General features: G+C 46.0%; 1 protein-coding gene and 2 non-coding genes across 3 annotated transcripts in view; 2 read left to right on the forward strand and 1 right to left on the reverse strand.

Annotated features, from left to right (window-relative positions):
- Nucleotides 1–65, forward strand: part of LOC130016756 (U6 spliceosomal RNA) — a 108-nt gene extending 43 nt beyond the window's left edge. Inside the window, exon 1 of the small nuclear RNA XR_008791263.1 lies at nucleotides 1–65. This exon is cut by the window's left edge and continues 43 nt beyond it. This is a non-coding gene — a small nuclear RNA (U6 spliceosomal RNA).
- A 53,044-nt stretch (nucleotides 66–53,109) lies between these two features.
- DOK5 (docking protein 5) lies at nucleotides 53,110–206,615 on the reverse strand. Its single transcript, XM_056107450.1, has 8 exons — nucleotides 206,520–206,615; nucleotides 136,478–136,585; nucleotides 111,640–111,754; nucleotides 111,436–111,555; nucleotides 107,952–108,141; nucleotides 93,123–93,258; nucleotides 60,910–61,030; nucleotides 53,110–53,546 (listed from the first exon to the last, which is right to left on the reverse strand). The coding sequence occupies exons 1-8, from the start codon at nucleotides 206,583–206,585 to the stop codon at nucleotides 53,482–53,484; spliced, it is 921 nt and encodes a 306-aa protein (XP_055963425.1). The 5' UTR covers nucleotides 206,586–206,615; the 3' UTR covers nucleotides 53,110–53,481.
- LOC130016763 (small nucleolar RNA U13) lies at nucleotides 67,889–67,990 on the forward strand. The gene has a single exon (XR_008791269.1). It is a non-coding gene; the product is annotated as a small nucleolar RNA U13 (small nucleolar RNA).
- Nucleotides 206,616–288,358: the final 81,743 nt, after the last annotated feature.

The raw sequence follows: 288,358 nt of genomic DNA on the forward strand, positions 1-288,358 counted from the left end.
GAGAAGATTAGCATGGCCCCTGCGCAAGGATGACATGCAAATTTCGTGAAGCGTTCCATATTTTTCTACACAGTGGAGTACTATGTAGCTGTTAGAAAATATAAAGTCATGAAATTTACATACAAGTGGTACTACATGGAAAGTATCATGCTAAGCAAAATGAGTCAGAAAGAGAGGAACAGACATAGAAAGATTGCATTCATCTGGGGAACATAAAGTAACAAAATAGGAGACTAACACCCAAGAATAGCTGAGATAAGTACCAGGAGCTTCAGTCCATGGCTTGGAGGCCAGCCACACATGCTAGGGGAAAAGGCAGCTCAGATAGAGAAGGGAGCACCAAATAAAGGTGGTTGGGAGTATCCTCCCAGGATGGGAGATGCATGCTTAAAGTAGACTCTAGACCGAACATGATTGCCACTCAATGCCTCTTTTGCAAACCACAGCACCCAAAAGGAGAGAGAGAAAAAAGGGAATGCCCTCCCACAGGGTGGGATGGGGGGTGGGGGGTGGAAGGGATACTGGGCTCAGTGGTGGTGAAAAATGGGCACTGGTGGAGGGCTGGGTACTTGATCATTGTATAATTGAAACCCAAGCACAAAACTTTGTAAGTCTACAACTGTACCTCATAGTGTTTCACTAATAAAAATTAAAAAAAAAAAGAATTTCAGGCAACAGAGGGAAGAGTTTTAGTTAGAAAACCCAAGGAAGGAAAGAGAGACAGTGTAACGCGTACAAGGAGAGGATGTTGGCTGGTTCTGAGGGAAAGAGCTGAGAGTCCACCGCTCAGGTGCAAACGCCTGCCATCGCTGTCACCCCCAGAATGAAGGAGCACCCCAGCTGCCTTTGCCGAGTTGGTTTTATAGGCTTGTTCCCAAACTGCCCCCAGGTGGGGTTTTCGATGTAGGTAGGAGTCCGTCATTAGAGGGAGGAGCTTGGAAACGCGGGTGGCCCACCTCCATGTCCTCATCACAACCCTCTGTGCTTGCCAGAGCTTTTCTCTAGAAGGGACTGCGGCCTTCTCTGGGTCAATATTGGTGTCCATTAGTCTTAGCAGAGCTCAGCTCCTTTGTTCATGAAGAGAGTTTGGCCTAATGCAAACTTAGGGGTTGATCACTTGATCACTTAATATCCCATTACTCATTGATGTGTTTGAGCAGGCGCCAGTAACGTCTCCATTCATCCCTATTTCGTGCTAACGTAGCCCAATGGCATCTGCTAGTTCTAGGAACACTAAGAGCCTCAAACTGATCGTTCAGGACGATGACGACAAAGTCTGACCATCTTGTAGGTGGGCGGCCATGCAATCTTTTGACGTCCCATGGAATCCAGGCAGTAATGGTTCTAGTCCAGCGGTCATCTCTAAACCTCATTACGTGTCCAGCCCATCTGATTTTTGATGCCTTGGCAAACGAGACAGCGTTCCTGATTCTTGAGCATTGACAGAGGTCAGAACTCTGAATTCTTTCTCTCATTTGAGTGAAGCTTGATACTCCAAGCATAGCTCTTTCCATTCCTCTTTGAAAGACCCGAATAGCGTTCTCATCCTGTTTGCGTAGGACCCAGGTCTCTGAGGCCTGATAATAGTAAACTTAGTAAACTTAGGGCTAGTAATAGAATAACTTCTTTCAATCCCATCTTTCTTGCTTTCATTACTTTCTAAGAACTCTTTGTGGCCGCCAACCCACCCAGCCCTCCAGACATACACACACACACACACACACACACCCTCTTCCCCATCTCCCTGCCTGTTTCACCTACAACTGTGTTTCTAGTGAAGGAACAAGAGGGAGATTGATACCTCATCTACTGTCTCGGGTCTGCTGTGCCAGTTCTTTCCACTTTGTTTCTCAACAGACTATCCTTACAGGGGCTGGAGCCATAGCACAGCGGGTAGGGGGTTTGCCTTGCACACGGCTGACCCGGGTTCGATTCCCAGCAACCCATATGGTCCCCCAAGCACCATCAGGAGTAATTCCTGAGTGCACGAGCCAGGAGTAAACCTTGTGCAACACCGGGGTTAAAAGAAAAAGGAAAAAAAAAATACAGACTATCCTTACACTATGAATGAGCTAGAGAGAAGTCTATGCAAATAAAATAATGGGAAATTACCTTTAATTACACAGGGACACCAGACTGGAGTAAAACAAAGATCGAATTTGGAAGTATAAATCAGAAAAAAAAAAAAAAAAGGAAAACACTAGGCCAGCATTTCCCATGGAGGATTCAGTTGGGTTGTGTCATATTTTGTCTCTGTCTCCCTCCCACGGTCCCTATGCACCATGCCCTGTAGCATTTGTTTAAGTGACAAGCTCAATTCCAGCTGTAACAGGAGCACCAACACAGAGCAGCTGGACCTTTCTGAGTATGAACTCTAGTCTCCATCTCTGCTGTGCTTTAATGCACACCAAGCTAAAGCCACAAATAGGAATGGATCCCATTCTCTCAAAATGACACTTTATTCTTGCGCTCTTCTCTCTGATAGCTGATCGGGCGGGGGTGTGGGGTGGGGGGGTGTGGGGGTGTTGTTGTTGTTGTTGTTAGCCTATTAGCCAGATGCAAACAGACAATCCACAATACTTACATGCTTGTGCCTTCCTCTTAGGTAAACAATTTTTCCTCCCATTGTGTGAGAGCGGAAAAAAAAATCGTTAACGACTTTAGGCATTTCTGCAGCAAAAATGCAGAGGCCACAAGGAAACCTTGGTCCAGGATAATAATATATTTGGAGAGTTACAAATAAAAAATCACAAGCCCGTCCTGGATGAGGGGCCCCCAGTAGCCTGTAATCTTCTGAAAGTTGCATTCCCTGGAGCTGGGGCTCCGACGCAACACTCCTCATCTGGTGGCATTTCTTTTTCTGCTTTGATTTTGGCTGTCTGGTTCCCAGTTGTCGTGATAACAAAAGCGGTGCAATTTAAAAGCAATGAAATTCTCAGTTGATAGGGCCTAGAAAGCTATAACCCGAGAATCTGACTGTGTTACAAACAAGTCTGCGCTCAAAAAAAAAAAGGAGAGAGAAAGAAGGAATAATAAGAAAAAGAAATAAAAGAAAGAAGCAGGAAATCCGGAGATGCAGGGCCACGTCTGCAAAGAGAATTTTCGGTCATTAATGCTCTCGCCCGCCCCCTGCAGGCGACGAGGAAGCACTGCAAGCTCTTCTCCGCAAGGAGTGGGCAGTCACGTGTCCCGGAGAAAAGGACTAGAGATTGATTTTTGCTTTACTGTGTAAACACGTAAGTGAAATCATCCACTCGAGAAGCAAACAGCAGAAGGAGCAGGCCGACTCCACCCCACCCTCCCACCCCCACCACCCACCCCTATGGGAAATTTGCATTTGCCTGGGGCAGCTCAAGATCAATCACCTCCTCCAATGCCCTGGCACAGAGGCAGGGTGGAATGGGGGAGTTGTGGGGTGGGAGGGATGCTGGGATCAGTGGTGGTAGAAAATGGGCACTGGTGGAGGGATGGGTACTCGATCCTTGTATAATCGAAACCCAAGCACAAAAATTTGTAAGTCTACAACTGTACCTCATGGTGTTTCACTAATAAAAATTTAAAAAAAATAAAAAGACCACCTCCCCCAATAAAAAAGAGAAGGCAGCTGGGGAAAGGAACCCAGCCCGGGACCAGCCCTGTTCTTCCAAGATAATCAATGGGCAAGAAAACAGTCTTGGGAAAGGAGAGACTCAGACCTGGTGTTCCCCTTCCTGACCTGAATGCACACACGTGGGCACACTCGTTCACAGACACATCAACTTGAACCCAACTCCGGTGTCCCTCTCCTCTGTTCCCAGAGAGGATGAAATTCAGCTGGACCTCACTGCTAACCGGATTGAGAAATGCAGCTTCTCATCTCCTGTCCTGGACATTTGTGCCTGATTTATATCACAAACAGCCTCCCCCAGACTGGCTTCTTGTCGCTGCCCAAAGCCAGTGTTTATTGAGAGAAGGGATGTGTGGCATCAATTATGAACGAACACACACAGGCAGCGCATTCTGAGTGGGCATTTGCTGGGCTCTACTTTAAGGGCACACGGGCGCCCAGTCTCCTCACGATGGCCTCACAACAAGGTAAATTCCAAAAGGGCAGCATTTCAAATTTCATACTCAATCTGTCGTTTTCTCAATCTCCCTCTTTGGCTGATGGACAGAGGGGTGATCGACAGATCCATCTAGATGGATAGAAAGAAAAATATTTATTTTATACCATCTTCCACACCTTGCACAAAGTGATATTTTTATGAGCAGACTGCAAACAGGCACCCTCTAACCACATAGGTTCTGCAGATTCCCTCAACACAATTATTCCAGGTGATCAATAAGCAAAAAAAAAAAAAAAAAAAAAAAAGGAATCCTTGTAAGGTAGGAATTTACTGAGTAATCCCTCTGGGATCCCGAGAGATGATGAGGTTTGAAGGGAAATTCGGAGCCAAAAACAAACAAACAAAAAAACAAAAACAGAGAAACAATAGCTGAATGAGTTTAAGAAATCCCAAAGCCTTGGGGTGGGAGTGGGGGGTCTCTGTTCCCAACTTCAAAGACAAGGTTGCTGCGGGAGTCTGTGTTCAAGGGGCCTGTACCTTGGGGGGAGAGGCTTCCTCTCAGTGCAAAGACCCCACGGATAGGTAAATGAGTCTGAAAGGCACAGGGTTGACCCCAGTGAAGGGCTATAGGGCAGCTGGGGGCGATGATTGGGGGTGATGCCCAATAAGCTACAACTATAAATGAGAGGACTGCCACCATCCATCCAGAACCTGCCAGCCTGTGCAAGGCAGAGGAGACGTCATTGCCAGGATTTGTTCCATCCCAGGTCCACAATAGAAGGAATACGTACGGATGCTGAATGGATCCCCTCTCTTATAAAACTGAAGCTCTGAGAGATGGAGAAACGCCCTCAAAGGTAAAGCAGCCAATCAGTGCTGGAGCGCAAACAGACACAGCCAATCAGTGCTGAGCGTAAACCAACACAATCAGTGCTGGAGTGCAAATCAACGCAGCCAATCAGCACCGGAATGCAAAACGACACAGCCAATCAGTGCTGGAGCGCAAATCGACACAGCCAATCAGTGCCAGAGCGCAAAACGACACAGCCAATCAGTGCCAGAGCGCAAAATCATACAGCCAATCAGTGCTGGAGTACAAAACGACACAGCCAATCAGTGCTGGGGCGCAAACTAACACAGCCAATCAGTGCTGGAGCGCAAAACGACCCAGCCAATCAGTGAGAGCAGCATCTTCCATCACCCCCTTCATGCATCTGTCTATACAGCAATTCAAACATTCGGCCTTAATTTAATCCAACCTGATTCTGGGTTAAACGGGGACACGGGGATGTGACTCCGTGGTAGAGTGCCTGCCTGGAAGACCTGGCGGGGAGGGGCTTGTTCCAGTTCTGGCATCCCCCTCCGTGCTCAGTGTGACCCGGTGGCACCGCCTTTGGGGATTCCCTGGAGCCACAGCCAAGTGTGCAGCCACTAGCAGGCACACTGCCACCTGCGCGTGGAAGCGCCACAACTGCTGGACGTCACTCCTCTGGGAGCAGCCTGGTCACCAGCACCACAGGGGCAGGGGAACAAGTACAAACTGACAATCCAAACACTTCAACCCCACCCCACCCACCACCCCTAACCTAATGCAACTGATGAATGAGAAAAAGTGGTCAGGGGAGTCAGTGGGCAGTCTCAGGCCACTGGTAAGCAACAAGACCCACAGCCTCGGAGCACCTGCAATGCAGTAACTGCATGCGTTATTTTATCTAGCACTGGTCACACCTGTTGGGTCATCCCAGGGGGCTCCGGGTGGAAGGGCAGCTTGAAACTGCAGTGCGCACCTGCAGACGGGGCTCATGAAACCGCCAGAGATTTTTTTTTCCCCCCACCATCCCTTGGGAATTCCTGGACCTGGCCCAGAAGCTCCGACTCCCTCATTCCATCCCATCCTTTCTCCCACAGTGAACTGCCCTAGAAGATGCCCACGCAGCCCCACGCTGGTCGTGTGTCTTCACTGTCCTCTTTAGAGACCTGTGAACCTCGCCTGGGGGACGCCCTCCACTCCCCCCATTAACCTGCTTTGGTTTTTTCTTTTCCTCTCAGCCTCAGACTCTTTACTTCTCAGAGGAGCTTTCGAAACCCAGGAACGTGCCATCAACTGGCTGCAGCGGGTCCGTGAGAGCCCAGAGACCCCCAGACAGCCCCGCCTTCATGGGACTGCAGGGAGCACAGCATGGGACTTGGGTTGACTCCCTCACACTGGACAGGGCAATGGGCTCCCGTCCCTGATAGCCGATTGTGCTGGGCAAGACCCTTGTTCACAGATTGGAGGGAAATTCATTCTCGCTGATCTCAAAGCTAGCAGACAAGGAGGGCAGTTAGTTCTCGGGGCGGGGGGGGGGGGGGCAATTCTCTATGAAGAGGTCACATGGCTAGTGGCAGGGGTGCCTTAAGAAGTTGAGACAGGGGCTGGAGCAATAGCACAGCAGGTAGGGTGTTTGCCTTGCACGTGGCCGACCTGGGTTCTATCCCCAGCATCCCATATGGTCCCCCAAGCACCACCAGGAGTGATTCCTGAATGCAAAGCCAGGAGTAACCTCTGAGCATCACCAGGTGTGACCCAAAAAAAGGAAAAAAAAAAAAGAAGTTGAGACAGACCCTGAGTTCGATTATTATATATATATGTATATATTGCTTTTTGGGTCACACCCAGCGATGCACAGGGGTTACTCTTGGCAGTGCTCAGGGGACCATATGGGATGGTTGGCTGCGTGCAAGGCAAACACCCTACCCGCTGTACTATGACTCCAAGCCCCTCCCCCCGCCCAGGACCAGAACACTTTCAAGGCGTCTTCCACCACCAAGCTGCCAAGAGGCATGGCATTGCTCTCTGTGCTTCTGAGTTTCTTCCCTGTCAGCCCTTAGAACACAGACTGCCGAACGCACAGCCAGAACTGAAGGCCGCGTTTCACTGAGCCGAGTGTGCGTGTGCCCACGACACAGAGCACTTGAATGCTGAGTGGCAGGCAGCAAAGGAGCTCATTGTCTTATGTCACTACGTGTGATAAATGTGTATCATTTTGAAGAGAATAGACCTGACAAGGAATGCCACCCCAACAAGTTCCTGCGAGGCCTTTTTCTGATTCTTAGAGTTCAAAGAGCATTCATCCAGGCCTCCCTGCTTCGCTGCCGCATGGATTGGACTCAGCCAGGAGGGGGTAGTTGGCTCACAAGCTGCTGGCAGGTGTAGACAGGAGAGCCATGATGTCTTCTTTGAATAATGTTTTTCATATTAGGCACTGCGATCGACAAGACTTTTAATAACAGGGTTTCATACAGACAGTGTTCCAACACCACATTCCCCAGCTGAGTGTTTTCCCTCCCCAAACCTAAGCCTTAGCCTCCCTAACCCCCTCCCCATCACCATTCCCTACCACAGTGAGCCCAGTTCCATGGATCAGTTCTCCAAGTTCCCCGGCTCTCTTGCCTTACATCAGTTGTTATTCTCTTACTATATTTCTTTCTATCCCATATATCATCAATATCTGTTCTTCTATCTCTTTTCCTCTAACTTCACTCAGTATGATAATACCCAGATCCATCCACTTAGCTGCAAACTGCAAGGTTCTATCTTTTTTAGAGCCAAGTAGTATTTATATATATATATATGGTCTGGAGCGATAGCACAGTGGGTAGGGCGTTTGCCTTGCAAGTGGCCAACATGGCTGACCCGAGTTCGATTCCTCCACCCCTCTCGGAGAGCCCAGCAAGCTACCGAGAGTACCTTGCCCGCACGGTAGAGCCTGGCAAGCTACCCGTGACGTATTTCGACATGCCAAACACAGTAACAACAAGTCTCATGATGGAAACGTTACTGGGCCCGCTCGAGCAAATCGATGAACAATGGGAGGAGAGTGACAGTGATATGTATATATATGTGTGTGTATATATATGTGTGTATATATATATATATATATATATATATATATGGTATCACCCTGCCGCACCCCTCTCTTGACATCAACGATCACTTCTTTGTAGAATGGTGAGATCCTGGTAGTGAATCCGCAATACAGCTCACGGAGGATCCTGATGTATTGGGCTTGTATGCCCTGATTGGCTAGGGCTTCAATGACCGCTTCCGTCTCAACAGAATCAAAGGCCTTCTTTAAATCAATGAACGTTAAGCAGAGCGGCATCTTGAACTCCCGAGAAACCTCAATGAGTTTGGTTATCGTGTGGATATGGTCGATGGTGCTGAATCCTTTGCGGAACCCTGCTTGCTCACATGGTTGTCCTTCATCTAGTGTTCTGCCAATCCTATTCAGGATGACTCGAGTGAACAACTTGTAGATGACAGACAATAGGCAGATCGGGCGATAGTTGCCAATGTCATGGATGTCTCCCTTCTTGAACAGTAGTACGGTCCTGCTGGTTTTCCATTGAGATGGAACCTTGCATTCAGACAGGTAGCGAGTGAAGAGCCGAGCCAGTGTATTGATGAGTACTGACGGCAGGTTCTTCAGGTGTTCAGGTCTGACCTTGCTGGGCCGGGTGCTGTTTGCTTCTTTACTGACGAAATGGCGTGTCGGATTTCGGAAGGGAGAACGTTGGGAACGACATACCCATCCTGTGGAATTTGGTATGTCGGCAAGTGGACATGGCTATCGAAGAGATTTGAGTAGAAGTCATGGATAATCTTCTCCATTGCCGTTCTGGAGGATGTGATGGATCCATCAGGACGTCGGAGGGCAGTCATCTTGGTCTTATAGTTGGCGAAGGACAGGCGGGCGTTACGAATACTTTTCCCGGCTTCTGCCGCATCTACCAGTACTTCTGCTCTTCTCTCTTTGAGGTCTTCCTTGATCGCATCTCTGCACTGCTTTGCAAGCTCGGACGTTAGCTTGCGGTTGCCTGAGGCATGCGCCAAACCACGCTGGCGAATTAGCTCAAGAGTTTTCGAAGATAGGCGACTTTTTGTGGCTATCTCTCTCTTGGCGTTCCTCGCACATTCATGGAGGTGCTGAACCAGTCGATCGTATTCCTCGTCAATGTTGTCAACAATGGCATCTTCCCATGTTGCCGCAATAGTACCAAAGAGTTCCCAGTTGGTGGTCATTCTGGGAGTTCTCTTTTTGAACTTTGCAGCCCTTTCTCCCCGCTCTGTGAAGTAGAATTTTGCACGAAGGAGACGGTGGTCCGATCCCGTTCGAAATTTTGGGACAACAGCGACATCAGTCAGGCAAAACCGTCGATTGAATATGATGTGGTCTATTTCATTGTGGAATCGTCCACCGGGAGACTCCCATGTCCATCGTTTAGATTCTGCCTTCTGGAACTGTGAGTTACCATGAATGGTCTTGGTCGACATGATGAACTCAGACAGTCTCTCACCCTGTTCGTTCCATTCTAGGCCATGGGTTCCGATGTGAAGGATGTGAAGTTCTTCAGCTGATCTTCTCGGTCCTATCTTGGCATTAAAATCACCCACAATGATCTTGTAGAAGGTGTGGTCTTCTTTATAGAATTTCTCTAGCTCCATGTAGAACTTCTCGATTTCTCTTTCATCATAATGAGATGTTGGTGCGTAGACAACGAAGATAGAAACTGCAGGCAGTGAGCCACATCTATTCAAATGTAAACGTCCGATTCGGGTTGTTAGGCATTCGAATGAATCAATGCTCTTGGCCAAGTTTGTGTTGATAAGGACACCGACGCCTCCAACACCTCTTTTATCGCATGTTCCGAGGAACAATTCTTCTCCAGTGTCGAAAACGGCATGGTGAGATTCGTGTCTTCTTGTCTCGGTCAGACCAATGATGTCGTACTTGATCATTCGCGCTTGTACCATCAGGTCCTCGATGGATGCATCTGATGCATCCGAATCCGGAGTTCTGACATCCGTCGACGATCAAGGATCAGGGACGCTGTCTCATTTGCCAAGGTGTCGAAAATCAGATGGGCTGGTCACGTAATGAGATTTAAAGACGACCGTTGGACTAGAGCTGTTACTGATTGGATTCCACGGGATGTCAAGAGACCGCGTGGCCGCCCACCTACCAGATGGTCAGACTTCTTTGTCAAGGTCATGAACGATCGGTTTGAGGCCCTCCATGTTCCCGGAGCGAAGAGATGCCATTGGGCTACACTAGCACGCGACAGGGACAAATGGAGACGTTACTGGCGCCCGCTCGAGCAAATCGACGACTAACGGGAAGTTAAGTGATTAAGTGATATATATATATATATATATATATAACCACTGCTGCATTCAGAGATGTTCATTCCATTGAGAGCAAATGGAACATCAGGAACTAGTCTGTTTTTCATAAACATTGTTTTTGTGAGATTCAGCTGCAGTATGATCATTCCACGCTCATGGTTGAAGTTGGCCAGCATTTGTGCCACTTGGCTAATGTTTGGTGTTATTAGAACGATGTCATCAGCGAAGCAGAGGTGGTATAGTTAGGTCAAGAACTCAACATGATGAACGACCTGGCACCTGAGCTGCGCAGGAGGAAGAGAGCAGCGTGGAACGCCTTCAAGAGCGTTGAAGAAATAGCTAAGAGGATGAAGAACCTATGGCTCTGAGCACATCTCTTCGACTCCACCATTCTCCCTGCACTAACAGACCTAGGCCCTACGAAAACAGAATGAGAACGCTATTCGGGTCTCTCAAAGAGGAATCGAAAGAGCTATGCTTGGAGTATCACGCTTCACTCAAATGAGAGCAAGAATCCAGAGTTCCAACCTCCGTCAATGCTCAAGAATCAGGGACGCTGTCTCATTTGCCAAGGCATCAAAAATCAGATGGGCTGGACACGTAATGAGATTTGGAGATGACCGCTGGACTAGAGCCTTTACCGACTAGATTCCACGGGACGTCTAAAGATCATGTGGCCGCCCATCTACGAGATGGTCAGACTTCTTCGTCAAGACCCTGAATGATCAATTTGAGGCTCTTTATGTTCCTGTAGTGAGCAGACACCACTGGGCTACACTAGCACACGACAGGGACAAATGGAGACATTACTGGTGCCCGCTCAAGCAACTTGATGAGTAAGGGGATATCAAGTGATGAAGTGATATATAACCACAATTTTTTGGACACTAGGTTGCTTCTAGTTCTGACTCTTCTAAACAGTTTTGCAAAGAACATAGGCGTGCAAATGTCTTTTCAGAATAGAACTTTTGGAATCTTTGGGGTAAATGCCAAGAAGTGCAACCTAGAAACTCCATTCTTATTTTTTATTTATAAGCGTCCATATGGTTTTCAAAAAAATGTTGAACCAGTCAACATTAAAGAAACACAAGGTATCAACTAAAGACTAGTTTCAAGAAGAAGACAATGGCACACCCCTTTCTCAAATGAAGTTGAGTAAGTTGAGGACAATGAGGTGACTGCTAGATGAAAGATGTCATTAAATATTACCTGAGTAACAGCAGTATGTGGCATGAAATAGTGATGGCAATGCAACGATGAAATTCACACGGTTGTTTGAGCAATAACCACAAAAGTGTGATAATAATCATTGCTGCTATCTCTATTTTATAATAATAATAATAATCATATACATGACCACCTTGTTATGGAGTTAGTGTGAAGCTTAAACTGTAAGTAATTTCTGGAAAATAGTTAGTAAAAATACCCAGAACCTGCTCAATGCATTTTTTTTCCATTATTACTGCTAAAGCCATTCTTACTCTCTATGGTCAGTGAAAGATGAGTTGGAAGCACCTCAGACATGCGGAGGAGCTCAGAAAGGAGTGGGGTGCTATGGGAGTGGGGGAAGGGGGTACAGCCGTGATCCCACGCACCTCCCAGTAGAGACATACTCCAGGGGAGGCTGAAGGTGAGCACAGGTGACCACCACCTGGGATCTCTCAGAACTCAGCCATTGGCATCTAGGAAACACCCCCATGGCTGCAGAATGGACAAAGGGAAGGGAGCTAACCACTGGGCATAAAACACCTTAAGACTAGTAAAGACGCAACTGCATTGCCTTGGTTTAGTTTTTTTTCTTTTTGGTCACACCCAGCGATGCACAGGAGTTACTCCTCATTTATGCACTCAGGAATTACTCCTGGTGGTGCTCAGGGGACCATATGGGATGCTGGGAATTGAACCTAGGTCGACTGCGTGCAAGGCAAATGCCCTGTGCTATTGCTCCAGCCCAGCATTGCCTTGGTTTTCTCTCCAAGTTAAGCAGAGGGCAGTGCTCCTGCAGAGCAATGCCCAGCTGACTCTGTCCAGCAATGTCCTGGGGGGGTGGGGAGAAGGGAGATATCAGACATCTCTCCTGCTATGCAAATCAGATGGAGAAAGCTCTAGAATCCAGGTGAACTGGAGACCCCTTGGGTAACTACCCTAAGAGATGTCAGAGCAAAACTCCCTCCACACCGACAAAATCCCTCTGAGATAAAGCCAAGATCCCCCATGAGTTACAGCTAACTCGGTGGTGGCCCTTAGGACAACAATAGCCCAAAGATGTGACCACTTTGGTCCAAAGATACCCAGAAAGATCCCTGAAATCCACAAAATATGCCCCCACACTCTTACTCAGAAACAAAACTTCGTCTCTAGTGGTTTGGGAGAATCCAAATATCTATTTTCCAAGCAATCTCCATTTGCAAAAACACAACATATAGGCATTCTTGTGCCCTCAGTCTGACGCATCCCAAAGGCTCCCTGGGAATCACCCCTCTTTTCTTCTTCTTCCACATTCTTCTAGAAACACATATCCCAGGCTCACTGCCTTCACCAACACCAGAAGTCTCCCTCTTGATTGATGTAGGCAGGCAGGCAAATAGGGACAGCCCCTCCCCAAGACCATGGCAGAAAATTTCCTGGGAAGCAGTACCTCTGAAGTTGTGAAAGCCAACCTTGCAAAACACAGGAACTGAGAGGCCTGGTAAGACCCTCACCTGCTGCCAGCAATGGACCCTAGGGAGATTGAACCTCTACCCATGAAGGAAATCCCTCAAAGACCCTTAATCTGATTGACTTTAGTGATTCAGCCCAGAGCCGACTTCAGAGCATTCCATACCAAGACAGCCCGAGAAGATACTCTATAAAAGCCACCTTGACCAAAGGAAGGGTGGGCATATGCTGCCAGAGCCTGTGTGCTGCTTGCATCCATGTGGCTGAGCACATGTGTCACCTGCATCTCCCCTCTTGAGATGTGGACTTTCAGGCTTTCCTGTCTAATGCTGGGATGTGTGTAGGGGCTCTCTCTGCCCTTGGAGAAGCCCGGGTTCTCTTTTGAGCACGTTACTCTCCACTCTCTCTCCCACTTTCTCATCCTCCTTCCCTTCAAAACAACATCCAAATAAAATCTGTTTTACTTCACTGCTCGTCTACTCCTGAAATTCTTCTCTGCGATGTGAGACAAGGACACAGTAACCCTGGATTCCCAGGTGGCAGAGGCAGATGGGGAGAAAGTGACCGTCTTTCTCCTCCCCACTTCACATAAGTCACCCGCGGGGCCCAACCAACATCAGCGTCACTTTAATCAGGGGGAGATGCACGCCCTGTGGGCAGTGGAGAAAGCTTACTGTCCTGTGCTTTCCCAGAGTCCAGCCTCATCAAGGCCATCTGCAGAGCCCTTTCCCTTGGCTTCTGCTCCACGTTCCTTCCCATCCTTCCCCACCAGCTCTAACCCCTGCTGCTGCCAACAGCCAAGCAAAGGGAGGGGGACACACCCCCTTGTGTGTTTCACAAAGAGTGTGTGTGTTTGGGAGGTGGGGGGGACTCTCTCGCCACTTGGTTTCTTGGCCATGAGCTGCTTTCCCACCTGGCCCTGAAGCCGCCACCAACAGATGCATGAAGGAGGGAAAGGGGGGGGGGAGGAGCATCAGGCTGGTTGGTGATCAGTTGCCATTTATTCCAATCTCCATCCTGCCCTTAATTCCATTCTCCCCACGAGCCTATTCCAACCTCACGCCTCATTCTGTCGGCTCAGGAGGAGCCAAGGTCCAAGAAGCCCTCACAGCTTGTGGTAACAGATGCCCACACCCACCCTTCTGGACCACCTAGGCAGGAAGGAGAAGCTAGAGCGAACTTGCAAACTTACTCTTTCTTTTGCAATCACTATCTTTCGAGGAGGGCTGGAGCGATAGCACAGTGGTAGGGCATTTGTGTGGCATGCAGCTGGCCTGGCCAAGCCAGGTTTGATTCCTCCACCCCTCTCGGAGAGCTCTGCAAGCTACCGAGAGTATCTCACCCGCACGGCAAAGCCTGGCAAGCTTCCGTGATGTATTCAATATGCCAAAAACACAATAACAAGTCTCACGATGGAGACGTTACTGGTCCTGCTCCAGCAAATCGATGAACAACAGGACAGTGACAGTGATCTGTCGAGGATATCTAGGCTTGAGAAGAAGGGTGAGAAACCACTAGAACATCCTGGGATAAGGGAGATGACACCTTTGGGCAAACTAGTTACAGAACCCACCAACATGGTTTTTCTCTGAAGTGTTTAACCCACAGAAGTGCAAACAGTGATGCAAACAGCAACTGTAAGATTTGAAGTTTTCTTTGATACAGGGTCTTGCCTTGGCCTGCGTGCCTGACGGCTCGACCCCAGTTAGCTGGCTTGAGTAAACTCCGTGTGTGGCTTGCATTACTGACTGGACACTTTGTGTGACATCGGGGTTGGGGGGGGGAGGTGTCTCCCATTCTCGGACCCTAACAATTCCAGTCTCACAAAGACCCTCATCCTCGTCTCCTACCACCCCCACTGTTATACTCGGGTGCTGGGTTTCCCGTTTGCAGAGAGAACAGTTCCACACGTGAGCATGCAAAAAAGCAAAGGGACCTTTACTGCTAGCTCCTGCTAGGGCCCAAGCCCCATCCAACGCAGCGGGGCCTTGACAAGGACCCCGACCCTAGTTCCAGGGAACATTATATGGCTCATGGTTGCATAAGCAACACTGGCGGTTTTCCCAAGAATTGCGGTGAAGCAGTCACAAGTCTGTGAGCTAATTGGTCGCGCCCACCTGCTGTGCCCAGAGATAGCCTACTTATCCTAGGACTGGCTGGAGGCGGCTAGGGGATTTCCAGCTTTGGCCAAGGACAGTCTCAGGGAATGTTTTTCGGGGAAACAGAAACTTAGGCCTACTGCTTGTTTTGAAGTGCAGCCTGTCATGGCACATGTGAGGTTCTTCTCGGCCTCACATCAGGCTAGTCCCCGGGTGCCCAATCTCTCCACCTTAGTCAGGAGCCCAACCTCCAAGGGTTAAGGGGAACAACTACACCCCAGTGATAGTACAACAGACATATATAAAACCCTTCCCAGCAAGGTCTTCTAAGACAAATATCTCCATGGATCTTGTCCCATGTGTCTCTCTACTGCTCATCACAAAGCTCCAAGTAGGGGGGATCTGAAAATGTCAATTCACACATCCCCCAGACATGGGGTGAGGAGCAAGCCCAGCACACCCCAACACAGCCCACCCTCCCAGTCCCTGATGCTCTGAGGGAAGCCTGGACGTCTGGAAGGGCACATGCCAGCCCCTGCCAAAGTCCCTGCCAACACAGCTTCTAGAGAGAAGAGGGGACACTCCTTACCAGGAAGCCCAACGGGGGTCTTTCTGCGTACTGGGGCTGTGGCGACGTCCAGAGCAGTGCAACTCCAGGGGCTCCTTGGGGTGGGGGGTGTCCCTGGCAGTGGGGACTCATCCCTGGTCACCAGGCTCAGTCTCTCTGGGCAGGTGAGCTGGCACCTCCAGATGCGATCGCGGTCACAGTCACGGTCCTCCCGTTGTTCATTGATTCGCTCGAGCGGGCCCAGTAATGTCTCCATCATGAGACTTGTTGTGTAAGAGACAGGCCCAAAATGGACTACCACCAGAATTAATTTAGCTTAGCTTAATAGGAACCTGCATTGCAAAATAACTTGTTTGTCAAGGAACAGGTCTAGATAAGCTTTTTCAGATCCGCTTTATAGGAGCCTGCACTGCAAAATAACTGGTTTTTCTGCCCCTGACCAAAGAATTCAGATACAGGTACTCGAAGGGTGGGGGTCAGACCAGATAACCGGATGTCTCTCACAAGACCCATGTTGCAAGACCCAGGACTGCCTTAAAAAATCTGTCAGTTCCTAAGCACTGACGCAAAATGCTGATCTTTAAACTATAGGCTAAGAAGTGATGTACCCTTAATTGGATTGGTTAAGAAAGCATATGTTGTTACAAATCTATTGGCTATGAAATGCGCGGGCTTTGCTGTAACGGCCAGTGAAGGCCTATATAAGATCCCCTTTGAAGAAGTTCGGGGTCTTGCCTCACCTAACTGACCTGCGAGTCTGTGTAGGCGGCTTGACCCTGGCTAGCCAGTCTTACAATAAACCTTGCTTGCTGTTTGCAGTCTCTGGGAGATCACGATCCGCGCCCTAAAAGTTGTTACTGTGTTTGGCATATCGAGTACGTCACGGGTAGCTTGCCAGGCTCTGCCATGCGGTGTGGCCATAAAACCCCCGCAGACCTGGAGATGCGCTTCAGTTCCACTGAGAGATTGCTGTGAGCAATCTCTCATGGGGGTCCAGGGGCACAGTTGGGCCCCATGGGCTCCCATGTCTGAAGAGCTCTTTCATGTAGAACAGCTGGGCCCGACCCCACACCTTCTCTTGGGAGTGAATGGAGCTACTCAGCCTCCTGGACCAGATCCACCCATACACACAAAGGCATCCCACCCCCCACCCATGTATAGACTAAGCAAAGGAGAGCAAAAGGGGTGGGGGGGGAGAGCTTTGTGTCAGCCTCTAGCCCCAGAATGAGGTGTTAATGGCCAAATAAACCTGCATTGCAAAATAACTTGTTTTCCTACCTCTGAGCAAGAAACCCAGATACAGGTGCCCCGAGTTGCAAGTCACGAGAAGGGGGGGTCAGACCAGATAACCAGATGTCTCTCACAAGACCCATGTCACAAGACCCAGGAGTGCCCTAAAAACCAGGACATTCCTAAGCACTGACGCAAATGTTGATCTTTAAACTATAGGCTAAGGAGTGATGTACTTTTTAATGGACTGGTTAGGAAAGTATGTGTTGTTACAAATCTATTGACTATGAAATGTGCGGGCTCTGCTGTAACGGCTGGTGAAGGCCTATATAAGATCTGCTTTGGAGAAGCTCAGGGTCTTGCCCAACCTGCTGGACCTGCGTGTCCACGTGGGCAGCTTGACCCTGGCTAGCCAGTCTTATAATAAACACTGCTTGCTGTTTGCACTCTCTAGAGTCTTTTTGTCCTTAAAGAGAGATTTCAATCCACGATCCATGTCCTAACACTCACCACTCCCCGTACTTTTCTCCTGCCCCCGTCCCTTCCCCATCCAGCAATCTCTGTTCACTCCTCTCTTTCCCACGGCCTCTCCCAGTTTTTACGTGCTGAAGAGATTGAGGTATTAGTGCCCACACCTGCCATGGTGCAAAGGGAGGCTGAGCCAGGAGGCATCCTGGCATCAGAGCCCCCTGAAGGCAGGAAGGGAAGAAGCAAGAAAAAAACAATTTTTTTTTCAAAAAACCCAGAGACCTGGGGGGGCGGGCAGGTAATTGTGCAGGTCCAGGGATGCCCCGCCCCTGAGCTGAAGCTGCAATTTGCAGAAATCTACAAGGCAGGTGGGGGTCAAAGAAACCAAGGGGTATGGTTCCCTCCCCACCCAGGTTGTCCCTGCCAGCTCCTGTCCTTCCTTGGACCATCCCTGGGATGCTGCTTCTTGGACCTTATGGGCAGGCGGAAGAAAGATCTTTTTAAAAAGAGCTTTAGCATCTGTTTCTTTAAAAACACAAGTGGTTTTTTTTTTCTATCTAAATGCACTCTCTGGCCAAAAGAGCAGAGGGCTGCTGGGGGTTTTGTTTATCTCTTCTGAGCCTCCAGAGCTTTCTCCACCACCTGTGAACACTTGCCCGGGGTCCCCTTTCCAGTCTCTCTTCCCAGACAAGCTGCTTAGAATAATACAGATGTTGCAACCCCTGTACGGTTTGCCTAGCATTTGCAGTTGAGATAAATATTATGGGCTTGGCGCGGCAGGATCTACGGAAAGTGCCATAAGATAAATAAAAAAAAGGAAAAGTGTAAGCTCTTTTTGCTTTATTAGCTATAAACCTAGGCTTGGCCCGGGCTCAGAGCACCCACCAGATACCATTAAACAAAAGTTGCTTATTCGGCGGCGTTTTCTCCTCTTTTCCAAATGAGAACATCGCCACCTGGTGGGCAGCGTCGGTACAGGCGCTCCCCCAGACACCCTGAGGACAGAGCGGAGAGGCCACCCCTGACCTCGGAGGTCAGCAGCTGGCAGGAAGAGAGAACTGTAGCTAATGGAAGGAGCGCGGATTCCAAATTACTTGCTGACCTTGAGAGTCTCTCAGCCCGGGGCTGGGTCCCAGGAGAGCAGAGCTCTCACACAGCCCTTTTTGCCGGTGCTCCCGTGCTCCCCAGTCTCTGCTGGGGCTTCCAACCCAGCTGCTGTAAAATCAGAAAAGGTCCCATGTCAAGACTGAGTGCTCTGTTTGCTCACAGAGCATGGGGCCTACCTAGGTCCCCAGGAATCCCTCTCCTGTCACCCGGGAGCCACAGCACACACGCATGATAAAGGAGTTTGTCCGGGTGCCAGAAAGCAGGTCCCTTGCACCCAATGCAAAAAAACGGTTACCTTCAGGGGACCAGAGCAATAGCACAGCAGGAAGGGCACATGGCCAACCTGGGTTCGATTCTCTGCCTTGCACACGGCCAACCTGGGTTCAATTCTCAGTATCCCTTATGGTCCCCCAGCACTGCCAGGAGTAATTCCTGAGAGCAGAGCCAGGAGTAACCCCCCTGCATCACCAGGTGTGTCATCCCCCCGCCCCCATCCCCGAGAAAGCAAAAAAAAAAAAAAAAAAAAACACAAAACAACGGTTACCTTCTGGAACTCATTTCTCAAAATAATGGCAGGGGATGTACTCAGAAGAGATTGGAGCAGGAAGACAGTGCATGTCATTTTATTATCATTTCTGCATGCATACATTATTCTCCTTGCATGATTTCTTGGTTATTGTCGTAAACCTATGATAATGCTGCAGTTCCCAGGCTGGGGTCTGGAGAGGTAGTACAGCAGGTAGGACACTTACCTTTTCATGACTGACTTGAGTTCAATCTCTGGCACCACATATGTGGTCCCCAAGCACTGCCAAGACTGGTATAGCTGAGTGCAGAGCCAGGAGTAAGCCCTGCACACAGCCAGCTGTCGCCCAAACGGTCCCCCAAATAAAATAAAGTCCCTCACTTGTTGCTTCTACACACATCTGCATTGGTGTTGCCTAGAATATTCTTCAAGGGTGCTTATGTCTCCACACACAAGCAGAACACCCCTCCAATATGGAACTCTTCTGAATGTTTCAGAACTTCCCTCCCCCATTCAATAGTGAATCATTCTGAGTGTTTCAGAACTCCTCCTCCCCCATTCAATATCGAATCATTTTGTTTTTGTTTTTGTTTTTTGCTTTTTGGGTCACACCCAGCGATGCTCAGGGGTTACTCCTGACTCATGAACTCAGGAATTACTCATGGCCGTGCTCGGGGGACCCTATGGGATGCTGGGAATCAAACCCGGGTCAGGCCGTGTGCAAAGCAAACTCCCTACCCGCTGTGCTATCACTCTAGCCCCTCAAATCATTCTGATTGTTTCAGAGAACGCATTGTTGTCCACTAAGTCTGTTTCTGCCATGGGCCGTTGTCATTCCTGATCTCAAGGAGTGCCAGCTCCTTGAGATCAGGAATGACAGGACACTGAGTCAGTGTTCCATCAGCTGGTCAAGAAGTGAAGTACTTCTGCCATTGTTTCCTGGGGAGGGGAGAAGGCTGGGAGAATCCTCCTTCCTGCACAGGAAACTGAGCATCTAGGGTCCAGGCTCACCCATCCTGCTGGTCCGCCCTGAGGCCAGCAGCATCCTTGCTCCAATTACAATCACTGCCCGTCCTGCTAAGAACCCAGCACTGTGACTTCCTCCTGACCCGAGCACTGTGCGACAGAGACTATGCAGATCCTGGTCTTCATCATCTCACCATCCCCCAGAGAGTTGTGGGGTCAGTGTTTAATGAGGACAAACATATTTACTTAGGTCAGTGTTTAATGAGGACAAACGTATTTACTTATTTATAGGCTCTCTTTCCAAAAGGAATGCAGTGAAAACAATGATTGAATGGAAATGAACAAACCTCACTGTTAGAGGTTCACATCATGGACTGGAAATTATGCCCTTCCCCTTTGAGTGTTTCCTGCATGGCATTGGTCTCAAACAGGAACTTTCAGCCCTGCCAAAATTTCTTATTCCACAAATATGGCACAGAATGACTACAGCTGTGCCAGTCAGAGCATCGTGGGGAAGAGAAGCAGAAAGTGTCTCAGAGGTAACAAGCAGCCACTTTCAGGGCCTCAACAAAAGACCCCAGGACCTTTGCACAACCCAGGGAAGGCAGGAACTCTGGAAATAATAGTTTAAGGACTTACTGGTAATTTTAGTAATGGGAGATTGAATTGCTTACCAGTCCAGTCGATGGCTTCCAAAGAGGAGCTCCCTTGGAAGACAATTTAGAAAGGTGATGTCCGTCCTTCTTATTCGATGGACCGGGGGCACGTGTCTTTTGTATCATGTCCCTTTGAGCTACAAAGAGGAATAAATGACAGATTCTGGAGCTCTTGCCAATTCCTCCTGCATCTCCTCATCTCTGGTGCCAGAATGAGTTTCTCAAGCACTCTGGGCCCTCTCTGCACATGTCTAACCCATGAACCAGAATCAGAACCAACAACTGGCAGTACCCAGTGACGAGAGAAACAGTAAGACTCCGCCCGGGCTTTCTAAGAATTCCAGAGGGGAGAACCCAGGGCTCAGCCCAGCAGGCGTCGCTCTGAGAGCCTGCCCTGGGCGTGCCTTTCTAAAGCCCACTGAGGTGGTGGGTTAGTCACTTGTAATTTGAGTAAATCTGTCACTGCGCCTGCAGCCACTATTAATGACTCTATCACTATAATCACTGTCGGAGTCTTTGGATTACTAATCTGGGCCCCAGGTGGACCAACACTATCAGACAAATGTGCACATGAACACACACACAAAGACCTTTATTTTTCTTTTTGGGTCACACCCAGCGATGCTCAGGGGTTACTCCTGGCTCTGCACTCAGGAAATACTCCTGGCAGTGCTTGGGGGATTCTATGGGACACTGGGGATCGAACCCAGGTCGGCCGCATGTAAGGCAAATGCCCTCCCTGCTGTGCTATCGCTCCAGCCCTACACTTCAGATATTTAATGGGGGTGTTGGAAGATATCCTTCCAGGGACAAGATGGGCACTGAAGGGCTGGAATGAGGCAGAACAAGAAGCCATGACAGCTGCACTTTAACAAAGCAAGCACTAGGCCTAAGTTTCTGTTTCCCGAAGACCGGTGTTCCTGTTTCCCAAAAAGTTTGTGGTTAGAGTTACTGGAAAGACACCCCCCATCCCTGGCTGCTTAATCAGTGAGCGACACATCCTGTTGTCCTCTCCTGTAGCCTGTTATTGAAAAAACCCACAAAGCATAACCGTAGGCGTCCGCTAACTATGCTTATGGGATAAAAGATATGAAAACCTGCTGTCATGAGGGCTCAGGGTCCTTGTGAAGACTCCTCTGCACTAGAAGGTTCTTTGCTTTCGCATTCTCATGTGTGAAACTGGTCTCTCTGCAAACAGGAAACCCGGAACCCAGGTGTAACAGGTGCTCCTGTCCTAGAATCTTGACGTGGGATCAAACGCTGTTTCTGTCTGTGTTGTCCCCTCCCACCTTGATCCTACTCTAAAATGTGGGACATTGGGGCTGGAGCAATAGCACAGCGGGTAGGGCGTTTGCCTTGCATGCAGCCGATCAGGGTTCAATCCCCAGCATCCCATATGGTCCCCTGAGCACCTCCAGGAATAATTCCTGAGTGCAGAGCCAGGAGTAACCCCTGTGCATCGCTCAGTGTGACCCAAAAAGCACATAAATAAGTAAGTAAATAAATAAATAAATATGGAATATTGGCCTCCCTAGTTTTCCAATACGCATGAAATCAGACTGGAGCCCATCAAGTGAGATGCTGAAGGGAGCAGATTGGGGATGGGCGACTCTGTGGGCATGACTGAAAGTGTGAGATTACCAACACTCTGCCCTGGGAACTGGGGTCCATCCTAAAGAGGAGCAGCATAAAGCGTTTCTCCTGAGTGGAGCTTGGTGCCATGGTAGGGTTCTGACAAGGGCCCCTGGGGACCTCCAAGCCATATGCAGTGAAATGCATCTGGGACAGCTCAAGATAGAAAACGTCTAAAACTGGATTTCTGATCCTTTGTCCACAGAAGCTCTTTCCCAGGACAAGGCTATGCTTTGGGGATCAAAGGTGCCATCTGAGGCCCAGATCATGCTAGTACTGTGTCCAGAGAGGGGGCTTCTATCACTGCTAGAAGGGCACCGAGCAGGAGTGCCATGGTGGAATCTCTTTAGTCAAACTGTTTACTTCATTTTGTTTAATGAAAGAGGTAGCTTAGTAGACAGAGCAACAAAGATGGTGGAAAGAGTTTGTTTGTTACACTCTTTTTAAAATAAAGAGGAGGAATAAGAGGAGGAGGAGGAGGAGGAGGAGGAGGAGGAGGAGGAGGAGAAGGAGAAGAAGGAGAAGGAGGAGGAGAAGGAGAAGAAGAAGGAGAAGGAGAAGGAGAAGAAGACGACGACCAAATTAATGAGTGCTCCATAGAACCATCTCTAAAATCCAATCCTAGAGATGAATTGCAGTGAACGTTCACTACAACCTCTCACGAGGAACTTCAAAATAATTTAGTGGACAGGGGTGGATAATCATTTATTCAGGGAAAATTTGTATTGGGGAATAAAATGAAACTATTATAACAGAGGAGGTGTTGGAAGTTCCATGATCTAAAACGTGTCCAGCATCATTTTTAATGATTGATCACTTGGATCACTTGACATCCCGTTACTCATCAATCTGCTCGAGCAGGTGCCAGCAACGTCTCCATTTGTCCCTGTCGCATTCTAATGTAGCCCAATGGCGTCTGTTCGTTCTAGGAACATGAAGAGCCTCAAACCAATTTTTCAGGTTCTTGACGAAGAAGTCTGACCATCTGGTAGGTGGGCGGCTACACGGTCTTTTGACGTCCCGTGGAATCCAGTTGGTAACGGCTCTGTCCAGCGGTCATCTTGAAATCTCATTACATATCCAGCCCATCTGATTTTCGACACCTTGGCAAACGAGACAGCGTCCCTGATTCTTGATTGTTGACGGAGATCGGAGCTCTGGATTCTTTCTCTCATTTGAGTGAAGCATGATACTCCAAGCATAGCTCTTTCGATTCCTCTTTGGGAGACCTGAATAGCATTCTCATCCCGCTTTCATTGGGCCCAGGTTTTTGAGGCGTGTGTTAATGCAGGAAGAACAGTGGAATCACAGGGATGTGCCCAGAGCCGGAGGTTCTTCGTCCTCTTAGCTATTTCTTCAATGCTATTGAAGGTGTTCCAAGTCACTCTCTTCCTCCTATGCAACTCAGGTGCCAGGTCATTCGTCATGTTGACTTCTTGACCTAGGTACACATAACTGTTGCATTCAGAGATGTTCGTCCCGTTGAGAATGAATGGAATGTCAGGAATGAGACCATTTCTCATAAACATTGTCTTCGTGAGGTTCAGTTGTAGTATGACCTTTCCACACTCACAGTCAAAGTAGGCCAGCATTTGTGCCACTTGGCTGATTTCGTATCCAAATTATGTAACAAATTACGTTTGTTGTTATTAGAACAATGTCATCAGCAAAGCAGAGGTGGTATAGTTGCCGACCACCTATCTTCACTCCCATTCCTTCCCATTCCAGTGGTCACATGACGTTCTCAAGGGTGGCACTGAAGAGTTTCGGTGAAATGGTATCACCCTACTGAACCCCTCTCTTGACATCAATGATTACCTCCATGTAGAATGATTAAAAATTTTAATGATTTAAAAAAAAGCAACTATTTTCAGGTACAGATTTTCAGGTACGGCTGCAAGTTTAAAAGTAAAATTTGTGCAGTTAAATATCTGTGCAGAAATAACTGTGATAATCACGGTCCTCCCGTTGTTCATCGATTTGCTCGAGCGGGTCCAGTAACGTCTCCATCACGAGACTTGTTACTGTGTTTGGCATCTCACAGTCACGGGTAGCTTGCCAGGCTCTGCCGTGTGGGCGAGATACTCTCGGTAGCTTGCCGGGCTCTCCGAGAGGGGCGGAGGAATCGAACTCGGGTCGGCCATGTTGAACTGTGATAATATCAGTTCAAAAATACCAGGTTTGGGGCTGGAGCAATAGAACAGCGGGGAGGGAGTTTGCCTTGCACGTGGCTGACCCGGGTTCGATTCCCAGCATTCCATATTGTCCCCTGAGCACTGCCAGGAGTAATTCCTGAGTGCATGAGCCAGGAGTAGCCCCTGTGCATTGCTGGGTGTGACCTCCCCCCCCCCCAAAAAAAATACCAGGTTAAAAAGTGATGGCTGGTATTAGATAAGGTTATACCACATTTCGGAGTGGGGTTTTTTGTTTGTTTGTTTGTTTGTTTTCTTTTTGCACTCTTAGCTCTATACTTCCAGCAGAGCACTTATTTGGATTTTTAAATAAGAAAAGACGTTTACATAAACAACAACATGAAAATAGAGTTTAATAATTCTGGGGTTTTAGGCTGAAAGGGAATTAGGAGCAAAGTAATAATTATCCAGTCTGGCGTCCCCAGGGGATTTGATAATAAAAAGAGCCTCTGAATTCAGCAGCTGGGCTAAAATCATGAGGAGCCCATGGGCCCCCCACAGGGCCCCCCTCTCTGCACTTACAGGCCTGCCCCAAAGTCCTGAGCCTGCCCCAGGCTGTTTCCCTGCCCTGCCTGAGCTTGCAGCCATCCTGTTGGAGAAAAGTCCAAGCCAGTAAAGCATCCCAGCTTCCATAGCCAGCACCCCCCATGGTGAGCCCTGCCAGGAGCGATTCCTGGGCACCACCAGGTGTGGTCCCAAAACAAAAAAACAAAAAGCAACCAATGCCAGAAAAGAAGGCAGAAGCTCTATAGGTTTTTCCAGAACCTACTCCCCAAGGTCTGGGCTGGCACCGCCCCTGGGACATTCTCCCACTGCTCCAAACCCACTACTCCCCACAACATGCCTCCACTTTATTCCTTGGACCCCCCTGCCTTGTGACTTTGGCCCTCCCTGCTCACCCTACCTCTGTCAGACTGGTAGCAGCTGTGCTCCAAACTGCCTTGTTTGACACACACACACACACACACACACACACACACACACCTCTTTCATGGTCTTCTTTTCTGAGTGCTCACTGTCCACAAACTGCCTTATATGACACACACACAGACGTACACACAGATACATACACAGACACACACACAGACACACACAGACACACACATAGGTGCACACAGACACACACAGACACACACACACACCCCTCTTCCCTGCTCTCCTTTTCTTGGTGCCCACCATCCACAAACTGCCTTGTTTGACACACACACATACACACAGACACACATACACAGATGCACACACAGACTCACACAGACACATACACACACAGATACACACACAGACGCACACAAAGATGCACACACAGACACACAGACAGACACACACACACGCACACACACACACACACCCCTCTTCCCTGCTCTCCTTTTCTTGGTACCCACCATCCACAAACTGCCTTGTTTCATACACACACACACAGATGCACACACAGACACACACAGATACACACACAGAGACACACACACACCCCTCTTCCCTGCTCTCCTTTCCTTGGTGCCTCAGGAACACCTGATTTCCTGCACCAGCCCCGACAAGGCAGAGCCTACCCTGGAACCCGGTACAGCCCCTGGCCTACAGCAGGACTCGAGGCTGCTCCTTTATGGGGCAGAATTTCTCCTTCGCCAGGGAGAAGGGGGGCTGGCTCCTGCGTGCCAGCCCAGAGAGGGGGCCAGGGGCACCCGACTCAGAAACTTCGCTCTCCACCAGCAAGAGAGGGTGAATTCACCCAGCTGCTTGTATTTCCTCTGTGGTTCCTCCACCCTTTCCATAATGTTTCCTGGCCTCCTTGGCCTCGTCCTGCTTAGAGGCTCAAAGATGCCACACGCTACCCTCTGTCCCTTCGCCTGCTCAGCTGGCAATGCGTGCCTAGGCCCCAGCAGTCTTCCAGCATTCATCAGGCATCGCTTCCTCCAGGAAGCCCTCCAGACCACTCCAACCAGGGGAGGGACTCTCTGCTCTTGACTTCTAAATATGGAGGTCTCCCCTGGCACCTCCATCGTCTTGCTACATTGACCTCACTTCTCTCAAACTCTCCTTCCAGTACTTAAAATAGTGGTTTTGTAGATAGCTGTGCCCTCGAACCTGACCTGGTGCCACATTCAGGGGCTGCATGAATCAAGGGGTGCAGCAGTGGGAGGTCTTGTTCTCAGCTGTGTGGGACAAGGAGGTTGGCTCATTCAATAAACAGCCCCTGCAGGGGAGGGTGTGCTTTAAGGTGTATGGGGGAAGAGGGGGGGAGGCCGGGAATGCAGAGGGGGCTGGTGTGACCCCGCTTCCCTAAGTTATCTGCATACACAGGAACGCGCTGACTCTATCTGGGCCTCTAAACTCGGAGATTTCTCCAAGCAAGTGCCCTGTGGTGCCATCCTGGGCTTCCTTCCCTCCCAGATCAAATAAGAGAGAGTGATTTCAACCATCGGATTGAACCTCCCGGACCCTACCTCCCAGCCCACTACCCCGTCACATAACACCAGTACAGAAGAGCTTGGGCAAATGCAAATTCATGCACTCCGTTGGCATGAAGCTTGGAGGGAATTCTTTCTGCCCACATGGACTAGACAGGCACACAGACAACACATACATGCACAGGCCCACACATGTACACACACACATGCAGACACACCTGCACACACATGCATGCACACACATGCACACACATACACATGCACAGACATGCACTGACACACACACATGCACAGACATACACACACATGCACACACATGCATAGACACACCTGCACACACATGCACACATGCATGCATGTGCACATACACACAAAAGCACATGCACACTCATGCACATGCACACATCCACAGGCATGAACACACATGTACACACCTGTACACACATGTACAAACACATACGCACATGTACAGAGACATGCACACACGCATAGACACACACACATGCACAAACCCACATGCCCCAGTGTGTCTGTTCTCTGGAGCCTCTTGGAGTTCTTGATCCAGGCAGTGGGCCTAGGTTTGGAAAGAGGTGAATTTGGGAGCAGAAGGATGGGGGAGGGGTCACCTGGAGTCTGCAGCTCCCTGGAAAGTTGCTCCCGGCGGAACCTAAGAGGCGGGAGACAGGAACTGCCTTCTTCAGGGCAGCTCTGCACTGGATGTTTTCCTATCCCAGCAGGAGCCACGAGTGTTTATCTCAGATCCACTCGGTGTGTTTTACCTCTTGCAGTCAAAAAAGATAATAATAGAATAAAAATAGTCAGGCCTTGCCTACGTATTTGCATGCAAATTCCCTTCGGTGTCTTTGCAACATCCAAGGCCTGTCCAAGGCCACCTGGTATGATATTATAATGAGAAGACCATGTTTTTCTAATAGCAATGGCCTTTATCACCTGCGGAGCTGTAAGGGGGCGTAGTAATGAGGCAAAGCAAAATAACCACCAGCAGAGCAAAAATACGCCAGTTCTGAAATTCTGCCCAACAGTCAGGGCTCCGATGCCTCCTTGGATCTCAGGGCTGCCAAAGGGCAGAGATCCGAGGGATGAGCTTCCTGGGGGCCGGAGCGATAGTCCAGTGGGGAGGGCGTTTGCCTTGCACATGGCCGACCTGGGTTCAATTCCCAACATCCCATATGGTTCCCAGAGCACTGCCAGGGAGTTATTCCTGAGTGTAGAGCCAAGAGTAAGCCCCGAGTATTGTCCGGTTACCAGGTTGCTGGGTTACTAAGTGCAGAGCCAGGAGTAAGCATTGAGTTTTGGGTCCTAATTAAATACGGGTGACAAGTAGGGCTCTTTTGCAACACCATGTCCTGAGAAGGAGCCCCCATGGCATCCCCAAGGTCCCATGGAGGAAGAGAAAATATCCCAAGCGTTTGTCCAGACAGAGGCCAAGTGGAAGGGAATTCAAAACACAGACGTCGGGGGTTGTGTGTGTATCAATTCCTGTCAACCTCCAAAGATCACTGTCCATAGACAGCAATTGATACCCCAGGGACTTCACTCATTATTGCATAAGTACATAGAGTGATAGCACAGCGGTAGGGCATTTGCCTTTCACCAGGGCCATCCCGGCTGATTTGGGTTCGATTCCTCCGCCCCTCTCAGAGAGCCTGGCAAGCTACCAAGAGTATCTCTGCCGCACGGTAAAGCCTGGCAAACTCCCCATAACATATTCAATATGCCAAATGCAGTAATAACAAGTCTCACAATGGAGACGTTACTGGGCCTGCTCGAGCAAATCGATGAACAACGGGAGGACAGTGCGACAGTGCGGTGCTACACAAGTCAATCAAGCATCACTTCTGTCAAATGGAAACGAGGAGGAAGTAAGTGTCTCCAGGGTCCAGTTCCTCTCTGAGGGGTGGTGAGGAGCTTGCCCATAGAGAAGCATGGGTTCCCCCCTGCAATACCAGGTGGCTTTCCCAGGGCTGGCGTGATAGCACAGTGGGTAGCACATTTGCCTTGCACGCGACCAACCCGAGTTCGAGCCCCAGCATCCCATATGATCCCCAAGCACCGCCAGGAGTCATTCCTGAGTGCAAAGCCAGGAGTAACCCCTGAGCATTACTGGGTGTGACCCAAAAAGCAAAAAAAAAAAAAAGACCAAAAAACAAAAAAACAAAACAAAACAAAAAAGACAGCTTTCCCAGCAGAAGCATCCAGAAGAAACGCAGCCAAGTCCTTCTGGTGAGGAGGAGGTACCCCGGGACTCAGACTGACTTTTATGGGCTATAACTATGCCCCGCCTTGTAGGCTCCTTCCTCCATAAAACTGGTATTAAAAATTATATGGCTGAGTTTATATAAAACCCCCCATAACCTAAGCTGGATTTTTCTGATCCTAAGAGAAAATGAAAGAACTTCATGGGCCTCTCAGAGCCTGCCGGGGCCCCAGGCTCTGCGCCTCCCACCTGCGCTGGGGCAGGCTGACCCATGCAGGAGTTTCCAGAAGCCAGAAAGCACGAGAGAGATGCGTCACGGGCCACATAAGTGCTGCAGGGTTCAAACAGCTCCCGCTAAAGAGAATAAGTGCCTACCAGCTCCGTGAGGGTCATGTCTGGCTGCACATACTAGATGGGGGGGGGGGGGGTGTGAGGAGGGAAGGGAACGTATGATCCCAGATACACAACTTGGTACTGTGAGGTCGAAGCGGGGCTATGTTATGTAACAGGCTTCACTTTAAGGCCAAAACAGGCCTTAAAGTTCTTCTGTTTGCTCCCAAAGAATCCCCTAAGACTGTCCTTGGCCGAAGCTGGAAATCCCCTAGACGTCTTTAGCTAGTCCTAGGATAAGTAGGATATCTCTGGGCACAGCCCGTGGGCATGACCAATTAGCTCACAGACTTGGGACTGCTTCATTCGCCACAATTCTTGGGAAAACTGCCAAACTTTGCTTATTGTCACCATATGCCACATAATGTTCCCTGGATCTTGGGTTGGGGTCTTTGGTCAAGACCCCACTGCCTTGGACGAGAGTAGGACCCTAGCTTGAGTTAGCAATAAAGAGTGCCTTGCATCCTCCCATCTGGTCTGGACAGTGTCTGAGCAAAACTCCTGTCCTGGGACATAACAGTATAGGGATTGTTTTGAGCAGAAAACTGTCACTTTCCTCCCATTGTTCATTGATTTGCTCAAGTGGGCCCAGTAACGTCTCTATTGTGAGACTTCTTGTTACTGTGTTTGGCATGTCAAGTACATCATGGGTAGCGTGCCAGACAAAACAGGTTCAAGAAAGGTTGGACTTGTTTGTTCATTGCTGCACTCTTTACAATAGCCAGAATCTGGAAAAAACCTGAGTGCCTGAGAACAAATGACTGCTTAAAGAAACTTTGGCACATCTACACAATGGAGTACTACGTAGCTGTTAGAAAGGATGGAGTCATGAAATTTACATACAAGTGGTATTACATGGGAAGTATCATGTTAAGGGAAATGAGTCAGAAAGAGAGAGATAGACATAGAAAGATTGCATTCATCTGGGGAACATAAAGTAACAAAATCGGAGACTAACACCCAAGAATAGCCAAGATAAGTACTAGGAGGATTACTCCATGGCTTTGAGGACAGCCACGCATGCTAGGGGAAAAGGCAGCTCAGATAGAGAAGGGACCACCAAATAAAGGGGGTTGGGAGGTTTCTCTCAGGATGGGAAATGCGTGAGGAGAGTAGACTATAGACCGAACAAGATTGCCACTCAATGTCTCTTTTGCAAACCACAGCACTCAAAAGGAGAGAGATAACAAAAGGGAATGCCCTGCCATAGAGACAGGGTGGGATGGAGGCTGGGGGTTGGGAGGGATACTGGGACCCATGGTGGTGGAGCATGGGCACTGGTGGAGGGATGGGTACTTGATCATTGTATAACTGAAACCCAAGCACAAAAATCTGTAAGTCTACAACTGTACCTCATGGTGTTCCACTAGAAAATGCTCTACATCATTAATCATCAGGGAGATGCAGATCAAAACCACAATGAGATACCATCTCACACCTCAGAGACTGGCCCACATTCAAAAGAACAAAAGCAACCGATGCTGGCGTGGATGTGGCGAGAAAGGGACACTCCTTCACTGTTGGTGGGAATGTCCACTGGTTCAGCCCTTCTGGAAAACAGTATGGACGATTCTCAAAAAATTAGAAATTGAGCTCCCATTTGACCCAGCAATACCACTCCTGGGAATATATCCCAGAGAGGCAAAAATGTATAGTCGAAGTGACATCTGCACTTGTTTGTTCATTGCAGCACTCTTTACAATAGCCAGAAACTGGAAGAAACCTGAATGCCCAAGAACAGATTACTGGTTAAAGAAACTTTGGTACATCTACACAATGGAGTACTATGTAGCTCTTAGAAAAGATGAAGTCATGAAATTTACATACAAGTGGTACAATATGGAAAGTATCATGCTAAGTGAAATGAGTCAGAAAGAGAGGGATAGACATAGAAAGATTGCATTCATCTGGGGGATATAAAGTAACAAAATATGAGATTAATACCCAAGAATAGCTGAGATCAGCACCAGGAGGATTACTCCATAACTTAGAGGCCAGCCAGGTATCCTAGAGGAAAGGGCAGTTCAGATAGAGAAGGGAGCACCAAATAAAGTATGTTTGGAGGATCCTCCCAGGAGGGGAGATGCATGTCGAAAGTAGACTATGGACTGAACATGTTTGCCACTCAATGCCTCTTTTGCAGACCACAACACCCAAACGGAGAGAGAGAACACAGGGGATTGCCCTGCCACAGAGACAGGGGGGATGGGGGGATGGGGGTGGGAGGGATATTATCCATGGTAGTGGAAAATGGGCACTGGTGGAGGGATGGGTATCTGATCATTGTATAATTGAAACCAAAGCACAAAAAATTGTAAATCTACAACTTTAAAAAAAATAAAATAAAATAAAGGGAAAAAAAAGGTTTGACTGTTTCTTTCTTTTCTTTTTTTCCTCTCCTCTTTCTTTTACCTTTCCCTACTGTCTAACAGAATGTAAACCCAGTTAGCGATCATTGTATGACTGTGATGCAAACACAAAAGTTCATAAGTTTGTAACTGTACCCCACGGTGATTCACTAATTTAAAAAATAACAATAAATAAAAGAATGTAAAGGGTTTACATCAGGAAAAGTGTTATTACTGCGAGTGGTTTCATCGGAGGCCCTGATGGTGAGGGGCTGGTTGGGCCCTGAGGTGCTAGGGACCACCAGGCCAGCCTGGTGATGCTCAGTGGCCTCCAAAAAGTGATGCCGGGGAACCACGTGGTAATAGGCCCCCTGCATCCTACCTGCTGCCCCTTCCTGTGTGGCACCCGAGAACTGGAAGTCAGTATGGGAAGCCAAGAAAGAATCTCTTATGCGCCGTGACAGGCTGCACTTCAGCAAAACAAGCAGTAGGCCTAAGTTTCTGTTTCCCCTCAGAGAATTCCCTGAACCTGTCCTTGGCCAAAGCTGGAAATCCCCTAGACGCCTCTAGCCAGTCCTGTGATAAGGATGTTAGTTGCATTAACATACGCCTCAGAGACCTGGGCCCTACAAATAGGATGAGAACGCTATTCAGATCTCCCAAAGAGGAATTGAAAGAGCTCTGATTGGAATATCACGTTTCACTCAAATGAGAGAAAGAATCCGGAGTTCCGACCTCCATCGACGATCAAGAATCAGGGACGCTGTCTCGTTTGCCAAGGTGTCGAAAATCAGATGGGCTGGTCACGTAATGAGATTTAAAGACGACTGCTGGACAAGGGCCGTTACCGACTGGATTCCACGGGATGTCAAAAGACCGCGTGGCCGCCCACCTACCAGATGGTCAGACTTCTTCAACAAGATCATGAACGATGGGTTTGAGGCTCTTCATGTTCCCAGAGCGAACAGACGCCATTGGGCTACACTAGCACGCGACAGGGCCAAACGGAGACGTTACTGGCACCCGCTCGAGCAAATCGATGATTAATGGGAAGTCGAGTGACCAAGTGATCAAGTGTGATAAGTAGGATATCTCTGGGCACAGCAGGTGGGCGTGACCAACTAGCTCACAGGCTTGTGCCTGCTTCCTGGCAATTCTTGGGAAACTGGCAATGTTGCTTGTGTAACCATGAGCCATAGAATGTTCCCTGGAACTAGAGGCGGGGTCCTTGTCAAGTCTCCACTGCGTTGGATGAGGCTCGGGCCCTAGCTGGAGCTAGCAATCAAGGTTTCTTTTGCGTGCTCACTTGCGGAACTGTTCTCTCTGCAAATGGGAAACCTAGAACGTGGGTGTAACAAGTAGAGCTACCCCCACGGACAGGGGCTCTGATCCTATAGGAGCAGAGAGGAAATGACCACAACCCCTACCCCTTCCTCTTGGGTGGGACAAGCAGTCAACTTACCATCAGATGTGTCAGGGAAACATCCTCGATGTGCATTCTCAAGCCAAGGGTGTTAGCATACAGACATGGGTGCGATCCTAATCAGGCATGGGATGGTGTGAAGGGGCCTGAAGGGAGGGTGGGGTGGGAGGGGGAGGCCAATTAGATGATGGAGAACATATGCTCTCTAAAGAGACCTTTGGGGCTGGAGGGATAGCACAGCGGGTAGGGTGTTTGCCTTGCACGCGGCCAACCCAGGTTCCATTCCCAGCATCCCATATGGTCCCCTGAGTACTTCCAGGAGTAATTCCTGAGTGCAGAGCCAGGAGAAACCCCTGTGCCTTGCAAGGTGTGACCCAAAAATCAAAAAAAATAAATAAAGAGAACTTTGTCCTGCCTTTTGAGATCTGTTTCTCTAATAAATTATTCTGTGTAAGCATCCGAATAGAGGTTAATCCCCTAGTGTTTGTTCTTCTGGCTAGTTAAGGCAGTGATAAAAGTCTCTTGAAAGTCTGCAGGACCTGGAGTGATCCCCCCTGGACATAACTCTCAGGCCAAATGGACCCATCTTAGAGACCTGCCCTGAACATCCCAGGACTACTCTCTTTTCTTTCTCTGCAGTCTCAAGTTCTTCCCAACGATGGCCCAGCCCTGTCTACTGATGCTAGTTACCCAACCCCAATGGCTATTTGGATTTGACTCCCAGTTGAAGTTCTAGGAACACTTATTTTCTTAGATAGTGCTGCCTCATTATTACCAACAGACAGCTCAATTCATAGAGGATTCAAGCTAATGGCAGATGGACTGGGGTGGAGGCCTGGGACACTCCCCCCCACTATCTCATCTTGCAGGAGCAATGGCCACCACCACTGTCACCATCCCAAGGCCCAGCGAGGAATATTAAGGCCATTGCTGGCAAGGTGACCCTCAGCTCAGCACAGTGGAAAAGGTGTTCCTTACTGACAGACTAAGACACCTTTGTTTTTTCTATCTCTTCAGCTCCATCTCCCCTGCTTAAAATAAATGCCTATGGGAGTAGTCCCAAGACTGGAATTGCAGAATCTTCTGAAAGATTGATTCCTACTTTTTTTTCCCCTTTCGGGTCACACCCGGCGATGCACAGGGGCTACCCCTGACTTTGCACTCAGGAATGACCCCTGGAGGTGCTCGGGGGACCATATGGGATGTTGGGAATCGAACCTGGGTTGGCCGCAAGCAAGGCAAATGCCCTACCCACTGTACGATAGCTCCAGTCCCCGATTCCTAGTTTTTTGAGGAATGTCTTTGATCTTTATCTTCCACAGTGTCTTCCCAGAAGACTAGCCCAGCGGACATTCCCATCAGTGGTGAATGAGGGTCCCTTTCCCCTGCGTCCACACCAATAACCTTGATTATTGTTCTTTTGGATGAGCACCCATCTCTCTGGGGGAGGTGATATCTTCTTCTTTTGCTTTGCATTTCTCTGGTTATTAGTGACATAGAGCATTTTTATATGCCTTTGGCCATTTGTATCTCTTCTTTAAGGAAGTTTGTGTTCATCTTGTTTCCACATTGTTTGCTTTTTTGAGGTCCCAGCAGTGATGCTTAGGGGTTACCCCTGACTCTGCACTCAGGAATTACTCCTGGCAATGCTCAGGGGATAATGATGGGGATTCAACCCAGGTTGGCTGTGTGCAAGGCAAACACCCTCCCCACTGTGCTATCACTCTGACCCTCTTCTCCACATTTTTGATGGGGTTGGATTTTTTTTTTCTTGTAAAGTTCAACCAGTGCTTTGGCTGGACAGGGGTGAGGTGGGAATGAGTAGGAGGGAAACTGTGGTCATTGGTGGAGCGGAGTGACGCTGGTGAAGGTATTGGTGTTAGAACATCGTATCTCTGAAACCCAATCATGAATAACGTTGTGATTCATCTTGGTTCGATATTTTTTTTTTAAAACTAGTATTTGTTCACGTGTGGGTGAGGGTCAAACAAGAATTTATTGAGAATCTCTGGCACTGTCATTACTGTAGTCACTATTCATAGAATCAATTCTCTGTCTTCCTTCTACAATTTGGACGCTATCTCTTTCAATGGCCAAACATCATTTCTTTCCACACAAGCCTTGATTTTAGTTACCATGTAAGGTTGTGGGGGAGAGACCAACCACCTGGGAAGCTCTATAAAGGCACCTCACATCTGGGCCATTTTTATCATTTCAAAACAAATGTGTCACCCCTCACTTCATTCAGTGTTAACTAAAGGAAAGGGATTGTTGCTGTTATTCTGCCCCTGAGGAGAGTAGCATAAAGTGTTTTGCCTTCCAGCTAGCTCTGAAAACTTCCCAGTTCTTACTGGCTCTTGGAGAGGCTTGGAAAGGCAATTTTAAAAACCACTCTTGGGGCTGGGGCAATAGCACAGCGGGTAAGGCATTTGCCTTGCACGCAGCCAACCCGGGTTCGATTCCCAGCATCCCATATGGTCCCCAAGCACCGTCAGGAATAATTCCTGCGTGTAAAGGCAGTAGTAACCCCTGAGGATCACCAGGTGTGACCCAAAAAGCAAAAATAATTTAAAAAAATTAAAAATCATTCTCACAATTCTCCCAGAATCACCCAGTGAAGAGGCCAAACATGAGAAGGCCAACTAACAGTGACACCGTGTCTGGGCTGGGACTCCCCAGTCATGGGGCCTTCCTTTCCCCCAAGAGCTCAGTGAGGGGGGTTCTGTGGCACCCCCAGGCCTAAAGGAGGTTCCAAAAAGGGCTCCCTTGGACTTCTGAAAATCGGATCTTTAAAGGGTAACAGTGAAAACAGCATAGAACGTGACACATAAGTCTGTTGTTTTATACTTGAGAAGCTTCAGTTTCCCACGGCCAGCTTCTGCGAGCACTGCAAATTCCTGGGCTCCTGGTGTCTGCCCAGGCCTTAGGCTTGCTGGAGACTAAGAGACACTGGGCAATACCTAGACAAAAGGCCCTCCAGGAGCCAGCCTTCTCTGTAAAATCCTCACATTCTCTGGAACAGTCTTTTCACTTTTTGGGGGGTGTCACACCCATTGATGCACAGGGGTTACTCCTGGCCTATGCACTTAGGAATCACTCCTGGCGGTGCTCAGGGGACCATATGGGATGTCAGGGATTGAACCCAGGTCGACCTGTGCAAGGCAAATGCCCTCCCCGCTGTACTACTGCTTTGGCCCCCAACTTTATTATTATTATTATTATTATTGTCATTATTATTATTATGCAGCCAGGCTGGCATCTCTGGAAGGCCCTGAGTCAAAGCCTGCTCCAGCCCTGTGTGACCTTCCAGGATTCCCAAGCCTCCTCTAGGTGAACCCAGGACAGAATTAGACTCTGGGCTTTTACACCTTCAGAGCTGAATTCTTCCAATTGTTCTCATCTCCTTTCTTCCACCGGGTGTAAATCATAGGATCATCAGAACCCCTATTGAAGTGGCCTTAGGATGGCACCTTGATCTTTATCTTCAAAGCCTCCTTTTAGGCCTCTGGCTGGAAATTTACATGCCCAAGGAAAGTAAATTTGCAACCTCCCTCCCATCCCACACCCCATGCTTCCTTTGATAACCAAATGCACCTCTTTCTTTGAATTTAGTGGTGAGGAAAATAATTCTTCTGGGCTTTGTGCAGTTACTGTGACCCGGTGCAGGTACTTGTTTCTGATAGAAGTGGCTGGGGGCTTGCCTGGGCTAGAGATCTATTAGGAAATATCTGGGTTTGAGAGGAGACATGGGCCGGCCTGGGTGGAAGCCACCTGGGGGAAGGAGGCAGGAAAAAGGAGCTGAAACCCCCACCTCAGGGCCTTCTGCAGAGAGGGGCCGCAGAATGAACCCGCATCAGAGGGAAATGCAGGGCCATCGCAATTACTAGGGCAGGAGGGACCCCGCAGGAACCCAGTGCCAAGGGATTCCCTTTCTTCCATTCCTCTCTCAACTCTCCCATCTTCTCTTGCCTTCTGGATAAAGCCAGAAAAAAATGAAGTGCAGAGGACACACGTGCGTCTTGCTTGCTCCTTCCTGTCTGTTAGGGAGAATTCATCTCCATCATTCATCACCTCAAAACACTTCATTCACACAGAGAAAATGAATCCACCCAGCCCACTGCCCGGGTACTCCTGCCCCTACAAGCCTGTGAGCTGTGTGAACACTCAGGAAATGACGTAAACATTTGTCTGTTCTCTGGCTTTGCAGGTTGTCACACAGGCTGGTCCTGGCTTACTGCGACCAAGAGCTGGAAGGGGGAAGAATTGCATTACAGACACTTGTTGCCCCTGCCTGAGGCTGTTTCTCAGTGCACCTCCACCCTTTCTGCACGTCAAACTCCTCCAGGTTCCACCTCTGAATTTTGAAGTGGGCCGGCAGATAGAAAAGGGTCCCCATGAAAGGGACAGACATAGAAAGATTGCATTCATCTGGGGAACATAAAGTAACAAAATCGGAGACTAACACCCAAGAATAAAAGAGATAAGTACCAGGAGGGTTTCTCCACAGCTTGGAGGCCAGCCGCACATGCTAGGGGAAAAGGGAGCTCAGATAGAGAAGGGAGCACCAAATAAAGGGTGTAGGGAGGATCCTCCCAGGAGGGGAGATGCATGCTGAAAGTAAACTATAGACCGAACATGATTGCCACTCAATGCCTCTTTTGCAAACCACAGCACCCAAAAGGAGAGAAAGAACAAAAGGGAATGCCCTACCACAGAGGCAGGGTGGGATGGGAGGGATACTGGGACCCGTGGTGGTAGAGAATGGGCACTGGTGGAGGGATGGGTACTCGATCATTGTATAACTGAAACCCAAGCACAAAAATTTGTAAGTTTACAACTGTACCTCATGGCGTTTCACTAATAAAAATCTTAAAATAGATATATCCTTCACCTGATAGCACAGCGGGTAGGGCGTTCGCCTTACAAGCGGCCAACATGGCCGACCCGAGTTCGATTCCTCCGCCCCTCTCGGAGAGCCCGGCAAGCTACCGAGAGTATTCGATATGCCAGACACAGTAACAACAAAGTCTCCAATGGAGACGTTACTGGGCCCGCTCGAGCAAATCGACGATCAACGGGAGGGCCTTTACCTTTTTACCTTTACCACCTATAAAAAAAAAAAAGGGTCCCCATGGTGATGAATTCTTTGGAAGAAATAGAACCAGCCCTAAGGCTGCCAGTTCCACCTGGTGGACACAGAAACTGAGGCCTGATTAGACTTATCTGGTTGTCAGCAAGGACCCCAGCAGGCTGGAACACTCCCTACCCAAAGATGCTTGGCAGGAGCAAAGCCCAGGAAAGAAATATCCAAGACCATTCACCACTCCCAACTCTGCCCCCCTTGGCAACCACCCTAGCAATGGACTTTTACCTAGGTAGAAAGCCCAGGCTGAAGCAGGTTGGGATAAACCCTATAAAAGTCAACTTGAGGGGCCGGAGCAATAGCACAGTGAGTAGGGCATTTGCCTTGCATGCGGCCGACCCGAGTTCATTCCCCAGCATCCCATACGGTCACCCAAGCACTGCCAGGAGTAACTCCTGAGTGCAGAGCCAGGAGTAACCCCTGTGCATCGCCGGGTATGACCCCTGTTAGGGCGCGGATCGAGATCTCCCTCTAATGACAAAGAGACTCCAGAGACTGCAAACAGCAAGCAGGGTTTATTGTAAGATTGGCTAGCCAAGGTCCAACCACCTACACAGACATGCAGGTCCGGCAGGTTGGGTAAAGACCCCGAGCTTCTCCAAAGGATATCTTATATAGGCCTTCATCAGCCATTACAGCAGAGCCCGTGCATTTCATAGCCAATAGATTTGTAACAACCCATACTTTCCTGACCAATCCATTTTAAAGCATATCATCCTTAGCCTATAGTTTAAAAATCAGCATTTGTGTCAGTGCTTGGGAACGTCCTGGTTTTTAGGGCAGACCTGGGTCTTGTGACATGGGTCTTGTGTGAGACATCTGGTTATCTGGTCTGACCCCCACCCTTCTAGTTACTTGCAACTCGGGGCACCTGTATCTGAATTCCTTGCTCAGGGGCAGAAAAACCAGTTATTTTGCAGGTTCTTGTTACGCTACGCTAAATTAATTCTGGTGGTCCATTTTAGTTCTGTCCTTCACACCAAGAAGACCATCCACCACTCCCAACTCTGCCCACCTTGGCAACCACCCTAGCAACGGACTCTTACCTAGGTAGAAAGCCCAGGCTGAAGCAGGTTGGGATAAACTCTATGAAAGTCAACTTGAGGGCCTGAAACTATAGTACAGTGAGTAGAGCGTTTGCCTTGTATGTGGCCAGTCTGAGTTAGATCCCCGTCATCCCATAGGGTCCCCTGAGCACTGCCAGGAGTAATTCCTGAGTGCAGAGCCAGGAGTAACCCCTGTGCATCGCCAGGTGTGACCCCAAAAAGAAAAAAAAGTCAACTTGAGCAAAGGAAATGCACGCATGTGGTGTCCGAGCACTTGTTTCATCCGCATCTCCCCTCTTGAGACTTTCAAACCTTCATCCCTTAAAACTGAGATGTGTCCTGGGGCTCCCTCTCCACTCTGGAGAGGCCCCCTAATCTTCCTGAGTGTGTTTCTCTCCCCCACCCCCAGCCCCCTTCCTCAGAACTTCCCGATAGAGTCTGTTAGATTTCATGACTGTGGGTGGCAGGGCCTCAGGGGGGGTCTTCTTACCTGGTTCTGGAGTCTCATGAACACCCACAGCAGGTCCCCTGGGATTCTGTGGTCTGGGGCTTGGTGACTCCATCACAAAGCAGGATGGACCCTCCTGGGCCCATGTGGGCTGTCGTCAAACAGTCAATGCTTTTTTTTTCTTTTTTTTGTTGGGCCAAACCTGGCTCATGCACTCAGAAATTACTCCTGACGGTGCTCAGGGGATCATATGGGATGCTGGGAATCGAACCCGGGTGCAAAGCAAACGCCCTCCCTGCTGTGCTATTGCTCCAGCCCCACTCAACGCTTCTTGTGTCCTGAGCCCTTTCTCCTCACTCTCCCCAAGTTAAGACTCACTGGAGCGGAGAAGACGCGGCTACAGAGTTTGAAGGCCGCGGCCACCCTCTGTGTTCGTGGGTAGTGTTAGGAGACAGAGCCTGGACACAGACCTTTGTCCTGCTGGACTCCTCCAGGCCCAGAGCGGACCCTGGAGCTCTCCTGAGCCTCACCCACCCACCATACCCCATCCCATGCCATGCCGTAGCTCTGCCGCTTTCTGTCCACGCCCCATGTATCCATTGACTGAATCTTCTCCATGCACACTCAGCGTCCCTCCCTCGGGAATTGGTGTGCATTTCTGGAAACACCCCTGAGGATGTGCGTGCTTGTTCACACAGGCAAATTGCTTGTAAAGATTGTTCTAAATACATGACGTCACGCTAACCCTCCAGGGAGTAACCCCCCCACCCCCGCCTGCTCAGAGTGTGTGCCCCAGCCCGGGCAGGTGAGACGGTCTCCTGGGATGGCAAACTCTCTGCCCCTCAACGCTCCTCTGGTCTAGGCCGCTGTTCCTGCACCTCTGTGGCGCAGTCCAGAAGCTGGATTGCAGATCCAGGTGCAAAGGGAAAAGCGTAAAAGATTTCAACAGGGACTGGAGCGATAGCACACCGGGGAGGGCGTTTGCCTTGCATGTTGCTGACCCGGGTTCGATTCCCAGCATCCCATAGGATCCCCCAAGCACTGCCAGGAGTAATTCCTGAATGCATGAGCCGGGAGTAGCCCCTGTACATCGCTGGGTGTGACCCAAAAAGAAAAAAAGAAATTTCAACAGCAGAGACTTAGGCCTGGCGTGTGGGGGCCCTCAGTCAGGGACCTTCCCTGGGCTGCACCCTGTGTCAACCCCGGAAGGTGCTTGGAACCCCTGCTCCCTGGCTGGGCTGGGCTACCTCTTTAAGTGGCAGCCAGGGACTGGGGCTTCTCCCTTACCTTTGCACCACTCAGTCCGTGCCCGGTTTTCACTAACATCGTCAGGCTGTCTTGCTCTGGTTCCCAAAGAGCAAGGCAGGTACCCGTGCATTCTGGGCATCTCAGAGAAACAAAGGTCCAAGGGAGTCTCCTTTGGAGTGGTCATAGCACTGTAGCACTGTCCTTCCATTGTTCATCTGAAGCAGGCACCAGTAACGTCTCCATTGTGAGGCTTGTTATTACTGTTTTTGGCATATCGAATACGCCATGGGGAGCTTCCAGGCTCTGGTGTGCAGGAGGAATACTCTTGGTAGCTTGCCGGGCTCTACGAGAGGGACGGAGGAATTGAACCCGGGTGGGCCACATGCAAGGCAAACGCCCTACCCGCTGTGCTATCACTCCAGTCCTGGAGTGGTCATAGCATCAGAAAATTGTGCTGATCTGTGGGGAACTGGCCACAATTCTTCCACCAAAGAGGGCTTCCACTGCGAGCCCCACCCACCTCTCGGGCATCCCAGCATTTCCTGCCAACTCCTGAAAGCATTTGGCCTAAGAATGCTGTGTGGTCCTTGCATGGGGCCCCACCCACACTACTGGACTCAAGATTTACTATCTTGGGAGTCTGTGCCTCCACTCTGCGTTGAATAACAGAGCCAGGAGGACGGAAACAGGAGCTTTGCTGAGCTCTGCCTCAACCCACTACTAAAATGCCAACAGCTGATCTGTTACAAGCTTGCCAGGTAGAATGTGGCCGGGGTAGCTGATCCAGCACAAGGATAATCACCTGGTCCTGCGGTGGCTGATGCAGTTCCTGAGGGTGGAGCTGAGAAGCTCCTGAGCACGAGAGTCAACAAGCAGATAAGCCAGATGAGGCATCTCCACCTCCCTTGGAATTTGGGAAGGACTGGAGGATGCTGTTTTCATGGGAATCTGCAAACAGACATTTCTGGATGAAATGGAAGAAGATTTTTTTCATCATGGATGTGGCATCTCCCTTATCAAACATCAGGACTGTTCCCCAGAGAAATCCCAAAATGTCTCATTCTACAAAAGTATGGTCTTTTTTTTTAAAGCATTTATTTATTTTTGCTTTTTGGATCACACCCAGCGATGCTCAGGGGCAACTCCTGGCTCTGCACTCAGGAATTACTCCTGGCGGTGCTCCGAGACCATATGGGATGCTGGGAACCGAATCTGGGTCTGCCGCATGCAAGGCAAATGCCTTACCTGCTGAACTATCACTCCGGCCCCTGGTATGGCCTTTTGGTTATTTGCCCATTTTATGAGCAATGTGCTTTAATGCCATATGCCTGTGGGTTAGGGGTGGGATGAGATGGGGGGACATGCTCTTGCCTTATTCACCCCCAGTTGATGTGCTAAAGGGCTAAGTCATTTACTCTCTGACATGACTTCTTTTGCTATGGAATTAAAGCAGAAACAACAGACACAGCTGAGAGAAAAATCCGGAAGCTGACATCTTTGTTCAGTTTATCTGCAAAGCAATCCTCTTACCCAAACACTCTTTCCCAAAGCAAAAATGACCACAATACCTCCTGGGGGCCCCAACAATAAAGGGTGCTGGCAGCCTTGTGAGCAATTGGGTCCCCTTTGTGTTTGCTTTTGGGGGAAACCTGCCGAGTGACAGTTTTTTGTTTGGGAATAGGGGCAGCCAGTAAAATAAATTTGGGAACCTCTGCTTTCAAATTCAGTCTGAATGATGTCCCAATTCACCTACGCATTGAAAGAAAATCACCCTTTCCGCATTCCCTGCTTGGGCTAGGGATTAGAGAACACAATCACTTGAAATCACCAGTTCCCTTCCTTTCTTAGGATTTCTGCACAGCCTCCCAGGCTAACACAGGACCGAGCCTGAGGTCCTAAGAGTCGAGAGCAAGTGGGAAGCTGCCAAGTGGCTGGTTTTAAGGAGCGAGGGCAGAGGGTGAGGTGCCAAGTGGCTGCCAAGCCTTGGCAGAGCTAGCACAGGGCATACCCACACCTGTCCTCAGGGCGGACTCTGGGTGTGAACAACCTGGCCAGAGGAGTCTGAAGCTTGAGCTACTGAAATCAGAACCCTTTCCAGGAAGAATTGCTGCTCCCCAAGAGAGCCAGGCTAGGAGTAACACAGCCAGGTCGGGCCAGTGAGGTCTCTACCCTGAGAACCAATGGCCCCAGCTGCTGCGGTTTTGGAAAGATGGTAAGGCCCAAACCAAACCGAAGCCAGGCACTGGGGACTGTCACAGCAAGCGAAGCTAAAGCCGGCCCGGCCCAGGAGCCACTGGGTCTTTCCCCCACCTGTCACTGGGCCAATCACACCAGTCCTCACTCTGCTTCCAAGTTCTCCCCGGAAACCCCCAATCCCCAGCCAAGTAACGCCCTTAACGCCCTTCCAGCTTGGCCTGGTTCTGATCAAGGCAGGCTTGAACACCCTCCTGACAATGTTCTGATGTCTCCGTTTCCATTCTCCCTGGGGCTCTGAGATCTCGGTCATTCAGCCAGGGACTTTCAACTGCTGACCCATTGGCCGGCACTGGTCAGGTCTGTAGGCATAAAAGGTTTTGAAAGTCACAGGTCCACCGCAGTGGTGATTAAATACTTGTATCTGGACCAGCACGCAGATAGGGGTGTGTCATCAGGCATAAGAAGGTGGAGAACCTGGACTGAAGAGATAGTAAACCATAATAGTGGGGAGGGCCTAGTACCCTGCTGAGCTGGGTGTGGTCCCCGGCATCCCGTATGGTCCAAATGAACACCATATGAGCACCCCCAGAGGAAATTTCTGAGTTTAGAGCCAGGAGTAAGCCCTGAGGATCACCCCCCCCCAAAAAAAACCCTAAACAAATACACAAAAGAGAAGGTGGAGAACGAATCTTTTAGACTCCCTAGGACTCAGTTTCTCCATCTTTAAAATGGGAACAATAATTATGTACTTTATGTAGCCATGTGAGGACTGGATAGTGTCATACCAATAGAGCTCAGAAAAAAAATGGGCCTTCGCAAAAACTAAAAGCATGAGGAAACCTTGCAGAAGTCAAACTTCTTTTTCTGATGTTAACATGTTTTTTTTTTTTCTGGAAAGTTCTAAATCTGGAAGTGACCTGAAGGTAGTGTCAAAAACACAAAAGTTAACGTGACCGCAACCACCTTACCTTAACAGCAGTAACAAAGTGTTTTTTAAAATAATAAGGTCTTGGGTCCGGAGTGATAGTACAGTGGGGAGGGCGTCTGCCTTGTATGTGGCTGACCCGGATTCAATCTAACATCCCATAGGGTCTCCTGAGCACCGGCAGGAGTAATTCCTGGGCACCACCGGGTGTGACCCAAAAATCAAATAATAAATGAAACTAATAAGATCTTTAAAGAAACACGGACTCGTAATGAACTACATTTAGCAACATTTCTTTACACGTTCCTTAGCGATCTATTTGCCTTCGCAATTTTGACTTCATTAAAATCGCAATTATTTCTTTAATTCCATTTCCTTTATCTACTTCTGCCGTGTAATCCCCCATGCAGCCGTTGGTGCCCCAGGAATGAAGAGAACCTCTTATAAGAAGGTTTTAGGAAAGAAAACAAAGAGCCAGAGAGAGTTGGGGAAACAGAGAGAGAATTATTAATGCTTGCGGCCAACTCAAAGTGTCCAGGACAAATACAAACATACACCAGAGAAGTTTTCTGGCTACGAGGGAGAAGCAGCTGAAAACGAGGCACTCAGCACTCAGCACTCAGCCCTAATCAGGCACTCAGTGCTCATTCCCGATCCCTAATCACAGATCGATTCTGAACAGAGTTCAAGCCACGTACCCCAGTACTGCTCAGGCCCTGAGAAAAATACAGCCGCGTCCATGGAAATCCCAGGACTCAGATCCAGGGAGATTTTGCTTCGACAAATGTGGATATTAGCAGGGCTTTGGGGCTTTGCTGGTTTATCTCTGGGGGAAATTACGCGCTCTGGGGAAGTCACGGGATGAAAATAAATCTTAGCTCTCTCTTGATGCGTACAACACAAAATATCATCGCCTCCAACCCCGCCCTCCTGCATAAAATGCATGCACTGTAGCACTGTCCTCCCGTTGTTCACTGAATTTGCTCGAGCGGGCCCTGTAACGTCTCCATTGTGAGACTTATTGTTACTGTTTTTGGCATATCGAAGAAGTCACGGGTAGCTTGCCAGGCTTTGCCATGCGGGTGAGATACTCTCGGTAGCTAGCCGGGCTCTCTGAGAGGGGCAGAGGAATCAAACTCCTGTCTGCCGGGCCGGCCTTGTACAAGGCAAACGCCCTACTGCTGTGTTATTGCTCCAGCCCCCTGCAGAAAATATAGAGTAATATTGTCCAGTGGAAAGAATGTTCCAAGGAGGGCCTCACCTATGGCCTGAAACTGAGAAAGTGCAAATCAAAGTTCCTTCCTCTCCCCAGGGGACACCTACTCTGCTCAAGAGAGGAGTGCAGCCCCCTCCCACCCCCACCCCCCTGCAACCCCTTCCCCTGTTTGTCTTTAAGCCAGAACTGGAACTGGAACCACAAACCAGGCACCATTCTAAGAAACAGGTTCGCTGGATCTTGTTTTATTTTTTTGGGGGGGGGGTCACATCCGGCAATGCATAGGGGTTACTCCTTGCTCATGCACTCAGGAATTATTCCTGGCGGTGCTCGGGGGACCCTATGGGATGCTGGGACTCAAACCCGGGTTGGCCACGTGCAAGGCAAATGCCTTCCCCACTGTGCTATCGCTCCAGCCCCAGGCTTGCCAGATTTAATCAAATTGAGAAAATAAGTACAGAACCTCCAGGTAAATTCAAATCTAAGAGAACACAAAGAGCAGTGAACAATCCTCCCCCTGCCCGATTTGGGATTCACTTCTCCTAAAACATCCGTCATGCCTCTGCGATTCCAAGGGAACTGGATGTCACCAATCAGGAAAGAAAGACCTGGAAGGGGAAGGGGTGGGGCCTGTCCAAGCTCACACAGGGAATGAGGTTTGCCATCTGGGTTCCTGATGACTCCCTGAGTCCTTGAAGGCAGAGGAGGCCCTTAGGTCAGGAGCTGTCTAGAGTTCTGACGAACCTGGTTCTGAAAGCCCCAGCTGTTCTGAAGCTCCCTTTGCCCCATTTTGCTATGGCCGGAAATAGGATATGAAAGGCAGATTCTGAGTCTTGGGAGAAATACTGACATCTGTACTCACAGAACATCTCTATCGGTGCAAAGCTTGGGCTAATATTGATCTCAGACAACTTCTTACGTTCTTTAAAACAAAACAAGGGTGGGCACGCGCAGCTAGAAACAGCCCCTAGACAGCCGGTTTTCAACCCCTGATCTGCGTGGGACGGGCACAGAGGCCCAGCTCTGGGCAACAAAGCTGAACGGCTCCAATTCCAACAGGTACAGCCCGCCCCCAAGGGCTCGGGTTCCTCTCTGGGCACGCGCAGCTAGAAACAGCCCCTAGACAGCCAGTTTTCAACCCCTGATCTGCGTGGGACGGGCACAGAGGCCCAGCTCTGGGCAACAAAGCTGAACGGCTCCAATTCCAACAGGTACAGCCCGCCCCCAAGGGCTCGGGTCCCTCTCTGGGCACGCGCAGCTAGAAACAGCCCCTAGACAGCCGGTTTTCAACCCCTGATCTGCGTGGGACGGGCACAGAGGCCCAGCTCTGGGCAACAAAGCTGAACGGCTCCAATTCCAAACAGGAGACTTTCCCAACTCCTCGCCTAGTGCCAGGGACTCTTTCCGGAGCCGCAGCCGCGTCAGCGGCCGCGAAATATTTTCCCACTACATATGCCATAGGAACCATAAGCTAACTTCTTAGATGGAAACTTCTCTATTTTAGCTCAGCCACTAGAAACACAGTAGCCAATAACTCATAAGCCTATCTTAACTCACACTGCATATCAAAGCAGAATAGTAACAGTGAACGTGAAGGACTAAACCACACCTCTCACAATGGTAAAGCAATGCAAAAGCCCACCAAACTTTCATATTGAAGAGTCTAGCCCAGATGACACCAACAGTAATGTAGTGTTAGACAACCTCTCTGACAAGCAATTCAGAAGGGAGCTACTTAGGATGCTTAGGGAATTAAAAGAAACAATGGAAAGCAATGCCAATAGAAGACAAGAGGATCTGAAGGCAGAAATGAGGAAAATGCAATCAGAAATGTCAGACCTGAAAAATCTCGTAGGCGAATTGAAAAGCTCAGTGGAAGGCCTCAGCAGCAGAGTAACAGCTGCTGAGAACAGAATCAGTGAGCTCGAAGATGAAGTTCAGAGACTCTCCAGAAAAGAGCAGAAAATGGAAAAGAGACTCACAATTCGGGAACAGATGGCAAGAGAAGATCGTGATGAAGCCAAGAGGGGTAACATAAGAATTATTGGAGTCCCAGAGGGACAGGAAGAAAACCTCGATGAAGAAGAAACTGTCAAAGACATCATTGCTACAACATTTCCAGAGCTGAAGAAAACTTGTGACCACATTCAGGAGGCCCGAAGGGTACCAGCTAGAAGAAATCCGAATAAAAATACCCCAAGACACATTCTGATCAAAATGACCAAAACCTTAGACAGAGACAAAATTCTGAAAGCAGCAAGATCGAAGAAAGAAATCTCTTACAAAGGAGCATCCTTAAAATTCACAGCTGATTTTTCTGATGAAACCCTCATGGCCCGAAAACAGTGGTGGGACATAGTAAAAAAACTCAATGAAATAAATGCCTCCCCCAAAATACTTTTCCCAGCAAGACTCTCATTCATAATAGAAGGAACAACACACAGTTTCACAGACAAACAACAGCTCAGGAACTTCATAGACTCAAAACCATGGTTACAAGAACAACTAAATGGGCTACTTTAAGGCAAGAAAGGCCCCTCAAATACACCAAATTTTAACAGAACAATGGGACAAAATCCCATAACAATAATCTCTCTCAATGTCAATGGGCTAAACGCACCAATTAAAAGACATAGAGTGGCAGGATGGATTAGAAAATTGAACCCAACATTCTGTTGCCTGCAAGAAACGCATCTCAATAGTCAAAGCAAACACAGACTCAGAGTCAAAGGCTGGAAAACAATCCTACAGGCAAACAGCTCCCATAAAAAAGCTGGGGTAGCCATCCTTATATCAGACCACATCGATTTCAGAGTGAGGAAGGTCATAAGAGACAGTGAAGGCCATTTCTTATTGATCAAAGGATCTGTACAACAGGAAGAACTTACAATAATAAATGTATATGCACCTAATGAGAGACCAGCAAAGTACTTAAAACATCTACTCATAGATTTGGAAAAAGACATCAATAGCAACACAATACTAGTGGGAGACTTCAACACTGCTTTGTCACCTCTTGATAGATCAACCAGACTCAAGCTTAGCAAGGACATACTTCATTTGAGGGAAACAATGGAAGAAAGGGACTTAGTAGATATATACAGGACACTTCATCCACAAAAAGCTGAATACACATTCTTCTCAAGCGTACATGGAACATTCTCCAAGATATACCACATGCTGAGCCACAAAACATGCCTCCATAAAATTAAGAAGGTAGAGATTGTATCAACAATCTTCTCAGACCATAATGCGCTGAAATTAGAAGTAAATCACACACAAAAACAGAAAACTAAATCAAACACCTGGAAATTAAACAGTGCACTATTGAACAACGAGTGGATTAGACAGGAAATCAAAGAGGAAATCAAAAGATTCCTAGAAACGAATGAAAATGAGAACACGAGTTACCAAAACTTATGGGACACAGCAAAGGCTGTGTTAAGAGGAAAGTTTATAGCTCTACAAGCATTCCTCAGGAAGGAGGAGCGAGCACACATAAGTAACCTAACCTCACAGCTTAAGAGCTTGGAGAAGGACCAAAAAAAGGAGCACAACCCGAACAGGAGAAAGGAAATAATAAAACTCAGAGCAGAGATTAATGAGATGGAAACCCAAAAAACAATCCGAAAGATCAATGAAACCAAAAGCTGGTTCTTCGAGAAAATTAACAAGATCGATAAGCCTCTAGCAAAACTCACAAAGAAAGGGAGAGAGAAAACCCTAATAAACCGAATCAGAAATGAAAAGGGGGTCATTACAACAGAAACCACAGAAATTCAGAGGATCCTCAGGGAGTACTTTGAAAAGCTTTATGCCACGGAACATCAAAACCTCGAGGAAATGGATAAATTCCTAGACTCCTACAGACTCCCAAGGCTGAACCAAGAAGACCTGGAATACCTGAACAGACCTATCACCATCAAGGAAATTGAAATGGTAATAAAAAGTCTCCCCAAGCACAAAAGTCCTGGCCCGGATGGATTCACGAGTGAATTCTTCCAAATCTTTAAAGAGGACTTACTCCCGATGCTCTTTAAGCTTTTCCACGAAATTGAAATATCAAAAACACTTCCGAACAGTTTCTACGAAGCAAATATCACACTGATACCAAAAGCAGACAGAGATACTACAAAGAAAGAGAATTACAGGCCGATATCCCTGATGAACACAGATGCAAAGATCCTCAACAAACTACTAGCAAATAGAATCCAACTACTCATCAAAAAGATCATACACCATGACCAAGTAGGATTCATCCCAGGGATGCAAGGATGGTTTAACATTCGGAAATCAATCAACATAATCCACCATATCAACAAAAGAAAAGATAAAAAGCATATGATCATATCAATAGATGCAGAGAAAGCATTTGATAAGACCCAGCACCCCTTTATGATGAAAACCCTAGCCAAAATGGGTATAGAGGGGACCTTCCTCAACATAATTAAAGCCATCTACCACAAGCCTACAGCAAGCATCATCCTCAATGGGGAAAAACTGAGAGCCTTCCCTCTAAGATCAGGGACGAGACAGGGATGCCCACTCTCTCCACTGCTGTTCAATATAGTACTGGAAGTACTTGCAATAGCGATTAGGCAGGAAAAAGATATTAAGGGCATTCAGGTAGGAAAGGAAGAAATCAAGCTCTCACTATTCGCAGATGATATGATACTCTACTTAGAGAACCCAATAACTTCCACCAAAAAACTCCTAGAAACAATAGACTCGTATAGTAAAGTTGCAGGTTATAAAATCAATACCCAAAAGTCCATGGCTTTCCTATACGCAAACAGTGAGAGAGAAGAAAGCAACATGAAAAAAACAATCCCGTTCACAATTGTGCCCCAGAAAATCAAGTACCTAGGAATCAGCTTAACTAAGGAAGTAAAGGACCTGTACAAAGAAAACTACAAAACGCTACTTCAGGAAATAAAAGAGGACATGAGGAAATGGAAAGATATCCCCTGCTCATGGGTCGGGAGACTTAACATTGTCAAAATGGCAATACTACCAAAAGCATTGTATAAATTCAATGCAATCCCTATAAGGATACCCATGACATTCTTCAAAGAAATGTAGCAAACACTCCTGAAATTTATATGGAACAATAAGCCCCCACGAATAGCTAAAGCAATTCTTGGGAAAAAGAAAATGGGAGGAATCAACCTCCCGAACTTCAAACTGTACTACAAAGCAGTAATAATTAAAACAGCATGGTACTGGAACAAAGGCAGAACTGCAGACCAATGGAACAGGGTTGAATACACTGACATCTCTCCTCAATCATATGCTCATCTAATCTTTGATAAAGGTGCAAGTAATGTGAAGTGGAGTAAGGAAAGCCTCTTTAATAAATTGTGTTGGCATCACTGGACGGCTACATGCAAAAAAATAGGCTCAGAACTCTGCCTAACACCATGTACAAAAGTAAGATCAAAATGGATTAAAGACCTCAACATCAGACCAGAAACCATAAGGTACATTGAAGATAAAGTTGGCAAAACCCTCCATGACATTGAAGCTAATGGTATCTTCAAAGATGCCACGCCACTGGCCGAGCAAGTGAAAACAGAGATAGATAAATGGGACTATCTTAAACTAAGAAGCTTCTGCACCTCCAAAGAAACAGTGACCAAAATACAAAGACAGTCTACAGAATGGGAAAGGATATTCGCCGAATACACATCTGACAAGGGGTTGATATCCAGGATATACAAAATACTGGTTAAACTCCACAAGAAGAAAACATCCAACCCCATCCAAAAATGGGGCAATGAAATGAACAGAAACTTTCTCAAAGAAGAAATCCGAATGGCAAAAAAGCACATGAGAAAATGCTCTACATCATTAATCATCAGGGAGATGCAGATCAAAACCACAATGAGATACCATCTCACACCCCAGAGACTAGCCCACATTCAAAAGAACAAAAGCAACCGATGCTGGCGTGGATGTGGCGAGAAAGGGACACTCCTTCACTGTTGGTGGGAATGTCCACTGGTTCAGCCCTTCTGGAAAACAGTATGGACGATTCTCAAAAAATTAGAAATTGAGCTCCCATTTGACCCAGCAATACCACTCCTGGGAATATATCCCAGAGAGGCAAAAATGTATAATCGAAGTGACATCTGCACTTGTTTGTTCATTGCAGCACTCTTTACAATAGCCAGAAACTGGAAGAAACCTGAGTGCCCAAGAACAGATGACTGGTTAAAGAAACTTTGGTACATCTACACAATGGAGTACTATGTAGCTCTTAGAAAAGATGAAGTCATGAAATTTACATACAAGTGGTACAATATGGAAAGTATCATGCTAAGCGAAATGAGTCAGAAAGAGAGGGATAGACATAGAAAGATTGCATTCATCTGGGGGATATAAAGTAACAAAGTAAGAGATTAATACCCAAGAATAGCTGAGATCAGCACCAGGAGGATTACTCCATAACTTAGAGGCCAGCCGGGTATCCTAGAGGAAAGGGCAGTTCAGATAGAGAAGGGAGCACCAAATTAAGGATGTTTGGAGGATCCTCCCAGGAGGGGAGATGCATGTCGAAAGTAGACTATGGACTGAACATGTTTGCCACTCAATGCCTCTTTTGCAGACCACAACACCCAAAAGGAGAGAGAGAACACAGGGGATTGCCCTGCCACAGAGACAGGGGGGATGGGGGGATGGGGGTGGGAGGGATATTATCCATGGTGGTGGAAAATGGGCACTGGTGGAGGGATGGGTATCTGATCATTGTATAATTGAAACCAAAGCACATAAAATTGTAAATCTACAACTTTAAAAAAAAAATAAAATACAATAAAGGGAAAAAAAAAGAAAAAAAAATAAAATAAAATAGCAAAGACCATAAAAAAAAAAAAAAAAAACAAGGGGCTGGAGTGATAGGGCATTTGCCTTGCATGTGGCTGACCCGGGTTCAATCCCCGGCATCCTATACGGTCCCCCAAGCACCGCCAGGAGTAATTCCTGAGTCCAGAGCCAGGAGTAACCCATGAGCATCCCTGGGTGTGACTCAAAAAGAAACAAAGTGAAACAAAACAAAACAAACTCCATTTCTCTTTCCTCCCCTTTGTCATTGTTGCCAGGCCCAGTGGTCACACACTCTGACTTGGGGTCCCAGTCACTGGTTTATCTGGTGACACTGCTGCAGGCAACCAAGGCAGACACCACCCCTGCTTGATCAGGCACCTCTGGTGCTGCCCTAACCCCAGGCACTCATGAGCACCAGTTCCCACTGGCCTGTGTCCCATGGGACACAAGAGTGACCGAGCTCTTTGAAGGACATCACCCCTGGCTCAAATCGCAACTTCCTCTTCCTGTTGTTCTCTGCACTTGAGAGATTTGGTCCTTCCATCTCTGTGCCCTGGACTAGGGCACTGTCTGGAATGAGTAGGTGCTCAGTTAAAACTGGTTTGTGACTGTCTGAATAACTGACTATCAAACAGCAAGCCAAGATATGATCCTGGCTCAAGAGAAATCAGAAATACAGAGAGAAAACCAGAATGCCGAAATTCGCCAACAGCCTAATATCTTATGTTTAAAGTGCTGACTGAAAGCACTTCAAATAAAATTAAGTCTTTAAAAAAAGAAAGAAAGAAAAGTAAAAGAAACCATAACCACATAAACAATACCGAAGGGCCCTTCGCAATGTCATTCTTGACACATGAGCTCGGAGAGGCAGAACGCAGTGATTTAACGAACAATGAGACGTGATTTCTGAATGTGAACCAGAACCAGAGCATGCCTAACAGAAGAATAAACAAAAAACACGTAAGTAAGAACCATTTTATTGTCAGCACCAACTGCCGTACACTCAAAACACTCAAGGAAATTCACAAGGGTCCACAAATTGAAAGTCAGAAAGTGAACGTGAGATCTACAATAGAAAACCACCGCGACACCGGCTCCGTCCAGCTGGAAAAGGGAAAAAAACGCTTATATCTAGAGGACACGCTTCAGGTTGGCTAGGGTTGTGTGAAAAAGAAGAAGAGAACAAAGAAACAGACAGATAGGGTATTGCAGAGTTTCCCTGGGACCAGGCACCAGCCAGGACCGTCTGTGGCCTTTATTCGTGGCCTCGTCATTGTCTTCTTGTGACCAGGGCAGACCTGCAGCTCTTGGCTCCCATTCTCAGCCGCCACCGTCAGTGCTCCGAGCGGTATGCAGGGAACGTCTCTGTCCGATGCAGCTTCAGAGGGCTGGAAACATCTATTCAGGAGGAAGGTAGAAAGGACAGTTAGGCATCAGGAAAACCCATGATGAAATGAGCTAGGAGCACGCTTTGAAATAAGCGATGTCAGGACACACACACACACACACACACACACACACACTCACACACACATATGTGTCCCGTCCCGTGGGACTAGTCAACGTGGGTAACAGGAAGAGAGTGAAAGAAAGAGACAGACAGAAGGATTAGAGTATAGTGAGCAAAGGTGGAAACTGCTTTATTGTAAATTCAACAGCACTTACATATGTTGAACTTAAGCTTTGTCCCTCATACCTTCGGGGCAGAGACAAAAAAGGGTAGTCATGGGACAGATGGAGGAGAAAACAGGTTATCAGGGGCTCTTCAGAAAGGCTACTCGTTAAATCACAGGCTGACATCAAGAATGTTCTAGTTCCTCCCAGGATGGGAGAAGCATGCTCAAAGTAGACTATAGATCAAACATGATTGCCACTCTACACCTCTTTTGCAAACCACTCTTTTGCAAACCACAACACCCAAAAGGAGAGAGAGAACAAAAGGGAATGGGGGGAATGGGGGGTGGGAGCGATACTGGGATCCGTGGTGGTGGGAAATGGGCACTGGTGGAGGGATGGGTATTTGATCATTGTATAATTGAAACCCAAGAACAAAATTTGTAAGTCTACAACTGTACCTCATGGTGTCTCACTAATAAAAATTTTAAAAAAAATGTTCTAGTTCCTGTTGGCCAAGCATCCTGTTCTCGTAAAATGCCTTTCTTAACCCTATAAATATTCTATAGATGATGTCTTGTGAAAGCTATGCACCCAAGAGCCCACTCACTACACACAGGGCTGGAAACATCTATTCAGGAGGAAGGTAAAAAGATCAGTTAGGGGTCTGGAGAGATAGCACAACGGGTAGGGCATTTGCCTTGCACACGGCCGACCCGGGTTTGATTCCCAGCATCCCATATGGTCCCCTGAGCACCACCAGGAGTAACTCCTGAGTGCAGACCCAGGAGTAACCCCTGTGCATTGCCAGGTGTCACCTCCAAAAAAAGCAAAAAAAAAAAAAAAAAGGTCAGTTAGGCATCAGGAAAGCCAATGATGAAATGAGTGAAGAGCACACTTTTGAAATAAGTGATGTCAGGGGACACACACACACGCGCACGTGCGCACACACACACACACACACACACACACACACATATACAGAGGGTTGGAAACATCTATTCAGAAAGAAGATAAAAAGGACAGTTAGGCGTCAAAAAAGCCGATGATGAAATGAGCTAAGATTATGGTTTTGAAATAAGTAATGACAGGGGACACACTCGTGCGCACGCGTGCGCGCGCGCGCGCACACACACACACACACACACACACACACAAGTTGCAGAAGCCTTGGCTTCTTAAAAGCCGGAGGTGATGCTGCCATCTGCTGGTGAGACACTAACCAGAGCAAGAAATGGCCCAGGTGGGACGCAGGAACGGCTCTTGGTCAAGTCAAACTGCCCAGAGGGACACAGCAGCCCCGGGAGCCAAACCCCTGTGCCACAAGACACAGCCCCCCTGACTCAGGTGCAGGACGCCGGGGCCTGGAGACTCAGGCCAAGCTGAAAGGAGCCGGAAGCTCGTGTCTCAGACTCAGCTCTGCCTCGCTGGGCCGGCTCTTCCTGTTGGGAGTGTGAACCTGGGCGATAAATAAACTCGGACCCACTTTCTACTTTCTGCAAAATGGGGAGAAGACATGTGTCTCGTGGCTTCCGGGGGTGCTGGAGGTGTAGAGGACACGGGAGGGGGCTTCCTGAGCCCTTGATGTCTTTTTCGAAGGTGCTTGGGTCACAGCATCAAGACCAACGCCAGGGGTTGTCACAGGCACTCGGAGGGGCCAGCCCGAAAGCTGAGCCAGAGGAAGCTTCTAGAAGCAGCAAATACTCGTCTGCAACAGGGAAGTCTTGAAGAATAAAATCTCGCAGATCACCAGCAATTATTTCTTCGAGCTCTCGGTTATTTGGTTCTGCCTTTCCAATACACACACACACACAGACACACACACACTCACACACTGTCCATAGGTTTGATACTCTCAGTCACACCATAGGTATTTTTTTTTTCTTTTGGGGTCACACCCGGCGTTGCACAGGGGTTCCTCCTGGCTCATGCACTCAGGAATTACTCCTGGCGGTGCTCGGGGGACCCTATGGGATGCTGGGAATTGAACCCGGGTCGGCCGTGTGCAAGGCAAACGCCCTCCCTGCTGTGCTATCGCTCCAGCCCCACAGGTATTTCTTTCGTGAGGTCTGGAACCATTTCCCACAGGAAGCCCACAGCATTCTACAACCAGCATTAACGTGAAACCCCAATCACTGAGGTCAGATCCGAACACACGGGGGGCTCCTTCTGCTCCATCCAGCTGCGTATAGATTCCAAGCTTGCAAGAAAAGGGCAGCAGCAACATTCTCCTGCAATCCAAGACACCCGCGGCTGTCTGGCACGGTGCTGGGACCATGCCCAGCCTGATGGGACGGCAGCTGTGTCAGCATAAAGCAGGGGCTGGAGGAACTGCCTCACCCCTTCCCGCCTTCCTGAGCCCATCAGCAGGTCCCAAGCTGTGGCTCAAGTCCTTCCAGGTTATAAAACACTTGCAACTGCTGGTCGACACTTAAAATCGCTGCACGCGACGCCCAAAGGAGCCATCTGCCCTGGTCTCTGGTGAAACCCCAAGAGAAATGGACCCTGCACAGCTGGTCCAGATCTTCCCTGGGGCCTCTTCTGCTCTGTTCTGCTCCCCAGAAGTCCTCTCCCGTCTGGAAGATGAAGGCACTGACTGCCCTTCGTCATCCTTCCCCTTTGCTCAGACCCTAAGTTCTCTCGGACACACATACACAACCAAGGGGGCAGGGTTTGCCCTGGCCAACGTCTCTCCGGCAGCCACTTGCTCTGAGAAGTGGCTCCCTTAACAGACATGCGAGTGGAACAGGCTGGCACTGGTCTTTGAGCATTGCTGATGGGGCACCAAGTCCTCCCGCTGTGGGTAGCATATGGCCAAGGGAAGAGGCTGGGCTGAGGTCAGAGTGTACCAGAGCATCAAGACAGAGAGAAAGCCCTGTTCTGACCGACCCCCACCCCCACGCCCCCCAGAGGCCCAGAGAAGCCAATAAGGTTGCTCAGCCCGCTAAGGTAAGGTCCTATCTTTCTTTGATCTCCTAAAACCAGCTCAAGTCAAATCTGGTCCATGAGAGACAGAGACGTGCCTGAGTTAGTTGAGAAACAAGTGACGTTCTGTCAAGGTGATTCCCAGGGAAGGTTTGGGAAAGAGAGAGCCAGAGAGTGAGCCACAGGCTTCACAAAAAGTGTGTGTGTGTCTGTGTGTGTGTGTGTGTGTGTGTGTGTGTGTCTGTGTTTTGGGGGGGTACTGAGTGACAGTACAGCAGGGAGGGCCTTTGCCTTGCAGGTTCAGTCTTGGGCATCCCTTATGGTGCCGTGAACACGGCCAGGCATGATTCCTGGGGTAGAGCCAGGAGTAACCTCTGAGCACTGCTGAGCGTGGCCTCCAAACAAACAAAACCCAAAAATGGAAAAGGAGAACTATGAGGAGGGAAGAATCTTCTAGAAAGCCTAGGTTCCAAAGTTCCCACTGACCCCAGCAACACTGACCCCTTTCTGCTGGATGAGTACTCAGCTTGCTTCTGCCCCAGGGCCTTTCCATGAGCTGGGCTCATGGAAAATGCCTTTCCCTGGCTCGAAGTGTGATGGTTCTGAAAACTTCAGGGGCCCTGGGGGAAATGCTTTTGTGACACTCTGAGCCTTCTGTGACCACCATCTAAATTTACCTCCTGGCCAACATACTCTCTAAAACGCCAACTTTGTCTCACGGTCACCACTGCAAAATGTCCTTCCTTGCCAATGGGGCATACCCTGATTTGAAAGACAAACACACTTAATTGATGACTAGGATCTTCAGAGAGTGCATTCTCCCAGAGGGTGGAAAGACTCACTGGGCAGCCCTGAATATCACCATCATCTAGCTGGGAGACCGGCATAAAGTAACATCTAGCTGATGAATGCACGGAGGCACGAAATCTTCAAATGGACAAGTGATCTTGCAAATGTGCGCGCGCACGTGTGTGTGTGTGTGTGTGTGTGTGTGTGTGTGTGTGTTGGGGGCAGGGATCACCCATGCAACATTTAGGGTTCCCTGGGGTCACTCCCGGCAATATCCATATCCAGCTAACTGGGTCAGATGGTCAGTGCTTGGTTCCCATTATGGGGTGCTGTTCTAGCCTCTGGGGTTCTGGGGCTCATCAGGGTTTCACCCATTGCTGCCCAGAAGCCCTTTAATGAGGACAAGTGTTCTAACCCCTGAGCAAACTCCCTGGCCCGCTGGATACATTTCTAACCCTTCCAATGATGTTCCTTCACTGCAAATGGGAACCAAATACTCCCAAGCTGTCATGGGGACGAAACAAAACCCTCTCTTGCAAAGTCCAGCACTCGGAGGACCCTGGAGGCAGGGCGGATCAGATCAAGATGGTGGGTGAGCTCCTCTGGTCTCCATGGAGAGGAACAAACTCCACCATTACCGTTGATTTATAAGAAAAGGAGAGCTTGTGAGTCTAAACCAACTGCAGAGCCATGGTTTAAACAAGATCAGACAGAGGCTGGCTGCCCGACATCTCAGATCCTTGAAATACTGATTTTCATTCTGGGTCTCCAAAAAGGAGAAATTCACATGTGGTGTTTCTGCCACAGTTTATCAGCCCCCACTACTTAGGGGCTGGGGGCTGAAGGGTGCAGGATGTGGGTTCTGCTGGGCTAAGGCCCCAAAGCCCTGCAGTTATCACAGGCAAAGACAAGGCTAGGTCCCTGCACTGCAGGCGATGGGACTTGAATAATTCTTCTTTTCCTAAACAGCCCACAGCATGCGCGAAAAACCTCCTCTACACGTTGCTTCTACATATAATGAACAGTGGAAAGGGTTTTTCTTAGGAAGTTTGGAAAACGGGGAAAGAAGATTGAAGGCGGGGTGTCTTGGAGTGCAATGTCGTCCCACCCAAATTCCCACCAAGAATCCCACCAGGCTACCCCAAACTCAAGAATTCCAAATAGATCCAGCAGGTGGCGCTGTAGGACCAAGCAGGGAGAGGAAACGCACACTTCCGCCAAGCACTTGGGGGACCTTCCCCTCTTCTGGTCTCTTTTATTTCCAAGATTAAACTCCAGATAGGTCACGCTAAGCCGGCGCAAAATCCATCCAGGCAGGAAAACTGTCCAGAGAAATAACAACTTCTACATAAGAGCAAAGTGAGAAGAATGGATGTGTTCCTCAACCTTCTTGTGTAGCTGCCCATGTTACTCAATTTTTCCAATTTTATTGCAGTGGGGGAGCAGGGGAAGGGCAGGAAAAGGTCGGGATAAACTTGATATGTTAAACACACACACACACACACGCAGATGAACTTGTGACACTTATTTCTTATCTATGGCTGTTCCTCAAAAGCAAATTCATGTGACTTAGACCCGGGTTCGATTCTTCTACCCCACTTGGGGAGCCTGGCAAGCTACCGAGAGTATCTCGCCCTCACGGCAGAGCCTGGCAAGTTCCCCGTGATGTATTCGAGATGCCAAACACAGTAACAACAAGTCTCACAATGGAGGTGTTACTGGGCCCGCTCGAGCAAATCGATGATCAACGGGAGGACAAGAGAGAGAGACAGAGAGAGAGAGAGAGAGAGAGAGAGAGAGAGAGAGAGAGAGAGAGAGAGAGAGAATGTGTGTGTGTGTGTATGTGTGTGTTTAACATATCAAGTTTATTGCTAAATGGAGTTCCATACCACATACACTACCTGTTGACCCTCATCTCATGAGTATTAGCAGTTAAAGAGCAAACTGGATAAATATCTATAAAACGCACATGAAGGAAATAGCTAAGTTTAAAAAAGTGGTACAAATGATCAACATAAATTACATGAATTCCTCCCCAGGCAACAAAACTATGTAAAAACAGATAATTTGATTAAAAAAAAATAACTGATATAAAACATAAAGCAAAAGCTCATTTCAAGGCAATTATAATGTCATTTTTATGCACATAAAAATTTCAAGATAGTAGAATATTTCATGAGTTTTTATGAGAAGTCAAAACAGGAAAAAAAATGCAAGAATGCTAATAAAATTGGTATTCCAGGAAGCTCACACTGCACAAAACAAGAACAAATAAGGCCAGGAGAGAGACTAGGTGCTAAAGCGCCCTCCGTGCATACAGGAGACCTAGGTTCGATCCCCGGCACTACAAAAATATAGAAATAAGAACAAACAATGAAGGTTTTGATTAGTACCATCAAAGCCGAGAATACAATTATCTTCACTACCCTGTAGATAATCAATTGCAAAGCTTAAAAATCCATCCTCTGGGCAGGAATTCTGTCACATCCATTCCCATTATCACAGGCACTGAACACACTTGAAAACGAAGTCATCACAATCTTCAATTTACTGTCCCGTAAGTTCTATTACTGTGTTCACTTGAAAAATCTATACCAATAAACTTGAACCTAATTTTAACAGCACTGTACTTCTGGGCGATGCATTATAAGAATGAGACGGAACACAGCTAAAAATAAAGGGAATAAATCCAATTAAAATTCCCGTGGGTTGTGAGGTTGGTACACTGATGCTTTTGGTGAAAGTGACAAAGGAAAGTTCTCAAGGATTGTGAACCTTTCTCGGCTCAGGTGTGTGGTGCTGCCCTGCTGGGCACTTAGAGATCAGGGAATGTTTCCAGGAGGATTTCTGATCATTGCTGCCATCCTAGCCCGGGCTTTTCTGGAAGAAGGGCTCCTTGGGGTTGGCCGAGGACCCGTCACAGGCTCAGCCTCGCCCTTTCAGCCCTGAGCCATAAATCTGATTTCTAGGAAGTTCACAGCAGTGCAGAAGCTGACACTGTTGGGGCCACTAGGCCAGTCTCCAAATGTGGATATGACCCTGTGTGCCCTTTGTTCCGTGGTATGTGACTTAACGTTTTTTTTTTTTTTTTTTTTTTTTTTTGCTTTTTGGGTCATGCCTGGTGATGCTCAGGGGTTACTCCTAGCTCTGCACTGAGGAATTACTCCTGGTGGTGCTCGGGAGACCATACAGGATGCTGGGAATCAAACCCGGGTCAACCGCGACCGCGTGCAAGGCAAACGCCCTCCCCGCTGTGCTAGCGCTCCAGCCCCTGTGACTTAACATTGACCCCTAAAGTCCAGTGTCTCTGGCTCAGGACCCGTGCCTTAATGACCTTTCCCAGAATCCTGCAATGGTGCACGTGCCCAGACTTGGAGCTCTGGCCTGGCAGGAGCAGAGCAGCGGTGCCCACCCTGCCCCGTGCCCGGCTCACCTTGCAGGCGGTACAGCTGCCCAGTGCTGTGCTGCCTCGTGATGTGCTGCCAGTAGGCGCTCCGCGGCAGGGGCACCATGGTGCTCAGGGAGGCGGCACGCTCGCTCATCTTCATCTGCAGCTGCGCGGGGCAGAGGGGAGAGAGGCCCGTCAGTAATGAGGAGGAGGAGAACCCACCCAGGAGTGCCAGCCCGTCAGCAGGCAGGGAGGAGGAGAACCCACCCAGAAGGGTGCCAGCCTGATGCCTATCCCGGGTGAGCCTTCACCACCGCGGTTCCCCACTCACCAGGCAGCAGGGTCTCTCGGCAAGGCTCTGCTCTGGGGAGACCCGCCCACCAGCAAGTGTCTACCCACTTCCCCTCCATCAGGGGGTTGCCACCACGGAGCGAGTGTCCACTCCTGGGAACATTCACCAATGGGCGCATACGCCCATCAGCAAGTGCTCTCCGTTAGGGAGTACTCCTCCATCAGGGAGTATTCACTATGGAGGGAGTGTCCACTCATAGGGAGTATCCATCCATCAGCAAGTATCCTCCTGCTAGGGAACACCCCTCAATCAGGGAGTATCTACCATGGAGGGAGTATCCCTTCACAGGGAGTATCCATCCATCAATGAGTATCCTCTCATTAAGGAGTACTTATCCATCAGTGAGTATCCCCCCCCCCCCCCCGAGTATCCTATTAGGAGTATGTATGCTTCACAGGGAGCATCCACCCATCAGTGAACATCCACCTACTAGGGAGTACCCGTCCATCAGTGAGTATCAACCCACTAATGAGTATCATCCCATCAGTAAGTATCCTCCTATTAGGGAGTATGCATCCATCAGTGAGTATCCTCTTATTAGGGAGTGTCCACCCATGGGAAGACACACTGATGGGGAGTACCCATCCATCAGCGAGTATCCTTCTATTAGGGAGTACTCATTCATCAGTAAGTATCCACCCATCAGTGAGTATCCTCCAACTGAGGAGTACCCAACCAACAGGGAGCGTCCACTCATGGGGAGTATCCATTCATTGCGAGTATCCAGCCATGGGAGTATCCACCCATGAGGAGTATCCACCCATGGGAAGACATACTCCTGCCTCAGAGAGCAGATGTTGGCCTGGGACAGAGGCAAAGTTCCAAACTCAAGGGCAAGTTCCTAGGTTCCACTTTCCCGGGAGGAGAATCTCCAACTCCTAAGTGGCTCCCCAGTGAATCGGACTCCTGAGTTACTGTGGTAGCAGCTGCCCCCTGCCCTGGGCTAGTGCCAGGGCCCTAGCAACACCCTGCAGCCAGCCAACCCACCCGTCCTGGGAAGCGGGAGGGCTGCGGGGCCAGTAAGAGTGTCCAGAAAAAGAGAAAAATCCCGCTCAGGCCAGGGGAGCTTGCCTGGGTGACACCCCGCTTGCCCCGGATGGAGACTGCATGCAGTCCACATGATGAGCGCTGAGTGATTCAGAGGGACATTCATTCTGTGGGGCCACTGAGCTTGGGGCTCATCCCACAATGGTGGATGAAGTAGGTGCTAGTCAATGGGCATGATTGGGAAGAAGATGGCAGAAGCTGGAGTGCAGAGGGCATGGACAAGCTCCACTGAAGCCTGGAGCCCTCATGCCAGAGAGCAGCTGAAGTATGGGGCGAGCACCTGGCACCTGCGACCCTCTGCAGGTGAGGTCGGCTGCAGGTGAGTGTTCTCTTCCTCCCAGAACTCACCCATGAGTTGGTCCCTGCTCAAAGAGGAGGCCACGGGGCAATGCAGGTGGCCCTGAGTCTCCCCCAGTGCCAGCAGGCAGCCCAGGTCTGGCCAGCCACATGACAGGAAGTGACCATCCAGCCACCAGCCTTCCCGTCTGAGCCCTGTCTACACTCAGGCAGGAGAGTTTATTGCACCATCACAGGAAAAAAGACTGTTTGCAATTGTGGGTGTCTGGTGCCCCTGAGCTCCCCAACAGCCCACCCGTCTTGAAGGATGCATCTAGAACAACATGGATTTGTATGACACCGGGCATCCTGACCTGGTCTGCAGCCATGGAAAACTGGAAGCGAATGATCTCCGTGGAAGACAAATCAGGGCAAAGGAGGTAGCTTTAGGTTGTGCCATGAAGGAACCGGCACACATGAATAGCAGAACCACCAGGAGGCATTTCGTCCCTCGAGGGGGAAGGGCAGCATCTGGCCTGTGTTCTGTTTGTGCTTACACGTGCATTTGCCTCGTGCAAATTAAACTCAAGCAAGAATGGAGGGAATACCAGCATTATAAAATGCTACGCCCATTTTTTTTTCCTTTTGGGTCACACCCAGTGATGCTCAGGGGTTCCTCCTCACTCTGCACTCAGGAATTACTCCTGGTGGTGCTCGGGGGACCATATGGGATGCTGGGAATCGAACCCGGGTCGGCCGCGTGCAAGACAAGCGCCCTACCCACTGTGCTATCACTCCAGCCCCGTTTAAAGAGAATCAGAAAATGCCCATTCCACACACCTCATCAGTATGGCAGATACAAGCCTAGTTTCTGTATATTCTCTCCATAAAGTCAAAGAAGATATGATTTCCAACCCTGGAGACCAAAACTCATTGTAGTTGATGAGACCGCGCTTGAAAAAAGAGAGATGTTAACATTCATTCCAGAGAGAATTTAATTTATGTGCTGCTGCTACAGGGAGTGGATTGAGTTCTCTGTATCACAATAGCGCAATCATAAAAATGTGTCCGGAAGTAGACTCACACCGTGTGAGGTCTTATGGCGATATTTTCCATGAACATGCCACACTAGAGGAAAAGGGCAAAGAACGCAGAGCAAAGCTAGTGGAAAAGTTCTGCAACTATTTCTCTATTATTTACACCGTGTATGTAAATGTCTCAATGTTTAAGAATGAAAACCCAAACCAAACCATTCTATTGACCAGTGTCATCTGCTGAAATTCCTCCTCATCTACATGGCGCGCATGGGAATTAAAGAAAAGAATGGAATGTTTTCTAAGTCCTGATGATTGGATCCTTCACATAAAGAGCTCATATTTAATATATAATAAGTAAAGTAAAGTAAGTAAAGGCCCTCCCGTTGATCATTGATTTGCTCGAGCGGGCCCAGTAACGTCTCTATTGGAGACTTTGCTGTTACTGTGTTTGGCATATCGTATACGTCACGGGGAGCTTGCCAGGCTCTGCCGTGTGGGCGAGATACTCTCGGTAGCTTGCCGGGCTCTCCGAGAGGGGCGGAGGAATTGAACTCAGGTCGGCCATGTTGGCTGCGTGCAAGGCAAACGCCCTACCGCTGTGCTATCGCTCCAGCCCCTATATATATATAAGGCCCTCCCACTGATCATCGATTTGCTCGAGCGGGCCCAGTAACGTCTCCATTGGAGACTTTGTTGTTACTGTGTCTGGCATATCGAATGCTCTCGGTAGCTTGCCGGGTTCTCCGAGAGGGGCGGAGGAATCGAACTCGGGTCGGCCATGTTGGCTGCGTGCAAGGCAGACGCCCTAAAAACAGAATATAAAGGAGATGCTTGGGAAGTAACTCCCACTTCAAATCTGCCTGAGTGTGACTCTACTTATGCCACCCCAGCAGGATTTAACTATTTTTAGAAAGTTTACTTAGGAACAAAGCAGCAATGACACCAAGGTTATGTTCATAGGGAATATGACAAGGCTCAGTTCTCTGTTTCTCCTCAATCCTTTGGAAGAATATCCTGCATTGAGAATAAGGCATTAACAAACTGTTTATTATCACATCACTATTTACCAAGTTGTTCACAATACAGTTGATTCAGTTCCATTCAATGTTCCAACATCATTCCAATTCCACCACCAGTGTGACCTGCCCTCCGCCAATATCCTCCATTTCCCACCCACTCCCCAAGCTTGCCCCCTCCACCCAGCTGGAACAAACAGATTTACTTTATATTGCTTATTACAACACAAAGTAAAACAGAAGTATCAAAGTATAGATCAATAGGAAGATTGATTGTGATCATTTTATACCTCACAATGGTCTTATTAAAGTCATTGTGTGAGGCTTTACTGGGCTGGTTGGTGGTAACTGAATCTTCTGTGTTATTGTTTCTGGTCCCTAAGCTTGGGCACTGGTACTCCACACTGGTAGAAGACTGGGGCCCTGAAATCCCCTCTTCTTAAGAACAAATCATGGTGCCAAATGAAAAATTGGAAGGAAAAAAGAAGAAAAATGACAGTGTCCAAGAGTTCGAGGCTATGTTTTTTGCCAGCAACTAAGGAAGGGCCCGGCAGGGAATTCAGCTCCACTCAGGATTGCTTCAATTAGCCTTCCTGCCTCCAGATTCTCCAGGGAAAAGAGCAAAGGCTGAAGAAAGTCAAACTGCTGCCTTCTTGTGCTGAAGCACTTAAACTCTCCCCAGCCGGCATGTGTAGAATATCTAATTTTGATGGCACCCCGGGGCTTGAGGACTCACTCCATCCATGAATGTACTTGTGGGATCCAAAGGCACACAGGGACCCACGTTCCAACGGAGCTCTGCTTCACAGGGACTCTGTGACGAGGGAACTCCCTTGCCCCCACCTCAAGCTCTCCTTCCTCTGGGACTTTTCATCAGATGAAGCAGATGAACCCAAAGAATCTCACTGGCAGGGAAAACAGAACAGCATTCTGATACATGCAGATAAAGGAACCCCAAGATATAAAGTAAAAGAAATTTATTAACACAACTAAATTTTAAAGGAAGCAGGTCTTCCTTCAGAAGACCTTCTTGTGCTAGAGAGAGGGTGCAGAGAGTAAGGAGCTTGTTTGGAAACAGCCAACACGAGTTCCATACCCAACAAAACACCAACAGGGATCACTCCTGAGCACCAAGAAGATCTAGGGGTGACCTACACCCACTCCAAAATACAGACAAACAGAAAATCCCTCCAGGTCTTGTAAGATTTCTGTTAAATGTCCAGAATGACAAATCCCAAGAAAGACAGGAAGTAAATCAGTGAGTCCAGAGCAACAGTACAATGGGGGGGGGGGAGGCATTTGCCTTACAAATAGCCCCGCTGGCTCTGACCCTGGAATTCCACATGGTTTCTAGTCCTGAGCACCATTGGGTATGGCTCAAATAAATGAGAGAGAGACAGAGACAGAGACACAGAGAGACAGAGAGATATAGAGACAGACAGAGAGACAGAGATAGAGAGACAGACAGAGACAGACAGACAGAGATAGAGAGACAGAGAGACAGAGAGACAGAGAAAGAAAGAGAAAGAGAGAATCAGTGGCTACAGGAGATGGGCCTCTTTGGGAACAATGAGAAAGTTCTGCAGTTGAACGTGAGATGGTTTCACAACTCTGTGAAGATAATCAAAAGCACTGAACTGCACATTTAAAGGGGGCATGGTAATATATGGGAATTACCCCTTCATAACGCTGTCATCCAAAGGTCAAATCTGGCAGAGTCAGTGGCTATGCAGAATTAAACAAAACAAGGCAATGGTGAGCTAGGTGAGTTGTGGTCTCTGGCCGCCAGGCAGTGGCCAGGACAATATCATGGGCCCCTGAGCAATGACTGGCCAGCACACAGCACCATGTGATCATCTCCAGCACAGACCAACTCCTGGGGGGGAGGGGTTGGTCCTTCCCCCACAGAAATGGAGTCATCAAGGGGAAAGCAAAACCCAAATGCTTGCTCTGCACTGCTCAGCATCCCTGCCTCCCACCCAGCATGCAGGGGGGTCTGTCGAGAGACCCCGCAGAGGGGTCCTAGAAGCCCCCCACTTTTACATGGGGCCATGTGTCGTAAAACAGGTTGGCAAGACAGCACATCCCAGCTGGCTGCTCCTATCTGTCATGAGCCTCAGTGCACCGTGTCTAGACGGACTCAGAATCCAGCATGCATCCTCACGGAGGCAACGGATATGCAGACCCAGGGCAACTCCCCACCCCCAGGCTGTTTCTTTGAGAAACTCAAGGTTGGGTGCAGCCACTGGGGTTCCCCAGGTGCCAATGAACTGGGCATTTCCACTATTCCTTCCCTGCATATAGGCACAGGGATGAGGATGCAGAGCTGACGGGGAGATTTCAACTAGAAATCAGAAGCCACGTCTACACCTGGAGATCCGCTCAAACGAACTGACTTCTCTCCTTGCTTTAAGGGAGAAAAGACAGGACCAGAGAGATAGGTATGACCCAACTTCTGTCATCCCCCAGACACCTTCAAAAAGATTATACAGGGCTGGATCGATAGCACAGCGGGGAGGGCATTTGCCTTGTACATGCTGACCCGGGTTTGATTCCCAGTATCCCATAGGGTCCCCCGAGCACTGCCAAGAATGATTACTGAGTGCATGAGTCAAGAGTAACCCCTGTGCATCGCTAGGTGTGATGCAAAAAAAAAAATCAATAAAAGATTATACCAATTTATTTCCTGTGGGTACTTGAAACAAGTGTGAAGGGGAGTCCAAGAGAAGAACTCAGTGTGCAGGCCCTAAGCAAGGCGGTGTTGAGACCCTCTCCCCTACTCCCTCCTGGCAGGCCCCCTGCTCTGACAAGCTCCACTTAGCATCCTGGCCAGGCCTTCATGTTCTGTCCACTGAGTTACTCTCCTGGGAAATGGTGATCTGAAATCCTAGCTGTGTCCTCGGACCCAATATTGGGGCAGTGGGGTGGGGATGACTCTGCATCTCTTGCTGGCCCAGGAAAACACAGATTCCCACTGAGCATCTTGTCCCCCAGGTCCACACATGACCCCTGTCTTGCCCGGTCACTCTTGGAGAACTGAAATCTAAGTTGATGTCTCCCCTTTGGACCAATCATTCTGGGGAAAATAATTTATCCACGGGGATAAGAGCCCAAACATGGAGTGAGCCGTAAGGAAAGAGAGCCTGGAATCTGACACTCACAAATACCTGCCTGATTAGCTAGTGAACCCCCTTGAACCCTGAATCAGCTAGATAAAGAAGTTCCTATTTGGCAGGGGATTCTAAGAACATGCAAAACTCTTGCGTTACTGGAATTCTGGGAATCAAATCCTGGGGATCTCTTCTGGTTCACAAGCATGATAACTGGGTGTTCGCACGTCGTGTGACAGGTGCCTCCCTGAAGTCTCATTACATACTTGGTACATTACCCATCTGATGTGAAACGAAAAGAAGAAAAAGAAAAGACTCATCAGGGTCTCCACAAATGTTAGCAGATTTTACACTCAGCCTTGGAGCCATCAAAATCCGATGTTAATTGAATGCTGCTGAACAAGGAAATTCAGTTAAAAAAAACTAACCCCCTAAATATTTGATATTAGAATGTTTCTATCTGGAAGACAGGCTTGAGGAAAATGCCTGGTGACAATGAAAAAAAAAGCCACACAGATGGTCAAGTAAATAAATATGCTTAGACAATGGCCACAGTCAATGGCCCCATCATGTTGACAGCGACTTTAAGGAACAAGTAAAGTAAAGTAAAGGCCCTCCCGTTGATCGTCGATTTGCTCGAGCGGGCCCAGTAACGTCTCCATTGGAGACTTTGTTGTTACTGTGTCTGGCATATCGAATACTCTCGGTAGCTTGCTGGGCTCTCCGAGAGGGGCGGAGGAATCGAACTCGGGTCGGCCATGTTGGCCGCGTGCAAGGCAGACGCCCTACCCGCTGTGCTATCGCTCCAGCCCAAGGAACAAGCATGAATGAATATTGGATGAAACAACAACAGAGCTAACCCAAGGAGCTCAAAGGGACTCAGCACCAAACCTGCCCCTCCACCCTCTGCCTTTCCCAGAAACCCCACTTCTTCCTTCGGAGCTCAGGCACTCTATTTGGATCTGGCAGTATTTTGCTTGGTAGGTAAAAGGCGGTGGAGAGGTCTACGTTTTTGTGATATTTATTCCCCATTTTCTAGAACTCGCAATGAATTGCATTCTTTCTCTTTGAACACTGATACAGTATTATGATGTTCAGGAAATACAAAAAAGAACATAAAGTTAGAAATAAGTCCCAGATCCACCTCCAGAAAAAAAAAATCCCAAACAACAAGAATGGTTTTAGGACATGAGTCTGTCTTCTCTTGGTCTTCTAAAACATGCATGCATAATGTACGCATTTTAATACCCACTGCCTGAACGTGTGTGCCCCTCTGCCAGCCTTCTTCATCACTGCATGACGAACATCTCCTGACCCTCCCAAATCCTGTGTTTTGCGACACTAACAGTGTTGTGGCCCATCTCTGGGCTGTCTCATATTTTATTTGCTCATTTCCTTACTCATTGTTGTAATTCACCAGATTGTTAGAAAACAGAATTTTTAATTCTGACCTATTCCCCTTTATGCCACCCCTCCCCCCGCCCAACTACTATTTTTATTCTGGAATCCACTCTGATGATTCCACGACCTAGTTTTTACATGCATTTTGGAAATTTTAGAATGTAATTCTCATTTACACACCACACTGGCTTTTAGGCTAACTCCTTCCTGTCTTAGTTTCAAACCCAGGGCCTGCTGCTCTCACTGCTCCGGGGTCTTTGCAGCCAGGCTCCCAGGTCTGGGTCCAGCAGCCTCTTCAAGGCTCATTCCTCACCAACTAAGAGCATTTACTTATTACTGGGGGCCACGGGGTACCAGGGATTGAACTGGGGTGAGCCACATTCAAGGCAAGCACCTTAACCCCTGTCATATCTGGCTGGTCCCAGCCTCTCTCCTTAAAAAATTATGTTTTTTTTAACTGAATCACCATGAGATACACAGTTACAAATTTGTTCATGTTTGGGTTTTAGTCATAAAATGTTCCATCACGCATCCCTTCACCTGTGTACATGTCCCACCACCAATGTCCCCAGTGTCCCCTGCCCACCTCCCCCTAGCCTGCCTCTATGGCAGGCTCTCCTCCTTCTCCTCCTCCTCCTCATTCTTCTTCCTCTTCTTCTTCTTTTTCCTTTTCCTCTTCTTTCTCCTCCTACTCCTTCTTCCCTTCCTCTTCTTCCTTTTTTCCTCTTCCTCCTCCTCTTTCTTGCCCTTCTTCTTCTTCCTCTTCAAGTGAGGCTCTTCATCTTCCTCCCCTTCCTCTTCCTCCTCTTCTTCCGCCTCCTTTTTCTTCTTCTCCTCTTTCTCCTTCCTCCTCTCCTCCCTCTTCCTACTCCTCTTCCTTCTTCTTCTACTTCCTCTCTCTCTCCTTTTGTGCATTGTGGTTTGCAATACACAGGTACTGAACTGTTACCATGTCTCTTCCATTGTACTGCAGCCTTCTTCACGACCTGTACACAGTGAGGCTCAACAATCTGTCTCTTCTTGACCATCAGGGCATTGTGGCCCAGACCTGGTAGTCCAGGATAATTTCTCATTCTCTGCTAGACTGCCGCCTCCTCGAACAGGGTCTGATGCAGAGTGGGTACCAGTTCTTGTAGAATGAATGACTGATGGAAACAGAGACACTGTCTCTCCATGAAGAGTCGCAGTATTCCAGAAGGACACAAAAGGATCCGGTAAGACTTCAGTTCCTGAGGAGTCTATTGGGGGAGTCTGAGATGATGGTGTGAGGAAGAACCTCATCTAATAGGGACACCCCTGGGCATGTGTCTTGCACTGTGTATCACCTGCAAACCACAGCTGGCCACCCCCAGCCTTCCGGTAAAATTCATGCACATCAGGATAAATCAGTGCTTCCTTAGCCACCACACACACCTCTGAAGGAGCCTGAAACTGAATGAATTTTTTAATTTTATTTTTGGGTCACACCTAGTGATGCATAGGGGTTACTCCTGGCTCTGCACTCAGGAATTACTCATGGTGGTGCTCAGGGGACCACACAGGATGCTGGAAATCGAACACGGGTTGGCTGTGTGCAAGGCCAAATGCCCTATTCACTGTGTTATGGTTCCAGTCCCACCCAGAAAGAATGTTGAGGTGAGGATGTTTCCCTCCAAGAACAGGCTTGGATGGTACCACATGGAAAGTATCATGCTAAGCGAAATGAGTCAGAAAGAAAGGGATAGACATAAAAAGAATGCATTCATCTGGGGGACATAAAGTAACAAAATAGGAGATTAATACCCAAGAATAGCCGAGATCAGTACCAGGAAGATTACTCCATGGCTTAGAGGCCAGCCGGGCACTCTAGGGGAAAGGACAGCTCAGATAGAGAAGGGAGCACCAAATAAAGGGTGTTTGGAGGATCCTCCCAGGAGGGGAGATACATGTTGAAAGTAGACTATGGACTGAACATGATTGCCACTCAATGCCTCTTTTGCAGACCACAACGCCCAAAAGGAGAGAGAGAACAAAAGGGAATGCCCTGCCACAGAGGCAGGGTGGGATGGGAGGATGGGTGTGGGAGGGATACTGGGATCCATGGTGGTGGAAAATGGGCACTGGTGGAGGGCTGGGTATTTGATCATTGTATAATCGAAACCCAAACACAAAAATTTGTAAATCTACTGTACCTCATGGTGTTCCTTAAAAAAAAAAAAGAACAGGCTTGGAAAGTGGAAGCATCTGCCCAAGACTCCCTCCCCCCTCCCAACCCCTCCCCCTGACCCACTCCCTCTGGCTTCTCCAAATGACTCCCACTAGAATGAAAAGTGGGGGAAGTTAAAAGTAGATTAGGAAAGAATTCTCACCGAAGGCCCAACATCGTTTCAAACCTCTAACCAGAAAAGAGAAAAGGACTCTGAGTATCTCATGAATAGTAAATATGTTTTGAACTGAATCTTAATATGGCAGGTTTATTGCTGTAAAATCCAGAGCAAATGTCTCCCCAAAGAAAGAGTGCTAGTCTCTTCAGGCACTACCGGAGAAAAGAAAAAAGAAAAAGACATGTGAATCCATCCTGTGTTCCCTTACTGCCTGTTATCCATTTCCCACTGGTGACAAATCTGTGTGTCTGAGGTTTATCACACAGCCTGGAGAAGTTCGAGCAAACATCGTGGATGGTTTGGTTCCAGGATTCATTTATCGAGACAACTACACAGGCTACATTCTTTGGGGTTCTTTCTACTTGATGAAGTAAGTTCACTGAATCAATACAAAATGTGAATTGTCTTGGGATGGTAGATGCATGCTGAAAGTAGACTATGGACCAAACATGATGGGCGCTTAGTACCTGTATTGCAAACCATAACACCCAAAAGGAGAGAGAGAGTAAGAGAGAATGTGCCTGCCACAGAGGAAGGGGGTGAGGAGGGGTGGGGGTGGAGGGAGGGATACTGGGAACATTGGTGGTCGAGGATGGGCACTAGTGGAGGGATGGGTACTTGAACATTGTTTGACTGAAATACAACCATGAGAGTTTATAAGTCTGTAACCGTATCTCACGGTGATTCATTAAAAGAAAAAGGAAAAAAAAAAAAGAATCTGGATCCTACCTAAATGTCCCTCAATAGGAACTAGGTTAAATAAACCAATTCATCCATAAAATGAAATCGTAATACTATATGTGCTTTTGAAAGAATAGAATTGGACTGTGGATACTAACATAAATATATGTCCTCAAAAGAGTCATCAATAAAAAAAGCAAGTTTCAGTGTTAAAAAAAAAAAGCGAATCGTGACACTAAGTGACAGGCATGAATGCCAGGGGACAGAGAGGCACAGAGTGCATCTTCCGTGGTTAAGATCGGAGTGGGGTCAGTCACAGGCAGGACAAGATGAGACACGGGACTAACGTCCACATATTTAGGCTGTCGGAGACCCAGGCACGTTTCACCCTTCTCGGCACACCAACCTGCCTGGCATGACTGGGACCAGTCTGGCCGGGAATGCTAGGGGTGTGTAGGGTGCCTGTGAGCTGTGGGTCCCCTCCACCACTGCCAGGGACCCTGGGATCAGATGCACATGAGCCCATCTGCAGCACGCAGGGGGCTATTGGGGATTCAGGTTCTAGAGGACACGCCAACTGAGTCCAGGCACCTGTGGGACACTGCTGTCCAGTGGGGGACGCTGTGTCCAGAGCCTCCCTTTCCCCTTCCCTCCCTGTCCCCTTCTCTTCCCTGACTGCCCAGTCCCAGATACTCTTCTACCCCTATAAATGACCCCACTCCACAAGTGTCTCCCTTTTTATTCCCACGAGTCATGACTCTCCACTTCCTGTGAACATATATGCATCTATATTTGAAAAACAGCCTCAATCTCCCCCACCATGAAATGGGCCCAATACCACTGCCTACAAAATGCCAGGCAGTGGGGCAGGTGAGAGCCCTCCCCACCCCCAGGGACCCAGCCCCAGCAGCAGAACTGACCAACCACCGCCACACTCCAGGTTGCTTTCATTATTAGACACTTCCTACTCATTTATGCCTCTTGGAGAGCCCAGCAAGCTACCGAGAGTATCTCACCCGCATGGGCAGAGCCTGGCAAGCTCCCCGTGGTGTATTGGAGATGCCAAATACAGTAACGACAATAGGTCTCATTTCCCTCACCCTGAAAGAGCCTCCAATTGTTGGGAAAAGATGAGTAAGAAGAGACTGCTAAAATCTCTGGGCCGGAGCCGGGCATTCTAGGGGAAAGGGTAGCTCAGATAGAGAAGGGAGCACCAAATAAAGGGTGTTGGGAGGATCCTCCCAGAATGGGAGATGCATGTTGAAAGTAGACTATGTACCGAACATGATTGCCACTCAATGCCTCTTTTGCAGACCACAACACCCAAAAGGAGAGAGAGAACAAAAGGGAATGCCCTGCCACAGAGGCAGGGTGGGATGGGGGGATGGGGGGTGGGAGGGATACTGGGACCCGTGGTGGTGGAAAATGGGCACTGGTGGAGGAATGGGTGTTTGATCACTGTATAACTGAAACCCAAGCACAAAAATTTGTAAATCTACACCTGTACCTCATGGTGTTTCACTAATAAAAATTTTAAAAAAAATCTCTGGGCCGGGAGGAATAGAGATGTTACTGGTGCCCGCTCGAGAAATTTGATGACCAACGGGATGACAGTGATTACAATGATACAGTGATAAAATGCCATGCACCCCAAAAAGGTCTATTTAGTTTTTTTTAAAAAAAAAACCCTTTAACTTAGTAACCTTACACATGAAAATGTCTTCAGTGAAAGCACAGTGACTTATACAAGTGTGTTTATTATTAGCAGGAAAAAGTGATCTGCTATTCCCAAAGGCAGATGTAAACAAAAGAATGTTCCAGGAGAGCCTCCGGCCTCCTGCAGTCTGGCAGGGAAGGAGTAGGGCATGGCCGGCACATTTTCCTGCCCAGGGTGCGCAGTCAGTGGCTTTGCTGGCTACACAATCTCTCTAGGGAACAGATGGATTCCTCGGTTGTGGTGTGAGAGCCCCACATTATAGAGGGCACGTGCCCCTCGAACTTAGGGGTCCAGTTGCTGAATCCCTCCTAAACTTAAGCCTTCCGGCTGCCTCCATTTGATATTTACTGCTGAAAGGAAAACCCAGTGTGTGTGTGTGTGTGTGTGTGTGTGTGTGTGTGTGTGTGTAGGGGGCAGTTAGTAGAATGTGTCACTTGGTCACAATTCTGTAAGCCCAGCAATGATTCCCATGTACACTATGTGTGTACATCTATTTGTTTGAGCATCTGCTCTCATGAGCGTCTGACCCCGGGGCCCCTGGCAGCGGTGGAGGGGACCCAAAGCCCACAGGTACCCTTCATACTCCAAGCACTCCCAACAAGACTGACCTGAGTCATGCCAGGCAGGCCGCTGTGCCGAGAAGGGTGAAGCGTGCCTGGGTCCCCGACGGCTTAAATACATGGACGTTAGTCCCGTGTCCCGTCTTGCCCTGCCTGCGTCTGACCCCAGTTCGATCCTGACCACAGAAGATGTGCCCTGTGCCTCTCTGCTCCCTGGCACTCATGCCTGTCACTTAAGTGTCACAATTCGCATTCTGGATTGATTCAATTCACTCTGTGAGGAGGCAGATGCAGATTTCCGAAGAGGACTCTGGTGGGAAACAAGGACAGGGAAGTACGCATGTGCTTCCTACCAAGATTCAGGAGTTGCAAGGAAGAGATGGAGACAAGGAGAAGGAGAAACAGAAACAGAGAATCATCCTTTGTAGGATCACATTTTTGTGGTAGTGGGTTCCATTGACCATGCATGCATCTATATTCAAAAAAAGAAAAAGGTGATCCGGGTCTCTGTAGCCCAGCTCTCTCTACAAGGAGAGTTGTGGGATGAAGAGGAAGCCCGTATGCAGACTCAGCACAGAGGCTGATGGAGGTGCTCCCTGCCAGAACCAATTAACCCTCACATGGACAGACCCACTAAGTCGGCTTCCTGTTGCAGGATGGATTGTGAGCAACTCCGCCCTACTTTTCCCTTTCTGCCTACCCATGAGTTCTGCTCCCCCACGCACCCACTGTTGTACTCACTCACTCACTCACTCACTCACTCACTCACTCACTCACAAATTCTGGGTGATATCTAAAAGCCTGGCAGCATCCTCACAGCTGGGAATTTACAGATGAGTAAAGTCCAGTGCCTCTGTCTCCAGGATTCTGAACCAATGAGACCTGGGCTGGTCTTGTCCACCCCCACCATTCCACCATGGTGCCATCTTCTACAGAGAAGAGACCCCCTTCCAGGCAGAGATGCCCTTCCTGCAGCCGAGAACACTTCTTGCATGTGCTAGAAGACCAAGCACCTGACCTGAACTCTGGCATAAAGGAGGCGCCTAGCCCAAGGGCTGGAACGATGGAATCTTAGCTGGATCATTAAGTGACTGAGAAGGTTCTAGAATACCTAACCCCTGCTAATTGGGTTTCCTCTTCCTACAAATCATTAATAATGGCAGCTCAGGCGACTTTTATATCCAGCTGGGAGGAAGCACTAGGTATAGAAATCATTGGTCTTACCTACTTGGTAAGGCATGTGCTATGACGCTTCTTTTTTTTTAGTTTTTGCTTTGTAGGTCACACCTGGCTTTGCTCAGGGGTTACTCTTGGTTCTGCACCCAGGAATTACTCCTGGCAGTGCTCGGGAAACCATACGTGGATGCTGGGAATCGAACCTGAGTCAGTCACGTGCAAGGAAAACACCCCTCCCGCTGTACTGTCACTCCAACCCTGAAGCTTCTCCTTTTATTTTTCTTTTTTGGGTCACTCCCAATGATGCCCAGGGGTTACTCCTGGCTCTGCTCTCAGGAATTACTCCTGGTGGTACTTGGGGAACCCTATGGGATGCCGGGGATTGAACTCAGGTTGGTGGCACGCAAGGCAAATGCACTCCCTGCTATACTATTGCTCCGGCCTCAATGCTTCTCCTTTAGAGAGAAACAAAAGTGAGTGAGGGGACTTTCCTCTCAGACACAGCTGAGAAAAAGGTCAGTTGGACTTATGTGAGCCCTGCCCTTGTTCGGAAGCAAATTTCACATCCCTGCCCTATGTATTTGTCCTAGCACGCCCTGGACATGCTGTCCAAAAAGGTAAGCTCCAATGGCCCTGTGCGCCCTGGGAGGGGAAAGGTGTCTGTCCCTCCACATTTTCCCCCTTGGCAGCAGCATGGTGACCACCATCTTTCAGAGACTATTGGACAGAGAGGTACAGGCTTGCAGTGACGGGGTACACAGGGCCTCTCAGGATGGGGGATGGACCGGCCTTCCCCCTCCCCAGATGAGACCCCAAGTTGCCGCCCACGAACGGCTCCTTTCCTCCTGAACAGCCATGATCCCAGAGGCACACAAACCAATCTCGGAACCCGGTGGCTTTTGGCAGAAATCCCTCTTGACTTAATTTCTAAAATACCAGAAATCCAAAGTCATATGCTCTTCATTATCAGCAATAGAAAACAAATTATCTAATGATGCCTTTTCGGCAGGACCGATAGTTGGGGAAAAATTCCAAATAATAATAGCGGGTCTTCTGTTGAAAAATTGAATGTACTCAAAGTAAAGAGAGAGTAAAGTGAAAAACAACTGCAACACAGGCAGGAGGAGGGGTGGGATGGGGGGTATACTGGGGTTCTTGGTGGTGGAACATGTGCACTGGTGAAGGAATGGGTTGTTTGATCATTGTATGACTGAGACTTAAACCTGAAAGCTTTGTAACTTTTCTCATGGCGATTCAATACCAAAAAAAAGTAAGCTCCAATCTGGTTCTTACTGATCATAGGTAGTTAAACTGACTCCAGAGCACAGCAGCTAGACCAAAGGGTGGGCTGGAAGACCATGGAATGTTCCCCACCCAGAGGACCAGGGAATTCCTGGGACCTCTGTCCCCAGCTGTCTGTCCTGGGCACAGGAACAAGCTGCAAACACGTGGTCCCCCAGGGCTGTGCCATGACACCCTTATACATGTCTCTGGGTCCCCATTCCGGCTCCCACGGCTTGTAGGCAGGAGTCAGCCAAAGGCTGATTCTCACTTTCTCCAAATCATTTCCCTTGTTTTGACAGTTACAGGGAAAGTGATGCGTATTCCGAATTCCTGTCATCAAACTGTCGCCAAGGTAGCAGAGACTCTTATTGAAGTGTCAATGAGGTAGAAGTATGAGCAGAAACTTCTTGAAGGTTACTGAGAAAGAGATGAGAGGGGTAAGTAGGGCAGGAAGAGAGAGAGAGAGAGAGAGAGAGAGAGAGAGAGAGAGAGAGAGAGAGAGAGAGAGAGGAGAAAATGAGAGCCAGCGTCAAGAACTCTAGCTGAAACAATGCCTCCACTGTTGTTGCATCTCTGTAGAGCCGCCAGCCGTCTGGGCCAACTTTCGAAGAGCAGTGCCAGTTGCTGACTGCCAGACGCACGCCATGGTTCTTTTCATGGGGAATGAAGTGATTTGCATCCATGCTAACAGAACCATCTGAATTCCCTGCCACATGCATAAAACAAAAGCATTGCTCCCTTTGCTTCTGCTAACTAGTCATGCTTCTCTCTCAGGAAATCCTCACCCGACCTGGCCGTGGAAATCGAGAGCCTCGGGGACTGTTTGTGTCTCAAAGCAAGAGCTGAGCAGGGAACCAGGGCCGGGGCCAGCATTGCTCTGGGAATGGATCTGCTGCTCTGGCTTCTATTTCTCTCTCTGTCATGCTCATAAAGTGATCCATCCAACTCCTATTTTCTCCAGGCTGGAGTGATATAGCACAGCAGGTAGGGCATTTGCCTTGCACGTGGCCAGCCCGGGTTCAATTCCTCCGTCCCTCTCGAAGAACCCGGCAAGCTACCGAGAATATCCAGTCCACACGGCAAATCCTGGCAAGCTTCTCGTGACGTCTTCGATATGCCAAACACAGTCACAACAAGTCTCACAATGGAGATGCTACTGGTGCCCGCTCGAGCAAATTGATGAACAATGGAAGGACAGTGCTACAGTGCTACAAACCTGTAAGGAGGCATGTGCCACTGCCTCCCCACCCCCCTACACCTCCCCGTGACAGATACCTAGGGCCTAGTTTGTCCTTTCCAAAAGCTTGAGGTGTCCGGTCTGAGTCTCTATCTTAGAGATCAGCTCGAGAGGCTAAATCAAAAGGCCAGCATCACACGGGTCCACTAGAACCCGCACCCTGCGGCTCTCACATGGCAGAAAGGGATGCTTTGCAACCAGGTGGAGGAGCTTGTCGGGGTCACGGCACGCCCTCAACTCCCATCTCTCCCCGTCAGGCTGTCAATGAACTACTCTGCCTCCGGCAGCCACCTTCTCCAACCATGCAGATTCACTAGTTTCCAGTAGCTGATAAACAAAGTGACAGAGCATTACAATCTTCATCCGTGGAGCTGCTTGGAGAGTTGCAGGCTGGTGGCTCTGGGACGGGAGTGGACACAGAGGAATGACCAGGCCGGAGAAGCAGGGAACGATCAGGTAGGAGGTGTCCAACTGTATCGCCGTCCACCATAAGACATGCTCTTACCAGAGATGGAAAAGAATGTACATGGAAAATGCCATTTTCTGGGGCTGGAGCGATAGCACAGCGGATAGAGCGTTTGCCTTGCAGGCGACTGACCCGGGTTCGATTCCCAGCATCCCATATGGTCCCCTGAGAACCTCCAGGAGTGATTCCTGAGTGTTTGAGCCAGGAATGACCCCTGTGCATTGCCGGGTGTGACCCAAAAAGAAAAAAAAAAAGAAAATGCCACTTTCCTCCCCAGATACGGGGACACAGGGTAGAAGCCGTGGAAAAAATCTGACTTTCATCTCCATCCTGTCTGAAGTCTGTCTTTCAAGTTCTCGTCCTAAGCAGAGGTTAATCCCATTCAGCCTCTTCATTTCGAATGAATTCATGAGAACTGCTTTTGTGACTTAATTCAATCGATGGATTGGATTTTAGCAGAGAAGCTGTGCCTAAGGGGGGACCATGTGGCCCCCGGAGCTAGTGGGCCCTGATGCACCGAAATCTCGGCTCCGTCACGTCTGATCGTGTGGCCACACTTCAAACCCCACAGTCATCAAGGGGAGCCCCTGAGCCAGGGTGGCACAGGGAGCATCCGAGGGTGGGCACCTGGCAGGTCAGATACATTCAGTGCCAGTCACGGTCCATCGTCAGTGACCACAGCAGCTGGTGGCTAACTCTTCTTCCTCCCAAAACCCAGGTCATGCATCACCTCCAAAAGAATGATCTGGCACTGGGCACCGACCCCATTGTTGGCACTAGAACATTTTCCTCCCCGTCCCATTACTTCACCGTGCATTGTTTTTTCTTTTTTTGGGTCCCACCTGGTGATGCTCAGGGGTTACTCTTAGGGGGTGCAGGTGCTCGGGGAACCATATGAGATGCTGAGGATCGAACCTAGGTTGGCTGCATGCCAGGCAAACGCCCTCCTTGCTCCAGCCCATTCACCGTGCATTTAAATTATTTTAAATTAAATTAATTTTTTTAAAATTGAATCACCGTGAGATACAGTTTACAAAGCTCTCATGTTTGAGTTTCAGTCATACAATGATCGAACACCCATCCCTCCACCAGTGCACATTCTCCACCACCAATGTCCTCAATATAAGCCCCCCTTTCCCACCCTCCCCCTGCCTCTATGGCAGACAATGTCCCCATACTCTCTATCCTTTTATTTTTTTTAAACCTCCCTGTCCCCAGCAGGATCACCGCTGTGTACCTCACCACCCAAATTACTGCCCTTTCTTTTTCTTTTTCTTTTCCTTATTGGCTTTTTTGGATCACACCTGGCGATGCACAGGGGTTACTTCTGACTCATGCACTCAGGAATTACTCATGGTGGTTCTCAGGGGACCATATGGGATGCTGGGAATCGAACCCGAGTCGCCGCATGCAAGGCAAACACCCTACCTGCTGTGCTATCGCTCCAGCGCCATTGCTACCCTTTCTATACCTGTGTGTCGGCTGGTAGCCAGGGATAAAAATTATGAAATGGCAAAGACATAAAGAGAAAAGACCTTCCCCAGGCCCTCACCCCACACAGCCCAATTCCCCCCACCCCCGCCCAGTGCACCTCTATTAGGGTCCCACCGGAAATGGGCCTTCCAGGCATGCAGAGTCCATAGTTCCACCGCCCCTTTTGGTTCTGTGTCTTTTCCATTTGGATGTCACTAACTGCGACGGCTTCCTCCCACCTTGCCTGCTTCCTACAACCCCTGCTGCTTCATAAGTCACGAGGCAGCAATACTACTAACAACTAGCAGTTATTTCTGTTATTGAAAATAAGCTCCCACCTCATGGGACCTCGCTCATACTCCAGAACACATCCAGAACCCTGCACACAGGTGGAGAACAGGATTTAGCACTGGTCTGCTAAGCAGAGGGATTAAGAATAAAGGCACAGCTTCTCCACAATCCTGGACCACATCCCCTTGGCCTTTGCGTCTGCATCTTCAGAGGACCTGGTTAGATAGAGGATTCAAGCCACAAAAGATGTGGTGTCTCTTTGATTTGACTACCTAATGCCAGTAAGGGAAAACTGTCCTCCAAAGAGACTGAACACAGAGGTGGATGTTTCCACTAGGTTTGAGGTACTAATTACCCCTCAGCTAAATTTTAAGCTCCTTTAAAGACGAAAAACGGTATTTTTTAGGGGAAAGCAGGGATGAGCCCTGGCTAGTGGTGTTCAGGGGCTATTCCTGGCTCTGGGTTCAGGCATGAGTCTGGTAGGGTGGTGATCAGTGGACTCTGTGAGGTACCAGGGATCAAACGAAGGTCAGCTGCATACAAAGCAAATGCCTTACCTCCTGTATTATCTCTCTGACCCCACAAGATTTTTTTGTTTTTGCACCTTATTTCATGTTCTCCCTGATCTTCTAAAATTTTGCAAGCTTTTGACAGGAGTGCTATAAAATTGTTTTTGTTAGCACAGCGGTAGGGTGTTCGCCTTACAAGAGGCCAACATGGCCGACCCGAGTTCGATTCCTCCGCCCCTCTCGGAGAGCCCGGCAAGCTACCTAGAGTATTCGATATGCCAGACACAGTAACAACAAAGTCTCCAATGGAGACGTTACTGGGCCCGCTCGAGCAAATCGACGATCAACGGGAGGGCCTTTTTAAAAAATAATCTATTATTATTATTATTATTATTATTATTATTATTAAAACAGGATACAAAGAGGTTTTAATTCAAGAGCGGGGGAAGAAGGGAGAGTGATAATTGAACTAGTTTTATACTTTAAAAAAATCCCCATTTTGGCCTGAGAGATACAGTGGGTAGGGGACTTGCCTTGCACACCTATGTTTAATCCCTAACACCCCATAAGATCCCCCAAATACCACCAGGAGTGATCTCTGAGCACAGAAGAGTAAGTCCTGAGAACAGAGAGGTATGTCCCCAAAACAAAAACAAATCAAAACAAAATCTCATGAAATCTGAATAAACAGAATTCTTAATATAAGAGGTAAAAACTGTTTTTTTTTTTAAGGGAGAGGGGTGGAGAGGAAAGAAAGATTGACCTGTAGGGATTAATCCATCTGAAACCCTGGCAAACCAGATCTCTTTCAATGTCTATCACTTAATCACTTAACTTCCCGTTAGTCGTTGATTTGCTCGAGCGGGCGCCAGTAACGTCTCCATTTGTCCCTGTCGCGTGCTAGTGTAGCCCAATGGCATCTGTTCGCTCCGGGAACATGAAGGGTCTCAAACCGATCGTTCATGATCTTGACAAAGAAGTCTGACCATCTGGTAGGTGGGCGGCCACGCGGTCTCTTGACATCCCGTGGAATCCAATCAGTAACAGCTCTAGTCCAACGGTCGTCTTTAAATCTCATTACGTGACCAGCCCATCTGATTTTCGACACCTTGGCAAATGAGACAGCGTCCCTGATCCTTGATCGTCAACGGATGTCAGAACTCCGGATTCTTTCTCTCATTTGAGTGAAACGTGATATTCCAAGCATAGCTCTTTCTATTCTTCTTTGGGAGACCTGAATAGCGTTCTCATCTTGTTTGCGTAGGGCCCAGGTCTCTGAGGCATATGTTAATGCAGGAATAACAGTGGAATCAAAGAGATGTGCCCGGAGCCAGAGGTTATTCGTCCTCTTAGCTATTTCTTGGACGTTCTTGAAGGCGTTCCAAGCCGCTCTCTTCCTCCTGCGCAGCTCGGGTGCCAGGTCATTTGTCATGTTGACCTCTCGACCTAGGTACACATAGCTGTTGCATTCGGAGATGGTCGTTCCATTGAGAGCGAATGGGACGTCAGGAACGAGGCTGTTTCTCATAAACATTGTCTTCGTAAGATTCAGCTGTAGTCCTACCTTTCCACACTCACGGTCAAAGTCGGCCAGCATTTGTGCCGCTTGGCTGATGTTTGGTGTTATTAAAACAATGTCATCAGCAAAGCGGAGGTGGTGTAGTTGCCGACCATCTATCTTCACTCCCATTCCTTCCCATTCCAGTCGTCGCATGATGTTCTCGAGGGTGGCACTGAAGAGTTTCAGTGAAATGGTATCACCCTGCCGCACCCCTCTCTTGACATCAACGATCACTTCTTTGTAGAATGGTGAGATCCTGGTAGTGAATCCTCAATACAGCTCACGGAGGATCCTGATGTATTGGGCTTGAATGCCCTGATTGGCTAGGGCTTCAATGACCGCTTCCGTCTCAACAGAATCAAAGGCCTTCTTTAAATCAATGAACGTTAAACAGAGCGGCATCTTGAACTCCCGAGAAACCTCAATGAGCTTGGTTATCGTGTGGATATGGTCGATGGTGCTGAATCCTTTGCGGAACCCTGCTTGCTCGCATGGTTGTCCTTCATCTAGTGTTCTGCCAATCCTATTCAGGATGACTCGAGTGAACAACTTGTAGATGACAGACAATAGGCAGATCGGGCGATAATTGCCAATGTCATGGATGTCTCCCTTCTTGAACAGTAGTACGGTCCCGCTGGTTTTCCACTGGGACGGAACCTTGCATTCAGACAGGTAACGAGTGAAGAGCCGAGCCAGTGTATTGATGAGTACTGACGGCAGGTTCTTCAGGTGTTCAGGTCTGACCTTGTCTGGGCCAGGTGCTGTTTGTTTCTTTACCGACGAAATGGCGTGTCGGATTTCGGAAGGGAGAACGTTGGGAACGACATACCCATCCTGTGGAATTTGGTATGTCGGCAAGTGGACATGGCTATCGAAGAGATTTGAGTAGAAGTCATGGATAATCTTCTCCATTGCCGTTCTGGAGGATGTGATGGATCCATCAGGACGTCGGAGGGCAGTCATCTTGGTCTTATAGTTGGCGAAGGACAGGCGGGTGTTACGAATACTTTCCCAGCTTCTGCCGCATCTACCAGTACTTCTGCTCTTCTCTCTTTGAGGTCTTCCTTGATCGCATCTCTGCACTGCTTTGCGAGCTCGGACGTTAGCTTGTGGTTGCCTGAGGCCAAACCACGCTGGCGAATTAGCTCAAGAGTTTTCGAAGATAGGCGATTTTTTGTGGCTATCTCTCTCTTGGCGTTCCTCGCACATTCATGGAGGTGCTGAACCAGTCGATCGTATTCCTCGTCAATGTTGTCAACAATGGCATCTTCCCATGTTGCCGCAATAGTACCAAAGAGTTCCCAGTTGGTGGTCATTCTGGGAGTTCTCTTTTTGAACTTTGCAGCCCTTTCTCCCCGCTCTGTGAAGTAGAATTTTGCACAAAGGAGACGGTGGTCCGATCCCGTTCAAAATTTTGGGACAACAGCAACATCAGTCAGGCAAAACCATCGATTGAATATGATGTGGTCTATTTCGTTGTGGAATCGTCCACCGGGAGACTCCCATGTCCATCGTTTAGATTCTGCCTTCTGGAACTGTGAGTTACCATGAATGGTCTTGGTCGACATGATGAACTCAGACAGTCTCTCACCCTGTTCGTTCCATTCTAGGCCATGGGTCCCGATGTGAAGTTCTTCAGCTGATCTTCTCGGTCCTATCTTGGCATTAAAATCACCCACAATGATCTTGTAGAAGGTGTGGTCTTCTTTATAGAACTTCTCTAGCTCCATGTAGAACTTCTTGATTTCTCTTTCATCATAATGAGATGTTGGTGCGTAGACAACAGACAACGAAGATAGAAACTGCAGGCAGTGAGCCACATCTATTCAAATGTAAACGTCCGATTCTGGTTGTTAGGCATTCGAATGAATCAATGCTCTTGGCCAAGTTTGTGTTGACAAGGACACCAATGCCTCCAACACCTCTTTTATCGCATGTTCCGAGGAACAATTCTTCTCCAGTGTCGAAAACGGCATGGTGAGATTCGTGCCTTCTTGTCTCGGTCAGACCAATGATGTCGTACTTGATCATTCGCGCTTGTACCATCAGGTCCTCGATGGATGTATCTGATGCTAGTGTACGTGGCAGACTTCCACTCTCGACACTACTTCCACTACCCAGCCATCGCCACACTCCAGGACGCTTTCCGGACCCGTGCGGCAGCTTCGGCCGAGACCCACACACGACTAAAGACCCACAGAACAAGATAAGCAGAACTCTCTGAGACCTTGGACTCCAGGCTCGGCAGACCCAGGGACAGAGCTTCTCTGCTTGCTCCCACCACCACAGGTGACAAAGGGATTCTAATCAGGAGCCCCACCCTACCCTGCCCTGTCTGCTTCCATCAACCACCCAGGGATCGAATTATGCACAGGAGACCCACCCTACCCAGATAAATACCCCACTGGCAGACTTCCACTCTCGACACTACTTCCACTACCCAGCCGTCGCCACACTCCAGGACGCAAGCGGCCGCGCGACACATCATAAGACACTAAATACCCATCTTCTGGAATTGTCGTACCATATTTGATAGGGTTCAAATATGGTAACACCTACAAGGGTGATTAGAGGTCACCCCAAAAGCCTCTATCCCTCTCGGAAAGACTGGCAAGCTACCGAGAGTATTCCGCCCGCATGGAAGAGCCTGGCAAGCTATCCGCTGTGTATTCGATATGCCAAAACCAGTAACTACAACTGGTCTCATTCACCTGACCCTGAAGGCTTCACCGACATGGCAGCACTGAGAAGGATGAGAAAGGAGAGGCCGACAAAATCTCAAGGCCGACCTAGGCTGCCACAACGAAGGAAGACAAAAATGATCAATGTCTATATGTTAGAAAAATGAATTCCACAATTTGGTTCAGGGCCTCTATATTAAAATTAAACATTCAGTAACTATATTGCAAACCATAATGCCCAAAAGTAGAGAGTATGGGGGAAACTGTCTGCCATAGAGGCAGGGGGAGGGTTGAGTTGGGGGAGGGAGGGATACTTGGGACATTGGTGGTGGAGAATGTGCACTGGTGGAGGGATGGGTGTTCGATCATTGTACGACTGAAACTCAAACAAGAAAGTTTTGTAACTGCAGCTCATGGTGATTCAATAAAAATAAACAAACCTGTAGCTTATTATTTTTGAATCAGGTTGAATACTGATTACTTTGATCTCTGGGACAGTGGGAAAATTCACCCTGGGATCTATAAATTCCTTAGTAAATTTCATTTGCTAAACCAAGCTGAGAAGTCAACTTCTCCTTTCAAGAACCAAATGCAACCAAGAGGGAGCAGAAGAGCTCAGATCAAATCCCACTCAAACATGGGTGCAATCAGTCACAAATCACAGCTATGTTTACCCAGATGGAAATTAGCACTGCACTGAACTGTCATCCTGTTGTTTATCAATTTGCTCGAGCGGGCCCACTAAGTAACGTCTCCATTGTGAGATTTGTTGTTACTGTGTTTGGCATATCGAATACGCCATGGGGAGCTTGCCAGGCTTTGCCATGCGGGCGAGACACTCTGGGTAGCATGCCGGGCTCTCTGAGAGGGGCGGAGGAATTGAACCTGGGCTGACCTGGTTGGCCGCATGCAAGGCAAACGCCCTGCACCCTGTGGTATCACTCCAGTCCCTGATGGAAATTAAAAAAAAAAAAGACAGGCCCGAGGGGCCCCAGGGTGGTCTGAGGGGCCACATGGTGCTGCCCCTTCCCATTCAATCTTAGTTTGTCTGAGACACTCAACTCCATTCTGCAAAAGCTCCAGGCCCACCCAGCGGGGTTCCGGGTCTCTGTGTGCTGCCCGCAGCTTTACTCTGAATAGGCAGCTGGAGGTAGGGGTTATCCAGCCAAACTGTTCCTTCTCCGTGCACAGTGACCCCTCTCTCCCACCCTCTGCGAGCCCCTTTTAGGGTGAAGAATCATGACCCACTGAATTATGAAGGCCAGACACAGAACTCTCTGATGATGGTTCACAGGATCTAAAACTACCCAGAAAGCCTCACTCACTGCTTCCAACACTGATCGTTTCCCAGATTCCTGAAAGGCCCTTAAGGGGCTTAGGGACCCTTGAAATCGTGAAATCAGTTCTTCGCTGGGACATATGCTTTTCAAAACCCTTCGGGGAGGTGTAGAAATCAGATGGGAGGACTTGAGAAGAAATGAGTACTGTGCCCACAAGGAGGGACCCAGCCACCCTGAACAACCAATTCCTCCTCTGCTGGGATCTGAACACGGACTCCTGGGACTATCATAAAGAATGACCCGCTGGGCATTGCCTGCTAATGACCCTCCCAGAGAGGGGAGGGGCTCAGGGGTATCTTTGAATGAAGAAATGGATGAGAATGAATGAGAGATTTGAGAAGAGGGAAGCACCAGACGTTTTCCAAGTCTTGATCAATGGCGGTGGAAGTTGGCACTGATGAGCCGAGCGAGGAGCAGATGGTCCGTAAATGAAGGGTATCATTAGCAAAATCCCACCAAGCAGAAAACTTACTTTGAAAACAAACGCAAAGTACCAAGTGCTAATCCAGAAGGGTATATGGCATGGGGACAGTCACCAGGACCAGGAAGCCTGTGGCTTCCGTGGCCTTCCCTGGGAGGTTCATGCCCCGAGTGTCCCCTTCCCCTGAAAGAGGGGATGGCTGGGAAAATGCCTTTTGGGTATGTGTAAATTTGGGCCACGCTAAGGGGCCTATTCTCAGCTCTGTCCTCGGGGGTCACTCCCAGAAGGGTCAGAGGAACTTCTATAGTGCTTTGGGGTCAAATGAAGTTGACCTAGGCAAGTTCATGATTCCCTGGACTGTCTCTCCAGGCCCTGTTAATCAATAGACTCAGACAGGAAATGGAATGTCCCTCCTACAGACTGGACTAGTGCCCTGCCCTCCCCCCTCCCCACCACAACCCCCTTTAGAGAGGGCTGAGTTGGTGAGCACAGGATGTCCACACCCAGCAGAAGCCCTGGGTTTTGTAGCCGCAGGGAACTAGGTCCACAGAGAACCACTGGGAAATTGATCCTTCCCTGTCCAACCTGGAGACATTTCTGGAACAGTCTCGTGAGACACTGGCGCTGCAGGTCCCACTCAGCCCCAATATTGACCCGAAACAACAATGAGTTTCACAGCTGCTTTGATGCCTGATGGCACGTGGCTCATGGCTCTTGGTGCACAACAATAGCTAACCATGTGGACCCATGGCCAAGACAGATGCTAACTACAGAGCAGGCCAAAGATGCCTGAGAATAAGGAGGATTAGTCCACGGCTGGAAGCTGGCCTCAAGAGCTGGGGGAGAGAGAAGGGACCATTATGACAAAGATAGTTGGAAATGGTGATCACTCGCATAGGATCTGTGTGCTGAAAGGAGGTGAAGAAACACACAGGAGAACCTCTCAGTATCTGTGTTGCAGACCATAGTGCCCGGAAGAGGGGAGGGAGGAAGAGGGAGAGAGGGAGAGAGGGAGAAGGGGAAAGAGAGAGAGGAAGAGAAAGAGACAGAGAGAGACAGAGAGACAGAGACAGAGAGAGACAGAGAGACAGAGACAGAGAGAGACAGAGAGACAGAGACAGAGAGAGACAAACTGCCTGCCCAGGCTGGGGGTAGCAGGAGGGAAACTGAGGGTCATTGATGGTGGAAGATGGACACTAGTGGAGGGATGGATGTTGGATCATTGTATAACTGAAACCCGACCATGAACATCTCTGTAACTAGGTATATTATGGAGACTCAATTTAAAAAAAGAATGAAAAAGATAGGGGAAAGAATGCCCACGAAGGCCCACTTGGCCAGACAGAGGGGAGGAACTGGGGGCATGAGGACCCCTATTCTAGCCGGTGAAGCAGCTCTTCCTGGGCACGTCTGCTCACTGCCCCATGGTGGTGGGGGAACAAGAGGGGAGACCGGGGTGCCGGCCTTTGTCCTGGCAAGTTGGTCCAGATATGGGAATTTTTATGTGTGTGCTCTTTGTTATCAAATACTGGCCAAGTGATTGGGAATTTTTATCCTAGTAGCATGTTGATCTCATCCAATATGAAGAAAATACGTTTGAGTCAGAGACTGAGAAAAAAAGGGTGTTCTAGTGGGCCCATGGTGTTCCAGTGCAAACTCTAGGTTCACAGTCTTGTGTTTATAATTGGAGGGTTGTTATAATGGTTTGAAAGTTCACGGAAAATACTCTAAAATTGTCTCCCAAAGACCAGGGGTGCACTCCTGGCTGAAGGATATTTCTGAGCCTGGGGAAACACCAATTCATTAGACCTATTTTGGGAAATGTGGATATTTTTTGCCACTGCATCTCCTTGTACACATGTTTGTACAAACTGCTAACTTTAACTGCATTTCTAAATTGAACTTCAGTTTCTAAATCCAGGAATAGGGTTGCTGTACTTTAAAAAAATATTTACATTGGTGTTACTATCTTGCCCCTCCAGAGTTTTTTTTAATTGACATGATTATTAGGTCCCTTTCATATTTGTTATTATTGACACTGTTACCATATTCATTTCTTACAATGGTTGTAGCTTCAATCACCACAAACCACAAACGTGTCTTCTTACAACTCTGGAAGCACCAGAAAGCAGGAATTATTTTTTGGGGCCACATCATTTCTGGATTTCTGGTGCTCTTGGGGGCCATAAGGGAGAACAGATTTCTCAGCAGTGAATTATACAACAATGGCTACAAGCCTGAAGGTCACGTGGGGCCTCTAGAACATTCTGCCTTTCTAATTTCTTTTTTGTTAAAATTTAATTTTTGTTTTGTCTGCTTGGTTTTGGTTCCAATTTGAGGGTCACATCCAGCAATGCTCAGGAATTACTCTTGGCTCTGTGCTCAGGCATCACTCCTGGTGGTGACTGAGGAACCATATGTGGTACTGGGCTGGCCGTGTGATTGCAAACATCCTGACCTGGCAAACATCCTGACCACTGTACTCTTGATCCAGCCCTCATTTTGCTTCAGGGGGGCCATGCCTGGTGGGGGTCATGTGGCTGTTTCTAAGTGTGGGCTCAGGGGTGACCACTGGCGGTACTGGGAGACTGTATGCTACCCCAGTAGATCCGCAGGCCTCCCCCACTTCATCATCAATTCTTCCTCTAATGCTGACCGCCCACAGCCCACCCTGCATCCTTCTTATAAGGACCCCTGCGGGTGATTACCCTGTGCCCACCTGGGCAATCCAGGCTGACCCTCATCTAAGCATCCCTCACTCAATCACATTACTAACTCCCGCTGGCCACAAGAAGTAACACTGGCAGGTTCCCAGGGTTAGGATGCAGGCCTCTTTGGAGAACCATTGTTCAGACAATCATCCTGATTATGGTTATTGTCTGACCCGCCAGCCTCTTCTTTTGAGTCTCTGGGACATAGCTTTGAAGTCTGATACCAAAGCAGTTTATTCAAGGTTGTAATTTCAAACTAGCCTGCTCCCTCGGCAAAGTCTGAAGATGCAGGGGGCCTTCCCCATTTGGCGGGTAGAGGCAGAAAAATGTGGGTGAGAGCTTCCTACTCAGAGAAGGCTCAGACCAGAGGCTTACTTCACCATCCTAGTCTTCTCAGAGAAGCAAGCTAGGAATGGCCTGGTTTCCCAGGTCTGTGTGGATGGACCCCCAATGGTGTAGAACTCAGACTACAGCCCAGCAAGAATCGATTCGGAGTGCTTCCAACGGTTCCGCCGTAGCCTGGAATGTCTTTCCTCCTCCACTGAAGAGCTGATTCAAGTCTGCTGACTTGATGTGATTCATGATCCCTGTTTAACTTCCTTGAGACTCAGATCCACTTTGATGCTTACTCATTTCCATGTGAAACAGGATGTTGTTGTTTTAGAATCACATTCATTTTATAGGCCTCGTTAAGCATACCGCAAACTAAGAGCAGACAACATCATTTTCCAGTTAAGTTTGCAAAGGGATGATCTGAATGAATCACTCAGATTCGTGATTGATTTTTAGCGGAAGTAATGGGGAGGCTGGAAATGGGAAAACATGTGCAAGCAAACCTGCCTTTGAAGCAGACAATAATTTATGCTAATTGATGGCGTTACCAATGAGGAATCTTGGGAAAACTTCTTTAGATGCTTAATGGCATCTAATGGAACAGCTTCAGAACTTCAACGCTATGATATGCTGCCCTGAAGTTCAAAGGCTCTTGAATTCTACCTTACAGCTAAGTAGTATCTATTTATCATCCTCTCACCAATCCATCCACCCATCATCCATCCATTCACCCATCATCCATCCATCATCCATTCCCATCTACCAACTATCCATCATCCATACCCCACCCACCCATCCATCATCTATCCATTCTTCATCCATTCATCCAGCCACCTACCCAGCCAGACAGTCACCCAGTCACCTGCCCATCCATCCATCCACCCATCCATCCATCCATCCATCCATCCATCCATCCATCCACCCACCTATTAGCAACAGTCAAAATTGTTATAGCAAGAAAAATTAGGTACAAAGATTGTAGTCATCCAAAAGGAATATTTTTGGGGAATGGGAGATGGATCAAAGAACTCATCTACGTGTTTTGCATACAGGTGACTGGGTTTGATACCCAGAACCTACATGGTACCCTGATTATTGCCAGAAGAGATTGCTAAGCAAAGTGCTAGGAGTAATCCCTGAGCACTGCTGGGTGTGAGCACAAACAAAAGGATTTTTTAAGTGACTGAGGAAAATATCCAAAGAAGAGTATTTTGTGTGGAAAGTACATGAAATTTGAATTTTACTGTCTGTTAGTAGCTGGAGCAATAGTACAGCCGGAAGGGCATTTGCCTTGCATGTGGCTGGTCAGGTTCGATTTCTGCATCCCTCTCGGAGAACCCAGCAAGCTATGAGAGTATCCCACCTGGATGGCAGAGCCTGGCAAGCTCCCCGTGGCATATTCAATATGCCAAAACCAGTTATAACAAGTTTCACAATGGAGACATTACGGGTGCCTGCTCGAGTAAATCAAGGAACAACAGGAGGACAGTGCTACAGTGAAGTGCTACTGTCCACTAGTAAAAATTTGGGGAATACAGACACATGTGTGGCTAGTATTCCGGTAACTGCTTTTGCAATCTGATACAGCATGAGTGCTATAGCTGCAGTTGAGACCACGCTAACCTCCCCAACGCCGAGAGTATTGACTCTCTGGCCCTTTTCAGGCAGTTTGGCTCACCCTGCGCTGAATCCCAGAGAACTGCTTACATAAGTCACTTGGGAGTAATCTGAAACTGCTTTGGGCTGGAGGATGTTATTGGCATGTCCCCCCAACTCCACCCCTGCCTTTTTAAAATCCAACCAGCCCACATACTTAAACCATAATTTTTAAAACAACCCTAATTATATCACACCTAATCAGTCCATTCCTTCTGGCTTTACAGATTTCCTTCCAGATGTGAAGTTCTAAGCATCTGTTGCAACCACAATACACAACTTGTATTATCTCAGTGCTGTGCAGTCATCTCCTTGACTTATCTGGAAAAGCTTAAGTGGTTTGCTCTATGGATCCCACCATCCCATGTTCGGGCGTGGGCTTTTGATTTTCCTTCCAATTTTTCTACATCCACATCTCTCTTTTATAACTTCTCTCCAGCCCATGTTAATGTTCGCAATTACAACTCCTGGTGTTCTTTCAAATATAGCCTATAGGAAAACAATCCCCACTGTTGCACCTACAGTTATTCAAACACATCCAAACTGATCCTAACATACTACAATGAGTTGAATACTTACGGCGCTCCCAAATATCTACGTTGGAATCTGAGCCTCTCCCCAAAGCAAAAGTATTAGAACATTGGGTCTCCCTGAGGCAACTAGATCCAAAGGCTTATGAAGAGGATTATTATCTTTCAAAATGAAACCCCAAGAAGAGTCCTTATCCTTTAGCCAAATGGGACACAATACAAAATTAATCATCTATGAACCAGGAAGGAAACTGTTGAATCTGTTAGCTCCCTGATCGAGATGTCCATCAGTGTCCAAGTTCTTTCTAAACCACACACATCTTATTGCAGGAATCCACACTGCTTCCGAAACACATATGATAACAGAGGCCCAGGGTAGACAGGCAAAAAGACCAGGGATGTAATAATAACAGATGAAAAATATGAGCTTACTGGCCATCTGCATACCTTCTTTGGAGAAGTATCTGTTTAGATTGTGTCCATTTCTTTATCATCTTATTCTTTGCTTCTATTTTTCAGTTTTATGAGTTCTTTTTTGAAAGAATCACCCCTTGTTAGAAATATATGTGCATATTTTTCTCCCAATTTGTAAGATAGATTTTTGTTTTGAACAATTTCTTCTGTTCTACAGAAGACTTTTAGTTGGACATGTTTCCATTTACTCATTTTTGTGTTTATCCTATTTCACATTGAAGTTCACTCCTCAAATATAGCTCAAAGTCCCATGTTTGCTTCTATGTACTTGTATAGTTTTAGATTTTAGGCCTTATATTAAGGTCTAATCCAACTTGAATTAAATTTTTGTATGGTGTCAAAAAAAAAAAAAGACCAGGGATGGATAATTACCGCATTACTGATCGGCCGCTGGAGGCCTTCCTAGGATGGTATTTAATGCAAGGAATACATTGTTGAGTACAGGAGTAAACCATCTGCTCAACTCCTCCCACACATGCTCTTCAGCACAGAGATGCCGACACTGCATTCTGCAGTGCCATACACAGGGTCAGAGAGAAGGGATTCCAAGCATACCATTGAGTTTTTCACGCTCTGGAGTAGACGTTCATGCTGCTCGGCTATGGCCAGGGCAGCGGAGTGGACTTTCTGGTAGATGGCCTCCCCATCTCGCGTTTGAAAGATAAACAGCCCTTCACCAGTCTCACACATCCTGTGAAGACAAAGTAGAGAGTTCTGAAAATTCAGTTCAGTGTAGGTTGAATACATTGACTTGCATTCTAAAGTATATCTTAATTGGGCATGCTTTACTAAAATTTTAACACAGTACTCAATTTAAATTGGAACTATTTAAAGTAAGGCATTTATTAGTCTGTAGTTCTGTTTTGTAGCACAGTGGGTAGGGCGTTTGCCTTGCATGTGGCTGACCCGGCCGACCCAGGTTCGATTCCTCTGCCCCTCTCGGAGAGCCCAGCAAGCTACTGAAAGTATTTCACCCGCATGGCAAAGCCTGGCAAGCTACCTGTGACGTATTTGATATGACAAACACAGTAACGACAAGTCTCACACTGGAGATGTTACTGGGCTTGCTCAAGCAAATTGATGAACAATGGGAGGACAGTGACAGTGACAGTAGTTGAATGCAGCAAGAACTGTCCTGTCTGAGATCGGACCCACCTGATTTGGGACGAGATTGGGATTCCTGTTCCCATTTACTCCACAGAATTAATGAGAATCAAATGTCCAATTAAGTGTCATTAATAAGGGCAGTGAAACAATAACTCTGGGCCAACAATGTAGAAGCCAATATTTTTTAAAAGGCATTTCTACTTTAGTAACATTATCTGAACACTTCACCTAACAATACTCTCCTGATGTCCAGGACTCAGAAACTCACCAGAAACTATGTCACAATTTAGAGGGGGGATGGGGAGGGTCTGGTAACTTGTGGATTCTAACTTTCCCTACACACAGGAGCTTAAAGGGTCCACCCATTTCCAAAATTAAATATTTGAGTTTATTCCAGCTTTCACCCAGCATGAAGACTCAAGACTAAGAATTGTTTCAGGAATGTGACTTCAGTAAATTGACGTGTGGGACACAGGCAATCATCTAGAAAAAGCTCGATGTGTTTGGTAATGAAGAATGATTATGCTAAAGATTGAGAGGAAGGTCATATTCTACCTCAAACTGTTGAAGATAAGACTTTCGCTGATAAGACACTGAAGTACACAACCAGGGAAGAATCAGGTAAAGATATTCAAATTACTATGGGGAATCATGTCTACCATGGAGGCAGGTGGAGGGTGGGAAAGGGGGGGGGGTTGGTATACCGGGGATATTTGTGGTGGGGAATGTGCACACTGGTGGAGGGATGGGTGTTTCATCATTGTTTGATTGTAACCCAAACATGAAAGCTTGTAACTATCTCATGGTGATTCAATAAAATTAAAAAAAAAATTTTCAAATTACTAAATATGTTTTGGCACATACACATAATACACACAAACACATACACATATGAATATGCACATTTCTCTGTGCCTGTAAATATAAATACTTGTCAAATTTATTTAATTATTCAATTTTCAGCTCTTTGAAAAGTTTAATGTTCCATTAGGTTTTTGTTTTGTTTCCTTATTGTTTATTTGTTTGCTTGGGGGCCATACTCAGTGATGCTCAGGGGCTACTCCTGGTTCTACACTCAGGAATTGTCCCTGGCAGTGCTTAGAGGACCATATGGGGTTCTGGGGATTGAACCCATGTCAACTGCATGCAGTCAAGTGCCCTAGTGCTCCAGGGACTATTTCTCCAGCCCTCTCCATTTATTTTTTAATGATGCATTTTAATTTTAACAACAGAACCATTATTATTGTTGGAGAGCCCGGCAAGCTACCGAGAGTATCTTGCCCGCACAGCAAAGCTTGGCAAGCTACCCGTGATGTATTTGATATGCCAAAAACAATAACAAGAAGTCTCATAATGGAGACGTTACTGGGCCTGCTCGAGCAAATGGATGAACAACAGGAGGACAGTGCTACAGTGCTACAGATATGGGCAGTGCTGCTACACCACATCCGCCAGGGTCACCAGTAGAGTACCTGGGTCCTTCCACCTTCATCCTAAGACCTCCTCTCCAACCCCTCCTCCAGCAGCCTTGGATCACAGTTCCATTGACTTTGTCTCAGGATTGTCACCACTGGGAACTGTCTAATCCTTGTTTCATTTCCTTACATTCTGCACATGTTAAGTTTTTAAGTACCTTAAACAAATTGAGCCTGCATGGAATTAGACATTAATGAGTTTCATATGTGCTTAATTATAAATCAATGCCTGCATTTTCTGAATTTTATATTTTACCACTCCAAGTCCAATGCTATGCTTTCCCATATAATCGCACCTTCTCATCCAATTTTCCCATCTAGTATTCTCCTTTCCTCTGGCACCACTAATTAGGTGTTACAATTAAAAAGCATTTATTTGGTTCCTCAATTGGTTTTGTTTCTCTACCACCTATAAGAAATTTTTACTTATTTCATAAATTTGATAAATAAGGTATAGTATATATGCACAATGGAACACTATTCAGCTATAAAAGACACGGATGAACTCTCTCCCTTGGCAACAACAAAGATGGTTTTAGAGGGAATTATGTGGATTACGCTCAGTGAAATAAGCCAGATGGAGAAAGACATACTCTACATATTTTTAAGAACTTGGGCACAGTCGTATGCAAGGGTATTTTTAAAATCCTGATTTTGATACATATATCAATAATAGACTAACAGCTGTTTTTGTTGATTTTAATGAATGCATTCTAAGATGCAATTCCAGTCCTTCCAACTCATAAACCCTTGCTGCAAAAGTAAATGCCAATTGTAATGCCTGAGTTTTGCAACAATGGGAGAATTATTTAACACAACATGAAAAGCATCCAATATTTCAACCCCAGCCACTGCTAATTAGTTTATCAACTTTTGCCCATGCAGTGAACACAATAAAAAAGGAAAGATTTATTCTTATCGAATTTATTCTCATCTAATTTTCTAGTGTTGGCCCAATACATGACCATATGGTAGTTTTTGACACATAAAGCAAGGCGGAGGTAATTGGTCAAAATCTACCCAGCTTAAACTTCACTCACTAATCTGGACTATATGAGAAGAAAGAGATAAACAGATGGCTCTTACAATAGCTGATATAAAGAATTCGCTCATGTGGTTGACTCTGAAGTTTTAATTACCGACTCGTTTGAGTCTAGTGATGGACTGAAAACTAAGTACTATTCTTTTATTCCAGTGCTACTTCTCTCCTCAAGCCTTCCGAGAATACGTCACTCTTCGCTGAGCTCCCTTTGATTTAAACCTCAGACAAAGACGATTTCACAACTAAGCACTTTGTTGTACTGGCACCTATTCTCATGCTTCTCACCTCACTGTAGCACTGTCCTCCCGTTGTTCATCGATTTGCTCAAGTGGGCCCAGTAACGTCTCCATTGTGAGACTTTGTTGTTACTGTGTCTGGCATATTGAATACATCACGGGTAGCTTGCCAGGCTTTGCCATGCGGGCGAGATACTCTTGGTAGCTTGCCGGGCTCTCTGAGAGGGGCGGAGGAATCGAACCTGGCTCAACTGGGCTGGCTGTGCACAAGGCAAACACCCTACCACTGAGCTATCAAAATACAATTCGGGGCTGGAGCGATAGTACTGTGGTTAGGACATTTGCCTTGCACGCAGCCGACCCGGGTTTGGTCCCCTGAGCACCGCCAGGAGTAATTCCTGAGTACAGAGCCATGAGCAACCCCTGTGCATTGTCGGGTGTGACTCAAAAAGAAAAAAAAAACATAATTTTGTGAAGAGGAAGGAAACTCGGTCAATCTTAGGAGAAGGGGCAGCCTTTTGTTTCCCTGAGGACCAAGATCAGTATCTGCTTGCTTAGATGCCAGCTGTGATTCCAGAAAGGATGCAGATGCCTGTGAATTGTAGATGCTCACAGGAGGAGTGAGCTCTCTCTAACCCTGAAACTGTGTCTCTCAAATCAGACAAGCGAGTGCTTGGATGTTTCTGCAGTGGTGATGAATACAGTCACGAATCACGACCATCCTGTTATTCATTGATTGCCTCGAGCAGGCCCCAGTAACGTCTCCTTCATCCTAGCCCTGAGATTTTTAAGAAAGTGCTATATTCAAGGCTCTTTAGGAGAATGAGACCCATCATTGTTACTGGTATTTGGCATATTGGGTATGCCACTACAGTGACAAAGACAATTGAAATGGAGACCCGACATCTCCACCAATTTCTCTATCTTCTACCCAGCTAGATATTTATAATCAATGTATAGATAAAATACTGAAATTTTTCTCTATGCTTTTTCATTACTGATGATAAAATGCCTTTTCTCTCTTAAGACCCACTGAAGAGCAGGAGCTACTCTTTGGAAATCGCTTTTATCTGATGCCTGCTTTTGAGTCACGTAATGAACCTGCCACCTCTCTTTATCATTTGAAGATCTCGTTATTACTATCAAAACACAAGCAACTATAATATCAAGTATTCTTTAAAGATTTCCTTACCTCTGTTTGAGAATCTGAAACACACACACACACGCATGCATGCACACGCACACACATGCACACACTCACACAAATAAACATATATACACACACACACACCACTTACATGAAGGATCAGGATTATAACCATAAATTCCATCAGGGTTTAGACAAAGAAAGTGAGAGGATAAAGCGAGTCTGATCCCACCACCCCACCACTGAAGCAGAGAGAAAATATTTAGCAGACAGGCGCTCCCAGCCAGACCATTTTGTAGTATCCAAGGGGGGAAAAGGAGCCCAATGCAATCACAGCTTCTGAACCTTGGTGTGTATGTGAAATAACTTGAATTTTTTATGTTGCCTGCTCATCCCATTATTTTTAAAGCTCTGAGGGCCAAAATGCATGGACGAACCAGATATGGCCAAGAGGTCTCCCGCTGACATTAAGAAGGCCAAAATGCTGAAAGTGGCCCATGTCAGAGGTCTCAGACTGTGTAGTCTGGTGTCTCATCCGCTGACCAAAGGCAAATGACTAAACAACGCTAATGGAGAGATGCTCTCTCACACGGTCTCCTACCCACACCCTCACCTGCATCCCTGTCCTTTCCTACCCCCAACTCCGGGAGCAGCACTTTCAGAAGCTGTTGTACTGCCCACGAACAGTGTCACCATGGAAATAATGAACTGCGTGAGCTTCCCAAGACTCATGCATTATGCTGGACAAAAGGAAAAAGGAAAGGCAAGCAAGTCAAGAAAACACATCAGAACTGAGCACAGAGTGAGCAGCACACCCAACAAGCTGATGGCATGACGTCACCGCATCTAGGAGCATCTGTCTCTACTCTCTGGCCGGAACGCCACTGCAGCAAACACACATGTTTTAACTCATAATGATCCCCTCCCCTGTCTTCCTCTTCACCCCTTCCTCTGGCCAGGAACAGCTGTCCAGTGTCCCGAGTGAGTCCCAAAGGCCCTAGCCCTCTGTCCTAAAGATGTTATACTGAGAGAAACTGGTAAGTAGGTACCCAGAAAAGGTAAAAGGTAACCTTTCCCATGTCCTTGGGATGGGGGTGGTGTCATGGGTTCAGACTGAAGGCCACTGACATCCTGGGCACACTTTTTTTTTCTTTTTGGGTCACACCTGGCAATGCACAGGGGTTACTCCTGGCAGTGCTCAGGGGACCATATGGGATGCTGGGAATCGAACCTGGGTTGGCCGCGTGCAAGGCAAACGCCCTACCTGCTGTGCTATCTCTCCAGGCCCGGCACACTTTATTTTTATTTTTTTAATTGAATCACTGTGAGATACAGTTACAAAGCTTTCATGCTTGAGTTTCAATCATCAAATGATGATGAAACAACGATCAAACACCCATCCCTTCACCATTTCACATTCTCTACCACCAATGTCCCTAGTATACCCACCCACCCCCCTTTCCAAAACTCCCGCTGCCTCCATGACAGACAATTTCCCCTATACTCTCTTTCTACTTTTGGGCATTATGGTTTGCAATACAGATACTGAGAGGCTATCACATTTGGTCCTTTATCTACTTTCAGCACAGATCTCCCATCCCAAGAGATCCCTCATCATTGTCTTAGTGATCCCTTCTCTATTCCAGCTGCCTTCTCCCTCAGCTCATGAGATAGCCTTCCAACTATGGAGCAATATTCCAAGAAATGGTGAGTTGTCTCTGGCCAAGCAGCTGGCCTCCAGTTTCACACTTAGTTTGGATTTCGGTGTGATGGGGAGAACCTGCCTGAGAAAGGCACAAGCATGATGAGCTGGGGGGATGTGGGGGAGGACAGCCGGGGACCAGAGTGGCTATTCAAGAACGGAAGCACCAAACAGAATTGGTGTTGCAGGGGCATTGGTCTTGCAGTTTGCGTATGAGGCATCAGGCAGGTGAACCAGGATATAGATTTATTCTGAGAATGGAGAGGCAAATTCCCAAGAGGATCAATAGTCATGAAACTAAACCCATGACACAGAAGTCCGGGGGTCCCGCAGGGTAGATCCTGTGTGGGGTTCAGGGCATCCGCAGCCCATGAAATGATGTAAAATGCATCTCCATAAAGCTAATATACACAGAAAAAAATAAGATGACCACAAGAAAGGGAGTTATTGAGTGGCTGCGTATTTCCCAAGGTTATGAGAAAGTCATCCTTCCCTGTAGGGGCTGAACATGCTAAAATCACAGAGGCTCGGCCCAAACAGCAACCTCACCAAGCTTCTTGGGGTGTGGCCTTGCCACACCCCAAGTCAAGCACAGTGTCCACAGAGTTGGCACGCAACAGTGGGAGGTGTGAGAGGGGGCAGCCGGAAGAACGACAGAGGCTGGGGAAGACGCCTGGTCTCCGACAGCCCTCCCCAAGGATGGACTTCTGAAGACATACACGACTCTCATAATCAAAATGAACTCTTAGATAAATGCCAACCAAGAGCAAATGGCCGTGCAAGTGCGGCAACCAGTTTCTGTTCTTGTGAAAAAGAAGAGACTTTCGTTCCCCAGCAAACCTGCGTGTGAGATGGAGTGAACCTGCTTGAGGATCTCTGCTCAGCACAGCAGGGCTGGAGCGATAGCACAGCGGGTAGGGCGTTCGCCTTACAAGCGGCCAACATGGCCGACCCGAGTTCGATTCCTCCGCCCCTCTCGGAGAGCCCGGCAAGCTACCGAGAGTATCTGATATGCCAGACACAGTAACACAGCAGGGAGAATGGGGTACATTTCATTTGCTCATTTGCTTCGGATCTCTTACTAAGAATGAACCCAGGCTCTTTAAATACTCAGAAATGATTATTATCTGAGCCACTTAGAATCAGGAAGACAAACAGAGACTATCCAAAGATTTATGTCCAAATCCCCATTTACCTGTAGACTCACTAATGAGGGAGGAAACTATTTTTTCTCCAACAAAAAGTTATCTCAGCAATTAGACTTGTTTTTAGAGTGAGAAACAGAAGAAATGAATGTGTTCTTTTCCAAGGCAGTTTATATATATATAATTCACAATTTTGGGTACTCCATTTAAGGAAGAGAATTTGCACATGCAAAGTCGATTTTCACAGATTCTCTGCATCCTTGAGTGTTTCTCTTAAACTGATGTCAGCGGCGCTAGCGGGTGTCTTTCTGGCTGGTAAGGAGAAGCACTCGAGCGTGCTAATTATTCATCGGGTCCTGCCAAGTGTCACCTGAGCTTGTCTCACTCCTGCAGGTGCCAACCCCCTCGCACCCCCAGGGGCGTTCATTTAAAGCAGTCAGGAGGGAGGAAGGAGCAGCCCCAAGCACACTCAGCCAGCAGCCCGCTGCAAAATTCGCAGGGAAGATTAGTGGATGGGCAGCTGCCATCTTCTGAAACAAAAACACTCCAAGGCAGGTTCCACGGGGGCTGTTCCGCACTCAGAGCTTCATGTCAATCGCTTCTTCACCTGTGAAATTAGAGTCCCTGCCAGGTTGATGGCTTCGCTGAGGATTCCAGGCTTCCAGGTGGAAACAGAAAAACAAAAGACCAGAGAACCCTCAGACAGAACCAGCAACATGTCCCCCAAGACATGAATTGTTTCTCTCCTCTCTCTCTCTTTCTCTCTCTCTCTCTCTCTGAAAGCAACAAGCAAGAATTTATCGTGCCATTTCTGGTTTCCCCTCATTCAAACGTTTCTATTTCGACTCCCCATTTTTTTTAAGGAAAAGCACAGAAATAAGGTTGGATGTGCTAATGTCAGAGGGATGCTATTGTGGGAAATAGCATCTGGAAGATTCTCTGACCTTGGATCAAGATAATGCTCCCCAGGAGAGATAAGACAGTGTATGTGTATGTGTGTGTGTGTGTGTGTGTGTGTGTGTGCGCGCGCGCGCGTGCGCGTGTGTGTGTCCTTCAAAAAACCCCTAAGAGAACCCATAGAAAGTTCCAGAATGTCCTGAATGGAAAAAACACAGAGCTCAATAGACAGCTCAGGCCAGAATGTCTATAATGGAGAAAACATAAGACTCAATGCACAGCTCAGGACATGCACGCAAATTTCCAATATGTTTGCTAACCCATCACTTAGGAATGAATAACCTTCCTCATGCCACTACAGCTCCAATGGCAATAGATGATGTTGAGATCATTCTGTCTGGTTTCAGGCAGCGCTGGTCATATACATGCGATAGCTCTTCCCTGACTGTGGAAGCTCATTTAGAAAGAAGCTAAGGACTGCCAGAATGATAAAACCTAGAGGGTCTGGACTGACAACTCTGAAACATGCCGCTTATTATTCTCGTGCCGGGGGACAGGTCCCAAGGTGCTCTTTCTTCTTTTTAAGGGGATAATAGCTTAGAGGGGCACCTGAGAGGTCAGGAGAACTATTTCCCTACTGTCTTTGTTTTTGTTTTGGGGTCACATCCGGCAACTGTCAGGTCTGCACTCAGTAATTACCCCTGGCATTGCACAGGGATCACAGGGGATGCTGGGGATGAAACCTGGGTTGTCCACATGCAAGACAAACACCCTACCCTCTGTACTATCTCTCTGGCATCTCTGTACTATCTCTCTGGCATCTCTCTACTATCTAAGCATTATCCTGATTCTGTATACAGTGGTGCTCAGAAAGGAAGGAGTCACTGCATATGAAGGATTCTTCTCCACGGCTGGTCCTGCTGTCACAGAACAGCGTTTTTTCACATCCCTGGCCCTGCTCTTCCAGTGCTACGGAGTGCTGACCCCTGGCACAGATGGGTAGCCTCTCTGGCCTTCTACACAGGATGTGCCAGGAGACCCCTAGGCCCAAGGACTAACAACCACACACACCTGCAGACATCGCCACACAACCTAGAAAGCAAAAGTACCCCTGCTTGAGACACTGTTCCAGATCTCAGCACCCCCCAGGATGCTCCTGCTAACTACCAAGAGACACTCCCCCAGTTTTGGTTTAAGCCATCACCAAATGGGATTTTGGTAATGGCTTACATTTTGTCATTTTTGTTTGTTTGCTTAAATTTCATGTGTTCCCCTTCCAATGACATTAGCACTCACTCTCTGTGTCAGAAGAGCTATTTCCCTACTGTCTTTGTTTTTGTTTGGGGATCGAATCCAGCAACTGTCAGGGGTTATACATGGCTCTGCACTCAGTTATTACTCCTGGCGGTGCTGGGGGACCATATGGGATGCTGGGGATGGAACCTGGTTTGTCCGCATGCAAGGCAAGCATCTAATCTCTGTACTATCTCTCTAGCCCGTCCCTACTATCTTTGACACCCTACTTTGTACAGGGCTGGACAGGTTGCAGATGCAGTAATTAGTTACAACGGGAATTTACTTCTTCTCTTACTTGGCAAGTGGCAGGAGAAAACCTCAAAGCTCCTGAGAGCCAACGGTGGTTCTCGAGTCAAACCATCATAAAGGACACAGGACTATGAGCTGTCGCCCCGGGGTCCCTATCAGTCTCTGCAACAAGTCAGGCTTGAAGCCAGTCTACTCTCTGGATTTGGGGTACTATATGTCAATGGATTCCTTTGATTTGGGTAGACACCACAGCCCACTTTGTGTGAGCATTATGACAGGTGCGTGTATACCTTTACTCCACTTACTGGCCATCAGTTGAGATTCACATTATACTGTGTCTATTTTACAGGTGGCTAGAGGAAGCTGAAAGAATCAGATGACTCATTTAAGATCCCACTGCCAGAATGAATTTAATAGAAGAGAAATTTAATTTCCTCAGACTCCCAGTTCAGTTAATTACACATGTACCGTTATCAGACCTGATGGGGTGAAATGGGACACTGAGTAAGAGTAACACTCAGTCCCAACTCTAACAGAGGCTGAAGGTGAGCAAAACTTTCCTCAAGGTCTTCTGGAAGATTACTTGCATTCAAGAGAAGAATCTTGTAGAATCCTGGCAGACACATGTTGGATACATGAAAACTATTTGCTTAGCGAGTCTTAACTCCTATTCATTTATTGATGCGAGCCAGGAAGAAAATTAGGTTAGTTAATATGAAACTGTCATGTTTTGAACACAATCCAAAAATAGCCAAGAAAGAAATTATCTGCACCAATAAAGCAAGACAGCACCGGGACCTTCACGCTTGATGGAACACGAATGATCTTATTAGCTTCAGTATCTTGAGGTCACCATAAAAATTCATCTTTCTTTGAGTTGCAGGGAAAATATCAAATAGCTATTACCTTGCACTGAATTTTGCTGGGATTCTGCAGACCTGTCCCCAAAGCCACCGCCATAAAATCACAAAACTGTTTTTCGAAGAAGCCCAGCTCTCTTACCAAGAGATTTCTGCATTGCTATTTTTATTAATAAGAACCCTACAAAGAACTATTTACTCGGATAAGCTGGGAAGGGAAAACGAACACCTCCCCAAGGTGAACCGCTGATAAAGAACAGAGAGATCAGGAGGCCTAAGCTCTGTGAACTGCACCCGTCCGAGAAGTGGGCGAGGCGCTAAAAGCACATTCCTTGCATGGCACATTCCTTCTCGCCTTCCATCTCCAGCCCCTCCAAGTGGTACCACAGAAAGAGAATGCTACTTGAAATCAGTAAACATTCAAGATCCTGCCAATATTTGGGGTGCGATGCCCCATGGTACGTGCCCCAGTTATTAAAATCATGCAGCTGTTGAAGATCCAAGTCAGGCCACAGAAATCAAAATCAGTTGATGAAGCTCTTCATTTCCTGAGTCACTTCTTGCTGGACTTCAGTCAAATATTGGAGGTTTGTTTTGTTTTGTTTATTTATGTATTATTTTTCGCTTTTTGGGTCACACAGGGAGATGCTCAGGAGCTAGTTCTCTGCACTCAAAATCACTCCTGGTGGTGCTCAGGGGACCCAATGGGATCCCAGGGATCGAACCCGGGTCAGCTGCGTGTAAGGCAAACGCACTCCCTGCTGTACTATCGCTCTCGCCCTGATTGGAGTTATTTTATTTTATTTTAATTTTGCTTTTTGGGTCACACCTGGCAATGCACAGGGGTTACTTCTGGCTCTGCACTCAGGAATTATTCCTGGTGGTGCTCAGGGGACCACAAGGGATGCTGGGAATTGAACCTGGGTCAGCTGTGTGCAAGGCCTCTCTGCTGTGCTATCGCTCCAACCCCGATTGGAGTTATTTTAATAATTCTAAACTAATATTTCTGATAGATCCTTCCTTTGAATCCATCTTTTCTCTCCTCCACCGTGCCACCCACTGAACGCCCCCCACCCTCTGGCATGCCACATTCACCCACTTCCACATCTTTTCTATACCCTATTGCTGACAAAAATATTAACAGGATTCCATAACACGCACAGGTACACCATGCCTCCAAATCAGACCTGCTTTAAAAATCTTCATTTATTCCTAATGACAGATGAAAAATAAGAGTCTAAAACCAATCCCCCAGATCGCAGCCACCCAGGAGCCATTACAATTTGACTAGATTTGCATATAAATCAATCCAACTTTTGCAAAGTGAGTCACGCCTGAAAGCATGAGATAATTGCCAAAACTGTGTCCCGCCAACATGTCACGCTATGGGGGTTATACTCAGGAGTGGGCCTTCAGGGATGACCAGGACACCTAGCCCTTTTGCTTTTACCTACAGAGAGTGGCTCAAAGAAGTATTGGGAAATATTTCTATTTGAATTATTGCTGCCTCCAAATCGGCCCAAAAATGCTGCTCTACACTTCACAGCACAGAAACATGAAATGCACGTGGTGAGAAATGAGAACCATGCAGTCGATATTAAAAAAAAGTCCATTTCAATGTTGGGAGGATCCTCCCAGGATGGGAGATGCATCCTGAGAGTAGACTCTAGACAAAACATGATTGCCACTCAATGCCTCTTTTGCAAACCACAGCACCCAAAAGGAGAGAGAGAACAAGGGGGAATGCCCTGCCACAGAGGCAGGGTGGGATGGGGGGAACATGGGGTGGGAGGGATACTGGGATCTGTGGTGGTGGAGAATAGGCACTGGTGGAGGGATGGATATTCGATCATTGTATAACTGAAACCCAAGCACAAAAATTTGTAAGTCTGCAACTGTACCTCATGATGTCTCACTATTAAAAATTTTTTTAATAAAAATAAAATAAAATAATAATAAAAAAAGGAGAGAGAGAACAAAAGGGAATGCCCTGCCACAAAGGCAGGATGGGATGGGGGTATGGGGAGTGGGAGGGTTACTGGGATCAGTGGTGGTGGAGAACGGGCACTGGCGGAGGGATGGGTACTCGATCATTGTATAACTGAAACCCAAGCACAAAAATTTGTACATCTACAACTGTACCTCATGGTGTTTCACTAATAAAGGTAAAGGTAAAAAGGTAAGGTAAAGGCCCTCCCGTTGATCGTCGATTTGCTCGAGCGGGCCCAGTAACGTCTCCATTGGAGATTTTGTTGTTACTGTGTCTGGCATATCGAATACTCTCGGTAGCTTGCCGGGCTCTCCGAGAGGGGCGGAGGAATCGAACTCGGGTCGGCCATGTTAGCCGCTTGTAAGGCGAACGCCCTACCCGCTGTGCTATCGCCCTACCGCTGTGCTATCACTGTGCTAACGCCCTACCGCTGTGCTATCGCTCCAGCGATTTTATTTATATAAAAATCTAAATAAAAAAAGCCCATTTCTGGTTTTAAAGGAGGGTTCTTATATCTAGATTTCACTGTTACCACTTATGGCCAATGGCTTCTGAGACCCAAGTTGGGGAAATCAAGCAAACGTGCAGACAGATTCTCAAATTCCTTACAGTGCTTTCCCCCGAGGATAATAAGTAATTCTGAAAAAGAAGAAGAAGAAGGCTGCTCTGAAGGTTAAAGTTTGAGTTTCTAAAATGAGGGTCTTGGCAGTCTCTCGAAGATATGCTACATTTCAATTTCCAGGTACTTAAAACCAAATAGACCAGAAGAACTGTATGGGGGAAACAGTTCTTAAAAAACTTAGTAGGTTGGAACATTGAATTGATCATATTTCTGAAAAGCAAATTTTAAGTCCCGGAGCTTTGTGGATCATGGAATGAACAGATTAATTTGAAATTGGGCACTACTGCCCTAGATTGACATGGATTAGAACCACCAGCAATTCCAACTTTAACTCTCAGCCTCCTTATAATGTCTCATATTCCTGTCCATTTTTTTAAAAAATGTTTATTTTTTTTAAATTGAATCACCATGAGATACAGTTACAAAGCTTTCATGCTTGAGTTTTGGAGAAAAAAAAATATGGGCGTTACTTAAAAAACTAGAAATTAAGCTTTCATATGACTCCACAATACCACTTCTGGGAATATATCCCAAGGGTGCAAAAAAGTGACCTCTGCGTCTCTATGTTCATTGCAAGTCCTGTCCATTTTTACAAACAAAACCAAATTACTTTGCATCAGCAGGTGATTTTTTTTTTAACTCAACTGCAATGTCAGGTTATAGACAAAAGAGACTTCAATTTCTAAAAAAAAAAAAAGCAATCATTTAAACATCTATAATGTAAAATAGAGGAAAAAAGGAGCTTAATTTGGAGGGAGGAAGTGTGGGGGAGAAGGAGAGAAGAGATTGATTAGGTTCTATCTCCATCACTAATTATCACACCAACTCTTCCCAGCACATGCGCTCAGCTGACCTCCAGTGGAAAGAGGGTGAGTCACCAATGTGCTCACTGGGTCTCATCAGACAAGTCTGAGAATTAACCTCTTCTGGTGCTAATGTCCTTTTGTGCTACTGACAAAAATTCCGTAATATCGTAGGCAATAAACCAGAATACTTCAAAAAACGCCAATGCCCCCACACTTGGGGACTCTATCACCATTTTTTTTTTTGCTTTTTTGGGTCACATCTGGCATTGCACAGGGGTTACTCCTGGCTCATGCACTCAGGAATTACTCCTGGCAGTGCTTGGGGGACCATATAGGATGCTGGAAATCGAACCCAGGTTGGCTGTGTGCAAGGCAAACGCCCTACCCGCTGGGCTATCTTATTAGTGGGTGAACTAATATTTAAGTAAAATATCTGGTTGGATAAAATTATCACTACAACAAGCACACTTTCACCACCATTAATTCTGATAAGGAGACAGATAAAATAATAACATGGGGGCTTTCCCCAAACCCTGAAGTTGGCTTCTGTCTAGCCTGACTCGGAAAACAGTTTATTTGTAGCATCTGGGCCAGGCTCATCTTCAGAATGTGGACAGAATATGCAAAAATCCCGCATGAATCACTAGACTTGCCCAAGGACTAATCAGTCACTCAATAACCATTTCTGCATTCCATTCCTTTTCCACTGAGGGTGATTCAGGCTGGATGTCCGAGGCAGACTCTGGCCTCCAAGGACTCGAACCTGGGCAAAGGAACAAAAAAACGTACGGAACCAGTCAGAATACTCACCTCCCTGCCTCAAAAGTAAACCAAGCCGCGTCCCGTCCGTACCTCCGCAGGGCACTTAGTGGCCAGGACAGAAGTCTGACTCTGGGATTCTGCGCGTCCCAAAGGCAGATGTGCTCACACGTAATCTGCAAGGCACATTCGCCATGGACATCTAAGTTAGGAGATGGCATCAAATACACATTGAATCTCTCTGGGAGAAAAACAGAAGGTTAGTCTAAAATCCCCAGGAACAAGACTCCGAAGACACTGTAGGAACAAAGAGACATTTCAATATAACACAAGCTCGGACTCAGGAAAAATGACCCTCACCCACCCACTCAAGGTCCCAGAAAATGGTTTCTTAAAGGAAGCTCAGATCAAAGTCTGGCCATCAACCTACACAAAACACAGCCAGGCACAAAGACTGTTTTTTTTTTTAAAAGAATCTTTTAAATTTGCATAATAAAAAAATGGGCACACCAATGAAAGGCTGAAGAGAGGAAACCATGAAAGACATTATTATTTTTTTTTCTCTGCCAAGTACACGTTAACTACACCCACACTTTTGTGTTCACAAAAGATGCAGGTGCGGGCTGATTGTCGCATTGCTTCAGGATATTAAACTTCTCTAGATCAATTTGTAATTTTCCAGAACTAAAGGAATTGTACCTCAAATTATTTAAATAACCACCAGCACTATCACTATACATTTGACTGATAGTCTGTGTAATTACCAATGGTTATTCATTTAGGGTTTTTGTTTTTGTTTTTGTTTTTAAATGGCGGGGGTATGGGGAGTGCTGGGCATAGTTAACTATGCTCAGGGTGTATTCTCGGCTCTGTGCTCAGGAGCGACCATGAGTAGTACTGAGTACTAAAGCACCAAAGTCAGCTGTATGCAAGGCAAGTGCCTTCCTCCCATACTATCTCTCCAGCCTGCCAAGGGGTGCACTGAACTAGGCTTGACAACAAGCTTTCTTGAGTCAAATATAGGAAAGAAACAGCCATGTGCTGATACGATTGGTGATCAAAATTTAATGGAGAATAACCCAAATAAAGCTCTTTGGTATGTGACTACAGTTGACTGTTCACCCGCAGATCCAGCCAGGATATTTTGCTTCCGTTTTCAGAAAATTCATGAATTAAAAGTTACAAAGTAAAATATCTGGTTGGGTAAAATTATCACTACAACAAGCACACGTTCACCTAGCATCAATATAGTAGATGGCTTATAATCTGACAAAATAATGAGGCACTAATAGTTATACTATGTACTGCTGTACTAGTAATTATTGGTATTCTAAATTAACGAAGGAAGTCATTCCATTAATTATGCATTTAAATTTAATTTCATTAAAAAAGTGGTAAGACTGTGTTCATAAAATGCATTTCCATATCAATCATTTAACATTTCTGAATTATTTCAAACTCCCAAGAATCAAATAGTTCCTAAGTTCTGGTAAAACTATTTTAAAAATCTATTATAGTGGGAAAGCTTCCACTTGGAGACTTTGGGAACAAGTAAGAAACACTGTGATCATTAAATAAAAACTAGGAAGTAGAGCACTGCCAATTTATCTTCTAAAGTTCTTGTATAACTCTACCCCACTCAAGAGTAACAACAGCAATGGGGTGAAAATGATTGCTTGAATTCCAACTGTTTGTGTCATGGTATCACAGTCCTCCCGTTGTTCATCGATTTGCTCGAGCGGGCCCAGTAACGTCTCCATCGGGAGACTTTGTTATTACTGTGTTTGGCATATTGAATACGTCACGGGTAGCTTGCCAGGCTCTGCCATGCGGGCGAGAGACTCTCGGAAGCTTGCCAGGCTCTCCGAGAGGGGCGGAGGAATCGAACTCGGGTCAGCCATGTTGGCTGCTTGCAAGGCAAACGCCGAATATTCTAAAGTTGAGTTGCACAATAAAAATCTCTCATCATGCTACAGCAGAGGCATTCATGTTCATGTCTGACAGAAGAGGAAACTGAGGCACGGGGAATGGGCTGGGGGAAAAGGCAACTCCTAAGCAACTAATTCTCGAATTCAGTTTGAAGTACCATCAGGTTGCCCCTTTATGAAAAATAATTTGTCAATATTAAAGGCTGACGCCAGTTTCCCAGATAAAAAATAAAAAATACCAAAACTTATGCTTTCCTCCTTCTACTGGGCTTCCTGAGCCTCTGTCCCTGTGGCTCTATGGGACCCGAGGCCCAGAAGCATCCTGGCTCAGAGACTCTCAGAGGCATGAGGCTCGGCTGTGACCCTGACTCCAGCTTTGCAGCTCCATTTCTCAGGCCAAGAAGGGCCTCTTGTGAGGGAGCTAGTGCTCCTTGGTCAAGGTCATGACACTCCCTTAGAGCTGGATTATAGGCACCCTAGAGCATTCCAGAAACTTAATGGGCCATGAAGACAGAGTCCAAGGGAGAAGCAGGTGACTGTGCAGCCCCAAGGTGCCAGAAAAGCCCCACCCTGGCCTTATTCTTATTTTTTTGGGGGGGGGACGAGGGTTGAAGGGGTCACACTCGGCGATGCTCAAAAGTTACTCCTGGATCTGCACTCAGGAATTACTCCTGGCGGTGCTCTGTGGGCCCTATGGGATGCTGGGAATTGAACCCTGGTCAGATGTGTGCAAGGCAAACATCCTACCTGCTGGACTATCGCTCCTCCAGCCCCCTTGGCCTGATTCTAATCAAGCAGGAGACCCCCAAGTCTCTGGCTGGGGTGTAACCTCATCCAGAGAGGCAAGAGGACAATAAAACTTAGGAATTTAATCTACCTGGACACCAGGCTCCATTTGGGGGGAATGAAGAAATAAATCCTCATTTCCAAGTTCACGTGGGGAAAAAATTCTATTCTTTTGCCAAAGTGTTCATGAGTGCTGGGGTTTTAGTATGACTTAAAATGATTTATTTTCAGAACAAGTGTTGAGCTCAAAGAACTGGCTCAAGTGAGTTTAGTTTTAAGTGTAGATGTAGGTGGATTAAAACTCGAAGTCTGGAGTTTATTCAAAAGACTGCAAGTATGCCTGTAAATTTTAAAGTCAAAAAAGGCAAGAAAAATGTGGACTGTAGAATCTACCCATTATAAACAGAGGCCAAACGGTATATTCTAGAATCAAACATGAGTTAAGGGAATTTTGGTGCAAGATCTTGAGTTTTCATAAGCGTCAGTTTCCCTATCTGTAAAGCTGGGGGAAGTACTAGTACCTCTGTCATTGGGATATTGGGAAATCAAATGACTTATCGGCAACTTCCACAGAAACTGGCCTACCGCAAGCTTCCTCACCATTCCAGCTGATATTATTACTGTGGACCCTTTCAGATTTGACATCGAAAGAGTATTACAAATACAGTCAGCTAGTAATATACCCTTTTGGTGGAACAGAAGGCTGATCTGATTTTTTACTAGATGTATCCTTAGAGTCTCCAAGTGGAAAGAAGATGACCAAGGGGGTGAAGGGAAGGTTGGTTTGGAAGTGAGTGACAGGACAGCATTCGGCTACCTACCACTCTGTTCTCTCTCCACTCCGGTAGCCAGTAAGTCTGGCTCTCCGAGGCTAATGTCATTGATGCGAGTCCCCACACATTCCATCTGGAGCACTTTGCACCATTCATCAGCCTCGAGATCTGCGGAGATGTCCACAAGGTTAACTCGACGATCTGACCCCTGTTCACACGTAAAAGCACAAGCCCTTCCTGCCCCCGGCAAACCTGATTCGCAGGCAAAGGTCTTGGAAGTATCATCGTTGAAATAGAGCCCCACAGCGTGCTTCTTAGTACTCTTGGGCAATCGAGCCACGTTCTTCACATTGTTGAGTTCTGTGACCTGAGAAAGGAACCGTGAGAGGTTTGATCACAGCCCTAAACGGTCCCCTCTAAACCACACCAGCCGGCGGAGGACTGCAGGAGCCTAGATGGAGTGGAGCGTACGCAATGGAAAGTGATGACTTACCCCTGCATTCTCTAGATACTCAGCATGAAAAACACAGCACCTTCTAGAGTGAATGGCACACATCAAGGGGCACAGGCACAAAGCTTCCTAGAGGCGGGAGGCTTGTTTTTTCAATCATAGAACACCCTCCAAAACTAAGAACTATCTTCTTAATAGTTCTCATGAGTCTCTGCATCAGGGTGGATGATCTCTCAAATACCCATCTCTCCCGTGCACCCTCAGGGTAAGCATCCTACATATACATGGACCCAGAGGAAGAGAAGGGCGGTCCCCCTCACAACTAGATTTATTCTTCATTTATTATTGATGGTAGGGTGTGAAGGGTCTTCAGACTCTACACACACACACACACACACACACACACACACATACACACACACACACACACACACCCCACTTGGGGTTCAGTAACATTCCAACACAGAAAGTTGGCTTGGCTAGTGGTTTGTTTTCATTTTATCTAAGGGGTTCCTAGATTCTCAATTGTTATGGAGTCTGTTGGTTGAGTCTGTAAACACTGGACTGTCACCTTCCATCTCTCAGCAAGCAGGCAAAGCTCCCCTTACTCCTTTAGATTTGTGCTTCTTCCTCTTTCCCAGAACCCTCTGAGCCCTTGTTATGTTTCTAACCCACTCCCACCTCACAAAGCATGCTGGCTTCTCATGTCTTCAATGGCTGCCCACTCTCTAGTCTCTCTCTGCTAAAGCCCTGTAGACACGTAATATTTGAGTCCTATGTGACTTGGAGAGCAGGCCTGATTTCCCTTGTAGTGTATCAACATGCTCTTTCTGCATTGACAAACCCTTTATGCTGGTCAACAGAAAACTAAGGTTGCTCTCATCAGCCTTCTGTGCTATGCTACGAGGCTCCCATCGACGTTCCGTAACTGCCTGCCTTAAGAAAGAGACGAAGAGAGAAAGAAATACCATGGATAAACTGATCATTTCATCCCCTTGCTTCTTAACGCCCACTGGCTCTTTCTGTAATGCAAATGCAAATTTCTGAGTATGAAATATCATAACAGAGGCTTTCAGACTGTCTGGGCTGCCTCTCCAGATTCCCGTGGTGACATCCTACTTCATACAGGGAGAGCATTAGGAGGAGGAAGTAGATAAATGACATGGGTGGATCCACCATGAATGGGATGAGTCCCTTTGTACAGAGGACCCCAGGGACCTCCTCCTTTCTGCCACAGGAGGACACAGCAGGATGTACCTTCTACGAGCCAGCAACCACGTTCCCATCCAACTGAGTCAGCATGCTCTTCTATCCCTGCCTCCCAGACTCTAGAACTGAAAGAACACAGTCTGTTGCCTATATGCTGTCTTTAATGTCACTTTTCTTAGGGCGGCCCAGAACTCTACCAGGATGCCCCAAAAAACCTTCTCCAGGGTGGGAACATTACCTTATTCTCTTAACAAATCAACTCCCTTAGAACTTGCCAGATGTCAGTATTTATTTTGATGCTGTTGTCTGCGCTTGTGTCACTATCTCAACACAAACCATTAATATTGGGCAACACTCACTACTGGCATCTTCACACCCATCATAATGCCATTAATTCACTTTGAACAAAGCATCCAGGTGATTGCTTTAAAACATATATTTTATGTTTTATGTGGCGAGGGCTGGAGCCATAGTACATAGTACAATGGCTAGGGCACTTGCTTGCCTTGCATGTGGTTGACCTGGGTTCAATCCCTGGCACCCCATATGGTCACCTGAGACCATTAGGAGTGATCCCTGAGTCCAGAACCAGGAGTAAGCCCGAAACACTGCTGGATTTGATCCCCAAACAAAAAATAAAATACAAATCATTTGCCAGCATTTCTATGGATAACACAGAACATTCCACTGACTTCCTTCTCCATATGGAAACAAGAGTTCAAATCCTGATTGTGAACACTGGGGGCCTCTAAGTGTGGTTGATCCAAGGTATCCCAGGTATCTCACAAGTTTCTACTCAGACACATCCACACAACCTCTGTGCCAGCAACACTGGCCTCTTTTTGGTTGGTGGGAAGTGCCAGAGTCCTGACACTGAGCCTTTTCCCTTATCCTTTCTCCACTCCTATCAGCTTCCTCCTCCTCCTCCTCTTCCTCCTCTTCCTCTTCTTCCTCCTTCCTCCTACTTCTCCTTCTTCCTTCCTCCTTCTCCTTCTCCTCCTCCTTCTTCTCGGCTTTTTGGGTCACACCCAGTGATGCTCAGGAGTTATTCCTGGATCTGCGCTCAGGAATTTCTCCTGGAGGTGCTCAGGGGACCATATTGGATGCCGGGGATCGAACCTGGGTCAGCCATGTGCAAGGCAAACACCCTACTTGCTGTACTGTGGCTCTGGCACCAGTGTCTTCATTGAAATCTGCTACCTGTGAAATAGGCTAGATTCTTAGTCCCTGTCCCAAATACAGTGATGAATCTCAAGGCTCTCACTCAAGGGAGACAACTTGGCTTTAGGTGGCCACATGGCTGTGCTGGGCTTCTGTCCTGCCCTAGGGTGTGGACTGACATCGGAGGTCAGCATTATGTGTCCTGAGTCTAACCTAGAGCTTCTCCAAAAACTAAAGTGCCTCCAAGTAGACCAGATGAACAAAAGCCCAAACTTATCCATAAATTCAGTTGTGAGGCACTTCTCTGCAGTCAGTGCCTGTCCTCGGCCTCTTCATTGACAAGGAAACTTAACTTTTGCTTTGAGGTCCTCTTCCTCTGGACCTGGGAAAAAACGTCCAAATTGCCTTGACTTCAGTGTGACGTCCCTATTCTTTGTACTCCCACCTATGCAGCAGGAAGTTGTAGTTTATGTCTGTTTCTAGAAGGAAACGGCTGATCTCTCCCACTCCCCTTGAAACGTGAGTCACCGAATCATGCCTTACTGATGGCTAATCAATGAAGAGCAGACATTTGAGAGGTGCCCAGGTTTTGAGATTGTCCCATCTGCCACACTCTGAACTTTGGGTGCTTTTAGGTCAAATGTTCAATTCAACCTTCATAAAAACCCAACAGAACAATGACATTCATCCATGTTCTCCAGATTAAAAAAAAAAAGAAGGTGGGAAAGTGCAAAACTGTGATATTCCCAAGTTTATAGCTAAAAGTCCAATGAGCTATAGCACAGCAGGTAGGGCATTTGCCTTGCATGCAGCCAACATGGCCAACCCAAGTTCGATTCCTCTGCCCCTCTCGGAGAGGCCGGCAAGCTACCGAGAGTATCTCGCCCTCACAGCAGAGCCTGGCAAGCTCCCCGTGACGTATTCAATATGCCAAACACAGTAACAACAAGTCTCAAGATGGAGACGTTACTGGGCCCACTCGAGCAAATCGATGAACAACGGGAGGACAGTGACAGATAGCTAAAAGATGAGAGTTGAGTCTTTGAAGGAAACAAAGTAATGCTGACGCAGAGTTCCTCACCCATCCAAAATGCTCATGACTAATCCTGCAAGTTTCCGAGACTTGAGCCCTGAAAGCCAACTCCTATTTGAAGAAAAAATTCCTTCCTTCCTTCCTTCCTTCCTTCCTTCCTTCCTTCCTTCCTTCCTCCCTCCCTCCCTCCCTCCCTCCCTTATTTCCTTCCTCCCCTCTTCTCTCCCTCCCTCCCTTTGGGGGGGATTATACCCAGCAATAATCACGGTTATTCCTAGCTCTGCACTCAGAAATTACTCCTGGTCATGCTCAGGGGACCATAGGGAATTCTGGGTATCAAACCCAGGTTGGCTGCATGAAGGCAAATGCCCTCCCTGATGTACTATCACTCCATCCCAAGAACTCTTTTATGTTTGCTTTTTGGGTCGCACCCAGCGATGCACAGGGGTTATTTCTGGCTCATGCACTCAGGAATTATTCTTAGCAGTGCTCAGGGGAACATATGGGATCCTGGGAATCGAACCCGGGTTGGCCAAGTGCGAGGCAAATGTCCTATCCACTGTGCTATCACTTCCGCCCCCTCTTTTATGTTCTCAAGGAAGGAGAGGTGAAGAGTGAGTGTCCCTGGCCCTATGCCGACAGCCACTGAGACCTTATATAAGAGGTGTCCAGGCCAGCCGGCAGCTCAGCAATGGCTTTGAAATATGTCATTTCATTACACATCCATTAAGGGTAGAGCGGAAGGAGTAAGTCACCTGAAACAGCCAGGAAATGTGGAAGGAGTTGCATGACTCACAGTACGTTCACCCATTCTGAAAATTGGTTTAAATAATAAGCAACCCCACTCCCCCGCACTGGGGCTATGGGCGCTGCTCACAGAGTGATGCCGGGTGTGTAGCAGGTTCCACTGCAAATTTCTCTCCCCGATTCAGAACTCATTACCATGAGTCTGTGTGTGAACACGTGCATTTGCGAACACACACACCTTACTTGAAAAGAATCGCCAGGGGCACTAATCCGTAATAGAGCCTGGTGGCATAAAATACACAATAAAGCGATCACTCTTAACTTCCAGATGCCTGTGTAGGTACGTCACTGAAACACTCTTGTAGGCTGTGTTTATTATTTCCACTATCCCTCTATTTTATAAACAAAAAAACCAAAGCACCGTGTGTCTTTTTATATTCTTTTTACAGAGAAATAACTTGCTGCGAAAATCGCTTTTGATTTCGCAAATAGATTTTGATATTTAAAATTCACATTTCGGGGCCGGAGCGATAGCACAGCAGGTAGGGCATTTGCCTTGCACGCGGCCAACGAGGGTCCAATTCCCAGCATCCCATATGGTCCCCCGAATACCTTGAGGAGTAATTCTTGAGTGCAGACCCAAGGAGTGACCCCTGTGTATCACTGGGTGTGACCCAAAAAGCAAAAATAAATAAATAAATAAAAATGAAAAGAAATTCACATTTCTACATTCTTATTTAATATGCATATCATTTTAGTAAGGAGCTACGTAAGTATATGGGACTATTAAAAATGGGTAGTTCAGTGAATACTAACTTAATATGATACGTGGAAAATTGGAACTTTAAGTGAAAAACAGTACGAGGAAAGCAAGTCCTTGAATAAGGTAGATTTCTCCCTCATGGACCCTGATCTGTTTTTCATCCACAGTAAAATGACATGATGTTTAAAGAGACTGAATAATTTGAGGACTTGAATCCTGGAGCATGACCAGAGCACCTCCACGAAGTAGGATGCCTCAGTCTTGGGGTCTCAGGGCACCCTCAGTTTTTATTTTATTTATTTTATTTTATTTTTTATTTTTATTTTTTTAATTTAATTTAATTTTATTTTATTTTACTCGTCTTTCCCTTGAGCCTCAGGTCAATCCCTAGTTATTTCCTGCTAAGCTCAAAACTTTTTAAGAAAACTCTCTCCTGAGCCTCTTTCGCTAGAGATTTTATTTTTCTTTCACAGTGCAAGAAAACAGACACACCGTAAACTTGAATTATGCTCCCTGCCTTTGTGTTTGGTTTTGCAGAAAGAATGAAAATAAAATTTTTTTGCAATGTATAACGGCATTCCTAAAGGAGCTACTTATACACAATTATAATGGGGGGGAGAGAGGGAGAAAAAGAGAGAGGAGAGAGAGGGAGAGAGAGAGAGAGAGAGAGAGAGAGAGAGAGAGAGAGAGAGAGAGAGTCCAGAGAGTACAACTTTTGTCTCCTACACAACCAACTCAGATTCAATCCCTAGCACTGCAGATAGTCCCCAGAGCCAGCAGTAAGCCCATGGCAGACTCTTCCTGTGTACATTCCTTTATCAGAGCAAAATTCTTTGTTTCCTGATTCCTTCTTTCCCTGAGTTTTTGGCATTTGGCATTGACTCTGCGTCAAAGCGTTGCTGGATTCTAGGGTGAGAGCTGCCATGACAGACCAAGACTGCCCCTTTGGAGCTTCCAAACAAGGCACTGAGTAACTGACTAAAGCCACTGGTCCCCAAGCGGGGATCAGTGAGGAAGACAAGGGCAAACAGAGCTGTGGAAAGGATTTGGCATGGGCTCAGGGGAATTCTGTTACTTTACACAGGGGTTAAGGCACAGAGCAAGTAAACAAAGTCACTGGTCCCCAAATGGGGATCAGTGAGTGTGACAAGGACAAACAGAGCTATGGAAGGGATTTGGTGTGGATCTAGGGGAATTCTGCTACTTTACACAGGGTTAAAACAGCCCTTTGAGTTATGGGGGACTCAGGGCCTTTACACCTTTTCCAGGTGTTCCCATATGTCTCCATAGAAAAGCCTACCAACCAACAGACCCGGGGTGGGGTGCGAGTATGATGGAAGTCGGGGCACAGGTCTTGCTTTTCCACCTCTCAGAGCCAAGCAGAGCTGCCTCATTCAAGTGCTCTCTTCTCCCTTCGCTTCTTCTCTTCCTCTGAATGTCCCCACTCCCACCCCGGCTGGTACCCCCACCATTCACTGCAGGTGAACGGGCTCACATGTCAGCAAACAGTAGAGCTGGAATTCAAGCAACTACATAACGACTCATGACCAAACCACTCCGGGACACGAAAAAATATATACCTAAGATGATCAAACTCAGCTTTGGCTGCATGATCTCTTCTTGATGGTGTTCCTGATGACTACTGAAACCCCAATACCCCCTCCTCCCTATTTCCTCTCCCTTCCACACCCTTCATCTCCTGCTGTGTAAAAACGGTTCCTCCATGTCTTTTTCTTATCCCAGAGAGGAGAGGGGTATCCTCTACCTTAGCTTCTGCTTTGTCTCCGGGGCCCAAAGCTGGAGCGATAGCACAGCGGGTAGGGCGTTCGCCTTACAAGCGGCCAACATGGCCGACCCGAGTTCGATTCCTCCACCCCTCTCGGAGAGCCCGGCAAGCTACCAAGAGTATTCAATATGCCAGACACAGTAGACCCTCAGTAGGGGTGAATTAGGTGAATTAGCTTGCTTATGAGGTGGCCGTGGTCCGCATCCCAATTGTACAGACAAAAAGACTGAGGAACAGCTTACAATGAACATGTCCAGGTAGGGACAATCTCCCAACACATGGCAGGAGCAGGACTTGACTCCGACAGGCCTTTCTTTTATTCAGTGTCAGAGAGTGGATGCACTGAATGGAATGTGCATCCTTCCCACACCACTAAGTGCTTTCACCACTGTCCTCACTGTCCTTGTGAAATCCCGTGAGACAAAGAGAAGGGTGGAAACATGCAGAGCTGAACCGGCTCACACAGTTGGCAAACAGTAGAGCTGGGATTCAGGCAATTACATAATGAATCATCACCAAACCACTCCAGGCCACCCCCAAAATATATATACAGAAGATGATCCAAGTGGCCATTAACATGGAGTTGGAACATGTTAGCCCTCACCTGGGTCACGGATAAAGCATGGGTTCTAGAGGTGAAAAAAAGAAAGTTGAGTCTTTCAGACCAAGAAACTTCCTGGGCGCTCTCGTGGTTATGGTTTGGCAGGATAGAGAGAGGAGTGAGGACAGTGACAGTGGAAAGGTTTTAAGCAGATGCACAGAAAGGCCTAATAGCATAGTGGGTAGGGTGTTTGCCTTGCACATACCTGACCCAGGTTCGATTCCTCTGTCCCTCTCAGAAAGCCCGGCAAGCTACCAAAAGTAACCCTGCTGCACGGCAGAGCCTAGCAAGCTCCCTGGTGGCGTATTCAATATGCCCAAAACAGTAACAACAAGTCTCACAATGGAGAACTGGTGCCCACTCGAGCAAATCGATAAACAACAGGACAACAGTGCTATAGTGCTATGAATCAGAAAGGATGTTCTACAGGACAGCAATTGGGGAAGTCTTGGCACTGTTATGCAACCCAGATATTTTTGTCATCAAAACAGAGAAATGCTGCAGGTCTTGTAAGGGGTAAAAATTAGAAATGGTGGTAAACATCCCAAAGCAAAGCATAGCCTGCCCCCTAACCAAAATATTAATAAATATGGCTGTTCTGATGCAAGTGAACAATGACTAATGTCAGTGCTCCAGGCAAGTAGAGGGTCTTTCACAAGGAACATTCTTCCACAAGAATGGTACCTCCTGGAGGGGGGCTCCTTTTGGCTGATGAGTCAGAGCTGGAAGGCCAAGTATGGCCGGATCATCTGGGTGCAGAGATGAGCTCTTCAGAGACTAAGGACGGCCACACAATAAATAATGACGACACTTTAGGTTGGATTAAGACGGATGAAAAGAGGGTGAGTTTAAGAGCTTCCTAAACACGATTCAGTTCCTGGTTCTAAGCTTTCTGTGTATCAAAAATGCAAAGTACCATACTCCATCAAAGGTAAGAAACAGTCAACATTCTTCAAAATTTCTGATAAATCTTTAAGTATGCCATCCAATTAGGAATTCCAAAAAGAACTGCCAAATTAATTTACCCGTTAAAAGCCATGCTCCAGATGTCTTATTCATCAGAGATGATAGTGTTCATTGAAATAAATGTTTAATGGCCAGTGATTAACAAAGTGGTCATACTTTAAAAGTTTAATTTGCTATCAACATAGTTTTGCATTAACAACCTGGAAAACAATTACAAATTACACAATTCAATTTTGCTAATGGGTTATTTGTAACTAGATGGAGAAACCGCTGAAATTTCTGCTGCTGTTTCAAGGGAAGATTAATACAATTGGATTTTTAAAAGTATACTCCCTTGAGACACCAGCATATTCCTGTCAGAATTAAGCAATTAATCTGCATTGCATGGGAATATTAAGTATGCTTCTGGCGCGCTGTAAAGTCAAAAGCCATTTAGGAAAACAAGGATTTGATTTCCAATTCTTCCCTTCTTTTGCGGATGATAATTTACAGATGATGATTTATTTATGTTTACAGAGTGAAAATGAGAGCCCTACCTAAAAGGCAATTTTCCACCTTGCTTTTGTAGGCTGCATCCTAATTATTTTTCCCCTTGTGGGACTGCATGAATTAAGTGAGCAATTCACTTTGTATATGCAAATTGCAAAGCTCTGCAGAAGCATTAAATTACTTCATTCTTAAAAAAAAAATTAAAGCTATTATCCTACCAAAAATGAGAAGTCCTAAGCCCTTTTATTCTTGTAGCTTTGCTTTTGAAAATTAAAGCAATATGACAGCAAACTATTTCTGGGTCTTTATGTTTTTCTCAAGTATTAATAAAATAATCATTTGCATTACTGTTGTTATTGTTTCATTATTATTATCTGTTGAATTAATCAGAGCGCTATAAAAGACTCAAAAATATTTCTAGTAAAGTTTCCAACACTGCCCATAATATTTCCTAAACCTTTGAACTTTTTCCTCTTGTCTTTTTTTTCTAAAGATCTCAATAGCCAGTAAAAAGGAATATCGAATAAGAAGTGATAGAGTAACTCTAGAAAGAAACTATCAGTACATTATCAGCCCACAAGCCCTGCTCAGTAAAGGAAGCCTTGGATACACCACTTATGGCAACATTTTATAAAAACATTTATTTATTTTTGGGGGGAGAGGAGGGAATCATACCCAGTGGTGCTCAGGGCTTACTCATAGCTCAGCATTCAAGTATCACTCCTGGCAGGCTCAGGGGACCATAGGGGGTACTGGAGATCAAACTGGGTCAGCCACGTGCAAGGCAAGTGCCCTCCCCCACTGTACTATTGCTTTCTCGACCCCCTCAAAAACATTCAAGAAAGAACCAGTCTAGACAGCTCTACCCTAATCTTCATCTTGGTGGTTTCATTCTTTCCCAAAATATCTTCATGCCCCTGGTCACTTAAAATAAATGGATGAGTTATAAATTTGGACTGTCTCCCAGAAGACGGAATCTTTATTAGCACATGTTCAAATAACTGGAATAATCCATTCGTCGTGTCTTCCTTAAAAATAGACAGGCATGCACGCGCGCGCGCGCACACACACACACACACACACACACACACTGTGCTTAAGTTGAAACTGGAGAGAGAATGGGGTCTGAAAGAAGGAACTTTCTTTAGATGCCATGAATATGTAATTTGAAATTCCCTCTCAGCAGAGAATCTGGAGTAGTTAAAGCAAATTTAAAGCTGAAGACTATGACTGATAATTCACACCTCTAAAACTTTTCTCCCAAAAAAAGATTAACAAAAGCACATAAAGGTAAATAAATGCACACTTTCCCCACTATCATAGAATTTGTATTCACAAAATAATTCAGTCCTTTTTTCATCAGTGTGGGTATTTGTAAAGAGACCATGGCAGACCGATATTAAAGAGTGCTCTAAATTGTTAAATTAATGAGGTGTAGTTACTAATTATTGACTTAGAATTATAGTCAAAAGAGGCAGAAAGAAGACAAGTATAATTAATGTGACCATTAAACATAGCTCGTGAAACAGAATGTTCTGAATGAAAGGAATTGCTACTAAAAGTTATATAAGAAGGTCAGGCTCATAAGAATTAGCCAGGGAATTCTGAATTTAAAAAAATGCTTTAAAAAAAACCAAACATGTTTAGTCTATAATGGATTACTTCATTTTGCTCTAAAAATTGGCTTTATCTCTTTACGACAAGCAAGTCTCAGCAAGGATACTTTTATCTGCAAACACAGATGAAGGCACAAGAAGAGATTATTTTCTTTCATTTAACTTCATTCACTTCAGAATTGCTTGGACCATTTATAAAATATGTGGTTTATGTTTATCATTGGAAGAATAAAGTAGGGACAGAGAGATAGTGCAGTGGGTAGGCACTTGCCTTGCAGTGCCAACCCGGGTTCAATTCCCAGCACCCCATATGTTCCCTGAGCCTGCCAGGAGTGATTCCCGAGCACAGGACCAGGAGTATGCCCTGAGACTGATGAGTGTGGCTCCAAAACAAACATTTTTTTTAAAAAAGAATAAAGGTAAAGAGAAGAGGAGAAAGAAACTTGTAAAAACATTTAGATTGAGGTAAGTGGATCCTCATCTTTATCGACAAGACTCCTTGACTGGAACTCACTTGGGCAACAATATTCTTTTATGCCTCAAGTACTCCAAAATCATTTGACTAATTTTTTTTCACTAACTGGAGAAAATATACATTTTCTCTTTTTATATCATTTATGGAGAGGTTTTGTGTGTGTTTGGATTACAGTAAAACATTTCTACCGACATACAAACATTGACCACATAGACCTAGTTCTAGATATTTAAAAAAAAATGAATTACTGTCAGGAGGTTTATTCCATGGCTTGAAGGCCAGCCGCACATGCTATGGGAAAGGGCAGCTCAGACAGAGAAGGGAACACCAAGTAAAGGGTGTTCGGAGGATTCTCCCAGGATGGGAGATGCACGCTGAAAGTAGACTATGGACCGAACGTGTTTGCCACTTAATGCCTCTTTTGCAAACCTTAGCAACCAAAAGGACAGAGAGAGAACAAAAGGGAATGCCCTGCCACAGAGGCGGGATGGGATGGGGGTATGGGAAGGGTGGGAGGAATACTGGGAACATTGGTGGTGGAGAACGGGCACTGGTGGGGGGATGGGTACTCGATCATTGTATGACTGAAACCCAAATACAAAAACTTGTAAGGTCAACAAATGTAGCACATGGTGTTTCACTAATAAAAAAAAAAAAAGAATTACTGTGAGATAGACAGTTACGGAGTTGTTCATGACTGGAATTCAGCCAGATAATATTCCAAACCCTCCCTTCACCAGTGTGCATTTCCCACCACCATTGTCCCCAGTTTCCCTCTTGACCCAAACCCCTATCGACCTCGATGGCAGACACTATTCTTCTCTCTCGTTTTTCTCTTTTTCCCTTTTAGACACTGTGGTTTGGAAAACTGCTCCTGAAAGGATATTGTGCATACCACTTTATCCCAGGAACCCAAAAACCCAGCGCAGAAAGTCATTTGCTGGTCTAGGTTCACTGCAGCACTATTCACAATAGCTAGAATCTGGAAACAACCCAAGTGCCCGAGAAGAAAATGAGTGGATAAAGAAACTTTGGTACATCTACATAGTGGAATATAACAGAGCCGTTAGGAAAAATGAAGTTATGAAATTTGCTTATAAATGGATGGACATGGGGAGTATCATGCTGAGAGTCGGGGTGGGGGGCAAGGGCAGTAAAGACAGAGAAGGGACCAGGATGATAATAATAGTTGGAAATATTCATTTTGGACAAGAATGGCGTGTTGAAAGTAGGTAAAGGGATATATCTGAACACCTTTCTTTATCTGTACTGAAATGTATCTAGAATGGACAAAAGAGAAGAGAGAGAGAAAGAGAGAGAGAGAAGAAAAATGCCTACCATAGAGGCAGGCAGGGGTTGGGGGTTGGGGTGGGAGTAAAACTAGGTCCTTGGGGTGGGGAATGTACACTGGTGAAGGGATGGGTAATGAAACATTCTATGACTGAATCCCAATATGACAACTTTGTAACTGTGTTATCTCACAGAGATTCGATTAAAAAATAAATTTAAATATAGAACAATAGCACAGCGGTAGGGCGTTGGCCTTACAAGCGGCCAACATGGCCGACCCAAGTTCGATTCCTCCGCCCCTCTCGGAGAGCCCAGCAAGCTACCGAGAGTATTCGATACGCCAGACACAGTAACAACAAAGTCTCCAATGGAGACGTTACTGGGCCCGCTCGAGCAAATCGACGATCAACGGGAGGGCCTTTACCTTTACCTTTATAATATAAAAATATAATATATAAATATATATTTACCATGAAAATCCTTAACACCATTAACTATTAGGAAATGCAAATTAAGACTACCAGTTAGCACTATCAGAATAGCTAAAATTTGAAAATCCTTATACCAATACCAAATGCTGGTGAAGATGGGCAGAGAATGGATCACAGGGACATTGATGGTGAGAGTATAAAACAGGCCAAATATTCTGCAACACAAGTTGGCAGAACTTGTATTTCTTATACAACAAAACATGCAGCGCTCCTAGGAGCTTACATTTTGGGGAAGTTATCGCAGAGAAGTCAAAACATTATTCTTGTTAAACTTTATTTATAATAACTGCAAATTTGAAACAACCCCCAAGTGCTTCGATGTGTGGATGTAAAAATATGTCTAATCATCCATACGATTGAAGACTTTAATAATCCAAAAAGGAACACTGCTATTAACAGCTTGTGTGAATCTCAAGGGAATTATGTTGTGTGAAGAAAGCCAATCACAAAAGATGGCACACATCAGACGCAATTCTTGAAGACATGATAGAAGACACATTAGAGTTTGCTGGAGAAAGGGTCAGGAATGTGGGTCTACAGGAAAACACAATGGATCTTGCTGCTTATGAATTTTTTTTTATCTTTATATGATGGTGGATACAAAAAGCTACAGTGAGGAAGCTTCAAAGAATGAAACACACACACACACACACACACACACACACACACACGAAAAACTGAGGAAATCTGCTTAAGAACTGTAGGTTGTATCAGTGCCAATATCTTGGTTCTAATAATATACTTCAGGTTTGCAAGATGTTACCAATAAGGGAAAGTGAGTTAAAGAAGTACATTTCCCCTCGTCTTCCTTCTCACAGCTGTATATGAATCTACAATTATCTCAAAATCTGGTAGAGGGATGGGTGTTGGAACACTGGATGGCTGAAATCTGACCATGGAAGCTTTGAAAGTGTACACCATGGTGATTCAATAGAAAATTGTAATGATAATAATAAAATTCAAAGTAAAAATTATTTTAAAATAAAAATCATTTACTTAATAAAAGGGCTGGAGCCATAGCACAGCGGTAGGGCGTTTGCCTTGCACGCAGCCAGCCCGGCCGAGCCAGGTTCGATTCCTCCGCCCCTCTCGGAGAGCCTGGCAAGCTACCGAGAATATCTCACCCGCACAGCAAAGCCTGGAAAGCTTCCCATGATGTATTCAATATGCCAAACACAGTAACAACAAGTCTCAAAATGGAGATGCTACTGGGCCCGCTCGAGCAAAATTGATGAACAACGGGAGGACAGTGTGGAGTACTTAATAAAAAAAAAATCAAGTGTGATTTTCAAAACCAAATGAGTGGTTTTCCAATGCATTCATCTGGGCCATCTCTCTGTGGCAGCAGCAATGGGAGAACAGGGGTATTTACTCATGAGACATGTATGGGAACTCTCTTTCAAAGTGGGTGTACCCTGCTGAGGTCCAGGGTCCTCGGTAGGACAGCAGGTGGACCTTGGAACCAGAGCTCCTGAACTCCAGTCCACCACATCATGCTCCTGCCCGAATGTCACTCATCCTCTGACTTGTCAATGAAACACAATAGTCTCTGGCTCCCAACCATCAGAGGATCCAGTGATGTATCAGAAGTACTTTGTTCAGTGCCGGTCGGGACTCAGCGAGCCCTTGATAAATACCAACTAATATAGCACAGCAGGTAGGGCGTTTGCCTTGCACGCAGCCAACATGGTCGACCCGAGTTCGATTCCTCTGCCCCTCTCGGAGAGCCCGGCAAGCTACCGAGAGTATCCGATATGCCAGACACAGTAACAACAAAGTCTCCAATGGAGACGTTACTGGGCCCGCTCGAGCAAATCGATGATCAACGGGAGGGCCTTTACTTTACTTACTTTACTTTAATATGAAAATTAAAGAAAGATCATTAGTTTGAAGAGCACTGACGCAAAGCACACAGTCTATTCTAAAGCGAACTTATTAGCAGTTTATCACAAGGGCTTAGAGAGGGTCGCACAAAGTTGTCTAAAGTGCTTGCCTCACAGGAATTGTAATGTATTTCACATCGACCTGGGGAGACCAGTCGGATAATCATCATGCTCAGTGTCTAGGGATTAAGGCACAGAAAGGATACCCATGAAGGATGGTCTGTTTTCTTTTTTTGCAATGAATTTAATTTTATAAGATTTTATTATTGAATCACTGTGAGAAAGATCTCTACAAAGCTGCTCATAATTTGCTTTCAGTCATACAGTATACATTTCCCAGCACCAGTGTCCCCAGTTTCCCTTCCATTACCTCCCTGCCCCCCAAGTCTGCCTCTGTGGCAGGCTCTCTCTCTCTCTCTCTTTCTTTCTTTCTTTCTTCTTTTTTCTTTTTGGGTCATACCTGGCCATGCTCAGGGGTTACTCCTGGCTTTGCACTCAGCAATCACTACTGGCAGTGCTCGGGGGACCATATGGGATGCTGGGAATCAAACTCAGGTCGGCCGCGTGCAAGGCAAACGCCCTACCTGCTGTGCTATTGCTTCAGTCCCTCTCTCTCTCTCTCATTCTGACCCAACGCACCCAATGGATTGTTCTGTCCTGTGCTCACTTTCAACATAAAGTTGGCCACCAGCCACTGACTTCCACTTCTGGTCAGGCTGCTGAGAGCCCAGAGCTCCAAATGTACCTCAGCTCCCTGGCTCCCAGGACTTTCTGTGGGCACATGTGCACACAGAGCCAAGGAGGTGTGCAGTTCACCTGCCACAGAAGTGTGGTGTAGAGTGACAGCCAAGGGCCCACGGAGCTTTCCACGGCTCCATGACGCTCAAGTTCAAGTGATTCCCTAAAGGAGAAGAAAGCCTGGGGAAAGGCTTTGGAGACCAAAGGCACAGCCTGTGTGTGGGATGGTGTCAGAGCAGAGGCAGGCAGGCTGTGGATCTACTCTTGTGGCCATGGGTTTTTGATAAAATTACAAGGGGAAGAGAAGGCATTCAAAAATCCTTCACAGCGTGGCAAGGAAGGCCCACTATGGCACCTCTCACACCCTCAGGCGTGGATGCCACCTACCATGACATCCAGCAGGGACTTCTGGGACTTCTTCCTTGAGCGTTTCCTATGCATCTGCTGACCAGTGGAAAGAGAGATGGCAGACTGGGGCTAGGGTGGGCATGGGAGGGGCCAAGAGAGGGAACCTGGGAACTGGTAGAGGGAAGCTAACACTGGTGGTGGGATTAGTGATGGAACATTGTATGTCAAACACCCAACTATGAATAACTCTGTAATTCATGGTGCTTTAATAAAATTTAAAAAAACTGGAAGGTTAAAAAAAACAGCATTTAGCTTTTCACTCACAAGTCACCAATGCTGGTCAAAAAAGCAGAGTGAGGGGCTGGAGTGATAGCACAGCGGGTAGGGCGTTTGCCTTGTATGCAGACGACCCGGGTTCGATTCCCAGCAACCCATATGGTTCCCTGAGCACCGCCAGGAGTAATTCCTGAGTGCAGAGCCAGGAGGACCCCCTGTGCCCCTGTGCATCGCTGGTTGTGACCCAAAAAGAAAAAAAAATGGCTGAGTGAGGGGTGGCCAGAGGGAGAGGACAGCAGGGAGGGTATTTGCCCTGCACACGGCTGACGTGGGTTCGATCCCCGGCATATCCTAAATGGTTCCCTGAGCACCGCTAAGATTGATTCCTAAGTGCAGAGCCAGGAGTAACCTCTGAGCATCACTAGATGTGATCCACAAAGAAAAAAAGAAAAAAAAGGCAGAGTGAGCAAACCAGTTTTTGATGAAGAATTCCTGTGGCACTGACAAAATTCCTGTGGCAGAGGAAGTGTGTGTGGTTTTTTCATCACAGCACACATGCACATATATAGGGAACCTAGAGAACTGAAAAAAAACACACACACAAAAACCGGGTTCATTGCAGGTGATGCACAGTGCCAGTTTCCCCAAATTTATGCATCACTGGAGAGCAGACTTCAACAACTCATCCCCCATAGATAATCGCTTTCTTGGCAGTGGGGGTGAGTGTTGGGAACAGATGCTGAGACAATGGCAGAGGGAAGCAAACACTTCCGTGGAGGGCGTGATACTGGAATGTTGTATGCACGAATCTTATCCTAAATGGCACTGCATACTAAGGTGCCTCAAATCAAAATAAATAAAAATTTAAGCAGATAATCCCCTCTCTTGGTTCAAGAAGTAGCCCACAGGGGCTAGAGAGAAAGCACAGGGTTAAGACACTTGCCTTGCTTGTAACTGACCCCAGTTTGACCCCTGGCACCCATTTAGTCTCCTGGGCACTACCAGGAGTGATCCCTGAGCACAGAGCTAGGAAGAAGCTCTGAGTACTGCTGTAGCACTATCCTCCTGTTGTTCATCAATTCACTTGAGCAGGCACCAGTAACATCTCACAACAAATTGTGAGACTTGTTGTTACTGTGTTTGGCATATCGAATACGTGTCACGGGGAGCTTGCCAGGCTTTGCTGTGTGGGCGAGATACTCTCGGTAGCTTGCTGGGCTCTGCGAGAGGGGTGGAGGAATCGAACCCAGGTTGGCATGTCGGCTGTGTGCAAGGCAAATGCCTTACCTGCTGTGCTATCGCTCCAGCCCTGGTCTCAAAAAATAACCGGTCCTCTCTCCCAGAAGGAGCATAACCTGACGCTCGCCATAACCAGGCCACCGGACCCCATGCCAGGCTGTTTCATTCTGGGTGCCCCAGAGTGGGGCAGGTGAGAGGCCTCCCTGTCCCAAGAGACCCAGCCCCGGCAGCTGAAAACCTCCAGAACTCAACCACCACCATGCTCCTGGCTGCTCTCCACACGCTTGGGCTGAGCCTCGCCCATGACTGAACCTATTCCTCGACCATGAGGCCGCAAATTCGGCCATGCGACACTTCCTAGGACACACCCTACCCATACTCCAAGAGTACTGCGCCACATTTGATAGGATTCAAAGTAGGAGGCAACCAACCTTAGAGGGAAATATTATATTATTATATAATTTATATTAAGTTATTTGTATTATTTCAGTTCTTCTTTGGGGCAGGGATCGGGGTTCGGGATGGAAACACCCGAAATATGGTGGTGGGAAGGTGTATGGTGGTGGGATTGGTGTTTGACTATTAAATATCATCAAATATTGTGAACTGTAGCACTGTCCTACACTGTCCTCCCGTTGTTCATCAATTTGCTCGAGCGGGCACCAGTAACATCTCACAACAAATTGTGAGACTTGTTGTTACTGTTTTTGGCATATCAAATATGCCATGGGGAGCTTGCCAGGCTCTGCCATGGAGGCAAGATATTCTTGGGAGCTTGCTGGGCTCTCTGAGAGGGGCGGAGGAATCAAACCTGGGTCGGCCATGTGCATGGCAAACGCCCTACCTGCTGTGCTATCGCTCCAGCCCAATTGTGAACTACTTTATAAAATTTTAAAAAATTTAAAAAAAATAACCAGTAACCTGGAGACAAGGAGGTGGGAAACGCCTCTGGGTTCTTGGTGAGACACCTACAGCCCTGGGGATGATTCCAGGTGCCCAGCCCGGTCTCCCAAAATCACACTCTGGCAAGGACGTAGCTCCTCCCACGTCAGCACTTGCCTGGTGTGTGTGGCATCCCATGCCTGGCAATGCCAAAACTAACAAAAGAGACATGTGGAGGGGACTCTGGGACAGGTTTTAAATTGTACTGTGGGTTTTTTATTTTTTTTCTTTAAAACATTAAAAAATATTCAGATATGCAAAACTGGCATTTAAAAAAAGAAAATCTTTTCCAATGACACGAAGGAAGCAAGGTGCTTCATCCATGCAGAGTAGGGTGGAGGGAGGGTCTATGCTTGCTGCTGCCAACAGAACCCACAAACAGCAGGAGGCAGAGCTTTTTATTTCTTTGAGAAATTGTTTTTTTCAATTTTATTCAAATAAACTCCAAAATGGGGCCATGGCGTGCCACTTCTAATCCCTGTATTATTATTATTATTATTATTATTATTATTATTATTATAATTCATGGTTAGGAGAAGGAAACCCATCATTGTTACTGGTATTTGGCATATTGGGTATGCCACGGGGAGTTTGCCAGACTCTACCGTGTGGGCAGGCTACATTCGGTAGCCTGCCAGGTTGTCCAAAGCAAGAATGAGATAACCCTGAAAGAGCCTTGAATGTGGCACTTTTTAGAATCTCAGGGTAGGACGAAAGATACGTTACTGGTGCCTGCTCGAGGCAATCGACGAACAACAGGATCGTGATCGTGATTATTATTATCATTGTTATTATTATTATGTAGCACAGCGGGTAGGGCGTATGCCTTGCATGCGGCCAATCCAGGTTCAATTCCTCTGCCCCTCTCGGAGAGCCCAGCAAGCTACAGAGAGTATCCCGCCTGATGGCAGAGCCTGGCAAGCTCCCCATGGTGTATTTGATATGCTAAAATCGGTAAAAACAAGTCTCACAATTTGTTGTGAGACGTTACTGTGTGCCCACTTGAGCAAAACGATGAACAATGGGAAGACAGCGCTACAGTGGCTATTATTATTATCAAGATTCATAAATGACACAGCACTGAGACTGAAGAACTGTGAATTTCAGAGTTCCCTGGGCTCTTCATAGAGCCCCAAGAGACGGACGCTAACGGTATTAGATCTGAACCAGCAGTGAGGAGGAATGTGCTGCAGGAACTCAGCAAGTGCTGAATCTTCCTGGAGCTCAGCCTTCCGTTCTCCTGCTTTTCACTTTGGCTGCTGGAGATTATAGATGCAAGAAAACGTGGCTTCCGGGCTTCCAATGAAATTCTAAAAGATGAAATTCCAAAGTCGGCAGGGAGAAGTTTGGACTAAGGCGAGTGCGCCCTCGATCTCCACTCACTAACTCGCTTTGCATTCACGCAGGGGGCTTGGTGGTCCACTTTGCTTCCACGTTTCTGCCCATCCTCCTAAAATTCATCCTCTGCTTTTGACCCCATCAATCCCATTCACTTCCTCCAAACAGACTTTTTCTGGTAGTAACACTGTGTAATCCCATCAGCGGCCAAGACTCAGAGACTATAAAATCCAGCTCCCGGAACCGCGCGGCCACATTCGCGGCCGCGCGACATCTTATCAGGACATCTTTTTATGACATCTTATTATCTCATTCCTACTTTGGACAAACTTGCAGGCTATCGAATGTAGCCTGCCCACAGGGCAGAGTCTGGCAAACTCCCCGTGGCGTACCAAATATGCCAAATACCAGTAACAATGTGGGTCTCATTCTCCTAAAGAGCCTTGAATATGATCTCAGGGCTAGGATGAAAGAGACGTTACTGGGGCCTGCTCGAGGCAATCGACGAATAACAGGATGATGAATGAAATGAATGAATGAACACTGTAGCACTGTCCTCCCGTTGTTCATCTATTTGCTTGAGGGGGCACCAGTAATGCCTCCATTGTGAGACTTGTTGTTACTGTTTTTGGCTTATCAAATACTCCACGGGGAGCTTACGAGGCTTTGCTGTGCAGGGTGGGATACTCTCGGTAGCTTGCTGGGCTCTCCGAGAGGGGTGGAGGAATTGAACCTGGGTTGGCCTCATGCAAGGCAAACACCCTACCCACTGTGCTATCGCTCCAGCCCACTTTTTCTGGTATAGTAAACAAAGACATGCCATAAAGACATCTCTGGGTTTTCATTTCCTCTACTGGTAATATTCATTGATTCACACCAAAGAATTAAAAAGAAATCTTTTATGTGTTACATAAAATTGGGCATTCAAGCCCAATACATCAGGATCCTCCGTGAGCTGTATTGCGGATTCACTACCAGGATCACACCATTCTACAAAGAAGTGATCGTTGATGTCAAGAGAGGGGTGCGGCAGGGTGATACCATTTCACCGAAACTCTTCAGTGCCACCCTCGAGAACATCATGCGACGACTAGAATGGGAAGGAATGGGAGTGAAGGTAGATGGTCGGCAACTACACCACCTCCGCTTTGCTGATGACATTGTTTTAATAACACCAAACATCAGCCAAGCGGCACAAATGCTGGCCGACTTTGACCGTGAGTGTGGAAAGGTAGGACTACAGCTGAATCTGACGAAGACAATGTTTATGAGAAACAGCCTTGTTCCTGATGCCCCATTCGCTCTCAATGGAACGACCATCTCCGAATGCAACAGCTATGTCTACCTAGGTCGAGAGGTCAACATGACAAATGACCTGGCACCCGAGCTGCGCAGGAGGAAGAGAGCGGCTTGGAACGCCTTCAAGAACGTCCAAGAAATAGCTAAGAGGATGAAGAACCTCCGGCTCCGGGCACATCTCTTTGATTCCACTGTTCTTCCTGCATTAACATATGCCTCAGAGACCTGGGCCCTAGGCAAACAAGATGAGAACGCTATTCAGGTCTCCCAAAGAAGAATAGAAAGAGCTATGCTTGGAATATCACGTTTCACTCAAATGAGAGAAAGAATCTGGAGTTCTGACATCCGTCGATGATCAAGAATCAGGGACGCTGTCTCATTTGCCAAGGTGTCAAAATCAGATGGGCTGGTCACGTAATGAGATTTAAAGACGACCACTGGACTAGAGCTGTTACCGACTGGATTCCACGGGATGTCAAAAGACTGCGTGGCCGCCCCACTACCAGATGGTCAGACTTCTTCGTCAAGATCATGAACGATCGGTTTGAGGCCCTTCATGTTCCCAGAGCCAACAGATGCCACTGGGCTACACTAGCACGCGACAGGGACAAATGGAGACATTACTGGCGCCCGCTCGAGCAAATCGACGACTAACGGGAAATTAAGTGATTAAGTGATGTGTTACACTTTACACTGACAAACAGTAAACCAGGTCCCCCTTCCCAACATCTCTACCCACCACCCCACCCCCAAAAGAAGAAACAGAAATCTCTGCCTTTCTAGAAATTGGTTTGGGTGGTGGGGGGTAGGGACATAAAACAAAAAATAATATTTCTAGTTTTAAGTGTAAAGAGTGAAAAGACGGGTCATATGGGATGGAGGATGCAGGAGGCAGAGTGGCTCCATCTTTTGGAATGGCCCCACCCCCCCCATGGTCTCACTTAGCGAAGGCCTTTCAACAATGACCTCAAGAAGAAGGAAGGGTATTCAGGAATGAGGAGAACATTCCAGGCCAAGTTCCAAGGTCGTTCTTTTAATATTGCAGTTTGACAGATTAGGCCAAAAGTGCTCAGCATATACTTGGGAAAGCAAGGAATCTGGACACTGGACGGAGGAAAGAGGGATTGATGGAAAATGAGAAAGGTGCAATGATGGAGTCAGCTTGGTGAATGGAGAGGTCATTACAAGAAGTTGTTTAAGGGTTTTGAGCTGGGGGGGGGGGTCATGATGGTATCAGAGTTTTGAATAGGCTCTAATCACAATCACAATCACAACCATCCTGTTATTCGTCAATTGCCTCGAGCAGGCCCCAATAACGTCTCTTCGTCCTAGCCCTGAGATTTTTTTTTTTTTAAAGTGCCATATTCAAGGCTCTTTCAGAGTTAGGAGAATGAGACCCTTCATTGTTACTGGTATTTGGCATATTGGATGCCACGGGGAGTTTGCCAGACTCTGCCGTGTGGGCAGGTGACATTTGGTAGCCTGCCAGTTTGTCCAAAGTAGGAATGAGATGATAAGATGTAATTTGCGGCCGCGCGCTTCTGGGAGCTGGGTTTTATAGTCTCTGAGTCTTGGCCGTTGATGGGATTACACGGCGCCAGGGGGCCAGGTGGTGGGTGTGACCCCCGCCTACTGGAATTTGGAGGATCTGGGTGGAGGATGCTCAGCCCCAATCTGAGTAGGCTTGGAGATCTTGGCCCCGGAACCTGCGTGGCTTTGTCCCTCTGCCAGTACCTTCATGTGTGCGGAGAGTGGTCTCAGCATGGTGGTGGCTGGTTCTGGAGGTCTTTGGCTGCTGGAGCCTTGGTCAGGGTGGGGAGGAAAACTCAACCCACTCCCCTCCAAGGGGCCCCGGCGAGGACAGCCAGGCGCGGGGGCAGGAGACTCTGAATAGGCTCTAAAAGGTGGACAATTGGGTAGCACAGTGGTTGGACAACAGTGGACGTAACCAAGGTGGTGAAAAGTGTTCAGAGGCCCTATGCATGGTAAGGAAGCAACGGCCCCCCTGCACTGGACCTGTAAAATTCCTACCAAGCTTTCCTGGCTTGTTCTCTTTCTGCTCGGCAGTGTGTAGAGGTCTGTAAGCAAAGCATAGCCCATTTATTGTTCAGATTCAGCAGGATAGGTATAGGGGATTGTGAAGCATCAGGTATTTCGGGATGTATCTGGAACTCTACCAAAATGAAGACTGATAAGCATCAGAAGTCACATATCTTACCTAATCGAACAAAAACTTGTTGTTATCTTGACCCATTCAAGATAGTATAGCAAAATACCATAGCCTGGGTGCTGCATAAATTAAAAAAAAAATCTCTCTCTCTCTTCTCTAAGGGCTGGGAAGTGTAAGGCCAAGGAGCGACCAATTCAATGCCAGATTCAGAGACAGTATTTTTTCTTATGTCCACACATAGAGATCGCTCATCTACAAGAACATTAATCTCATTAAGAAGAGTTCTTAATCAACCTAATCAAACCTAATCAACTCCCAAAGGCCCCACCTTCTCAGTCTGGCAGCCAGGAAGCTAAGTTATACTACTTCTATAACTGAGCAGGAGTGTAGCTTGTCCTATTGGTTGTATACAACCCATTGGTTGTATAAACCAACATTCCTGTCTGGCTAGGCCCTTCATAAGAAGCTGTAACGTTAGTACACACAAAGAATTTCACAAAAGAAAAACAGTATTCATTTACCTTCACCTAGATAAATCTCTGAGCTCAGAGACCTATTCACTGTCACTGTCCTCCCGTTGTTCATCAATTTGCTCGAGCCGACCCAGTAACGTCTCCATTGTGACAATTGTTACTGTGTTTGGCATATCGAATATGTCACGGGTAGCTTGCCAGACTTCGCTGTGCGGGCACGATACTCTCAGTAGCTTGCCGGGCTCTCTGAGAGGGGCAGAGGAATTGAACTCAGGTTGCCCATGTTGGCCGCTTGCAAGGCAAACGCCCTACCTGCTGTGCTATCGCTCCAAACCTCCTATTATTTCCCATAAAAATGTGACTGGGGGCGGGGGGGGGGGCACAATGATCAACAGTCGCCAAAGAAGATGGAATCAAGCAAGATGGGAAACCAAGCAATGAAATAGTTCTAGCATCTAAAAAAAATGTGTTAATCATGTGCTTTGACACATTTCCATGAAAACATAAAACATGCACCCATTAATAATAATATATGAACCATACACTGCTATACAAAGGGGGAAAAAAATGGCCAAATCTGCAAATCCCAAATGCTAAGGTTACCTACTGTGTATTTACTGTTACTGCAAACCTTTGAGTGATGTGTTATTAACACACAACTACTATTTTTTGTGAGGAAACCTCACTCCTACTAAGAAACCAACAAGCCTGAACTAAGTTTATCATCAAACTGAAGTAAGCCAGTTGAAAGAACTTCTTCCTTCCCCCATCACCCATTTCCCAGTGTCCTCTGCTTTCTCCTTCTGCCCCTCCCAAGTGCTGGATCAGTATCATTTGCGTACTAGACATTGCCAGACCCAGTGAAAGCCTCTCCTTACTCTCAAAGAGCTTCAATGCTTGGAGTAGGAGCTACATAGGAAATCAAATGTTTATTTAAAATAGGGCAAATTCTACATTTCAGAAAGGAACAAGCCAACAGTTTTATTTTTTTACAAGGGACCACAATTTTTAGAGCCCAGGGACTATCATGACCACACCTGGAGGTGCTGAAGGAGGAGGTATGAGGTATTGGAGATCAAACTCAAGACTTTGCACGTCTCATGTATGTGCTCTAACCATTGAGCCATAGTATTGGCCCTTGTCAATTGTTCTAAACGATTACTAAGTCAGTATTATTTTAAAGATGTTTTGTCCTTGGAGACATTATTCTCTGTGCCTTTGTGACATATTCTGAAGTTTTCAGAGTCAATGAATTAGCTCTCTTCTTGTACAAAGATTTCTGGAAGTTCCCAGCTAGTGATCTTACCTTATGATAACACCTAAAATACGCAGCACGTTCATCGGAAAATTTCTCCAGTCTTTTTGGACCTTTGCTTGACGCCTTCTTGAATACTAACCAGCATCGTTGATAAATCTGAAAGGAAATACAGGACTGAGTTCAGTTCGCATCACCACTTACTCAAATATATCTGAAATTTCCACATAAGTGCTTTCTTTTGAATTTTTTACCTGTAAAATGTTTACCATACATAAATGTGAAGCGTTGGGAAAGTAAAATTTTAAAATCCCACACTTTTCCAATAATAGGCATAATATATCATACAGATCATCACTGAAACCAAAAGGAAGCAAACATTTGAAAGCAAACTTCTAATAAACATTGATGCTAGTCATATTCCCTCTCAGAACACTGAACCCAAAGGCTAAAAGTTTTTGCCTTCCTGAAGTGTAGTGCCAGCTCTGAGGTCTCCACTAGGTGATAAACTGAGGTTGAATCATGCATGTTGAATCATGCTCAGAACAGTTAGGGGCTGGACAATACCCAGAAAACCAGATCATTCTTCTTTTGAGCTAAAAGAGATATTTAGTCTCCTTTCTATTCCTGACCTTATGATCTAGTGTTTTCGTTTCTTCTCAGAAACCATCTGTGCTCCTAGGAAGCTCACTTCCCAACATCACTTTAAAAAAATATATATATATATATATATTTTTTTTAATGAATCACCATAGTATACAGTTACAGACTTACAAACTTTCTTGATTATGTTTCAGTGATAAAGTGTTTGAATACCCATCCCTCCCCCAGTGCCCATTCTCCACCACCAATGTTCCCACTATCCCTCCTGCCACCTCCACCCCTTCCCGCCTCCTGCCTCTGTGGCGACATGTTCCCTCTTACTCTCTCTCTTCTTCTGGGTGTTATGGTTTGCAATACAGGTACTAAGCGGCCATCATGTTTGGTCCATAGTCTACTTTCAGCATGCATCTACCATCCTGGGCGAGCCCTCCAACCATTATTTACTTAGTGGTCCTACTTAGTGATCCTGCGTTTTCCCCCAGCATGTGAGATCAGCTTCCAACCCGTGGAGAAATCCTCCTGGCCCTTATTTCTACTATCCTTGGGTGTTAGTCTCCTATTATGTTACTTTATATTCCACAAATGAGTGCAGTCATACTATGTCTGTCCCTTTCTCTCTTTCTGACTCATTTCTCTTAGCATGATGCTCTCCATGTCTATAACATCACTTTTACTCATTCTAGCTAGAACGCATTTCCTCCTGCTCTCCAGAGCCACCCTGAGTGTAATAACCAATAGAAATGAAATTAGATTACTAATGAATAAAAAAACGATTACTAATGCCAAAGGGGGGATGAAAAAGGTAAACATGCATATGAAAAAATAACGTTCTCCAAAGGCAAACTAATTTTTTAACGTAAAAATAAATAGGGGTTTGAAGTTATTAGAATCATTACAGCTGGCAAAGATTAGAGAGGTACTCTCTCACAATGCTGGGGACAGCTAAGACCATTTGACAAAATGTATAAAATATCATTCTTTGGCATTTTGGGTCACAATTGGCGATGCTCAGGGGTTACTCCTTCCTCTGCACTCAAAAATTACTCCTGGCGGTGCTCAGGGGACCATATGGGATGCTGGGGATCCAACCCGGGTTGGCTGCATGCAAGGCAAAAATTCTCTCCGCTAGACTATCACTCTGGCCTCAATGTATAAAATATCTTAACAGAACATAAGTCTATCCCAGAGAAAAAGTCCAGAGGGCAGGCAGCAATGAAAGAGGAGAGCTATGTCCAGATACAAAGGGCAAAGACATTCAGTCACGATTATCTCCGTATCTGGAATCCCCTTTGAAATGGTAGTAGCTTGTACCCTATATACTCAATTTATTGATACATTGTGTGCACTATAAAGTTCAAGAAGCCCTAAACTAGCAAGAAAAAGGCAAAAACAAGTCTACATTAAAAATATGATCATTAGAAGGAGAGAGACAGAGACATGGGCGGGGGGAGAGACAGACAGACAGAAAGACCGACAGAGAGAAAGAGAAAAGAGTGCGTGCCTTAGAGAGAGGTGGTGGTGGTGGTGATGGCTGGGACACCGGTGGTGGGAAATGTACACTGGCAAAGAGGTGGGTGTTGGAACATTTTATGACTGAAACCTAACCATGAACAACTTTGTAACCGTATCTCACAGCAATTCAGTGAAAAAGATTTTTAAGAATTTTTTAATTATTAATTCCCCCTTTAAAAAAGTCATTATGAGGTCAGAGAGATAGTACAGTAGGTAAGGCACCTGCCTTGCACACAGTGAACCTAGGTCCAATTCCTAACACCCCACAGGGTCCCCTGAGCCCTCTCAAGAATGATTCCTGAACTAAAAGGCAGGAGTAAGCCTTGAGTATTGATGGGCATAGTTTGAAAACAAAAAGTAGCACGGTGGCACGGTGCTCCCGTTGTTCATCGATTTGCTCGAGCGGGCCCAGTGACATCCCCATCGTGAGACTCATTGTTACTGTGTTTGGCATATTGAATACATCACGGGGAGCTTGCCAGGCTTTGCCGTGCGGGAGAGATACTCTCAGTAGCTAGCTGGGCTCTCCGAGAGGGGCAGAGGAATTGAACCCGGGCTCGGTCAGGCCTGCGACTTGCAAGGCAAACACCCTACCACTGTGCTATCGCTCCAGCCCCCTCCAAAAAAAAAACCAAAAGTAAATAAGTAAATAAAAGACGGTCATTCAAACTCTACTCAGTACTCTGGGGGGAAAGAGTCACACAGGTGACTCTTGGTCCAGTGCTCAGGGGTCACTCCCAGGGGTGCTCAGGGGACTATGAGGTACCAGGGATCAAACTCAGGCCAAACTCAGCACATACTTCAGCCTTTTGTATACTTAGTATTCTCATTAGTTACTGGGGGTGGACAAAGAATTACAATCTCTGCCTGCATATAGAATATATTCTGCTTTTCTGCTCTGACTCAGTAAATTGAACTTTCAATGATTCTTTTGTTAGAGGTGATAAAACTAAAAGAACTTCACTCTACTGTAAAACTTAGTTCTGAGTACAGAGTCAATACAAAGCCAATCCCACTGAAAGTATAATATTATATTCACTATTATTTATTATGTATGCAATATTTATGTTATACATAATTGCCTATACATGCAATTATTCAATTCCTTTATAACCACAGATACACAAAATCACAAAGCAACCTGGAAATATATAATAATCTATAAATTATAATATAGTGAGCAATATGGAGCAATAGCACAGCGGGTAGGGCGTTCGCCTTACAAGCGGCCAACATGGCCGACCCGAGTTCGATTCCTCCGCCCCTCTCGGAGAGCCCGGCAAGCTACCGAGAGTATTCGATATGCCAGACACAGTAACAACAAAGTCTCCAATGGAGACGTTACTGGGCCCGCTCGAGCAAATCGACGATCAACGGGAGGGCCTTTAATTAATTAATTTAATAATTTAATATTATAGCAATAATAATGTACAGTGTCTGGAAATGACGATACAGATATACATTATAGCAATATGGAAATGACAACATTATATGCATGGGAAACAGATGAGTAAGGGTGACTGGTTAGAGAGGTACGAGAAAAAGCAGAAGGCGGGTAAACATCTCTACTGAAGGGTCTGAGGAACAGCTAGGCTGCCAGGATGGTCCTGGTCCTGGCTGGCATGATGCCAGAGTCTGCATTATGGTGATGGACAGGAACGAGGGCATAAAAGAATGAAGGAACCAGGTACAGGCCCAGAGCCTCAGTATAACATTTCCAACAATGATTTGTGAATTTATAATGATCTCAAAAGAAAATGTTTAATTTTTTTTTTTTTTTTTGCTTTTTTGGGTCACACATGGCGATGCACAGGGGTTATTCCTGGCTCTGCACTCAGGAATTACTCCTGGGTGGGGCTCAGGAGACCCTATGGGATGCTGGGAATCAAACCTGGATCGGCCGCATGCAAGGCAAATGTTCTACCCATTGTGCTATTGCTCCAGCCCCCCAAATGTTTAAATTTTAATGAAAAAATAAATGTAGAGCTCTTTCTTCTCGACCTTGCAGCCAACACTCCGGACCCTTCTCTGTCTTCTGCTCTATTTCAGCTGCCGCCGCTCTCAAACCACTGAACCACGAGACAGAACTGGTCAGGAGCCAAGTTACAAGAACTGGTGGTAGAAGTTTAAGCCCAAAATTCTCTCCAGGATCAATCAATGAGCCATGAAAATGGACATTCTCAGCCCGACGGCTGGCGAAAAGCCGTCTCCCACCACCCCCGCAGACGTGCAAGGAACACAGACTGCTGTGTTCTCCTTCAGACAACTCCGCAAGTCTGGAGAACTCTTGGTTAGAGGAACAGGGTGAAAATGGGTTGCTTCCTGGCCACTGTGGGCTGGCAGCCCCTTCCTTTTATACCTACCTCTGAAAACACGCTTGAAGCGGAGCTAAAGCAGACCCCCAAAATATGCCCACACTGGGCAAAAAATAATTGCATGGAAGAAAATATTCAAAATGTCCTCATCATGCCGAATCTTTCAGACCCAATTTTGAGTAATCGCGTTTCTAACTTTTTCACCCTTGTTAGCTTTCTTCACAATCGAAGGAGAGCCAAGACTTGCCTGGCCTGGGCCCAATGGGTGTGGAAGGAAAGCTAATGAAAATCAACTCTCAGTGGCAGCAAATCTCATCCTCTCCCACTTTGGCAAGATCCACTGGGTTATGTTTAGAAGAATTTTGTTTTCTGTTTTGGGGTTTCCTTCTGTTACATTATGTAGTAAAGGGGAAAGTGCATGGTTACATAAAAAAATACATAATGGCAAAGTACCATCCTACAAATTCACATGCAACATTCCTCATAGCTATTGGTTCAAACTTCTCTTTGGTATAGATGCTTTAGCATGTTGGCCCATCAGGAGATGAGGAAACACAGAATTTAATTCTTATGACAGGTTCAGAATATTCCTAATCTATCCATGTCTCTCAGTGAGGCTACCTACAAACTATGATTTGAGAATGTGAGGCCAGCAGAATTGAAGCCAAACAACCCAGTCAATCTAGATGTCACTAGGGAGCAAGCATCATTACAGTAGAATCTTCCCAACAAAGCAGTACTCACAGGGATTCACACACTTATGGTCCGAGTGGAGAATTCTGTATGAACTTCAACTTCTCGTGTATCACAATCTAAAATGAGACACTAGGAGCTGAAACAATAGCATAGCGGGTAGGGCGTTTGCCTTGCACACGGCCGACCCGGGTTCAATCCCCAACATCCCATAGGGTCCCCCGAGTCCCACCAAGAGTAATTCCTGAGCACAGAGCCAGAAGTAACCCCTGTGCATCGCTGGGGGTGACCCAAAAGGCAATAACTAACTAACTAACTAACTAACTAAATAAATAAATATAAAAATAAATAAATAAAATGAGACACTAAGTTGCCTCAGAGTTTGGACTTGTGACTTTCAGCTCCCTGGTACCATGCAGTAACCTCCAGGACCTACTGGAACAGTTCCTACTGGAGGGAAAATCAGCTCCTTAGAGATGACCAGTCACCCAGTTCTCCATAGTGGTGGATGAGGACCACTCTGGTCACCAGTGGCCCTCCCCAAGTCTTAACTTTTCTTTTCCTTGGGGACTCATGCGACAACATAATCTATGGATTCCCCAACATCCCCAGAAACTGGTCCCAGATGTAATGATCTGAAAGTAAAGGAGAGAAGCCCTGTGCCCAGGAGAAACAGGAAATGAGAATCAGTTCCTCAGAGAATTCTCCCTCCGGCCTGTCTGCCATTCTCTGAAGATTTCTCTTCCACGATACGATAAGTTTGACCCATATGCGCTCTGGAACCAATGTGGATGTAATTTCCTATGAATGGCTGTCATTATAAAATATTAGAAGATGATAGATGAAAAGTACCAAAAAAAGGAATTATTTGGCATCTTTGAATCATAACTTGTAGGCTGCTACCAACTCCATTCATCAAAATAATGAGCTGGCCCAGAATTATGCATTTTGTGAAGGGGGGGGTAAAAGCTGTCTATTGAGTAAACAAGATGGCTCTCTGCCTATTATTTATACATACCTTTCATTTGTAAGGGAAGAAGTGCTAATTGGGAGAAGTCTGCACAGGGGGCAGCAGGGATATTTTAAATACGCGGCAAAGAAAAATACCAGCAAAAATGGGACAATTAATCATAAGTTGTTTTTATTTTTGCATAAACGGGATTTAAAATACTTTAAAAGCATCCCCAGGAAATAAAGGAGCAATGTCACTCCTTGGCTGATGATGAGCTAAATGAGAACAAGCTCTCAAGAGGAAGAATTATCGCTAACCTTTGTCTTAAAAATGCTACTTCTAGAATCTCCCCCCCCCCCCCCCACACACACACCTAAGGAAATAATTAAGGAGAGAGGAAAATAAAAGGGTGGTTCTCCATAAACACTGGAAACACTCGAAATGTTCCAGGAAGCTACTTTCATTACTTATGGCATATCTGTAAGCCGGAAATTGATGGTATAAAATTATATTTACATGGAAAATGCTACTAGATGCTACTAGAGAATAATGAAGCATAAAAATGTAGTTAATTCCTCCTTTTTAGTCAGTTTCTACCCCTTATGTTATTCTTTTTAATCAGTTTCTACCTTCTATTCAGTAAACAGGGCCTAGTTGTTCAGGTAAGACTATGTGCTATCTTCAATCCTTCCCCACCCACTCACTCAATCACACTATCCTCATCTATAACACATACATGCAACACCCCTTTCTCCCAAACACCTTATCACCACACTTAGACAACACACCCCACAGCACAATCTATAAAGGTATGGATTCTATCCTGCCCATTTGTAGAAGTTGAACCGACTTCCTTCTCTAAACCACAAGGCTAGTTCATTCTCGCTTCCAACATTTATTTCATCCTGTGTGATATGTGAATACGCAGGTGTTTTTAGTGTTTCTTCGAACTAGATTTAGCATTTTCAAATTCCCCACCTAATGAATGAATCGAGAAGAACCTATAATCTGTGTTCATTCTCCATCTAGAAAAAAATCAGGATTTTACCTGGTTTTGAAAATTATCTTTAACAATCCATGAACCACAAATCCCAAGTCATTGTTCGTGCACCCTTGAACATCTCCCTTCCTCCCCACTTCCCTCCTTCCACCGATCCCTCCTTCCACCCTCCCCCTTCCCTCTCTCCTTCCCTCCCTCCTATTCCCTTTCTCCCTCCTTCCCTACCTTCCTTCTTTCCTTTGCCAATGGATGGTTACCCTAACATAAGCCACCATCTCCCAAATTCCGGACCCCTTCCCCATTTTCTTTCCTGGCATTTTTCAATCCATTTCCTCTGACACACATCTGGACTGGTCTTTAAAATGCTAATATGATCACATCAATCCACTGCTTAGGGAATTTATGTGACTGCCTGCTGCCTTTGGGAAGAAAATAAATGTCCTTATGAACATTCCAGAATTCTAAGGAATCGGTCCCTCCCTATTTTATTAGCCTTTTTTCCTGCTGCTTTCTTCACTTATAAACATATATCCTACCAGAGATAAACTGTCTTTAGTAATAATCAGATCAGTATAATGCTACTTGGACTAGTTCCCATGGACTCAGTATCTACCCCCATGACCGGCTCTGACTGTGGTCCGTCCAGTCTGGGTCTCAGTTAGCAGAGGTTCACCTGTGTGGTGGGCGAGAGCACTAGATGAGAAAGATGAGCAGCCCCCATTGTCCCCCATTCCTCTCTGTTGTCTAGTTCTACAAACCAGGAGGAAAGGATGGAATGAGAACCCAAAAGGATTCTCTAAAGAAGTCATGAGCGCTTTGATACATTTAACTTGTATTTTTAACTCACCTTATAGAGAAACAAGCTTAAGTCCGCCCTTCACAGGAAGACATGGTCTTGAAACACAGCAGATCCACTTACATATGGTATTTTCTCTGACCCATCTGCAGATGTGGAACTCAGGTACACAAACTGTGAGGGTGAAACTGATGCCATGACAAGCTGCAACTAACAAAAAACCTCAACTAGGCCTCAGTTTCTATTTCCCCAAAGCAGGATTTACAGTTTCTTGGTAACTCCCACTTGAGTAATTTGCCTCGATAAGGAATTGGGCAGTTGGGTCCGGCCTGTCATGAGGGGTCACTGCACCCTCCTTAGAAACTGTTACTAACCACTGTCTAATTGCTGACCACTGTTGTAGTAGGGCTGATGCTAAAAATAGACCAGAATATAAATTGCCTCTTAACTCTAAACCCTATATAAACTGCTTGTGATCTGGAGTCGGGGTCCTTGTCAAGACTCCACTGTGTTTGGATGAGACTTGGACCCTAGCTCAAGGTAGCGATGGCTTGAGCTAGTAATAAAGTTCCTTCGCCTTTCACGAAGCCAGCCTGGCTGAGCTGGGTTAGATTCCTCTGCTCCTCTCAGAGAGCCCGGCAAGCTACTGAGAGTATCTCGTCCGCTACCCGGGATGTATTCGATATGCCAAAACATAGTAACGACAAGTCTCAAAAAATGGAGACGTTACTGGTGCCCGCTCGAGCAAACCAATGAACAACGGGAGGACAGTGTTTCAGTGTGCTCTTGCATCATCGTGTGCGGACTTGGTCTCTCTGCAATTAGGGACCCAAAACTCAGGCACCACAAAACCACCATCAATTATACCCAAATTTCTTCAACTGGGGGGAGAGGTGCCTCCTTCTCCCTATCCCAAACTGCGCAAGGACCAACCGTATGCTAAATAAATGCTGAAGAATCTTTAACCACTGTAGAAACCACTGATATCATTCCGTTCTTTTAACAAATATCCCATCCTGGGAACTACTTAGGTAACAGGAGTCCAAACGTTCATAAAGCACAGAGAGAACCCGCTGCCTTCAGAAGTATATAATACACAGGCAAAAAAAAAAAAGCCATAATGTGCCTTCTAGGACCGAGATGATATATCACAGGGTGAGGACCATGAAGGTAAACAAACCAAGCAAGTGCTAGCGGTTGATGTTTCTATTCTAAATGGGATAATCAAGAGAGGATGAGAGAAGGGTGCTCGAGGCAGAAGAACAAATGATGAAGAGGCAGAGGCAGGAAGCACACCCAGAAGGTGGCAAAGAGGCAAGGAGGCCAGTTGTGGCCATCTCAGTGATGAGGGCAGGTGGGAGACAAAGAATGGGTTCAACTGGCCTATCCCAGTTTGATTCTTGGCATTGCATAAGGGTGAACACTTCCAGGAATGATCCCTGAGCACCGAGTTAGGAGTAAGCTATGAACACCACTGGTTGTGGCCCCGAAGCAAAATCAAACAGAAAATTTTTCTGACCTATATGATTTGGAGCCAAGACTCCTCAGAAACAGAAGTCACATTCTGCCTCCTGTCTGATGACAGCCCACAAACTATCCTTTCAGAGTGATACAGATTCATATTTGTACAAGTGCAAGAAGATTATTTTCTTGAAGATCAGAGCTGGTGCTGAAATGAGTCTGTGTATCACTGTATCACTGTCATCTTGTCATTCATCGATTGCCTCAAGCAGGCCCCAGTAACGTCTCCTTCGTCCTAGCCCTGAGATTTTAAAAAGTGCCACATTCGAGGCTCTTTCAGGGTCAGGAGAATGAGACCCATCATTGTTACTGGGTTTTGGCATATTGAATATGCCACAGGGAGTTTGCCAGACTCTGCCATGTGGGCAGGATACCTTCGGTAGCCTGCCAGGTTCTCTAGAGTAAGAACTAGATAATAAGATGCCGTGCAGTGTAATAAACCCAACTAAGCAATCTTTACCTATTATCTATTATCTATTATCCTTCCCAAATTTACCACCTCCGGGACCTCAATATCCCATTCCTCTGTCTAGTCACTTCTCTGCAACTGATCACCCTTTGTTAAATTGGTACGTAAGACAAACTCCAATCACTTCTTGACTTTTCCATGAAAACCCCATACATAAAAAAAACAGTGAATGTATATGCCTTTTCCATCTGCTCATCTACCATTTATATGGTAAATTTAACTCACAATGATCAAGGACAGTCCTTAACAGAGGAGAAGGGTAGTTTTTATTCCCTTATTCAGGGTGGAACTCGAGGCCTTTCCCTCAACCTTCGCTGGTCAGGGTGGACTGGTACTTGGCTGATGCAGAGCACATATTCGCTCAAAGTTATCTTTGTTGCTAGGTTACATCATTTCCTAGTTCTTTGGCCAGACAAAGGGTTCTGCTGGGGCTTTTTCTGTCTGTGCCCATGGGTGTTTCCAAATTGCTGCTTTTTTTAAGCTTCAAGTCGGGAATATGTGAGACAAATGAAAATCCAAAGAAATGACCACTGTGTTGTCCCTTGGTCCTAAAGTCCCTCCCTGGTCAGAGCTTGGTTTATCTCTCTGTCCACTTAGACTCAGATCTGATGTCCAGTACTTTCTGCTGTCCTCAGCAGAAGGAAGGCAAGGTCTCTCTGACCCTTGTCCCAGCAGTAGGAGGGACACATGTTTTAAAGTCTCTGCTCCTATCAAGTTTACTAATATTTCACCTCTCACAATCAAGTTTAGAGTCAGATGCAGACACATTCAGAGTAGAGGAAATCATTGAGGTCATCCAAGCACTCCCAGTTAGACATGGTGTCACCTTCCCAGAGACCTGTGACGACTTACCCAATCTAAAGTATGTCCCATCCCCCCACACAACTGCAAATCAATACCTGCAACGATCTTGTTCACTGATCTATCTGCATAGTTATATTTCTCTTTCTCCCTGAAATGTAAAGATTCTATTTTTGTCTTAATCCCCTTGAATCCTCCCGGCTTAGGGAAATATAGGTCTTCATTTCTTTTTTTTTTCCCAGTTTTTGAAGACTGAGTGAATAAATGATGAGCAGAAAAAAAAAAGAATGAGAAAAAGCCACATTTTGAATTCATGAGATTCTAGAAGTTCATAAATGAAATCCTTTGACAACAAAGTGTCTCAGTATGGACACATTTACAAACAAGTCCTGACATCTTTATGCAAGAAAGTATGTTTTTCACTTAATTTTTCCCATACCAGCTTTTATTGTGGTGTCTTAATTTGCAATAGCAGCAATACCATTTTATGTGTGCAGCACAGCTAAACCACCTCCCTCACTTCAGGGTCCACATCCCCCAACTTCACCCCAAGATTCTCCCTCCACCCCCCCATCCTAACAGCCTCCTCACTTTACAGCTCTATTGACAATATCTCAGTACTTTGCTTCCTCTGAGGTTCATCTAACACCCCTCTAAGAAAGTATTCTTTTAAGCCCAAGATATAAGGTTCCCACATTCAGGTTGTGTCTTGAAGCATTCTTACATAAGGAACAATTATGTAACTGCATCTTTCCTTGGAAAGCGCATTCCACTAAGTGATCTCTCCTGTGCCACGGAGGAAGACTCGGGTGACTGTTTGTCACATGCATGTTTTCAGACATCAATGGGTTTTGTGCTAAAAATCACAGAACCTCGAGATGACTATATTTCCCTATAGGCTAAAGCAAATATAGTTCTTTAATTGCAAACAGGCTCTCACCGTTTATCAGCCTGGCAAAATGACAATGTCAAGTTAGGGCGTTTGCATTTTATTTTTATTTATTTACTTTTCGAGGTCTGTATCGTTCCAATTTAGCGATAGCACAGCGGTAGGGCGTTTGCCTTGCACGCAGCCAACATGGCCGACCCAAGTTCGATTCCTCCCCCCCTCTCGGAGAACCCGGCAAGCTACCAAGAGTATCTTGCCCTCACGGCAGAGCCTGGCAAGCTCCCCGTGATGTGTTCGATATGCCAAACACAGTAACAACAAAGTCTCCAATGGAGACGTTACTGGGCCCGCTCGAGCAAATCGATGATCAACGGGAGGGCCTTTTACTTTTTGAGGTCATACCTGGCGATGCACAGGGGTTACTCCTGGCTCATGCACTCAGGAATTACTCCTGGTGGTGCTCAGGGAACCATATGGGATGCTGGAAATCGAACCCAGGTCAGCCGCATGCAAGGCAAGCACCCTACCTGCTGTACTATCGCTCCAGCCCCAGCGTTTGCATTTTAAATGCCTCTGCTGTAACTGTGTTGCTGTAAAGATTGTAGGAGAAAATATTTTAGAAAGTCTCAGTCCTCCACATTATTAGGGTAACACTGAGAAAAACTTATTCTGAGAGAGAGCTCAGACGGAAAATGAGAATAACACTCTTAAAGAAAGAGAGGAGAATTAATTCCATGCTTGAGAAATCACTCAGCATATGTACATATACACACACATACATGGAACAAATGTCTGCAGTACAGGGCAGAAAGGTGAGGAATAATAGCTAGGTTGTCACAAACCGTGAGGCAAGAATTTTTTTTAAAAAAAGGGAAAACATGCTTTGCTATTTTGTTACTCTTATAGTGACATACAGGTCTCCCAAAGAGGAACTGAAAGAGCTATGCTTGGAATATCACGTTTCACTCAACTGAGAGAAAGAATCCAGAGTTCCGACCTCCATCGACGGTCAAGAATCAGGGACGCTATCTCATTTGCCAAGGTGTCAAAAATCAAATGGGCCGGTCACGTAATGAGATTTAGAGACGACTGCTGGACTAGAGCCGTTACTGACTGGATTTCATGGGATGTCAAAAGACCACGTGGCCGCCCACCTACCAGATGGTCAGACTTCTTCATCAAGATTTGAGGCTCTTTGTGTTCCTAGAACGAACAGATGCCATTGGGCTACACTAGCACGCGACAGGGACAAATGGAGACGTTACTGGTGCCCGCTCGAGCAAATTGACGATTAACGGGAAGTCAAGTGATCAAGTGATAGAGACATAAACTTGGCTGCACCTGTGAGCTTGGTGACCTGCAGATTTTTGGGGGGTAGGGGGGGGAGTGGATGGACTGTACATCTATGTCTGTTGTTTTCACTTTGTTTTATGAGCAACCCACAACAGTTTATTGTCTGTCCTTCTCCACGTCAACTTTCTTCTTTTTTTTTTTCTGTTAGTGAATCACCATGAGGTACAGTTACAGGCTTACAAACTTCCATGCTTGCGTTTCAGTCATACAGTGATCAAGTACCCATCCCTCCACTGGTGCCCATTCTCCACCACCAAACACATCAACTTTCTTGATGACGGACGATGGGCTGAAACTTCCTGACTTTCCAGGTCTCAGCAAAGTGCTGCATAGGCTGTGTGAACTAGACGTGCAAATGTCCCTGACATCTTTATGCGAGAAACGATGTTTTTCGCTTAAGTTTTCCCAAACCAGCTTTTATTGTGGTGTCTTAGTTTACAATAGAACTGATACCATTTTATATGTGCAGCACAGCTAAACCACCTCCCTCACTTCAGGGTCCACATCCCCCAACTTCACCCCAAGATTCTCCCTCCACCCCCCCCATCCTAACAGCCTCCTCACTTTACAGCTCTATTGACAATATCTCAGTACTTTGTTTCCTTTGGGGTTCTTCTAGAGGTGGGGGAGTCGGGGGGGGGGAAGTCTCAGGTTCAGAATTTCAGGATGTCACCCGTAAGGTGTCGCTCTGACGTCAGAGGGGGTCTACAAGCGCGCGCACATGCACACACACACACACACACACACACACAACACACACACAGACACACACACGGTTCTCTCTGCCTTCTAGTCCCTGATTCCCACCTGGAGAGCCAAGCCCCAAAGTGGAACACGAGGAATCTTCAGAACCACTCGTGTTTCCCTCAGGGGGGCTCAAGTCATGCTGGAGTCCAGTCTTGAGGGACTGAACTGGCCACAGACAGTAAGCAGCCCCTGGGTTCAGTCACTGGCAGAGCAGAATCAATGAAGTGACCCCACAAAGGGTCCGTCAGCTGCTCTTCAGAAGATACACTGCTTAGAAACAGCATTGGGGGAACTTTCTCAGGAAATTACAAAGTGAGTCCAAAAATATAACTTTCAACTTTTAACACTGACACCTCGTTAGAACCGAACAATCACGTCTCTTGCGGACGAAATCAAGCAATAAACAACAATTGGCATGCTTCGAAAATTGATGCACCAAAGATTTCATATTAACCAGAGTCTCTCCCTACACGTTAAAGCTGGGAAACCTGGGATCCAGTAAAGATTAAAAAAAAAAGGTTAAAAAATTATTAGTCTGGGGCTGGAGCAATAGCAGAGGGGGAAGGGCGTTTGTCTTGCACGTGGCCGACCCTGGTTTGATTCCCAGCATCCCATATGGTCCCCCGATCACCGCCAGGAGTAATTCCTGAGTGCAGAGCCAGGAGTAACCCCTGAACATTGCCAGGTGTGACCCAAAAAGCAAAAAAAGGAAAAAATATATTAGTCTGAAGATGAACAAAGCTGCTTGGGCTCTGAGGTTTAGTGTTTGCATTTGCTCGAGAATAACTAATCATTCAGACCACTCTAGCTTTTGAGTAAAGTAGCCAGTACTTAGAAGTACCATAAAGATGACTTATGACTTTACCCTTTCGCTTTTATTTTCCTAGTGGCATGTTTTATCCTCGCCATTCTTATTTGAAAAACATCTAAACCCAAACTATCAAAACACTGTGGTCTGTTGTTTTGGCATATATCATCCAGAGTATAAAAAAATGTTTGGTTGCTTCTGGTTTGAGTTTGGGGTTTGTTTGTTGTTGGTTGTTTGTTGGTTGGTTGGTTGTGTGTGTGTGTGGGGGGGGGTGCACACCTGGTAGTTATGAGGGCTTACTCCTGGCTCTGTGCTTAAAGATTACTCCTGACAGTGCTTGGGGGACCAGATGCAATGTCAGGGACCCAAACTGGGGTCGGCCGTGTACAAAGCAAGCACCTTGTCCCCTGGACTATGTCTCTGGACCCCAAATAAACAGAGGGTTGCATTGATTGGGACGGGACTTCCACCTGCTTCTACCAGTATTTATCAACAGAGGGTGAGTTGGGCACCCTGTGGGACAGTTGACAATGTTTGAGGACATAGATACTTACCAAAAACCCTGGCAGAGTTATCACCTCTGGTGACAGAGGAACCAGGGACGTGGTGGAACATTCTAGAAAGAACAGCATAGGCCACCCAGTTCAAAGAATCGTTGGCCGAAAACATCGATAGTGTCAAGAATGAAGAGGAAAAAATAATTAAAAACAGATGCTTTAGAACAAGAGTTTTCTCACAATTAAAGCTCTGTTCCTAGCTGAAAGGGGTTGTTGATCAAAGTCAAGCAGCACAAGAAAGTATGAGACGAGCACTATATCAGGAGCAAAGCCCAATCAATCAGCTCACTGCAAAGACCCATCTCTCCAGCCCCACCCCCATTTCTACTACCGTGACACAGTACTTAGGGTGAGGAGACACAGGTCCTGACAAGTTGAGACACACTCCCAGTCCCAGGCCCAGAGACGAATCACTGTGAAGGGTTTTCTAAGTCAGGGACGGGAGCAATAGTCCAGCAGGGAGGGCATTTGCCTTGCACACAGCTGACCCAAGTTCAATCCCCAGCATTCCATAGGGTCCCCCAAGCACCACCGGGAGTAAGTAATTCCTAAGTGCAGAGCCAGGAGTAACCCCTGAGCACAGCTGGGTGTGACCCAAAAAGCCAAAAAAAAAAAAAAAGATTTTCCAGTGATTAAGACTAAGTCTGAGAAATGCCACTTGGACCCTGGGGCTCCGAGTCTCCTGGCATCCTGTCCAAATTTGAGCCTGGCTGGAAAAGAGGATCTCTACCAAGACAAGGAAAACGAGAGAAGAAGCGGCAGCTGTGCCTTCATCAGTGGGAAAAGAAACTCAATTGCGTCTATCAACAATGGAGTCAGACTGAGAGGCTGGCTCCCTGGTCATGCCAACTGCCCGCCGTCACCTTCCCCAAGCTCCTCTTTGCCGAAGCAACCCCCCCACCACACACACACACACACACACACACACACACACACACACACACACACACACACTCTGTTCTCCTACCTGGGTGCTGCGCGTTGCATGGAACCATCTGACTCAAGCCTTTCCTTATGGTCCTGCATCCCCCTCCAGAAAACGCTTGCATGGGCTTCTCCCCATCAGCCCCATGCCAGCACAGCTATGAACTGTTCAGGACAGCTTCCAGGAGCGAGCACAGCACCTGAAGCCCACCTGCCAAGGCTCCCCAGTGGATGCCAAAATGGTCCCTTAGACTTCACTGCATCATTACCTTGGCCCTGACTGCCCAGGTAATGATGCAGTGAATAATGACTGGGTTTTACTTGATTCAGAAGATCAAGTAAGTTATTACATTCAAAGCGCCCTGAGCAAGACCTGGCTCATACTAGACCTTTAATAATGAACTGATAGACGCACTCAAACGCCCCGTCCAAGGGTGGAGGGCATGTGGCAATATTCTTCATCATTTAGCCCGCAGATGTAGCTCAGCATTCACAGAAGCTCAATAAAGTACTGCTCAATGCAGGAAATGTCAAAGAGGCCTTCGTGCCCACCCAGGGCACCTTGACTATCCACTGTGACCAGCAACTATTTAATCAACTCTTCCTAGACTGTAATTTCTGTGTAGGCTACCTGATTTCCATCCACCTCTAATTCCTAGATTGGCACCCGCTGGCAGAATAGTTCCCAAGTGGAGGGAAGAAATAAGTGACCGCAGAAAGTGTTCTTCAAGACTGTGTGTGAAGAGGGAGCCAATAGCCATGCTATATCATTTCTTTCTCTTTGACCTCCTTGAAAACTTGCTTCTGCCCTGGGGAAAGCACAGCAGACTGGGTACTTACCTTGCATGCAGCGACTGGTCTGGGTTCTAGGGCCAGCATCCCATATGGTCCTCCAAGAGATCCCTGAACACCATTTGGGATGGCCCAAAAGCAAAAACTGAAAACAAAAACAAAAAACAAAACCAAGCTCCCCCCTCCAACCTCAAAACTTGTCTTTATCAAGTCTTACTGGGTTTACTTTTGCCAAGGAATGAAAAAGATGGGAGGTTTTTTTTTTCCCTAGGAACTAATTGGACCCCAACTCCCCCAAGACTTCAATAGTAGTAACACGCAGAAGCTAAAGGCTTTCATCATTCTCATATTCTAGGCCAAAAAGAGGCTGTGTGGGAAGCTGTTAAATATTACAACACCACGGGAAGATACGCTCACTTTGGTTCATTATGAAATGAAGCAAAGCTGTCAATTTCTTCCCCCTATAATATCACTTTGTCCCTAGGTGTCCTATCTGTAGTCGATTTTATGCACTCAAAATATAAAAAAAAAATTCTCTGATACAGAAACTAAGATTGAAGTTTCTGTCTTTGGGGACTCTGAGACCCTACACTCAGAACTGAAGTCGACTTCAGTTTCATCTGAAGGGGAACTGAAGGATACAACAGAATCTTGTCCTAGTACCAGGAGATGAGGGGGAAAAATGGACTGGCTAAGATAAAAATTCATCACATCATTGCATATGCTTATTATATGGAACTCCAAATTTGGCTCTAAGCAAGTAATACAAAGTTGATGAGTTATGAGTCATATTCTCCACAAGATAAAAAAACAAACCAATTACTGTGGGAAGTCACAACCATTATTTCTATTGGACCTTGGCAGAAATGGTTCCTTGGATCCTCCCAACAGATAGGGGCGCTGTTGAGACAACCTTGGTAGATGGTTGTCTGCCAAGGTTGTGTACCATCTACCTTGGTAGATGACAAGAACGATCCCCCAGATGTGTATAATCTTTGACCCTTTGCTTCTCCTTGCAATAATACAAATTACCCTTTTCTCTGGTAGGTATAAAAATGAGCTTCACCAGGATACTTATTATAGCATGTCTTGTAATAGCAAAAGATTAGAAATATGGGCCAGAAAGATTGTACAGTAAGTAAAACATTTGTCTGGCATGCAGTTATATCACCCATGAACCTTCTTTGATCCTTGGCACTGCAGAGTGGCCTCTGACTACTGCCAAGGGACACTCCTGGGCGCAGAGCCAGCCATAACCCCTGAGCACTGCTAAGTATGATCCCAAATCAAAATCAAACAAACAGAAAAGACTATAAACTTAAAATTCCTGCAATATTGGTCATGAAGGAACTGGAAAAAAGGTCAAGGAAGAACAGAAGATAATGTGATTTTTGAGACAATGACATCCTTGCTGCCTCCATTAAAGTGGATTTTTCTCCTCCAAGAAACACTGCAACATGGAAGAGCCAAAGGAATTCCCAAAAGGAACGAAAATGTATCTGCACAAAAAATTGTTCACAAAGATGGCCAGAGAAATATTATTATTCCCAAGATCTGGAAGCAACACAAATATCCACCCACTGATGAAGAATTACAATGCAAGCTCCTCAGTGATGGAATATTACTCAGCCGTGAAGAAGAGAATGCTGTCCTGACATAGGCAACAAGAGGATGAGCCTTGAAGACATCCTGCTGCAAAAAAAGACACCGAATACCAACTGTATGAGCCCTCTTCCAGGAAATGTCTCGAGGTAAAACCACAGGAAGCGGGTGTAGGATTCAGGGGAGGGAACAATTGGGAAATTTCTTTTCAAGTGAAGAAAATGTTCTACAATAGGATTGTGGTGATGGTCATACTGCCTTGGGACTATGCTAGAGATCACTGAATTATAGACCTTAATGAGGGTGAGTTTTATGGGCTGTGAATGATACCACAAGAAACTGTATTAAATCCTTATCAACTGGGGAGATTTAAACTAATTTTAAAACAGCATGCAAAAGAAAAAATAATGAACATCTGCGTCTGTTGAGCATTTACTATCTACCAATTCCCTTGATATCAGTATTATCTTGAGTTCTTACAAGAGGTCCATGCTGTAGCCAGAAACTATCCTTATTACCCACAGAAGTGGGGTGAACAGGCTTAGAGGGCTGGGGAGACAGCCCAAGCATGGGGTGCAGGTTGTGCATCCGTGGAGTTTTCACTGTGACCCCAAATGCCACATGACCCCTCCAAGATGTGCCCTGGGTGGCTCTGGAGTACTCCCAGGGCTGATCAGCATCCTCTTGACAAACAGAGCACCAAGTGGTCTGGCCTACCCAGCCAGGCCAAATGCCAAGGATCCCCAAAATGGACCCTGACTCTTCTACACTCCTGCAGGGGACCCGCAAAATAAAGACATTAAGCTTAGAAAACTAAAACTAGTATCACAGAGTCATTCCGATCCAACATCCACATTCTTGCTCGCTGGCCCTTAACCTCTTCAGCTGCAGGGTGACACCACATGGGACTATATAACTGAATGTGAAGACTGCGAAAGAGTTTGGAAGAGCAAAAGGCTTCTAACCATGCAAGGACCAAATATTAAACCCTTCAAGGCTTCTGGAGGAAGCCACATAACCATAAGGCAAGGATACAGAAATTCTGTGAAAGAATTCCAGGAAGTCTTCTTGAAATGGGAGGGAGCAACATTTTTTTTCCCATTTTTTTTTTATTAGTGAGACACCATGAGGTACAGTTGTAGACTTACAAATTTTGTGCTTGGGTTTCAATTATACAATGATCAAATACCCATCCCTCCACCAGTGCCCATTTCCCACCACCACGGATCCCAGTATCCCTCCCACCCCCCCCATCCCCCTCATCCCACTCTGCCTCTGTGGCAGGGCATTCCCCTCTGTTCTCTCTCTCCTTCTGGGTGTTGTGGTTTGCAAAAGAGGCATTGAGTGGCAATCATGTTTGGTCTAGAGTCTACTTTCAACGTTTCTGACCCTCTGCCTTTCCTTCTTTTTTTCTGGCATGTGACATATGTGTTGCACTGTGCAACACTTCATAGGATACACCCTCCTCATAGTGCAAAAGTACTGCACCACATATGATGGAATTCAAAGTAGGAGGCAAGCAACCTTAGAGAGAAACATTATATTATTTCGGTTCTGCTTTGGGGCAGGGACTGGGGTTTGGGATGGAAACACCCAAAAATATGGTGATGGGAAGGTATCATGGTGGTGGGGTCGGTGTCTGAATATTAAATGTAGTCAAACATTGTGAACTACTTTATAAAATAAAAAAGAATTTAAAAAAGAAAGATGTTATGCATGGAGCTGTGGCAACCACCCAGCACCAGGAGACCACCCAGAGCTTCCTGAGAACAGCATAGAAGCAGCCTGGGTCCGCGACGAGGGCACTGTGCGACTAACTTCCTACCCCGTGAATAGAAACCAAATTTCCACCTTCATAAGCCACTTTGATTGTGAGTATTCAGATATACCAACAGGACCCAATTCCTGCAGTGACCCCATTCCATCGTTCTGTTGGAACTATAAGAAAAGCACGTGTTTTCTTTTACATAAGGAAGCTTCATATTCCACAATATTTTCTTTATCTTTCCCACTTGAAAAGAAAACAAAGACACGTTCCCCATGAAGACGCACAGCACAAACTCAACGGGCACTGAGTATTCCTGGCAGAGATGTAACTAAAGCCTCAGGCTGTTTCCCAGTAGCCTTGTGCTACTTCGTTAAACTGTTTTCGTAAATGTTCTTCCTTTCTAAAAGCCAAACCGACTTCTGCTGCACTGTGCCCTTCCGTATCACAGGGTTTGACTGGGTTCTTAAGGATGCGACTTTCGTTTCTCAGCCTCCATTCTGGAGGGCAGTCTTGGCGGGAGGGGTGGTTAGCGTGCCCTCCACGAAGTACAGGTGCCTCTCCAAACCCCAGTATGAGAGGTCACTCTTGGATCTGAATTGAGCCCCGGATGCCATGACAACAGACAGTTCTGAAATAGAAATTATGCAAAGGGCCGTTTGTGGGGGAGGGGATGACCAGTGATGGGTCCACGTAGGAAAACAGATAAAATTAAAGGTGCAGGGACATACACTTATGATGTATCTTCACTCATTCAACCACAGGATATTCACTGTTGGAGAACAAGAAGAAACAAACAAAAATTCCAACAGCTCCATTCCCAGAGAGAAAGCAAATTCTGAATCGCCGAGACTGTTATCTCACCACTGGAATTAGCAGGCAACTGCACAGGTAACACATATCCCACCTGCCGAAGACCCAAGCCACGTCTGTGCCAAGTGCTCCGGCTTTCAGTTGCAGAGAAACAGGAGTGAAAGGAAGCTCTCCGATCATTCTTTCGGAAGTTGCAAGTATGACAATTATTTCAGGTGCTTATCAGACCTACACAGAAGTCTCAACTATTGTGAACCACTGCTCAGTAAATGATGGGAAACTAGTCCCTCAGTAAACACCGGTGGTGATTAGTACAATCTCACTCTTCCACAGACAGGCCCCCCCTTTGCAATAAGCAACTGATCTTAAAGCTACCTCCCTTATAGCTGCAGTTCCTGCTCAGAAGGGAAAAGACGGAGAGAGGAAAGACTGCATTCTCTAAAACTGGGGAGGGAGGGAGGGCGTTCAAGAGAGAAACCTATTATTAGAAGATGGGAGAAGGTCTCCAGATGGTTCTGAGAAGCACTGTTGATTTTTTATATCAAGTGATTTATAATACTCTTACCGGTAAGGTTTTATGGCTACAATGTTCCAACACCACACCCTCCACCCCATTGTGTCCATTTCCCTCCATCACCACTATCCTAGTTCCCAAACCACTCCCCCACCATCCGCCAGCTCAGTACTCAGTACTAATGACCAGTTCTCAGGATCTGTTAGAAGCACAGTTTGATTTAATGACAGGGTCCCAGGGACATTCAGCCACTGGACAGCTTTTGTGTGTGTGTGCTTTGCAGACTTGTTTGTTTTCTTCACCACGTAGACTTGGTTCCTGCCAGGGACTCGCTTGGTTTATAATCAAACCACAAATCCACAGCCAGAGTGTCCGACTCCAAAGAAGTGATCATTATTTCTAATGTTCTTAATACCCGAGAAGGAGCCGCTCTGTTTTCTTTCATGTTCTAGCTGGCACTGGTGGCAGCAGCTCCAGATCAAAGGGACCAAAGACATTTCTCGGCTGAATACTCGCCAGTTAGAAGTCTGTAATCCTGGTGCCGCGGTGTCGGGTGCTCCCAGTTCGGGGACCCGGCCCTCCACCAGCCAGCAAAGACGCCCTCAGATATGAAGTTTTCTCTAAACAGCCCATCTTTATCTAACACTATCCAAGCAGGAGGAACAAAAGCATCCGGTAGGTGTTCTGAAATCTGACCTTGGCAAACCACAGAAAGGAATGTGGGAAATGGTTAAAAAAAGGTCTTGGTTTGCTTTGATGCAGATTTCTGGACCGGGGATCAGAGAAGCCTGAACTTCGAAGCGTGAGTGAAAGTGGTCAGAACAGAGACAGAGCAAAGGGGGCTGAGATTGGCATAAAAAAAAAATCGCTCATTTGTGCACACATGGAAAAACAGAAGAAGCTATTGTTTCTGAGGGCTTGGCCTGCAAACCTGTGGGCCTACCTTCAAAACAATTTGAATCGCCCAACGGGAAAACCGGGGAACAATTGCAAGCCAACACCTCTATAATCAAGAGGAAAGGGGTGACTAAATTATTGTATCTGATTATCGCCTAACATATCATTACAATAATTTTAGGTTGTTAAAGCAGCATAATTTTTAAGTAGTCTTCTTTCAAATGGACAATAATGGTCAATATTTAATGAGGGTCACAGCTCAGGGCCTCTGTACAAACATGGCCTACTACTGACCCAATACAGACTGCTCTTATCATCCTCTCGGTTGAATAGATGAAGAGACTTAAGCACAGGTCAGGTTACAGAGCTGGACACCTCCCAACCAAATCTGCATCTACATTTTTCATCTCTCCTCTCCCCACTCACGAAGATGTCCATGATCACATGTAACTTCAGTACCGTGGAACATGCATGAAGTCAAGTTTGAACATAGGTACTGTGTTGAATGTCCAATATCCCACTATTTTTTTTTTGTTTTGGGTTCCTCCTGGCTCTGTACTCAGGAGTTACTCCTGGCGGTGCTCAGGGGACCATATGGGATGCTGGGAATCGAACCCAGGTCGGCCATGTGCAAGGCAAATGCCCTACCCGCCATGCTATTGCTCCAGCACCTATCCTACTATTTAAGCCCTAAAGATATAAAATAATAAAAACAAAATATAATACGCTGCCCACCCCTTGAAGGCAGTTGGTTGGGAGTTGGGTCATATACAGTGGGGCTACTCTCAGCTGTGCTGGGGTGGCTCCTGCCAGGGTGCTCAGGGACTCTGTGGTGCTTGGGACCAAACTACGTACAGGACACTTCTCACTTCTGCACCCTTTCCGCTGTCCTCCCCTTCTCTCCTCCTCTGCTTTCCCTTCCTCCCCCTCCCCCAGCCCATTCCCATCCCTTCTCACTTCCTTCTCTTCCCCTCTAGACTTAGACCTCCCTTTATCTTCCCTCCCCCTTTCTCCCTTTTCTCTCACCGGAGAGATACAGGGGTAGGGTTCTTCCTGGGGCATCCCCAGGGCACAACTAGACTGATGGGTTGACACAATGGGGTGAACCAGTGCTCACCCCATTTCACCAGTCTGCGGTCCTGCACCATTGGGTTCAAGCCTGACCAGGACAGCAGGTGAGCAGGACAGCAGCCAGTGTGTTGAGAGCTGACTGACCTCGGTCTCTGAGGCTGTCCTCACACACAATCATGCACTGAGCAGCAATTCAGCCAATGAGAGACTCCAGGAGGACAGGGAGCCAACAGGATCCCAGGCCCTGGTGGCTTCTGAGATGACACTCTACAGTGGTGCAGGACCAGGGACAACCCAGAGGTCTGGTTATGGGCAGTTTCAGAGGTCATGGGCAGACTCTGGGTTTTACTCTGAGTAAAATGAAAACTCGTGGCATCTTGTAGACTCTAACCTGCCACCTCAAAAACCTTGTCCATCAAGACTGGAAAAACAGAAAAGCAAGGAAGCAACTCAGATGGAGTTGCTCAGCTCATGATGGAGTTTTACCTACAGTGACAAAGGACAGCTGAGCGCTAAATCCTGGCTATTCTCTGACCATAGAGCTAATGGCCTTTACTAAGGGACTGTGCTGAAAATTAGTGAGCATAAGACACCCCATTGTGTCTCATTGTGTGCATGACCTCTTATTGTCTAGTTCTCACTCTCAGAAAACCCAGCAGATTACTAAGAGTCTCCTGCCCGCATATATGCCTAACTGGGAACACCTGTAAAGGTGATTAGAGGCTGCCCCAAAAGCCTCCAACCCTCTCGGAGAGCCCGGCAAGCTACCAAGAGTATCCCGCCCACATGACAGAGCCTGGCAAGCTACCCATGGCATACTTGATATGCCAAAAACAGTAACAGTGATGGTCTTCATTCCCCTGACCTTGAAAGTGCCTCCAATATGTCATCAGGCTACACTAGCACGTGTCAGGGATGAATGGAGACATTACTGGTGTCCGCTCGAGCAAATCAATGAACAACAATGTGATAGTGATAATGATAGTGATAGTGATAGTGATAGTGATAGTGATAGTGATAGTGATAGTGAAGACACACCAAGGGTGGCTGAAGATTGAGAGTCTAAGGTAGGGTTGCCCCACCTTTTTCTGACAATTGCCCCTTCTGACATTGTTTCCTTCATGTGCCCCCTGCCCCTCACCTGTCCTAATGGCTAGTCCCTTCATATCATGTAGTGCCCCCCAATTTATGTGATTTTTTTTCACTTGTGACCCCTTGGGATATTCTAGGGACCCACATGGAGCCATATGACCTCTGCTTAAATAAAGCTTGTCTAAGCAGCTAAGTATGGAGCTGTCTTTAAGGAAGTGAGAAGGTCTCCAGGGAACATATTTGGGAAGTTTGTGAAGAACCTCAACAGGAAGAGGGTGGACTGCACATCACAAGCACTGCAACAAGACAAGAGTTCAAATGTTCAGCAGAAATGGAAATGGTCTACAGAAGCAGGCAAATGCTCTGCCAAAGTAAGTACACACCCGATTTTCAAAGACCAAAATGCTAAGGCAAAAGAGCTTTTTCTTTTGACAGTTTGAAATGGGGTGTCACTAAAGGTCTACAAGTCAGATGAGCCATGGATAATCTGCACTTTCTAATAGGTCACATTTTCCTGAAGCAAAAACAAGCATTAATTCAAAGATCAAATCAGACAAACTGGTTCTTGCAAGGCACTGGACTAAATTTACCACCACATTATTAAATGCATCACTCTCTTTTCAAATCAATTGGCATACTATGATATTTAAATGAATCATTACAGTAGAACAGTATCACAGATGCAACATCATTCGCTTAAAATACTAGCTAGTTAGGGTAACATGTGAGTACACATTATATCCTGACTTGAAACTGTGGCCTAAAAAAAAGAAGTTCCTCTTCCCCTCCAGTAGACATTGTAGAAATCTTTCCAGAATACCAGATGATCGCATTTTTCAGCTGGAAGTAAGAAAAGAGAGTCAGGAAACAAAGAGCAAAGGAAACAAACCCTCCAACTCTGACCACAGGACTGAGGTCCTCGGGTGGAGAGAGTGGGCAGAGAGGTGTAGGGGTCCAATGGATAGTGGTGGAGAGATGCTGGCATTTGGTGGGAGCATACCAGTGCACCCTCAAACCATATAATTACATTATAGTTACCTCTATAAAGTAAATTTTAGGGCTAAAAAGATAGTATAGAAGGTAAGGCACTTGCCTTACACACAGCTAAGCCCTGGTATGCTCTATGTTCCCCTAAGCCCCAGGAGTGATCTCTGAGCACATAACTACGAGTAAGCCATGCACACAATTGGGTGTGGCTCAAAATCAAAAAAAATAAAAAATAAGGTCTTTTAAATTTTGTTGGTTCCCATTTGCTACTGGTAATATTTTAGTTCTTACCAAGAAGGATCACGGTCCTCCCGTTGTTCATCGATTTGCTCGAGCAGGCCCAGTAACATCTCCATCATGAGACTTGTTGTTACTGTGTTTGGCATATCGAATACATCACGATACTCTCAGTAGCTTGCCGGGCTCTCCGAGAGGGGTGGAGGAATCGAACTCGGGTCGGCCATGTTCGCCACTTGCAAGGCAAACGCCCTACCACTGTGCTATCACTCCAGCCCACCAAGGAGGATAGCTTCATCATTTCAGAGTGGTTTTATGTGTTTAAAGGAAAAATAGAAATTCAACCAAAAAAGAACACAATTGAAAGGCAAAAATAAATAGGTTTCATATTAACTGATGCCTAGGATTTAGGCATCATTTGCTGCAGAACAGATGCTAAACCGTTACCATATTTTACATGTCTCTGCATCTTTCTACCATCTGATCGCTTAATGCGAGTGAATGCACTTCACTTTGCCAAATTATGATAGAAGCATTCAAGCAGGCTCAGCATCTATTAAAAATCAGTGAAGTCTATCTTAGACTTCGATGGTGCTCATTCCCACTGAGGTGACCCTGTACCTGTAAACCAGCTCCACTAAACTTCAAATTCCTCCTTACAAGGAGAGAGACTGTAAGAGGACCCTCCACTGAGGGTCACAGAGAATACTCGGGGGTTTGATCAACAGAGTGGTACCTGATGAAAAGCAAGGGTCATCTAACTGTGAGACATTATCATTCAGGTCTTTCTTCATTACACCACCTCTCCATGAGGTAAAACCTATTCTTGTTTTACTGATACAAAGGATCAGAGATATTAAACAAATCGCCCAAAGTCACATGCTTGTCAAAAGCAGCATTCACCCAGGGCTTCAAAGACTGTTGGATTCAAGTTCAAGTCAAGTGTCCCCGGAACACACGGATGTCAGGCGTCTTCAGTATTCTATTGCCTAATTCAAGAGGCTTCCCATTGACTTCCAACCTTAAATGGGTCTCGGCATAATTTGGTTTCATGTTGCTCCTCTGCCAAAAAACAGCACTAGAATCCTGGGAGAATCCATGCCAATTACGTAAGTGAAGAAACTGAGGCCAATTTATTCCAAGTGAATGAACTAAAGGCAACTCAAACCTCAACAAGGGGCCAAGAAGGGCTTAGAACGCCAATGAATTGACATTAATGTTAACATGTTAAGTGGTTAACACTGCATGTGGGGAGCAAAGATGCTTTGAATCAAATCAATATACATCTCATTCTTTAGGAATTTTGCACACGCAACGTGTATTTTCAAAATCTCCGAGAATAAAGAAAATTGGGGGGAAAATCACAAAACAGAAAATATGAATCCTGTTAAAGACGTGTTGAAGAGTATATCATACATGACTCTCAAGAAACTTGGTAATAGGATGAATTTTCACCAAGAGGAGAAAGTGTGTAAAAAACAAAATTGTTGCTGAGAAAGAACAGCTTTAAATCGAATGTTACCCTTAAATCTAATGTTAAAGAACAGCTTTAAATCTAAAGAACTGCTTTGAATCTTTAAAGCAAAAATTATGAAGACTTTATTGTGACTTTGGAAGTAGGTTTTTCCTTTACACTGTACATTCTTCAAGAGCAGCAACTATGCTAACTTCTTTCCCAGTGTGGCAAGAACAGTGATCTTGAGAATGGTTTTAGTGAGATATAATAAAAGTATACATTTGCTTAGTTTTAGTATGGGGTACCCAACAGAGAACTTGAAAAAACCCCAACAGTTTTCAAGACGATTGTGAGAGGAGAATGGCTCTCGTTCTTCATAATTCAGCCCTTTCAAGCAGACCAGACTTCCTGCTGATGTTGGGACAAGTGTGGTTCCCTGGACCATCTAGGGCTGAAGGACTGGCTGCCATGGAAACCAAACACCAGATTAGCAGGTTGGAAATTCCAGCCTCTCTCCTTCCTTCCTGGGAGAACAGAGAGAGCTGGCTCTAGAGATTGAGTTAATCACCAAGGACCAGAAACTAAATCAGGCCCATCTCAAGAACCCCCCACCACGGGGCCTCAGAGAACTTCCAGAGAGTTCCCTGGGATAGAAGTTTCTGCGCTCTGCAACCTCTGACTGGCTGCTCACCTGGGTCCTTTCTTGTACCTTCTCATGGGCTGAAAAAAGGCTGGAACGAGTTTCCTCAGGCTCTGCACACAGATCTCCACATCATTAATCCAGAACACCTGATTGGTAGCCAAGTCCGACAGATGTGTGGGAACATGGTGGCCCACCGCTTGGGATTAGCATTTGAGGGGGGGAATGTTTTTGAGAGCTAGTCCTTCACCTGGGCCTGCACGATTACAGTCAGAGTGCAATGGAATCAGTGGACAACAGGGTCTGGAAAGTTGGAGAAGGGGCTGGCGTGGGAAATTCCCTATTCATTTGGGGTCAGAAATGCCCCATAAATCCAGACTGATCATAGAGATGCCTATTTAGTGAGCGAATGAGTGAATGAGTACCAATGTGAATTTTTTTTTTTAAATCATTTATCACTAGGCTACACTCTGGGTTTGTGAAAGTATTCAGTGTGGTGACAGCCAACGGTATCCTTATCCATGAGGGGGCCATGAGAATGAGAAGGAGAACGAGTCAGCCCAGGACACCTGAAAGAAAGGACACAGCTCAGATTTGAGGACATGCTATCCCAGATCCAAAGCAGACAATAAACTGGCCCTAGAACTAGAGTCTTCCAAAGCATTAAATTCAAACTATTCTCTTCTCTCACTTCTGTCTTTCCATCTGCTATAAAAAGCCTTTTTTAAAATAAAGCAGGCTACGGATACATATAAACACACTGTCTCCTAAGAGGCAATCATTTCAACACACTGCTCAGATTCTTTTAGGCTGAATTAGAGCCCTCATCTGAATAAAATCAACTCCCACATTATATTCAAATTCATGGATTTTTTTTCTTACAGTAATTAAATATGTATCTGTCACTGACGATGGAGTCTCCACATGCATACTTAAATATAGCTCTTCTTCCCACTACACCAGGGTTATATAACCGGAGACACCTCTACCCACTTCAGGAATTTCCATGCAGGAGAAGGAGAATTTGGGAGCTGGCTTCTGAGTGTCTATCTTTAGCTGGAGGGAGTAGAACACTGCAAGGGAACATTTTACTATTGCACACACCTCCCTCTCTCTGCTTCCCTCGTCCTCTTGAAAAGTCAGGAGTGAGGAACCTAGAGAAACCAGGATTGCGTCAGGGACTGCTGTCAGCTAAAGCACTCCAATCACAGTAGGATCATGGAACTGCACAAACACATAGCCTAGAAATCTCATCCATCGCCTGACAAAGTTGTCTCACTTCTCTGTTAAACTTGCATATATTTCTGGTTATCTGAGATGTACCAAACTTGAAACCAGAGAGATAATACAGAGGGTTGGGCACTTGCCTTGTACACGACACCACATAGGGTTCCCTTAAACCTGCCAGGAATGATCCCTGAATGCAGAGCCAGGAGTAAGCCCTAAGCACCACCAGGAGTTTCCCCAAACACCAAAATAACAACAATAAAAATAAGATGTACCAAACTCTGTGCCAAACCCAACCTTGACAAGCCTCCTTTGTTTAGTTTAGTCCGGGGGACGCACACCCAGCAGTGCTCAGGGTTCACTCCTGGATCTGCTTTCAGAGATCACTCTTAGTGGGCTCACGAGACCATATAGGGTGGTAGGGATTGAACCTGTCGTGGCCATATGCAAGGCAAGTGCCCTCCCCACTGTACCTTCACTCTGGCCCCAGCATGTCCTCTTTGATTGAACCATGGCTCTTTGTTGGCAGCCTATATAAGGACCAATAAGTCTGCTTGGTAAGTAAATTAATGTTTAGCAAGAGAGAACAGTTCAAAACTCAACAAAGTCACCTCTGAAATGATATTGGTAGCACGCTCTCTATTTTAAGAGCTCAAAGGCAGAAATAATACCAACAAGACATGTCATGGTCCCACCAAGATGTCCACCTCCTAATACCCAGAACCTCTAAATGAAGTTACCTTGTGAAGCTTCACAAAGCAAGAAGTACTCTGCAAAGGTGATTACAATCAAGACTTCAATCTGGAGAAATAATCCTGGGCTGACCAAGCGCAGGACTCACTTTTCTCTAAAGTCTCTGAAAGAAGCCCCCTACCAAACCCTTGCTCATAGTTTCCTCAAGTTCAATGCTTAATTAACGTTCTTTCTGTTTCTTCTTCCTCTATGGGCTACACCCTGCGGAGCTAGGGCTTCCTCTTGGCTCAAGGATTACTCCTGGGAGTGCTCATGGGACCCAATGTGGTGCCAAGGAGTAATTTTATATGATGATGGTAAAGGTAAAGGTAAAGGTAAAGGCCCTCCCATTGATCGTCGATTTGCTCGAGCGGGCCCAGTAACGTCTCCATTGGAGACTTTGTTGTTACTGTGTCTGGCATATCGAATACTCTCGGTAGCTTGCCGGGCTCTCCGAGAGGGGCAGAGGAATCGAACTCGGGTCGGCCATGTTGGCCGCTTGTAAGGCAAACGCCCTACCGCTGTGCTATTGAGGAACTATATTTCTGATGCTTATGTCACCCATGTCAGCTGTATTCTGTTACAGTAGCAAGAGTAGACGATGCAACTTGAAAAGGGCAGGGGGGAGGGGGAGAAGGAAGTTAAGGGAAGGCAAGAGACGCACGAAGGAAGAAGGGAGAGACAAGGAAGTGATAGGAGGCAGGAAGGAAGAGGATATTTCTTTAATCCAACTTCTTTATTTATTTATTTGCTTTTTGGGTCACAACCAGCGATGCTCAGGGGTTGCTCCTGGCTCTGCACTCAGGAATTACTTCTGGCAGTGCTTGGGGGACCATACAGAATGCCAGGGATCGAACCCCAGTTGGCTGCGTGCAAGGCAAATGCCCTACCCATTGTACTACCCCTAACCTGACTCCTTTCCACACATTTCAATCAAACTATTCTAATAAGCAAAGATAAAGGAGGAAGTGATTTCCATAAGCTGGCCCCACATCCCATCAAAGGAGTGTAACATCAGCTTAATATGACCTCAAGCCCCAGAGAGGTGTCGTATTTTTTTTTCTTTCATTTCTCCAATCCCTCTGGCCTAGCTGCATCTCTCTGTAGAAAGCTTTTTCTTAAGCCAACTTCCCACAGACAAGCGAGTGAAACTGTGGTTACTAGGCAACCCTCCGTAGATTTTAAAATAACTCCCAAGTTCTTCTTTCTGCATAAGGGAAGAGAATACTTAAGACCCCGTTAAGCTCTGAATCTTTAAAGCATCCTTGAGCGGATCAGGAAGAAAAGCGACCCATTCAATGCCTTCTGGAACCCATGGAATCCTGCTTCCTTCTGAACACTGGAGTATCTCCCTGGACTCCCCAAGTCCATCTGCTGACAAGTGGAAAAGGCACATTCTCACGCTCAGCGCGGAGCTGGCACAGGAAGGAGCTGCAGCATGATTCCGAATAAAGGAGGAGAAAAACGCTGAGCCGCCAGCTGCCAGGCTGGAAGAGGTGCCTTCCCTAGAGAAACCGCTTTTCTCTGTCTCCAAAAGGCGCCCCCGATTCAAAGCCTGTGTCCAATGGCTGGGGAAGTAAGGGCAGATGAGGGTCCAAAGATGCTCTCAAGTAATCAGAACCCCACGTTGCTAATGACTGCCAGGGCTCTTGCCTTGCATGGGTGCAGAGTAAGGGAAAAGCTTGGGCATAGCTGGGGAATTCTGTGGAATAAGTCATCACGGGTGTGGAAATTCCATGGGAGAGGGGGGTCGGTCCAAGGTCATCCAAGCCATGCCAATAAATCCCACTGCTAACCTGTCTTATTTGTTACAAAGACTTTACAAAGGATCTTTTTTAATGATTTCTCCCCCTCTTATTCCTCCCAAAAGCAGTAATTCCCAGCATCTAGAAAATACTTGTCAATTTTGTCATGGTTATTCTCCTTAAAAATGAAGCTATTTTCTTTTTGTATTATTCTCTACGAGATCGAGGATAATTAGTCAACATCAACTGTTAAAAATCCCTGCCTCTATTTGAAAACCATTAATTAGCCGAGTTAGAGTCCACACTTCCGCAACATTAATCATCTGTTTCTTTATTTCCCAGCCCGGTGGGGAATAAAGGGCTTGCTTCTGAATTGCCTTCAAATTCTTCACAGTTTGTTGAATGAATAAATGAAATGAATAATCCCTGGCAGCCTGCAAATGACTAAAGAGCAGGATTTTCCCCCCACAGAATATATTTTAAAGAAAAGAAAGGAGCAAACACTTTTAAATCAAAGTTTACACAGAGTCAAATTTTCAGTGCTTCCGTAACAGTGGATCAGAATGACAGCACTTGATCTGCAAGTTGGACAGGAGAGGGCAGGTGCCCCCATTCTCCAGAACACGATGGCAACTGGCCCCTAAGACGTGCCTTTGGAGTAATGTCTTGAACAACTGTGGTTCATTTTTGAAGCACCTACTGTGTGTCACTCATCAAGTGCTGGTATTTCTGATCTTCTATTACCTGTTTATTACCCATTAGTTAATCTCACTGGTGTGCACATCAGACCCACTGGGTAAGCGCCACAGTTACCCCCGCAGAAGTCAGGAAAATGAAGTGATAGAAAGAGGACTTGAACTTAGGCCAAATATTTCCTCCTGCCCTGAGCCATTGAAAAGTATAGTAGGTATACAGTACTCCCCCCTACCCATGGTTTGGATTTCTGCAGTTTTACTTACCTGTGGTAAACCAGGGTCTGAATATATTACTCTCCTTCAATATAGCTTGAGGGAGAGGCACCACATTAAATTTTATAGCAATATATCGTTGTAATTATTGTTTTTCCTGCCCATCTCTTATAGTGTATAGTTTGTAAGTCAACCCCCCTCTTATACAGACATGAGTGGATAGGGAAAAACAGTATAGATAGGAGTTCATTACTATCCATGGTCTTGGGCATCCACTGGGACCCTGGAAACTTTCCTGTGGGAAGAAGGAAGAGCTCCTGAGAAATGTTTGTCAAGAATCTGCAGGTAACTAGGACCCTTCTGATCTGTCAGGTCAAGGTCAACTAGAAGGTGATGGCAAAGAACACAAAAGAGAAGTTAGTGAATTTCCAGGGGAAGCAAGTAAGGGGGTGGACTATAGGGATGAGATTTCCCCTGGAAACCATTCTTTTAAAATTAATTAATGTATTTATTTTGTTTTGAGATACACTCAGCAGTGCTCAGAGTTTACCCCTGACTTTGTGCTCAGTAATTACTCTTCATGGAGTTTGGGGACTCCAATATCTGGGATGGAACCCCAGTTGGCTGTATGCAAGGCAAGCATCCTATCTACTCTCTTACAGCTCCAGTCCCCGGAAACCAGGCCTGACTAGAGATGCTGACCAGTTTAGGCTCTGGGACAAAGAACATGAACTCAATTCTATTGCTCTTAACTCTGGTAAATGGAATATACAATTTTCAGGTTTCTCTTGAGATTATTGAGTCTTGTCAACATTTCCAGGATGCAGAGGTTCTGCTGCTTTGTTTACCTTATTATTATTTTCTTCCATTTTACCTACCAGTGTCATGTGAGCCTATTCTAAAGAGCCAACTGACAAGAGCATAAGCTTTGCTATGAAACAGACCCAAGGTCGCACTTACCTGCCTCAGGATCAGTTATTTAGGAACGTCCAGGCTGCAGTTTCCTTTTTGGAAAGAGGGAGCTAGTGAGCAAAGGCTCATCCCAGGGTTGTTGTAAGAAATAAATCAGATAAGGGCTACAGAGCACTGGGCTCGTGAACAGAGAGCATGCACTCAGTTAGAGCTCCACGGACTTAGGGTGTCATCTCACTCAGTAGTCAAACCGACTGAATGGAATAGAAAAGCAATTGCACATGGCCAATCTGGGTTCAACGATGGCCACTCCATAGGGTTCCTTGAACACAGAGCCAGGAGTAAGCCCTGAGCACAGACACAAAACCTAAAACTGTAAAGGATCTCACCCATCGATGACTAAGGCCAAATGGAGAAATTGGAAAATACTATTTTTCTGGTTCTGCCATGATCCCAAACAAATTAGGGCGTCTGTAAGTAATTAAGAAAGGAGTGAGAGAAAACTAAAGATTCAACAGTTTATGAGGAAGTTCTGCATCGCATCGGGGGAGCAGAAGAGGAGTTGATGCAGTATCTTGGAGGCCTGCTCTGCACTCTGCAGATGGCCTCGTGGTCAATCCCTCATACCTTTCCCTATTGGCACCCCTGCTTGTCCTATCCTGCGGCTGCATGATTGTCCCTCCAGGTCACTGTCCAGAATGCATCACTGAAATGGAGTTTACCTTCATGACAAATTTATTTTTGAAAGACATAACTATGTATTTTTGAAATACCTAAAACTTTATGCATTTTTCAAAATAGCAAAGCAAAATGAAGAACTGCAATATGAAAGAACTCTATTCAAATGCCACATTTCAGGGCTAGAGAAATAGCACAAGGAGAGGGTACTTGCCTTACGCGCAGCTGACCTCTATCCCCAGTATCTCATATGATCCCTTGAAATCTGTCAGGAGTGATCCCTGAGCACAGGGACAGGAGTAAGCGTTTATTCGAAAGGATGCGTACACACTGTTATTCAATGTAGCATTCAGTATGACAGCTAAGATTTGGAATCACCTAGATGTCCAATGATAAAGAAGCAGATCATGAAGATGTGGTGTGTATGTATGTATGTATGTATGTATGCATGTATGTATGTACACACACATACACAATGGAGTAGAACACAGCTGTAAGGGGTGATGAAATCATGCAATTCACTCAAACATGGATGGAACTGGAAGATGCCACGTTAAATGAAACCGGAAGAAAAAGGACAAACACAGGATGATATCACTTATATGTGGTAGTCAGAATACCTGAATGAGGGAATGCAAAGGTTTAAAGGGGGGAATGCCTAGATCACCCTTAGCCCCAGAGCATAGGGAGGACGATGAAAGAAATATAGCAAAGGTGATGGGGAGAAGAGACAGATGAGAAGCAATGGAGGAGGGAGAAGGCAGGTCAAGGGGATTCAGGGACATCTTTGGTATTAGGAATGATTTGCTCGAGCGGACCCAGTAACGTCTCCATTGGAGGCTTTGTTGTTACTGTGTCTGGCATATCGAATACTCTCGGTAGCTTGCCGGGCTCTCCGAGAGGGGCGGAGGAATCGAACTCGCGTCGGCCATGTTGACCACTTGTAAGGCGAACGCCCTACCCGCTGTGCTATCGCTCCAGCCCGATTAGGAATGATAGAGATAAATATCTAAACTACTGAGCCAATGACACAGAAATCATGAGACCCAAACTTTAGCAACAGAACTTGAAAGGTGCCTGTCAAGAGGGCAGCTGGGGGTATAAGGGAGAGAGGTTATGGGAGGGAACCAGGGAATATTGGTGGAGGAAAGTTGACACTGCTTCTAATCAGTCATGATTATCGAGAGATTTTTTTTCCGAACAACACTTCCCTGGCTGTGGTTTGAAGAGATCAGTGTAATAAAGCTCTTCTCTTAGCCATGATCACACACAAACATTCTTTCATCCTACTCATGGTATCTACCTGGGCAGAACAGAGAGTAGTTTTTCATGTGGAACTGGTGCTGGAACATTATAGGTCTAAATCCCAACTATTAATGACTTTGTAAAACACTGTGCTTTAATAAGAATAAAAAAGGCCAATGCAACAACTGTTCAATTATCAGGGAACTATGGACCATCTACCAGCTATTGGAAAAACCATTTTTAAGGCATTAGCTCTGTGCCACATTTTCCACTCTGTTTTGCTTGCTTCAACTTTTGGGAAGGGTAGAAGAAATATTGATTGTGTGCGCATGAATTAAGTTAGGAAGCTTCTTACTGCTCCCCTAGCCCAATGTCCTCCTTGGCAAAATAATGTCAACAAGGGACTTTACTGAAAACCTACAATGGCAGGGGAGCAGTAGACAATGGAGTCCACTGCTTTCATACGCAGTTCCCATAGGTTAAAAAAGGTAAAGGTAAAGGCCCTCCCATTGTTCATCGATTTGCTCGAGCGGGCCCAGTAACGTCTCCATTGGAGACTTTGTTGTTACTGTGTCTGGCATATCGAATACGTCACGGGGAGCTTGCCAGGCTCTGCTGTGTGGGCGAGATAGTCTTGGTAGCTTGCCGGGCTCTCCGAGAGGGGCGGAGGAATCGAACTCGGGTCAGCCATGTTGGCTGCGTGCAAGGCAAACGCCCTACCGCTGTGCTATAGCTCCAGGGCCTGTGCTATCGCTCCAGGGGGGGCCCAAGTCCCATAGGTTACTTCGTCTTATTATCCTCATTTTAAAGAAGCCAAATGATGCTCTGGAGTTATGCTACTGGCCCAAGAAGACAAAGTAGGAATCAGGTCAACACAGGATTCAGAACTCAGAAAGGGGGTGACTTCAAAACAAAGCCCATCCCCTCCTAAATCCCAACCCCTCAAGGTCATGACATGAACTCATGAAAAAAATGTACAAAGCCTTTGGTTCAGCACTGGGAACACAGGAATAACACACTGCATGTGATTACTATAGCCACCAAATGCCCCACAGAAGTATGACCGTCTCCGGAGGGCTCGGCTGAGCACCATGGACCGACAGTGTTGACGGAGCCAGCCCTGCCAAGCCCTCCGGCTCTCTCCCATTCCAACTCTTTCAACCCTGGCAGCCCAGCAGTGAAATCAAGTGGATGAATTTGGAGACAGGGTGAGCCCTCAATGGCCAAGAAGAAGAGAGAGAAATTCTGGTCTGTTGAGCACACCACGCCAGGCAGCCTTCCAATGCAGCCCGACGCAGAGCTTGGGACATGAACTCGAGCAGACGGTGACATGGGGACAGACAGAGGAGCTGCGGAGGGGGCGGCAGTGAGGTCCACTCCCTCGCTGTGCCAACAGAATGCCAGTGCTTCTAATTTGTCACGATTATTGAAGGATTTTTTTTTCTAACAACACATCCCTGGCTATGGTCTGAAGAGATGAGCAACAAGACACTTCTCTTAGCCATGATCACACACAAACAGTCTTTCACCCTGCTAATGGCACATATTGGGGCAGAACGCAATGTCGAGAGAACTTTTTCATGTTACGGTATTCCACATAAATGCAGTTTGGGATGAAGAATACCCTGTTGCTTAATGAAGCATTTGCAGAGAGAGGCACACCAGCCTGTCTAATCATGGAGGGGAGATCCAAGGACCTGTGGCAGAGAAAAGCCACTGGGTAATTTCATTTATTTCCAGTAGGATTGATCCAGAAAATGCAGACAAAGAATGCCCTTAAAGGAAATGCATGTGGACATTTTTTAGAGCATCTGAATTCCCTCCCTCCCACCCTCCCGCAACTCCCACCCATCATCTCTCTCAATAAGACACGAAAGCTTTGAATAGGATCTACACCCCCTCCTCAACACCTTCTTCCAGAGGGTGTCAGGGAGAGGGGGCACACAGGCAGTTAGGGAATAACATTTCCTTCTGTGCTGAAAGCTCTGGTCTTTTATCAGCATGAATTTTTAGCTAAGAAAATTAATTAGAGAGAGTGGAGAAGAGATGAGGAATATTCTAGTCACTGATAAATGTCCTTGTCACCACCTTGCATGAAACCCTATCATTTGTTCCTGCTTTGCAGATGTTAAATGAAGGCTGAGTGCTTTCCAACCTGCAAGATACCCTCTCTGGCTTAAGACCCACCCAGCGTGGCTGGAGTGATAGCACAGCGTGTAGGGCATTTGCCTTGCACGTGGCCGACCCGAGTTTGATTCCCAGCATCCCATATGGTCCCCCGGGCACCGCCAAGGGTAATTCCTGAGTACATGAGCCAGGAGTAACCCCTGTGCATCGCCAGGTGTGACCCAAAGAAAAAAGCAAAAAAAAAAAAAAAAGACCCACCCAAGGCTCCGTTTCATCAGATGGACAAATAGCTCAAAATCATTCCCACTGCCATCAGGTTCTTCCCGGCGAACACCTGCCAGGGTCTCCAGCCGGGGCTCTGAGCATCCCCCCCATCCCCAGCAGCACCCCATCTATCACCTTGACTCCCCTCTGTCTTCCCCTGCGTTGTGCCTTCTCTACGCCGTCACCCCAAGTTCATCTTCAGGCCTTTGCTACTGCATGTCCCTCCACCCCTGCCTGGAATAAATATTTCCAAAGCAGGAAGTCATGGAGTAAAAGGAACAACATCACAACTTTTATTCATTTATGTATATGAGCGCATGCCCAGAATAAGCTGGAAGTTCTGCTAAAATAGAAGGCTGCACTACGTGGGTGATTAGTAACACATATGTGCGATATGTATTACTGTGTATACTACGTGCGCATGTGCATAATTACCTGCTTCTCTGCATGTGCTCGGCTGTCACATAATAGAGCAAATGCAGAACGGATAAAGAACGGAACCGGCAGTTGCTTTTCTACATCAAATGCACGGTGGAAGCAAAGCACTGGAAGACGGGGGTGGGCGGTGTCCTGCACTCATCCACATCCCATAACTCAGCCCCACTGTGCATGGCTGAGTCTCTTGATAAGATACTGGCTCTCCGGTGCCCTTCTCGCCTCGAAATAGCAGCCAATAATGGCCTCAGCACACATGGCCTTCTTTTTTATTTTATTTTTTTTATTGAATCACCGTGAGATACAGTCACAAATTTTTATGTTTGAGTTTCGTACAATGATCAAACACCCATCCCTCCACAAGTGCACATTCTCCACCACCAATGTCCCCACTATCCCCCCCCCTTTCCAACCCTCCCCCTCACTCCATGGCACACAGTTTCCGCCATACTCTCTCTCTACTTTTAGGCATTATGGTCTGCAATATAGATACCGAGAGGTCATCATGTTTGGTCTTTTATCTACTTTCAGCACACATCTCCCATCCCGAACGATTCCTCCAACCATCATTGACTTAGTGATCCCTTCTCTATCGCAGCTGCCTTCTTCCCCAGATCACGAGGCAGGCTTCCAACTATGGGGCAATATTTCTGGCCCTCACGTCTACGTCCTTGGGACACACGTCCTTCTTAAACCCTCCTGGTGATTCACAATCAAGTTCACCTCCAGGCTCACTCTTCCTGCCAGACCCCAAGGAGGTCTCCAACCTCAAATGACTCTCTCTTCTCCCCTGGCCTCCTACTTAAACACAATCAGGCTCATCTGTTCTCTAAGACCCAGGAGCCGTCGTTGGCCTGGACTCTTGGCCAAGGTCTAGTTTCTACACTGAAGGGCTTTCCAGGCCTCCCCCCACCATCCCACCCTGACTGGATCCTTCTTGCTCTATGCTTTCAATCATCTCTGTTCACTCGGCCGGAAGCAGTAGTACCCTCACTCTGAATCGAACTGTCCCACATGGCAATCAGCAGCCTGCCCAGCCTTGGCTTCCAAGCCCTGGGAATGTGGCTGGACCAACATGAAAAGTGCCACGATAAATCAAATACCAGATGTTGGCGCCCGTGTAGGAAAAAGAATATAAAATGTCTCATTAGGCATTTGGGGAATGATTCGATGACAAAAACTCCTGCCTTGAAAGCGTCAAAGGAAGTCTGTCTGATCCCTGTGCTGCGCCCCCCAGGCTATAGATAGCTCTGCTGTCTCGGACCCCTGGAACCCTGCAGAGAACACAGGGGTGCAGCCAGTGCTATGAGCACTGCAGCTGTGCTTGACCCCAGAGCAGGGGGGTGACCTTGATATGTTTGAGTCTCACAACCAAAGAGTGAGACACCTCTCCCACAACCCCACCACACAGCAGGAGTGACCCCCATTCTATCTCTCTCTCTCCCTCTCCACAGCAACAGAGAAGGGAAAATGCAGTATCTCCATCATCAATTTTTAGTTCATGTTGAGGTAATATCCTGGGTATGGTGGAATAAACAAAAAGTCTTCTGGAAGTTAATTCCATCTGTTAAGCTTCACTTCCAACTCATGACTTCTAGAAATAGTTCTACTGCCTGTATGTGGAGCGTATATTCTGTCTCTCCTGAAGAGTGATGCCCTAGACCATAGCTGCATCACTGCCACCGTGGGCACGTCTCATGAGTCTCCCCAAGAGGGGCCCTGCCCTGCCCTGCCTTGTGCTGTCACTGCCATCAGCCTGGTAAACAGCAGGGCACCCACACCCTTGCACGGTGAGTGGTTTCACAGTGCTCTTCAATCCCAGAACCTGCAATCAAGTGTTGGTCTGATTTAGAGATGAGACAGGAACCATGGGGTAGGAAGTAAGAGGCAGATCACACGCAAATTCTGACATGGACCCCGTGTGGCTGAATCAAGGCGACTCCCCCAGAGCTGCCCAGTCCCTCACTGGTAAAATCTCCAACAGTCACTGATGACCCAGCATGGCAAAGGGAAGCATCATGGGCTCTGCGCTTCTCTGAGACTGACCCTCAGAGGGATCAAAACTAGATGCAGTGCTGAAAGTAGACTCTAGACTGAACACAATTGCCACTCAATGCCTCTTTCGAAAACCGCAGCACCCAAAAGGAGAGAGAGAACAAAAGGGAATGCCCTGCCACAGAGGCGGGGTGGGATGGGGGGGGGCATGAGGGGTGGGAGGGCTACTGGGATCAGTGGTGGTGGAGAAGGGGCACTGGTGGAGGGATGGGTACTCGATCATTGTATAACTGAAACCCAAGCACAAAAGTCTGTAAGTCTACAACTGTACCTCATGGTGTTTCATTAATAAAAATTAAATTAAAAATAAATAAATAAATCACAATCATGATCATCCTGTTGTTCATTGATTCCCTCAAGCAGGCACCAGTAACGTCTCCTTTGCCCTAGCCCTGAGATTTAAAAAGTGCCATATTCAAGGCTCTTTCAGGGTTAGGAGAATGAGACCCATCATTGTTACTGGTATTTGGCATAGTGGGTACGCCACGGGGAGTTTGCCAGACTCTGCCGTGAGGGCAGGTTACATTTGGCAGCCTGCCAGGTTGTCCAAAGTAAGAGTGAGATAATAAGATGTCACGCAGCCACAAATGCGGCCGCGTGCTTCCAGGAGCTGGATTTTATAGTCTCTGGGTCTTGGCCATTGATGAGATTACACGGCGCCAGGGGTGGGGGGTGTGCAGTTGGTGGGTGTGACCCCTGCCTACTGGAAAATGGAGGATCTGGGTGGAGGATGCTCAGCCTCGATGCAGAGAGTGAGTCCTCGGTGGCCGGTGCATCCGGGCACTGTGGCAGGAGCCTCAAAGCACTCTGCTACCCCGCGGCTGGCACTGGTCTGAGCAGGCACCTGCCACTACCCCTGGGATATCTGATCAGCACCTGACAGGAACAGGGCTGATGCAAAATTCCTCATCGCTGCAAAAAAAAATGGCCCCTGTGATGCCACTTTCATAACCTTGAGTCGGTGAGAATCCCAGCCTCCATGAAAGCCAGTCTGCCCTTTCCTCCTACCTTCGCAGCCAGAGAGATCCAGAAGTTGACTGTGTCTCACCTGTCTGCAGCCATCACCTAACTCCACGCTCCGTGAGCACCAACGTTCCCCCCACACACAAGAATTGGGCTGCTGCTCGCACCCCTGTGGGAAGCCAACAGAAGTTGGAAAATGCAAATGCCATCAGAGGTGCAGCTATTCTGGCCCTGCTCACCACCAGCTGGTTTCTCCCCGTTTGCTTGCTCAAAACTCACAGAAAGGAGAGTGCTCCAACTTGAGGGATTCCCCTAGTTCACAGGCAAGGGTGACAACTCTAGGAACTGAGGGCTGTTGACAAAGGGCCGGGCCACCGGGCCACAAAACCAACTTCAATGCTCTCCATCCAATCCACATACAACAGCACAACTGCATCCGGGGTGCGGCCCGCTCAGTTCCCATCTGCTCTGACTCCACACGCAGGTTTCATTTTGCATCTTCTTTCCAGCTGGGAACAACAAAACCAAGAGGTTTCTCAGGCTTCGCTGGGCGGATACTAACCTGCTGAGGACAGCCAGGCTCACCCCAGCAGAAAGTATCACGGCTCATGTCTCCCGAGTTAGAGTGAAATCCTAATGATCCCAGCCATGTACAAGGCTCTGATTACAAAGGCGCAGAATGCCTCTTTTGCAAACCACAACACCCAAAAGGAGAGAGAGAACAAAAGGGAATGCCCTACCACAGAGGCAGGGTGAGATGGGGGGGGATGGGGGGGTGGAAGGGATACTGGGACCCGTGGTGGTGGAAAATGGGCACTGGTGGAGGGATGGGTGTTTGATCATCGTACAATTGAAACCCAAGCACAAAAATGTGTAAGTCTACAACTGTACCTCATGGTGTTTCACTAATAAAAATTAAAAAAAAAAAAAAGAACTGCATCTGTCTTCACACTAAAGGCCCCCAAGGTGCGTGGAAGCATGGACTGTGGTTTTGCGTTATTACACAGCTCGGGGTCCGGAGTCTGCCCCAGAAGCAGTAAATAGAACCACTAGAGGGGAGTTCTGGGGCAGCGGTTGCCAAACTCTCCTCAGTAGACCTGCCCTTTGTCTCTCCAACGCTGCTGACTGCAGTGTAAATGGCTGAGGCCCTCAGGAAAATGAATTTGGAATGAGTATCAAGGGTCATAAAAACATTCAAACCCTGTAACCCGATAATCACATCCTCCGTAAATGGACCGTCCAAAGCACCAACAAAGTTTCAAACCTCCTTACTGTCCGTAGCACGGTCCTGACTGTCTGTAATTAGCAATAATTAAACCATCAAGAAAACAGTGTCCCTGCTCAAGAGGGTATGAAAAACTTCAAAAGCATGCTTTTAAAGATCCGGTGTATGGAGAAATGTTTGTAATATATCACACGATACTTTAAAATATGCACAAGATTGCATATAATGTCAGATTGCTGTAGTAATTGCGGCAGTGTGAATATTTTGGATTTTTTTTTGGGGGGAGGGAGGGCGTGGAGTTGGGTGGAGCTGGGGCTCAAAGGTGACTCTTGACGATGCTGGGGGGATCAGAGGCAGTGTCAGGCCAAACCAACGCCAGTCATGTGCAAGACAAGGCCTTAACTCCTGTACTCTCTTCAGTTCAAGGCATAAAAACATTTTGATGGCTTGTGGAAACTTGGAGAAGCACTGTAGCACTGCACTGTCCTCCTGTTGTTCATCAATTTGCTCGAACGGGCACCAGTAACGTCTCCATGGTGAGACTTGTTGTTACTGTGTTTGGCATACTGAATACGCCACGGGAGCTTGCCAGGCTCTGCCCTGAGGGCGGGATATTCTCGGTAGCTTGCTGGGCTCTCTGAGAGGGATGGAGGAATTGAATCCAGGTCGGCCGTGTGCAAGGCAAATGCCCTACCCGCTTTGCTATCACTCCGGTTCACAAACATGGACAAGGATACTGAAATAAGAGCTGTGTTCTGAAACGTCAAATTTATATTAATTTCTTAGAGAGAAAGTAGTAGAAATTCCAGCGGAACAATAACAACAAAAGAAGGGGAAAATTGTTTATTGATATCAGTGGTCTTTTCCATTCTCCTCGTGCCCGGTGTTCAAGATTACTACGTGGAGTGAGATGGACTTAGCTATTTAAATGCTTCCCAAGGGGAGACTCTACTCGGGGGAACCAAGCTGTCATATTTGTCTGTTTTTGTTCCAGGAATAGAGACACTCACGGAGAGCGCGCAGACACCAGCTGCACCTCTTCCCCAAGGCATGTGACATCTACTGTGGTGTATTCCAAAATCCATATTTTAGTTCTCCTTATAACTCTCTGAAGTTTCTCCCTATTTCCAGAGAACTGGGTAACTAAAGTAGTTCAAAAAAAATAGAGAGAAGACACAATCTGGCGATAGTAAATCAAGGTGTCCAGGGCACCGTCTTACTACTTGCTAGAACCAAAGAACTGGAGGAAGGGAGGCTCTGGGTAGCACAGCAGGAATGAAGCGGAGAAAAGCATGAATTGAGCCACCTGCCCCTCCTGTTACTAGCCGGGCAACAGGGAGGAGATGACACATTTCTTCTATGGCCAATTTCTCTCTCTGTACAATGATACCAAGAACACCTGAATTCCGGAATCAACCTCCCTAACTTCAAACTCTACTACAAAGCAGTTATAATTAAAACAGTGTGGTACCGGAACAAAGGTAGATCTGCAGACCAATGGATACTGACATCTCCCCCCAAACATATGATCATCTAATCTTTGATAAGGGAGTAAGAAATGTGAAGTGGAGCAAGGAAAGCCTCTTTAACAAATTGTGCTGGCAAAACTGGACAGCTACATGAAAAAAAAAATTGGGCTCAGATCTCTGCCTAACACCATGTACAAAAGTAAGATCAAAATGGATTAAAGACTTCAACATCAGACTGGAATCCATAAGGTACATTGAAGACAAGTTGGCAAAACCCTCCATGACATTGAAGCTAATGGTATCTTCAAAGGTGTCACACCACTGGCCAAGAAAGTGAAAACAGAGATAGATAAATGGGACTATCTTAAACTAAGAAGCTTCTGCACCTCCAAAGAAACAGTGACCAAAATACAAAGACAGTCTACAGAATGGGAAAGGATATTCGCCCAGTACACATCCAACAAGGGGTTGATATCAAGGAGATACAAAGTACTGGTTGAACTCCACAAGAAGAAAACATCTAACCCCATCAAAAAATGAGGCAACGAAATGAACAGAAACTTTCTCAAAGAAGAAATCCAAATGGCTAAAAGACACATGAGAAAATTCTCTACATCATTAATCATCAGGGAGATGCAGATCAAAACAACAATGAGATTTCATCTCACACCACAGAGACTGGCCCACATCCAAAAGAACAAAAGCAATCGGTGTTGGCACGGATGTGGCGAGAAAGGGACCTTCCTTCATTGCTGGTAGGAATGCCGAATGGTTTAGCCCTTTTGGAAAACAGTATGGACGATTCTCAAAAAATTAGAAATTGAGCTCCCATTTGACCCAGCAATACCACTCTTGGGAATATATCCCAGAGAGGCAAAAAAGTATAGTCAAAGTGACATCTGCACTTGTTTGTTCATTACAGCACTGTTTACAATAGCCAGAATCTGGAAAAAAATCTGAGTGCCCGAGAACAGATGACTGGTTAAAGAAACTTTGGTACATCTACACAATGGAGTACTATGTAGCTGTTAGAAAAGATGAAGTCATGAAATTTACATACAAGTGGTACTATATGGAAAGTATCATGCTAAGCGAAATGAGTCAGAAAGAAAGGGACAGACATAGAAAGATTGCATTCTCTGGGGAATATAAAGTAACAAAATAGGAGACTAACACCCAAAAATAGCCGAGATATTATATATAATATAATAACAGGAGGTTCACTCCATAGCTTGGAGGCCAGCCGCACACGCTAAGGGAAAAGGTAGCTCAGATAGAGAAGGGAGCACCAAATAAAGGGTGTAGGGAGGATCCTCCCAGGATGGGAGATGCATGCGGAAAGTAGACGATGGACTGAATAGACGATGGACTGAACATGATTGCCACTCAATGCCTCTTTTGCAGACCACAACACCCAAAAGGAGAGAACAAAAGTGAATGCCCTGCCACAGAGGCAGGGGGTATATGGGGGGATGGGGGGTGGGAGGGATACTGGGATCCGTGGTGATGAAGAATGGGCACTGGTGGAGGGATGGGTATTCAATCATTGTATAACTGAAACCCAAGCACAAAAATTTGTAAGTCTACGACTTTACCTCATGGTGTTTCACTAAATAAAAATTTTAAAAATAAATAAATTAAAAAAATTAAAATAAAGAACACGTGAATTCCAATCCGGATGCATTCACTTTGCTACACTGCTCCTTGCCACCAAATAGGATGAAGTTATTAAACATATATGGGTGTCTATTTTGCATGAGTTCGTGAACTCCAACAACTATTTCCTCTCTCTGGGTCTTCTGTTTACCACCATGTATATGAGGGCCCTTCTCAACCCGTCAAAAAGACATGTTCCATGGTATACTATTTTATAATATATTCACTTCATGAATACCAGTTCAACCATACTGTAGTCATTGTAGCATACAGTGGCCATTCAACACATTTCCTTATCCAGACAAAGTTAAGTTGAAGTGTTTGAGTCGGTCTACATCAGGGTCCATCGAAGGAGTGACGTTAGCAGGATCCAGCATCCTGGACAGGAAGGAGTTTCAGCTCTGATGAGTCTTTTTATTCTGTGACTCTGGGTAAAGGCCTCACTGCTTGGATCCTGGGTTTCTGGAAATTTTCAGTGAAGTAAATGATACATGCTTAGTCATACTAGAGTTCTAGTGAAAATTCAAAAAGGATGAATGTCGAAAATGCCACCTACACGCAAGATCTTTCTCAATCTCCCTCCAAAGGGATTAACAGCAATGAAAAAATGTCGCCAGGTTAACTGAGGAGTTAATGAAGCAAGTTCAAGATCAGTTCAATTCAAGGTTCATCTCATTTGACCAAGTGGCTTGGAGACGGGTCACGGTGGCTTTATGATCCTCACTGTCCCCGGCTATAAACGCGGGTCACTTGCTTCTCTATGCGTTGCTCAATGGTACTTTCCATTACTAAGTCCAACTTCAATTGATTGAGCCTGAGCACTCATAATAATAATAACTCATAATCTGTTACTATTTCTACATTTCTACTGCTACATTGTGACCAACAGCACTGATGGGTGATCTCTCTTCCATAGGAAAACAAAATCCTTTTATGGCTGAAGAGGGAGGCACAAAGTCCCAGGGGGCAGAGGGGGGGAATACCAGCACTTGGAAACAAACCTTTATAAGACTACCCAAATGGAATGCTTCTTTCTCTGCTTTGTAATATTTTAAAATTTAATTAATCAATTAATTTTTGCTGTTTGGGGTCACACCTAGTGATGCTCAGGAGTTACTCCTGCCTCTGCACTCAGGAATTACTCCTGGAGGTGCTCGGGAGACCCTATGGGATGCTGGGGATCAAACCCTGGTTGGCCGCATGCAAGGCAAACACCTTTATGTTGTTCTATCACTCACAACCTGTGCTTCATAATATTGATCTAAACAAAATACCTTGGTTACACAAATTGTTCACCAGGAGCATGGTCTGAAATATTTAGTGTAGTTTCACGACATAAGAGCAAATCCCAGCACTTGCAGAGTGATGCGAAAAATGGGGAAAGAACTCATTTTCAAGGAAAAGAGAAATCCCCAAACACCTTAACGGTCCTAGAAAATGTTAGCTAACTTCCGGCTCCTATCAGCGCCATCTGACCCACAATGTCTCAGTCCTGAAAGCCCCCCTGTCCACATGAGCAAAGAGATCTAAGTTGGGCCTTTGCTGAGATTTTTCTCAGTTCACAAACTGGACGTCAGCTGTTCCCTGGTACAGTGAGACATGCAATAGGCCACTCAGTCCTCCAGGAATGACTGAGAAAAGTTGTCAAAACCCCAAGTCACCCATGCTCTTGGCTGACACGGTATTGATAATGATCACTAGAGAAAATATATCCTTCTGATCATGAGGATGCCTTTTACTGTTTTGACACAGTCATCATAGTTCTGTGTAGGCAGTAAGATGCAGTAGGCAATGCCACCCAGCTAACTTGTCTGCCAAGGACAGGAATACAGAGAAAGGAATGAGGGCTGGCTTGCTCTGTGAAATGAAAATTGTGTGGCGATGTGATGCTGAGTTGTCTTCCAAAAGAAGACATTATATGAGTCCATATGAGTCCATGCCCTTAACATATAAAGAATGGATTTCTCAACATTTTTCATGAAAGGAGTTCACTGAAAACTCTTTTGGGGGGGCAGGGGTGGCGCACACCTGGAGTTGCTCAGGTGGCTTACTCCAGGCACTGCACTCAGATATCAACTCCTGGTGGGCTCAGGGGACCATATGGAATGCTGGGCATAAAACCCGGGTTGGCCATGTGCCAGGCAAGTGCCCTACCCACTCTACTATTGCTCTGACCCCTAAAAACTCCTGTCTCCCAAATACTACTCTTTGTCTTTGGCCAGATAAGTTCTAACAATTTATTTTACTGTACTACAAAAGTCATGGGCTGGAGCGATAGCACAGTGGGTAGGGCATTTGCCTTGCATGCAGCCAACATGGCCGACCCGAGTTCGATTCCTCTGCCCCTCTCAGAGAGCCGGGCAAGCTACCGAGAGTATCTCGCCCGCACAGCAAAGCCTGGCAAGCTACCTGTGATGTATTCAATATGCCAAACACAGTAACAACAAATCTCAAAATGGAGATGTTACTGGGCCCGCTCGAACAAATCGATGAACAACGGGAAGACAGTGACAGTGACAGTGACAAAAGTCATACATGGCATTGTAAAAATAATCAGAGAGATGAAAAGCAGAAAGGTGAGAAAGAAAATGAGAGGCCATTGGCTACTCAGCCTAGCTTCTTAGAGTTTGGCCACCACATAAATATCACCAAAAAAATCACTACCAAAAAACATTACTTGTTTCATTTTTCTGTGCACACACAGAAATAGAGAGAAAGCAATCAGCCTTTGTCTCATAGCACAGCGGGTAGGGCGTTCGCCTTACAAGCGGCCAACATGGCCGACCCGAGTTCGATTCCTCCGCCCCTCCCGGAGAGCCCGGCAAGCTACCGAGAGTATTCGATATGCCAGACACAGTAACAACAAAGTCTCCATGGAAACGTTACTGGGCCCGCTCGAGCAAATATATATATATACATATATATATATATATGTATATATATATTGCTTTCATATTTTACAACATATTACGACCATTTTTCATTTTTTAGAAGATCTGAAAAATGGAGTAAACTAGAACAGAGCAAACTGTAAAGAGCATCAATGAACTGCCTTCTCAGCCTGACAACTGGCCCTTCCTCCCACCATCACTGCCCAGCTTGTCACCTGAATTGCCAGGATTTGGGAATCCACGTGCGGAAAAATGAAATTTCCTCATGTCTTTCACAGGCATAACTGCTCAAATCAGTGCTTCAAATCAAAAACATTTCCCACTTGCAACCCATTTTCCTGGCAAGATAAATAAGCATGAAGGTGAAAAAGCAAATGGAAAGAAATTTTACAAAGGAATGACTGCGGAAAGTCATCAGAGAAATGCAACATAGTAAACACTGCCAGAAACACCTCAGATTTATCCACGTGGTTGATTGTGAATGAATTTTTAATTTTTGGCCGTGGATGTTCAGAAACCATTAGCTGTTGTCAATTTTTTTTTAAATGCACACACACATGCATACACACAACATTTGGTTGCAGTGTAAGAAGCCGGATTGTAAGAGATCAGTGGCTGAAATCTGACTTGGGCAGGCAGCAGTTTCTGCATATGTCCATGTGTGAAGTCGTCTCTTCTTGTTGATTCACAAAAGACCTGGGTGGTTCCAGTGCCTACTTGGCTTATACCCAGGGTGCAGCCAGGGTTTTGAACGTAAGAATTTGCTCTTCTAAGTAACTGAAGGCTACAAAATGTGCTGCAGACTATTTGTCTGGATTTTTTCATAACACCCCTAGAAGATAGAAAACATCATTTACACCATTCAACTGAACCCCAGAGTGAGAGGTAGGCACTGAAACATCCAAATCAGTGAGTCCCCGTGGAGAAATACCCATCTGTATCTCTACTGAGCTTCTCAGCCACCAGAGCAGAGACTTCACAGCTCAAAGAGAGGATTTCTGAGTGGCTGATAAGTTGGGGAAATCCTAAAGTCACTTTGGCCTTGGATTGATTCCTCATCAGTGAATTCAGAGATCAAACATGTCACTATCAACCCTCCCTGACCTATCTATTCTGACCTAGTTCTCTTTTCTCTGGCTTCAAATTTAAACTGACATCATCCTTTTGATGTGTGTTCCCTTAAATTTAATATATTCTTCACTTGCAGGATTCTCCAGGTTGGAAAGATTGAAATAATAATAAACAAAATAAAAATAAATAATACCAATCAAGACGATTTTTTTTCATAATCCTCCACATTCTCCTCATTATCCATTTTTCTAGCTAGTTATGTCAATGCCTTTCTTGGGCTACACTGGTAAGAAATAACACGAAATGCTGCTCCTTTTGACCTTTATATGCCTAATGCCCAGCTATAATCATGGCTACAAATTCCCTGAAATGCATGGCTTTAACTTGCAGGAAACTGGCACATTCTTTGAGCTCATATTATAGTGATTAGTCTAGCAAAAGTACTTTTTTCCTCTCTGAGACATTCAACTTCATCTATCTCTGTAAAACCAAACACAGCATTAAACTCCAGGAAAACAACCACTTTCCTCCACACACATCTTATCCATCTCTCTGCAATGGGTTTAACGTTAGAAAAACCTTTCTGTATGATAAAGAACTTTTCCAGTGCCAAAGGAAAGACTCAATCTCATTAAAAGGTAAGTCCAGAGGCCTCAGGAAATGTACTTTCTCAATCTTGATTCAATCTCAAAACATCTGCCAGTCAGCCTTACTCCCCTAATTCTATTTACAAACGTTCCCCAGAATTTCTGTCACCCAGTGAAATGGACATGTAGGAGAAAAAAAGGCAGTTGTCTACTATTTGTGAACTACTTGAGGATTAAACGTCCTATTCAGAACAAAACTGGAACCAAATGCTTAGACAAGAGGTCAGAGACATACCAGAGCATGGAGGGCTCTGGCCTTGCATGCAGTGAACCCAGTTCATTCCATCCCCACCACCACATATGGTCCCCAGAGCACTGCCGGGGTGATCTCAGAGAGCCTATATTCAACCCAACTTAAAAATCCCTGGGGCTGGAGTGATAGCACAGTGGGTAGGGCATTTGCCTTGCACGAGGCTGACCTGGGTTTGATTCCCAGCATCCCATATGGTCTCCCGAGTACCACCAGGGGAGATTCCAGAATAAATAAATTGCTTTTTAAAAAATTCCTTTTTGAGAGAGAGAACACAAGAGATTGCCCTGACACAGAGGCAGGGTGAGATGGGAGGGATGGGGGTGGGAGGGATATTATCCATGGTGGTAGAAAATGGGCACTGGTGGAGGGATGGGTATTTGATCATTGTGTAATCGAAACCCAAGCACAACAAATTGTAAATCTACAAAAAAAAAAATCAATCCTGAAATACATAATATGTATATATGTTTCTTAGCATGTTAAAAAGGAAAAGTTTCATTTGCTCATTTCTGATTTATTTGTGACCATTTTCTACTAGTTACCGCATAATTGGGCATACTAGTCTATTGACAAGTACTGTAGCACTGTAGCAATGTCATCCCCTCGTTCATCGATTTGCTCAAGGGGGCACCAATAACATCTCCATTGTGAGACTTGTTACTGTTTTTAGCACATCGAGTACATCACAGGAAGTTTGCCAGGCTTTTCCGTGCAGGCAGAATACTCTTGGTACCTTGCTGGGCTCTCTGAGAGGGGTGGAGGAATCAAACCAGGGTCGGCTACATGCAAGGCGAATGCCCTACCTGCTATGCTATCACTCTGGCCCATTGACAAGAACACAAACATTTAATAACTTCAGGTTTCAGATTATTGTGCTATTATTACTAATATTATAATCATAAAATAATTTGAGTTATTTACCTGCTCTACTTCAACTCACATTGTTGCTGTCTGATTGATTTGGTGGTTGAGAAGGATTGAAAGGTGGCCATTTATTTACAAAAATAAATGTAAATAAATATTTATTTTATTTACAAAAATAAATGTAAATAATATTTATTTTATTTACAAAAATAAATGTAAAGGTGGCCATTTATTTACAAAAATAAACGCCCTACAGCGGGTTGGGCATTTGCCTTGCACGCGAGCGACCCGGGTTCGATTCCCAGCATCCCATAGGGTCCCCTGAGCACCACCAGGAGTAACTCCTGAGCATCGCCGGGTGTGACCCAAAAAGCAAAAACAACTATTATGAAAAAAAATTCCTTTTCTCATTATTTAGTTTTACTGCTACACTCTATTTTTTTTCTTTTTGGGTCACACCCTGTGATGCACAGGGGTTACTCCTGGCTCTGCACTTGAGAATTACTCCTGGCGGTGCTCCGGGGGCCATATGGGATGCTGGGAGTTGAACCCAGGTTGGCCTCTTGCAAGGCAAACACCTTACCTGCTGTGCTATCACTCCAGCCCCCAGGGGTGATCTCTGAACATAGACTCAGGAGTCAAACCTGAGCATGGCGGGGTGTGGCCCCCAAGCCCCAAATCAAGACAACACAACACAAACCAAACAAAAAACACAGACAAAAGCATTTCCTTTCCTCAGGCTACCTCAGGCTAGAACCAGAAGTCTGCTTCCATGACACTATAAATAGGTTTGCAGGAAAAAGCACCACAATCAGGCCTTGTAAGCATGAAAAGTGACAGGAATATGCAAGTTTCATCTTGTCCCCCATCCGCATCCAGAGCTCGTCCCTCCCAAATGACAATGAAACACAATCTACCGGCTCCCGTCCTCCCTCAAAATCACTCACTATAAAAAAGACAAGAGTATTTTACCAACGTAATGAAAGAAGCCACCAAACTATTTTATGAGATAAAGATCCATATTAGTTCTGAGACAACCAAATAAAATGCAGAGGAAATGCACCTGCGGCCGATCGGGCAAAACACATGGCTGTTCATAAATGTCCACCGTCTGGGGCTCTCTGTGGAAGGCCCGCAGAGTGGCCAGGAAGCCGATTCAGGGTTTGCTTGATAGCTTGTTTGTTGGGGGATGGGGGGAACACCCAGCAGTGCTCAGGAGCGACTCCCAGCTCAGTGCTCGAGGGGGAGGCAGTGATCTGTAGCCAAGTGGTGCTGGGGGTGAAACTGGGGTTTTGTGCATGCAAAGCCAGTGCTCAGTCCTGGGGCCATCTCCTCGTACCCCTGCAAGAAGGTGCTGCAAGTGTCTGGCTGAGGCTGCTACACCCCAGTGGGCAGCATGGAGATCAGAGAGGCGGGGCAGGGTGGGGGGAGAATCCCAGCCCATCTGTCTAGGCCCGGCAGTCTCCCGGGAAACACATCCTCTCAGATGCAGAGTGTGAATGAACCAGGTCCTGCTGAGCGGAAGCTGAGGCAGGAGCACTTCCGGCATGCTCAGGCCCAGAGCAGGATGCCTTGAACGTTGGCCCTTCTCCCAGCCAGTTTTCTCCTCCCCTCCAGGGTTCACTGACACAGAGGGCACACCCAAGGGCTCCCCATGAAAACCACATGGCAGAATCCCACAGAACTTCTGGGACTGGAGGTCAGGGACAGTGAGGGGTACGGGTCCATGTTCTCAGCTGAGGTCCCGTCTGTTCCCTAACCATGTGCCTTGCACCAGGTGAGGCTTTGGGGGTCTCACTTTGATGTTGTGATGAGAGCCTGGGCACTGTGTTGATCTCCAAGAATTCAGCCCATCACACAAACAGGGGACCAACTCAACCCCTTTCCCCCCATCCAAGATCAAGAAAATCAGCACGGCTGTGAAAAACGATCCTGGCATCAGACAAAAGATCTCTTGAAGGAGCTCGTGGGACCTGAGGTTCAAATCCAAGCGTTTCCCCAAGCTGATCCAGTCACAGCCCGTGCAGGGCTTGGCAGGGCTCCTCTGCAGTTGAAGGGGTGTAGGAAGGACACTTGGTCCTCTGACGCACAGGGAACTGGGAGACTCACCAGACCCAAGAGAGCAAAGAAAAGAAACTCACAGGGGCGGGAGAAATAGTTCAGTGGGTAAAGCCTTGCACGTGGTCGACCTGGGTTCAATCCCCAGAATGCCATATGGTCCTGTGAGAGCACCACTAGGAATGATCTCTGAGTGCAGAGCCAGGTACTCCTAGCTCTGAACACCTTCAGGGGTGGCCCCCAAAAGAAAAAGAAAATACTCACAGCTCTGAACTCATGGCCCCTAATCTGGGAGATAAGGTAAAGGTAAAAGGTAAAGGCCCTCCCGTTGATCGTCGATTTGCTCGAGCGGGCCCAGTAACGTCTCCATTGGAGACTTTGTTGTTACTGTGTCTGGCATATCGAATACTCTCGGTAGCTTGCCGGGCTCTCCGAGAAAGGTAAAGGCCCTCCCATTGCTCGAGTGGGCCCAGTAACGTCTCCATTGGAGACTTTGTTGTTACTGTGTCTGGCATATCGAATACTCTCGGTAGCTTGCCGGGCTCTCCGAGAGGGGCGGAGGAATCGAACTCGGGTCGGCCATGTTGGCTGCTTGTAAGGCGAACGCCCTACCCGCTGTGCTATCGCTCCAGTTAATATCTGGGAGATACGAAAGGAAATGCTCAGAGATCCTGCCTGATTATACACTCACCGATTCCCTTTATCTCTCCCCCCCCCCCCCAGCTCCCTGCTAGATTCCCCAAAGCACCTTGCAAAGCAACCGAGTTAATAAAACCCTGGGGAAGCTTCATAATTGGGCATTGATTTGATTCGACGAACACCTTTCACCCTATCGGGGCTGACCCTGTCTCCCATTATTTGGTTTTATTTTTAGCACGCCACAAACACACACTGCCACAGTAGCATTCAACCATACATCACGTCTTCTGGGGCAAAGGCACCTATGGACTCTCTCCTGGGAAAGGTGCTTTTTAAGAAAGTCAACAACCTTTGACGCGTTTCCAAATTCTTCCGCTAATAACTGCTTTTTAAAGCTGAGTAAATATCACTCTTAAAAGGAAAAAAAAAACACTAGCACAAAACTGGAAAGGGTCTAATTATAAAACTGTCAGGAATCCAGGCGCCCGTCAGGCACAGGGTGCATCTTTCAGCTGTCAGATTTGTCTAGAAAAGTTCTTCAAGCACGAGGCAGAGCAGAGGAAATGGACCTTCTCCACTCCTACAGGGTGGGGACCATCCTGTCCTCCAAGATAAAATCATACATGGGATTTCTTTGGGAGAGTGAGTCTCACTTGGAAGAATTTATTCAGCAATTTCTGTCAGTGGGCGAGATGAGAAATGGCATGGGGCGGTGGCTATGTGACTTAAACAAGACTTAGGATCTTAGTAACTGAGAAGAGAATGTGATTGTGTGTTCTGTGTGTATGCGCACGCGTGAATTACACAGACACGCACACAGCTCGACCTCTAATAATAAGACTTTTCTGTTCATAGTGGTTTTCTGGAGGATGGAAGTCTCAGGGATAAGAATGGAAGGAGATCTTACTGGCCACTGCATAAATATGCACCTTCGAAGTATCCACCAGGTCTACCTATTCCTCTTTCAAAAAATCAAATAGGGATGTGGGTCATGCACTGTATATACTCAGGTGTGAGGTCTTGAGTTCAATCCCCCTGGGTGGCGCCTATTAAAAGACTCAAGGGCCTTTTCTTTGAGTGTCCACCAGTGTCCTTGAGTTTTTTGAGTTTTTTTAATAGGCACCATCTGTGACGCTGGGAAATGTACACTGGTGGAGGAACGGGTGTTGGAATACTAAAAAAAAACAAAAATATAGGGGTCGGAGCAACAGTACAGCAGGTAGGGTGTTTGCCTTGCACGTGGCTGACCTGGGTCCCATCCCCAGCATCCCATATGGTCCCCCAAGCACCACCAGGAGTAATTCCTGAGTGCAGAGCCAGGAGTAACCCCTGAGCATCGCTGAATGTGACCTAAAAAGCAAAAAAAAAAAAAAAATAGAAGAAAAAAAAGAAAAAAACATCAAGTACTGGAGAGATCACACAAGAATTAAGGCTCTTGCCTTGTATATGATCAACTCGAGTTCGATCCCCAACACTGTTTATGAATGTTGCCCCAGCAACCATTAAGGGTCACTCTAGAGGAAAAGGTTAGGATTTGGTCCTCAGCACCACTAGGTCTGGCCCAACCACCACCAAACAATTAAAGAAAATAAAATGTAAAGGGGTCAATCCAGACCTCCAGCATTACTTTCTATATTCCCTTATACTGCCTTTGCAGACCACTCACCAGCAGCATTTCTGCGGCATTCTAGAACATTCTATCACTCCAGAATAGGATCTATAGAAAAATAAGAGGTGGTCTACATAAATTTTTTTTTGTTATCTTCTGCCTGAATAGTCCATTTCATTACTCTGACCTGAAGCAAGAGAATCACTCAGTAAATACTGAGCATCTACTATGAGATAAGGGATCTTTGATCTTGTAGAACTTACAGAGTGGCCTATCATATAGAGACACAATCACGAATCACGATGACCATCCTGTTATTTGTCGATTGCCTCGAGCAGGCCCCAGTAACGTCTCCTTCATCCTAGCCCTGAGATTTTTTAAAAAGTGCTATATTCAAGGCTCTTTAGGAGAATGAGACCCATCATTGTTACTGGTATTTGGCATATTGGGTACGCCACGGGGAGTTTGCCAGACTCTGCCATGTGGGCAGGTTACATTCGGTAGCCTGCCAGGTTGTCCAAAGTAGGAATGAGATAACAAGATGTCATAATAAGATGTTGCGCGGCTGCAAATGCAGCCGCGCGGTTCTGGGAGCTAGGTTTTATAGTTTTAAGTTGAACAAGTACAAATATAATTTTATTTGATTTTTTTATTTGATGTTTCTGGCTTTATCTTTCTTGTACCCCACTTCTTCAGTTAGTACACCCAAAATGCACAATATACCCAAGAGACACAATATACCCAAGAAATCAACAACTCTGGCACAAAAATTAGAAAACTATCATTTAAAAAAATCTTACGCATACTCAAATTGGGTGATGTCTAAAGGAAAAGGACAGACTTTCTTTCTTTTTTTTTTAATTTTTATTAGTGAAACACCATGAGGTACAGTTGTAGACTTACAAGTTTTTGTGCTTGGGTTTCAGTTATACAATGATCAAACACCCATCCCTCCACCAGTGCCCATTTTCCATCACCATGGATCCCAGTAACCCTCCCACCCCCATCCCTCCCATCCCACCCTGCCTCTGTGGCAGGGCATTCCCTTTTGTTCTCTCTCTCCTTTTGGGTGTTGTGGTTTGCAAAAGAAACATTGAGTGGCAATCATGTTTGGTCTATAGTCTACTTTCAACATGCATCTCCCATCCTGGGAGGATCCTCCAATCACCCTTTATTTGGTGTTCCCTCAGACTTTCTTTCTATGTGGTGAGGTTCTGCAGCAGGAAATATAAAGCTAAAATCTGAAGACCAAGAGGGCACCAAGCAGGAGAAAAATCAAAAAGAAAAGAATCAGCTAGTAATGGAGAAGACAAGATTCAATGGACTAGACATCTCCAGGGTTAACTACTGGAATGTTCCCTTTAGACTTTGCTTGGCAACTACTTTGCATTTGAATTAATGGGCAATGGAGAATCAGGAGCAACGTCACACCATGATTTGGGGCTGTGGTTGGTAGAATAAATCCCAGGCTGAAAAAGCTAATCTTCTGCAGGTTCTGATATCACATATTGATAAACAGAAAGTATCACATACTGGTAAACAGAAACATGAAGAAATGGTCAGTTCTGCTAGGAATAATTTTGTAAATATCTTTGAAATAAAATTTGTGTTACTATGTGGTCCTAAGATAACAAAATGCAAAATGCATTTTTAAGATTTGAAGTGCTTCCCTAAACAATGAAGTTTTTTTTTTTTTTGGCTTTTTGGACCACACCCAGAGATGCAGAAGGGTTACTCCTGGCCTTGCCCTCAGAAATTACTCCTGACGGTGCTTGGGGGACCATATGGGATGCTGGGAATCGAACCCGGGTTGGCTGCATGCAAGGCAAACGCCCTACCCACTGTACTATCAATCCAGCCCCTAAACAATGAAACTTATATGAAGGAAAAAACCTTGAGCTCGCATTTTAATCTGAGCCACTCCTTTCACTTAATGTCCTGCTAGCTACTAACGTAGCCATTGCACGTATAAATAAAAGGGAGGCAAGGTAAGGCCTTGGGAAGAACTGAGACATGTCACTGGGATCAGGAGCAGTGACACACTCATTCTGGGGCTCTCAGAGTCAGGAGATGGAAGTTTCCATGGCGGAAGGTACCACACAAATGAGGTTTGTTTGCTTAGGGCTCCATTTTATTTATCTATTTATTTATTTATTTATTTATTCAGTTTTTGGGTCACACCCGGCAATGCACAGGGCTACTCCTGGCTCTGCCATCAGGAATTACTCCTGGAGGTGCTCGGGGGACCATATGGGATGCTGGGAATCGAACTCGGGTTGGTAGCGTGCAAGGCAAATGTCCTACCAGCTGTGCTATTGCTCCAGACCCAAGGGCTCAATTTTATAGATATTTCTATAGAAAGTCACGTTACATAAAGCTAGAAGCTCCTTTTTTAGCAAGAAAGGCTCCTTTTAAAGGATCAGTACAATGGTTGGCCCTAAATGTTCCCCACTTCGGGTAAACTTGGGCTCCCATTAGAACTTGGTTTTTTCGATGTCTGAGTCCTTCCTACCACCTCAACTGTTTGCTGCCAGGGCTTGGCAACGCTCATGCCAGGAGTCAATTAGCTATTAAATTACTTCACTTCTTAAATTAAACAAGCTTATTTAAAGAGGAAGCTACACATTCTTATCTTAATGGAAAATCAGTATCACTTGAAGGTAAATGTAAAATTTAATACAATTAAAAGTTAATGAATACAATAAAACAATATTGATACCACAAGGGTGCCCCGGAGTCCTCATCTCTCCATTTAAAGCCAACCCTTAGTCATAAGCTCTTGTGATAAACTGAATAAAATGTAGCATCTCCCCTTATGTTTTAATATTGTTTACCGTTCTAAACTACATCTCAAGACACATAATTTTCACATTGGGGATGTGCTACAAGAAACAGGCAAAAATGTAGGGGTCAATTTTTTCATCAAAAGACTGCCCATTTTGTTAATATAGTTAATTCAACAATGTGGAAGGGTTTCATCAGTGATGCCTAAAAATAGCCAATATTACAAAACTCCACGGCTAAGGTTAACAGCAAGTGAAATGCCACCCATTTTTCATTCCAAAGCCATGACAGTTGTGCTGAAAAATGACAGAGTTGATTTCTTCCAGTCTATGGTTCTGACAGACAATGAACAACAAACATCCTTGAATCTCGCAACCAGGAGTGATCAACATTCTCACCATCCATTAAGTGCCGACTTTGACTCAGAGCCAGAGTGAGCAGTTTGATACACTTATCTTTTCTAAGAAGTGTATTACTCTCCTCATTGTTTGCATAGAACGAAGCTGAGTTTCAAGAAGCGTAAGCAATTTTTTCACTGCCACGGTAAGTGGTCATTTGAGAGCCAATCTGAAGTGAATTTCAAATGCATTCTCTTTTCACCATGGAAATAAGTAGGTATCAACTCAATTATTGGGAGAGACAGAGAGATCCAACAAGATTTCTCTAGTAGCTGTCAAAAGTCTGTACCAAAAGACAAAAGAAACATGAATAGGTGAAACAATTTTGAAAATGAAGAGGAAGAAGAATTTATCTTTTTTCAGACTCATTGTCTCCTGCCCCCGCGCCTGGCTGTCCTCACTGGGCACCCTTGGAGGGGGGCGGGTTGAGTTTCCCTCCCCACCCCAAACAGAGCTCTGGCAGCCGAAGACTTCCAGAACCAGCCACTACCATGCTGAGACCACTCTCCACATGCATGAAGGTACCGACAGAGGAACAAAGGCATGCGGGTCCTGGGCTGAGACCTCCAAGCCTGCTCGGATTGGGGCTGAGCATCCTCCACCCAGATCCTCCATCTTCCAGTAGGCAGGGGTCACACCCACCATCTGATCCCCAGCACCATGTAATCCCATCAACGACCAAGATCCAGAGACTATAAAACCCGACATCTTATTGTCTCCTTCTTACTTTGGACAACCTGGCAGGTTACCAAATGTTACCGGCCAACACGACAGTCTGGCAAACTCCCCGTGGAGTACCCAATATGCCAAATACCAGTAACAATGATGGGTCTTATTCTTCTAACCCTGAAAGAGCCTTGAATATGGCACTTTTTAAAATCTCAGGGCTAGGATGAAGGAGACGTTACTGAGGCCTGCTTGAGGCAATCGACGAACAGACTCACTGTATGGCAAACGTAGAAATACGTAGCACACTGCATACACACAGGGGTACTGGAAACAAGAGAGCAGAATGGATCATGCTGGAATGCAATCTTTTAACAAGGAGTATAGGAATCACAGAAGAGCCAAAGTGGAAAACAAACCTTGATCTCAAAGGCATGTGCGCGCACGCACACACGCATACACACACACACACACACACACACACACACACACACGTAGTGTTCAAAATAACGCATGGACCTAAATGTAAAGGGCAAAATATTAAGACAGACACTAAGACATATTGGGGGGAAATATGAAGCAAACTTTGGGACCCCAGATTGTGCAAAGTACTAGCACCAAATGCAGCTATCGGAAGAAGGACTAAATTGCACTTAATCAAAATAAAAACCTGCTTTATAAAAGATCTTGTCAGAGGAAGAAGGAAATCTACAAACAGAGAAAATACTTGCAAACCACGAGCCTCGAAAATGATTCCTACCTAGAACACATCACAGCGCTCCAAGTGCAACAGAGGGGGGAAAAAATGCACGCAGAAAGTAGTCAGAAGAGAAGAACAGGCATTTTCTGAAGCACAGACGGAAATGGCAAACGAGAGACTTAAATGGCACTCAATATCTCCCGCAGTGAAGGGAACGCCAATTCCAGCCACGTCTCGGTATCAATTCACACACATCAGACGCTTAAAATAAAACGGGTGACCGCACCCCAAATGGATGGCAACTCTGGCAAGGATGCAAAGCAACAAAATCAGCAGATCTGGCTGGCATGAAGAGAAATCGGCAAACACTGTGTATTATTTAAAACTGGCAGCTTCTTGGAAAAGAGCAACTACCCCCAAACCGTGCAACAACAGGATCACCCGGCACTTAACGCTCCCAAGCACTTACCTGGAGGTATGAAAACTCATGTACACACAATACCCAGAACGCCCACGTCCCTATCGTCTGCCTTTGGAACAGCCCCAACTCGAAACAGGCCAGGAGCCTTCAACCTGGGAACTCAGCCCTCAATACTCAGGACAACTTGGATTTCTGAAGACTTATATTGAATTTAAAAGAAAAAATATTGGAGCAGGAGCGGTAATACAGCAAGTAGGCACTTGCCTTGCATGTGGCTTGCCTGGGTTTGATCCCCAACATCCCATATGGTGCTCCATACACTGACAAGAGAAATTCCTGAGTGCAGATGGGGGGGAGGGGGAAACCCTGAGCATTGCCAAGTGTGCCCCTCCCTCACCCGGATAAATAAGTAGCACTGTAACACTGTCCTCCCATTGTTCATCGATTTGCTCGAGCAAGCACCAGTAACGTCTCCAATTGTGAGACTTGTTGTTACTGGTTTTGGCATATCCAATACGCCACGGGGAGCTTAAATAAATAAGTAATAAAAAGAAAAAATACTGAAAGGTTATATACTATACGGTTGCATTTATATAATATCCTTGAAATGATTAAAGTGATAGACATGGAAATTGATGAGTGGGATTCAGGATGGTAGGGCTGCAGAGAGGAAGAAAGCAGGAGGAACAACTCTACAAGTGTCACAGGGGCCAGGGCTAGGTGACAGGGAGTACGCCCACTTCACAAGTGTGAGGTCAAGAGTTGGGGCCTCCAGGCTGGAGCTATAGCACAGCGGGTGGTAGAGTGTTTGCACGCTACCGACCTGTGTTTGATTCCCAGCATCCCATATGGCCCCTCAAGCACCGCCAGGAGTAATTCCTGAGTGTAGAGCCATGAGTAACCCCTGTACATCACCAGGTGTGACCCCAAAAAGCAAAATAGTAGTAGTAGTAGTAGTAGTAGTAGTAGTAGTAGTAGTAATAGCACTGTAGCACTGTCCTCCCGTTGTTCATGGATTTGCTCGAGAGGGCACGAGTAACGTCTCACAACAAACTGTGAGACTTGTTTTTACTGTTTTTGGCATATCGAATACATCACAGGGAGCTTTCCAAGCTTTGCCATGTGGGCGAGATACTCTCGGTAGCTTGCCAGGCTCTCCAAGAGGGGCAAAGGAATCAAAGCCTGGTCAGCCACATGCAAGGCAAACACCCTACCCGCTGTGCTATCGTTTCAGCCCAATAATAATAATAATAAAAGAGTTGGCGCCCAGCCTTGCTCACGTGCACCAGGCACTGACACAGCGGTCCAACTTTTGGGGTTCCCTGGGAGCACATTGCAAAGAGCGTGGCCCTCCACAAGCATCACAGCTGAAGCGTGCAGGTCCTGTGCCAGCCTCTGCCATCAGAACCATCAGAGAGAAGGCAGAGGCCACTCATTTATTTTTGTTTGTTTCTTCTTTCTTCAATTTTTATCTTTATCAATTTAAGTGTTGGGATTTATAATACTGGCAATAACGGTTTTGCAGGTACATAACTCCAACTCTGCCCCATCACTGGGGCGCCTGCCTCCCTCCCCCACCAGTCCAGAAGGCTCCTTCCTTTCAACCACCCCCTTGCAAACAGTTTTGTACTTCAGTTCTCTTTAACTGTACATACAACCATTTAAATTATTTTTTTTTCTGTATTTGGGAGATAGATGCAAAGGAAAGGTGTCACTGGAAGATATGGTGGCTCTATTTACGTATTTCTTTCGAGATCAAATGGTCCAGACTCTCTGCACAGAAGGTCTGCTCATTCATCCCACTGTGCAGACAGCCCCGAAAACATTATCTTGAAGAAGAAAAGCAGTGCTTCCTGGGGCTATGTATGCATGCACATCTGCACATACATGTGTCTGCACACGAAGCCACGTGTGCCCATGTGTGCATTGTGTACATGTGCATGGGTGTGTTCATATTGTGTGCCTTTGTTTGCCTGAATCCGTTGTGCACATGCATGTGTATATGCACTCACACGTGAACTCACACATAGGTGCATGTGTGCAACGCATGTTGTGCACGTGTAGATGCACATTTGTACATGCTTGTGTGCGTGGACACGTGTGTACACATGTGCACGTGTTTGCGCACGTGTGTGTACATAAGTGCGTGCATGTGTGTGCATGCATGTAGCGTGTGTGTGTGTGTGTGTTGTGTGTGTGTGTACCACTGAGGCCAGCTCTCTGCTTTGCTGGGTTTCCATCGAGGAAACCATCTCTGCAAATGCAACTAACTGTACCGAACACACAATCTGTCCTGAGGAGGCCACAGTGACTGTCCTGACCTGCACAGACCCGCGGGTTCTGTCAGCAATAACCGTGACTCAGCATTTGCACTGTTCCAGGGTTTCTTAGTAACAAGACACGATTTAAAGGGAGAGGAAGACTTGGAGGTAACATGCAAATACCACGCCATTGTTTTCTTTGGGAGCCTCATAAAGCGGTGTTCAGGGGCTATTCCTGCGTCTGTGCTCAGGGGTTACTCCCGGCAGTGCTTGGGAACCATACATGGTGCTGGAGATTCCGACAGGGAAAAGCCATGTGCAGGCCTTACCACTGCGCTACTCTCCAGTCTCGCCAGGCCATTTTATTGATTGATTGATTGATTGATTGATGGGCTGAAGCAATAGCACAGTGGTAGGGCTTTTGCCTTGCACGCAGCCAGCCTGGACGAGCCGGGTTCGATTCCTCTGCCCCTCTCGGAGAGCCCGGCAAGCTACCGAGAGTATCTCGCCCGCGCGGCAAAGCCTGGCAAGCTCCCCATGACATATTCAATATGCCAAACACAGTAACAACAACTCTCAAAATGGAGACGTTACTGGGCCCACTTGAGCAAATCCATGAACAATGGGAGGACAGTGACAGTGACAGTGATTGATTGATTATATTAGTACTCCATTTTTTTCAAAATAAGTTGTATTGAATCACCGTGAGATACAGTGACAAATTTGCATGATTATGCTTCAGTCATACAATGCTGGAGCACCCACCCCTCCACCAGTGCCCATTCTCCACCACCACTGTTCCCAGGGTCTCTCCTACCACCCTCACCCCATCCCACTCCATGCCTCTGTGGCAGGTACAATTCTTCTTACACTCTCTCTCTATCTATTTCTAATTTGGGGCATTATGATTTGCAATACAGATACTAAGAGTGCCATGACATTTTAAATAAGCACCTTGAACACCTACAAATATCTGAAAACATGAGGTCTGGAGCAATCCCCGACAGATAGTAAGGGATGACTGTACCGATTTTGAGTAAATTCAGAATAAGTACAAAATTCTTCTGCTCCCAAGATTCTCGGATTATAACTCTAATTTTGTCATATTACCATAAAAATGGTATAGATTGCTAATCTTTTCTTTGGCGGGGGGGTATCACACTTGGCAATGCTCAGGGGTCACTCCTGGCTGTGAACTTAGGAATTACTCCTGGCTGTGCTCAGGGGGGGCATATGGGATGCCAGGGATAGACCCTGGGTCAGCCTTGTGCAAAGCAAAAGCCCTCCCCACTGTACTATCACTCCTGTCCTCAGATTGCTAATCTTCTTTCAGTCCAAATACCTTGTAATGAAATTTTATAATCTCTTTAGTTTACTAGATCAGGTAAAACAGAGAAATGCAAGAGTGAAAAAAAAATAGTTCTTTAAATTTAGCCATTAACTAATTCTCAAATCCATTCTCTGTTACCCAAGAGAAAGACACCCACGACAGAAAAGCCTCCTCATTCCATGGAGTCACTCAAGTCCCAGGGACATGGATATGAGCTTTTCTGTTCTGGATATCTTGTCCATTTGTCTAAGGATTATTAAAAATTACACAAAGGCAAATACTCCCCGTAAGCCATGCATCAATGCACAGATATCTGTGTTTGTATGTTAATTATTTCACAGATCTTAATTCGGTTATCCTAAGTAAACAGCAAGTTGGGTGAGGATGGGTGCTATTACAGGAAGGGCAGAAAATAAAATCAGCACCCAAGTACCAATGTCCGCTAACAGGACCCGAAGCAAGAGTGAGACTTGTCTTGAATGTGAATTGGTTTCCACTGTGGGAAGCACTGGGCTAAGTCCTTCCACAAACATCATCAGTTAGGAGGCGTCCGAGAAACTCTCTTCTGACAGAGAGGAATGTCTTGCAATGTCAGATAACTACCACAAGTCCCTTCGTGGAGGGCTGAACTGGGATTTTATCACCATCTCCTGCCCGAGCTGGTGTGCTTAAGCCAGTATCAGTGATAGGGTCACTTGTTTATTATTCTCGCCTGCAAAATCTGTTATATGAATGTGATGGACTGTGAACAGACTGGGATACTCTCTGCAGGCAAGAGTCAGGCAGTGAATTGTTCCTGAGAAGAGGAGAATGAACAAGAAGCAAGGATGCTGCCCAGTCTCAGGACATGTGCCCAGACAGTGGAGACCATGATAGCGCAAACCCCCTCGTGCAGGCCTGGAGAGATAGGACGAGGGGTAAGGTGCTTGCCCTGCATATTGCCGACCCTGGTTTGATTCCTGGTACTGCACATTGCCCCCTGAGTGCCACTAGAAATGTACCGGAATCAGGAGTAAGCCTGGAGCACTGCTGGGTTTGTCCCCACCCCATAAAAAGAAACAGACCTCTTTATCCAAAGCCCCCTCCCTGCTAAGGAGGAAGAGTTTCCTGATACCGCGATTCAGCTGTAACTGAGATGGAGAATCATTCCCCAGCCCTCAGAGCTGCACGTGCTATATGAGATGTACGGACAAAGAACAAATGAAGCATACGAAGACTAAAAGGTTGATATTCCTAAGTCTAGGAGAAAAAAGGAAAAGAAATCGGAGGAGGGAAGAAATACAATAAGGCATCTGGAAGACTTTAATGAAAAGGAAAGAGTTGAGGAAAGGCGGATGGGGGACCAGAGAGACCGTACTATTGCCTTGCATGAGGTCAACCCACGTCTGAAAGCTGCAACCCATATGGTACCCAAGCCCTTTTGGGAAGGATCCCTGAGTACCAAGCCAGGAGTGAGCCCTGAGCACAGCTAGGAAGGAAGGAAGGAAGGAAGGAAGGAAGGAAGGAAGGAAGGAAGAAGGGAAGGAGAGGAGGAAAGGAGGGAGGAGAGAGGGAGGGAAGGAAGGGGAGGGGGAGAAGGAGGAGAGGAGGGAGGGAGGAAAGGAGGGAGGGAGGGAGGGGGGAGGGAGGGAGGGAGGGAGGGAGGGAAGGAATCAAAATGAGAGAAGTGCGGGAGGCCGCCAGCAGAAAGTTGAAGGCACTGCATTTTGAAGCAGAAGGAACTGCCGGAGAGTCGCTCTGAGTCAGCACAGCTGTGATCTAGGAGCCAGTTGTAGGACTTTTCACTGAATTGCACAAAAAGTCATCAGGGGGTTAAGCATCCAGGGACAGGAAGTTACCGTAATGCCGCAGGTAGGAGATGAGGGACAAGTGGGCCAGAATATCACGTGGGATGGCAGGAGAGCCATCTCAGCCCACGTTATCTCCAACACAGCCCACAAGGTCTCCGGACAGCTCGGTGGAATGGGGTGATAGGAGAGGAGAGGCGAGCTATGACCAGCTGAGGTCCAGCTGCTTGCCTCCTGCTGGCTTAATTGCTTGACTGGTTTTTTTTTTTTTACCTGGGCAACAAAAATGTTGGACTTCTAATGGCTGCAGAGCTGACTGAGGAGAAGCAAGTCTGGGTGAAACCCGAGAGCTTGGATACATTGATTGGGTTTGAGAAGCCCCAATCTGAGGTGGGTTAGCTGAGGGATGGGACTCAGAGGCAGAAATAATACAGGAATGAATATGGGTGAAGAACAGCCCTGATTCTCAGCTCCTGCATGAGATCCCACTCTGATCAGGGCTGCTGGGAAAATTCTCTCCAAGATACAGGAAGTGACCAAGAGACAGTTCTGACTGTCGAAGGACATCAGGTTAATGATGTGCACTGTGTCTCTTCTGAGGATGATTCTTCCGTGCTTTTGTGGATTAGCCGCATAATTATAGACAGCTGCTCACCCCTAAAGAGAAACATTATCATTCCTGAACCAACTCTGTCCCCAGGGCAGAGACCCAAACCATCATGAGCCAATGGAGATTAAGCTCAGGAATGAAGATGTGAAGATAATGAGATTTTTTTTTTAGTTAAATGACTGGCATTTCATTGAATTTTAGGGGGTTGGGAGAAAAATAAGTAAGTCCAGATATATTCCATTACTTCATCAGCGAAACTGTTTAGGATCCCAGATAAAGGTCATCATTTATCTGCAACCCATTAGAATGGGTTTGATCTTAGAATGTTTCTTGCTCAAAAGCAGAAGGCGGGGTTGGGGGGTTGTGTGTGTGTGTGTGTGTGTGTGTGTGTGTGTATGGGTGTGTGTGTGTGTGTGTGTATGGGTGTGGGTGTGTGTGGTGAGGGGGGGGAGCGGGGGAAAAACACTGAAATATACCCAATTACAAACCTATATTCAATGAAACTATCTAGAAACATTAAGCTTCTGGACACTTTTCAGTGTCCAGAAGGTAGCACTGTAGCACTGTCCTCCCGTTGTTCATCGATTTCCTCCAGCGGGCCCAGTAACGTCTCCATTGTAAGACTTGTTGTTACTGTGTTTGGCATATTGAATAGTCACGGGTAGCTTGCCAGGCTTTGCCGTGTGGGCGAGATACTCTCCGTAGCTAGCTGGGCTCTCTGAGAGGGTCGGAGGAATCGAACCCGTCTGGAGGAATCGAACCCGGGTCGGCTGGGTCAGCCGCATGCAAGGCAAACGCCCTACCCGCTATGCTATGGCTCCAGCCCAAGAGCAAGGTAAAGAAATCAAAAATACCTATAATCTTCCACCAGTCCTAACTCATCTTGGAAACTGTTAAGGAAATGATCTGATCAGAGTCAACATTGTGCTCCCGTTGCATTTCCAGATACTCTCTCCTTCACTGGACACTGTCCGGTCTAGGGAACCGAGGCCAGGAAGCATCCTGGGTGCCAGAGCTAATGGAGAATGGAAGCAGGACTGGTCCTCTTCGCTCTTTTCCAAACTCCGAGGACGCATTCCTTGGCACGGCAGCTGCATACCATGAAATGTTGCTTTTTTTGTTTAATTATAAACCCGCCCAACATGGTTCTAATCCGCAGACACTTGTCTGGATTCCATTAATAAGACCACTGTGTCCTATTAGTTCCGAAAGGGGGTGAAGAATGGCGTAGTCACACTTCATTCGGAGCTGGATGCCTCTTTGTTCATATACCAAGTGCCCGTTGGGCCCCGCGGGAACATGGCTCCTCTGTTTGAAGCTGACACACATTGCACACTGTGCCCACCTCCAGGCAGTCCAGAGCCACCCTACACGGACATATCTCACTTTGGCCAGAGGGACTGAGCCTCCCCACACACCCCCAGAAAGATCCTCCCCCCACCCCCACCCAGCTGAACAAGTTCTTGGTGTTTCGTGAAAACCATCCCCCATCTCTGTCAAGAGATCACATTCTAAGTATACTTCTTAAATAGTTAAAAAAAATAATAATAACCTGGTAATAACATCTCCACTAACAAATCAAGCCACCAAATGTCTTTGATTAGAATTTTGTTCTTTTCTCTCCATGAGCAAAACTGCCCTCATTCACTAACAATTCCAAGATCTATCTTCATGACAGACAACATGAATAAATGCTCAGAAAGTAGACTGCTTGGGGCTGGAGATAGCACAGCGGGGAGGGCATTTGCCTTGCACACGGCCAACCCGGGTTCGAGTCCCAGCATCCCAGAAGGTCCCCTGAGCACCGCCAGGAGTAATTCCTGAGTGCATGAGCCAGGAGTAACCCTTGTGCAAAGCCGGATGTGACCCAAAAAGGGAAAAAAGAAAGTAGACTGCTCGCTGGCATGGCTGTCTGTACAATAGAAGTACACAAGACTCTTCACTCCTTCCCTTCCTGCTTCACTGGGGGATCACTGACCCCCCGTCCCCCACCCCTAACCGCAGCCCTACTGGACTGCACTGTGGCAGATGTGATAACACAGTGCAATCATCTCAATAACTAGAACCTGGGGAGGTATGGTAACCGGTCTTCCAGATAAATCACCACGTGTCACAGTTTGGTACGCATACCCGTCCTGGTGAATAATTCACATCGCTGCATTAAGAACGCATGCCCCCTTCCTATCGGAATGCTTGGAAAGAGAGAGGCCCATCTCCCATCAGCTTCATCAGTTGGGACGATCAAGACCACCTAAAATGAGAAAGGTGGGGCTTTTTTTGTTGTTGTTCGGCACCCTTTAAGATCACAACGCCTGGCTGGCCCAGAAGGTTTCCAGAAAAAAAAAAAAAAGTTCCTGTGATTGCTTTGCATACATTGCTCAGGTAAGTACCACAGCTACCTGTGCTGATGAGAAGATCTAGGAAACTTAAGGCAGGGTCGATGCAGCTGTATATTCTGTTACATTTCTCCCTGATTATATATTTATCCGTTCACACAAACCGAGCACCTCAGCACCTCGTTGCTACAACAGGCTAACCAGCAGGGGGGAGAAACACACACTGGAGGAGGCAAAGCACCAGAGCATCAGCTCAGTCCCTGTGCTCGGGAGGGAGCTCCGGCCACCGAGGCACAGCCCTGCCATTTTCAGTAAAATGAATCTGGCAAGCACAGAAAAAAAAAAAGCTCCAAGACCCAGGAAGAGAAAGAAGGCTGGCCGTGCCGGCGCTCGTGGGCGAAGACCTTCGTGTGTGGCTCTAACTCTGCCCCCAGGAGGCTGAGCCCAGCTCAGGGAATGATTAGTCTTGCCCCGTTCAAACTCCAACTCTCCCCGCCCGGCCACCCTGTCACCCAAACCCACCGCACAGACAAAACCACAGCCAGGGAGGCAAAGAGACAGGAGGAGGCTGGGTCCCTGGGATGCCAGGCTTGGTCCCCAGGATGCCGGGCTTGGTCTCCAGGACGCCAGACTTGGTCCCCAGGATGCCGGGCTTGGTCCCCAGGACGCCAGACTTGTCCCCAGGATGCCGGGCTTGGTCCCCAGGACGCCAGACTTGGTCCCCAGGATGCCGGGCTTGGTCCCCAGGACGCCAGACTTGGTCCCCAGGATGCCGGGTTGGGTCCTCAGGACCCCAGGCTTGGTCCCCAGGACCCCAGTCCCCTCTCTGTTGGGCAGCCTGGGGAGGGTCTCAAGTCGCTCAATGCGGAGAAGTGGGGTTAAAGGAGGAGGCAGCCCCTACAACAGCGCGCACACCCCCAGACCCATTCATTCCTTTCTTCACTGCACACCGATGGATGGAATCTGAGCCCCCCAATCACCGGCTCCGGGTCGCCCCTAAAATCCCTGGGCAAAAAGCTGGGCGCAAACGCAGACTCCTAGAAGGGGACCTGGCCCCTCGCCCCAGAAGCCCCGCGGGACGAGTCGGGGGGACCCGGGTCTCCCTGTCGCCGGGCAGAAACCTGCCCCGGGGGTCCCAGCCAGGGTCGCCGGCCCGGAGCAGCCGAGTCGCAGCTTGCCCTCCCCGGCCCGGGAAAAGTTAAGTTGGAGGCCGAGGCGGGGGGCTGGGTGGGGGCCCCGGGGGTCGGCGGCGCGCGCCCCCGCCCCGCACCCCGCGGGTCCCGGGAACCGCCGCCGGGGGGATGCCGCGGGCCGCACTCACCCCCAGGCGCCGGCTCCGGATGCGCACGTAGCCCTGCTTCACGATGTCGTTGAACGTGGACGCCATCCCGGACGGACAGACGGACAGACGCACCCACGGACGCGCCCGGCGCCCCGCGCGGCCAGCGGGGGAGGCGCCGCCCGGCCAAGTTGCGGGGCTGCGGGAGGCGCTGGCCCGGCCCCGGCCCCGCGGCACCCCGACCGGCAGGCACCCCGCACCCCGACAGGCAGGCACCCCGGCACCCCGACGCCCCGCCAGCCGCCCGCGCCGCCGCCGCCGCCGCCACTTCGCCCCGCGCCCACAGCGCCGCGCCGCGGGGTTGGGGCGCCCGCGTCAGCTGACGCCGCCGCGGCCGGCCCGGAGGAGGAGCAGCCGCCGCCGCCGCCGGGACCCCGCGCGGCCGCCCGGCACAGGAGGGGGCGGGGAGAGGGGAGGGAGGAGGTGGGGGGGGTAAGGAGGAGGGTAAGGAGGAGGGGAGGGGAGGAGAGGGGAGAAAGGAGAGAGGAGGAGGGAGAGAGGAGGAGGAGGAGGAGGAGGGAAGGAGGAGGAGGAAGAGGAGGAGGAGGAGGAAGAGGAGGAGGAGGAGGAAGAGGAGGGAGGAGGAGAGAGGAGGAAGGAGGAGGAGGAGGGAGGAGAAAGGAGGAGGAGGAGGAGGAGGAAAAGGAGGAGGAGGAGGAGAGAGGAGAAAGGAGGAGGAGGAGGAGGGAGGAGAAAGAAGGAGGGAGGAGGAGGAGGAGGGAGGAGAAAGAAGGAGGGAGGAGGAGGAGGAGGAGGAAGAGGAGGAGGAAGGAGAGGAGGAGGAAGGAGAGGAGGAGGAGGAGGGAGGAGAAAGGAGGAGAGAGGAGAGAGGAGGAGGAGGGAGGAGAAAGGAGGAGGGAGGAGAAAGAAGGAGGGAGGAGGAAGAGGTGGAGGAAGAGGAGGAAGGAGAGGAGGAGGAAGGAGAGGAGGAGGAGGAGGGAGGAGAAAGGAGGAGAGAGGAGGAGGAGGAGAAGGAGGAAAAGGAAAGAGGAAGAGGAGAAGGGGAGGAGAGAGGAGAAAGGAGAGAGAGGAGGAAGGAGAGGGAGGAAGAGGAGGAGGAGGAGGAGGAAACAAAGAGGAAGAGTAGGAGAGGAGGAGGAGGAAGAAGAGGAGGAGGAGGACAGAGGAAGAGTAGGACAGCAGAAGGAGGAAGAGGAGGAGGAAGAGGAGGAAGATGAGAGAGGAAGAGGATGAAGAGGAGGAGGAGGAAGAGGAGGACAGCAGGAGGAAGAGGAAGAGGAGGAGGAGAGAGAAGGAAGATGAGAGAGGAGGAAGAGGAGAAGGAGAGAGGAAGAGGAAGAAGAGATGGAGAAAGGGAGGAAGAGGAGGAGGGGGGAGGAGAGAGGAGAAGGCAAGGGAGAGGGAGAGAGGAGGGAAGGGAGGAGAGGAAAGGAGGAGATGGGGAGGAGAGAGGAAGAGAGAGGAGAGAGGAGGACTGGGAGGAGAGAGGGAAGAGGGTGAGAGGAGTGAGGAGAGAGGGAGGAGGAGAGCTGAGAGGAGAGAGGAGGAAGTCTGGAGGAAGAAGGGAGGAGGGGAGAGAGGGAAGGGGAAGAAAAGGCAGAATCAGAGGGAGGAGGACAAGGGAGAGAGGAGGAGGGAGAAGAGGGGAGGGAAGAGGAGGCAAGAGGACGGAGAGGAGGAGAGTGAGGAGGTCAGGAGGACCAGGGAGGAGGGAGAGAAGGACTGAGAGGGGGAGGAGGGAACAGAGAAAGGAGAGAAAAGGGAGGAGGGAGAGCGGGAAGACGTGAGTGAGGAGGAGAGCGAGGACAAGAGGGAGAAGAGGGGAGCACTGGAACCCTCCGTGGGGACTCTCCTGACTGTGCTCCTCTCCCGCCCACCTGGCCCCACCTGTCCAGGCCCCTCACTCTGCTCTGCGTGACCCCCAGCACCCCCCAACAGCTCTGAGCGATGGCGGAGACAATGCTTCAGCTCCCGTTGCGCTCTGGGGGCTGCTCTTAGGACCCCAAATCCTCTCCCAGCGGCCCCAGTCTTCGAGGCGATGGCGAGGAGGCGCTTGCCATGGTTTGCCTTGACCTTGGTGGAGGAGGCAAGGGCTGAAGCTGCGTCTCCCCAATTTCCTTGGCATCCAGGACCCACCGGAGCTGGGTGAGATGGTTGGCCACATTTCCCCCTTGGAAGCCCGTGTCTTCTGCCCCAGTTTAAGTTCCTGGGGAGGGGCACGGAGACAGCCCCCTCAAATCTAGCCTAGCTTCCTCCAGCGGGGGCAGTTCGAAAGCCTTCAAGCCATGGATTACTCCATGGCTTAGAGGCCAGCCGGGCATTCTAGGGGAAAGGGTGGCTCAGATAGAGAAGGGAACACCAAGTAAAGGGTGTTGGGAGGATCCTCCCAGGATGGGAGATGCATGCTGTTACGACTATGGACCTAACATGATTGCCACTCAATGCCTCTTTTGCAGACCACAGCGCCCCAAAGGAGAGAGAAAACAAAAGGGAATGGCTTGCCACAGAGGCAGGGTGGGATGGGGAGGATAGGGTGGGAGGGATACTGGGATCCATGGTGGTGGAAAACGGGCACTGGTGGAGGGATGGGTATTTGATCATTGTATAATCGAAACCCAAGCACAAAAATTTGTAAGCCTACAACTATACCTCATGGTGTTTCACTAATAAAATTTAAAAAAAAAAAAAGCCTCCAAGCTCCCCTGTTCTTTCTCTGTAGCCCCTCGGTCCATACCAAGACCAAACAGAAGCCACCTGAGCCTGGCGCAAGTTCTCCCTGCTAACCACCACGCCTCATGCCCCAGAGAAGTGCCATCGGAGTGCTGAGCCCAGGCTTGTAGTGCCTTCCCGGGCACCCGAGCTAGTGTAGACAAAGAGTAATAATTACCAGGCAGAAGCTGCCAGTGCTAATCCTGAAGAATGAAGAGGCTTGCCCTGTCTCCTGGGGCTAGGATTGAAGGGAGACTTGCAAGCGTCACCCCCCCCCCCCACACACACACACACACCCGCCCATGCCCCCTTGGCTGATAAACGCTGCCCTAACCCTTTCTGACAAGCAGATGGCACGGGGGAGAAGGTTACTATTTGGTTTCCAAGGAAGCTTTCTCTAATGATTTATACACAAAAGGCAGAGCCAGGTCAGAAATTTGACAGTTTTTCTTCCCCGGGTGTGATCCACCCATGACTGGGTGACCTTTGGCCAGAGCTATTGAGAAAAGGTTCATTTATTTGGCCAATTGTTTGACCTGGTGACTTGCAGAAGCCTTTCAGCTCTCAGATTATAGGAATCTTTCCTTTCTGGCTGGGAACTCTAGCTCTTCGTCACCTTGACTTGAGGAATGTCATTGAAAGAAGAAAAAGACCCAAGAATGTGTCCTAGAAAAATAGAACCAATGAGACAAACAGCGTTTGTATATGGGGGAAGGGGGTTTCTTTAAACAGCGTACCATTAGCTCTGTCTCCCTGGACGTAAATGATGTTTAAGTTAAAATTGTTTACTGAGAGGATGAACGACAAAAATCATTTAGATAATTGCCTCTGAAGATTTAGGACTTAAAAAAAAAGCACAAAACCACCCATGGTTGCCATGAAACAGGTATTCGCGGAAGCGCCTCATTTGTAGACCAAATTCACAGTATCTTGGAAACAAAGAACCAAGAAAGGAATTCAGACAGAAAGGATTTTTGATGTGAACGGCCCAAGATAACAGAATTGCTGAGAGTTCTGAGTCAGAGAAATGTAATCCTTGCTCGAGTTGAGTAGAACCAGAATCCATCAATAATTAAACTGGGAGAGAAAACTAGCCTCGGACCTGGAAATATCCAAATAGATGCAAAAGAAGTGAGAGATTTAGTAAATTCCAACACTCAATCCGATATCTGCTTTTCGATATTAGTTTGGGATGAAGCCAAATGAACGTGCATGTAGGATATACAGCCCAATGCTCTCCTCTTCACAGAACAGATAGCCTCGTGCACTGATGCAAATGTAGAAGGGGAGGAGTGGGGGAATAATTCACAGATACTTTATAAATGTGCTTATGGAATTGCGCAGTGTGCAACATGCACAACCAGACACTGCCCAACAAGCCACACAATCGCACAGTTCCTGGTGTTTGTCTGTGTGGTTTTGGCTTGGGGGCTACATCTGGTGAGACACAGATACTCCTCCAGCATGATTGGTGGGGACAGGGGGAGCAAGCAGGGAGGACTACACGGCCAGGGATTCAATCCGGTACTCCTACATGCAAAGCATGCATATTTATTGCTGTAGCCATCTCTCCAGCCCCACAATGCCATGGATAATCAAAACCATTAAAAGTGTCCCTTTTTAAACTCAGTTTTCAGTAGTCAGAGCGTGTGATTTATTGCGTTCATTTCTGTTGGCTTCCTCAGCATTCAGAATTTCTGCTTCCAATAGGGGTCACCGTTTTCATGGGGACATCCCTCCTTCCCTGTTCTGAGTACATGTGTGTAGCCTGGTATATGGCATTCCTCCCAGGCATGAAGACATGACTTAAGATGAAGGAACAAGAAACAATGGCATGAATTTTGACGGAATCACTGAATTCAGGGGCAAGGGCTTACACTTACACAAATGAAGTTTAACTGAATCAATCTGGAGGGATGGCGCTTAGGAACTGCAAGAGTGGAGAACTCAGAGAAAGATCACAGAAAGACAGACAGAGAGAGAGAGAGAGAGAGAGAGAGAGAGAGAGAGAGAGAGAGAGGCAAACCCACACCATGGGCCTGCAGTGTATAGAGGTAGGGCAATTCAGAGTAGAGGAATGGCAAGGGTTGGAATCTCTCTCTAGGTCCCCCAAACATTAGGAAAACTAAATACCAAATCGGTGAGTGCAAAAATATTTTGTAAAAGTGAGAGGTGCAAACAAAATTTTGGTAATACCATTCAATCCCCTGATCCACTTCCCCCAAACCTAGCATGTTATTTAAGTAAGTGATGTTGAACCCCCAAATACCATGACTTAAAGTTAGATACAAAGTTAGATATATTTCTCTTGTGGAACAGTGCAGGTGGTAGATTTTCCTGGTCGGGTGGGAAATTTGTAGTTGTTGAATAAGAAGGAAACTTAGTCTCCTGTAAGGGTTCAACCTGGAGATTCAGCACTGCACCAAAATGGCTCCCACCTTGGATCCAGTTACAACCACTTTCCAGGTGGCCCAGCAAAGGTGGCCTAATGCAAAGTCTGGAGGCATGCCTGTCTAGAGCTGCTCAGTTCAGAGATTCATTTGTGTGTCTCTAGGGTCGTGGCCATTAAGGATCTTAATCAGTAGCCAGGAGGGCTTGTCGGCTGTGTCTTGGGGTCTCGTGGGGGTGGGGGAGGAGCGGGACTCCTCCCCTTTCCCTGTGAGGCCCTGCATGTGTCGTCACTTCCGGCCCATATCTGGCATTCCTAATAAGTTCTGGACGATGACAGCCACCAGGTTTCCCAGAGAACAGGCGGAGGGACAGCACCCATTCCCCACTGGGGTGGCCCGGCGAAGGTGGCCTAATGCAAAGTCCAGAGGCACGTCTGCCGAGAGCTGCTCAGTTCCGAGATTCGTTTGTGTGTCTCTCACAACCACTTCCCAGGAAGGGGGAAGAGAGCACAAAGAGAAAACCGCCTCCACATGGATATGCCATCTTTCTAGATGTTTTGAACATTTCTTTCTCTTGCATTCCGTTATATGCCCCCATTCCTGTCTCTAAGGGAAAATGAGAGCGCTTTCTGCAGCTGGCATGGTCTTTTGACTTAAACCAGCTCCGACTGTGGAACTCAGTCTCTTCAACCAAAGAGTTCTGTTGAAAGCACATGGTCCTATAATTTGAAACCTCAGAAAGCTCAACTAAATTGTAGATCATGGTCACGGTCCTCCGGTTGTTCATCAATTTGCTCGAGTGGGCCCAGTAACGTCTCCATCATGAGACTTGTTGTTACTGTGTCTGGTATATCGAATATGTCACGGGTAGCTTGCCAGGCTCTGTCGTGCGGGCGAGATACTCTCGGTAACTTGCCGGGCTCTCCGAGAGGGGCAGAGGAATCGAACTTGGGTTGGCCATGTTGGCCGCTTGTAAGGCAAACGCCCTACCGCTGTGCTATCGCTCCCTATAAATATCAAATTGAGAAAATTCCAAAATTTTTTGGTAGCAATTTCTTTGTGCTGTAGCAATAGCACAGTGGGGAAGGCATTTGCCTTGTACGCAGCCAACCCGGGTTCGATTCCTCCGCCCCTCTTGGAGAGCCCAGCAAGCTACTGAGAGTATCTCACCCGCACAGCAAAGGCTGGCAAGCTACCCGTGACGTATTTGATATGCCAAAAACAGTAACAACAAGTCTCACAATTTGTTGTGAGAAGTTACTGGTGCCCGCTCGAGCAAATCGATGAACAACGGGAGGACAGTGCTACAGTGCTACGGCAATTTCTTTATAATTGTAACTTCATGGCAGTGAAAGAGACCTTAGTCAACTGAGTTAGCCTCCATCTTTTGAGGAGGATTAATCTCCTAATCCTGGTCAAGTGGATGACCAGAATCCATCATGTCACCCATCACAGGGCTGGACACTGGATCAAAGAAGAACATTTGACTGGAACACAGAGACGGACACAGAGGAGCATGTGACCTCAAAGATCCAATCAAATTCTTCCCTGGGAGTTGTGCATGAAAACACTGCAATACACAATGGTCCATCTTGTTTCCGAAAGAAAACCCAGCTGAAGAGGTCAGAAGGTGGGGTGAGAGGTGGTGCTAGCTAGAGCGGCATCCCCTAAGCCACCACTTCTTCTCGAACTTCTTAGTGATGTGATCTTTTCATTGTTTGTCAAAATTTCCCCTTGCAGAGAGTTAAATGCATTAGAATTGAATTCCAAACAGCACAATCCCCAGGCCTGGGACTTGAGCCAGGTAAGTGACCCCTTGGGAGATAAAAGCCACTCACTGTTGGGGGAAGGTGAGCACTGAACCTCCACTGGTATGACTGAGAGCATTCATCCTTCTAGAAGTTTCCTGCCCCCTAACTACTCCCCTCCCTGGTAACAGCTGACTTGTTTTGGACCTTATCCCCAAACACCATACATTGGGTCACTTAAACCAGTGCTCTTCATGCACGGGTCAGTGGTCTGCTGCCAGCCCTCGGTGTCAGAAGGTTGAAGACTGCCGGCAAACAGCAGAGGGTTCTTTCTCCAGCTTCAAAGGCTGGGAAGATCCACCCACGATACCAGCGGGCTCTTCCTCCTGACTTGGAGGGTCTGCCGGGTTGGCAAGTGGCAGACACAGAAACCCTGACTCTCTCTCCTGTTGGAAACATAAGCTCAACCCCAAGCATGTCAGCCCCTAACCCAAATCTCCTTCCAAATACCACCTTGTTAGGACTGAGGCTTGGTGGATGGATTTGGACCATACAGACCCACAGATCCTGAGGCTGCCGTCATGGAGAATGTGCCTGAGAGGGAAGCGATTGTGTGTGCCCATGGAAGGTGGACAGGTCAGCTCTCTTTGGGCACTGTTGGCTTGAAACAATGCTCCACTGTGCTCTAAGAACCTTCTTACCCAGTGCCTTGGCCAGCTGGAAGCCAACCCAGAGGCCGCCGGCCTGGCTGAGGCAGTAAGCCTGCCCTAGCTCCGATCACAGAGTTTGACATGTGTCTTCCCCTGTTCATTCTCAACACTTAGGTCTGAAATGATGTGAAGAGAATCTAACAGCTTCCGCCGTTTTCCAGAGCAGGTGACTAGCTCCCCAGGTGCCACCAAAGGAAGTTATCACGGTCCACAGTCCTCCCGTTGTTCATCGATTTGCTTGAGCGGGTCCAGTAACGTCTCCATCGTGAGACTTGTTGTTACTGTGTTTGGCATATCAAATACGTCATAGGGAGCTTGCGAGGAAGGAAGTTATAGTGTCACCAATTACCACCCAGGTTGTGGCTGAAATGGCACCTGTCTAAAATCTTGATCCAAAATAACCAGAGCTCTGGTGCGGTTGCCCGAGGCTCTCCATGGGCAGATCAGGGAACCATCTGCAGCATGTCCCCTGGCGGGTGAGGGAGTGCTAATGAGGGTGACGCCTGTCTCCTGGGAGAGAGCATTACCCAGCCCTCACTTATCCACCGGGGAGTGGCATGTCCAAGGCAGTGGACCCTGGGGACAGGATCACAGCGCCTTCCTGCTCCCATCCCTCCCTGCACTCAGCAAACCCCGGTTGAACACCTGTTACAGTGGTGCTCTAGAGATCGTCCACTGCGGGCTTTTAGACACACACACACACACACACACACACACACACACACACTGCTCATATACACACATACAGCTCCACACCACACATACACACACATAGATACCATAATACACACCCACTCCAAGCCATACATACCCACATAGCACACATACACCCTCATATCACACATACACACCACACCGAACCACACATACCCACACAGCACTCCTACACCACAACACCATACATGCCCTGCATGTATACACACATACACCCAAACACCACAAATATACTTACACACCAAAGACCACATACATACACTATACATATACCAACACACCCCTATATCATACACCACATGCCATACAAATACCCCATAGACCAAACACAATATACACATATACTATACCACACACATACACATGACACCTCACACACCAACACTACACATCCCAATTCCAGACACCCCACACATATACCAACTAGCTCACACAATACACCACACATCACACACATACACACACCCATCACACCAACACATTCACACAGCACACATACTCAACAGACACACACCACATAACCACACATATACACAGCACGCAAAATCCACACTCCCCTACTCTCACACCTTGCACACACAATAAGTATACCACACAGGCAAACTTCACACACCTCAATAAAGCAAGACCCTATTCCTGTGGAATTTAGATCCTGGAGTTGAGCCAGAGGAAGAGGGGAAGGGGGAAGGGGGGGAATCAGAGCCAGTGTCTGAGGTAAATGGCACAGAGGTGTGTAAAAGGAAGGCTGTGATGTGCTGTTCACAATTACCTGTGGTCAAGAGTCAACAGGAAGGCCTCTTGGAGGAAGTGACAGGAAAGAAGAGCCAAGTTCTGGGCAATGTGGGGGTGGGGGGGTTGCAGGGGGCAGTCATGCCCAGGAAGACCTGTGGGCACGTGGGCACGTGTCTTCTTAGGAGAAAACCACCTGGGGACCTGGAAAGACAGTTCTTAAATAAAATTCCATCTCATCATCAGAAATAGGAGGGACTAGACGGATGTGTCCATATGAAAATCTGTTCCTAGGAGTCTACCCTAAAGTTTTGGGTAAAAGAGAAATGCAACTGTGGCTGCGAATGCAAATTTCTACCAGTTGTTATAGATATTTTGCCATATAAGTGATGCTATCTATTTAAAAATTAAAACCGATGATATCTACTTAAAAATTAAAAGCTTTGATAATTGCTTATTCTTGGTCCTCAACAATTTCAATTATGGAAATGGATCAAAAGGCACAACAATTTACATAGGAGAACTGGCCCTCCAGTGTTGGTGATATTATTTATCTAACTCCTTACACACAAATCAAAACCCATTCTTCACCCGGACCCTGACCACCCGTGGAACAGAATCACCAGGCAGCTGGCTTTCCTGGGTACCATCGCTCCTATTAAGCTGTTTACTGACAAGCCCCTTTCTCTGACCCTAAGTGATCCCCCGCAGGGTCTCTGTCTTCTCAGCTACGAGTAGCTAGTAGTAGAGTGTCCCATCCATGTGCAAACAGAACATCCCGAATCCTGGAATTCTGAGTCTAGCCCAACCCCAGCTCAGGCCTGGGAATGAGGCGGGAGGTTGAGAGTTTCTCCTTTTCCACGCAAGTACTAGATCACTACCAACCAACACCCCTGCCCCTCCTCTCCCGTGAGCAGAAAGTGGGGCTCACTCCACACGAGGCCATGGAGTGGAACCCTGAGCAGGGTGCATGAACCCCCAGTAGAGCTCGATGAACGCAGGGTGCACAACCTCTGAGAACTGCACGCTAAGTCCCTTCATGGACTGGCTACACCTTGGCTCTCCACATCCCCATGCAAGTGTCCCTTTGCCCTTCCAATGGTCCTGTTGATAGGATCTAAGAATATTACACACACACACACACACACACACACACACACACTCACACACACAGTCCTTCTGTTTTGTGCTGGCCCAAGGAACAACTCAGAGCATTGCCTCTTCGCTAAGTGCGCAGCCTCCTCATTCTGCTCAAGGCAAGGACTGACCCCAGTCCCATCCATCCCTTAGGGCGCAGGTCAGGGACCAGCTGTAGGGCCTCTCCACTTGACAAGACTCAGATGCAGGCTTCCAAGCACTGTTCTTGGAAACCACTCATCAGAGAGCCCAGGAGAAGCCTCTCTAGGGAGGGGTCAAGTGAACAGGTTGAGTCTAGTTCTGCTCTTCTGGGGTCAACGGTCCACAAAGTAACAAATACCCCCAAAAGCGCAAAACCATGATGAATGGAGAGGACCTTGATTTCTGCAGGAAGACGCAAGGAGATTTGGAAGCAGGAGGTGGAGAAATGAAGAGATGGCATGGAGGAAAGGGAGCTTCCTAGCTGAGCATTCCTCGGCGTCAGAGAGAAGGCAGAGAGATGCCCGTTTCCACCTGGGATGGCGTGAGCTGTGATTACAACTCCAGGAAGGTCAGCGCGACTGGAATTTGGAGAATGAGAGCAGGGTCATGGATGGTGAGGCCAAAGTAGATACAAAGGAGCCCGACATTGCTCTGCAGGTTAGAAATGATGATGCAGAACAGTCCGGCTCATAAAAATGAGTCATAAATATGTCGGAGAATGCCCAAGTGTTAGTGGGCATTACTGCTTCTTTGCCTTTCGGCTAAGATCAAGTGAGGTTTAGCGGGAGTTATTTGTTGGCGGGAGCTTGAATAATGTGTATTCTGCCCTGTGCGCTTTTTCTAAGATAGGAATTCAAGGGTACAGAGTTATAGTACAGTGGGTAAGAAACTAGCCTTGCATGTGGCCGAGCCAGGTTCAATCCTGGGCATCCCATATGGTCTTCAAAGCCCACCAGGAGTGATCCCTGAGGGCAGAGCCAGGAGGAAGCCCTGAGCGCCCCGAGTGTCGCCAAACAACAATTAAGCAATAAAAAGAAAAATATAAATTTTAAATGCAATCAAAGAATTATTTCTTTATGCACGATAGCACAATGGGTAGGGCTTTTGCCTTGCATGCAGCTGACCCGGGTTCAATTCCTCCAACCCTCTCAGAGAGCCTGGCAAGCTACCGAGAGTATACTGCCTGCATGGCAGAGCCTGGCAAGATCCCCGTGGCGTATTTGAAATGCCAAAAACAGTAACAACAAGTCTCACAATAGAGATATTACTGGGCCTGCTCGAGCAAATCGATGGACAACGGGAGGACAGTACTACAGTGCAGTACAGTGCTATACACAGGTGGGGCCTCCCAAGTTTCAGAAACCAGAACACAGATGCAGGCAGAAACTCTTATGCACTTGGTGCCATCATCCAGTTTTCCAGATTGGAGTTTCCAGATTGCAGGTTAAGAAACCTCTCGTGTTCTCAATGCAGTGCCAAGGCAGCGCACCCCAGGGAAACCAAAGGCATCCAAATTGCATGACAGACAAGCCCAAAGAGGTGGTGACAACCTTTTTTTTGGGGGGGGGGATCACACCTGACGATGCTCAGGGCTGACTCCTGGCCCTGCACTCAGGAATCACTCCTGGCTGTGCTCGGGGAACCATTTAGGATGCTGGGAATCAAACTTGGGTCAGCCACATGCAAGGCAAACGTCCTACCCACTGTGCTATTGCTCCAGCCCCAGGTGACAACCATTTATAGAGCATTTTCCCCAGTGACATGGCAGCGAATGGTTATTGCCAGGAGATTAGAAGCCAGTATTCCAGAGGTCTCTTGGGGAGCTCCTGCAGCTAAGGGATGCCTTGGGGTAACTCACTCATTTCTCCTGCCTCAAACCTGGGTCTGGAGGACAGAGCTACATGGGTCTTGTCTGTTGAGGTCCCTGGACGGAATACATGAAGAGGGACGAGTCTTCTATTCCAAGTGCTCTGTCTGTATTCAGTCATCCTCAGCACACAGTGTCCTCAGGCATGGGATGAAGCTGAGGGCTTGCAGTCTGCAGACTGCCATGTGGGTTCACAGATATCATAGGAGCCACAGAAAGAGCAGGACCAGGGGGCTGCAGCATGAGCAAACCAGATACATCTGAGCCTTGTCTCCGAAACACAGTGAAATTGCATCTGGGATGTTTGTATTCCTCTATTATCATGATTGCTGTTATTACTTTGCAGTGCCAGGGATTGAACCCTGGGCCTCACACACGTAAGGAAAGTGGTCCATGGAGAAAAACTCTGGTGATTTACCACAATAAAGCCAATTGGGAGCCCAGAGCAATAGAACAACAGGTTGGATGTTTGCCTTGCATGCGGCCAACCCGGGTTCGATCCCCAGCATCCGATACAAGCACCACCAGGAGTAATTCCTGAGTGCAGAGCCAGGAGCAACCCCTGAGCATCGCTGGGTGTAACTCAAAAAGTAAAAAGAAAGAAGCCAATCGAATTGGTACCTTCAACTTCCATCTGCATATTAGAAGCAAGTATTCCAGTGGTCTCTTGGGGTGCTCCCACCATTAAGGTATGTCTTGGGGTAACTCACTCATTTCTCCTGCCTCGTGTCTGGGTCTGGGGGGTCTGGAGGTCATGAAGAAGGAGACAGATGGACACTCTGGTGAGTCTGAGCTTCATGCTAGTCTCGCTCTATGTAGGGAATCATCTGGTCATTTACGGGCCATAATTTCCGCTCTCCCCATCCTGATTCCTGGTTCCAGAGACATGAGCCACTGTTTACGTTAACAGGTGTAGTAAGGGCTTAACCCCATGACTGATCCTGCTGAGAAGTCACAGCAGAGCTAACGCAGGTAGATCTGGTCTAGATATCTGGAGTCTTCTCAAGAGGGGGTCAGGCTGAGTCTCACCCTACCAAATTGTCCAGAACTCCAATCACACCTGACTTCCACTGAGGGAGACAATCCCAGCTGAGTTGTCGTGCTGCTGAATCATCCCAGTTCCACAGCTCTGGAATGCCTGACCACACAGGGGGACTGTGCAGGGTCTCCAAATATCCCAGCAAATTAGCTGGGAAAGGTGCGTACAAGTCCATGAAGCGCCAGGAGCGAAAACAACACAGAATGTTCAACTAGTGCCTAAAATCTCAATAAATACATAGACAGTGACTTTAGTAACACCATTATGAGATAAATGTTTTGACACGCAATATAAAGTAAATTATCCTTTTTCTGCTAATGAGGGCAGGCTCGAGGGGCGGGTGGGTAACTTGAGGACACTGGTGTAGGGAAGATTACACTGGTGGTAGGACCGGGGTTGGAACACTAAATACCTGAAGCAACTATATTATGAACAACTTTGTGAATCACAGTGTTTGAATAGAGTTTAAAACATTAAAAAAAAAAACCCAGGTGTATTAAGGACAACATGTACAACAAAAACTAATAGGGATATGAAGAGCAAAGGCTGGGATATTTCTATGGGAAATCAGCAGACCCCGTTAAAGTCTAGTATGCAGCACTGTATCACTGTCCTCCCACTTAATCACTTAACTTCCCGTTAGTTGTCGATTTGCTAGAGCGGGCGCCAGTAACGTCTCCATTTGTCCCTGTCGCGTGCTAGTGTAGCCCAATGGCATCTTTTCGCTCCGGGAACATGAAGGGCCTCAAACCGATCGTTCATGATCTTGACAAAGAAGTCTGACCATCTGGTAGGGGGGCGGCCACGCGGTCTTTTGACATCCCGTGGAATCCAGTCGGTAACAGCTCTAGTCCAGCGGTCGTCTTTAAATCTCATTACGTGATCAGCCCATCTGATTTTTGACACCTTGGCAAACGAGACAGCGTCCCTGATTCTTGATCGTCGACGGAGGTCTGAACTCCGGATTCTTTCTCTCATTTGAGTGAAACGTGATATTCCAAGCATAGCTCTTTCTATTCTTCTTTGGGAGTCCTCCCATTGTTCATCAATTTGCTTGAGTGGGCCCAGTAACGTCTCCATTGTGAGACTTGTTGCTACTGTGTTTGGCATATTGAATACGTCATGGGGAGCTTGCCAGGCTTTGCCGTGTGGGCGAGATACTCTCAGTAGCTTGCTGGGCTCTCCGAGAGGGGTGGAGGAATCGAACCCAGCTCGGCCAGGCCGGCCGTGCGCTAGGCAAACACCCTACCACTGTACTATCGCTCCAACCCCAAAGTCTAGTATAAAGTCATGAAATTTCCTCTTCTGTCCATTGTCTGGACTCACATTTGCCATTCTCCTGTCTAAACTAGCTAAATTTGTTTTGCCCTGTGGGTTATCACAACCGTGGGATTTGGGTTTGGGGGACAGTTTCCCACAAAACTTGGTCCCGGGCTCCTAGAATGATTTTATCTGGAGCACACAGGTCTGGGTCAATAAATCCCAAGACAGAAACAAAGTACCAGACAGACAGTGGACTGGTCAGATTGAGTGATTTGCTATCTGGGACTCCCCTCCTGAGAGAGGGGGTTGTAAGGACCGCGCCCCTCCCCCGCCCCTGCGCTTTGATAGGATCGATCACATGGCCTGGGTCTCCCCAAGAGATGGACAGTCGGGAAATGTAAGTTTCCTGCAGGGGCGCAGCCTAGGTGAGCAGTATCTGTGAAGGCAGAAGGGACGCAGAGTGAGGGAGGGAATGAATGGATGGAAGCAGAGAGAATATGAAAACTATCTGGAAAAATCTTGTAGACAACTAGAAACGCTCACAGAACATCCCTTACTTCCTGAATTTCTCATTTAAAACAAAACAAAACAAAAAAAAACTTTTTTTATTGAATCACCGTGAGACAGGCCATTCCGAAGCTGTTCACGATTGGATTTCAGTCATGCGGTGTTCCAACCCCCATTCCTCCACCAGTGTACATTTCCCAGCACCAGTGTCCCCAAGTTCCCTCCCATCACCTCCCCCCAAATCCTGCCTCTATGGCAGGCAACTCCCAGCCCTCTCTCCCTCTCTCTCTCTCTCTTTCCTCTTTCCCCTCTCTTTCTTTAGCACGCACTACCTGCTATGCTGCTGCTCCAGCCCCACATACAATGTAACAGTGTAGCATTTCAAAATTGTGACATATACAATCCATCACCTCCCCCTAATGTCTCTCTCCCCCACTCTCTCCCTCACTCTCTTTCTCCCTCTCCCTCCCCCTCTCTCCCTCTCTCTCTTTCTTCCTCTCTCTCCCTCCTCTCTCCCTCTCTCCTTCTCTGCCTCTCTCTCCCTCTTGCCCCCAGGATCTCAAACCAAAAGCTTTTATTTTTTTGACTGTAGTTCATATCTCAGACACTTTGAATTGGAAGGTGCTCTCTCCTATTTATGAACTTTTGAAGAAAAGAAATGTCTACAAAACTTTCCTGGCAATGACCAGCCACAAGATGTTCCCTATGGCTTTCCTGCAGTGTCAGTGGTACACAACCTACCTCACATACAGTGTAGCACTGTAGCACTGCCCTCCGTTAGTCAATTTGCTTGAGCGGGAGCCAGTAACGTCTCCATTGTGAGACTTGTTACTGTGTTTTGGCATATCGAATGTGCCATGGGGAGCTTGCCAGGCTCTGCTGTGCAGACGGGATACTCTCCGAAGCCAGCTGGGCTCTCCAAGAGGGACAGAGGAATCGAACCCCGGTAGGCTGCATGCAAGGTAAACGCCCTACCTGCTATGCTATTGCTCCAGCCCCACATACAATGTAACAGTGTAGCATTTCAAAATTGTGACATATACAATCCATCACCTCCCCACAATGTCTGCCCCTATGGCAGGCACCTCCCCCCTTCTCCCTCTCTCTCCCCCTCTCTCCCTTTATCTCTCTTTCTCCCTCTCCCTTTCACAGATTCCTGTGAATATTCACAGATTCTTGTGAATATGTGACCATAATCAGGACACTTGTATCCACCAGCCTGAAAGTTTCCCCTAGCCCCAGGTATAGTAGCAACCACTTAATAGTATATAAATGCAAAACAATGGACCGGCCCCACCATAAACCTACATAATGATCTCTGCCAATACATTTCAATAAATTTGGGGGAAAATTGCATTTTTCTACACCTCGTCTACTAAAGCCAAACTGTTCCCTGTCTTCATTTGTGGAAACTTGCTCAGGTCAATACACACAAATCTTCCTCCTTAAACTGTTGAATGAGATTTAATCCTATATCAATAATGTATTTTTTAATCCCCTTTATACACTGATGGACTTTGAGATTATTTCTATTTCATCCCATTACAAGCAATAGACATCAAACTGTTATGCCAAAACCCCGAATAAGCTAATCCCCATAATAATACCTCTCGGAAAAACATAACTAAACTCAGATAGTTGCTGACACTCAATATCAGGATTTTCAAAGAATTTCGGTGCTTGTGGGCTTTAAAAAAATGAAAACTAATACTCCACAGACCTCCTAAGGAGTCAGTGCAATAAAAAAAAGTCTGCTTTGAGGAAACTCTGCAGAGAGAATAAAAACTAAAGTAATATATTTTAAATATATATTTGATACCCCCAGTAAGCGTCAAACTTTAACGCACACAGCAGTCTATTTAAATAACCACAAACATGTAACTGAAGGATAGAAACAAGAATAGGTAAGATATTGCATTGGAATCTTAGCCCAAAGGAAAATAACATTTGGTCTTCCTTCTCAAGTAAATTCAACAAGATGAAGCTGTGTTTGCACAAAGAATAAAATCCATGCATGTCCTTCCTCTCCTCTCCAAGGTCAGAGTACTCAGCTCCTCCTCGTTCAATACCCTGACATCATCTGACTCTTGCTCCTGCTCCTGCCCCACCATCGGAAATGCTTTCTTTCTGAAATGCAACCAAGTCATTCCCATCTCTTGTCTAACAAACTTACCTCCCCTACAGGTCTCATTGATGAGTGAATGGATAAATCACTTGATCACTTGACATCTTGTTACTTATGATTTGCGTAGGCAGGCACCAGTAATGTCTCCATTTGTCCCTGTCTCGTGCTAGTGTGGCCCAGTGGTGTCTTCTTGCTCCAGGAACACAAAAGCCTCAAACCGATCGTTCAGGATCTTGACGAAGTCTGACCATCTTATAGGTGGGCAGCCACGCCATCTTTTGACCTCCCGTGGAAACCAGTCGGTAATGGCTCTAGTCCAGCGGTCATCTCCAAATCTCATTACGTGTCCCGCCCATCTGATTTCGACGTCTTGGCAAACGAGACAGCATCCCTGATTCTCGATCATCGACAAAGGTCGGAACTCCGAATTCTTTCTCTCACTTGAGTGAAGTGTGATACTCCAAGCTTAGGGCTTTCGATTCCTCTTTGGGAAACCCGAATAGCTTTCTCATCCTGGATAAGTGAATGAAATAAAAGCCCCAGTGCTTACTGACTATCTGATAGCATATTATAATAGTATCTGTGGAAATGAAGAAAAAAAAGTAGAAATTTGTGTGGTTTTGGAATTAACGGTCTCCTGCCCCTGCGCCTGGCTGTTTCTCGCCGGGGTCCCTTGGAGGGGAGCGGGTTGAGCTTTCCTCCCCACCCTGACCAGGGCTCCAGCAGCCGAAGACCTCCAGGACCAGCCACCACCATGCTGAGACCACTCTCCGCACACATGAAGGTACTGGCAGAAGGACAAAGTCACGCGGGTTCCGGGGCTGAGATCTCCAAGCCTACTCGAATTGGAGTCGAGCATCCTCCACCCAGATCCTCCAAATTCCAGTAGGCGGGGGTCACACCCACCAACTGGCCCCCTGGCGCCTTGTAATCCCATCAGCAGCCAAGATTCAGAGGCTATAAAATCCAGCCCCCGGACGAGACCAGTGCAGTCTCCTGCCCCTGCGCCTGGCTGTTCCTCGCCGGGGTCCCTTGGAGGGGAGCAGGTTGAGCTTTCCTCCCCACCCTGACCAGGGCTCCGGCAGCCGAAGACCTCCAGAACCAGCCACCACCATGCTGAGACCACTCTCCGCACACATGAAGGTACTGGCAGAGGGACAAAGCCACGCGGGTTCCGGGGCCGAGATCTCCAAGCCTACTCGAATTGGAGTCGAGCATCCTCCACCCAGATCCTCCAAATTCCAGTAGGTGGGGGTCACACCCACCACCTGGCCCCCTGGCGCCGTGTAATCCCATCAACGGCCAAGACTCAGAGACTATAAAATCCAGCTCCCAGAACCATGCGGCCGCATTCGCGGCCGTGTGACATCTTATCAGGACATGTTTTTATGACATCTTATCTCATTCCTACTTTGGACAAACTTGCAGGCTATCGAATGTAGCCTGCCCACAGGGCAGAGTCTGGCAAACTCCCCGTGGCGTACCAAATATGCCAAATACCAGTAACAATGATGGGTCTCATTCTCCTAAAGAGCCTTGAATATAATCTCAGGGCTAGGATGAAAGAGACATTACTGGGGCCTGCTCGAGGCAATTGACGAATAACAGGATGATGAATGAATGAATGAATGAATGAATGGAATTAACAGAAAATTTGTGATTTAAACATCAGACTATTCACCTCCTTCTTTTAGTATGAAGGACAATAAATAGTTCCGTCTTCTGAAACAACAGAGGATTCGAGTAATGGATTCAACAATTTATTGTTTATTCTTTAAAGACTCGTTTCAAGAGACATGGTGATAGTACAGTGGATAGGGCATTTGCCTTGCACATGGCCAAGTTGGGTTTGATTCCCAGCAATTCATATGGTCCCGAAGCACCACCAGGAGTGATTCCTGAGCACAGAGCCAGGAGTAAACGCTGAGCATCACTGGATGTGACCCTAAACCCTAAAATAAAACAAAATAAAGATGCACTTCAAAGTATTCACCTCTCCACACCCATCAGAATCAACTACTAAAGACAAATTCCAATCAGGTCTTTGTTTTGAAAGACCTAATTCAGTCTGGTCATGTAGATCAGGTCAGATGAAAAATGTGGAAATCTCTTATATGACTACCTAAAGTCATATTAAAAAAAAGCTGTACATATCTACTTTTTTAAAGTTGAATCACCATGAGATACAGTTACAAAATTTTCATATTTGAGTTTCAGTCATACAATGATCAAATACTCATCCCTCCACCAGTGCACGTTCCCCACCAATGATGTCCCCAGTATTACCCACCCCCCTTTTCAAACCTCCCCCTCCTCCATGGCAGACAATTTCCTCCATACTCTCTCTCTACTTTTGGGCATTATGTTTTGCAATACAGATACTGAGAGCCTATCACATTTGGTCCTTTATCTGCTTTCAGCACACATCTCCCATCCCGACCGATCCCTCCAACCATCATTGACTTAGTGATCCCTTCTCCATCCCAGCTGCCTTCTCCCCTCCTTATGCACCCACTCCCGCTCATAAGGCAGGCTTCCAACTATGGCGCAATCTTCCTGGCCCTTGTCTCTACTGTCCTTGGGTGTCAGTCTCCTATTATGTTATTTTATATTCCACAAATGTGCGCAGTCCTTCTACTTTTGACGTTCCCCTGTAGTGATGTTTGCAAACTGCCTTCCCTCTCTTCAGGAAACAATGTACCTGGTTTTGCTTGATCTGCAAACAGTGCTAATGATCTAGTTGAAAAGTCAGCAGTCAACACTACACTATTTTTATCCCCCAGCAGTAAATTTTATAACGTTATGAATATATTTAAATCTATTTTTCAGTTTTGTGTCAATAACTTTTTGTTCTAACTTTTGTAGAAAGTATTAAAAACCAATTTAATTTTTTCTAGACTCTATATTCCCCTTTCCTGCTTTTGTTAATATAATAATAAAGATGATCATTGTTTTAGGACATGTTCTTTCTATAATGATTTTTGATACTTGTTTTAGACTTTTTATGTAGATTAATATTTAAATATAAACATTTAATATAAATATTTAAAATATAAATGTAGAAACTTTTTAAGAAGCAGCTATATTTTCCATATTTGGCATCTATATAATCTGTGGTTTTTCAGATCATAGTTACATTTTTCTTTTCTTTTTCCCCTGTATGTACTCAATGAGCACATTTGGAATTCATATCCACTACTACAATCACTTAAGCCATACTATTAAATCCATCTCTCTTAATCACGGCCACTATTTTATACTGCTATTTTTATTTCTCTGAAATTCATTGGAATATTCTTACGAGTAGGAAGATGAGAGTGTTTTGATATTTTTTAGGAAAATTACCTACCATTTTCTTATCACTAGAATGGTCTCACGAGTTTATTATTTTCAATAATTTTGATTTAATTAAATAACTGTGATTTATTAAGTTATTGATGGCTGGTTGAGTTTTAGGCAGAAAACATTTCAACACCAACCCCACCGCCAGAGTCCATTTCCCTCCACCAGTGTACTCATACTCCACCCCACCTCTCCCCCAACTACCTGCATCTTGACATGAGCATTTCAAAGTTTGTTGGTCGCAACTTAGTTCTCACATTTTCAGTGTTGTTAAATCTGTGATTTGGATATAGAGCTATACCACTCTCCCACATCACCAGTATAACCAAAGCCCCGACCCCTGGTTCCCTATTTCCTTCTCATCTTCTTCCTCCCCCTCCCCCCTTGCTTTCCTTCCTTCACTGTCCTTCTCCTCCCTAAACTTTGAGGTCAAGAGTGATCTAAAAACTAGAAATTGAGCTGCCATTTGACCTAGAAATACCACTCCTGGGAATATATCCCAGAGAGGCAAAAAAAAGTATAGTCGAAGTGACATCTGCACTTGTTTGTTGATTGCAGCACTCTTAACAATAGCCAGAATCTGGAAAAAACCTGAGTGCCCAAGAACAGATGACTGGTTAAAGGAACTTTGGTACATCTACACAATGGAGTACTATGTAGCTGTTAGAAAGGATGAAGTCATGAAATTTACATACAAGTGGTACTACATGAAAAGTATCATGCTAAGTGAAATGAGTCAGAAAGAGAGGGACAGACATAACAAGATTGCATTCATCTAGGGGACATAAAGTAACAAAATTGGAGATTAATACCCAAGAATAGCCGAGATAAGTACAGGAGGATTACTCCATGGCTTAGGGGCCAGCCGGGCATGCTAGGGGAAAAGGCAGCTCAGATAGAGAAGGGAGCACCAAATAAAAGGTGTTTGGAGGATCCTCCCAGGAGGAGATATGCATGTTGAAAGTAGACTATGGACTGAACATGATTGCCACTCAATGCCTCTTTTGCAGACCACAACACCAAAAAGGAGAGAGAGAACAAAAGGGAATGCCTGCCAAAGATGCAGGATGGGATGGAGGGGATGGGGGTGGGAGGGATTCTGGGATCCATGATGATGGAAAATGGGCACTGGTGAAGAGATGGGTATTTGATCATTGTATAATCAAAACCCAAGCACAAAAATCTGTAAGTCTACAACTGTACCTCATGGTGTTTCACTAATAAAGATTTTTTTAAAAAAGAGTGATCTAGACATCTCCCTTTTACAATATTACATTCCTTCATTCAGTTGTTCTATATTCCACAGATAAGGGCCTCATGAGTTTAAATACAGGTCATAAAGAGATTTTCTGAGACATATAAAATTCATTATATGAACATTATTAATAATCTAACAATTGTATGAGTACATATCACGCACATACAACTATTTAGATAAGGTCATCAAACTGACAAGTCTTTATTCTTGGGTAGAAATGATACTTACATGTCTTAAGAATTCCATCCATTATAGGATCTATACAATGTGCTTTAAGACAGGAGTCCAGGATGAAAAACAAACTCAAATCAACTGGCCAACTAGACTGAGATCACCAAATCTGTGAGTAGGCACAGGGATCAGCAAATGCATATAACTTGAGTTTGGAATAATAGGCTAATTGACCACATCCCAGATTATGAAGATAAGACATGACAAGAAAACATAAGCGAGAGTTCAAAGAACCCCTCCCTGGAGAGAGAGAATGTCACTAATAATCTAGGAGGTATCATGTTTGAAACTATTGGTTATGCATGAATCCAATTAGAATGGCAACTGTGTTTCATCCATAGGGATATATTTCTTTTTTTTTAATTTTTATTAGTGAAACATCATGAGGAACTGTTGTAGACTTACAAATTTTTGTGCTTGGGTTTCAGTTATACAATGATTGAGTACCCATCCCTCCACCAGTGCCCATTCCCCACCTCCAATGCTCCCAGCATCCCTCCCACCCCTCTACCCTCCAATCCCACCCCAATAGGGATATATTTCTTAAACTTTAAAAATTGAATATAAATATACTGGAGTGATGAATCAATCATATTAACTTTTTGTGTAATTAATAAATTTTTACACTTTATATCTATACATTTGAAATCTTTTTAAGAAAATTAAGCTTAAAACCAGAGACTATAAATCCCAGCTCCTGAAGCATGTGGCCGCATTTGCAGCCATGCTACATCTTATTATCTCATTCTTACTTTGGACAAACTGGCAGGTTACATTCAGTAATGTAGAGTCTGGCAAACTCCCCGTGGCGTACCCAATATGCCAAATACCAGTAACAATGATGGGTCTCATTCTCCTAACCCTGAAAGAGCCTTGAATATGGTGCTTTTTAAAAAATCTCAGGGCTAGGACGAAGGAGACGTTACTGGGGCCTGCTCGTGTCAATCGACGAATAACAGGATGGTCGTGTTCATGATCGTGAAGCTTAAAACCACAATACCCAAAAGGAGAGAGAGAACAAAAGGGAATGGCTTGCCACAGAGGCAGGGTGGGATGGGGGGATGGGGTTAGGAGGGATACTGGGATCCGTGGTGGTGGAAAATGGGCACTGGTGGAGGGCTGGGTACTTGATCATTGTATAACTGAATCCCAAGCACAATAATTTGTAAGTCTACAACTGTACCTCACGGTGTCTCATTAATAAAAATTAAAATTTTTTTAAAATTAAAAAAATAAAATTAAGCTTAAATTGTTTGAAGCTCGCAGAGATGCCTCCATATCCCACACCTGGCTGAGTTTCAGAGGTGGGCAGATGGGTCCCTCCAACCGCTCTAGGCTGAACAGCTGAAAACCTCCAGAAACCAATTGCCACCATGCTCACAGCCAGACTCCACAGGTTCAGGCGAGCCTCATCCATAAATGAATCTGTTGCAAGACTCAGGTATGCGGGTTTTGTGACCGAAATCTCCAGGCTCCCATGGAGTTGGGGATGGGCAACCTCCCCCCATCCCCCTGTTCTTTGGGGAGCCTGGCAGTCATGCCCATGAACTGCCTCAGGAACTGAATAAGCTCATTAACCAGTCATGATCCAGAGACTCATAAATAAATCTCGAAAGAGAGCAGTGAGCTGCAGAGATGCTTCCAGACTCCAGTTAAAAATTTAATCCCCAACTGTATCACCCCATCAAAATTTTAGAATTCCTGGAGTGCACAGCTGCGAACTCTGCACAACTGATAGGCCAGGAGGAGCACACCACATTGGATTGGATGTAAAGTAGAAGGCAGCCAACCTTGATTAAGAAAATATTAACACACAAGGCTCAACCTCTAACAACACATTAGTAATCTCTTAGAGAAGAACTTAATGGCTCCAGGGTGAGATACAATAAACTTCACGCCCTTTCTTCTAAGGAAATCTTTTTTGATCAGTTTTAGCAAATTAATCATAACAAGTAATACAAAATAAGTCATTTTGGGCCTGCTATTGGGTCAGGCTTGGGTGGTGGTTGGGAAAATAGGAAATAATGGTGGTGGGAAGGTGTAATGGTGGTGAGATTGCTGTTGTAATATTGAATGCAATAAATCACTGTGAACAATTTTATAAAAATAAAATAACAAATAAACAAACAAACACTGTCCTCCCGTTGTTCATTTATTTGTTCAAGCGGGCCCAGTAACGTCTCCATTGTGAGACTTCTTGTCACTGTGTTTGGCATATTGAATACTCTCGGTAGCTTGCCAGGCTCTCAGAGGGGCGGAGGAATCGAGCCCGGCTCGGCCGGGCTGGCTGTGCGCAATGCAAACGCCCTAAAATTTAAAAAATTGTTTGAAGTTTAAAGGGTTGAAAGTTAACGCACTGGTAAACAAAATAAATTTGGTAAATATTCCAGAAGATTGTTCTTATTCCTTTAGTCTCTTGGTATACTTAAAGAAAGCATTATTTTTCAAAAAAAAATCTGTTGCAAACATCTGATATTTTTCGCCTCTTATAAGGAAATAAAATATATGCCAAACATCCTTTAGTGATAATGATCTGCTGTTTTTAACAATAGAGTGACACATCAGTGAGCACCACTTACTACTTAAAAAACAGCTCGTTTCTTAAATTTTAACTTTTAATAAATTGGAGTGTTCTTTTAAAAAAGACCTTCTTAGAGTGTTTTATATCTTTATATTCCTCCCTTTTGTACACCAAAGACCCTCACATAAATTCCTCCTTGTAGATTGCTTGGTCAATCATCCATTTACTCAGTAAACTTTGATTCATTCAGTACCTTTTATAACCCATGTTATGAGCAAGATACAAGGAGAGATGAGGGAAGGTGGTCACCATATATTCCCACAGATATATTTTATAAATTTGGAGAGAAAGAAGTATTAAGCACAGTTAAGTCAGGATGTCAGTGACTTCCTATTTGTTACACTTCCTGTTTATACAGTAGTATGAGAGTGACATGAATTTGTGGTGGGGGAGGAGGTTGGTTTAGAAAGAGATGAAAGTAGGATACCCTAATTTTGATTTCAGTGGGTATGTATATAGGATTCATAGTCATCCGTGTGCTCACTTAAACTTTTGCTAACTTCCCTACCCTAGGAACTGCTTTCAAGAAGAAGACGCTCCATCTTGTCTCCAGGTATGTCATAAAAAGCAAAGAGAGAGGGGAACTCATGGCAGAGATATCGGTCAGATTCCCAAGGGAGAGGGAAACAAGGATGGATGCCCAGAGTCAGAGGAGAAATTTGAAAACTCTGACACCCAAGGTCTCTTTCTTGGAAAATCTATGTGGTAATGTAGCACACATGACAATAAATGCACCATCCAGGATAATTCCTATTTCAATGGGAATGAAGAAAAACAAAACTTCAGAATTCAAGGATTCATGGTGCATCAGACACAAAAAGTGAATAGCAGTCACCTAAATCGTTTCTCTGCCCATCTGACACAGACTGTTCTGATAAAATCTGGTGGTTCCAGACAAAACAACCCACAAAATGACTCCCCAAACAGAAATAACCGAGTGTGGTAGAAGAATGAGCTATCCTTCCATTCTCCCTGTGGCAAATAACACGATGAAATCATTCCGCATGAAGGAATGATCAAAAACAATGTCCACAAAAATGTAGGGGGAGAGGTAATAATGGTAAAAGGTATAATCAGTCAATTACTAAAAATAGAAAGTATGCTATTTTTCTGGACTCTAACATGTGTGGTTTTCATTTAATTAATATTTTTTGTATGTGTTTTGTGAGTTTTTTAGGATTTAATTTGTAGTCATCTCCTTCTAAGTCAATATTTACTCTGTACTTAATTCTTTACTCATCATTTTATAATTAACTTTTTTCTGGGAGTTGAAAACCTTGGGCTCAAAAACAAAACAAATTATTTTTGAAAATGCAGATATCATCTGACTATGCTCAAGGCTTACTCCTGGCTCTGTTCTCAGGGATCACTCTTAGCAGGGCTCAGGGCACCTTAAACAAAGTTGGGGGTTGAAACTGGTCAGTCACATGCAAGACAAGTGCCTTAACCCCCAGAGTTACCTCTCCAACCCGTAAATTTTCTCTTTCAAAGGATACATTTCCAATACTTGTCATTGATTGATGTTTCTCACGCAAAGACCTACCACCCGTCAAGAGCTGAATGCCTGAATTTGCCAGGTGTGCAATTTACACTGGGGACATGTCGGTCCTTTATGTTTGGGTCTAAATCTTTGCTTTTTTTTCTTTTTAATCTTTGTAAGTCCAGTCTGCATCTGCAGACATTTTTTCACTGAATTCTGAGTTTTCATATTTCAGAAGTCTGGACAATGGGAACCAGAAGCCACGTGGCAATGGAGACTGGCTCTTTGGCCAAAAGAAGTGTCTTCCGTGGAGGAGCTTTCCACACAGAAGCCACAGACTCCTGCTAACTGGATCTCCAGTTCTGTGGCAGTGAGCTAAGGGTTTGAATCAACTGTAGATTGTGTTCCTGAGAGATACGCAAAGTGGGTTCAGCTGGTCGGGCTTTACTTTGTCCGGTCTCCCACCCTTTGGAGGGAAATATTCCCCTTGCGTTCATCCAAAATTCCTTTACTCTGGATAAATGTGTGTTGTTTTGACTTTTCCCTTTAAACCAACTATAATTTTAACCTGATTCCCTCAGATGACTCCAATAAAATTTTCAACATGTTCATTTTAACTCTGTGTGTAAGTCGTGTTCTTATGGCTCCCTGAAAATTAACTTTTAATGAAGCCCAGGGTCTCTCTCTCTCTCTCTCTCTCTCTCTCTCTCTCTCTCTCTCTCTCTCTCTCGTAGATAGGAGCCAATCCCTGGAACAACGTGGTCCCCTGAGCACCGCCAAAACAAAAGCCAGCAGGCAAAATACTTGTCACAAGCTACTCTAATGTTATTCTAGACACATCTTCCTCCTGGAATTAAGTTTCTCTTTTAAGGGGTTGGAGGAATAGTACAGTGGACAGGGCACTTGCCTTGCACATGACTGACCCAGTTTTAATCCCTGACACCACATATGGTCCTCCAAGATGGAAGATCCCTGAGCACAGAACCAGAAGAAAACCCTGGGCTCAAAAACAAAACACATTCTTTTTGAAAATGTGGATATTACAAAACTGTCTAGAAAAATTCCTTCAGGACAAAGTCTGCAGTATAACCTTGTGTATATGTGTTCATGTATGTGTGTGTGTGTAAGAGAGAGAGAGAGAGAAATAGATTATAACATTATACCAGAAAACTCAGTAACAACAAGTCTCATGATGGAGACGTTACTGGGCCCGCTCAAGCAAATCGATGAACAATGGGAGGACATGACAATGACAGTGACTAGAAAACTCAAAGTTAAAACTAGAACATTATATTGAATTCACTTACTTTTGGGAGCTGGAGCAACAGTAAAGTGGGCAGGGTTCTAGCCTTCAATGTGCAGCAGATTTGGGTTCAATCTCCAGGACCACACAGATTTTCCCAGACCCACCAGGAATGATCCCTGGGTTCAGAGCCAGAAATAAGTCCTGAGACCCAAAAACAACGGCAATAAATAATTTTTTTTCATATGAGACTTTTCTAGTATCTAGGAACTTCTTTTTGATTTCTTTTTTATTCCCCCCCCTTTTTTTTGCAGGGAGTAGGTATTTATCAACGATTCTCAGAGACTATTCCTGACTCTGTGCTCAGGGGTCACTTCCGGCAGTGCTTGGGGACCCATAGACAGTGCCAGACACATGCAAGACAAGCGCCTTAGCCCCTGTACTTTCTAACCTCGACAGACTTTTCAAAACTTGAAGCTTTGTAGTTTTTTTTTGTTTTTCTTTTTTGCTTTTTGGGTCACACCCAGCGATGCACAGGGGTTACTCCTGGCTCTGTACTCAGGAATCACTCCTGGCAGTGCTGGGGGGACCATATGAGATGCTGGGAATCGAACCCGGGTCGGCCACGTGCAAGCCAAACGCCCTATCTGCTGTGCTCTCTCTCCAGGCCCGAAACTTGTAGCTTTGTATAAAATGATATCAATTTTAAATATGTTACAATGTCAGGTATGAAGGAAAATGGACGAGGCGCCCCAGCCCCACTCTCTACCCTCATCACTCTCCACCCTCATCTCCACTGCCTGCACTTTCTCATGTGCCTTTCCAACCACAAGGAGAAAAGATGGTAGAATGCACTCTAGCCTTGGCACAGTCTTTTGTTTTTGCCAGAGGACACCCTGCCCGCATCCCCCACCCACCCACTTTCTTTCCATAGCATCAGATAGATGCATGGCCTTTTGGAAACGCCTCTTCTGAACAATGGACCCCACTGTGGTCACACTGTTTGCTCCCCTGCCATAAAGGGACTGCACCTCAGTCATGCACCTTAAGTGTCTATGCCTCTCAGCTCAAGGGCTCTGTGTGGGGGACAGAAGAGTGAAGATCTCGAGACCCACCACAAGATTATGGAACTTGACTTCTCTAGAGAAAGCCCAGGAATGGAAGTTCAGTTCAAAAGCCAAAGATGGGTGGTGTGGGGCAGTGAAGCTTTCTCTTTTTTTTTTTTTTTGAGTCACACCTGGCGATGCACAGGGGTTACTCCTGCCTCATGCACTCAGGAATTACTCCTAGAACTGCTCGGGGGACCATATGGGATGCTGGGAATAGAACCCGGGTTGACCACATGCAAGGCAAAAGCCCTACCCGCTGTGCTATCGCTCCAGCCCCCAGTGAAACTTTCTCTCTGGAAGAAAAAGAACCAGGAGAAGCAGCACACCTCTGTGTCCTCAGAGAGGAACTGATTCTCCGGGGAGAAGAGTCCAGTCTATCAATGGAACTGATTGTGGAATCCCATCCTGGGTAGAAATGATCAGCCTCTGTGAAGACCCAAGTGGTGAAGTTACTTGTTCAATGAAAGTGCTTCATGGGGAGCTCAGGTTATGTAAAGACAGTTGGGGTGCGGGCTACTTGGAGAGAGAGCTCAAGGGACTGAGTGCAGACTTGGCGTGCAGGAAGCCGAGGTTTGATCCCCATGACCACAGGCTCCCCTAAACATTGCCAGAGCAACCTTGAAGTACTAAGCTGAGAGTAGCCACTGAGCACTTCCAGGTGTGACCCCAAAGGAAAACAAAAGAAGGGGTTCAGTCTGCACTAAGGGGATGCCAGATTTCATAAAGGTTGTCCTCAAATAGGTCCTCATCTTTTGCATTAATCTGGCAGTGATACTATTTAATATTATTAAAGACTACCTTTTCCCAAAAGGACCTGAATCTTGGTTTTTCTCTCCACTGCATTCCATGATGAAGGCAATCTCATCAACATAAGCACATGAACACGTGGAGTTCTGATATCATAGGTTGGGCTGTATCTGCCCTTCCCCGCTCACCACAAGCTTTTTCCGTCTTTCCCCACAGCCACAGGCTGTGAGATCCAACTAGATGCTGAAGTCCCAACCCCCAGTAAATATGATCGTCACTGTCACTGTCCCTGTCCTCCCTTTGTTCGTCAATTTGCTCGAGCAGGCCCAGTAACGTCTCCATTGTGAGACTTGTTGTTACTGTGTTTGGCGTATCGAATAGGTCATGGGTAGCTTGCCAGGCTGTGCCGTGTGGGCAAAATACTCTCAGTAGCTTGCCAGGCTCTCCGAGAGGGGTGGAGGAATCAAACCTGGGCTGACCACGTTGGCCGCATGCAAGACAAACACCCGACCTGCTGTGCTATCGCTCCAGCCCTTAAAAAATCCACTTCATTAAGAGGAGTTCCAAGCAAAGCAGGGAGGGCTTTAAATTCAATATAGCTGGGACTCTACACAAGAGAACAGAGACCAAGACACAGACTCCCGAGAACTGAGCAACGGGAGAAGCAGAGGTCACACTGCATCCAGTATCCACAAGTCAAGAAGTCCTAGGGACTTGGAAGAGACGCATAGCCATAAGGGCACTTGCCTTGCATGCAGCCAACCTAGGTTTAATCCCCTACCCCATTTGATTCCTTGGCCTGCCAGTAGCTAGCTAATCAGTAGCAACTTCAGATGTGGTTTCCCCGAATCTCTCTGACAATCTCCCCTCCAAACAGATATTAATAATTGGGACCAGGATCCAGAACCCTCACTGGTCATGTGGCCAGCTTTGCAAGTCCAAGGCTGTGAGTTTCAGCCTACTGCTGGTCACATGCAAGCCAGCGACTCTCCTGTTTGGGACCCCTGGTGCCCCTACGAAGTGTGTGAGCCCCGGTGAACCCCACACCCAAATATGAGGAAGCCAACCATTGCAACAATAATGTCACAGTAGTAATGGACATATATAATCATTTGTTCTTAAATAGAAGAAATGCTACAGATAGCCAGCAAGTACTAGAAGCCAGATGAGTCAAGGTTTCTGGCCCTCGGGTCTTTAGAAGAGATCTAAGTCTGCGAATAATCCTGGATTTCAGACCTCCAGTCCCCGGATCTGAGAGACAACCAAATGCTGTTGTTTAAAAGCTTGTTCGGTTTGTGATGCCTTGTTACAGCAGCCCAAAGAAAGGAATCCACAGGGGATGAGTTAACCTGATTCCCAGGGCCTTGTGTCTGGTCCCTGGCAGATTCGATTCAGGTTTGCTGCCCCCTCCCTCCCCCCTCTTCAGCCTGTGGTGAAACAGAAGAGAGTACTAATTCTTCAGCTCTAATTATCCTCAAGGGGCTGTCAGTTTGGGTCAGGACTGTAGATTGCTGTGCGTTAGAGAAGGTAGAATATAAATTCACCCACCTTCGTTTTCCACACTGCAAACTTGATCGAAGAGTTCAGAAGACACCCAGGAGGGGTCACAGTGGCTGTGATTTGGCATCGCCTGTCTCCACAGCCATCCCCCTGTCCCCACCTGGCTGAAAGGTGCCGATTTCTGCGTATTAACCTTTCTGCCAAAGCAAGGCAGATTTGGGGGGGGGGGGGTAGGGGGGCTTGGAAGGTGAAATACTCTCAAGTGCATTTCAAACCCAGGAATTTGGCCTTGTGGTTGTCCTTCTCGAAGTGGCCATTTGTTAGCTGGAAGAGGGAACAGGGAGAGGAGAACAAATGAGGAAATAAAACGAGTAAAAAATGTATTGATTCAAAGTAGGGATCTGCTTAAGTGCCTGTAAGTGATGGGTGAGCGCTATTAGCAGAGAGCAGAGGCTCACGCAATAAGTCGGGGAGGTGGGGGGGGGGGTAATTGTGAGGGGACTAGCGCCCTCCCCCCAGACTTGCCCAGACTTGCACGTGAAAATCCTGGGTTCAGCTCTCCCCACCTGAAGCCTCCCTACTGAATACCCCCGTTTCCTCAAATGCCAAGTAGGGGTGGCAAGAGGTCCCCCCTGCTAGGGTTGCTGTAAGCATAGTAAGTACTTAGTGCCCTAATTCAAGAGAGAAAAATTCTGGTAGTATTTTGACCTTGGTCTGTACCAGAAACCTTAATCACCAGAAATGCTTTTCCATTTTGTTTTTTTCTAGGCCGAGTTTTTTTTTTTTTTTACATTTCTTTCTCTCTAATTTCATTTTTTAATAATGTTTTTTGGCTAACCATTTTATTTTTCACAGATTACATCACAGAAAGGAACTACGTAAAATTAAATGCATACATGACAGAATTGGAAAAGACATTTTTGAAAAGTCAGCAATGTTAAGGATCTACTAAGTGATATAATTAAAATATTTTCTCAGATATCGTCTAGACTCCTCAGTGGATTGCTATAAGTGCAAACTCCTCAGGACTGAATTTTACATTTCCTTTCTATGTGCCTCTACTCACATTTTTCTCCTTAAATGCCCTCATTTTTTTCCTTACTCTGAAATATAAAATGCTATATTTGTTTCTCTTAAGGAACACAGAAATACAATAACAACATATTTTAGACTCTCCATCATAGACCAAGAACTTCAGAAACATTTTCACACTTTAATGCATCACATTAAGACAGGACAAACCACAGCTAACATTATTTTGAGAGAGAGAGAGAGAGAGAGAGAGAGAGAGAGAGAGAACAGGAAGGTTTCAGTTGGGTTCCTTAAGTAATATGTCTTATTTTATTTTATTTTTGATGAAAGTGAAACTTCTCCACCAGGCCGACTCTGGATGAAGGAGTTTGCTCCAGGCCATTCTTTGACAGGCACACAAACCACAAGGATAGGTTTGGGTTGCAGAATACCAGGACGGGCTGTGAGCGACAGGGAAGGGGTTCAGAAGTTGCTTTGCATGCAGCAGAGCCCAGTTCAACCCCTGTCATCACATATAGTCCCCTGAGAACGGCCAGGAGTGATCTCTGAGCACAGAACCTAGAGTAAGCCCCGTGCTCTGCTGGTTGTGGCCCTGAAGACATAAAAGAAAAAAAAAAAGACTTCCATGGGGTGACCAGGAGCTTTCAAGGCCCCGTGAGCTTCTATGTGTGGCCACATGGAGGAATAGTCTGGCTAGGACTTACCTTGAGAAGACCAGTTGGCAATTTGTCTCTGCCTTGGGAGAGAACCATTCAGACTCAGGGAGGGTTTGAGAGTCACGGCAAAGTCTCCTGGTCACACGACCCCCATCTTCTGACTGGGTATGCTCAGAGGGAACCATAGCCACCTCCTCAGTCCCTTAGACCCCATGGGAGGCATGCTGTCCCTCAGCCTGCTCTTGAGAGCCAGCCCAGCAGTGCTGGGACTCCAGTACTCCTTAGTCCTGAGCAGGTGAAATCTACGCACGTTTCCCTTAGCTCTGAGCAGTCAGCTCTTTGCCCACAAACCCTGGAACCCCACATCTCCCCCAGCTCTGAGCAATGAGCTCTCTGCTGGTTCCTAGGAGACTGAACAAACAAACAATTGGGTTTTTGTTGTTCTACACTATTGATGGTTGTTTATTTTTTGTATCTCCACCAGGAGGATTCAGCCCCTGCTGGTGTCTGGAGATGACCGAGCAACACGCAGGTAAAGGCCACCTTATTAGGTAGTCCGAGGAGCAGGCATAGGACAGTGTCTCCGGAGCAGGAGGTAAAAGTGGCGATTCGGAAACTTAAATGTTCAAAATTCAGCATTTGGGGAAATGGATGGTCTGAGCGCCACACCCCGCTGGCCTGGAACAGTCACAGAAGTGCAGGCAAGTGAGAGCTTCTCTTCAAAGAGTTCTCAAAGAGGACAGGCGATGTCCAGCAAGCTGCTGTGTGTGAGCAAAGCCGGTCGGAACCCAGGCCTGAGCATCCCTGGCTCTGGCTGAGAGCATCGCTGAGCGACATGCCAGAGACCAGGTCACCTACCGAAGCTGGCACCTTTCCTATCTGGCCCTTTGCGGGGAAATCAGCTTCGCTCTCTAAACCTGTAGTGCCGCTCACCTTAGGAACCATCCAAGCGAGCCTGGGGTCTGTACAGAGACTGGACCACCACTCGGCGACTCTCCAAAAGACAAACTCCTGCTACTGGCAGCTACCAGCGGGGTGGGACCTGGAGGGAGTGAGGCAGAGTGAAATGAACCAGATGGGGCAAAGCCAAACCTGGAGGGAAATTCATTCCCAGGAACAAAACCATTGAACCAAATACAACAAAATCACCTAGAGCTGGAGGGAGCAGCAGTACAGCAGGTAGGGTGCTTGCCTTGTGTGGCAACTTGAATTCAATCCCTGGCACTCTGGGATCCCTGCGAGTGATCCCTGAGTGCAGAGCCGGAAGTAGCCCCTGAGCACCATTGGGTATCGCCCCAAACAAAACAAAATCAGACCCCACCCAGTTCAATGATAACACCCCATGATTGCATCCTGGAAGGGAAAGGGGAAATGTAAATGGGGTAGAAGGGATCTGTTTGAGTAGTAGAGACGGGACTAAACACAGCGGTGAGCAAAACGCTGAATGTGAATAGAGCTAATAGCTGCTTTCACCCAACGTGACTTCCATCAAAATTGCAAATAAAACTGCACAGATCAGTTTCAGAGGGTACAGAGGGCACATTTTTGTGTTTTTATATTGAATTCGATTTTAGAAGGGGCAGTATTGGGTTGGGGCCACACAATCACTTACTGTCTTTCTTGTAAACTGTGGGGAAGAGGGAGGAGATTGGGGCAACACCTGGTAATACTCTGGGGCTAATTTGGGCTCTGTGGGCTGGAGCAATAGCACAGTGGGTAGGGCATTTGCCTTGCATGTGGCCAACCTAGGTTTGATTCCTCTGTTCCTCTCAGAGAGCCCGGCAAGGTACCGAGAGCATCCTGCCTGCACGACAGAGCCTGGCAAGCTCCCTGTGGCGTATTCAATATGCCAAACACAGTAACAACAAGTCTCACAATGGAGACGTTACTGGTGCCTGCTCGAGCAAATCGATGAACAACAGGACGGCAGTGCTACAGTGCTACAGTGCTCAGGGGACCATATGCAGGGGGATTAAAATGAGGCACAGCTGTATTCAAGGTGAGCCCCCTAACTGGCACACTGTTTGCAACTGTATTCAAGGCAAGTCCCTTAACCACCACGCTGTCTCTGACCTCTCTTTCTCTTTTCTTTCAAGTTCGATTGATGTCAAACATCACTCCTGGGCTCCTGCATGTTCACCATGGAGGTTACCATTTCTCTTGGAAAAAAAATTTTATGAAAACACTGATTTCCAAAGTTGTTCATAGTACAGTTGTTTGAGTTATTTAGTGTTCCAACCCCACCGGTGGGACCTTTCCTCCAGCAACGTACCCAGTTTCCCTCCCAACTACAGCCTGCCCCCTTCATCGCATAAAAAATTTACTTTATATTGCTTTCTCTGACAAAACTTACAGAAGTGGCAGCGAGAATGCTCCAGAAATAAATCATGAAAGGCCAATTGGTGGCATTCACCGTTTCTGACATCAACATTGTAATTTCTCTTCCAAGAGAACACCTAAAGTTGCAGAAACTTTGTTCATCAAAATTGCCTCTTTCAAAGCCTGCACATGATGTAAGCACCAGAGATGGGGTTTCTGTGAACCACGAGCCCTGTCCCAGGCACCTGGGATGGAAGTGGTACCTTAAGTAGGATGGAGAAGGAAGTTGGATTTGGGCGGAAGTATTTGCACCAAGTCTGTGATGGAAAAAGTAGCACAGAGCACCCTGAACAGGGATGACCTGGCGTGGAGAGCAGGGGGCTCTCTCGGTGGAAGGGGAAAGGCAGGAGTGGCTGAGACTGAGAGGCAGCGTGTGATGTGCAGTGAGGAAAGAGTCAAGCCTGGGCCAATCCTGTCTCAGGCAAGCTTCTCTCTGGATGCTTTGAGAAACTGCTGGATGAGGCTGCTCTGATTCCCTTCCTCCATAGATCTTTCTGGGGGCTCTTTAAGGCATGAATGAGTGCATGTATGAATGAATGGTGGTAGGAAGTTTTCTTTGTTCCTTACTAAAAATCCCATGGGGATGGGGAGAGGGTGTGAAACGGAGGGGAGGACAGAGAACAACCCCCTGGGAGCTTTTATGGTGGAAATGTTGCCTGAACCCTAGGTAAGCCAGTGGCTCTGGGTGTGCACCCCAGAAAAGTTGAACCGTTTCAGTGATGGGGTTTTTCCCCCTGAGATTTCAGCAGGAGTATAAAGCCTCCTAGCCTACTGACTTCCAAATAGTCAACTCTTGAGGACCTAGCACATCTATCCAGGTCACCATTCAAGCATGTGGATTCTTCCAGGTTCCAGTTGAAAAAAAAAAACCCATCTTAGGGGTTCTTTGTTAAAAGAATAAGTGGCTGGGAATTCTGGCAAGGTAGGAGAGACTGTAAAAATCCTTTTCTCGAAACTCCTGGACACGCCACAAAATGAACTAGGATAGTCGGAAGTTCTTTGTCTGTTATCGATGCTTACACAGCGGTAGGGCGTTTGCCTTGCATGCAGCCAACATGGCCGACCCGAGTTCGATTCCTCCACCCCTCTCGGAGAGCCCGGCAAGCTACCGAGAGTGTCTCACCCGCACGGCAGAGCCTGGCAAGCCACCCGTGACATATTCGATATGCCAGACACAGTAACAACAAAGTCTCCAATGGAGACGTTACTGGGCCCGCTCGAGCAAATTGATGATCAACGGGAGGGCCTTTACTTTACTTTTTTTACTTTACTTGGTCTATTCCACTTTTGTTTAAAATTTTTATTAGTGAGACATCATGAGGTACAGTTGTAGACTTACAAATCTTTGTGCTTGGGTTTCAATTATACAATGATCAAATACCCATCCCTCCACCAGTGCCCATTTCCCACCACCACAGATCCCTGTATCCCTCCCACCCCCATTCCCCCATCCCACCCTGCCTCTGTGGCAGGGAATTCCCTTTTGTTCTCTCTCTCTTATTGGGTGTTGTGGTTTGCAAAAGAGGCAATGGGTGACAATCATGTTTGGTCTATAGTCTACTTTCAGCATGCTTCTCCCATCCTGGGAGGATCCTCCCAACACCCTTTATTTGGTGCTCCCTTCTCTATCTGAGCTCCCTTTTCCCCCTAGCATGTGTGGCTGGCCTCCAAGCCATGGAGTAAAATTCCTGGTTCTAATCTCGGCCACTCCTGGGTGTTAATCTCCCATTTTGTTGCTTTATGTTCCCCAGATGAATGCAATCTTTCTGTGTCTATCTGGCTCTTTCTGAGTCATTTCGCTTAACATGATACTTTCTATGTAGTACCACTCGTATGTAAATTTCATGACTTCGTCTTTTCTAACAGCTACATAGTACTCCATTGTGTAAATGTACCAAAGTTTCTTTGAATTTGCTCAATCTATTCAGTTAACATTGCTTCGCCATAGAGAGAGTACAATGGGTAGTGTGCCTGCCTTGCATGTAACCGATCCAGGTTCAATCCTGGCACCCCATAAGGTCCCTTAAGTGCCCCCTAGGCGTGATCCCTGATTTCACAGTGAAGAGAAATCCTAAACACTCTGGGAGTGACCCCCAAACAAAAACAAATAAAAAATTATGTTATTTTAGTTAGACACAATAACACTTCTTCTCATCCTCACACACTTCCCATAGCAGTTTATATTCACAACGGTGAACAAGTAGGTTCATATACAGCACTTAGAAGAGAGTCTTTCACTTCCTGGTGATGAACTATTAGCGTCACCATCACTCTCAGTTGATTGCCGTTATTACTCCTCTGCTCTATTATGAACTCAGTTGCTGGATGAGGACACAGGCCCAGTAACTTTCCAAAGGTCAAGTGACAAGGTGTGAGGCGGAAGCCCACAGCCTGACTTCACAGCCAGACACAAAACCACCCACCAGATTCCAAAAACTACAGCGATCGCCATCTGGTTAGCAAGAGATTATTTCCAGGGCCAACATTTGAACCTGTAGCCTATAAGATCCCTCCTTGGTATATCTTTAAGATTTTCCCCAAATTCAATTACACATATTCTCTCTCTCTCTCTCTCTTACATACATACACACTCTCACAATATACACATCACACACACATATACACACTCTGGTACATACAAACTCACACATCACACACACACACACACACTCACACACCACATATAAACAGTTTAAAATCATATAGGACTGCAAATAAATTAGCATAATAGATTTTGTTTCCTAAGTGTGCTTTCTTTCTTTCTTTCTTTCTTTCTTTCTTTCTTTCTTTCTTTTTTTTATTGAATCACCATGAGATACAGTTACAAGCTTTCATTTTTGAGTTACAATCATACAATGATCCAACACCCATCCCTCCACCAGTGCACATTCCCCACCACCAATGTCCCCAGTATACCCCCCCTTTCCCACCCTCCCCCTGCCTCTATAGCAGGCAATTTCCCCCATACTTTCTCTCTACTTTGGGGCATTATGGTTTGCAATGCAGATACTGAGAGGTTATCATGATCCTTTACCTATTTTCATAAGCACTGTAGCACTGTCCTCCCATTGTTCATCAACTTGCTTGAGCAGGCACTAGTAATGTCTCCATTGTAAGACTTGTTGTTACTGTTTTTAGCACATCAAATACACTGGGGGAGCTCTGCCCTGAGGGCGGGATACTCTTGGTAACTTGCCAGGAGGGACAGAGGAATGGAACCCGGGTTGGCCGCATGCAAGGCAAATGCAGTACCCACTGTGCTATCGCTCCAGCCCATATTTTCATAAGTGCGCTTTTTTTAAATTAGAAATATTTTTATCTTCAAACATTTAAACATATTGGGCCGGAGTGATAGCACAGTGGTAGGGTGTTTACCTTGCATGCAGCTGACCCAGGTTTGATTCCTCCGCCCCTCTTGTAGAGCTACCGAGAGTATCTCGCCCTCACGTCAAAGCCTAGCAAGCTACCTGTCAAAGCCGTGACATATTCGATATGCCAAAAACAGTAACAACAAGTCTCACAATGGAGACATTACTGGTGCTCGAGCAAATCAATGAACAACGGGAAGACAGTGGACAGTGCTACAAACATATTTACAGATCTCATCACTGTCGCTGTCACTGTCCTCCCATTGTTCATCGATTTGCTCAAACGGGCCCAGTAACATTGTGAGTCTTGTTACTGTGTTAGGCATATTGAATACATCACGGGTAGCTTGCCAGGCTCTGCCATGCAGGCGAGATACTCTTGGTAGCTTGCTGGGCTCTCCGAGAGGGGCGGAGGAATCAAACTCGTGTCGGTCATGTTGGCAAACGCCCAACAGATCTCATAACGTCAAATAACTTTTTTTGGTTTTGGTTTTTGGGCCACATGTGTTAGTACTCAGGGGTTAGTCTGCACTCAGGTATCAGTGCTAGCATGTTCAGGATATGAGATGCCAAGGATTGAAGCTGAGTCAGTCACATGGAAGGCAAGTACCTTAACTGATGCACTATTGCTCTGGCCCCAGTTTTAATGAAAAAGATCCTCAAAAGATGACAGGTTAAGTCAATAAATCTCTATTGTCATCTCTGTCATTGGGAGCAGTTTAGTACCTTATGCGTGAAACCCTGGAGAGATCTCCAAACGCAGTTTCTGAATAATCTTAGCTCTTTTTTAAAAAAAAAAATTTTTTTTGCTTAGCTCAGGTGGTTTCTTCCATAAGGTCTCAGGGAAGCAAAAAAGAAGGATTGTTCAGTACGAACATATGCAGAGCTTGAAAACCTGCAAATTACTGTCAAGATGGTGAATAGTATTACAAGGAGCGGAGACTGCTGCGTGGCCAGGCTGTATTCCCGCCGAGAACAGCCTTCTTTCTGCTTGTTTGGGGGTTTTGTGACAGGTTCCAGGCAGCCCGCGGTGCTGTCTGCTCTCCCGTCTGCTCCGGGACACGGGCGGCATCTGCCAAGGAAGCCTTGCCTGGCCCTGCGCAGCGTCTCCGGAACGTGCGCGGCTGAAGTCAGACTATGGGATCATCCCCATTTGCCCTTTTTGATGCTCTTGATTTCAAGTTCACCAAGGCGGAGTGCTTTGCCAAATGAATTGGCAACTTCAGTGTTTGCTGTCCAGCGGTGCAGACGCCTGCCTGGTCATTAGCCTCTGACCACCACTTGGTTTGGAGATGTGGGGATGCCACATTTTCCTTCTCGCCAGGTACCCCTGGCTAGATGCCAGGGCCAAACGGGGACAGAGATGTGAGACCCCCGGTGCTCACAATTCCACACCCACAGAACCTCCAGTCCAACCAATGTCTGTGATGACAGTCTAAGGGAGTTTACCTGATCCCAGAGTAGTCCATGAGGTAAAAGCAGAAGTCCCTGATGTCCTTGAGAATTAGATCTTTGCTCCAGATCAGGGGATAGCGGGGACCAGAACTTCTCAAGTATTTTGGCCCCCAGCTCTGGGAAGTATCCGGGAAGGGCTGGTCCTTGGGAGACCTGAAATGCAAGGGGAAAGTTAAACATTCTGCAGGGATGTACACCTGGGGCCCCAGACTTATTTCCTGCAAATCCTTTTATGCCAGCCTTTCTCTCAAGGTGAGAAATGGAGAGAGAGGGAGAAAGAGAGAGAGAGAGAGAGAGAGAGAGAGAGAGAGAGTGTACAGGAGGTGGAGATACTTGTGTTGCACTTGGCCAACTCAGCTTCGATCCTCTGGACATGATATGGCTCCCTGCACACAGCCGGGCGTTATCCCTGAGCACAGAGTCAGGAGTAAGCCCCCAGCAGCACCAAATATGATTCAAAAAGCAAACTGAACCAAACAAAAGGTGAGAAAATGAAAGGTTCCTTTCCAGCCCACACACAATATACATATTGCTTTTTGGGTCATATCTGGCAATGCTCAGGGGTTGCTCCTGGCTCTGCACTCAGGAATTACTCCTGGCGGTGCTTGGGGACCCTATGGGATGCTGGGGATTGAGCCTGAATCAGCCACATGTAAGACAACGCCCTACAGCTGTGCTGTCGCTCCAGTCCCTTCTACTGACCTATTGATGTATCACAACCCCACACTGGATTGGTTTTCCCCATTTCCCACCCCATCAGAAAGAGGCCTTGCCTTTCTGTGTAACGTTTGTCATAGCTCTTCGCAAATAGCACATGTTGATGAACACAGGCTGACACGTGTGTTGAAGACCAAAGAGACACCTTTTATGCAAAGAAAACACTAAGCGCCTAACCTCTCACAGTCTGACACTGATGCGATGACTGTCACATGCCGAAACCTCTGCATGTTGGTTCTTTGGGTTGTTTCTGGTGTGTCCAGGGTTAGGTTTCCCATATTTGTACTGCTTCATGCTTGAGTTTGCCATCAGACAGCTACAGAGTTCTTCATCTCCACCCATTATATCCACATTCCAGACAGGGAAAAGAAGAAAGGGGGGAAGAGCACAGGGGAGTTGAACTATTCATGTGTGTCCCAGGAAGTCCCACTAAGGACGCTTCATCTGCATCTTGTTGGTCAGATCCTATCTACGACGACAAGATTTTAAGAGGCTGAAAGGAAATCTGACTAGGTATCTTTTTCTCCACCAAAACCACAATAGTCTTAATACCAAAGGTCAAAGAGCTATGAGTACTTTCTCCTAAACCACAGGGTTCAGATAAAGAAATCTCAGGTCATGAAGATCTTCATATATCAATGGGATACTATGAAATTTTTATTGTAACTGCCCCTTCTTTAGCAAATTGATGAACAACGGGAGGACAGTGACAGTGACAGTCACTGCCCCTTCTTTTAATTAACACTCTCACATGTCCCTTCCAATGCTATTAAATTTCCCTATGCAACATCCTCCTGAATACATATTCTATTCTGAGTACCTCCTGTACTATTTCCATCATTTCTGGGTACCACTGGAACGCAAACTCTAAAAATAAAATTGGGTTGAGTGAGAGGCGCAGGATGTATTTGTGGTCCAACATCTGCACTCCCCATAACTATTGGGGAAGAAAAATTCCTAGATGTGACAGTGTCCATGGAAGGATTTATTCCATCATTGGGAAATTTTCTAATAAGTGTTTTTTTCCAGGAGTGCCCAGCCACCAGGTGGGTGCCTTCCTCAACCCCCTTCTTTGTGTCACATGGGAGCAGGATGTAGCTGCATTGAAATTAGACTCAGAGATTCGCATCTGTTGGCTGTCATCTCCCGGCGATCTGTACAGTCTGAAAAATGGAAGCCCTCTGGTTAGCTTTCTCCGCAGATGTTTTCCACCCACATGCTGTTCTCTGCCTCCTCTCGCTTCCCTACTTTTCCAAACCTTGTGCTCGGCCAGTTTTGGGATGGACAAGAGCCCTTGCTGGGCTCTTGCTGCCTCCTTCTCCCCTGCTCTCTGTAACCGAAACAGTCTCTCTCTCCTGGGAGCCTTGGGGAGCCCCTTCCCTACACAGCCCAGTTTCAGAGGACAAGCCTGGTGCAGTGTCCTCCTGCCTTTTCCCTGCTTCACCCGGCCCCGTGCGTTGCTTTGGTGGCAGATGCTCTGTCCTGATATCTGCTGTGGGGCCACCGTTACTCTCTCCTGTCTCACATGGCCCACAGGAGGGGCTGCAGAGGGAGGTCTTATGAGTCCCTAATTTAAATCAGACCACCCTGCCGAGAGCACCTACTTCCTGTTGCCAATGCATATACAGTCACATCCAAAATCCTTACTGAGTCTGGGGCTGGAGCACTAGCACAGTGGGGAGGGCGTTTGCATTGCACACGGGCAGCCGACCCAGGTTCAATTCCCAGCATCCCATATGGTCCTCTAGGCACTGCCAGGAGTAATTCCCAAGTGCAGAGCCAGGAGTAACCCCTGAGCATCGCCGGGTGTGACCCAAAAAATAAAAAAAAAATCCTTACTAAGGTCTGCAAGCAGCACCCTCTTCTCTTTTTCACCCCACTTCACATACTCTGGGCTCAGAGTGGCCAGGTCAACTGCCCTCTGCCTGCTCCCTACTTTAGAGGGGCCGCACAGCTGGCTCTCCCATCTCCTCTAGGTCGTACTGAAGCACCACCTCAGCACAGAGGCCCCTTGGGCCAACACCTCTCCAACAGTTAGTTCTCCACAGCAACCAGCCTCCTTCTCTGTCCCTATTGCAGCCTGCAGACCCCTCACGGAGACAACGAATAACACGTCCCCAAGAGAGCAAAGACATTGTTCTTCTGTTCTGGGTGAACCACTGGGGTTGTTTGTGGGTCACAATAAAAAAAATCGGTGTTTGTTGGTCTGCGTGAGTGATTGAAGAATCTATCTTTCAAGTGCTTATCTACCCTGATATGGATGCTTTTTTCCTTTCTTCCTTTTAATGCATTTGATTTTATTTTCCTGTTGTGTAGAAAAAAATCACCAACATCTTGAAACAGCAAAGAAGATTTTTTTCCTCCTTTTTTCTTTCTATTTTTTTCTGAGAGAAGAGGTGTTGGGGCCACAACCAGTCATGCTCGAGGGCTACTCCCAGGTCTTGGAGGTGCTCAGGAGACCAAGTGATCTGGGACTCAACCAGGGATAGCGCCTTAATCCCCACTCACGCGCACTCTCTCTCCCTCCCGAGCTCTGTCTCTGTCTCACCTACACAAAAAGGACTTGGCACTGCCGAGACTACAGGAAAGCTTTGTTGGATGAACCTTCCTCACAAGGGGCCTTCTTGCCATCCTCAGGATTGTCCCTCCTTCAAAGGAGAAGGAGAGGTCCAGGAAAACTCAGAGAATTCCCCCTAACCTCAGAGAATTCCTTCAAACTAGTGCATGGTTGAGGAATGACCTTAATTCACACATTTTTAACACAAATCTTGTTCCTTTCTTTCTTTGATTTTTTTTCTACTAACGGTACCCAGCCCCCACAGAGGGAACTGATGCACACAGAAGCTTCCAGCCTTTTACACATGCTGTGGAAAGTTATGTTTGAGACCTTGGGATCCTTAATTTGTCAAATGTTTGGAAGAAAAATATACTGCTCTAATTATAGAATGCAGATGGCACTTTGAAAACTTACAAACGATGTCGTTTTACAAAGTCCAACATAGGAGAATCATACTTTATCAAGTGACCTTCTTTTCTTCATGGGACAGTTCTTAGTTCTTATGAATCTTACTTGAAAAGTATAGGCAGGCTACCTACACATTTTTGATTAGAAGAATACCTAAAGTGAGTTCATTAAGCACCAGTTACAATAATTTTAACCACCAATTATAAAAGTGGGCCTTTCTAATTATAGGCAACATTTAGCTTTGGGGACTGAGTTATTGCTGATTATATAAGTTGCAGATCAAACTGAAGCCAAATATACCCCTAGCTGGATCTTACCCCACATTTCTAAAATTCTAATTATATTGTGATAGCATCAGCACTACACTCTGCAAAAGTTTAAAACCTCATGACTCAAAAAAAAAAAAAGCACAGGGAAACTTCCAGAAGCAAGAGAAAACTGTGATAAGAATGAGCTACCTTGAAGAAGAAGCTCTTAAAAACACAGATGGTCGATGGCAAATGAGATTCTTTAAGGATTTTCTAGAAAGCACAAAGCTTTTCCAATTCTGTTGCTTCTTCCACAAAATAAAGGTTAACTCTAAACCCATGGTAACACACGTGAGTTGTGACCATTTCTGTTTCATCCACACAGCGTGGCATGAAGAAAAAGAACAAATAAGTGCATTATTTTATCCATTTATGTTTATGAATATAAACATATCAGGAAGACTCCAGCGTTCGCCTTTACAGGAGTTGCATTTGGTTTGTAATTAAGAAGGAAATTCAAGTAGAATAGACTCCAGAGAGATCTTTAAAACTATGCTGGTCAACTCTGTGCAATGTGAAAGAGGGTTCCTTCTGAAAACAGAAACTCATTGATATTTCCCAAAGTTTTAGGTGTGAAGTGAGTTCAGATTTGAACTTTTTTTTTAAGCGGAGTTGCCTTTATTTTGATATGTACCGAAAAAATTCTCTCCATTTAATGACATAAGTTAAATATAATGTCACAAAGTATAACATCACATCAGATATATCTACAGATATAAAAAGATCTAACAGGTCTTGACTTTCTATTTTTAGTAATATAGCAAATAAGGTGTGAGACACAGGGGATTATGGGGAAAAAATCTGAGAATGATGTCACCAAAATTGTGTCAACACCAATCTCCTAAGAAGTTGACTTGGATGCACTGGTTCCAACTTAACAGATTTGAAGATCACAATGTTAGAAAGAATTGCTCAACTCTTCAAATTGGTTATGTGTCATACATATTTTAAAACGAATTAGAAGATTATGAGATAAGTAATTGATCTATCATCTTATAGGTTAAGACTCAAAAAATAAAATGTACCTAAAGGTCTGTCTGAGAATTAGAGGGTGAAGTAAAGCTAGTTCTGTGTTCATGTAATATATTTTATATATTGAACCTCTAAGCAAATCAGTGGGAAACTACTGCAATAGGACCATTGAATAAGTAGGGGGTGTGGAGTCAATGGACAAGAAAAGAACATCATTAAGAAACAATGCCTAAGCTCAGAGGGGAAGGGAGCACCAAATAAAGGGTGTTGGGAAGATCCGCCCAGGATGGGAGATGCATGCTGAAAGTAGACTATAGCCAATTGCCACTCAATTTCTCTTTTGCAAACCATGGCATCCAAAAGGAGAGAGAGAGAACAACAGGGAGTGCCCTACCACAGAGGCAGGGTGGGATGGGAGGATGGGGGGTGGGAAGAATATTTGGATTAGTGGTGATGGAGAATGGGCACTGGTGGAGGGATGGGTACTAGATCATTGTATAACTGAAACCCAAGCACAAAAATTTGTAATTCTACAACTGTACCTCGTGGTGTTTCACTAATAAAAAATTTTTTTGAAAAAAAATGTCTAATGTGGAGAAATAGTACAGGAGGCAACATGATTACTCAGATTAACTGTCCTCAATCCCTAGCACCCCATATGATCCTGGAAGCCCCTTCAGGAGTGTTCCTTGAGCATACCTAGGTGTGGTAAAAGAAAGAAAAGAACAATGGCATCATAAACATATTAATTCTCTGTATCTTAAGCTACAAATTTAACATTATCCCAGTTTAAATACAAAAGAAGTATCTTTTGAATAGATGGGTTTCTTTGGCAGAACAAAAAGAAATAAAAAGATCAGAAAAATCGAATTACAAAGACGTGGAGACTAGCTAGCCCCACCAAGACATGCCTCAAGACTCTAAAATTAAAATGATGTGAGAATGCTACAAAAATATACATACAGAATAATGAGTCAGAAGAGAAATTTAGGATTTCTACTAATATAGGTATATTGAATATGCAGTAAGTTCAGAATTAATATGCAATTGGGTAACAGGCATTTTTAAAAGAAGTATTTGAATAATAGAATTGCTCTATGAGGAAAAATAACATTGGTTAGATTCCTCATATTGTACACAGTTGGTTCCCAAATAATCAGAGCTTTAAGATGGGGAAAAGCATATAAAATATAGATATTAGGGGGGAAATATTGATTAATACTACTGTAGCATGAATTGTATAAAATTTTTCTCATTATATTAAAACTCATATGTAAAGGTAAGGTAAAGGCCCTCCCGTTGATCGTCGATTTGCTCGAGCGGGCCCAGTAACGTCTCCATTGGAGACTTTGTTGTTACTGTGTCTGGCATATGGAATACTCTCGGTAGCTTGCCGGGCTCTCCGAGAGGGGCGGAGGAATCGAACTCGGGTCGGCCATGTTGGCCGCTTGCAAGGCGAACGCCCTACCCGCTGTGCTATCGCTCCAGCCCATATGTAATAAAAGAAAAAAAACTGATGAATTTGACCTCTTAAAAGTAAACCTTCAAACTGCCACTCTTTATAAGCAATGTAAAAATATAAATCCCAAAATGGGTAAAAAAAAATTGCTACTTATAACAAAGGATTAGTTCCCCTAAGACATAAAGAGCTTCTGTAAATTAAATTTTCAAAAGTTCACTAAGCAACGAATAGAGAGAATGATTCACAGGAGAAAATGCAAAACGCAAATAGACTTTCAACATTAGAAAATATGCTCAGCCTTGCCTTCTACACATGCTAGTCAAAGTCCCACACCCGAGAAACGTTGGATGATTTACTTCCCATTGATCACTTTGTATATAAGGAGATGTCATGTGGCCGCATAAGCGGCTGCGCGGTTTGGAAAAAATGTCCTGGTACCCGCATGCTCATGGTCACCGGGGTTCCATCTGGAGAAGGGGGAAATGTACTAATTGCTCAGTACATACTGGCATTTTGTCAAAAAAAAATCCCACACCTGAGAGGCAAGTGTGGACACACACCTGTGATCCTCCCACTGTTCTTGGGATTGACCTCGATGGACTTACTTTGAAACATTCCCACATGTTTACCAGGATACACCTGGCTGATCCATCTTACTTGTCATCAACAAATTTCTGGAACTTTCTAAGGCCTCAATCGGGGTTAGCATAGACTCTGAAGCACTAATGAAATGAAAACAAAGAATCCCCCTGCTCAGATGCCTTTCTCAGACCCTCCCTGCGAAACACACCCACCTCATCAGTGTTCATCTTCCTCTGAAACCAAAATACTTTCCTATAGGGCTTGAAGGAATCATTCTTGGAAATGAAGACTGATGGTTTGTTGCTTCAGAGAAACTTACTCTGTTTTTGCTTCTCTACATTTTTATGTTGAGTTCTTTTATGGAGGCCACACCCAGTGATGCTCAGGGGTTACTCCTGGATCTGCACCCAGAAATTGCTACTGGTGGTGCTCAGGGGGACCATATGGCATGCCAGGCAAGCCTTAAGCGGATAAATCAAGGACCAATCGATCAAGCGGTAAAGCACAGAATGGAACTTTTAGTGTTGAACATCATGTTTTCTACACAGCTTGTTTTCAGTGACATACACTTAAACTTATGTGTAAAGCCAGCTCAGATAGAGAAGGGAGCACCAAATAAAGGGTGTTGGGAGGATCCTCCCAGGATGGGAGATGTAGGCTGAGAGGTAGACTATAGATCGAACGTGATTGCCCACTCAATGCCTCTTTTGCAAACCACAGCACCCAAAAGGAGAGAGAGAACAAAAAGGAATGCTCTGCCACAGAGGCAGGATAGGATGGGGGGGGTGGGGTTGGGAGGGATACTGGGATCAGTGGTGGTGGAGAATGGGCACTGGTGAAGGGATGGGTACTTGATCATTGTATAACTGAAACCCAAGCACAAAAATTTGTAAGTCTACAACTGTACTCATGGTGTTTCACTAATAAAAAAAATAGCACAGCGGGTAGGGCGTTCGCCTTACAAGCGGCCAACATGGCCGACCCGAGTTCGATTCCTCCGCCCCTCTCGGAGAGCCCGGCAAGCTACCGAGAGTATTCCATATGCCAGACACAGTAACAACAAAGTCTCCAATGGAGACGTTACTGGGCCCGCTCGAGCAAATCGACGATCAACGGGAGGGCCTTTACCTTTACCTTTACCTTAAAAATAAATCACTGTCACTGTCACTGTCCTCCCATTGTTCATCGATTTGCTTGAGCGGGCCCAGTAACATCTCCATTGAAGACTTCATTGTTATTGTGTTTGGCATATTGAATACATCACGGGTAGCTTGCCAGGCTCTGCCGTGCGGGCGAGATACTCTCGGTAGCTTGCCGGGCTCTCCAAGAGGGGTGGAGGAATTGAACTCGGGTCGGCCATGTTGGCTGCGTGCAAGGCAAACGCCCTGCCCGCTGTGCTATCGCACAGTACTTGGATCACTGTATCACTGTCCTCCAGTTGTTCATCGATTTGCTCGAGTGGGCCCAGTAACATCTCCATTGGAGACTTTGTTGTTACTGCGTTTGGCATATCGAATACATCACAGGTAGCTTGCCAGGCTCTGCCATGCGGGCGAGATACTCTCGGTAGCTTGCCGGGCTCTCTCACACAGTAACAACAAAAATAAATAAATAAATAAATAAATAAATAAAAACTTATGCGTGATAGTAATACTACTTATGTGATAGTAATGCTACTTCAATAATACAATAATACTTTTACAAGGTTGATATTAATAATCTGCAGTGGAGTGTTCTGAAACATGAAGTGAAAAAAGGCAGGGCATAGCACAGATAGTATCTGTGCTCTATCTAAAACATGGGAATTATACAAATTGCTTGTATGTAAACAGTGGAAGGATATACCAGAAATGTTCCATATAGAGTTTGTTGCTCAAGGCAAGTGAGAAAGTAAGTTGAAGGGCAAAGATAAAAGCTGGAGTTATTTATTTCCTGATTTATTGATTTAGCTGTACACCATTACTCCCCCACTAAAAAAAAGTTAAAAAAAAAAGACCACCCTGAATTCAGATAATTCAACGGGCTAAGCACAAACTTTGCATATAGGAAGCTGGGTTTGATCCTCAAACCACATGACCCCATGAGCATATTGCTGGGAGGAAACCCAGAACCCCTCTAAGTGTGGCACAAAGAACAAAAATTAAAATAAAAAAAATTCAATCTCCAAAATGAAAAAAAAAATAACGAAACAAAAAAATGAAAACAAAATGATATCAGCATCATTACTACTGATTGATGGGCTAATCAAGCAGACAAAATTTTTATTGATCGGTTTCAAACAGAAATCTGACTATATATTCTTTTTCTTTTAGGGTCACACCCAGCGATACTCAGGGCTTACTCCTGGCTCTGCACTCAGGACCAGATGGGATGCTGGGAATCGAACCCGGGTCGGCCGTGTGCAAGGCAAACAGCCACTGTGCTATTGCTCCAGTACCCTGACTATATATTTCTAATGGGACTCTTTATGAGAATAAACTGTTTCTATGAAGATAGTGACATTTTTAATTTACGCAAACATTCATGTAATATAGAAATTATTAATCAATACGTTCAATGATGTGTGGCATTATGGTGACACATTCACACAAGTGATCAGAATGAATGAAAATAGGAAAATCATAAGAGCCAAGATTTTTCAGCATTAAAAAGATTCAAATAAAGAAATAAAAGTCTTATAGCCGTACATTTAATTTGGCAGCACCAACTTCAGTTTATCTTTACTATTATTTATCTACTATCATGTATGTTATAATTATATTAAAGTTGATGTGTTAGAATTATGTTAAAAATAAGGACAACCTAAGAAAATGCTGAAAGATGAAAGGAATAGGATGAACAGATTTGGTCTCCAAATAATTCCGGAGTTAAGGGGGGAAAGAGATTACTTAGGGGAAAACATGCATTTTCCCATGAGTTTGAAATTGCTGAATTTAGTTGGTGCATGTGTACAGAGTTTACTATATAATCCTTTGCACTTCTGTGAAAAAATCCACAATAAAGTGGTATACATAGAAATGAAACACTAACACACAAAACATGTGGGTCTATACACACAAAAACAGTCACAGGGATGTTAACTTGCTTGCCCAAGGTCACATAACTAGTACAAATAGAACTCTTTAATAGCTTTCAAATAGGTTTAAAATTTTAATTTTGGGGACAGGAATAATATGTTATCCTAATTAAAACAATTTCTAGCTCTTAATGGGATTTTGGGCATATAAATGTCCAATAAGGTTGTGTTGAAATAAAACATATTTAATTACTTATACTCTGCTTTGTTCCACAGAAGGATTTAGAATAAAATGAGTGAATAAAGTTAATATATGTCATTATGAAATTAGAGTCTTTCCTTATATTAGATAAGCATATTTTCATTGACATTCATGTAATTCATCCTGAAAACACAAAGTTTTTCATGATTTTTTCAACATTGACAATCAATAATACTTCCTCTACTATTTATTCAGATTTTGAGTATAGTTGGATTTACTAATGTGTTTAGAAAAGCATTTTGACTGAATGAAGTACAGCAATCTGATGACAGGAAGTCGAAAGTGATCCAAGGAGAGTCTCTTTCTTTGTGCAGTCTTTTATCACACCCTCTGTGAGCACCTACTGTTTGCCAGGTGTTCTGCTGTTTCTATTCCAAACCAGAGTTGCAGTTAACAGAAACACTATATGGAAATTGATTCACTTCTTTGAGGGTCTCTTTCCCTTCTCCAAAACTTACGATTGAACCCCAGCTATTCTGTCCTGAAGCTCAAATTTCATCATCACATTTTCACAAAGAGTCTGCCTCACTCTGAGCGTTACTCCTTTTCCAGTTTATCACAGCAAGCCTTGCTTGTTTAGTTTCTACTCCTGATTCTTCACCCTAAGAATTCCTGATCACTTCCCCTCAGTTCTTGAAGAACCTTTTGCATTTCCAACAGTATCTTAGGTAGCAATTACATGTGGTAGAACTTCGAAGAATAGTGATATAATCACAAAGTACTGAACATTTTAAAGGCAGGAGTAAGGAGGTGGTTCACCTGCCTAGCATGTGTCTGACGTAGCACCCACAAGCATTAGCAGGGTCATCTCTGTAAGCTCCTGAGCGACCCTGGGGGACAGGGGCTGGGGACTCAGGTAATTCCTGGCACTGAAGGACCAAAGCTGCATCACATCCTCAGACCCTTGCATTGAACCCCTGGTCTGTTTGGCGTAGAATTTCCAGTGGGGCCGCCAGGCCTCCTGAGTACCACTAGGAAGTCCTCCAAAAAAAACTTAATTAAAATATTTTTGAATGAAATAAAATAATATAAACTTAGTGCTAGAAAACAGTAGAATGATCAAAGCCCCACCCAGAGTTCTATGCCTAGGAATCTACCCTATAAAAGCACACAGGGCTTATGCCTTGCAATATTTTTTATAGTTAAATCTTAGAGAACATGGAAGTGCCATATATCAGAATGGGTGCAGTGAATTGGCCACTGGCAGGGAAAAAAAATCTAGACCTGACTTAGAGGATCACCATTGCATATTTATTCATTATATTAGGAATGAAGAAATTCAGCAATAATACAGATTATAGTGCTCCATAACAAACAAGTCAAAGAAACAAATTTTAAATCAGAAGAGGTAAAGAGGCACATCTCTGCATCAGTAGTGTGTATCCTGGAAAGAATGTTGGGGACACATGAGAATGGGGTATCTGGGGATGTGAGGAGAATTTTGGACACGTGAATTCCCTTTGTACTCAGAAGTTGTTACAGAGTTGGTGCACGGCCACCATTTTCCTTATTTCATTTTCTTGCCTCCTTCTCCATGTGCAAGTAACTCGAGGGACCCAGGCAGCGACATTTGGGTCCTGCCAAGATACACCAGGCTCCATCAGATCGCTGCCCAGGCTTGACTATAAATTATTGCGAGTGCCGAAGTATTTCGGAGTTCAGTCACAGCATGGGAGAAAATGAAAAATGCAGTGCTGGCGCGAAGTTGGTTTGGGAAAGGTAAGCAGATTTTACAGAGGGAGGTGGATTGTTTTTGTGCTTAATTGGATAGTCTGAGTGAAGAAGGAATTCAGGGTAGAGCACATTTGGAAAGAGAAAGCAAATATTTGTGAACTAATGATGACTTCGATTGCTTCTCTAAGGAATGTGTGTGATTGAGGGGCTGGGAGAAAGCACGGAGAGGAAATAGTACAGCCGACCAAGCACTCAGCCCTGGGTTCAAGCCCCAGCACCCGACAGTACCCTGAGCATTTCTGGGTCCAACCCCAGAGGCCCACAAGAAATGCTGGGGTGCCCTGGGTAACCCCTGGCACCACAGAGTCAAAGAAGGCGCTGCGTCCTCAGATCCCTGCATAGAACTGCAGCCCCATGTGACTAAGTATCATTAGTGGGGTCCCCTAAGTACCACTTGGTAGGTCTCACCCCCCCAAAAAATTATGTGTAATTGGGTTATAATAAATTAGGATTCAATAATAATAATCATTGGAAGCCTAATTATTATGGTAATACCCAATCAGATAATCAAATAGATATAATAAAATATAAAATATATAGATACCCAGATTTTACATGTGATTACATATTATATATGTATATATATTATATATATATTATACATATACAAGAGTTCATATGCTCATGATTTTCATTCACTCTTCAGAACAACCAGTGAAGTTGATCTAATTATTCTTCATTTGCCAGATAAAGAAAAGTCTAGCCCAAGTGCCCAGGGAAGCAGAGGACCCTGGGATCTGAACTGAGATGTTAGCCTCACTTGTAAGCCCTGAAGTAGTTAGGAGATGTCCTCCTCCAGGGCACCATGCCTTCATGAGCAGAAGCTGTGGCTGTGTTATATTATAGGTCAAGGGAGATCAAGTAAGGTAGGTGGTAGAATTGTGCATGGTAGGCTGCAGATCAGCTGACTGGTCCTGATGGCCCAGTTGTCCCAGTAGAATCACAAGGTACTGAAGAAGTGAATGAGGAAGACGTGAACGGGCACTGATACAGATGGTTGCAAACCACAGCCTAGAATGTAATCTTGCCAACATCTTCAGTCTAGTGAGACTCACGGTGAACTTCGGGCCTCCAAACGTGCCAGGAAGAATTTTTCCATGGTCTGAAAAGACACCAGGTATGAAGTCCTTTAGCTTGAAGAAACCAATGCAGAGAGAACTAACTCTGTCTCTGTCTCTCTCTTCCCCCTGCCCCTACTTCTTTCATTTATCCATGAGTCTCTTGGTAGCCTGTTCTGTCTCAATTCTTATCCAGGATGTGTAAATAATTGATTCTAAGTGAATGGAACAACTCATTTCCCTTCATATTAACAGACGGGTGGGTTGTAACTCTGTCACTAGGCACAATAGAAGTCTTCCCTCCCTCGGTGCATGGATTTATTGTGATTCAGTGACCCCTGGAAAAGTGAAAACAGTCACCGTGTAAGAAAATAGTTCTCACTTCACAGGATGTGCTCTACCCTTCCCTAGTCCTACGATTTGCTAGAACGGAGACAGAATCTAATTCAAATAATGATCTGACCCTCCGGATTGAACGTTTCAGGAACGGCACACACAGCAATAATTTGAGCTGATTCATGAATGCAGTTCAGTTCAGTTCTACACAAAGTGGCAAGTTATGGCTGGAAAACACTCCTGTGAGCTAGTGAGCAGGCGGCATATTTTTGAAGCTGGAGAACATCACATCAAGCAAGAAAGTGGCATAAGAGAAGTCTCTCAAAGAGAAGAGAGGTCGCTAAGCTCTGTTCAAGCTGCCCTGCACTAAGCATTAAATGTTTGTGAATTATTCATGCCAAGTTCCATTTCTGAATTAGACTCTATTCCTCGGGGACACTTGAGTATCTCTGGCTCTGCTGATGAGACATAGTTGAGCTCTAGTCATCTAGGTTTCTGCCTGCACACAGGTCATAATTCCTTTACTAGAACACGGGATTTATAACCCTCTCCATCACTACTGCCACCATCTTGGTGCTAACTCACCTAACTTCCTATCTTGGCAAGAGTAGCCTCTGAATTGACCCCCTCTCTCTCTACCCCAAGCCCTCTCCCAAGATGAGCACTTTAAATTTAGCCTTTCCAGGCATACAACGACATGGCTCTTACCAAGAAACGTTTCCACCACTGAGCGAAGGAAACGCAAATGCACCAGCCATCACTTTCCATTTTCCACCAGGTTCCTCAGTTCCTAGGAAATCGCTAATCTGCTTTTTGCCTCAATAGATTGGCCAATTTTCGACATTTTAGATGAAAGCAATCACAATGCAATCACAAAAGCAAAAGCAATGGCCTTTTTTGACTGGCTCCTTTTGCATAGTGTGATGCTTTTGAAGTCGTTGCTCTTGTATGGCAGTTCGTGTTACTGTATTGTGTTACTTTCCTTGTGAAATCCATTTCCAGTGTATGAAGAGACAATATTTAATTTAGCCATTCTTCAGTTAATAGACTCTTGACTTATTTTTCAGCTGTGATGTTTAAACTGCTATGAATATTTGCGCAAAAGCATCTTTTGGTGTGTAGGATAGCTTCTTATTTCTCTGCCTATAAAATTGGTGGGTTGTGTATTATCTTTTTTTTTAATCTTTTGAGGAACTTCCAGACTCTTTCGGACCTTCCAGGCTCTGTGAGAAAAATGTATCATAAGCACAATAGGTTTCCAGTTTCTGCCTGTCCTTGCCAACACACATTGTGTATTGTGTTTTTTCCTTATGAAGTGATATCGTGGCTTTGATTTGTATCACCCTAATGCCTAAGGATGTTTGGTATAGATTTTATGTATTTATTAGTCTTCTGTGTATCTTCTTGGAAAAGTGTCTCCATTAGATATTTCTTCCATTTTAAAATTGGGTTGCTTGACATTTTATTATTGAATTATAAGAGTTCCTTATAATTCTAGATACAAGTCTATTATCACGTATATACAAATTTCTCCCATTTATTCCATTAAGTGAGTTGTCTTTGTGTGTGAACTATCCTGTAAAATATGAAAGTTTTACATTTTAATAAATTTATACATCTATTTCTTTTAATTCTTAAACCTTTTCTGGCATATTTAAGAATGTCTTGCCTAGATGAAGATCACAAACATTCACTCCTATACTTTTTCCTAAAGGTTTCATAGTTTTATCTCTTATATTTAAGTGTATGATCCATTTTGAGTAATTTTTGTGCATGGTGAGAAGAAGCACTTCAGCTTCATAATATCAGTGGTCCCAAACTACAATTTATTGGAAAAATTTTTATTCACCATCTGACCAAAAGTGTAAGGGTTTATTTATGAACTCTTGATTTTATTCTATTGGCCTTTATGACAATACTTACGCCAGCATCACACTACCTTGATTACTGTAGCTTTGCTGTAAATTTTGAAAGCAGGCAGTTTAAGTCATCAACTTTGTTCTTTCTTGATTATTTAACTATCCATGAATTTCCATGTATATTGTAGGCTCTTCTTTTCCATTTCTGCATAATAGTCAGTTGGGATTTTTATTGCTACTACATTGATTCTTCCAGACTCTATGAGAAAAATGTTTCATAAGCATATTAAGTTTCCAGTTTCTGCCTTTCTTTGTCAAAACACACTGTCTGTTGTGTTTTTTTTTCTTATGAAGTGATATTGAGGTTTTGAGTTGTATCATCCAATGTCTCAGAATATTGAGTGTATTTTTCATGTATTTGTCATTGTAGGAAGTTTGTCACCTTAGCAAATGATCTTAAAATTTAGGAACTAATTTCACAGAGGAGTTTTTTCTTCATTATATGGGTCATTTTTTAATTTTTTTTTCAGCAAGGTTCTGTAGCTTTCAGAGAATGGCTTTTTTGCTCCTATTGTGAAATCAGTTCCTAAGAATTTCACTCTTTTTGATGCTATTGTAAATAACACTGTTACCTTAGTTGACTCTGGATTTGTTTTCTTGCTATTTATAAGAAAAGAATACTCTTTTTTCGGTATTGATCTTGTTCTTGGCAACCTGCTGAAGGTGTTTACGAGATCTAATAGTCTTTTATTGAATTCCTAAGTCTGATCACTGCATAAGGTAAAGTCATCACTGTCTTTGAGAATGTTGCTTCCTTTGTTAGAAATATTTCATGCTTCTAATGTAGCCAACTCGTTCTCTTTCTTCAGAACACACATTGAAACTCATCTCCTGGAGACAGCTTTTCTCATACAGCAAATACTCATATTTTATTTCAGGTCCTTCTCTTTGTTTCCTGAGGCTTAGAATGTGTGTGTGTGTGTGTGTGTGTGTGTGTTCATTATAAAATGTTCAGGCAAACAGAAACACAGTATAAGAATCATCAGCCTCAATGCCCATAAACAAAACTTAGTATTTCACCACATTTCTTTATTTAAAAGAAATTTTGATAATATTGAATTTTTACCCAAGATATTTTCAGTATGAATCTTAAAAATCTAAGGACTTTTCCTGCAACTGTAATACACACACACACACACACACACACACACACACACACACACATTTCCTTAATACCATTTCCTACCAAGGCCACATTCAAATGTCCCAATTCACTTTAAAATCATATTTTCAATTGATTTGTCAAAACTTAGTTCTAACCAAAGTCCACAATTTGGATTTGATTATGTCACTGTAACTGTAGAACAGATCCTTCCTCCTTTCTAAAAATAACATTGAAGAGTTTCGACCAGACATTCCTCAATTATTTTGTTTATTCATTTATTTGCTTAGCTTTTATTTGAGATGAACTGTTAGCTCAAAAGAGCACTGACTGGGGCTGGAGAGATAGCCTTGCACATGGCCGACCCGGGTTTGCCTTGCACATGGCTGACCCGGGTTTGATTCCCAGCATCCCATATGGTCCCCTGAGCACCGCCAGGAGTAACTCCTGAGTGCAGAGCCAGGAATATCCCCTGTGCATTGCCGGGTGTGACCCAAAAAAAGAAAAAAAAAGAGCACTGACTTTGGATTGTTTCTTGATGTCCACTGTAACTGGATAAATATTTAATAAATACGTCTGACATAAATGAGTAAGTGAATGAATTTCTGTGACATGAGCATGGATCAAGTACTTTGAAAGCACCGAGAAGGTTCCCCTTTAAAGCTACCAAAGGAACTGCAGACACAGATTGTAAGAACTACATAGCTTAAAATCTACTCTGCCAGGAAGGAAAAGTTCTCTTTGAAATGTCCTCATTGACAACAGGCATATTTCTGGATCCTCATTTAATTAGAAGACGAGCTATGATATTAAATTTTAGGGTCACCTTCTTCTTTGATACTCAATCAGCCTTTTCATCTTTCTCAAACCTTTCTTACTTTTGTATTCATCTTCCGAGGGAGAGAGGAAAAATCCCAGCTCTGAGAGAGGGACACAAAAGGTTCCGTTTTAGATTTAACCCTTTGATTTCCAAGACTCACAAGTAAAACAGAGAATGAATAGGGGGGTGGAGGAGGTAGGACTTCCAGCTATAATTTCCCTCCTGAAACTTAAAATATCTCCCACTTTACTTTAGATGTGTCTAATGTAAAATGATCCCCAAGGCACTTAGGAAGAGTCGAAAATCTGAATGCACTCACATTACTTTCCAAAGGGTACAGCCTTATATGCCCTGACAGATCCATTTTGCTAACATTAAAATTTAATGCATGCATTTCTCCTCCTTTTCTCTTGGTATTTAAAAATGTAAGCACTCTCATCTTTAAGTTCTCTTTAAACAATTCTTTCCAGATTCAAAATGCCTTATGTGAAGCCCAGAGCCTCTTTTCTCCTTTAACATACTGAAGTCATTAATTTTGTCTTCAGGAATAAAACGTGAGGGCCTTGTAATTATTTTCTATGTAAAGGACCATGGAGTTGAGTTGTGGGATCCTCTCCTAACTAAATTGAAGAGTGTAAGGCAAGAGCCTGGCAAGCTCCCTGTGGCGTATTCAATATGCCAAAAGCAGTAACAATAATGGGTCACATTCCCCTGACCCTAAAAGAGCCTTCAATACTGCAGCATTGGGAAAGATGAGTAAGGAGGAAAGTCATGAAATTTACATACAAGTGGTACTACATGGAAAGTATCACTGTATCACTGTATCACTGTCCTCCCGTTGTTCATCAATTTGCTTGAGCAGGCCCAGTAACGTCTCCATTGTAGACTTTGTTGTTACTGTGTTTGGCATATCGAATACTCTCGGTAGCTTGCCGGGCTCTCCGAGAGGGGCGGAGGAATCGAACTCGGGTCGGCCATGTTGGCTGCGTGCAAGGCAAATGCCCTACCGCTGTGCTATCACTCCAGCCCCATGAGTAAGGAGAGGCTGCTAAAATCTCAGGGCAGGGGCTGGAGCAATAGCACAGCAGGTAAGGCATTTGCCTTGCACGCGGACAACCCAGGTTCGATTTCCAGCATTCCGTACGGTCCCCTGAGCACCATCAGGAGTAATTCCTGAGTGCAGAGCCAGGAGTGACCCCTGTGCATTTCTGGGTGTGACCCAAAAAGCAAAAAAGACAAACAAAAAAAAAAACACCTCAGGGCTGAACAGATGACTGGTTAAAGAAACTTTGGTACAGCTACGCAATGGAGTACTATGCTGCTGTTAGAAAAGATGAAGTCATAAAATTTACATACAAGAGGTATTACATGGAAAGTATCAAGCTAAGTGAAATGAATCAGAAAGAGAGGGACAGACAGAGAAAGATGGCGTTCATCTGGGGAATATAGCACAGCGGGTAGGGCGTCTGCCTTGCACGCAGCCAACATGGCCAACCCGAGTTCGATTCCTCCGCCCCTCTCGGAGAGCCCGGCAAGCTACCGAGAGTATTCGATATGCCAGACACAGTAACAACAAAGTCTCCAATGGAGACGTTACTGGGCCCGCTCGAGCAAATCGATGATCAACGGGAGGGCCTTTACTTTACTTTAAATGGGAGACTAACACTCAAGAATAGCCAAGATAAGTACAAGGAGGTTCACTGCATGGCTTGGAGGCCAGCCGCACATGCTGGGGGAGAAGGCAGCTCAGATAGAGAGGGGAGCACCAAATAAAGGCTGTTGGGAGGATCCTCCCAGGATGAAAGATGCATGCTGAAAGTAGACTATAGACTGAACATGATTGCCACTCAATGCCTCTTTTGCAAACCACAGCACCCAAAAGGAGAGAGAGAACAAAAGGGAATGCCCTGCCACAGGGGTGGGGTGGGATGGGGGTTGGGGGGGTGGGAGGGATGCTGGGAGCATTGGAGGTGGGGAACGGGCACTGGTGGAGAGTGGGTACGCAATCATTGTATAACTGAAACCCAAGCACAAAAATTTGTAAGTCTACAATTGTACCTCATGGTGTTTCACCTATAAAAATTAAAAATAATTCAGGGCTGGGACAAATGGAAACATTACTGGTGCCCGCTCGAGTAAATTGATGAACAGAATGACAGTGATACAGTGATATAGTGAAGGCAAGGAAACGTGACTCAATCACGCTCTTCCCCAGGACTTGACACAGGGTCGTATTGAATTCTTGTACTAGTGACCCCAGCACTAATTTTTTGTATCAATTTCTGCATCCTTCCCTTAGTAGGTACACATTTTGTTTGTTAGTTATTAGTTTATTTTTTTCTGCCATCTTTGTTCTTTGGAAAGAAATCCTCCTTGATTAAGGTAAAAGGCCCTCCCATTGTTCATTGATTTGCTCGAGTGGGCCCAGTAATGTCTCCATTGGAGACTTTGTTGTTACTGTGTCTGGCATATCGAATACGTCACGGGGAGCTTGCCAGGCTCTGCCGTGTGGGCGAGATACTCTCGGTAGCTTGCCAGGCTCTCCGAGAGGGGCAGAGGAATCGAACTCGGGTCGGCCATGTTGGCTGCATGCAAGGCAAACGCCCTACCGGTAAGTCTACTTAATGGATGTAGGGTGCAAGCTACTATCCTAGCTCCTGAGGCAATTATGATGAAGCAGAAATTATCAGAGCATTTCTTCCACCTGAATACTTATGTTTGGTCCAGGAATGCACACAAGTCAGACCAGTGAGACACGCCCTTTAAGATTTCAATAAAACTATGATACAGAAGAGCTCTTTTTATAGTAGACTGCTATTCTAAAATGATGTGTATCCAGAACCACTAGAGGCTTTTCTATTACAGTGAATTTAGAACCTACTTTGTAGGATAACATTGGTTTGTCATTTCTGCCTTGTGACAGGGAGTGTAGGTTTATTGGGTTGCTCCCATCACAGTGCTCCCATTCCTCTGTGTTTATTTGTAATCTCTTTGTGCCCTGCTTCCCCAACTGGTCAATCATGTGAGACTAGAATGGGCAGCTTAATGAGACTGGAACAGGCATATGGGGAGAATGGAATTAAAGGCAACTGTTCACCAATCAGCTTGGCCCTCGTTCCCTCCTTCATCCACCCATGGTATCATCCTTCCTGGGTGGGGAAGTGGCCCAAGAACACCGAACGCAGGCAGTGAGAGAGAGCTGTGGGGTTTTCCAGTTGTTTGAAGATTACACACTGCTTGATAGAGTTGGCAACACTGTCTGGCACAGACAGAGGGAATGAAATCAATAAAGTGAAGGAAATAAAGTTTATTAGGGTGCACTCCCAGAAAGACTCAATAATCGGGTGAGTCTGGGGCTGAGCCGCACCCTGGGAGAGACTAAGTGGGATTTTTAAGTTGTCTTGGGCTGGAAAAGGGAACCAAGATCCAAGGAACTGGTGCACTTGGTCTGGTGTCTGTTATCTGCAGGGGAGGTTGATGATGAGGAAGCATGGAGTGCAGTCTGGTGGTCTCCTGGAGCCATGCTGATGTAGGCAGGATAGGGAAGGCCCCCTCCCAAGGCAATGGCAAAAGGTGACCTTGAAGAAAACAGGAACTAAGGTCCTGATAAGACCCTCCCCTGTCTAAAGCAACAGACCCAGACAAGCTTCTGCAGAAACAAAAGACCAGGAAAGGAATTTCAAAGAAAACCATCAGCACTCCCAACCCCCTTGGTAACCTCCTTAGCAATGGACTTTGAGGTAGAAATCCCACGTGGGGGCTGGTTGGAGAAACCCTATAAAGGCCACCCTGAACAAAGAAAGGGCATATAGGCTGCCCCAGCCCTTGTGTTGCTTGCGGCCACATAGCCAAGCACAGGTGTCACCCACATCTCCCCTCTTGAGATGTGGACGTTCCTGTCTAATGCTGGGATGTGTATAGGGGCTCTCTGTCCTTGGAGAAGCTGGGTTCTCTCTTGAGCATGATACTCTCCACTGTCTCCCACTTTCTCTCACTCCTTCCCTTCAAAACCTCCAAATAAAATCTGTTTTACTTCACTGTTTTTCTACTCCTCAAATTCTTTTCTTCAAGGAGAGACAAGAACCCAGTGACCCTGGGTCCCGGGTAGCAGAGGCAGAGCGGGAGAAAGTGACTGTCTTTCTTGTCCTCGCTTCACATAAGTCACCCATGGAGTCCACCGACATCAATACGTCCTGTCTTCCTCGCTAGGGACAGCGTGATCTCCGATTCTGAGAATGTTGCTGTCTCATCAGCCGGCCGTCATTCAGTTCTGGTTGCCATTCTGTCTGCGCAAATCTCACACTGCTTAAAACCAAAATTGAAGAAACCAAGAAGAACAAGGTGGAATCGCAGACAATGTCTGAGCGCCTGAATGCATCAGTGTCTGGAGACTACTCTGAACTTCTCTATTATACGAACCAGTAGATTATTTCTTACCAAGAAAGTTTGAGTCAGATATTTTTTCTTTCAGGACTTTGCAGCTAACTGACAAATGCACACCATGGTTGTCTGGATCTCTGGCCCAACTTTCAAAGTCCAGCAATAGATCAGGGAATGTCCGCATGAGTGCTCTGAGCTAGAACATTCAGGATGCTCATCTGGATCCAAGAAATTTTTTCAGCAAATCCATTAAGAACTTAGTGTTTTACACTCTAATCACTGTGGGGAATTTTTTTTCTCTCCTCCAGAGCTGAATAGCCAACCATATCACGATCATGTTCATCAATTGCCTTGAGCAGGCACTAATAACGTCTCCTTCATCCTAGCCCTGAGATTTTAAAAAGTGCCATATTCAAGGCTCTTTCAGGCTTAGGAGAATGAGACCCATCATTGTTACTGGTATTTGGCATATAGGGCACACCACGGGGAGTTTGCCAGACTCTGCTGTGTGGGTAGGTTACATTGGATAGCCTGCCAGGTTGTCCAAGTAAGAATGAGATAATAAGATGTCACGTGCTTCCCATAGCTGGGTTTTATAGTCTCTGGGTCTTGGCCGTTGATGGAATTACACGGCGCCGGGAGAGGGGGGCAGTTGGTGGGTGTGACCCCTGCCTACTGGAAGATGGAGGATCTGGGTGGAGGATGCTCAGCCCCGATTGGAGCAGGCTTGGAGATCTCAGCCCCAGGACCCACATGCCTTTGTTCCTCTGCCGGTGCCTTCATGCGTGTGGAGAGTGGTCTCAGCATGGTTGTGGCTGGTTCTGGAGGTCTTCAGCAGCCGGAGCTCTGCTCAGGGTGGGGAGGGAAACTCAACCTGCCCCCCTCCAAGGGGCCCTGGCGAGGACAACCAGGGGCGGGGCAAGAGACTCTGTGCCGTTCTCTTCCGGGAGCTGGGTTTTATAGCTAATCATATATAATTTTTAAATTGTTAGCCAATCTCTCTGAATATTTTTCCAAACTTTTGACAACTTTGAAACCCAATAAACTATTTCCTGGGCCCCAATAATACTAAGTTAGCTAAGTTTCACCGCCTTACATAGGCAGGTCCATGCCCTTAGCCAGTAGCTATAGAAACTGAATCTTCAATCAAGTACCTCTAAAGATTTAAGGGGGTGAAATCTCTAGGAAGGAATGTTGCAGGCAGAGAGATAGGAGTCCCTGGAAATGAGTTCTGAAGTAGCCCAAAGGCATGGTGACCAAGTCCATCCCTTTGAGCTGCAAACAATAAGCACTTTGGAGATGGAGAAAATGAAGTCCTATCCAGATATGAAAACTGAGGCATCACCCAGAGAAATGTGAAGTCCTTCCCAAAGAAAATGCCCTTTAAGAAACTCTAAAGATCTTGATTAGAATATAAAAAATTTCTTCTCCCTGTTCTTCTCCCTGACAAGTCCCTGGCAACAGAAGCTAACCCTCTGGGCCAGTTTGGGAAAAGCCCTACTTAGCAAAGCAACTTCGTCAAGACAAACAGTACAGATTCTCTATCTGGAAATACATCCACACTTCAGCCTGAGATGTATATTCTCAGGTTAGCCTGGCAAGCTATCTGTGATGTATTCAATATGCCAAACACAGTAACATCAAGTCTCACAATGTTACTGGGTCTGCTTGAGCAAGTCGATGAACAATGAAAGGACAGTGCAGTGCTACCTTTCTGGAAAACCCATGATCTCTCTGTTTCTCTCTCTCTCCTCTTTCTCTCTCTCCCTCTCTCCTCCTTCTCTCTCTCCCTCTCTATTTTCTCTCTCTCTCTCTCTCTCTCCCCCATTCACTCACTCTCCCCCCCTCCTCCAAATTTTGAAACAAAACTAGGGCATTCGCCTTACAAGCGGCCAACATGGCCGACCCGAGTTCGATTCCTCCGCCCCTCTCGGAGAGCCCGGCAAGCTACCGAAAGTATCTTGCCCACACGGCAGAGCCTGCCAAGCTCCCCGTGGCGTCTTCGACATGCCAAACACAGTAACAACAAAGTCTCCAATGGAGACGTTACTGGGCCCGCTCGAGCAAATCGATGATCAACGGGAGGGCCTTTACCTTTACCTTTTACCTTTTTAAAAAGAACTTCACGGTCACGGTCATGGTCATGGTCCTCCTTTGTTCATCAATTTGCTTGAGCGGGCCTAGTAACGTTTCCATCGTGAGACTTGTTGTTACTGTGTTTGGCATATTGAATACGTCATGGGTAGCTTGCCAGGCTTTGCCATGTGGGCAAGATACTCTCGGTAGCTTGCCGGGCTCTCTGAGAGAGGCGAGGAATCGAACCCGGCTATCTAGTTCTAAGGCTATAGATAGACCAGAGGTTAAGGCTCTTGCCATGCACATTCTTGGCTGACCCTGATTTGATCCCTGGCATCACATGTGTTCCCCCCATATCACCAGGTAAAGCCTAGAGCATGGGCATGTGTGGCCCCCAAACAAAACAGAATAAAAGCTAGTTTTGCAAGAGATCTGATGGGGTTTTATCTATTTTTCTCTCTGTGTTGTATTCTTGGTGAAAATTCAAGACAAAGATAAAAATCTAGAAATGATAATTTTCTGTGAATGAAATCCATATTCAATTCTTTCTCCTTTTTTGCATTTTTTCCTGAGGTTTTTCTTTTTTCTTTCTTTCTTTCTTTTTTTTTTTTTTTGCTTTTTGGGTCACACCTGGCAAGGCACAGGGGTTACTCCTAGCTCTGCACTCAGGAATTACTCCCGGTGGTGCTCAGGGGACCATAAGGGATGCTGGGAATTGAACTCGGGTGGGCTGCGTGCAAGGCAAATGCCCTACCCACTGTACTATCGCTGCAACCCATCCTGAGGTTTTTCTTTAGGTTCTAGTCAACTTTTCCAGAGACCAGATCAGAATATTGATTCCACAGTTAGCTGAGCCAACATTTTGCCAGTGGGGCCAAAGCCCCATCTGTGGCAAATACCTGATGGCTTTGTGCGAACATCTTCTAGATCCTAGTTGTCGGCAAAGAATAAGTCTGTGGGACTGAAATGAACTGAGAAGCTCGTGGCTCTTTATTCCCTGTGTTCTTGGGACAATGAAGAAAATGGAAAGGGAAAAAGTCCACCTACAAATGACAAATGATCAACGCTTTTGCTTGCTAAGTGAAGCTGACTAATCTATTACCTCGGAAATGATTTCAAGGTGTTACGGAATGAGTTTGCCTATACTTCACATTTGCGGAGACAGAAGGCAATAAATTCTGTGCATGCTTCATTGCCCTGTAATACGTTACTCAAATCATCTTCACCCGGGTTGAGGACCAATCAAATCATCATGTGACCATCACCAAGATCCCAGGCACAGTCTTGCCTAGCATATGGACCACAAATAGTTTTTCAGAGCCTGAAAACGTCAGCGGGACAAAAAAAACCACAGTAGGAGGTTCCTGAACTCTGATTCCTGTCTAATGACCACACTTGATTTATTCAATCAAAGCACATTATTTGCAATCTGTGTCATTTGCATGTACTTCTAAGGAATACACAAATATTCCTGTTTTAATCTCATTTATCTCCACAATTTCCCTTAATAAGGAAAGGTCAGGATTGATTGGCAAACCAAATCATTCTGTTTTGCAAATGAAAACCTAACAGCATCAGAAGTTGAATGAACTTGGGGCCAAACGATGTCTCTATCTCTGTCTCTCTTCTCTCCTCCTTCCTCTCTCTCCCTCTCTCTCTCTCTCTTACCCTCCGTCCATCCCTCCTTCCCTCCCTCTCTCCCTAAATGATCAAGACCAACATACACACTCTCTTTCTAAATGATCAAGACAATTCTGATTTTCTCCCTCCACAGGCTCTCAAAGACAGCAGTTCAAAAGGAAATCTATTGTCCTGGTCGTGGGTGGTACTCCCCATCCTTCATGCCACTTGTCAACTCAGTTCAGAAATTTCGGGGGAATCTCCCCTTTCTCATGTACTCTACTCTATTTGGCCTCATTCATCAAAAAGATGCATGCACTGGAGCTGGAGAGATAGTCCAAGGGTTAATGCACCTTGCATGCAGTTGACCCTGGTTTGATCCCCAGCACCACATATGGCCCCCTGAATACCATCAGGGATGACCCTGGACCACAGAGCCTGGAGTCAACCCTAAGCACTGCAGGGTGTGGTACAAACCTCCCCACCTTAAAAAAATTAAGTTAATATATAAATTGTAGCACTGTCCTCTCGTTTTTCATTGATTTGCTTGAGAGGGCCCAGAAACATCCCCATTGTAAGACTTGCTGTTACTGTGTTTGGCATATTGACTACATCACAGGGAGCTTGCCAGGCTTTGCAGTGCGGGCGAGATACTCTCAGTAACTTGTCGGGCTCTCCAAGAGGGGCAGAAGAATCGAACCCGGCTCAGCCCGGCCGGCTACGTGCAAGGCTAACGCCCTACTGCGGTGCTATCGCTCCGGCCCTAATAAATAAAATAAAATAAAAATATGGGGAAAAGCTCCCTTCTGGCACTGCCTCCACTGTTGGGAGAGACATATAGATCAGTTTCTTTAGCAAGTAAAAATAAATATTAACTATAACTGATGTAGGCAGTTGGACAGGGATGGGCCCCTTGGCAATGGGATTCCTAGGAAATACTAAAACCAGTAGTGCCAAGGTTGCAAATACAGGAACTGAGGCCTGATAAGACCTTTCCAGCACTAATAACAGACCCAGAACAGGCTGGACGACACCCCCCCACACACACCCCACCCCCTTCAAGAGAAGCTCCAGCAGGAACCAGAAAAGGAATTTCAATGAGGATCATCCATCACTCCCAGCTCTATCCCCTTGGCAACTACCCTAGCAACGGACTCTTACCTAAGTAGAAGCCCCACATGGGGGCAGGCTGGAGAAATCGTATAAAGGCCACCTTGAACAAAGGAAGTGTGCACATATGCTGCCCAAACCCTGTGCTGCTTGTGCCCACGTGGCCAAGCCCATGTGGTTTGATGCAGTGAGGCAGAGACAACGTTCATTTGTGTTCATTGGCGATTCCCAGGTTCTTCAATATTTTCAAGATGAAAATATTGAATAATAAAGATGTTCTGTCTCAGAGCTGGAAAGTAGAAAAGTTTATTGGAAAGTAGAAAAGAGAAGAAAAGCTGCTCCCCAAGTGGGGAGAAACTTAGGATAGGACTAAGTTAACTATGGCATTTTTTGAAAGATTTTTATTACCCGAAAAAAGCTGGGCCTTTGTGTTATGGAGAATGCAGGGAATCTACAGGGTCTGGCTGGTTTGTCTTTCTGGTCATCAGTTTTGGATCACAATCACAATCACAAATCATCCTGTTAATCGTCAATTGCCTCGAGCAGGCCCCAGTAACGTCTCCTTCATCCTAGCCCTGAGATTATATTCAAGGCTCTTTAGGAGAATGAGACCCATCATTGTTACTGGTATTTGGCATATTGGGTACGCCACGGGGAGTTTGGCAGACTCTGCCCTGTGGGCAGGCTACATTCGGTAGCCTGCCAGTTTGTCCAAAATAGGAATGAGATAATAAGATGTTATAATAGGATAAGATAGCATTCGCGGCCGCGCAGTTCCGGGAACTGGGTTTTATAGTCTCTGGGTCTTGGCCGTTGATGGGATTCATGGCGCCAGGGGGCCAGTTGGTGGGTGTGACCCCCGCCTACTGGAATTTGGAGGATCTGGGTGGAGGATTCTCGGCCCAAATCCGAGTAGGCTTGGAGATCTCGGCCCCGGAACCCGCGTGACTTTGTCCCTCTGACAGTACCTTCATGTGTGCGGAGAGTGGTCTCAGCATGGTGGTGGCTGGTCCTGGAGGTCTTTGGCTGCCGGAGCCCTGGTCGGGGCGGGGAGGAGAGCTCAACCCGCTCCCCACCAAGGGGCCCCGGCGGCGAGGACAGTCAGGCACGGGAGCAGGAGTTTTGGATATTGTTCATTATTTTTATCTTGCGACTACTAGTTCTGGGACAGAAGAATATGGTCTTGGGGAACTCCAGGAATGTTAAAGATAGGGCCCTGGGGATGAGGTATGGCCAGTGGATTGGGAGAAATGGAACTTCTGGTGAGGAGAAACTCTGGGCTCCCCTCTTGTTGGCAAGGAGAGAGAGGCTTCCTCTTTCATCCTGAGCACATGCATCGCCTGCATCTCTCCTCTTGAGATGTGTATTGTGGCTCTCTCCATCTCTGGAGAAGCCCTCATTCTCCTCCGAGTGCGTTACTCTCTCTCCCTTTGCTCTCCCTCCTTCCTGTTCTTAAAAGATCTCCCAATAAAATCTGTTTTTAACTTCACCGCTTGTCTACTCCTAAAATTCCTTCCTGTGAGATAATACAAAGACCTGAAACTCCGGTAAAAGGCCTAGAACTGACTCTCCTTCCTGCAAAGAGCAAGTCCTCCTCTTCAGCTTGAGTCATAGCTTTCCCAGAAGGACTAGCAGGAGAAAGTGACCATCTCTCTCCTACCCACCTCACATAAGCCACCCATGGGGACCCACCGACTTCATAGCCCCTTCATTCAGTCTCTTAATTATAAACCCTGAAGCACTAGTATGGCACAAAAATTTCCTCACACTTTTCAATGTTCATATAAATGTATACGAACCTATATAGCGTTTACATTTATTTTTAAGTGGAACCATACTTTACAGATACAGATAAAATAAAGCAGGGTTATAACTTGCTTCATTTTTTACCTAGCATTATCATGGACATCTCTATAAGCATATTTGGAGAGATCTAATTTCTCTAAGGGCATATTGTTCTACTAATAGTGGTGTCACCCTTATTCAATTGTTCTATGAGAGGTGGACATTCAGACTATTGTTCGCGTTTGTTTTTCTCCAGTTATCATCCATTTTTCTATTTCATTCCCTCTTCCTTGTCTTCTGATACTTTGAAGTCATTTAAATTTTGGTCACTCCAAAGCCAGGTACAGGAAATGCATATGTACATTTTTCCCTTTGGGGTTTTCTCAATTCCCTACAAAAGATTTACAAAAGTAGGGTTTCTGGAACAAGTGCTATCCTTTGTTTTAGTGACAATATATACAATTGCTGCATCATCTGAAATGATTTGTACTTTTGCTATAGAATCATATGAAAGCCAGCTTCTTTCGTTACGTACTTTTCTTACTGGGTGATCTTTTGATAGTAAGAAAGGGCCTAGAGTCTGGTGGTTCTTATTTTTAGTTCCTATTCTGGGATTCTCAGAGTGGAGCTCTTTAGTCAAAGCATTTATAGCCGTTGATTCATCTGATCTTGTGGCAATCTTTATGATAGTGCCTACAGTTCCAAAAGGAAGTGGAGGCAGAGAAAGGCAAGGAAATCTGATGATGCTGATGCAACTCCCAGGGAAAGAGCAAGCATCTGAGCATAGAAACCTAGTCTGAGTGCAGAGAGTCCTCCTCCAGGAACCACATGGTTCAGTAGGAGAGAAGGGGCCTTGGGATTCGGCTGCTAGTGCTTCTGCTTACTGACAGAGCACTGAAGAGTCACTTCATATTTCTAAAGCTCCATGTTCTCATTTTTAAATGGGTCAAAAGGCAACTTCTGGGAGTAAGGAAGAAAGTGCCTCCCATAGAAGGAGGCTGGTGGTCCAGGGTTGGGTGTTGGGGGATGGTGGAAGAGAAACAGGGGACATTGGTGGTGGGAAATGTTCACCGGTGAAGGGATGGGTGCTGGATCATTGTACGACTGAAACTCAATTATGAACAGCTTTGTAATGGTCTGTCTCATGGATATTCAATTAAACAAATGTTTAAAAATGTTAATGTGGCATTCATGCTCACTTCAGTCAGCTTAATCAGTGGCTGAGTAAATAGCAATATTCCTACATCAATCTATCAATCAATCAATCAAAGAAACCTCTGGGAAGGTTATGATGAGAAGGAATAAGATGAGCTTTCTAGAGAGTTCAGCATCTGCGTCAATGGAGGCTTTTCTCTTGCCTTCTCTAACTTCTTATTCCTTCATCATTTCCTTTTGTTCTTTCTTTGAATCTCTAGTCCTGTGTTAGGTGCCTGGCAGAAAATGTTCAAAAAACAAAGTTATTTTCTTCTTTCTCCTTTATTTATAACTACTGCTCTCAGCCCACTACTTTGTCACTTAGAATGGTTTAAAAATTAGAGATTGAAATGAGCCAGCTTTTACTCTGCATTCAAATTACTCAGAAAATCAGAAATACACAGACATACATATAATTTGCATACATGTACAGAGAAGTTCCTACCATCTCTGAAATTTTGATTTACTTGATTTAGCCTGAAGATCCAGAACTTTGAAACTTCCCCAGCAAAGTTCTAATATGTAGCCAGAATCTAAAATTCACCACGATCTAATAGCAATGTCTATATTCAGAGCCAATGATGAATCAGTGACTCTACAAAATTGTAGAGTCACTTGGGGTTCATCAAAATTACTTGTTTGGAGTGTTTATTAGAACATGAATTTTCAGATTAGATTTTGTGACAGATTTCTGATTCAGGGGCCTAGTGATGGACCCCAGGATCCCAGATAAAAATAATTCTCAGATGAGTATTACAGTGCTGGCTGGGGGAAGCTACCTGGAAAATTATGAGGCTATATTTGTGGTTTTATCTTATAGAAGCTCTACGTTGGAACCCAGGTGGGGCTAAGAAGCTGTTCTCTATATGTAGCAATGTAGCACTGTCCTCCTGTTGTTCATCAATTTGCTCAAGCGGGCACCAGTAATGTCTCCATTGTGAGAATTGTTGTTACTGTTTTTGGCATATCGAATATGCCACGGGGACCTTGTCAGGCTCTGCCGTGTGGGCAGGATACTCTTGGTAGCTTGCTGGGCTCTCCGAGAGGGGCAGAGGAATCAAACCCAGGTCGGCCATGTGCAAGGCAAGGGGGGAGGGGTTGTTTTGGTTTGGGGATCATACCTAACTGTGCTCAGGGTTTACTCCTGACTCTGTGCTCAGGGATCGCTCTTTGCAGTGCTCAGGGAACCATAGAGGATGCCTAGGATTGAGCCTGCATCAGCCACGTGAAAGGCAAGTGCCCTACCTACTATACTGTCTTTCTGGCCCCCAACATAGAACCTATTTTATTGTTTTCCCAATTAAACTGAATTCTTGTCCAGCATTGAAACTATGATGTTTTAAACTCCTGTAACATCCCAATTTAGCCCATCCCTGGCACATAGTAAGCTTGTGTTGAATGTTGAGTGTACAGGAGTAGAAACTGGCTTCTAAGTAGGGTGCCTTGCACACACCCTACTTAGAAGCCAGAGCAATTCAGAAAGCTCTTAGTCAGTCTTCAGTATCAGTTCCCTGAACTCAGTGAGAGAAGTACATGCAATGGGGAAAAGAAAAATGGCCACTACTCCATCACATTCACCCAAATACTCCTTCCTTGGATTTGAACCCTCCAGTGAGGGTTCCATATGATGAAAATCAATTTCACATCCTCATAACAGCAATATTCACCAACCTGTTTCTCCCATTCTTCTCATTTTAATTAGCAGGTGCTTAATAGTACATAATTATATCTCACTACTGTTTGGGATGGGGAAATTAGAAAATCAATTTGCATTTTAGGAATAATTTGGAAACATCAAAGCTAATTATCTAACATCAGATTTGGCCAAATGGAATAAACCAGTTATCCATTGACAATAAACTCTGACATTTATCATCAGAAAACCAAGAACTGAGCTTAAACACATGATCAATTAGTCATGGTTAAGGAATATTCTTCATAGGAGACCCTTTATGTTTTATCTGCTCAGCCCATTCCTGGGGGCTTTGCTTGGGGTGGGCCTCTCTCTCCACTTGTATGTTGTTTTGGTAGTAGGATAATTCTCAGAGCTGCCACTTTCTAGTGAAGCTAGTATGGGATAAATTTCTTTTCTCAAAATAAGATAGGGCTGTGCCTATGAATAAATCCCTTCCCATGAGTGCTCCTTTCCAGGATTTTCATTTTAACAGATGATGAAACAAGGGCTGGAGCAATAGCACAGTGGGTAGGGTGTTTGCCTTGCACACACCCAACCTGGATCCAATTCTTCTGCCCCTCTCAGAGAGCCCCGCAAGCTACCAAGAGTATCCCACCCACAGGGCAAAGCCTGGCAAGCTACCTGTGACATATTCAATATGCCGGAAAGAGTAACAACACATTTCACAATTTGTTGTGAGACATTAGTGGTACAAATCGACAAACAAACAATAGGAGGACAGTGCTATTGTGCTACAGTGATGAAACAAGGGGCAAAGATACTGATTAGCCATTGACAATTAAACTCTGACAGGCGTCTTCAACCAGATCATTCCAGATAGAAGATGCTGGCTAATTTTCCTGCACACTCTACTTTCAGGTCATCTCTACTCCTGGACTAGTCATCTCCCTTTCATTCTGTGAGTGCTGTAACCCTCTGGGTGCCTCTGAGTGCCAACACCCTCTTTCATTTACATTTTCCTATTTGATGTCTATGGCTTGCAACCATAAAATGCCCACCCAGTTTGACTCCAGCACTAGGAACTAGTTTTGAGTGTTTCTTGCATATGAAATTTTTCTTCTCATGTTCATTCTGGCTGTTAGTTAGGATTTAGTTTCCAACTTGAACCATTTAAAGTGGATATTTTCCGTGTTTCCAGAGAATTTTCTTTTCTGAAATGATACTCTGCATAACTTTCAGGGTTTTTTTATTAGCCACATTGCTACATGTAAAAGTTAAGTTTATTTTCATAAGAGTATTGACTGTGTTCTATAAGAAGCAACAGTTTCTTCTTTCTAGACAACAAATTTCATGGAAAAATATCTATGTTCCCTGAATTTAGTGACATCTAGAAGATAAATCAGAAGGGAAAGGACAAGGACCAGATGATCTCACTCAACTGTTTGCCAGAGAGACAAAAGAAGGGAATAGACGTATCAAACAAGTCTTGGCCTTGGATTATAAAACTGATTAACAAACAGGTGCAGGAAGTGAAGATCTGACCAAAGATGACAAGAACAATGGTGGAAGGTTATTATGATGATTTGGTGGTGGTGTGGTGCTGAATTTTATACATCAATGCTATAAATGTTAAAAGTATTATAACCATAATACCTAAACTACAACAGCAAAAATAGAACATGCTAAGGCAAGGCTTTTGAGTACTTGAATATTATTTTTTAAAAAAGGTATTTTTTATTGAATCACCATGAGATACAGTTACAAAGCTTTCACATTTGAATTTCAGTCATACAATGATTGAACACTCATCCCTCCACCAGTGCACATTTTCCACTACCAATCTCCCCAGTATCCCCCCACCTTCCCAACTCTCCCCCTGCCCAAAAGTAGAGAGAGTATTTTCTTTCTACTTTGGGGCATTATGGTTTGCAATACAGACACTGAGAGGCTATCACATTTGTTCCTTTATCTACTTCCAGCACACATCTCTCATCCCAAACGATCCCTCCAACCATCACTGACTTAATGATCTCTTCTCTATTCCAGCTGCCTTCTCCCCACAATCATGAGGCAGGCTTCCAACTATCGAGCAATATTTCTGGTCCTAAACAAGGGTATTTGAAAGCACATTAATGATCAATGAGACCAATGTTTTGCCTCCATGGAGTGAGGTGAGAATAGATTTTCTGTTGTTTGTTTGTTTGGGGAGTCACAACTGGTCATGTTGAGGAGTGACTCCTAGGGACAGTCACGCTTGGCAGTGTTCAGAGGACTGTATGGTGCCAGGGATTGCATCTGGACCTCTTGCATGCAGAGCATGTGCTCAGCCCTTAGAGCTGTCTCCCTGTCCCAAGTGAGAATTATTGATTCTTACTCAGGGACATCTATAGCCAAATACATAACAAACAAAACCTAAGATTCTGGGTTTGAGGTTAAACATTATCAAATATGAAAAAACTCACTTAAAGTCTTAGAGACTTAGTTTCCTCAATTTTTTAATAGAGATAAAGACATTCAACCCTTTTGAGGCACAAAGATTTAGCAGAGTCAACCATTTATCTATGGGAGAGCCGACTGTTTCATAATTGCTGTCTCAAATAATTAATTTTATGAATGTTGGCTGGAGCAATAGAAAAGTGGGTGGGGCATTTGCCTTGCATGCGCTGACATGGCCAACCCAAGTTCAATTCCTCTGCCCCTCCTGGAGAGCCCGGGAAGCTACCAAGAGTATTTCGTCCACTTGGCAAAGCCTGGCAAGCTACCTGTATGTATTCTATATGCCAAACACAGTAACAAGTCTCACAATGTTACTGGGTCCACTCGAGCAAATCAATGAACAATGGGAGGACAGTGACAGTGACAGTAATGTTGGCAGTGCTTGTAAATACGGAATGATCAGATGTTTGGGAAAACAACTTGATAATTTTAGATTATTACAACTGACTACACTTTTTAAGAAGTAGATATTTGAGGCCAGGTAGCTAGTACGGCAGGTAGAATCTTCACCTTCTACACAGCTGACCTGGATTTGATCCCCCAGCACCACAGTGAGTCCCCCAAGAACTGCCAGGAGGAAGCTCTGAGCAGTGCCAGATGTGGTTCCAAACCAAAAAGAAATACATAAATAAATGGAGATATGTGAAGAAAGTACCATCTACTGATCAGATTTAAGACTATTCTTATCTCACCTACTGCCCTTCTTTAAGAAAAACAATACTCTGTCTCCCCGGAAATCTACCTTCTTCAAGTGAACAAACAAAAACTGGCCCCCACAGTTGCACCCAAAGCTCTAATAATCCCCTGGATCATTCCAGCAGCACCCCACCCCCCAGGGACCCATCACCCACACTGGGAAGCAGCAACCCTAGACAGAGAAGCCATACACTTGGGGACAGGGGTAGTGTGGAAAATAAAGCATTTTTCACTTCATAGGGAATTGAACAGACCAGGCACTAGCAGAGTCTGCTCCTACAATCTGGCACCTATTTTTGTAAATCAAGTTTATGGAACACTGCCCAGCTTCTCCCTGGACATGCTGCCTTCCTCTGCTTCTCGCTCTGCTCAAGAGTAGAGCTGTAGGGATACAGACCAAGGGAGCTTCAAACTCTAAAATAGCTACTCGTTGGTCCTTTGCTGAAAAAGTTTGCTAACCCCGAGCCACAGGGTTTGTTCCCCCCTTCGTGCCTTAATGAAATGTCGGTAGCTGCCAGGCCAATTGTGATGGATTCTTTCCGGCTCTGATTTTGAGTGATGTAGGCAGTCATGGCGGCGTCTGCTCTCCTAGCCGGTGCTGATGCTGCCTCTTGCCGAGTGTCAATCTCTCTTCCTACTCACTTGTGTTTCACAAATCAGTTTCCTTGCTTCCAGGTGCTTTTTGAAACACTCAATTTCTGTCAACACATGGCTCAATCTTGCTGTGAGCAAGATTTTATTTTGCCTTATATTTTTCTGATGAACAGTGTTTATCGGTGTATTTATTGAGTGTACTTTTTGCAAATTTATTTCATGCTATCATATGTCATTTATTTATCATGAGTTCAGTTTTGTTCTTGGATGTTTGGAAGAGAAATCGAGACTGAAAAATCTTTTTTTGCATTTTGATATTTATAAACTATAATTATTTTTTCTTGTCCTATCATAGAAGTGGATATCCTTAAACTTGATCCTTATTATATGAAGTCAACATTTATGATAGGGTTAGGCGGTGTGGAATAAAGTTGAGGGTTGGGTCACAACTGGTGATGCTCAGGATCTATTTATTCCTGGCTTTTTTCTCAGGAATGACCACTGGTGGTACTCAAGGGACCATATGCCAGGGTTCTAATCTGGGATGTAGCTAATGTTGCAGCTGAAGCATCCACAGTGACTTACCTCCTGTCCTATCTTCCCACACTACATTTTTTTACTGTAAATATCCCACAGCAGCTCAGCCCAACTCCCTTCTAGCCCATATCTGAGCCCACCTATAGGAACAGGCTACCCAGAAGAGCCGGCATCTGGCCAAATGTTCCATTGAACTGCAAACTCTTAGGATGAACTGCTATTCCTCCTCAATTTACATTACCTGGAATGGTTCCCACCTCAGGTCATTATTTCTAAGTTCAAATTGTCCTTTTTCTCTTGCTCAGACAGATGCTAGGACTAACTAAAAGCATAAATTTGAATGGGGGTGATGAGAAAGCTTCCGGCAGGGCTCTGCTAACACCTTCCTCCAGGTAGCCTTCACCTTTGACCTCTCAAAATAGAGTCTTCTCTTCATTCATGCAGCAATAATATTTTATTTTGGTTAATTGTAATGACCTATGTTCTTTTGTAAAAAGTTAAGCCATTACCTATATCGTATATAATGGATGTATATCATAGTATACCATCACCTATTATATACTTTTAAATATTTTATAGTGGTTATATAGCATAGGCTACATAATATATGGCTTGTTGTGTATATGCTATATAATTTGTATGATAGATATTTCTATGAATTCTATAAATCATATAGAAAACATATGTGTGATATATAATACATGCTGATTGTTATATGTATCAAATTAGTTTAATACTATTTATATACTATTTAATTTATTTATTTAATACTATTTATATACTATTTAATTTATATACTATTTATATACTATTTAATACTATTAGTTTAATACTAATAATATCCCTTATGAATATTTGGCTCTTGGCAGTATTGTACTGATATTGCCAAAATTCAATAACGTCCTACATAGCCTCACAGGTATTGAAAAAGAGAGCAAATACCAATAGAAGACCTCCAACAGCTGATTAAAACACAATAGGTTTTCATTAGATCAACAATTCCTTTTTTGGTTGTTTTTTTTTTGGAGGGGTCACACCTAGTAGTCTTTAGGGCTTACTCCTAGTTCTGTGCTCAATGATCACTCCTGGCAGAACTTGGTGAACCATGTGTGGTGCCAGGGATTGAATCCCAGTCAGTCACATGCAAAGCAAACACCCTACCCACTCTGCTACTGCTCCGGCCCCCTAAATTTCCCTTTCATACAATCTTCTCAGTTGCTCTCTTGTCTTGTAAGGGTTGTTCCTAAGTTAACTTCAGCATCCCCCAGTTTTCAGCATGATTTAGATGGTAAGGCCTGGAGGAAGGAATTCTACTTTAGATAAGAATAGCTGTCTGGGACACCCACTAACACACACTCTTGTAGGTAACTCCCTACAGGACTAGTGTAGTCATCCAGGACTGAAAGATTTCACACTCACAATAGTTCAAATACTGCAAAATCCCCAGCCCCCATGCCAGACTGTCCTCACCAGGGCCCCTCAAAACAGGACGGGTTGAGTTTTCCTCCCTACCCTGAGCACAGTCCTGACAGCGAAAACCTCCAGAACCCAGAAACGGCCATGTTCAAGGCCGCTCTTCACATGCTCAGATGAGCCTCACCTATGAAGGAATCAAGAGAGGAACCCAGATATGCGGGACCCATAACTGAGATCTCCAAGCCTGCTCGGATCAGGACTGGGCCTCCTCCACCCAGATCCCCCATTTTCCAGTAGCTTGGCAGTCATACCCACAAACTGTCACCAGTGCCATGTAATCTCATCAAAAGCCAAAATCCAGAGACTATAAAACAAATCTCCCAGAAGAGAGTGACACAGTATTCCCTGGAGTATTTCTTATGGTCTAGCCCACTGATGTACCTAAAGCAGCACACATGTGTTTGGTTTTAACATACTTACTTGTATTCTCTTATATATGGGCTTAAATGGCTCCTGAATGAAATACAACAACCTTCACACACTTCCCTCTTATTGTGGTGGGAAGATGCTCACTGGTTGAGTGTGTGTTTGAATATTATTTGTAATGAACTATTGTGAACTACTTTATGAGAACAAAATGTATAAAAATTTTTTTAAAAAATTGTTCAAGTACACCTGCAAAATACAAAATGCATTCAATAGAATTGACTCTCTTTGATGACTCCCAAGAAAGAAATTGTTCGGTCACACGGACAAAGGCTCATCCTGGTGACCAATTAAAATGTTTTGTTTGGTTGAGTTCTGGGTAAGCAAACTTTTGTTATCTGCCAAGTGGCTGTGTGTCTAAATAAAAGTACCTTAGCAGGAGGAAGTGCCTGGAGAGGGAAGCACCCTGCTATTTTAGACAACATCTGGTGCTCTTTTATGGGATTTCAGTGAAATAAGGGAAGACTTGTACAAGATGATCGGCATTCTAACAGTCAAACCGAATCCCTGGACATCACTTGAAGCCTTAATGAGCGTTGCTTTATCTACCAGAAACAGCAGGAGAATCGCTTTCTTACTCTCCTCCTCCCTCTTGCAACAGTTTGGATTCCAGATGTTGGGGGCTGCTCAGTGGGGTCTTGGCAGCTCCCCACATTTCTTAACAGATAATTTCGCTTTCGCTGCCTCAGGAAGAAAAAAAGAGTTGGCAAATTTGCAATGCCTTTTTGCAAAAGCAGGAAGAAGGGAAAATGAGCTGCGTATTGACTAAGCTGCTGGTTACAATTTCCATCATCTTTGCTCTGTTCTCAGGACCATGAATCACTGGGGAGACAGGAGAATAAAGGGGCTGAATCCGCAAACCCCAACGAAAATCTAGCCTGTGGTTGCCCAACTTCAAGCCATCAAATGTAAAAGTGCACTGACAGGATAGTTCCTGGGAGGGAAATCAGAGCTGGGCTGTTTATCTGGAAGCACCACACATCCACAGTAATGATGCTTGCTTTACCAAAGTGTGGGTGCACTTTTGTGTGTGGAAATTCATCCCAATCCAAAACTGGGCTGAATGCATCAGTCAAGTCTCATCTCTCCCACTCTCTCCTCCACCGCGCTCACTATTTGGAACTGAAATTAGAGATAGGAAATGTTTTCTTTCCAGTCCGGCTTTGCACAGGACTAAGAAGAGACTGGAAAATGATCAAATGTTGCAGCTCAAATCGCTGAATGTAGGAGATTATTAAATAAACCTTCTTAGCAAAGTTATGGGGGAAGAGACACCCACATTTGAAAGACCAGCCAGCTGGCGTCAAACTTTGTTCCGACTCTGATTTAATGAACCAAAGATATCTTGTAGGTTCAGAGAAGAGGCTGTGGAAAGAGAGCCTGGGGAGGTAGAGATCTCAGCTTTGTGAGTTCATCTCTAGTTTCTTCCTGTGTAAATTAGGACTAGGCTGTGCAACCTGCAAGGATTAAAGAAACTAGTCCCTGGGCATGCTGGTGTTGTGTCTGACTTGAACCAGAATTAGGTAATTTTAACCTAACATTGTAAACATTTGATCAACTGAACGAGTGATTTCTCCTTTCAAAGCTTTAGGGTGTGTGTGTGTGTGTGTGTGTGTGTGTGTGTGTGTGTGTTTGCACATCCAAGTAACTATTGTGTTGACGATTTCTAGTGTTACTATTGAAACTCCTAATGGCTAGTAAGTTCCTAGGATAATGCATTTTAGGATCCAAGATCTTCCACAAAATCAATTCTCGCTTTACATTTCTATATCTGCTAGATTCCTGCTGAAGATTGCTTTGGTTTAGAAATTTTCTTTTTAAATTTAAATGTTATTGACTAACCACTGGTTTATTGAAACTACATGGGAGGGCCATAGAGATAGTACAGTGGGTAGGGCATTTGCCTTGCATGTAGCGGACCTAGGTTCCATCACCAGCACGTGATAGGTCTCCCAAGCCTGCCAGGATTTATCTCTGAGCACAGAGTCAGGAATAAGCCCTGAGCACCACCAGCTGTGACCCCTAAAACCAATAAAGTAAAATAATATTATGTGGATTTGCAAGTACAAAGTCATGCCTCTACCTATACCTAAGTCACTGCACTCAACACCAAAGTTCTAGCACTGTCTCATTGTTAGATTGGCCTCTTCGACCACCCTCACCTTGCCCATCCCTTCTGCCTCTGATAACCATTGTTTTGGTTTTTTGCAGAATCTAGGAGCTATTTCATTATTTTTGCTCATTTGCTTTGCTCATCCATATTCCATATATGAGTAAAACCCACTGCTAATTATATTTCACTTTTCGGTTTATTTCACTCAACATCAATGCCTCCATTCTATCATGTGACATGCCAAAGTTGCTACCGCATCTTTTGCATAACTTCATCATTTTCCATTGAATATAGCACAGCGGTAGGGCGTTTGCCTTGCACGCAGCCAACATGGCCGACCCGAGTTCGATGCCTCCACCCCTCTTGGAGAGCCCGGCAAGCTACCGAGAGTATCTCGCCCGCATGGCAGAGCCTAGCAAGCTCCCCGTGAGGTATTTGAGATGTCAGACACAGTAACAACAAAGTCTCCAATGGAGACGTTACTGGGCCCGCCCGAGCAAATCGATGATCAACGGGAGGGCCTTTACTTACTTTAGATACACCATAGCACAGAGTATCTTCATCCATTCTCTCCTGGGTGGGTACTCAGCTTGTCTCCATGTCTCTGCACCTAAGTCTTGTGCCATCATCCACAACTGGGTGGAGTGTGCATCTTTTAAAAGTAGCATTATCATATCTTTTCAGTAACTTCTTTGGAATGGTATTGCTGAATCCCATGGTTTCTGCTTTTCAATTTTATGTAAAGAGTGCAGAGTCAGGAGTAAACCCTGAGTAACCCGAGGTATGTCCCCCCCAACCCAAGAATAAGAAAACCAATCAATTTTACATAACTGAAGGCTTCTTTTGAAGAATGCTCTTCTGTTTCAAGACAGAGGAAATGAGCTAGTGAGGTAGAGCGAAGGTTGTGAGATCAGCTTTGCGTATAAGAGACCCTGTAGGATAACACTGTTTTGTCCCTCCGTTTATCGGGTCACACCCATCCCAGGGCACTGAATTTGTATTATAAGTTACTATTGCCTTTCTCCTATCCATATGTCTTTTGAATAGTTTACCTTAAAGCAATGTCCTTTCTATATGGACACAGGAAGACAGTTAATATTATGCTTTGTAACTTGGGAGTTGATTGACTCCAAGTAATATTTACTCCTGGGCATCTGCTTTCTTGACTCAGTTGCCCTTAGTTCCTAGCACCCCAAAAGCAAGGTCCCGACAAGGGACTGAATGGACCCAGGGCAAGTTATGAGCTACCCTGGCATCGAAATGGGCCAGGCCAAAGTGCGACAATACTCAACTATAAGTTGAGGACATGATCATGGACAAATGCTGTCATGATCCAAAAGCAACGACGAGACTAGGAGCCTGCTGGGGCTAGGATGACTAACCTTGGCCTGAGGACTGCAGAATGTACAGTGAGATGTTCTCAGGAAGAACCAAACTAAGTTTATATCTCTTACTGTGCTCATGCAGAATGACATTGCTAGAAATATTAGAAGTAGATTTATTACAACTATTTAAGTAGATTACTAACTGAGGGAAGAACACACCCTTGTTGGGATCCCACCCTTGAGTGGATCTCCTAGTAATCTGGAGTAATCTCTTTAGATGAGATTTTATCCTTGAGTTAATCTCCTGGAGGAGTGGTCTTACCTCTCTTTGTTGATTTGTTAATGTTCAACCCACCTTTGTGTCACCACCTTACGTGATTGCTATATAAACTAAGACTATAGGCCCAGGTGAGAGAGATCCAGAGTCAGAGTCAGAATGAGAGGGACTCAAGCTTGAGAGAGAGAATAGCCATCCTGATCCAGGCCACACACAGGGCTCAAGATCACCGAATGCAGGCGGTGAGACAGAACCATCCAGAGAGCCCGCGAACACACAATCTTCAGCATACTAAGATTTTACAAGACCCAGGTTTGATCCCTGAGCACTAACTGAGAGCTTTTCTTCACTGGCAAGATCCCAGTGTGACAACCAGGTGGTCAGTGGGACTTGCTCCATGCTCCTCTCAGACACAGCCCTCTTGGGACCTGCCAAAGCCACATGCTTTCCTTTGTGAAAGCATGTCAGAGAGATGTCACTGTGGGATCCATCTAAGTGCAGTGAGATTGAGGCACTTGTTTTATAAGATAGCACTGTAGCACTGTCCTCCTGTTGTTCATTGATTTGCTCTAGTGGGTCCACTAATGTTTCCATTGTGAGACTTATTGTTACTGTGTTTGGCATATTGAATATGCCATGGGTAGCTTGCCAGGCTTTGCCATGCAGGCAAGATACTCTCGGTAGCTTGCCGGGCTCTCTTAGAGAGAGGCGGAGGAATTGAACCTGGATGGGTCGAGTCGGCCGCATTCAAGGCAAACGCCCTACCCGCTGTGCTATCGCTCCAGCTGTTTTTTAAGATAAGGCCTATTTTATCCACATTTATGTTCTTTTCTGTTGTCTTTTATTTATCATTACAGCATTCTATATTTATATCATTTATGAATCTAATTCTGTGATAATCACAAGGATTTTCATAAATATTAGCCATGAAAGGGCATGGAGAGATTTGGATCTGCAGGGTTGCCAACTTCTAAGTGGCATCAAGTTTTCACCATTGGACTCAGATTTAGATATAAAAGGCCACGAGAAGGAATCAAAGGGTTTGGAACGGATTTTCTCAAGCTTTGAAAGAACAGGGAAAAAATGTATATTAGGAATAAAATAAGAATCGGTTTTGTCATCCAGAGGTAGGCTCTGCCTCGACTGGCAAGATCATCCATGCCCGTGCCAGCTCAGGTTTGCTCCCCAGCACCCTGCATGGTCCCCCAAGCCCCCCTGCCCCCCGCAGGAGTGATCCCTGAGCACTTCCAAGAATGGTCCCAAACCAAAAAAAAATTAAGAGCAGAAATAGAAACTGATGAATATCAGGGTTTTCCTACTTACATCGATTTTTATTTTTTAAGTTGAAATCATTGGTTTTGGAAGTCTCTCCCGCAAGTTGATCCATGTCATTAATCTTCCCCGTAACACAGTGCTTTTAGTGGCTGTGCAATAATAATTGGACCAAACGCCCTCCTACTGATCTCTTTGAGGATCATCATTCAGAAGAGCTGGTTCATTTCCCAGCATGCTTTGTACGTAGCGTGGAGCCACAGAATCTCAGGGGTGGGCTTTGGGATTCACTG

Source organism: Sorex fumeus, unplaced genomic scaffold (assembly GCF_029834395.1).
Source record: "Sorex fumeus unplaced genomic scaffold, SorFum_2.1 ptg000166l, whole genome shotgun sequence".
Classification (NCBI taxonomy): domain Eukaryota; kingdom Metazoa; phylum Chordata; class Mammalia; order Eulipotyphla; family Soricidae; genus Sorex; species Sorex fumeus.

What these genes read in the sequence shown, in the direction of transcription:
- DOK5 (XM_056107450.1), bottom strand. Translation starts at nt 206,585, where the DNA reads ATGGCGTCCACGTTCAACGACATCGTGAAGCAGGGCTACGTGCGCATC. An exon ending in TTTACTTTTGAGGCAGGGAG is followed by an intron (nt 93,259 to 107,951) that starts GTGAGTATTCTG and finishes TTGTCTTCACAG; the next exon opens with GATGTGTGAGACTGGTGAAG. An exon ending in GCAGCTGTACCGCCTGCAAG is followed by an intron (nt 53,547 to 60,909) that starts GTGAGCCGGGCA and finishes CCTCCTGAATAG; the next exon opens with ATGTTTCCAGCCCTCTGAAG.